At 40.5% G+C, this 288,358-nt stretch overlaps 1 protein-coding gene across 1 annotated transcript; it reads right to left on the bottom strand.

The window, feature by feature from the left end:
• Window positions 1–255,858: 255,858 nt before the first annotated feature.
• Window positions 255,859–261,422, bottom strand: LOC148014115 (cycloartenol-C-24-methyltransferase 1-like). Its single transcript, XM_087666367.1, has 13 exons — window positions 260,967–261,422; window positions 260,414–260,480; window positions 260,240–260,313; window positions 259,993–260,077; window positions 259,679–259,734; window positions 259,519–259,573; window positions 259,270–259,317; window positions 259,069–259,152; window positions 257,795–257,911; window positions 257,377–257,460; window positions 256,938–257,063; window positions 256,400–256,497; window positions 255,859–256,252 (listed from the first exon to the last, which is right to left on the bottom strand). Exons 1-13 carry the CDS (start codon window positions 261,053–261,055, stop codon window positions 256,195–256,197), a joined length of 1,041 nt encoding a protein of 346 aa, XP_087522493.1. The 5' UTR covers window positions 261,056–261,422; the 3' UTR covers window positions 255,859–256,194.
• Window positions 261,423–288,358: the final 26,936 nt, after the last annotated feature.

Raw genomic sequence — 288,358 nt, forward strand, 5'->3', positions numbered from 1 at the left:
AATTGCTAAGTATGCACAATGCTAATGTAGTTAATGAAGTGGTTAGATCAAGGGTAGAAATGGAAATTTTAAGTTATCTTGAGGGCATATTGGTGCCAACTTGATCAAGGCATCAACCACCATGAGTTACTATTGGTGATGACTAGAAATATGGTATTGAATACTCTAACTATGAAAGGAGGGCCTCTAAACTATGTATTGAACTCGATGACTAGTCATCATAGTTGGGGCTAAATCAAATGCACAAGTAAGCCAATGTTTCCTTGCCCTTTTCAATCTTGTCGATTGCCATTTGATTAAATAGTTTCATAGGTCTCAATCTCTTCTATTTTAGAAAGCTACTCTCCTGTAAGATGATTTTCCAAGTTTGAATCATGTTGTGACACCATTTTGCATACTTTCATTTCAGTATGTCCCATGCATCACTACATGTGCATGTGAAGAAAATCAAGTAACGACATGCAAATTCTATGCATTAATCTTAGATCACACATTTTTTCTTTGAGTACATGCACCTCAAGTTCTTTTATGGTCGTCTCTTTTAGTTGGTGTGTATCTACTTCATTCTTATCATGTATTGTTAGTCCATGGTCCTTTGTTGACATTGAAAAATGAAGTTTGTGGTATTAAGTGACCTTCGATTACTATATTGGTTTCCTCCATTGCAAAGAATATTGTTATGCATCAAGTGGGTGGAAGATGTTATGTCTTTATCATGGGATGAAAATTGTTTGTGCTCAAAGGCATGACGATTTCTTGTTGGCTTGATAATTGGCAATGTTCTTGCAAGGGTCTCTTCTTAGCTTGTGTATACTAATTGTTAGCAATGAAAGAGAGTGAATAGAGAGGAGATTGCACAAGATTAGGCACAAGGTTCTATAGACACACAATTTTTTATACTCATATTATAATAATGTTCTTCTATAAGTGGACGTTTCTTTACAAGAATGAAGAGTGTATTGCCACCACACCTTCCTACATAGAACTATTAATGCCAAATGTATACATAGGTGTCACTTTGGAAAAAACAACCCTTGAAAAAGGAAGTTCACACACGAAGCAATTGTTCAGACACCTAACACTACTTTATCCCAAAGCATAAAGTGCTAGTTCACAAAAGCACCTACCTCTATATATCTATATATTGAGCAGTAACACTTCCCAAGTTATCACTTATGATTTAAAAAACATTGTTTATGAACACTAAAAAGATAGTAGCTATCTACATCGTAACTCTTTTCTCAATGCTAGCTAAGTTTTGTATTCTATTAAAAAAGATGTATGCTACACCAAAGATAGATTGAAACTTTTCCCTTTTAAATTACTTAGCCTTCTATATACATGTTGTAGTATCAACAATGAACATGCAACTCAGACTAGAAGTACCTTCTTCACCACTTGCTCATAGCTTCAACATAGGGCCTTCCTTGTGTATGCATGAATCCACTTATATATGATCTTTGAAATGATAGATAAAAACTCATCTGATAGTTACACAAGTAAACTTTTTCAAGATTAACATTTCAAAAAATAAAAAATCATTTCCAAATTCTATAATACAAGACCTTGACCCTATATGGACATGGATTTCATATCAAAGTGGATAGACCATGCATGATACCTAACCAATATTATGTTTTCACCATCTTGATTCTATTGCCCTTCTCATTACATGGGGAGAATGTGACTTCTCAATCTCAATAGTAAAGGGTGATTCTAGTCTTTAGCACTCATGACACATGAGCAAAGTCACGATCAATGGTTTTCTTTTTACTAGTTTTATGTAGCATCAAAGACATTGAGCCTAGTCTCCTCCCTTTAGCACTTAGATATTTAATAGTGCCTTATCTTGTGAAATTTTAAGAGACTCAAGGAACATCATCAAGTTTTCAAGCTCTTCATGGAACATCATCAATTCTAAGGTTTCTTGTTATCATGCCAATCAAATGAAAGCATGACAACCATCGCATACATATGTCTAGTTTGCCATATTGTGAGTTCAATGTAGAGGAATCATGTTGTATGCATACATCTAGTGGTTATCTCATGAAATTCACACATTTTATGTGTGCACCTTGATTAGACACTTATAAATCTTGCATTGGGTCAACACCTAACTGAATGGGATGTATTTCTTGTTGAACTTGGAAAGCATCAATGAAAAGGGGTTCTTTCTCTTTTTTCATTTATGCAAGATGTAACTATGTGGAAAATATCAATTCAAGTAGTGATGATTTCCCACTCAAGCTTTGCAAGTTAAAACTATGCTAAAAATATTGACATAATTGATCATATTTCATTTAATTCTACAAGGAATCATCTAACATCCACTTTTGACTTCTTATAGAAACAATTGTAGAATCAATTGATAGAGAATAAGTTGTCAATTTCTAAGCATTATTTGGCTTTGATGAGCTCCACATCCCTTATTTGAACTTCCTACATAGCCATTCCAATTAGATTAAAGAGAATGAATATTGAGTAGCATGAATTGACTTTTGTAAGATCCTCCCTAACAAACTAATCACATTTCGTATTTAAGGTAAATGACATACATGTACATTATAAAACGATTTATATCCTTTGGCTATCCATTTATGGGAACTCTAAATTTTACCTTTGACAAGTTGATCACATTTGAAGCTTTGAGAGCTCTACCGTTTCTTGATCATTGTACAACTATAGACTACAATTGTATTTTGATATCCCTAAATTGAAGACCTTCCTAACCCCAATGCCATGAGGTTCTTAGAATAAGGGTCAATAATTTGGTGTTTTAGTTTAAGGCATACACTTCATATGCAATCTAATAGAAAAACTAGCTTCTATTGAACATAGCACTCTAATCAATTAGTCTGAGAGAGAGTTTTCTACAAGTAAAATGCTCAAATGTGCAAGTTGTGCTAAATTTTTAAAGAGAATACAATTTTTAGCACTACAAGGTATAGGCATTAGCAAAGCCACCTAGCTAATAATTGAAGCTATGACCCTCTTGCCAACCACATTCACCTAACTACTTGAAGGGCTACTAAGTTTTTCACAATCTTATTCACAAAAAACACTTTTATAGCTTATATTAAAAACATTCAACTAAACTGTTTGCACATTTTTCCCCATATATCTCAAAATGGCTTGAAATTTAACATTTCAAAACTTCCAAGATTTTCCAAATTCTATACGACAAAACACTAGCCTTTTAGACTTGGATCTCATATAGATGTGGCATGAATGGCCCTAGCCATTACTATATTTCCATCATTTAAATTCCACTGACCTAACTTTTTAATCTCCATTACATGGGGAGAATATCGACTCCTAATCTCAATCAATCAAGGATGATCCTAGTCATTAGTACTTCTTATGACACTCATACAAAACCTCAATAAATGGTTCTCCTCTCCACTAGTTTTGTGTAGCCTTAAACACTTGGGCCCCTGCCTCTTTCCTTTAGCTTAGAAATGTAATAGGGCATTGTCTTGAATTCAAGGGACTTCAAGGAAGATCATTGACTTTGAGGGACTTCAAGGGAGAACATGAACATTTCAAGCTCTTCACATTCAACATGGGCCAAAACCTCTTTCCTTTAGCTTAGAAATTTAATAGTGCCTTGTCATGAAAAATTTCAAGGGACTTCAAGGAAGATCATTGACATTTCAAGATCTTCATGGAACATCATCTATGCTTTACAAATCATATGCTTTTAAAAAAACAAATGAAATCATGACAAGTAATGTACACATATCTAATAAGCTAGGGAAGCCATCTTCTATGCATACAACTTAGTTCTTATCTTGTGAAATCCACATCTTTTAGGTGTGCACCATTATTGAATAGTTATGAAACCTTTCATTGGGTTAATAGCCAATGCACAAAATGGATTTCTTACTTTGAAATTAGAGAGTATCAATGAAAATGTTTTCTTTCTCTTTTTGAAATTCTACAAGACTATGTGGAAAATTTCAATTAAAGTTGTGATCTTACCATTCAAACTTTGAAAATATGAAAATATGTTGACATCATTAAGTGTTGCATGCATAAATGAAATCATCTAGTTGAACGATTTTCCATCTCTTGAAGAAATATCCATAAGTCAATCTGATCTGCTAAAACCATTTCCCTGATGAAATGGTAGTGAACCTCAATGTGTTTGGATCTTGCATGATAAACAGGATTGCTTGCTAACATGACACTGCTTAAATTGTCACAGTACAGCCTTACTTTGCTGTCCAAGTGTACTCCCAAGTCATTCAGCAACTTCTGTAACCACATAGCTTCACAGGCCACTAAGGCCGCACCACAATACTTTGCTTCCATACTGGACAGTGCAACTATAGGCTATTTCTTACTCTGCCAACTGATCATGCTACTACCTAATCCAAATGCATAGCGCTGATTGACCTCCTGTCATAAGTGTAACCAGCCCAGTCAGCATCAATATACCCCATCAAGTCAAGGGGTTTCCCATATGCATAAAACAGCCCATGATCTGTGGTACTCTTTACATATCTCAGAATTCTCCTGACTGCATCCAAGTGTGGTTTGCGAGGCTTCTGCATGAACTAACTGATCAGCCCCACAGCATAACTCAAGTCAGGTCTAGTGATCGTGAGATAGATCAAGCTGCCTACCATCTGTTTGTACACATGGTAACATTCTCAATCTCTGTCCCAACATCAATCTGCAGGTTGACATTCTGCTCTAAAGGCGTATCCATAGGCTTGCAACCAACCATACCATATTTCTATAACATGTCCTGAGCATACTACTTCTGTAGCAGCCATATGCCTTGAGGTGTAGAGACAACCTCAATCCCCAAAAAATATTTCAGCTCTCTTAGGTCCTTGACCTTAAACTCAGCCTGTAAACATGTCTTTACTTCAGCAATCCCACTTTCATCATCTCCTGTAATGATCAAGTCAACAACATAGACAACTAGGAATACATAGCCACAATCTGTCTTCTTCACAAACAAACTACAATCAGCATCACCCAATCGGAAACCATGTTGCTGCAAATAACTGTTGATGCGAGCATTCCATGCTCTGGGTGCTTGTTTCAGTCCATATAATGCCTTTTTCAGCTGGCATACATGTGCTGGAAATTCTGGATGCACATAGCCTTCAGGCTGTTCCATGTAAACTTCTTCCTGTAACTCTCCATTCAGAAAGGCATTCTTTACGTCCATCTACCATAGTTTCCAGCCTCTAGCTACTGCCAAAGCAATCACAGTTCTAACTGTAACCATCTTTGCTACAGGGCTGAAAGTTTCCTCATAATCAAGCCCATACTACTGCGCATACCCTTTTGCAACCAGCCTGGCCTTGTATCTTTCCAATGATCCATCTGATTTACATTTTACCTTATACACCCACTTGCAGCCAATAGGTGTTTTGCCCTCAGGCAACTGTACCAAATCCCATGTGTCATTTTAAGCCAAAGCTGAATATTCCTCATCCATAGCAGCACGCCAATCCTCATCTGCAACTGCCTCATCAAACTTACTTGGTTCTCTAAAACCTGTTACTTTCATCATATAAGCATAATGACGGGCTGAATATCCAGTGTAAGTGTACCTATCAATAGGTAGTCTGATCCTCTCTGATCTCCTGAGCTGTGGCTCACTGTGAGCTTGCCTCTCATGAGGCGGCACATAACGACTCTGCCTAGCAGCCGGCATCATAACAGACTAAATCCCCTATTCACTGTCTAAGCTATCACTACTAGATGAGTCATAACCTGTAGTGAGTGGACCTGTTACATCTTCAAAAACCTTTTCTTTTTCCTTATCCGTTCTCCCCCTCACTGACATATCCGTGTCAGTGGATGCAGTAGTGTGACTGCGCAATCGTCTTGTCCAAGGACTCACTGTAGATGATACATCACTTGTTTGACCACTCATGAAAGTACTCTCAACAGGAGTATTTTTAGCACGACTCATACTGGGTGAGCCATCAGTAGGCATTGCAACAGGATTCCCATACTAGGATGCTAACTCATCAAATACCACATCTCTGCTTATGAGTGTCTCATGCGTAGAAGGTACATAACACTTATAAGCTTTCCGTTCCTGTGCATATCCCACAAACACACTCTTCACTGCCTTAGGGCCCATTTTCTTCCTCTTCTCATCCGGTATATGCACATATGCAATGCTGCCAAATACCTTCAAGTGCGAAATATCAGGTTTATGACTATACAGCCTCTCATATGGAGTGACATCATGAATCCCTACTGTAGGGGTTCGATTCAGCACATAGACAACAGTCATCATTGCTTTAGCCCAATAACCATTTGGTAGACATTTCTCATTCAGCATAGCTCTAGCTGATTCCATCAGGACCCTGTTTTTCCTCTCTGCAATACCATTTTGCTACGGTGTATAGCTACATGTGAGCTGTCTTCTGATCCCATATTTAGCAAGATACCTGTCAAAGTAATTAGAGACATATTCACCTCCTCCATCTGATCTCAAACAAGATATGTAGCAGCCCACCTCATTTTCTACATGCTTCTTGAAGTCTTTGAATGTATCAAACACATCATCTTTATGCTTTAAAATATGAAGGCAAGTGTACTGCTGAAATCAACAATAAATGATACATAATACCATGCACCTCCAACAGAAGCATTATGTGAAGGACCCCAGACATCAGAGTGTACCAACTGTAAAGGCCTAGTGCTATTTTTTACATGTCTCATGAAAGGAAACCGTGCCTGCTTCCCAAACTGACATGCAGGGCATACATGACCAAAGTCATTATACTTGAATTTGGGTAATCCAAGTACTACTTCCTTCTGCTGCATAGATTTCAGCTTTTGTACATTGACATGTCCAATCCGCTTGTGCCAGATCTCTACATCCCGAATGGCACTCTCATCATGAGCAAACATGGCTGCCTTAAGTCCCGGAATTGTCGCATCCAATGTAAGCATACTGCCATCCCTTCTGCCCTTGGCAATTAACTTGCAGCCATTTCTATACTCCTCAATGAAACATCCATCTTTGTTAAATCTCACTTGCAGATTCTGTTCTGCCATTTGACCCACAGACAAAAGATTCTTTGTTATGGTCGATACATGTAATACATCATGCAGGCCTTTCTTATTGCCATCAGGCATCATGAGAGGAACAATCCCTTTATGCTTGATGTCATGTTGGGTGTCATCCCCAGTACATATATGACCATGTGTACCTGCAACCATCTCATCAAACCACTCTCCATGCGGTGTCATGTGGTTTGACGCTCCAGAGTCAATGTACCATCTATCATCTCTATTATGTCTCGATGCATTTTTGGATACATGCTGCATGGCAAAGATTCTATCAACTTGCTCATCATGAGCACCACTGGAAGATGCATAGTGCCCATGCTGTCTGCCCTTTGCCTTCATATCTCCCTGCTTCTTGTAACAGTCTTTTGCAATGTGCCCATGCCTGCCACAATAATGGCAATCCTTGTCCCTGTTGGACTGATCAGATGACTGCCATGAACCAGATCCACCACCTCTACCGCGGGGTGATCTCCCCCTGCCTCTAAACCTGCTAGATCCATGCTCGCCTTGTGTATTTGCACCATGCCAATTACCCTGCTGCTACTGCTATCCATAAGCATTACGAGTGTCACCACGGCCTCGAAATGAATCACGACCTCTAAATCCTCTGCCATGCTGGCTAGAGTATAACACAATGTCTCTACTTTGAGATGCACTGGAACCTGTATTCAAACCAAGTTTGACCTCCTCATGCAGCAACAAAGCAACTAGCTCTTCCTAGGTAGGAGGCTCTTCTCTAACAGAAATAGATGCGTCAAAAGCTTTGTACTCTTTCCCTAATCCATTCAAGGCAACATCAATCATATCATCTTCTGATACACTTGAGCCAATGGTAGCAAGTTGATCAGCTATGGTCTTAATCTTCGTGGTATACACTTGGATGCTCTTGCCATTCCTAGACATGTTGTTGAATTGTTGTTTCAACTGGATCTTTCGTGCATGTGTCATGGTTCCATAATTTTTCATCAGTATGTCCCAAGCATCCTTCGGAGTCTCACATCCAATGATTTGAATTACCATAGCATCAGATATACATAGAGAAAACCAATGCAGCACCTTGCATGCTCTCTCATTCCATAGCCTATGAGCTCTTTTATGTTCATTAGTTGGATTCGTTGCAGACAACTCAGGAGCAGCCTCATCTCCTGTACATAGATCCCAATAACCCTTGACAACTAGAAAGTTCTTCATTCTGAATTTCCATAATGCAAAGTTCTTGTTGTCTCTCTCCAACTATCTGAGTGATATTATCAGTCCCATGTGCATTAGCCATGATGCAATAAACTGTCTGTCAGATGTTTAACTACATGCAAATCAATAAGTATGACTGACCAAGTTCAGTCCACAATAGTTTATGACAGTTTTTTGCAACTAATTGCAGTAAAAAAACCAGGGCATTTCAGCCCACTGATAACCCAAAACAGTCCCAAAACAAATGGTCTAACCTGTGTAAAACAACCAATACATATGCTATGTATTTGCTTCAGTTTAAACTCCTGCAACCTCACTGCCAGGGACCAAAGATGCAGTCTGAAAACTATAGACTGTGTATAACTAGCAACAAATTCAAGTCCAAAAACAACATGCATACATGTCCCAGAATTTCCCAGATAGCTGCTAGTACATATGTCACTCCAAATCTGTCTTTATAAGCACAAAGCATTGCATAAACAGCAAGTACAAGTGTCAACTAATTTGGTTGCAGGTTGCAGTCAACCAAAAATCAGCATAGAAAGCTTTAAGCAGCTCTAAAATGTCTTCAAATCATGTCATACATTTGCTCAAGTGTGACAGAGTTAATACATGACTATGCGGGTAACTCTAGGCTTCCTGCCTTCAATGAGCCAAGTCACACATTGCATTTACAGTCTATATTCAGCCAAGAAGATGAAATTTCATTTGCTTCAGCTCCAAAACTTTACCATTCAGTAATATCCAAAGCTCTCTTTGATCCTCTAAGAACTCAGCATACATATGTCACCTCATGTAGATGACGGGTGTCCAAGGTAGCATGTAATGCTTCAGTGGAAGGTGATGCTTGTTGTCCACTATTTAATGACAGTTTTCAGCCATTAAAACATGCCAAATTTGAATTCTTTTTTGTGCCAAACTTCAGTCCATAAGCATGAGAGATGATACATAAGCCTTCCTAGACATATCAATGCTTTAATAGAAGCCAAAATACATTTCATGTAGCTTCAGTGTATCAAACAAGACCTCATACATATTGTCTTGTCACAGATTCCAGCATGTCTTCTTCAGATTTAGATCTGTGTATCACTCTAGCACCTCATAACAGAGTTCATAGTCACGTATTAGGCTTCAAAGTCATCAACAACTCTTGCAAAGTGTGTATCTAAGCTGCCTATCAACTGTAGTATGCACTATACCCTGCATCCCAGCCATGGAGGGCCTTTATGGCAGTAGACGCAACCACGCAAACCTGTCTAGAACTTGCTGCAGTATGTTTTGATGATTATGTTGATGATGATGCACTAATTAGTGCTCAATACTCCCTTCTCAGGACTCTAAGCAAGCCACAGACAGTAGCTTGAACCATAGAATGAGCAATCACACAATGCCTACCTTCCCATTGACAATGGCAGCCTGCCTGTTTTGAAAAGACCTAAGGCTTCAGCTTCTGCAGGTCATCTTCACTGCCTCCTGCTCCAAGAAGTCCACCAAGTCCTGCTCTGATACCATGTTCAAAGATGGGAGAGAGAGACAGGGAATACTCCATATCCATGAGCCTTCAGGCTCTCATTGTGTTTTCTTCATTATTCAAGAACTAACTGAGAAGTACACAATACAGTGTAAAAGTAAACTAGACTAGGTGTAGACCTAACTGACTAACTCTAGTCAGGTCACTGACTAACACATATCTGACTTATTCAATGTAATCACATGGAGACAACTGTACACACACACTAGCTGTCACAGATGTCGGTCACTCATAAAGACGGACTGAAGCGAGCTTGACTTCTAACAATTTTATTAATTTTGAGCAATCATTATATGTTGATGAGATGGTACTTCAACATCCTAATCTTATAAAGTTTAATTGTGTTAATGGTGATAAGCAATATATATCTTGCTTCATGTTGATTGGCCCAAATTGGCTTCTATTGATGGTTTTTTTGAGAAATATAGTTTTTTCTTTATTCATCCCAAAATAGTACAATACATGCACCAAATACCTCATATCAAGACGAAGCCATAATGGAAAATATGATTAAGAGTAACTTCCAATTGGGTAAAAATAAAATATTTAGATATTTGAAATCAATTTTCCTCTCCTTTTAGACCCATCAAATGGGAAATTTTGTGCCTATATGGAAACTTTTGGTTGAATGAAAATAAAATATTAAGCTTTTTGGAATAAAAAGTTCCCTAATTTTGGGTTCATTCAAAATGAAGTTTTGCTTTGTGGTCCTACCATAGGCACCAAGACCTAGGAATGACATATCTCTAAAGGAGAAAAGTTCATTAAGTTACTAGATATTAGTCTCTAAATGCTTACTTGATAACATGTCAATACTCTAAGGTGGAATTAAAATTTATTAAAAAATTTGGGTCTTCCATTTGTGATTTTTTCTTTGCTAAGAGAAGAATACTAAAATGGTCCTCTTCTCTATGCACTTTTCCAATCTCTTTTTGCCTCTTTACTATTATCCATAAGATTTGCCCAAGTGCCTTCTTTCTCCTCATTTAAAGGCCCATTTTTAATGATATTTTATATTAAAATAGAGATCACTTATGGTGGTGTGGTGCTTGATTTTCAATATAAAATGATTAGTAGATTTGGTGTAATTCATTTTTCAATAGAAAATGAGAAATGTGAAACTTTGACAATTCCTTTTAAGATATTTTAGGGATTTTTTATATGCTAGCTTTTGATCAAGAAACAAAATAATTGATCAATCTTCAAATTTTTGTTGGATGTGCTCAATGCCCTACCCTCATAAGGTGCCACCAATGATCCGTGGTGCTTTAAGTTGTAAGGCCATCATTATGAGGAGAAGTCCTATGCAAGCCTAGACATAACTTTTATATCAAATGAGGTCTATGTGCTTGTATGGCAAAAAGGTGACCTTTGTGGGTTTAGCCTTTGGTTTAGATATAGTTAAGTTGATAGCAACTTGAGGCACAATCATTGAGTTTCAGGGTGTGGGAATTATCAAGGACCCTTATTTTGGGGTTCAAGGGCCATGGAAGTGGCCCTTGGTTGGGTGGTCTTGACGGGGGTAGTGACCCTCTGACATGGATTCTAGGGTAGTGCCCCCGAACCCAAGAGTAAAGGAAATGTTCCTTGGCTAATTAGGGAAGGTTCATAATATGGTCGGACATGTTGAATGGACTACCTTCCCACACTATAAATGGAAGACCCCTCCCAAGCCATTATTAATCTATCTTTCACCTAGTCATAGTTCTTCCAACTAGCCTTAAGCTCTTCACTTATCATCTATTTGGATTACCACCCAAGCTTCACAAGTGAAAGCACATGAGTGGATATAATTATCTTTGTATCATTTTGTTTGGAATTAAAGAAGTTTACGTTATTCTCATATTTGCTATGTACTTTGTACTCCTTGCTCAAATTTTATTCTTTGCATCGTGTAATTTTTATATGGTATTAGAGCCGAGGGGACTTTAAGGAGTTAAAGAGTACGCAAGAGGCAAGGCCTTCAATATAAAAGAGGAGAAATGTCATCTAGCATATTAGGTAGCGGCATTTTTGTACCAACATTTCAATATGATTCATCCACCAATCATTAGCAAAGGTAAGTTAAATGGTGCAAAATATAATTTTTGGAAGTTTAAAGTTGCAAGTATCCTTCATGAGGTTTCGGAGATGGTGCTAGGGGATTGACCTAGAACCACAACCCACCCTCAACCCATCAAATTTGAGTGTTATGATTCCTTCAAATGCAGACCTTCTACAGGCTTGGAAACAAAGGAATGTAGATGCATTGTGTGCCTCAATTACATGCTATTCTAATTGTGTTTTGACTTTAATTTAGCATTATATAACCAAGGCATCAAAATCTTGGACCATATTGAGTAGTCAGTAGAAACACAAAATGAAACAAGGATTTAGAACCTGGAGAATCAATCAACAATGGAGAGATTAGTGAAGGAGAGACAACTATAGCATTCATCACTTAGATCAAGAATCTATTCGACTACATAGCTTGCACTAGAACACAAAAGACTATTGAGGAGCTAGCTTAGAGGTATCTTCAGATTTGTCCACTAAAGTTTGCTAGACTAGTAATTGGCCTAAATAGTTAAGTGAGATTCCAAGCTTTGATGTTTGAGGAATTTTGTGTACTATTAATGGAGAAGGAGTTGCAACTTAAAGAGCTTGAGAAGGTAGTAGTGATGGAGATGTTGCATTCTTTGCCAATGCAGAAGGCAAACGCTATCCCTCTACCAATGGTGACAAAAAGAAGAAGGGTGGTAAGAAAAAATTTCAAGGAGAGTGCTTCTATTGTAAGAAGAAAGGATATGCTATTGCTGATTGTCATGTCAAAAGGGTAGATGAAAAGAATGGCACCTTGAAAACTAAAGGGAATGAGATAGTAAATACATCTAAAGTAGAGTTAGAGTTATTCATGGTGACAATTGAGAAAGTGTGTTCCTTGGTGCAAGAAGTATTTGCCATTGACTCATGGATATTGGATAGTAGTGCCTCTTGTCACATGACCAACAAGAAATATCTATACAATTCTTTATAGTCTCTATAAGAATCCATCAATGTGATGGTTGAGAATGATGCAAATTGCCCTATTGAGGGCATAGGTAGTATTTCCTTTGTTGTTGCAAAAATGGTGAACTCAAAAAGCTTTCAAAATGTGTTGTACATTCTAGAGATTAAGAGAAATCTCTTATCAATTGTTTCCATAAGAAAACTTGATCATGATGTGAGCTTCACCAAGATAGGTACAAACATTCTCGATAGTGTTATTAGAGTTGTCAAAAAAGGAGAAAGAATGAACAATTTGTATGACCTAAGTACTATTATAGATAGTTTTGTTGTGGGCTTGAGTAAAAAACTTTGGCATGAAAGATTTGATCACATTGGATTTTCCATGTTAAAGGAGATGCATTAAAAAATAATGGTTGCTCATCTACCTGCAATAACTGAAATAAAGGAATCATGTAAAGCTTGCATGATGGGCAAGCAAGCGAGAGAGTCATTTCCACAAGAAACCAATAATAGAGTGAAGGCTCTTCTAGAGTTGGTGTATGCTGGATTGTGTGGTAAAATGCCTATATAATCCTTAAGATAATCTTCTTATTTTATGTTGATCTCATCAATAAATATAGTAAAAACATGTAGATGTATTTTCTTCATGATAAGGCTCTAGCTTTAGATAAGTTTAAAAAAGTGTAAGGTAGGCTTGAATCTAGGTAGGTAGAGTTAGACTAAGTGATGTAAAATTGAGTCTAGGTAGCATTGAGTGTAGGTGGTCATGAGTAGGTAGGCTTAGGTGAGCTTGGGTAAGATTTTGATAAGCGAGCTTGGTGTGGGGTAGATTGTATAGTTTTATGCAAGTCTAAGAGGGGTAAGTTTGCTCAATGGTAGGCAAGGTAATCTTATATTACTATGTAAGGTAGTAATGGGAAATATCCACAGTAGGAAATTGTAGGAGTGGTAGACTCCTTAGCGGTAAGCAAGCTTAAGAAGGGTAGAATTGCTAGTAATAGGTGGGAGTAAGCTTGCAATAGTAAGTAAGCTAGTAGTAGGCTAGATCAGCAGTGGGCAAGCTTAGGAAGGCTTTTTAGTGGTGATCAAGCCTAGAGGTGGAGTAGGCTTCTCAATAGTAGGAAAGCTTAAGTGGGCAAGCTTATTAGTGGTAGGCAAGGGGTAGGCTTTCTTAGTGGAAGGCAAGGTCATTGGTAGGAGAGCCTAGTTATAATAGACCTCTCAATGGTACACAAGATTAGATGGTGCATACGTCTTAGTAGTATGCAAAGATATGCCACCTAGTAGTATGCAAATTTGGGAGTCAATACATCTTGTAGTGGTAGGTTGTTAAAGAGGGCATGATTAAGGGGTAGGCTTGAGTGGATAACCTTGATGATTGTGCAAATCCTATTTTGTCTTCTTCCCCCTCCTATACTTCCAATCCAATGCCACTCTCATGTTAGCCTAGATCTTATTTTTATTTCTCATGCTTCCAATCTAGTGCCACTCTTGTGTTAGCCTAGAGTCGAGTTATAGCACTTTCTCAAAGGTTGTAACTACCCTCTTAGTCTTTAGATCCTCTGGCAAAATATATGGCATTTAGCCTTTCCTATGCCAATAATCCTCCATCTCTATATGTCTTCTTGCCACTTGACTCATTTCTCCAGTTTCCATTTGTTATGGCTCAATAGCAACATGTGGCTCTATTCTTCCATAGTTGGCAACCAATAACCATGCCTATATCCCAATAGACACTTCCTATAGCTAATTATCTTCCAATGAATAGTCCATTTGACTCCTATTAACCCTTAGATGAACAAGGTGGAAAATCCAGAAAATCTAAAGCAGAAGACAAGGCCAAGGAAAAAGTGAAATGGAAGATGAAGGCGTGCCAAGAAAAATATGGAAACATAAGAAGTGCAGAAAATTCCTAAATCAAGGAGAAAGACGCACAAGAAAAAGCGCAAGTCAATACTTTTGTAAAAGAGCGCAAGAGGCACACCATGATTTATTTTAAGAGTGCCGGGCTCTCACCTATGCAAATGGTAAAGGTAGATGGGGGTAGGAAGGAAGCTAGGAAGGTAGGAGGACAATGGGAAAAAGGGCCTAGGCGGCCATGTAAAAAAGGGGATAAGGGATGACCGCCCAAAAGGGATTTAGGGTTATGTATATAAAGTTGAAAAGTGAATGAGAAGCTCATTCTTCTCCGTGGCCAAAAGTAGCTCTCCTCTTCTTCTTCTTCTTCTTCTTCTCCTTGTTCTTGCTTGCTTGAGCTTGTGCTTGAGAGAGGGAGTGTGAGAGTGTGAGGGAGTGAGCATGTGAGGGTGAGGGACCGTGGTGGAGATGCTCTCCATCTTCTCCTCTCTTCTTCTCTTCTCTTCTCTTCTCTTCGCTTGCTCATGGCGATGAATCTTGGAGGTGTAGGCTTGAGGATGCTTGAGCTTGCATCAAGAATCGTGGAGCTATCAGAGAGCTTGAGAGAGGAAGCAACTTGATCGGGCATCAAGGTAAGCTCACCACATCCATAGAGAGGTATGGCGCGTCAGCTATGTGAGAGGTAGCCATTAGTGCTCACTTGAAACGCTTGAACAATAGGCAATCAGTGGGTCTTGGTGGTAGAGCTCATGCTCGCCTCTACATTTTGGTTCCGTTGCCAGGACCAACAGATTCAAGCCTTGAGTGCTTGTGTGCTCCGAATCGAGCATTGAAGCAGGGTTTTCCCTAAACCAGTGCTTAAGGTAGATTGGTAGTAATCAAGGGAGTTTGAAGAGGTATTCGATCTCCTTAGAATGTAAGTTTTTGGTTTTTTGAATTTGGAAAAGCATGTTGGAGTAGTGTAGATGTTTGCTTTGTGATTTGGATGCGTTAGGGTAGGAAAAAACAAAGAAAATAAAGGAAAATAGAAAATAGAGTTTTTGTTGTCATAACATGGCAAGAGGGTTTGATTTGTTTGCAGATTTGCATTTTTGAGCTTATTTGCTATTCTAGCTAGAGGTGTGTGCAGTATGTTGTGATCTAAATCATGTGATTCAAGCGATTTATTGTTGCGCCGGCCAAAACTGCATCGCATTCGGCCTATCCAAGTGACGGCGATTCTGGGCCGTGTCCTAGAATTGACCCTTGGCCCTCTTGTGTTTAGCCATTCGGCCACCACAATTCGGATGCTTAGGACTTGGCCTGGCTGTGAATCAACCATTCGGCCCATCTTCCTTGGACATGGGTGGCTAGAAGCCGGGTCTCTGATAGGCGTTCAAGCTCGACCAGGCGTTGTGTCCATGCCTCCTTCCCTTCCCATTGTTCTTGAAGGGCTATTCTCAGGCTAGGAACAAAGAATTCTAAGGGTAGGATTGCTTCTATTCCATAGGTCAGCCTGAACGGGGTTTGACCGACAGCCGTTTTATAAGCCGTACGGTAAGCCCACAAAGCTGCCATAAGCTTGTTGTCCTAGTCACTACGTGAGGCTGAGACTACTTTGGTCACGATAATCTTATTCGTGGATTCTGCCTGACCATTCGCCTGAGGGTAGTATGGTGATGATTTGCGATGGATAATGAGAAAGGTGGACAGGAGATGCGCTATCACTTCATTGATGAAGTGCGTGCCTTGGTCATTGACCAGTTCGATAGGGCAGCCGAATCGCGAGATCACTTGCTCCCATAAGAACTTGGCAGTCGTCCTAGCATCGTTTTTACGTGTGGCTCTTGCCTCTACCCATTTCGTGAGGTAATCCATGGCCACAATGATGTACTTGGCTTGTGAGTACTACACCGCAGGAATGATGGGTCCTATGAAGTCGATTCCCCATTTTTTGAAGGGTTGTCGAGCAATAATTGGGGTCAATTCCATTTGCTCCTTGCGAATCGGGACTTTGGTCCGTTGGCACTCGTCACAATGCTTGACAAATCGTGTGGCATCGTGGAAAATCGTGGGCCACCATAGTTGAGAGTGCAACACTTTCCGTGCTGTCGTGTCTCTGCTAAAGTGTCCTCCCGCAATGCCGCTGTGTGCCTCCGAGAGCACATCGTGCATCTCATGCTCACATATGCATCTATGCAGCAATCCTCTTGCCCTAGCCTATAGAGTTGGCCTGCAATCAGCTGATAGGGCTGGATCTTAATGATCAGCGCCTAAGTCGGGCTTTTTCTATTGGTCCCTCGGGTAATTCGTGCTCAAGCACTTGGACTATGTCATCCACCCAATATGGCGTTAGATCAGCCTTAAACAAATCTCTCTCGCTGGACAGGTGGAATAGATGGGCGTCGGGTAATTCATCAATGATGCCTTGTCCAGTGGCTTCTCCCATGGGAATGCGTGACATATGGTCAGCCATGTAGTGCTGTTTTCCTTTCCGCACAACCACGGAGAAATCGAATTCCAAGAGTAGAAGGAGCCATTGAGCTATGTGTCCTGTAGCACAAGGTCTGTTTACTAGATAGAGCAGGGCTTGATGGTCCACGAAAAAGATGAAGGGTGTGGCCAATAGGTAATGCCGGAATTTCTTCACAGTGAACACCATGGCTAATCCCTCTCTTTCTATTGTTGAGTAGTTCATTTCCATCTTAGTGAGTTGTCTGCTAGCAAAGCTCACTGGATAATCTAAGTTGTGCTCACCAGGTTGGCAGAACACTGCCCCCACGACAAACTTAGAAGCATCGATGTGCACGTGGAAGGTAATGGTCCAATCTGGGACTCGTAGAATTGGTGTCATGGTTAGAGCCTTTTTCAACTCTTCGTATGCTCATTGGAATGCCTCGGTCCACTCAAAGACAATCAACAGCTTGTACAATGGTCTGGCGATCAACGCATAGTTCAGTACAAACCACCGATAGTACCCCGTATGGCCTAAGAAGCATTGACCTCCCTTGTAATTAATTGGGGGTGGAAGGTCAACAATAACCCTGACTTTCGAGAAGTTAGTGGCAATGCCGTTCTTCGACACCACGTGCCCTAAGATGCATCTGTGCTTTACCCAAAACTGGCACTTTAAGGGGTTCAAGGAGAGACGATATAAGCGACACCGTTCAAAGACTACGCGGAGTTTGTCTAAGTGTTTGATCCAGGTCGAATGGACACACAGCTCGTCGATAGAGACTTCTAACTCCTTACGAAGCATGTCCTTAAAGATGGTGCACATGAGGCGTTGGAAAGTGGCAGGAGTGTTAGTCAACGCGAAAGGCATGATTATGTAAGCAAAGACGCCCCACTCAGTGGCGAAGGTGGTCTTGTCCGCAAGATGCACTTGCACCTGGTTGTACCCTAAGAAGCCGTCCAGAAAATTGTAGGCTTCCTTGCTTGCCACCCTCTCAAGCATGTGCTCGGTGTATGGCAATGGATAGTTGTCCCTCTTCGTAGCAGCGTTCACCTTCTTGTAATTGACACATACTCGGATTTTTCCATTCTTTTTCATCACGATGACTATGGGTGATACACAGTCTGTGTGCTCAATTTCGTAAATGAATCTTGCTCTCATCAGCTTGTCAATTTCCTCTTTGACAGCATGAGCGTGCTTTGGATTCATAGAGTACGGTCGCTGCTTGTCCGGCGTCGCGTCTGGCGTCATGGGTATATTGTGAGTCATGACACTCGCGTCTACCCCATTAAGCTCTTCCAAGGACTAGGTGAATACGTCTATGTACTCTCGCAAGAGAGCGACAAGACTAGTTTCTTCTTCCTCAGTCAAGTCATTGGCAATGAAGACTGGTTGGGGTGTTTAACCTTCCTGGGCCAGATTCACCTCCTTGACCTTGGCTGGTCCCTCGATTGGTTCGTTGGTTTGTCCTTGACATTTGGCACCTAACAAAACCACTACCCTATCCCCTTTTTTGAATTTCGTGAAGCACTTAGGGAGGTCCTGCAGTTTTCACTGTTCTTCCATTCGCATATCCCTAGGTTGTTTTACCTTTTCCTGCCTTAATAGTGTGCATCTTAGGTGGATGGGTGGGTCCCCCTTCATGCGTCTAGCCATGGGAGGCCTAGGGATTTTTGGATCACTATCTAAACTAACCTTCGACTCAGAGTTGAACTCCCCGTCTTCGCTAGAAGAGGTAGTCTCCCCTGGGGGACGTAGTTCAGATGGTGATTTTGTCCTAAGGACTGGTGTCGTCCCAGGCTGGGCTAAGCCTGCTTGTTCAAGGTCTATGGCTCCTACGTGTTCCAACCAGGCGCGGTCACATTCCCTGTGCATGACCCCTCACTCTATCCTAAAGATATTTCTTTTCTGCGGCTTGGAGTCTGCTCGTATTTGCTCTATTTCTTGTCCTTCAATGTCGTATTCTATGGTATCTACTTCACCCTCAGTTCCATCACTGAAGGATTGGCAGTCTTTGTATTCATCATTAGAATCCCCTTCATTAGACTGCTCATCATCTCCTAGGGCTTGGTATACCTCTTGTCGTTGGTCAGGGAGTAGGGCTCAGTTATACATGAGGTTTAAGTTATGCACTTTGGTCCATTGCCACTTGGATTCACCTAAGAGATCTTGTAGTGGTTTGAAGTTTGCAGCTGAATTGCCAGCTAGCTTGTCTGTCAAGTATTCCAGCATCTCCTGAAGTTCCCTTTTGTTAGTTGGGACTTGGAAGTTGATAGGCTTAGGCTTTCCCCGAAGGGTTCCTGCCATCATGCAGACTGGTACAGAGAGTGTGTCGCTAGGCTTGCCGATCATTTTCATGGTTTGCCCATACGCCTCATGGTCTGAGAATGGCAGGTCGATTGTAGCAAGAATGTGCATCCAATCCCGCTCATCCTCTGGCATGGTATACTTGGTCAAGGGCCCGTAGGACTCCTTGACCTGAGTGTTACCCTTGAGCATAGCAGAGATGGCGTCTAGGTCGACTGGTGAGGTCTTCCAAGTATCCATCTCTATCCTTATGGCATCCGTTCTATTGCCAAGGAAGATCAAGCCGTTACCCCAATCTTTGATGACTCTAGCGTTGCGCATCCAGGGTCGGCCTAATAGGATATCGTAGTCCACTCCCTTCATGACTATAAATTCAACAGAGAACTGGACGCCTGCAATCTTCACTGGCCTGTTCTTAAGTATCCCGAATGGCTTTACTCTCATACCGTTCGCTAGTGTGATATTAAACCTAGCAGTTTCGACAGGCGGATTTCCCCAAGTTTGAAGCACTGTGTGACTAAGCACACTAATCCCAGCTCCCGTGTCTACGATTCCCTTTCTTGTTGTGTCGCCTAGGGCTAGGACCAGTAAGACTGTGTGCATCTCAGAACCTTCCCAGAAGGCATTGATGTGCAAGGATTTAGGCACAACGTGCAGCGTCAAACTCGGTATTTGCGTTTCTGTGTCATGGTCTTGAGGGTCTGCCGTGACCTGCTCTCGTGACCCTTCGACCCACTGCTTAAGATCTTGTCATAGGGTAGGATGCTGCCTAAGCAGATCTCCCAGGCTAAGTGTTACAGGGGTAGTCACTAGCGTGGTCAGGAGATCATTGGATACTCGTCTCTCCCTTAACCTGGATTGTCCTGGCCAATGGCCGTGACTGATCTGCAGCTCTGTAGCATCAAGGCTTGGTCTTAGCGGCACTGCTTGTGGTGCGGTTGCTTCTGCTGACTTAGGTTGAGGTGGTGATATTGGCGTGCTTACACTGGAGAGATCATTGATCTCATCTTCTATGATGGGCTCAGTGTCCTTGAGATGCTCCTGAGCCTCCTTCACCCATTCCTTTATCTTTTCTATGGCTTCTAACTATTGCTTCGGATGTGGGTATTCCCCTACCTTAGGGCTTCCCTTTTCGGCCGTCTTAGGGGATGAAGTCTCTGCCTCTGCGTCTGAAACCTTCTGTCTAGCAAGCAGAGTTGTAGCACTCTCGGTTTTTAGTGTGACTTTAGCTTTTGATCTCTTCTTTTTTCGCATGCGACTTTTCTTCCCTATCGAGGCTGTGTCAAGATTGCTAGATCCTGGCAGAGAGATGCCGGCCTACTTCATTTGGGCTCAGGTCCTGGTAGAGAGATGCCGGCCTGCTTCGTTTGGGCTCGGGTCATGACCCGCAATGGGATAGGTGTGGCCTCCCCATTGAGGTTCTCGACACCAAACAGCCCCAATGGGACAGATGGTACGTTGGCTGAGCTAGAAGATGGCTTTTGCTTTGGGCAGTCTACAAAGAGATGGGTGATTCTGCACTCTGTGCACCTTTGGTCAGCCTTGATCACTATTCCAAGTTTTCACCCGTAGACTAGTATGCGGGCCTCAAGATCCAATCTCGAGTGCCTCTTGTGTAGGAACCGGAGGCAAGGGATTTACGGCCAGAGCCCCCCTGGCACCCAAGCGTCCTCCTGCTCCAAGTAGCATCCACGAAGAGACCTCTCGCGGCGGGTTCGGTCCACGTACCCAGTGCAGCTAACAACCCCCTTAGATAGGGTCAGACAGACAGTTGGGGGTAACTGATACTGCCTCTCCCTCTAGGCCTTCAACCTAAAGCATTAATTATTTTTCCAGTATTAATTCCTTGAGAAAAGAAGTACAAACAGTGCTCCTAAGTATACAATCACAATCATTCCAATGGTCGTTTGTATGGCCAACTGCTAAGGTGTGAATCCTTCTCTCTGAATGCGTCCAACATTCGATTCGGGATCGATTGAGACTTGGCAAGATCCCAAGGGTTTTGTAAGTTAGAAGGAACCATCTCATCATTCTTCCCTTCACATCTGCTTTCTCTAGGGCCTCATGATCCACATAGAATTTGAAATGCATGGACAATAGGTAGTGTTGAAACTTCTCCAAGTCAAACATCATTGCTAGCCACTCAAGTTCCATCACGGTATAGTTCCTTTCTTAATCAATTACATTTTAGTTGGCATAATAGATTGATTGATCCAACTTTGAGGAGCCTTTTTGGCATAAGACTGCACCTAAGCCTTTAACTGACACATCAATGTGCACATGGAACTCCTTCATCTAATCAGGAGGTTGCAAGATGGGTGCTTCAATTAGACATTGTTTTAGGGGTGTTGAATGCTTCATCACAATCCATAGTCCATGTGAACTCTGTATCTTCCCAAAGGAGCTTATGCAGGGGACTGCCTTTGTTGCAAAGTGCGCAATGAACCATCAGTAATAGCCCACATGGCCAAGGAATTCCCTTAGCTATTTGAGGTTGGTTGGTGTTGTTAAAACCGAAATCTTCTCAATCTTGGTAGGGTCTATTGATATCCCTTGTGTAGAGACAGTGTGGCCCAAAAATAACTCCTGAAGAGACTCTGAAGAAACATTTTTTGGGACTGAAAGAAATCCCATACTCTCTACATCTGCAAAGCACTACTCCAAGTGTCCCTAGTGCTCACAGATTAGGCTATAGACACAGAAGTCATCAAGGTATACACCAATGAAATCATGCAGATGGTTTTGAAATGTGGCCATCATCACTCATTGGAAGGTAGCAAGGTTGTTTTGGATTGATCTTCTTTTGCAATTTGGACTTGATTTTATCCACTAAATCCATTCAAGAGGGAATAAAATTCATGGCCTGCCACTATGTGCAACTGTTGGTCCATGAAAGAAATAGGGAAATTATCCTTCTTAGTCTTAGAATTTAGCTTTCGAAAGTCCACACATATTCACAGCTTCCCATTCTTCTTGGGTTCTACCACAATGGGCGAAACCCATTCACTATTGGTCACTAGATAGATAAAGTCAGCTTCAAGGAGCTTCAACAATTTGGCTTTCATGAGGGTGGAGTAATTTGGATTCATGTGCCTCTATCTTTGCCTCACAAGCTTGGCATCAATGAGGTTTTGGCACATTGTAGGACCAATCCCCTTTAGTTCTTTGTAGGACCATGTAAATACATCCAAGTTCTCTTTTAGGAGGTCATGCAGGACTGATAACTCTTCATTAGTAGGAAGATTGATACCCACCTTTAGGTGATGTTCAATACCATCTACATCCATGAGCATTAATTTCTTTTTACCTTCTACTTCTCAAATGAAAGTCTCACAGATTGCTTCTAGGTATAGATCCAACTCCTTCAAGGGAGTAGTCTCCCCTTTTGAGGTTCCACTGGAACCGACTTCCTCTTTCATTGAGGACTAAATTTGCTCCTTTGTATGTGGAAAGGGTATCAGGGTTGTTTTGGGTTTGGGTTAGGAATTAGTTACTTCCTAGCTTGAGGACTCATCTTCTAAGGATGCCTCCAGGAACATCACACAAGAGAAACCTTTGGAGATCTAGTTGGGTTGCAGGGCTAGTGATTGTTGGCAAGGTGCATCATCATCATCCTCTCTTGAGAAGGGTAACTTCAAGCAACAAGAGCCACTGTTGAAGGAAGGCTTATTCTACTTAATCCATTTCTTATGGATATTTTTCATATGATGCAACTCATTAGTCAATCCAAAGGATACCAAAGTCATTTTGTCTATTAGCATGGGGGCTTCTACTACTAGAACCTCTAGAACTTCTCCCTCATCAATGCCTTTTGTGAGTAGGATAGATTCTTTTAGCCCGCTTTCATAGTCTTCTTTTGCAATTTTCTCTTCATTCTCTTTAGGCTCTATTTCTACCTCTATAGGGGCTATATATGATAAGAACTGACTCTGTGTCATGTCCTCTACTTCTGCTTCTGCATCTATCTCTATCTCTATTTCTGCTGCAACCATGCAATAGGGAGAACAACACATCCATGCTTCTATCTCATTGTCAGAGCTTATTTTCAGAAGTCATTTTGGGTTTAGGCAGTAGGAGGTATTCACCCATTGACAAAGACTTTACTTCTTTTTTAGCAATTGGCTTACAATGCCCATTGTTAAGGGTTGTGCCCCTCTGTTTACTTGGGAAATATCTATTTGATGGCTTCTTCATCTCCTAATGTGCCATCTATTATCTCATTGGAAGAGTCTATGACGACTTCAATGGAAGTGGATCCATTACCTTTTTGTGCTTCATACAACTATAGGACCACTTTGTTAGGTCATTTGCCTAGGGTTAGGGTTCTTTTGGACCAATCCGTCTATGTCCTTGCTTCAAAAAGTTATGCTTTTTCTAGAATGAGGTCCCATAAGAATTTGGTTTGACTACCAAATAGGTCAATCAATAGTCTCTTCTGGTGAGGGTTGTCTTCACATATGGGAGATGCCCAAAGGCTTAATTTTGCTTTGGTCTGCTAGTCGTCTGATAAGCTAGTGCGTAGGTTGCATACCTTGCAAGCCTATATCCTTCATTGTCACGTCCATCATTATATTTATTGATGAACCTCCATCAATCAATGCATCTGCTATATAAAGCATCCTTCAATCCACACATCAATCTCTGGGGTTCCAAGATCCAAGAAAGCATTAGCTACATCCACTTCTTCAACAAGCTCTAGGGCTTTTTTGGACTTAGGGATAGTGGTAGGAGCAATCCTTAGGCCTCTTCTTCTTGTCACTATGCTTTTGAATTTCTTCCAACAACTGGGAGAGACAACATCATCAACTGTCATATGTTAGATTTGGTTTGCAGGTGTCTAGGTCTTTGACCAAGCCATATTCTTTAATAGGATCCATGGGCTTCTCGAATTGGCTAGGAAATGGGGTAACACCCACTTTTATCTTCCTTTTTTCTTTTAAGTGTGACAACATATGCACTTCTTCTACTTGTGGAGACACTTTGATATCCTCCATCTCTTGGAGCTCTAGTCCTATCTTTGCTACTATCTCTATGCGTCTCTATGGCATTGCAATGTTCTGTACTACATTATTCTACTCTACACTATTCTGTTTCTCCTTGGGAAGGTTGAATTTCACCGTTTTGAAAAAGGGAATGTTTGCTTTTGGAACTATGGATTCTCCTTTCTTAGCACACATTATTGCAGAAACTTCCAATTCCACCAAGTTGGAGGCAAGTTCTTGAGTCTTCTGTTGGGTATCAATGGTAGCTTTTACAGAAGCCAGACTTGGACAGTCTTTTGCAATGTGGCCTTCTCCTTTGCATTGACTACAGAGGGGTTTGTAGACCATAGAACTTCTAGGGTTTGGATAGTTTGGTGAGATATTCCCTTTTCTCCACATCCATAACACTCAATTTCTGATCTCTGGCTACTATGAGATTGTCATCCTTTGTAACTTTGAGAGGTAAACCTCCTTGGGCTGAAATTAGAGCCAAACTCTCTAGGCTTTGGTCCGATTTCGTGAGTTGTCATCTTGGATTTCAACAAATTGAATCTTGCTTCTTCATCCTTCTTCTCTCATGCATCTCCTTGAGAGAGCAGATATCCTTTGTATGGTTCTTCCTTAAATAATACAAACAAAAGGCTCCACGGATGATTGGTTTTCGACTACATTTAGTGGCTAAATGTCTTGCTTGATGTCACTTCCCACACCATGTATTAGTTCTCAACACATCTCTTTCATCTCCTGTAGGAGTGGATATGTTGACTGCATTCATCTTCAGTGTCTGTAGCTATTCTATAATCACATCCATCAACTCCTTCTTAATGCTTACAATTGGACTGTAGTCCTTCAGATTTTTTCCTCTTGGAGTACTTGCAGTAGGGTTTTGGAAAGCTTCTGTTAATCATTTTTGTAAGATTGGTTGGGTTGATCTAGAGGGTCCTCTGTTTTGTTTCTGATTCAAAGCTCCTTATGAGACTAGGGGTTGTTGGTTCCAATTGGTAGGGTTCCACTTTTGTTGTTAAGTTGCCATGGGGAAACTGCTTGCAGACAATGTTGTTGTGGTTGAACCGTCATTTGAGGCACTCTCATTTGTGGCCCCAATGTGGATTCAGTGCACTGTATTGTGGCATGGTTTGTATTTGGGGGTAGGGGTGGGGAACTGACCTTGGGATTGCATTTGGTGGGTATACCATTCCTGGCATGGGAGGAGGTAAGACTCCTCTTCCTGAGGTCATTGATAGCCTTGCTTCAACTTCATTATTTAGTCTTGCACCTTCCACTACAACTTGTAGATTAATTGGTCTTCTCAATTCCACAAACTTACAAACTTCTAATTGTAGGTCTCTAAGAAACACTCCATTCTGGATACCTTCATCTAAGTGATGGTTGGTCTATATCTTCAGTAGGGATTCCATTTTAGAGACATATGCTTCCACCTATTTACCAGATAATTGACTTAGCTTCATGAACTCCTCTTGCATATGCTCTTCAAAACCTTCACTCATGAATTTAGTAAGGAAGGCCAATGTCCCATGTGCCAAAATTTCCTATTACTTGTTTCTCATACCACTGAAACAATGTGCCTTTGAAATTGGTAGGGAATATTGCCAACCAATGCTTGAGGGTTCTAGAATTGTTAGCTACGCATGCCACCATGAACTCTACTACATGAAGATCAGGGTCTTCATTGAACTTTCCCTTAAATATGGAAAACGGGACTACATTCCTGGTCTGTCATCAATATTTTCAAGATAGATCTGACTAGGAAGGAGACCTTGAATTGTCATGGGGACTTTTCTAAATAGTGCCGCTAGGGCATCAAAGGAGGCTTCTGCTGCTAGTATAGCTGGTTCTTAGCTTTGATTTTTACCTTCTCTCTTCTCACATACCTCTAGACTCATTCTAGTGCTTGCCTCTTGATCATGTCATTCATTAGGGAGTTAGCTCCACCTAGTTTATCTGTACTTAATAGAATAGAATCAGAGGGCTTCAGTCTTTGGAGGTCTCTCTTGCCAACATTTCTTCTACTTTCTTCTTTTCAACATCTCTAAATTCAATTTTAGACCACAATAGAGGGGAAGATATTCAATCATGAAGGTATCAAAACTCGTTCTCCTAAGGATCGTTGTGGTGCCATCATCATAGTAATGCCAACTTCTGATGGTTTCAATAGTGTATGTTGTAAAGAACACTATGTCTACTAGCTTCTAGTGGGTTGCATCTACTAGCTTCTAGTGGGTTGCTAATTGGACAAATAGAAGGTTTTCAATGCACCAAGCATCCCATGTATCTTGCTGTTGAGCATCCACAAACATATTCCAACTCTTTTCCTTCTTATTGTCATGAACTTCCACTGACCACGACTCTTGAAGATTCTTCACAATATCCCACTTGATGATGTCCGAAAACTCTTCCATGAATGCTAAATCTTCCATGGATGGTCATTCTCTCTATTTCTACACTTCAGTTTGCTCCTAAACAATTTACCACCAAGATGCACGTCTATTCGTTCATGATGGTAATATGTTTCTGCCATTGTTGGATGAACATATTGTAGAAAATGTATTTGGCAATAAGAATTTCCAATTCTTTAGTGGTAGAAGGAACTTTGAAAGCTTCCATTGAATTCTTCTTCTCTTACCAATGCCATTTCCTTCATTTTAAGCCTCTTCTCATTCTTGTTGATGGCAATTTTTCCCATTTGTGCACAAAAAATATAGAGCACTAAGAGAAATATCCAAGAAAACGAGGAATCTACTACAAGAAAATCTATCTTGTATCATCAACAAATATCTTTTTCATATTTGATGTGACCACAACAAGGAAAAGAATACCAAGAATAAGAAATCTTCACGCAGCTTCATAGAAATAATTCTCCCATGGCTTTAACTTGAACAGAATTGATTATGCTCTTCATATTCTTCATAGATTTCATCAAGAAACCACAAAAACACAAGAGAATAGACCACTTTGAATGAAAATCATCACATAGTATTCTTCTTCAAAAGTTCCATAGCTTTCTCTCACTCATAGATACATTGTTTTGCATAGGTTTTATTATCTCTCACTCACACACACACAATAGTCCAATGGGATGATAAAGAATAATAATTCATAACCCCTCTTTGTTCGTGGATACCCCTTCCAAGAGATATGTTTGGTATGAAAGGTTACCAAAGCCACTACAGTGTACCATCGTAGCTTGACAATGTCATTGTCACTTCAGTTTGCTTGAGTCTTCAACAGCTTATTCTTCCACTTCTTTGAGCTATTTTGAACTTATATTCATCTCTTTCCAAGGTTGGAAAACTTCCCCAAGCTACACATTCATCCCACAAGAATACGACTTGCACTGTTTTAGCAGGCCAGAATGGGATTTTGCCTTATGAGCAGAAGGGTTGACATACTACACTCCCCTTCATCTCCCATTATCTTCGAACTAAGTGCAATGCAAGTGCTAGTGGACTATTTGAGGGCTAATTTATAAAAGCTTGGAATCATTATTTTATTATAATTTTGATGTATACCTTGAAGTTGATTAGAATTAACATTTTTAGATATTATCTTTAGAAAAAATACCTTACTTTCTTATCAAAGACCATGGCCCCAAAGAGAAAAATTACAAACGAAGCTACAAATACCAACAATAACCAAGCACTCATCATAAATCCCCAAGTGTCATATTTGACTAATATTTTAAATATTAAATACGACGAATAGATCATCATCTCATAAACTAGCAAAGGAAAATTGAATCCATCATAGCAGTGAGAGTAGAATTTTGCATATAACCTCATGATAGAGGCACACATAACAAAATAGGATAGAAATAGAGGCTCTACAAACGGTAAATAGAGGGTCTACAATACCATATAGAAGGTTATAAAAAATCCTTTAGCTCAACTTTAATCCTTCAAAATCATCAAGAATAAACCAATAAGCTTTCAAATACTCTCAAACTCCATCAATAACCATTCTAACCTCTCATACAAAAAGAAAATAGAGCAAAACAAAAGCTCAATAGACCCAAACAATAGAACCATCAAGACAATGATAAAACATGTTTTTGTTTTTGTTTTTTGAGCTAGGTGCCTACGACAAAACATGTCAAAACATCATATCTCCACTGAAAAACATCATGAGCTTCTCAAACCTAATCACCCTCATACAAAACACTCCCGAACACTTCCAAATCAACTAATCATCATACAAAATCCATAAAAAATGAATCATTCAATCCATAAAAACAACAAAAATTTTCCAAAAAATCAAATCATTTCAATCCTCAACACATCTACATACACCACATGGAACGAGGAGTAAAAGAAATAAGGTTTTAAATCTTAATAAGAAATAAAGTAAGAATAATAAGAAGATTAAGGGAGAATGAAAGTTTTTGGGGGTGGCATGTTTAAGAGGCTGCCGATTCAAATGGCACCTCCCCAAGCATTACTTTTTAATTGATTAGTTAACAAAATGAATGAATTACTTTTCCCCATCCCTCCCTATATTGACATCCCATCTCTACCTCACTCTCCCCCCCCATCCCCCATGACAAATTTACATCCCCCCTCCCCCTCCAATATTTCAAAATTATGGTCGTGTGTGTGTGAAGCATATTTCATTCCATGTAAGAAAACTTTAACAGCATCACAGTTGTTTTTGAAAACTGTTTTCACTAACCATGGATTACCAAAAGTTATTATTTCTGATCGTGATTCTAGATTTTGTAACAACTTTTGGATTACTTTGTTTGCTAATCTTGGCACAAAAATTGATTTCTCATCTGCATTTCATCCTGAAACTAATGGACAAACAGAAGCCACTAACAGTACTATACTAGATCTTTTATGTGCTTACACTATTTCTAAACCACAGACATGGGACACACATTTTCATTTATTACAGTTTGCATATAACAATACACCACACACATCTACAAAGAAAGCACCGTTTGAAGTCATTTATGGTTATAGATTGTCTACACCTGTTGCATCTTTGTCAAATAGACTTCAGAGTGCTGATGATATTGCTAGTATGCACCATACTATTTTTGATGAGGTTAAAGACATGATTGCCAAAGCCCAACAATCATATACCAAACAAGCCAATAAGAAAAGACAAGCAATGAATTTCAAAGTTGATGACTATGTTTGGCTAAGAATAGAAAAACGTAGACTACAAAGTGTAGATAGACACCCAGTTGTCAAATTAGCCCCTAGATTCTATGGACCATTTAAGATCATTCACAAAATTAATGACAATGCATTCAAGTTAGAATTACCACCTCATTGGAAAATTCACAACACATTTCATATTAGTTTATTAAGACCCTTTAGAGGCCAATTACCTGTACACCCTGTTTATGAAAATCCACCTTTGTTAGAGGAAGAGACTGAAATACTTGAACTTGAAGCTATCATAGATACTGATTTTATGACCACTAGAACTGACCGAAGATATTCTAGATATCTAGTTAAATTTAAGAACCATCTTGTAGAGGAAGCCCAATGGATGCACGCTAGAGACTTAAATGCTTTCCCCACTCTGCTAGCTCCACATTGAGCTAATAGCAATTGATGTCAATTGCTATCCCACCCCGGGGTATGATGCCAGGAGGCATATTTCATGCTGGATTCCGTACCACGGTGGATTCCGTGAGGTTTTACGGTGGATTCCGTAAACTTTGTTGACCGGGGCTCATACACAAAGTGGATTCTTTGTGCGAGAAGTTGATGGAGTCCAAACATACTACGTATATGATGGCTCCCAAGAAGATGCAAGGCACACCCGCGCAAGGTGTAGAGATAGCAGCAGTGCCGGAGGAAAGCATTGAGGATAGCGAGTATTCGATTTATCATTTATATTTTGATGGGCGCATACCTTAGGCATGGCGTCTATATTTTGTCGTGCCTATTTATTGAGGCGTTGGATATTTATTTGTTATTTTGTATGCGCATGGGCGCACGATTATGTTATTTGTACTTGGACATTGTATTGGGCATGCCAGACTCTTTAGGCACCACCCGTTAGCTTTATTTCTATTTTGTGCTAAAGCAAACTCAAAAGCTAAAAGCTTGCTATTTTGTAATTTGGGCTATTATTTGAGCTTGAAGATGATTAATACATAAAATACATGCTTTGTGGAGCGCTCACACAAGGCATGGGGGGAGATTGCACCCAATTGGTCTCTTGTTCATGTCGTTCATGCTTTTTACCTTGAATTTTGTGCAAAAAGTAGAGTTCTATTGTTCTTGGGGACCTTCTGGCATTCACTATGCGAGCGTCCATTGGTGGTCATGTTTCAGCAGGTTTGGGAAACAGGGGTCATGCCCTCCTCATGGAAAGAAGGCCTTATCAAACTAATTCCAAAGGTCCCTTCGTCGTCAAAGCTGCAACACTGGCGACCAATCTCTTTGATGGGCTCCATGTATAAAATCTACTCCAAAGTGCTGGCGAATCGACTTCACAAGCACCTTCCAGCTATTGTGCAGAGAGGGAAAAATCTTAAAATCCCCTTTTGGTTGAGCATTATACCTAAATTTGTTGTTGTAACCCCAACACGAAGAAAGCAAAAGGAAATAAAAAAGACACATGGCAAAGGCGGAAAAAAGGTAGCCCGACTAAAGAAAGAAGAGGAGAAAAGGTCAAAAGCGCAAGGACAACCTTAAAAGTCCAAGGCAAATGCAAAAGGGGAAAGGCGCATTTTAAAATAAAGGCCAAAAGCGCAAGGACAACCTTAAAAGTCCAAGGCAAATGCAAAAGGGAAAAGGTGCATTTTTAAATAAAAAGGTGCACCCTGAAATCTTGTAAAAGAGCGCCGGGCTCTCACCTATGCAATTTGTAAAGGTAGATGGGCGGTAGGAAGGAAGCTAAGAAGATACAAGGGCAATGGAAAACAATGGCCGAGGCCACCGTCGGCCATGTAAAAAAGGGGATAAGGGGATGACCGCCCAAAAGGGATTTAGGGTTTTGTATATAAAGTTAAAAAGTGAATGAGAAGCTCATTCTTGTGTGTGGCCAAAAGTAGCTCTCCTCTTAAAAGCTCCCACATTTTGGTTCCCTTGCCGGGATCAACAGATTCAAGCCTTGAGCGCTTGCGCGCTTCGAATCGAGCATTGAAGTAGGGTTTTCCCCGAACCGGTGCTTGAGATAGGTAGGAAGTGAGGAGGTTGAAGATGGTATTCGATCTCTTTGGCAAGTAGGTTTTTTGCTTTTTTGAGATTTATGTTGTGAGATGGAGTAGTATAGGTATTTACTTTGTGATTTGGATGCATTAGAGTAGGAGAAAACAAAGAAAAACAAAGAAAATAAGCATGAGGGTTTAGTGTTGCAAAACAGGGCAAACATCGTGCAAAAAATGGTAAAAAGCTCACTTGTGATGCCTAAGATCGGCAAGTGAGTGATTGGGGGCATCAACACCATACTCGGGAAGAGGTATAAGAGCCAAGAGGCCAAGGGAGAGCTCATTTGTGACCATTTCAGAGAGAGAGAGAGAGAGAGAGAGAGAGAGAGAGCCATCACACGATTCGATCTGATCTTACAATCGACGAGCCTACCGCTCTATTCAGTATATGAATCCCTTCCCCTATCCCCCTAGATAGGATTTGGAGGTTTATGCTTGCTATAATTGATTAAATCACAAGAATCGAGTAAAATCGACCTCTTACTGTCATCATCGCGCAGTGTTCGGCCCGTTCGAGTGGTCGCTTCTGGGCCGAGTTCCAAAATCGGCCCTCGGCTCTCTTTCGTTCAGCCCCCTCGGCCCTCTTTCAATTGGCCCACTCGGCCGCCCGAAACCCTAATCGGCCCTTAGCCTAGACCTACTCGGCCTATCTGAGTCAACCATTCGGACCATCGACTAATTCGGCCCTAGGCCCAGCCCGTCCGAGCCAAACCGGCCTGTCATATTTGGCCCTCGGTCCAAGTGCCTTGGCCCATCCGAGTGACCTCGTCCGAATTGACCATTCAGCCTGTCCAAGCCAACCTGTCCGAATGACTTTGTCCGAGTCTGCACCTCGGCCCGTCTGAGTCTACCCTGTCCGAGTCACGAATTCGGCCCTCGGCCCATGTACCTCGACCCATCCAAGTGACCCACTCGGACCCTACAATTCGGACTAGCTAGGATGAGTGGAAATTTTTATCAAATTCTCAGAAATTTGACCTAATCCGGCTAGAGCTCAGCAGCGCAAACTGTCGAAAGTCCTTCTGATGCTCAAAACTTGATTCTGGCACACGGAGTAGACGAAATCGTAGGGAGCAACTGCTTAGCAGCTTGAAGTAGATCAGCGAGACCCAAAGACCTAGACGCAAAGTGCTGAGCAGTTAAAACCTGATTGGCTAAAAACAAACGAGGCAACATATTAGAAAAACCCTAAACCCTGTCTGGGTAGCCAGAAAATTGACCTACAAGCCTATCAGGCCCGAAACAAAGCGAGAGTGTGTAAGACGCTTCGAGATTGTTTGCTGCACTCACCTTGAATTTCCGCACTCGAATGCACTTAAGGAAATTGAAAGCGTGATTGAGCACAAGTGCACAAGAAGCAACACGCACACTGAGTGACCATAAATTGAGGGTTGTATTCAATAACTGAAGGAACTCACTCAGATAAACCACCCAGACCGGACCAACCCAAAATTGGACGTCCGATTCTGATAATCGGACTCCTGAAAATCAGACATCTGAGAATCAGATAGAAAACTGTCAAAATCAGACAGGTATCTAGAACACAAATTTTGACGCATCTAAACCCCGAAATTGACCCCAAAGGCTATGTAGAGCTAAAGGCACATCACAGATCCATCACTGGGCTAAAACTTAGAGCAAGTAGTTCAAAATTTGGCTAAACGGTCCTCCAAATTGCGCATGGTGTTTACCATAACGGTCCTGTGGGCCAGTGGGGACTGCCCCCCCCCCCCCCCCCCGGACCCCCGCAGAGGGGGCTCTGCCCCCTCCGCACCTCCCCCAAGTAGGTTAGAGAGAAAACGCGTGCCGTGACAGGTCCTCCAAATTAGACCCTAGTGTAGTAATGGCTCTACACGAACATGGATTCTCACTAACAAAAGAGCAACCAAAAGCCCATACCCGAACCGAGAGAAATAGAGACCCTAGAACCTCAATGGGCCAATCTAGCCAACAAGGGCAAAAAGGCCACAATGCAAAAACACATACATGTTGCATTCGGACTGCATCTAGTCAAAGCGGAAAGCAATAACATCAAGCTACAATAGCGAGAATGACTAGATATGACAGTTCTGACAATAGATGCTCCTTGAATAGCACTGCATTGACGAGCCAAGACATCAGTGGAGAATCCACATCTAGTCGTGCAGTTGGGGACTCAAGGGCATTTATCAAAAGTCTTAAATTTACAAGCCAAGACCCGGAAGATGAAGACATAGTACCACCTGCTTATCTTAGGGTCGAACTCACTGCGAAAAGAGAGCATACTCTCGATGCTCTGATTGATGAAGGAGCAGATTTTAATGTCTTGACCTATGAGGCATGAATCCTACTAGGCCAACCAGAGCTGACACCGACTAATGCAACTCTTAGCCCTTATGGGGGACCTCCACAAGCACTCATAGGGAAGTGCAATATCCTTGCAACAATTGAAACTGAAAGCTTGCCTATCCTATTTCATGTTCCTCCAAATAGTGCTAAATATCGTAAGGAAACCCTCCTGGGAAGACCCTTCAAAAGGGCGACCAAATGCGAGGCTAACTATGTAGCATAGAGGATACACCTGACACTATTGGGTGTGAGGATAGTCACAACCTTTAGCAAGGGTGACCTCATCGAACCTCGAGGGAAAGGCAAGGAAGGTGCCGATGTAATAGTCAAGCCTACTAACGAGAGCAAGGACTTGTTGGAAGAGTTGATACAAGCACAGGTCGAACAACGAGAACTAGTGAGTGAGGCCATGCTTGAAACAAGAAGGTCAAGAGACAATGCCAAGGACGGGCTTTGGACTTACAAATATCGTAGAAGACACCAAAAGAAGCCCAAGCCTTATAGATGAAGGTATCGATGGAGGGTAAGCACAATGCCACGATGGATATCCAAAGCGTTGATATGTGCTCAAGGGTATTACATAGGTAACCGATGGATTTGGGTACCAAAATCCCCTACTAAACCATCTCTATCAGCTGAAGGCAAGATTGCATCAAATGCAATGAAGCACAGGAGGAAATCTAAGAGAAACTCTAGGTCTCAAGGCAAGAAACCAGACATGAGTATTCGAAAGAAAGAGCCTCAGCCTAGCATGCTTAATAAGCAGATATCACATGTAGCCATTGAGCGTGCACAAAAGCCATTAGTGCCCAAAGAGCCTTTGATTTTCCAAGAGGATAAAAGGCATCATAAGCACAACATTGCTCATGGCAAGACTGATCGTTCAACAACTAGAGAAAGAAAATGCTGAGGCCCAACCAAGCACATCAATGGTTGACCTAGTCCAGGGTCCTAAGTCATTGAGAGATGCACCTTCACTGACCAAGAAAAAGAGGAGAAAAGAGCGAAAACAACAACAGTTGCAGGTGGTTGTAGACCCCAAGAATATTGAGACGAAGAGCGTTGGAGAGCTGATGAATAAAGCATCAAGTCCATCCACCAATGAACCCATTGATGCCTCTCCTAATAGCAGTGAAACCTCAGACACATCCGTGTGCTCTGAAAAATCAAAGTAGTCGTTACCGTCAATGGCTGCTTGCAATACTCAATCCACTGACAATAGAACTTGCATTGACCAATCAAGAGTGGATATAACACTGTCACAGAGGGTGACAAACCTATACCAGTCACATCCAAGGAGAACCATGACACAATAACGAAGCCTCAGGAGAAACATGGAAATCCCAAGAGCATAAGAAATCCTAGTATTGGCCAAACTTGCGCGTCTAGGCCTGAGCCCCCAGCTATGCTAAAGCCCAGGAAAACTCCTAGAATCTTGCATGAGATAGCAACCAAGCAAGCCCTCGTTGAACATAGAAGTGTCACAGAGTGCTTAACTGAGTTGGATGCTAAGCTCAAAGTGTTCGCATATCTCTATGTCCAGGCAGACATGCGTGCATTCCCTAAAGAGTAGCTCGAAGAATACTTGCAATTTCCCTTATCTTGGGAAGAGCAAGAACATCTTGACGAGCACTATAACAGACTCCTGTATGAATGCATGCGACTCATCTCTGGCGAGGAAGCCGACGAACTGCTCTTAACTATCTCATTCAATGATGCGCTCTGCCAACCGAATCTCTTAGAGATAGAGCAACTAAAGCGACTATCAGAGGGCCGAAGTCAATTTGAACAGCGTTGGTGTGAAAATCGCATTGCAATGGCTGAACTAGGAGCCCAGATCATGACAGTCTCAAAGGAGCGATTGGCCAAATGGTGGTCTCAAAGAGACCCAACCTATGTGGCACCAACTTCCCTTCGAGTGTGCTGACTACCATTCGAGGTATGCACTTAGCTGAACCTAGCCAAGAGAACTCTCTGTTTGATAAGGTTCTCATTGAGGAGGAGTTACATATTGCCAGTAGACTCAGACAAGGTTTGATGCTACTCGATGTTGCAAAATATCTATCGGTATTGAGTAAGCTGCCACGAGTACTGGATGCGTGTGCCACGCTCCAGTACAATCCAGAGTTCTACAATTGGCTTTTATCCACATGAAGTGACATGGATTCATGGATATGTATGTAAATAAACAATGACTTTTGTGACCCTGTATAGACACTATCAACACACACAAGCAATAATAGTCAAGCGTAGGGAGAAGAGTTGGGGTCAACAGGCTAAGCTCATCCAGTCCTCCTCTCACTACATGTTTAGAAGTTGTGTGACCATTTCCACCTCCGAGCGGAGGGCATGCACCCCTCATTACCATCATAGGAAGCCCTGACCAACATCTCTGATGGTGTAGACAGGGTGCAGTCCCTTTCTATACACCTTTTTCCCTTTCTGGTCTATCCTTCTGAGGATGAGCCTTGCCCCAATCCATGACCACCAGTCCGCATAACTTAGCATGAGCTAAGATCTGCTAATGGCTGGAGGCTAAATGAACGTCATCATGGGGACCATCCCTCTACAACAAGCACTGCATGCCTCACCCCTCCCCTTCTCGTCATATGCGCTTGATAACCAACACTATAATCCCTTACATGCGAATGGTTTTATCCTGTATTAGGGCCTAATCCTTGATTTGCATCTTGCAGGTCCCCCTACGAGGAAGACATGGAGCACCTAGGGCAGCTGGCTTGCAAAGATGCTCTTCGCTGTCGACGAGAACATGCAGCACATGCCCCTCCGCCGGTGCGCTACGTGCCTACCCTCAAAAGGTATGCAAAGAAAAGAGGCCCCAAGCAACACCGCCCCGGACGTAGGCCAAAGAATCCCTAGGTCAGGGAAGTAGAAGCTTAAAGAAGTACACAAGGTGTGGCAACACCAGTTGTGCAAGCCCCGGCACCAGGTGCTCAAAGGCTGAAAGGGCAGCTCGAGACAAGGAAGAATTCGATGCATTGTTCAAAGACATCTTGGAAACGGTCACGGCCAGAGACTACACCATTCAGGTCCTGGCCGACATCTTCCCTACCCAACCTCACAGGAACCCCTCACCAGTAGAGCCTTAGTCGCCTAACCACCCAGACTCACCCCGCCTTATGCAAATCGAGTAGCCCCTATGATATACAAGCAGATTAACAAGCCATCCTGCTATAACTTTTTGTCTTTTGATGATTAAAGGGTCAGGCTCCCCACTTGTACACACTTCCTTTACCTATCATTAATATATGCCACGTCTTTAACAAGCACTAGAATAGGCGTTGCAATCAGCATCATAGCATTTTGAAAAGTTGTATCTTGACATGATTGCATTTGTTCATGTACTTGACGCATGTGACTTGCATATACTCTCATGAAGTGACAAGTGGATGCAGGATGACACAGGTCTTTATGCAAACGTGTTCAATGCCCAAGTCACCGCAAGACCACCAACCACACAAAGAACCGCAACAAAGCCACGCTACCGAACGTGAAAAATCACCCTTGCAAGTGCCCACATCGCACAAACCAAAGCATAGTCATGGGCTAGGCTCTCTTCTTGGATCAAGCTCTACAGTGGGCTCATGACAATTGTTACCTCAATCATACCAACATCGCAACAATGGCTTCTCTAACAACGAGGCTAGGGCACAATCATCACTGTCATATCCATTACATGAGCCTTCAAAGCTTGACATTTCCCAACCCATTAAAAGGTTGATAGCCTCAACATATTGCAATGGTTGTACTCAGGCAAGTCAAAAGAAAAAAAAAAGAATGAAAAGATAAGAAGCACCCACGATCACAGCACCGCACCTAGGGGTCCTCAAATTAGGTGTGTCTAGTGACCTTGGTCGGTTGGCTCCGTCCCTATTCCCCTAGCCCCCTAGGATCACCCACAATAGTTCAGGGCACATCAAGGGCAAGACAGACCTAGGGAGCTTGTCTCGCCTATGGTTAGACCTATCACCCTGACCCATTCACACAATTCCCTCTTGCACTTTGCCTTAATACCATTGCAATCAATTGTGGTAAGCACTGCACGAATGGCCATGAAATGTACACTGACCTCATCGCACAGGCCCAATGTCTACCAACCAATAGTGTAATATCCTTGTGTTCTATTATGTTACATCGTGCAATCACAATGCATAGGATGTCGCATACACCTTCACGTGTACTTCTTTCCACCATAGACGACTTTGCTTCATCCACACGTCGTTATGAGAAACCAGCCTGCGGTCTTCTACCTATGTAATATCTAAGTATGCACGAGCACTCACATAATATCTGCACCGAAGTATATACACAGTTTGGGTCCTCAAGTGTAGGACAATACTCTCAACTTGCTTAGAGTTTGACCTGTCTCCCAAACTAATTGAACTATGTCTTGTGCACTGTAAAGAGGACTAGCACTACCCCTAGGGAGAAACCACCTATGAGAGGTTTTCAATTGCAGGTATTGAAGACTCCAACGAAGGTGTCACTCACTCTTCATCAACAGTCAACTCTAAATTCCTATCCTTATCACCCTATAAGCCTGCCAAGAATCATCATGTACAGAATCCCCAACAAACTACCACTTGTACTCCATCAGTGCAACCCCCCCAAAGAACAGCCCTACCACCAACTCCCATTGCCCTACCACCTACCACTTAACCCACCAATGTGCCCCCAAACGACCTTCCTCCCCACCACTACCAATGCTCCGCCATGGCAACCATAGATGTCCTTGCCACCCACATCTTCGGTGCATGCTAATGCATGCTACCTTCGACGAAGAGTGCCATGGGACTAGCACTCGTCTAGAAGGGGGGTAATGTTAACCCCAACACGAGGAAAGCAAAAGGAAATAAAAAAGACGCAGGGAAAAGGCGGAAAAAAGGTAGCCCGACTAAAGAAAGAAGAGGAGAAAAGGCCAAAAGCGCAAGGACAACCTTAAAAGTCCAAGCAAATGCTGTTAACCCCAAGTCGAGATGGCGAAAAATGAAGAAAAAAGCGGAAAAAGCAAGGAAGAAGAGCAAAAACACGTAGGTGACCTCTAAAAGCTAAGCCAAGACCAAAGGTGCAATTTTAAATGAAAGGCGTCTCAAAAAACTTGGAAAACTCTTGTAAAAGAGTGCCAAGCTCCCTCCTGTGCCAATTGTAAAATATTAGACGGGCATAGACTAGAGGTGTAAGGCTAGAAGAGGGAAATGGAAAAAAGACCTTGCCACAATGGCCGGTCATGTAAAAAAGGGGATGGGTGCCCATGGGATTCTAGGGTTTGTATATAAAGTTCAAAAAGTGAATGGAAGCTCATTCTCTGGTGTGTGGCTACCAAGAGCTCTCTTCTTCTTCTCTTCTTCTCTTCTTCTTGCTTGTGTGTGCTCTTGAGAGAGGGAGTGTGAGAGTGTGAGGGAGTGAGCGTGTGGGAGTGAGGGATCAAGAGGGTGAAGCTCTTCACCATCTCCTCTTCTCTTCTTCTCTTCTCTTCTCTTTTCTCGCGCGCGTGGCTATGAAGGATGGAGCTTGGAGATGGAGGAGGCTTGAGGATGCTTGAGCTAGCATCAAGCATCCTCAAGCCTGAGCTAGCATCAAGCATCCTCAAGCACGTGTGGCTATGAAGGATGGAGCTTGGAGATGGAGGAGGCTTGGGGATGGGTGCCCATGGGATTCTAGGGTTTGTATATAAAGTTCAAAAAGTGAATGGAAGCTCATTCTCTGGTGTGTGGCTACCAAGAGCTCTCTTCTTCTCTTCTTCTTGCTTGTGTGTGCTCTTGAGAGAGGGAGTGTGAGAGTGTGAGGGAGTGAGCATGTGGGAGTGAGGGATCAAGAGGGTGAAGCTCTTCACCATCTCCTCTTCTCTTCTTCTCTTCTCTTCTCTTTTCTCGCGTGCGTGGCTATGAAGGATGGAGATTGGAGATGGAGGAGGCTTGAGGATGCTTGAGCTAGCATCAAGAATCATGGAGCTACCGAGGTGTGCGAGGGAGGAGGCTACTCACATCGGCATCAAGGTAAGCTCACTTCACTTGTAGGATAGTCGACGGCACGTCGGCTAGGTAAGAGATAGCCATTAGAGCTCTCTTGAAACGCTTGAAGCAATAAGCGGTCTGTGGGTCTTGGCGGTTGAGCGTGAGCTCCCACTACATTTTGGTTCCATTTCCAGGACAACGGATCCAAAGCTTGAGCACTTGCACGCCTCATATCGAGCATCGAAGTAGGGGATTCATCCCCGAAACGGAGCTTGAGATAGGTAGGAAGTTTGGGTGTTTTTGATCTTCAAAACAAGTAAGTATTTTGGGATATTTTGGTTGTTTGATGAGTGGAAAACATGGAGAATCTATTTCAGTTTTTTACCTTCGATTTTTGTTGCATTTAGCATAGGTTAGAATTAGGAAATTGAACCGTAGAAGGGTAGGGTTTACTGTTCCAAAACAAGGCAAGACAGGGCAAAAATTGTGCAAAAATTGGTAAAACGCTCACTAATGATGCCTAAGATCGGGAAGTGAGTGATTGGGGGCATCAACACCACACTCGGGAAGGGGTATAAGAGCCAAGAGGCCAAGGGAGAGCTCATTTGTGCCATTTCAGTGAGAGAGAGAGAGAGAGAGAGATAGAGAGCTCTAGCCTGTATCATCACCGACGCGCTTACTGGCCCATTCAGGTATATGAATCTCTCCCTCTACTCCCCTAGATAAGATCTGGAAGTGCATGGCCATTGTGCTTGCTTGAATCTTAAGAATCGATCAAATATGTGTTCTCATTGTTTGCGTGCGCCGCATTCGGCCCGTTCGAGTGGCCTTTTCTGGGTCTAGCCCCAGAATCGGCCCTTGGCCCCTGTCACTCGGCCTACTCGGCCAAAACCGTAGTCGGCCCTCGGACGCCCTCGGACGCCCTCGGCCCCTGTCACTCGGCCCACTCGGCCCAAACCGTAGTCGGCCCTTGGACGCCCTCGGACCGTCCGAGGCAAACCGTCCGAGTCAACCCATTCGACCATCCGAGTCAAAACTTTCGGCCACGTGGCACATTCGGCCTCCGTCCGAATGACCCGTCAGAGTCTCAAATTCGGCCCTCGGCCACTTTCCACATTCGGCCCTCGGCCCAAGTGCCATTCGGCCCGTTCGAGTTACCTTGTCCAAATTTTCCATTCGGCCCGTCCGAATCAAAACCGTCCAAGTCTAACCCTAAAATTCGGCCCTCGGCCCTGTGCCTCAGCCCGTCCGAGTGACCTACTCGGACCCTACAATTCGGACCAGTTGGTCCGAGTGCAACTTTTTATCAACTTTTTCAAAAATTTGACCTGACCCGGCAAATATGCAGCAGCGCAAGCTGTCAAAACCCTTCGGCGCTCAGAACTTGATTTTGGCACATGTAATAGGAAAAAAATCGTAGCGCGCAGTCGCTTAGCAGCTAGAAGTGGGCAGTTGCGAGACCCAAGGACTTAGACACGAACTGCTGAGCTGTAAAACCCGATTGACCGAAAACGAACAAGGCGACATACGAGAAAAACCCTAAACCCTGACAAAACGGCGAGAAAATTGATCTACAAGCCTATCAGGCCCGAAACAAGCGAGGGTGCATAAGATGCTAAGGAATTGCTTGCTGCACTCACATTGAATTTCCACACTTGAAGTACACTTAAGAAAGCTAAAAGTCTGATTGAGCACAAGTGCACGAGAAATGACACACGCACTGAGTGATCATAAATTGAGGTTTGTATTCAATAACTAAAGGAACTCACTCAGATAAACCACTCAAGGAACCCACCAATAGGAGAGGACCCAAGACATAGACACACCATCAAAGCGCAGATTAGGACCAAGCAAGGAGTGCCAACGACATGGATTTAACAAGTTTACTGAACCTGATCGATAGCTTGGTGGAGCAAGACAACTCAACAATGGCAGAGGAAAGCTCAGACCACTGGTCTAATGAGGAACTCGATTTGAACGTCTTCACAGATGCTATTTAGCAACAGCTGGTAAGCAGTTATGACGCACACGCCCGGTATGAGCACCGCGGTAGGACAGCAGACGCCATCATCGCAGATCTAGAAGAGGAGAGAAAGCTAGCCCGTAAAGCATTGCAAGACATAGCCAAATACAATAGGGATCAGCAGGCTAGAAGCCAAAGGCAAAGTACGGAGTTGCGCCAGGTGCAGCGAGTGTTGAACTTAGCAGGTAGGAACTGAGCAGATCATGAGAGAGCCCTAGAGGGGGACTTGACGTTGAGGGAGCTTCTCATGAAGCGACTTCTAGATAACACGGCTGCAGAACAAAGTGCCGCGGCACTAGAGGCATCCCTGCTCGCAGGACTAGGGGCGAACCAAGGCTCAAAGATCTAGTCCAAAATACCGATCGTTGCCAAGCAACTCGACAACAACCCCATGACGACCCATACAGCTTTGTTGAGCAGTTTGAGCAAGTCTGCGAAGCCAACGGCCTCAACGACCTAACTCAACACTCGCAAGCGTTCGGGCTTTGCCTAGGCGGCAAGGGTAGGACGTGGTATACGAGCCTAGATGTTATAGAGCGAGCCAACTTCAATGGCCTCAAGGATCTCTTCATCAAGAGATTCGCTGAGCCTGGATACTCCGATAACCTACTAGTACGCTTGATGAACTTCAAGCAGAAATAGAAGGAGGACATCCGCGACTACGTAACCCATGTGAGGAATCTCTTCAAGAGAATCCCTTTGGGTGAGCAACCAACTGAAAGAGCAGTTTTGACTGTATTCATCAGCAGAATTCGAGACGAGGAGTTATATAAGGCTTTGCAGGCAATTCAAGCTTGCAGCGAGACATGGTAACTAGAGTGTTTGAGGAAGCTATCAGAGTCGATGATCAGCTGAAAGAGTGGAGCTCCAGGAGCTCTAACGTAGAGGAGACTAACTCGCGAGGTTCAGAGAGAGCGTCAGCCTCTAGTGAGCGATCAATCCCATCATCCCAAGATAAGGGAAAGGCCACCGAGACAGACCAAGGCTTGGCTGATGTCAAGATGAAATTAGCCAAGTTGCAAGACATGTTGAAACGACCAACGTGCCTGCATGTCCAATGCATGTACTGTGGCGGAAACTACTTACCGGCCGAGTGTCAAGACCCTAGGTCAAGACCTTGTGCTAACTGCGGTAGGTTTGGCCATGACGTCGCGCATTGTGGATTACCAAGGAGGCTTCCGTACTCGCAACCCTACAGCCAACCTTACCTGGCGAATAGGCCGCAGCCATTCTTTGGAAGGGGAGCCCCATTGGCCCTTCCCGCACCTAACGATATGAAGCTAGCTTTTCCTAGGATGGAAATAAATCCTACAGGCATCCCTAGACCGCCTGGTCCTTACTTGACCCATCCACCGAGCGATGCTCCAGTCCACTACGTGGAAGAGCCAAGTGAGGAAGAAGCTTACATATACCCTTACGTCTCGCATGACGACGTGCGCAACGCTGTCCTCATGGACTATCGACCCGTGCCGGTGATGGCGTTAGGGAGAGGATGAGGTAGAGGCCTAGGAGGGCGGATGCAGGATCTAGTCATCTGTTGGACTTGTGGTCACCTCGGTCATGTCTCATCAGGCTGCCCTGAAAGAGAGCACCAAAACAGATGTATTCCAAAGACTGATAAATAAGATCAATTGTTGAAAAGGAACTTGCTTGACATTGTTTTTCTATGTCAGTGCTTAAGTTACATGAAGAAACCGGTGATTAATTGGCTAATTAAGGAAGTTGTTTTTGCTTGTCAAACTAAATGTGGTAGGCAATTAGATAACTAAAGCAACCTAAGGAAAGTGCAGTGGATGTGACCATGGGTCCATCCTACGGAAGGGTGGTCCCATTTGGCTAGGAACTTTTCTCAAAAGAATTAATAGCAAGGTATCAGTAACCTAGAATCTAGGAAACTAGAGCCCTGATTTATGTTGTTTTAGGGGAACGGAATGGGACTATGCCTTATGGGTAGAGAGGTCGAGCTTTGCACCCCTCTCGTTTCCCATTCTCCTTGAACCAAGTGCAATATAAATCCACTTCGACCCTGATGTTTCTACGTAAAGTAGTTTGTCTAGGGCTCGACACTAGTTACCTCCGAGGAACTTGACCATTAGGGAAACCCAGATTCAAGTCGATCCTAAGTGGGAACGGTCGCTTCCGCTTCGTGGCAGACTCGAGAATGTTGAGATATCGAGCTCTACTCGTGATATGCCAGGGTGACCGTTGTACATTTATGTCACCGACTTGTCAGTTGCAGATGCGGTTGGTACATCGCCCATGAATAATAGCTAGATGACAGCTACCCTTATCTACTCTAGTTCATGGCTCAGTTAGTATGCCACCTTAGTTAGTTGAGTTTGGTTTGAGACCCATATATAGGGTTCTTCTATTTCTTTGTATGAGAGTTCTTTTTGGCTTACACAACTAAGAAGAGGAAAACTGTTTTCAGCCTCCACCTCTGTGTGTATTCCCCCATTGTGCAAGCAAGAAAGCTACAAGTGAGACTCCTTCCTTCTCTCCCACAATCTTGACATGGTATCAGAGCCTTGTTCGTGGTAAGGAGCTCAAGAAAGCAAGCCAAGCTCGCGTTGTTCTGGTAAGAGGAGCAGTGTTGCTTTCATTTTTTCTGTTTTGGGAGCAGATCTCTGTAGGCAGCACAGCCGAAAATTGCAAGAGTGCATTGTCTCAGGTTGAGATGCCCTTCGTGGTGAAGCAAGAGGGTAGTATATGCTGCGGGTGAGGGATATAGCCCTCAACGACCCTGTTTTTTTGATTTAAGGCCATTTCGGGGCCTGTTTTGGAGGCGGAAGTTTTCTGCACGCACTCAGGAAAAGGCCCAGTTTTATGCTGTGCGACCACTGTTCTACAGGTCGGTGAAAAGTTACCACAGAAATTGCATCGTATGCTTGTGTGCAGAGACATTGGGAGTTACAGAATCATCCTTGGTTCCTGTTTATGCAAAATCGTCACTAGGAAGTGACTGTGTGGTCAAATACCACTTTCGCCAGTTTTGCAGATTTGCCCTTGTGAGGGTGAAGCTGTGTTTTTTGCAGTGACAAAATTTTTTGCAGTGTTCTGTAATGGCGTCTGATTCTCTTTCACAGATTGTCACTGAAAAGCTTGACAAGAACAACTTCCAAGCATGAAAGTCTAGAATGACGAATTTCCTTATGGGAAAAGGATATTGGGAATTTGTTGCAGGAAATGAAGAAGAACCAGTTCTTCCTGATATTCCCAATCAACAGCAAATGCAGGCATTTAAAGCATGGCATGAGAGAGCCAGGAAAGTTATGTACTGGCTGTCTATCAGTATTTCAGACTCTATGATTGTGCATATTCAGGATGCTAGTACACCAAAGGAGGCATGGGATACTTTGCCAAAAATGTATAGCACAAATACGCAAGCCAGGAAAATGTAGCTCAAGCAAGAGTTGCATAATGTGCAAAGAGAAAATATCAGCATCAATGACTACCACATGAAGGTGAAGAAGATTGCAGATGCACTTGCTTCCATTGGGTCGCCAGTGGAAGATGATGATTTAGTCTCAGTGACCTTGAATGGTCTAGGAAAGGATTATGCACAGTTCCGAACAACCATTTCCGTCCATGAAAGATTTCCTGATTTTGAGGAGTTGATTGCTCTTCTAATTTCTGAGGAGCAGAGAAATGGTGGTGCATCTTCTTCAGGAGGAACTTCAATAGAAGCTGTCTTCTACTCAAATGCTGGAAGAGGTAGAGGCAGAGGTAGAGGAGGCCGATTTGGAGGCCATGGTAGAAATCAGAATATGCAGCAAACTCAAGAAAACCAGTCCTATGGAGGAGGACGTGGTTACTCTAGAGGTAGGGGGAGCCAAAGAGGTCGCGGTGGATGGCAAAGAGGCCAAAATGCAAATAGTAATGTTGAATGCTACTACTGTGGTAAAATGGGTCATATGGCTAAAGACTGCTATAAAAAGCAGAATGACATCATGAATGGAAAACTGCAACAAGGAAATTATGCATCTTCTAGTAGACAGGGTGATGAAATAAGCATTTGTTTATGGTGCAACATATGAAAAATTCTGTGACAAGTGCAGAAGAAAGCAACGAAGTGTGGTATGTTGACTCAGGTGCATCAAACCACATGATAGGTCATGCAGAATGGATGGAGGATGCAAGGAAAATGGAAAAACCAGGATTTGTGGAGACTGGTGATGATACTGCACATCCTATTGTGCAGATTGGAAAAATTTCTTTGTCTATGCAGGATGGGAAAAAGAAATACCTGTCCGATGTATTTCATGTCCCGAATATCACCAAGAATCTGGTTTCTGTTGGTCAAATGGTTGAGCAGGGCTTGCAGGTCAGATTTAATCCTCATGGATGCTTTGTTGAGGGCTATGAAAAATGAAGGTCACTTGATAGCAAAAGGAAAGAAGAAGGGCTGAATGTTTACGTTGGATGCAGACATGCTTGAATTGAGTGCAGCAATGTTTGCACATGGGACTGCTGTTGTTGCAGATATTGATATCTGGCATAAACGCATTGGTCATGTCCTGGGAGGAGCAAGAACATCTTAACGAGCACTAGATAGGCTTCTGCATGAACGCATGCGACTCATCGCTGACGAGGAAGCCGACGAATTGCGCTTAGCTGTCACGTTCAATGAAGTGCTCTGCCAACCGAATCTCGTAGACATAGAGCAACTAAAGCGACTAACAAAGGGCCAAAGTCAATTTGAACAACATTGGTGTGAAAATCGCATTGCAATGGCCGAACTAGGGGCTCAGATCATGACAGTCTCTGAGGAGTGATTGGCCAAATGGCGATCTCAAAGAGACCCAACCTATGTGGCACCAACTTCCCTTTGAGTGCTAACTAGCATTTGGGGCACGAACTTAGCTGGAACTAGCCTAGAGAGCCCCTTGATTGATAAGGCTCTCATCGAGGAGAAGTTACACGTTGTGAGTAGACTCGGGCAAGGTTCCAGGCTGCTCGATGTGGCAAAATATCTATCGGTACTAAGTAAGCTGCCACGAGTGCTGGATGCGTGTGCCACGCTCCAGTACAACCGTGAGTTCTACAATTGGTTCTTATCCTCGTGAAGTAATAATGGATCCATAAATATGTATATAAATAAACACTGATGTTTGTGTCACCATGTATAAACAATATCGACACACACAAGCAATGATAGTCAAGCGCAAGAAAAAGAGTTGGGTCGGACATGCTAAGCTTCTCAAGTCCTTCTCTCATCACGCATTTAAAAGCCAAATGACCATCCCCACCTCCAAGTAAAGGGCATGCAACCCATGTTACCGCCATAGGAAGCCTTGACCAACAACTCTGATGGTGTAGACAAAATATAGTCCCTTTCTTGCACCTTCCTCCTTCTCCAATCTATCCGTTCGAGGAGGAGCCCTGCCTAAATCCAGGACCACCAGCTGACGTAACTCGGCGTGAACCAGTTCTGCTAATGGCAGGAGGCTAAATATACTTCACGGGGGCCATCCCTCTACAACAACACTGCATGCCCCAACCCTCCCCTTCTCGTCCTATGCGCTTGATAACCTGCACGATAATTCCTTACATATGAATGGTCTTATCATGTAACGAATCCTAATCCTTCATTCGCATCTTACAGGTCCCCCTACGAAGAAAGCATGGAGAACCAAGGACAGCTAGCTTGCAAGGACGCTCTCCGCAGCAGACGGGAACGTGCGGCACGTGCCCCTCCACCGGTGCGCTACGTGCCCACCCTCAAAAGGTACGCGAAGAAGCGAGGCCCTAAACGACACCGTCCAGGTCGAAGGCCGAAGAATCCCCAGACCAAGAGTGTCGCGACTCAAAGAAATGCATGGCATGTGGCAACGTCAGTTGTACAGACCCCCAACGCATGCTCGGGCACCAGGTGCTCACGAAGTGACAAAGCGGACAAGGATAGGGCACAGTTTAATGAATTGTTTAAAGACATTCTGAAGATGGCAATGGCCCGGGACTACACCATTCATGTCCCGGTCGACATGTTCCCCGCCCAGCCTTACGGGAGCCCTGCACTAGCACCGCCCCGGTCGCCTATCCAACCGGACTCACCCCGCATTGTACCTATCGAATAAATATCTATGATGTACAAGTAGCTCGACAAGTTAGCATTCCAGAAAATTTTGTTTTTTTGATGAGTAAAGGGGCAAGATCCCCACTTGTACACATTTCTGTTACTTCTCGTTAATGTATGCAACCTTAACAAGCAATGAAATAGGCATCCCAATAGACATCATAGAATTCTGAAAAATTATGTCTTATCATGATTGCATTTGTTCGATGCACTTAACACAAGCGAGCACATACTCTCACGAAGTGACAAGTGGATGTAGGATAATACATATCCTTGTGCGAAAGTGTTCAATGCCCGATCACCACAAGACCATCGGCCCCACAAAGAGCCGCGACAAAGCCACACTGCCGAAAGCAAAAATCACCCTTGCCGACCACCCACATCGCATGGCCCAATGCACATTCATGGGCCACGCTCCCTTTCTGGTTCAAGCTCTATAGTTGGCTCACGGCAGTCGTTACCTCAATTGTACCAACATCGCGTGTGTCGCAAGGAGGTTTGCAATATCTCAAGTGTATCTCCCCATCTCAACAACTGCTTCTCTAATAACGAGGCTAGAGCACAATCATCACTGTAATATCCAGTTCCTGAGCCTTCGAAGCTTAACATTTTCCAACCCATTGAAAGGCTGATAGCCTCAACATATTGTAATGGCTGTACTCAGGCAAGTCCCAAAAAAAAAAAAAAAAACGAACGAAAAGATAAGAAGCACCCACGATCATAGCACAGCACCTAGGGGTCCTCAAATGAGGTACGTCCAGTGACCTTGGTCGATTGGCTCCGTCCCTAGTTCCTTAGCCCTTTAGCATCACCCCCAATTGTTCAGGGCACATCAAGGGCAGGACATACCTAGGGAGCTTGTCTCGCCTATGGTTAGACCTGTCACCCTGACCCACTTGCACAATTCTCTCTTGCACTCTACCTTAGTACCATTGCAATCAGTGGTGGTAAGCACTGCACGATTGGCCATGAAAAGTACACCGTCCTCACATCAAGCAAGTCCAATAGCTTCCAGCCTACTGAAAGTGTGGTGTCCCTGTATTCAATTATGCTCCGTCGTGCAGTCACAATGCAAAGGATGTCTCATATACCTTCACATGTACTTCTTCTCAACATGGACAACTTTGCTTCATCCACACATTGTTACGAGAAACTAGCCCATGGTCTTCTAACTACGTAATATCTAAGTATGCACGAGCACTTACATAATATCTGCACCGAAGTATATACACAGTTTGGGTCCCCAAGTGTAGGACAATACTCTCAGCTTGCTTAGAGTTCGACCTGTCTCCCAAACTAATCAAATATGTCTTGTGCATGATAAGAAGACTAGCACTACCCCTTAGGGAGAGACCACACGAGAGGTCTTCAAATTGCAGGTATTGAAGCCTCCAATGAAATCTCAATCGCTCTTTAGTGACATCCAACTCCGAATGCTTATCCCTTACCATCCCACAAGCCCGCAAAGAATCATCATGTGTAGAATCCCCAACAAACCTACACGTGTGCTCACCATCAATGCAATCCCCAACACAGAACATCCCTACCACCAACTCCAACAACCCTTCCCCCAGCCACCTTGGCCACCAACAAGCCCCCAGGACCTTCTTTCACACCACCACCAACACTCCTCCACGTAAACCACAGGAGTCCTTGTCACCCACGTCTTTGGTGCATGCTAACACCTGCTACCTACGACGGTGCGTGCCATGGGACTGGCACTCATCTAGGAGAAGGGTAATGTTAACCCCAACACGAAAAAGCAAAAGGAAATAAAAAAGACACAGGGTAAAAGCGGAAAAAAGGTAGCTTGATTGAAGAAAGAATATGATAAAAGGCCAAAAGCGCAAGGGCAACCTTAAAAGTCCAAGGCAAATGCAAAAGGGGAAAGGCGCATTTTAAAATAAAAAGGCGCACCCTGAAATCTTGTAAAAGAGCGCCAGGCTCTCACCTGTGCAATTTGTAAATATAGATGGGCGGTGGAGAGGAAGCTAGGAAGATAGAAGGACAATGGGAAAAATGGCCTAGGCTACGGCCGGCCATGTAAAAAAGGGGAAAAGGGGATGACCACCCAAAAGGGATTTAGGGTTTTGTATATAAAGTTGAAAAGTGAATGAGAAGCTCATTCTTGTGTGTGGCAAAAAGTAGCTCTCCTCTTCTTCTTCTTCTTCTTCTTCTTCTCACTTGCTTGAGCTTGTGCTTGAGAGAGGGAGTGTGAGAGTGTGAGGGAGTGAGTGTGTGAGGGTGAGGGACTGAGGAGGAGAAGCTCTCCATCTTCTCCTCTCTTCTTCTCTTCTCTTCTCTTCTCTTCTCTTGTCTTGCTCGCGGCAATGGAGCTTGGAGCATGGAGCTTGAGAATGGATCTTGCTTGAAGCTTGCACTTGGATCGTGGAGCTACTGGAGTGCGCGAGAGAGGAGGTAACTCGAACGGCATGAAGGTAAGCTCACTACACTCGTAGATATGGATGGCGCGTCGGTTATGTGAGAGGTAGCCATTAGTGATCGGCTTGGAATGCTTGAAGCAATAAGCGGTCCGTGGGTCTTGGCGGTTGAGCGAAAGCTCCCACAATCGTAAAAGCAAAAGCATACTAATAAACAAAGCAAGTTCGTGGTAATTTTATTCACACGTGACTAGAGGATGAGTGACGGATCTTCAATCAAATCCAGGATGTCAAATCATAACATGGATGATTTTATGGGTGAATGTGATTTGCCAGAGCTGACTATGGAACAAAAGTTGGATCTAATCATGATGCAACTTCAAGAACAATGAAGGGAACATCAAAACTTGCAAGCACAATTGACAGCACTTCAACAATCCACTATTGATCAAGACAGAGCGCAACCTGAAGATGTCATTGGATGTACTATTGATGCGGCATTCGATGCATAAGCTCTTAGGAAAGAGGCCAAGATAAGTAAAAGAAATTTTAAATTCCGCACTTTTAATGGGCAACATGATGGAAAAGTTGTTATTGCTTTCATTAGTCAATTTGACGACTATTTTCATGAAGAGCAATAAGTCAAAAAAGATAAACTTAAATGCGTCACTAACCATCTAGCAAACTGCGCATCATTATGGTGGACTATTGTCTACAAGAGTATTGATTGTTCCTCTACTTGGGAAGCTTTCAAAAGAAAATTTTGCAAAATTTACTTTCGCCTCAATTCCATGAGAAAGCTATCAAACAGTGAGATCTCTTTGTAACAAAGAGATCGTGAATCCATCCCGCAATACACTAAGTGTTTTTGGAGTGCCTTACTTCAACTTCAAAATGCTTGAAGATGTTCTTGAGGTGACCCACAAGCACAAGTACATGTCCAATTTTCTTGGTCACTTCTATGCAGAAGTGAATATGTTCAAGCCAAAGACTTTGGAGGATGCAATTTCTCTAACACATGATGCGAAGGATAAAATTTGTGGATGAGAAAAGCGACCGCAATAATTTTCGATTTATGTCAAATCCTCATTCGTTATTAACAATAAAATATTTTGTGCATGGTCAAGAAAAGATTGTTTTGCATGATGATGGAAGCATGCATGATTTTATTTCCACAAAGTTGGTAAAAGAATTGAATTTATCTACTGTCCCAACTCATTATCGCTTTAAGACTACATTCTTAGGCACTAGATACAATGGTACACAAGAAGTGTATGATTTAGAAATTAAAATTGATGATTATGTTGAGTGTAGATATTTATTGGTTGTGCCTTTGCAAGCTAGTGATATTATTGTAGGAATTCCTTCGTGTCACAAATATAACCCTCATATAGATTATTCCACACATTCCATGAAAATTCATTTTAACGGAAACCAAATCACATTACATGGATTGCACACCTTTGATAATTTTCCCCTGCTTAGTCACACACAGGCTAAACGTGCATTGTGAAAAGGTAGTAAATCATATTTAGTATGGGTGAATGAAATTGAAGTTAAGGAAAATCAGATGCATCCTAGGCATGCACAATTTCTTTCACAATTTAAAGATTGTTTTGCTATTGATTTACCACCTGGTTTACCACCTACACGTCTTGAAGACCATACAATAGAATTAATCACAGGTTATTAACCACCATGTAAAGCACCTTATAGACACAATTAGATTGAAAAAAAAGAAATCCAAACACAAGTTGAGAACTGAGGACTCATTAGGCCTAGTAGTTCTCCTTTTGGTGCACCTCTCCTATTAGTTAAGAAGAAAAATAATACCTATAGGATGTGCATTCACTACCATGCCCTAAACAAAATCACTATTAAAAACAGATATCTGATATCTAGGGTAGATGACCTCATGGATAAACTGCAAGGGGCCACTATTTTTAGCAAGATAGATCTCAAGTCTGGATATGATCAAGTACGCTTGGATACACCTGACATTTTGAAGATTGCATTCTCGGGGGGTTCACTATATATATATTCTCTATATAACATGAGTTCATGGCCTATTTATAAATATCCTAATCTGTGAATTTTTCTTCAATAAAACACAACTCTTTTCTATTCAATATGTAAGTAACCCATTTATATGACACCCTTCTGTATGTAAAAAATGTATAAAAATGGTTTTTTAAAAACTCCTTATTTTGAACTCACGTTATATATACATATATTCATGAGTGAATCCCCCGAGATTGCATTTAGAACTTAGTTCGGTCACTATGAATTTCTTGTTATGCCTTATGCCTTTTGGTTTGACCAATGCACCAGCTACATTCAGTCGCGTGATTAATCATATATTTCTGAAGTATCAAAATTGTGTGATTGTTTTCTTTGATGATATTTTGGTTTTCAGTAAGGATGCGAATGAGTGTTGTGAACATCTATCTTTAGTTTTCAAATTATTGAAAGAGAATCAATTGTATGCTAACCCTGAAAAGAGTGAATTTTTCCAAACCCAGATTAAATGCTTAATCACATTATTTCTTCTGATGGTATTCGCATTGATCCTAAAAAGATAGAGGCAATTTTAAATTGTCTAATCCCTAAAAATATGCATGAGTTACATTCTTTCTTAGGCCTTGCCAGCTTTTATGGAAATTTTGTGAGAAATTTTTCATTGCTTGCATTGCTCTTTGACGAAATTGTTAAAGAAAGGTGTTGTGTATCATTGATCTGACAACCAACAAAAGTATTTTGTTGTGTTGAAACATGCTCTAACACATGCACATGTCTTGCGATTATCTGATTTTAGTGGATTATTCTTCCTAGTAGTCACTTATGCTAGCGGATCAGGAATAGGAGCTGTCCTCATGCAAGATTCACATCCCATAGCCTATTCTAGTTGCAAACTTAAACCTTCTGAGTTGAAGTATTTCACCTATGATAAATAATTGCTAGCTATAGTTCAAGCATTATGTTAATGGAAACATTATCTGATGGGATCCGAATTTATGATTAAAACTGGCTAGCAAAGTATCAAACATCTTCTTAGTCAACCATAAATTTTTGACCACCATATTAAATGGGCTGCTTTCATTCAAAATTTTCATCCACTTATCCAATATCATCCAGGAACTTGATAAAATGTTGTTGCCGATGCATTGAGTAGAAGACCAAGTATCCATAATATTTTCATTCTATTCTTTGATTCCCTTACTCCTATGAAGGATACCTATAACCATGACCCCAGTTTTCAAGCTGATTGGAACAAATTAGTTGCTAATAACTAGATTCCAATTGATTCTTTGTCATATTCTGATGGAAAAGATTGTGTGTCACTGTTCAATTTAGATCATTTGTGTTTCACGAAATTCATTGTCCTCCATATTAAGGTCATAGATCATTTGTGTTGCACAAAATTCATTGTCCTCCATATCAAGGTCATAGAGGTATTATTTACACTTTAAGAACATTGGTTGAAGATTTTTACTAGCTGCAAATGGAATCTGATGTTACTAACTTTGTTTCTGAGTGTTTAATTTGCTAAAGAGTCAAGCGACAACATGGTAAGCAATATGGTTTGTTAATGTCTTTACCAATTCGTGACCGTCCATGGGAACATATTTCAATGGATTTTATAACTGGTTTGCCTAATACACAAGCTACTCATGATATTATTTGGACTATAGTAGATCGATTTAGTAAATAATCATATTTTTTACAGTGTAAGAAAACATTAACTGCATCTCAAGCTACACAATTGTTTTTGAAGACTATTTTCACTAATCGTGGTTTGCCAAAAGTTATTATTATTTATTGTGATTCTAGATTTTGTAATAATTTTTGAACTACTTTGTTTACTAATTTGGGTACTAAGATTGATTTCTCATCTACATTCCATCTTAAAACCAATGGGCAAATAGAAGCTACTAATAGTACAATTCTAGATCTTTTATGTACATACACACATTCAAAACCACAAACATGGGACTCACATTTACATCTACTTCAATTGCATACAATAATACACCACATGCAGCTACTCATAAAGCACCTTTTGAAATCATTTATGGACATAAATTGCCTACACCTGTTACATCATTGTCAAATACAGTTAAAGCTATTGATGATATTGCCAATATGCATGCTACTATTTTTGCTCAAGTTAAAGATATGATTGTGAAAGCCCAGCAATCATACACTAAACAAGCTAATAAGCAAAGGCAAGCCATGAGTTTCAATGTTGGTAATTATGTTTGGTTACGCATTGAAAAGAGAAGATTGAAAAGTGTTGAGAAACACCCTGTTGTTAAATTAGCACCTAGGTTTTATGGACCTTTTAAAATAATTCACAAGATCAATGACAATGCATTTAAATTAGAACTACCCAAACATTGGAAGATCCATAATACTTTTCATATCAGTTTGTTATGACCTTTCAAAGGGCAATTACCTGTCCACCCTATCTATGAAAACCCTCCTTTGTTAGAAGATAAAATTGAAATCCTTGAACCTAAAACTATTCTAGACACTGACTTTATGACCACTAGAACTGGCCATAGATATTCTAGGTATTTGGTTAAGTTTAAAAATCATCCTGTTGAGGAGGTCCAATGGATGTATGCTCGCGACCCAAGTGCTTACCCCTCACTGTTGACTCCACATTGAGCTAATAGCAATTGAGGACAATTGCTATCCCACCCCAAGGATATGATGCAGGAGGCATAGTTCACGGTGGATTGCGTAAAACTATTTATTGTCGGGACTCGTACACAAGGTGGATTCCTTCTACGAGAAGCTGACGGGGACCCCTGTTCTTTTCGGGTGTTAGATTAATTTAATGTGCACATGGGTGATTCCATAGTGGGTGATTCCATAAAATACATATTAAACTAATGGATATTTACGAGTTTAGAGTGCACACTCGAATTAAATTAAGGTTAAGACAGAGTTCCAACCTATTTAATTATTTTGTAGCTGAAGACTGCTAGGTATTCACTTTTGTTGGGTTTTATTTAATTATTTTCTAACAATTGTGAATGATTTAGTTGATGTGTAGAGCACACAAGGGTGATGTTGGGTAGCACCGGGCGATGGCGTGAATCCAAATGACTAGAAGAATTGCTATTTTTGATGGGCACACGTCTTATCACTAAAAGTGTGGCGCCAATATTTATTAAAGTGCTCTTATTTATTAAAGTGCTTGACAAAATATTTATTATTTTGTATGCGCATAGGCACTCGGTTAAATATTTCATTTTTTGATATTTGGGCATAGCCCAACTTTTGGACGCCCAAACACCTTACTCTATATTTGGGTAAACGCAAACGCAAAAGCAAAAGCATGCTATTTGTAAAGTGGGCTATTTTTAGGCTTGAAGATAAATAAATCTATAAATACATGCATTGTGAATCGCTCACACAAGGCATAGGGGAAGATTGCACCCAATTTGTCTTTTTGTCTCATGTCATGCAAATCTGCTTTTGCTTTATACTTGAAATTGTGAAGGTTTGTAGAGTTCTTTGTTCTTTGGGACCTTTTGGCATTCACTACGTATGCATATACAACATCCGATCTGCGCACCATCAAATTTAGTAACCAAATCATCAAAGGCTTGAAAATGATCCATGTAATCATAAAATACATCATCCTCAAAATTCCTCAAATCCTTCTTATCCGAAAAAAAAAACATGTTTGTCTTTGAGTTATCGAAAATGTATGAATCCCATCATTGTTGTTAGTCTCAATTTCATGAAGAAATCATCTGGAAGAACAATCAAAGAAAACATAATTTAGAGATACTAGACAAGGTCTCATACCTCAACAACATAATCATCCACAAATTGAGTAACCTATGGGCTCACAACACCACAAAAAACAAAACACGTCAACAAGAGAAGGGGTCACTCTAGGACACCCATGAAACTCACACAACTTATCAAAAAAACTTGAATACAATGTTTCCAATACAACATTCAAAGAGTGATCACAACACCATCATACATAGCATCCTCATAATAATCCACAATAAGAGACCATCACAACAAGCTAAAGAAACTACAACATTTGGATCTCATAAATGATATCATTATAGGTGTATAAAATGTGGTCCACAATCTCATTGAGAAACTCACCAATCCTTGAAGACATCAACTCTAGAAGAACTCAAGAGGTATGAAAGTCATCAAGCAAATTTTTTGCTTCCTCATTGTCACCCACAACAACCACAAAATCATCAACATAAACACAAAGAAGTGTGAGGTTAGATATACTCAAAATGACATTAGAATCAATCGCATCAAAACAACAGCATCACTAACATATTTACAAACCTTTTGGGTAAGTTGGATGTTTCTCCTAAGGGGATTCCCTAATATTTTCCAAAAAATCATGAAAAAATCACACTTTCAAATTTTAATTTCAAATCAATCTAAGCTTCTTCAAAAAACTAATCTATTGATTATCATAGTTGCTATTTCAAATCAATCTATGCTTCTTCAAAAACTAATCTATTGATTATCATAGTTGCTAAACTAGATGTTTCTTAGAATTTTATATTCATACTAGTACATGGCTAAGTACCAAAAGTTTCATGCCTTTTACAAAAATGTGCACTTAGATTATATACAGAACTACCAATCCATCACAAGGTTCTCATCACCTTTACTTTTAAACATATTTTTCTCTTAAAGTTGTAAACTATCTTGACACATTAGACAAGGGGTGCTTTTTGCTACCAATAATCTCCATTGCACCCCATTGCTCACCATCTCCAATTTTGAAGCACCAAAAAAGCTTCCTAAAGTCATCAAGCTCATAATTCTCCCACATAGGTGCATGCTAAAAATATCTCACTAACTCCTTCTCAAGAAGGAAGATCTTATTGGTATTCAAGGTGATACTCAAGACACATAACACCTTTTGAAAGTGCTTTGAGAATCACGAGCTAGACATGAGTAGTGGAGGTAAACTTAGTGTGGACCACAACAATGTATTGAGGGGGTATCCACCCTACAGGCAAGGTAGCATCTCTTTCAAATGCCCATGAACCCCCTATCTACTACCAAACTCATCTATATCCAACATGGCCTACAATTATAAGAAAGACTATCAGTGGAATTTCATTAAACTAGACAAAGATAAACATATGAGTAATTAAATTTACCTCTTGGGCTTCATTAGCGTCATTCTCAATCTCTTTGTTAAGGTCCATGCTACATTTTCATTCATTTATTGTGCTATGGATTGGTACTTGATGCGCAAGGATAGGGTGTCTCATTGCATCCACCCTCGCATATGTGGCCTCAAATTCTTTTACCCCATTTTGTAACTTGTTCGAAGGTGTCAATTGTAGCCACTAGGGAATCAATTTCACCTTCAATATCTTCAAGATTAGGGCATGAGGTGGGAGCTGACAATGTTAACATGGTGTTTAAAAGAAACTCACATATTTTTGCCAATGTGAAGAGTGCCTTGTCCTCCCGTATATCAAACATCTTCTCCACATCTTGGAGAAAGAAAATTTCCATAACGAAAAAAAAAGAAAGTTCAGAAATCCTCAAGTCCACATCCACACTGTCATCCACTTTCACTTGAGATGTGGAGTAGACTATCAGCACCCTTTGTAGGGATGATCCCTCAAATGCGCTATTATCCTCCTCTTTCTATCATTCCTTTGATAGACTATGGAAAGCTCTTTTGTTGTAGCCTCCTCTCCCTCTACTTTGTTTAGTGGCTTTAGTTTAGGGTCTAGGACAACTTTCAACAAGCCACTAGCTTGACCCTCTTCATTTATCTAGATAGTGGAGGGGATCTTCTTTCTATTTCCATGAGAGAAACAAGTAACTAGACGTGTCAATCCCAGGCTCGCTAGCCTCTTGCATGGTAAGTTTCTTGTAGAAGGTAGGAGTTAGGTTCTTCACATACCTAAAGAGTAACTTTTCAAAGGCATCATCCTCATTGATATTTTGCAACCTCTCACTTCCATTCTCTCCAAAAAACCATGAAGTTACTTAAGTAGAAGTCCTCTATACTTACATACTATGTAAGAGAAGACGTGAGGCAAGTGGTCAAGGGGAGAGGGAGGTATAAGACAAGCAGTGAAATATGAGAATGAGAGACTTACAAAGTAGTATACATAGAGTTTGAGATAAGATCATTAAAAAGAAGAGATAATACAATTAAAATATTTACAAAAAAAATGAAAATGTGTGTGTCAAAGAAGCATAATATATCATTCTTTGATTTCAATCCCATAATCAAATTATACAAGGATCTCAATTCATGCAAAGCCAAATACAACATAAGGCTCTTCTCTATTCATTTTTCCACAAAAAAGAAGAAGAAATCAAAACCATTATGCAAGTATCAAAACATAACAAATTATAGAAAGACACAAAAAATGCACATTTTGTATCCAAATTAAAAACTAAAAGGATCAATAACCACATATTCCACCTTCATAGTTAGATGTTCATGCACATTTAATAAGCTGTAATGCTTGTTCCCCAAGACTTTCTCTACCAATCAATCTAGCATACAAATTTAAAACTTAAGGAGTCATCTCCCATATTCTTTCAACTTTAAAGGGATCCAACTACTCCCCTTTTTCCATCCACCATTAATGAAAGTGCATATATAGTGAAAAGTGTACAACTAACAAAATGTAATGCTAGTGTTAGGCACCCTACATGAGTATGCATGACCCCTATGCACATCATCCACCTTATTCCAACCTTCTCCAAAAATAGATGTGAAGAAATCTTCACCTATACCTTTGCAAATGAATTTAGAAGGACAATGATCCAAATTAATAGCCTTGAAAATATACATAAAATCATGAAGTGGCTCAAATCAAGAAAGGCCAATAGATCTTGAAACTTTGGAGAACCTCATGGAGCTATGAATATCATTTAACATCTTTGTTACTAGTTGTAATCATGTCCAAGTTCTGGTCGTGGTTGCTAGGTGCAAATCGGTTGCACCAACTTTGTGGGATAGCAGAGCTTTATCATACATAGACTCAACATAGGGGTATACTAGCATCGTGGACTTAACAATAGAGTATACTGATAGAGTTAAATACCATTGGCATCACTAAGACAAGCAAGTAATCAAGAAGAGAAAATGCTAATATATTCCATCAAGAGTTTACAAGGTGTGATAGCAGACATTGGAACATAGAACAGTGGCTCGAAGGAGGAAGTAAAGAGGAACAAGGAAGGGTAAAGAGTTAAGAGGAGAGGGAGAGGGAGAGGGAGGGAGAGGAAGGAAGAAGAAGAAACACTTCTTCTTTGATCCTTTTATAGCTTCCAATGTCCATACTTTCATGAAGTCATTTTGCCATAATCCATGGCTAATCCACCACCTTGTATTACTATGTTGCTATTGTCATCATTAGATTTCCATCTTGAACCTTAAACTTGAGAGATCTATATTTCCAATGATTCTTCAATAACTCACGATGCCTTAATCAATGAGGGCTTGTTGCTCTTGGTTATGTATACACCCATGAATCTTTGTTCCATGTCACTCCTATCCATTGTCGATGCTCCTCCTTTGTATTATGAACACAAATAGCATTAATGAAATCTCAAGGACACTTTTGATGACTTGCAAATTCCATCAAAATGATTCACCAAGAAAAAAATTGTAGTTCTTGGGAGAAAGAAGGTAGAGAACTCATTATATGGAAGGACAAATGTAACTTATTGTTGAAACTCCTAAAAATACACGAATCCTTTCCTATCAAAATGCTCTAAGTGTCATGCCCCATAAAGGTCAAGTAAGTTGCACAAGCGAATGGAGATGTGCTTGTGAAGGACCTCAAGAATCCACCTTATAGAACATGTAAGATACCACGTGCATTTAAAAGAAAGGGTATTATATTTAGTAAAAGTTACATGATTATATTTACAAAATGGGTTTTTATTACAATTTGAATTTTTTTTGTAAGTTTAGTGAAGTAAAAAGGGGTCATTTTAAGGCCTCATAACATGTAAAGAAATGGTATTCCGTTATATCCTTTGAACACATGTTATATAGATGATTTCTTATAGGTGGACTCCCCAAAGTGAAGGATTTCTCAGAAGCTAGTTTTTGGAGGAATTAAAAATGTCTGAACCTGCAACATTTCAAGCAAGTCGCCTTCAAGGAGCCTTCAATTACATGATACATGGAGCAATAAGCAAGCTTAAGGATGACATAGCAAAGAATTGACCTAAACCTTGGGCAAAATTTATGAATACCATTCACCACTATGGAAATCTACAAGGCATGTGGCTATGCAACAAGGTGAAGAAAGAACCCTTGTGGTTGAGGAATCAATGAAAATACTTGCATTTAAATCCAAGGAATAAAAACTAAATGAATGAAAATTTTCTATTTTTAATCATGCTCATGTAATTAGCAAAGTTGCATGTGTTAGTAATAGAAATTGAGAAACCGGCTTTGTTGCTCAATAAAATGATGGTGCTAGACATGTAATGTTACTCAATAGAGTTCTTAGGGCACTTGAAATGAGTCTCATTGCAATACAATTGGAGGAGGGAACATGGATAATCAACCAAAAGGAGATAGCTACAATGTACACGATACACTTAATGGCAAAAGGGAGCATTCAACTCACAGTAGCCAATAGACAAGTGAAAAAAAAATGGGCAAAATGATCATTTAGGAAAAAAATGTGTTATGGAATGGATGATTCACTTTGGAAGAGCTAGATGGAGCTATGAAGGCAGCTTAGAGCTAAGAAATCACGCTACTTTGATGGAATAACTACAAAGATAATAAACCATTTTTGCATGAGATCAAAGTAAATTGCATAAATTATTGATATTTACTAGGAAGAGTATTATAATGCTCATTCCCAAGAAAGAGCAATGCTCAAGGATCAATCTTATTATTAGAGGAAAATCTCCTAAATGAATACTAGTTGGCTTAGTTGACAATGTCAGCCAAGCCTGCTAACCACGTGTTGCATGGTTGGCATCATTGTGAAGCTTGCAAGGCTACATCTCACTTTCTTTGCATTTTTATGAGAAAGGGGAAGCAATCATTCTCACATAAAATCACCAAACAATGTGCTTTGCATGCAACAAACAATGGGATATTATGGGGCACATGGGGAGAGTGAGAAAATGAGAGATACCAAGGGTCCAAATGTGTACTTTATGAACTCATCAAAAGGATAAAAAATTGGGAAGTGTCAAAATTAGTTTAAGAAGCACTAATATTCACATGGGGCACTCAATGTCACTATAAATCTATCCACATTAGCTGTGTTGTGCCATGTAAGTAGCCAAGTCTCCTCTATCATATCAATGTCTTACAATAGAGAGGGAGAGCATCAAGTGGGAAAGTGTTTGAACTTCTATAGATGCCATCATAACTTAATATTCATTGTCTAATCTTTATACAATAATCTCACATGAAAATGATTCAACATTCTGAACCCACTAAGTTAATTTATAGGAATGATCATAAATGGATGCCAATCAATATTATGGTTGTACTTGGTATGTACTCTATAAATTAGAACCTAAGATTGTGTGTGCTTCAAATCAATTCCCTATTAAAATTCACATGATCACTTGCACTTGAACTAATATGAGGCTTAGAGCATGCAACTAAATATCACATTGTCAATTACACTTGAACTATCATGCAAAATGTGTTGTGCTTAGAGTATACAACTAATATATGAATAATGTGTACTTAGATAGAGAATACAATTAATATATGAATATTCACCCTCCTAAAAAGTTGTTGACTTTATATCTAATCTCCCTCCCTCTCTATCTCTCTCTCTCTCTCTCTCTCTCTCTCTCTCTCTCTCTCTCTCTCTCTCTCTCTCTCTCTCTCATGTACACATGCACATGTACGTTTCCATACACCCACAGCCACACTCACCCACACATGTGTATGCAAGTTTGTTTTTTGAAAATAATCACTTGTCTATCTGTACTAGCATGATTCACATACACCATTAGACTAAACCTATTCTTCTTCATTAGATATTAGACTCGTGATTTTGAAACTATGAACATTTGAACAACAGAACAGTGTCCCACAACAAAGTTTATGTGAGGGATTGCAACATCATTAGCATTAAAGAGAAGAAGATATATAGTAGTCAACATTGATGTCAATATAAATTGTAGTGGTTATTAGACTCAAGGGTGGTAGCTTTTATTTGGGTGAGCAACTTGACTATCTGTCAACCAATGAAGCCAAGTATGAGGATGTCAATGAGGAATCCATGGTTGGGGGAGAAGGGCTCATTGTTTTGGAGGTAGGCAAGGAGGACGTCATGACATCTCATCAATGACATAAATGATGGAGGAGTTATCATTCAACAACACACGCCCATCACCACTAGAGTGGGCAATGCTTGGCACCATGAAAATTATCATGTTGATTTGCTCCATCACTATTGGAGTTGACAACATACCAATGTACATATATACATTATACCCTTATTTTCCAATCTATCACCATTGTGGCTTATAAAAGTTATCAGTCCACGAGATGTTTTAGAAAATGAATTCACGAGATGTTTTAGACATTTTCTAACGTACAAGTAAAGCAATGACCTCTAGTGGGTGGGGCTTCCCTATCGATCTAGTATCCCTAACATCACTCTCCATCCTCTCGCTCACTACCATGTGTCTGGTGGGGCCTATCTTGGCATCCCTAGCCTCTCTTTCGAGCTTGTGAGAGTTGCACTTGCTAATCTTGTGGAAGCCTCACTGTCGAGCCCAAGGGCAGCATCCCAATGGCCTTTGTGAACACATGCGCAGATGAAGCACCAAAACGTCCTTGACTGCTGGTAGCCGGTTACAGGCACGAGCACGGACTCTGAGAGAGAGAGAGAGAGAGAGAGAGAGAGAGAGAGAAGCTAGTTGCTTGCGACAGGCTTGCGAGGAAGATGATGCAAAACTATTAACAAGCCTAGCATTATAAATGAATGAGGAGATGAGAAGAAGATACGGTTAGAAAATACCTAGTGACCGTCTTTTGTGACGTTAGATGTCCGACGTGCTAACTCATACGCCATTCCGCTTGCCCTGCTACGTGTCGTCTCTGTGTCTGTCTGTCTTGCCATGTTTTCTACAATAGACTCCATCACATAAATCTATACTTCTATACTACTTAGGCCGGTTACACACAAAAAAAGGGACGCCCATTTTATTAGTTTTAACCAAATTTTCCAAAAAAACTATTGCCAAGGGTGGTCAACTTTAACATGCTTCAAGAAGTGACCTTGGGACTACGATGTTCAAATGCATTGCACACTTGAAGCTTGGTGAGGTGAGGGATTTGCAAGGATTTTTTGCAAGAAAAACTATTGTCAAGGGTGGTCAACTTCAACATGCTTCAAGAACAACGACCTTGGGACTACGATGTTTAGATGCATTGCACACTTGAAGCTTGGTGAGGGGAGGGATTCACAAAAGAAAATCCTTGCAGGTAGTGTTTTTTTGAAAAAGGAAAAGAAAATGGAAGGACTCCTTGACATGGAGGAGAAGGCCAAGGACATTATTTACTTTGTGTTATGATTGTTTACTTTGAGTTCCAGTAAATGCTAATTTGTTTGTGATGGCATACCTCACAACATCTTAGCTTGTTGTTGTTTACTTGCTAACACGAAGTTTGGCTTAAATTTCTTGTTTTGCATGAGGAATCTTTATGGAATGTGTTGTTGACTCGAGAATGTTATCATGTGTAGACACGCTATTGTGTAGAGACACTCCACATGAGTGTCTACATTGAGTTGAGTCTTAGTATATTTGTTATGAATACATCTATATGCATGCTAATCTCCATGAGGCACACAAAGTGTAGTGTGAATAGAGTATATGTTATGCATCTATATGCATGCTAACGGCTAAGCTCATGGACTTGAGAGTTTCATATACTCGAGTGGACAAATATATGGTTGTCACTTTCTCTTTATGAATAAGTGCATAAGCATGCATTATTTAGTTCAAAGTTGGTTGGTAGATGGTTGAGGGTTTTTAGTAATTTATTTCAGTTTAACTTTATCTAAACATACACTACATTTAAGTTATGTGATTGTTTTGGCTTGGAAACCCGCAAAATTAAATCATCATTGCTTCATTTCTTTTAAGGGTTTAGCAAGCCACTCCACCTTTGAGCCTTGTTGCTTATGATTTATATAAGACAAGCATTTCATTAAGCTAACTGTAACGTGTCCACTTGTATCTTCAGGACACTTCTTAGCAGTCCATTGGAAAGGATGTCTAGAAAGCTCCGCCCAGCACTCCCATGGAATGTTGCAGAGTTTGCAATCTAGGGCTTTCCGCGTCTACCACGTAGCATAAGTATTCCGGCCGTTCCCACTTAGGATCGACCTGAATTAGGGTTTTCCTTATTGGTCATTTTCTAACGGCAACTAGCATCGGACCCAAGCGAACTACTTTATGCAGAAATGCCAGGTTCGAAGGGGATTCACACTGCACTTGGTTCAAGGAGAATGGGAAACGAGAGGGATGCAAAGCTCAACCTTTCTGCCATAAGGCATAGTCCCATTCCGTTCCCCTAAAACAGCGTAAATCGGGATCAATCATAACTCTAGGTCAACGCTTTTGTTGTTCGTGTTCTTGGACGATCTTCCTGCTGTCCATCGTGATTTGAGAAAAGTTCCCGGCCAACCGGGACCACCCATCCGTAGGACGGACCTATGGCCCATCCTCCGCACTTTCCTCGAGTTGTTTTAGTTATCTAATTACCTAACACATTAAGTTGGACATGTAACAATCATCTTCTTTAATTGGCCCTTTAGGCACTGGTTCTTTCACATAATCATATCACTTGACATAGAAAAACAATGTCAAACAAGTTCCTTATTAACATGTTATCATATTTATCTTTGAAATACAACAAATCTAGCTCGTAGGATTATCCACAATTTGCCCGAAGGCTATCCAGCAATCCACAGGGATCACCAATCCAAGATTTTGCCTGTAGACTAATATGCGGGCCTCGAGATCCAATCTCGAGTCACGTTAGCCTCTTGTGCATGGCCCAAAAGGTGAGGGATTTACAGCTAGAGCGCCCCTTGGTACCCAAGCGTCACCAAGTAGCGCTCAATGGAGAGACCTCTCGCGGCGGGTTCGGTCCACTTTTCCGGTGCGGTTAACAACCCCCTTGGTTAGGATCAGGAAGACAGTCAGGGGTAACTGAAGCTGCCTCTCCCTTCAGGCCTTCAACCTGAAGTATTAGATATCCATTGATCTTTTAATTTATTGATCAAACAAAGCCAAACAGTGCTCTTAAATCTGTAACAAGCACAAACATTTCCATTGGTCGTTTTTGTTGGCAAACTGCTAAGGAATGAATCCTTCCTCTTGAATACATCCGGCACTCGATCCGGGATGATTTGCGACTTGGCAAGATCCCCTATATCCTGGGTTAGGGCATACCCTATTAACCCGACTTGGTCAAACCTTAAGTTCATAGATTATTCCAATTTATCGGCTAGTCTTTTGCTTCCAAAGCAATTTTCTTTACTCAAGAAAGATACTATATTAGGATGATTATTCATCCTCTTGTAAGATAACTTACGTAAGGATCTGCCAACCTCATTACGAGAATTGGCCATTCCCTTGTGATCCAATCACAATATCATATGACTCCGCACTTGTTGCACTAGTGTTGCATCGAACTATGAGACTATTCTACTTATCAAATGGAGTCACGAAATAATCTGTTTCTGATTACATTAGGCTAACGTCGTTAATCCTAGGGTTCCAAGTTCCATCTCATAAGATTCTTAGGGACAAACCCTAGATCACTTCCCAAATATGTTTCACTGTCCCTACATTCAGTGAATGTGGGCAAGTATTTAGGGTATAGGAGTTTTAGTTTTAGCAATACGTACGATTAGGTCACGTATTAATTCCTAGTGAATTTGTTGGAATTTAACTCATTCTAAACGAGTACTCCACGGTTTAGGTGTTTTAGGTTTATGCCAATTTGTTTAACTCTTGAAGATAATTATGTTATCATTTCCACATGACTCGTTTTCTATGCGTAAATTGATTTTTCAATGTTAACTTATCGATTTAAGGTCAGGCATAGGTTAGGTTAATTCCAACTAATCTTCCTATAACTTGCAAACAAAATTCATGCTAACAAGCAATCTTTTACTAATAATTTATGCAGTTGATAAACGATAATTGCCTAGAGTTATGCATCATAAGAATCATATCGTGCCTTGTACTTTCCTAATGATTCCTAGCACTTCCCATGATGATTCATTGAGAAGAGGATATGGCTTAATAATGCGATATGCAGTTTATACTTCCATGTTTAAACGAAGTATACTATTTTAATTCCATTTTATAACAATGGACGTTAATCTAATTTTAATTCATTGCAATGTATTAAGCTATTTGCTAGAAATGCATATCAATCTTTTATGCCTACTTTATTTTGTTTATCTTATTAGAAATACTAATGACTAAATTCCTCCGTCGTGAGCTAATTTTTCTAAAGCATTTAAGACGAAAAATGCATCCTATTTCCAACAATTATCCTTGCACGATTGAATTATAACAATACCAAATATAAAATTAGGAAGGAAAACGTGGACTTGGGGTGACATATCCACGTGGATGCTAGGAGATGACCCTCCTGCGGCTGCGCCGTGGGCTTTCTTAGGAGGCATCGCGAATGCAGCCTTTCCATCGTGGATGCAGCTTTGCAATTTCTTTTTTGAAATTCCACCGTGGCTCCCTCGGAAGCGGTTTTAGAAGGCTTCCTCCTTGGAGTAGGGATTTCGAAAAAGGAGGTGTTTCAAAATCTTTCACGAATAAGGCCCATTAAAACCATGGGAAAGGCTTAATGGCCTTATAAAGACTCACACGAACGGGGAATAAAAGCTGTAAAACCCTTACGAGGGCTTTTGTATGGGGAAAGAAAAGTGTCAAAAGACCCTTAACACCCTATCTTCTTTTTGTAAGGGGGTAAAAAAAAGGGTATAAAAAGGGCCTAAGGGAGCCCTTAGGGGAAATTCGAGGGGGTCGGATGAAGGGCTTAAGGTAAAATCTTTTGGGGGGAAAAGGGCTTATAGAGCTTCAAGGGGGAAATTTCAGAGGGGGAGGGGGGCGGGGGGGGGGGAAGGGGAAGAGCCTTAAAGACCACTTAAGGCCTCTCAAGGGGATTTTTGGGTAAAATCCTTTCTTGGGGGGGAAAAGAGGCTTTATAAAGCCCTAAGGGGGAAATTCCAGGGGGAAAAAGAGATCCTAAGGGAGCCCTTGGGGGGGGGGGGGAATTTTAAGGGGGGGAAAGGTAGCCTTAAAGGCTATAGGAAAGGGGGCCTAAGGGAGCCTTAGGAGAAGATATAAGGGGGGGAGAAAGGACAAAGGTGTGAAAAGGGGGCTTAGCAAGCCCCCTTGGAAGCTTCCAAGCCTTTTGGAAGCCTCACAAAGGCATGTGGGGGGGGGGGGAAGGAGGGGTTACATGGCGGACTGGAGTTGAATGGTGGCTGAACGGTGACGGGTGGCAGCTGAACGGCGACGGATGGTAGTGGCCTCTGTAGCAGCTCGGCTTTCCAAGGCGGACTGGCAGTGACCTCTTTAGCCTCTCCCTCCCTACATGATTACTACATAGCCTCTTCTTATGGCAATAAAGGCAGCGCCTCTCCTTCACGATTCCTACCACAAGGCCTTCTCTCTTCCACTCTACAGTATCCTGGCGTACAGCATCGTCCCCTCAATAAATATAGGGGAGGGGATAAGATTCTCCCTCCCTCACTTGCTATTCCCCTCTTCCTCTAGCTCGATAGTCGGCTGGAGGAGAGGGGAAATAATTTAAAAAATTTTGCTTAATTCGAAAAATATTATCCCTATGAGGGCTTTCATATGGGAATTTTGGATTTCCGAGTTGTTACATTCTCTCCCCCTTGGAGGAATCGAGATGTCCTCATCTCGAGATAAACTGGGGATATTGATGGTTGAGAGTGCCTTCATCTACCCAAGTGGCATCCTCTTCGGGATAATCTTTCCACTGGACGAGGCATTCTCTCAAGGTTCTGGATCTGAGTTGTCTCTCCCTAACATCTAAGATCCTGTCAAGCCTTAGTTCAAGGACTCCTTGACTAGGCATTACAACTTGTTGGTCATCAAGTGCATGGTTAGGATTAGGTACATACTTCTTCAATAGGCTGATATGGAATACATTGTGAACCTTTAGGTTCTCAGGGAGTTGCAGTTTATAAGCATTAGGTCCTAGGCATTTAAGGATCTTGTACGGTCCACAATACCTTGGACTTAGCTTCTTGCAATCTCCTAAGGATAGGGAACTCTTCCTTGGGCGTACGCGAATGAAGACCATGTCTCCTTCTTCGAAGACTCTATCTTCACGCTTCAAATCCGTGTAGGCCTTCTGTCTATACTTGGCAGCTTGGATGTCCTGTCTTATTGACTTTATTTGGTCATCCATCTCTTCCAACATCTGCCTTGAAGCTTCAACCCTCAAGGTTGGATCTGAGAAGTTTAGGAGACTTCAACAGTCATGACCATACAATGCTTGGAAAGGGGTCATCTGAATGCTTTGTTGGTAAGAAGCATTGTAGGCAAATTCAACCAAAGGTAAGTATTGAATCCACCTTTTTGGCTCACGACAACAGTATGCCCTAAGCATATCCTCGATTACTTGATTGACTCGCTCTGTTTGGCCATCCGTTTGGGGATGGTAAGCTGTGCTAAAACAGAGTTGAGTTCCAATGGCTTCAAAGATGGCTCTCCAGAAGTGTCATGTGAAGAGAGAATCACGATCACTAACGATTCTTCTTGGTAGCCCATGTATCTTGAATATCTCCTTGCTAAACAATCTTGCAATGTCTGAGGCTTTGTAGTTTGTCTTTATTGGAATAAGATGTGTAACCTTACTTAGCAGGTCAACCACAACCATGATGGAGTTGTATCCTCCCTGAACTTGGGGTAGGCCAACAAAAAAATCCATACTGATGAATTCCCATTTCATTTGGGGAATATCAAGCAATTGCAGCTTTCATGGCATCTTGACATGTTCGACTTTGATACGTTGACAAGACAAACACTCGGTGACATGTTTGAGAACGTCACCTTTAAGCCTCTCCCAATAGTATCTCTTCCTAACTGCATTGAGAGTCTTAGCATAGCCAGGAAGTCCTGAGAAAGGGGAATCATGAGCTTCCCACAATATTTTCTGCTTAAGTGACTGGCTTGCCGGTATACACAACCTCGTTCTATAGTAGACAAGTCCGCTATGGATAGAGAGTTCATGATACTTGGCCTGGAGCTTTTGGTCCTGGTCCTTGATAGAGATTTCCCTTAGCATCGTTTGGTAGGCTGGATCATGGCACGCATCCTCTCTAGCTAACTTAAGTATTGGATTGTTTGGCATAGATATTTTTGTAGCTAGAGATCTAGTTGTTGATGGATTCTGCAAGATTAGTGAATTAAGGAATGCCTTGCGACTAACTGCATCAGCAACTACATTCTCTTTTCCTGGGTGGTACTTGATTTCAAAGTCGTACTCTTCCAGTACTTCAATCCACTGACGTTGCCTCATGTTGAGCTCGTTTTGGGTAAAGATCCACTTGAGACTCTTATGGTCAGTTACTAGTGTAAGCTTGTTACCCAATAGGTAGTGTCTCCAAAGCTTTAGAGAATGGATGACAGCTAGCAATTCCAGATCATGGGTAGCATAATTCTTCTCATCACTCTTTAGTTTCCTTGAAGAGTAAGCTATTGGGTGACCTTCCTGCATGAGCATACATCACAAGGCAAGTGTGCTAACATCAGTTACTACCTCGAACTCCTTATTGAGGTCTTGAAGTTTTAGGATAGGTGCTCATACCAAACTTTGCTTCAATCTGTCGAAGCTATTTTGTTCGGGAGTTGACCATGCAATGGAAGTTTTCTTCTTCAGTAAATCCGTCAGAGGTGCTGCAATTAAAGCATAGTTTTTTATGAAGATCCTATACCACCCTGTCAATCCAAGAAAGCTGTGTATTTCTTTGACAGATGTTGGTATTGGCCATTCTAGCACATCTCTGACCTTGGTTTGGTCCACTGAGATTCCTTCCGCTGATATGATGAATCCCAGATATTCAATCTGGCGCTTGAAGAATGCACACTTCTTCATCTTAGCATACAGCTTATGTGACCTCATTATTTCAAGGACAATCCAAAGTTGGGATTCATGATCTTCCTCCTGTTTGAAATAGACTAAAGTCTCGTCGAAGAAGACGAGCACGAAGTCATCAAGATATGGCCTAAAGATATCCTGCATTAACCTGTTGAAAGTGGTAGGTGCATTCGTAAGCCCAAATGACATAACTAGGAACTCAAAGTGCCCATATCTTGTATTGAAGGCTGTCTTTGGGATATTTTCTTCCTTGATCCTTATTTGATAATAACTTGACCTGAGGTCAATCTTGGAGAAGATCTTTGCACCCTGAAGACGATCAAGAAGCTCATCTATTCTAAGAATAGGGTACTTGTTCTTGACAATTGATTGATTCAGCCCTTTGTAATCAATACATAGCTGAAGCATTCCATCTTTCTTTTTCTGGAATAGTACTGGAGCTCCCCATGGTGAACTGCTAGGACGGATGTAGCCCTGATCTAGCAGTTGCTTGAGTTGTTCCTTCAGTTCAATTGCTTCTGGTATGGACATTCTATAAGGTCTCTTTGCAATTGGCGCAGCTTCTGGTACTAGTTTGATCTCATGATCCACTTCTCTTTGAGGCGGGAGTTCTGTCAACTCTTCAGGAAATACGTCTGCGTATTCCCTTAGCCAAGAAGGTCCCTCGCTGGACTCTTGCTTCTGATCTAACTTGTTGAGCTTAATCAAGTAGACATGTAATCCTTTTCTGACTCCTTTTATGATCCGAGATGCTTTGGCCAATTGGATTTTTGGCACTTCAGCCTCTCCTTGAGTTGTGACTAATTCCCTTTCAGAGTTCCGAAAGGAAACTTGGCCCTTTCCACAATGAATGTGGGAATCATTAGGCTTAAGCCAATCCATTCCGAGTAGGCACTCATGGATACCTAAATTCATGACTCTGAATTTGACCGAAGTCATCTTTCCTCCCAGAAAGAATTCCACCTTAGCAGTTTGCCTGGTACAAGTAACCTCACGACCATTTTCCAATTCCACAAGTGAGTGCTTCTACTGTGACTATTCCTAATCTTTTTGCACAAGCTGGTGATATAAAGGAATGTGTACTGCCACAATCAATCAAGGTCTTGAAACTTTTACCTTGATAGTTCGACGGTGTCTGAATCACCAAGAATTGTCGATTCAGGCCTTTCTTGTGTAGAGTGGCATGGACAGTCGCCATTTCAAACTCTGCTTCCATGGTCGGATCTTCTTCTTCTTTGCACATTTGCCTATTGGCAACACAAGCGGTTCTTCCTCTGCCTCGAGCAGTGGCTCCTTGACCATGGCCCGTTCCTTAGAAAGGTGCTTGGTGATGTCCTTCTCCAAGTTTGGGACATTGCCTTTTGAAATGACCGGGCTCGTTGCAGTGGAAACAACAGAGGTTTCGGCCATTGCTTTGAGTAGGAACAAAGTTGTTGACATTATTAGTCCTTGCTTTCTTTCTTTGTCCCTGATTATGACCTTGAAGTCTCTTCATTTGAGGCATGAAAGATCCTCTGTTCGGGTCATTATAAGACCAAGCTTTATTACCCCTTGGTCTAGCCTGCACCTCTTGAATTATAGGTGCAGCTCGAATGAGAGTGTCCTGAAGATCTGATGGACGCATAGATTCAAGATGGGTATTTACTGGGGGATTTAACCCATCACAAAATTTGGACACCTGCTATGTCATGTCCATTTGTGGCGCATACTTAAGAAGTGAAACGAATTTAGAGTAGTATGCGTCAAGAGTGAGCCCCATCTGTTTTAACTTGTAGAACTCATTCATTTTCTGCATGTGATACACAGGTGGTAAGTATCTTCCCTGCACGGCTTTCTTCAGCTTCTCCCAGGTAACGGATTCTTCCGCGATCCCTTGATCCCTACACCATTGCTTCCACCAAAGCCTGGCTTCATCGGGGTGAGCTTCAGCTTGGTGAGCATAGCCTGATTGGCGTGTGCAGTACCGGCTACTTCAAAGTAATCCTCCAGGGATTCAATCCAAATTTCAGCATCTGCTTGAACGGACCTACCTCTCCCATCAAATTCAAGCGGCTTAATCTGCTTGAGAAGAAACTTCTTCTCCTAGATTACAGCAGTACTTGATGTAGGAGGCGAACTAGGAACCTGTACCTGGGGTTGTGCCTGGATAAAGGTTTCTTAACGTTATTACACGATAATCCTTATTGATTTATATTACATCTTCAATTCCGCTATCAACCAAGCAATCTAACCACTTAACTTTTTATCAATTCTAATGCACAATCAGACATTGATAAAAAGAAGTCTTATTTGTATTTATATGGGCATAGCCCTTTCGGATTACAACATTTCTTGCGATGATAAACCAACTGTTACATTTAGTTTGGGGAGAACAATGTTGTATTACATTTATCTACACGAACTGTATAATAGTATGGTTTCGGGTCATGGATCTTCAGAAATCGGTAAGTCATTGCAAGTTCAGGGTATCCTTTCCTTTGGAACCCATTCTTCTCATGGCGCCCCAACACTTTAATCCTGTCGGTGGGGATTACACGGGTTACTTCCTCATATACATATGAGTTCATCTCAACCCTTCGACCTCGAATATGTAAAGTTGAGTTTACGTGAGCTTCCACAAAAATGAATAGCTTCATGACTTTCAAGTCTTCCAACCACTTGATCCTCTTTATGTTGGTTTATAGGTAAGCAAACCAGTGGGTGGCTATATAGTAGATTCCTGAGGCACCCGTCCATCTTCCTTCCATGTACAAAGGCGATGGATTTTAGATTTGCTCTAGGATGTTCATCATCTCAACCCTTTGTCGACAATCGGGAGAATGCATGCAGTCATAAACATGACTCGAAATACCAAGAACTTGTTCCATGCTTCATAGTTTTGCAAGACAGCATTGGAAGTAAGGAAATGTTGGGACAACGACATTTGCTTTACTTTATCTTATTAAGATTTTATAAAAACAAATCCTTCGTTGGTTGGCTCTGATACCAACTGTAACGTGTCCACTTGTATATTCAGGACACGTCTTAGCAGTCCATCGAAAAGGATGTCTAGAAAGCTCCCCCCGGCACTCCCATGGAATGTTACGGGGTTTGCGATCTAGGGCTTTCCGCGTCTGCCACGTAGCGGAAGTATTCTGACCGTTCCCACTTAGGATGGACCTAAACTAGGGTTTTCCTTATTGGTCATTTTCTAACGGCAACTAGCGTCGGACCCAAGCAAACTACTTTACGCAGAAACGCCAGGTCCAAAGCGGAATCACGTTGCACTTGGTTCAAGTTGAATGGGAAACTAGAGGGATGGAAAGCTCAACCTATCTGCCATAAGGCATAGTCCCATTCCGTTCCCCTAAAACAACATAAATTGGGATCAATCATAACTCTAGGTTAAAGCTTTTGTTGTTCGTGTTCTTGGATGATCTTCTTGCAGTCCATCATGATTTGAGAAAAGTTCCCGGCCAACCGAGACCACCCATCCGTAGGATGGCGGACCTATGGCCCATCCTCCGCACTTTCCTTGGGTTGTTTTAGTTATCTAATTACCTAACACATTAAGTTGGACATGTAACAATTATCTTCCTTAATTAGCCCATTAGGCACTGGTTCTTTTACGTAATCATATCACTTGACATAGATAAACAATGTCAAACAAGTTCCTTATTAACAGGTTATCATATTTATCTTTGAAATACAACAAATCTAGCCTGTAGGCTTATCCACAATCTGCCCGAAGGCTATCCAACAAACCACATGGATCACCAATCCAAGATTCCGCCCGTAGACTAGTATGCGGGCCTCGAGATCCAATCCCGAGTCACATTAGCCTCTTGTGTAGGACCCGGAAGGCGAGGGATTTACAGCTAGAGCCCCCTTGGTACCCAAGCGTCCTCCTGCTCTAAGTAGCGCTGAACTGAGAGACCTCTCACGACGGGTTTGATCCACTTTCCCGGTGCGGTTAACAACCCCCTTGGTTAGGGTCAGGCAGGCAGTCAAGGGTAACTGAAGCTGCCTCTCCCTTCAGGCCTTCAACCTGAAGTATTAGATATCCATTTATCTTTTAATTTATTGATCAAACAAAGCCAAACAGTGCTCTTAAATCTGTAACAAGCACAAACATTTCCATTGGTTGTTTTTGTTGGCAAACTGCTAAAGAATGAATCCTTCCTCTTGAATGCATCCAGCACTCGATCCCGGATGACTTGCGACTTGGAAAGATCCCCTATATCCTGGGTTAGGGCGTACCCTATTAACCCGACTTGGTCAAACCTTAAGTTCATAGATTATTCCAATTTATTGGCTGGTCTTTTGCTTCCAAGCAAATTTCTTTACTCAAGAAAGATACTATATTAGGATGATTATTCATCCTCTTGTTGCAAGATAACTTGCATAAGGATCTGCTAACCTTATTGCGAGAATTGGCCATTCCCTTGTGATCCAATCACAAGATCATATGACTCCGCACTTGTTGCACTAGTATTGCATCGAACTATGAGACTATTCTACTTATCAAATGGAGTCATGAAACAATCTGTTTCTGATTACATTAGGCTGACATCGTCAGTCTTAAGGTTCCAAGTTCCATCTCGTAAGATTCTTAGGGACAAACCCTAGATCACTTCCCAAATATGTTTCACTGTCCCTACATTCGGTGAATGTAGGCAAGTATTTAGGGTATAGGAGTTTTAGTTTTAGCAATACGTACGATTAGGTCACGTATTAATTCCTAGTGAATTTCTTGGAATTTAACTCATTCTAAATGAGTACTCCGCGGTTTAGGTGCTTTAGGTTTATGCCAATTTGTTTAACTCTTGAAGATAATTATGTTATCATTTCCACATGACTCGTTGTCTACGCATAAATTGATTTTCAGCCCTAACTTATCGATTTAAGGTCATGCATAGGTTAGGTTAATTCCAACTAATCTTCCTATAACTTGCGAATAAAATTCATGCTAACAAGCAACCTTTTACTAATAATTTATGCAGTTGACAAACGATAATTGTCTAGAGTTATGCATCGTAAGAATCATATCATGCCTTGCACTTTCCTAATGATTCCTAGCACTTCCCATGATGATTCATTGTGAAGAGGATATGGCTTAATAATGCGATATGTACTTTATACTTCCATGTTTAAACGAAGTATAATATTTTAATTCCGTTTTATAACAATGGACATTAATCTAATTTTAATTCATTGCAATGCATAAAGCTATTTGCTAGAAATGCATATCAATATTTTCTGCCTACTTTATTTTGTTTATTTTATTAGAAATACTAATGACTAAATTCCTCCATCGTGAGCTTATTTTTCTAAAGCATTTAAGACGAAAAATGCATCCTATTTCCAGCAATTATCCTTGCACGATTGAATTATAACAATACCAAATATAAATTAGGAAGGAAAACCTGGACTTGGGGCAAGATGTCCACGTGGATGCTAGGAGACGACCCTCCTGCGGCTGCGCCTTGGGCTTTCTTAGGAGGCATCGCGAATGTAGCCTTTCCGTCGTGGATGCAGCTTTGCAATTCCTTTTTGAAATTCCACCATGGCTCCCTTTGCGATAACTTGCCCCGTCCCTGTCGGAAGCGGTTTTAGAAGGCTTCCTCCTTGAAGTAGGGATTTCAAAAAAGGAGGTGTTTCAAAATCTTTCGTGAATAAGGCCCATTAAAGCCATGGGAAAGGCTTAATGGCCTTATAAAGACTCACGCGAATGGGGAATAAAAGGTGTAAAAACCCTTACGAGGGCTTTTGTATGGGGAAAGAAAAGTGTCAAAAGACCCTTAACACCCTCTCTTCTTTTTGTAAGGGGGTAAAAAAAATGGTATAAAAAGGGCCTAAGGGAGCCGTTAGGGGAAATTCGAGGGAGTCGGATAAAGGGCTTAAGGTGAAAGCTTTTGGGGGAAAAAGGGCTTATATAGCTTCAAGAGGGAAATTTCAGGGGGAGGGGGGGGAGAGCCATAAAGACCACTTAAGGCCTCTCAAGGGGATTTTTGGGTAAAATCCTTTCTTGGGGGGGAAAAGGGGCTTTATAAAGCCCTAAGGGGGAAATTCTAGGGGGGGAAAGAGATCCTAAGGGAGCCCTTATGGGAGGAATTTTAAGGGGGAAAAAGGTAGCCTTAAAGGCTATAGGAAAGGGGGCCTAAGGGGGCCTTAGGAGAAGATATAAGGAGGGGGGGAAGGACAAAGGTGTGAAAAGGGGGCTTAGAAAGCCCCCTTGGAAGCTTCCAAGCCTTAAGAAGCCTCACAAAGGCATGTGGGGGGGAGGGGGGGGGGGAGGGGTTATGTGGCGGACTAGCGTTGAATGGTGGCTGAATGGCGATGGATGGCAGCAGCCTCTGCAGCAGCTCGGCTTCCCAGGGCGGACTGGCGGTGACCTCTTTAGCCTCTCCCTCCCTCACACGATTCCTATAGAGCCTCTTCTTATGGCATTAAAGGCAACGCCTCTCCTTTACGATTTCTACCACAGGGCCTTCTCTCTCCCACTCTACAGTATCTTGGCATACAGCGTCATCCCCTCAATAAATATAGGGGAGGGGATAATATTCTCCCTCCCTCACATGCGTCGATGGACATGGCTACTAGCCTAGGCAAGCTCCAGCAAGGAGCTTGCCTCACTTGCTATTCCCCTCTTCCTCCAACTTGACAGTCGGCTGGAGGAGAGGGGAAATAATTTAAAAAAATTTGCTTAATTCAAAAAATATTATCCCTATGAGAGCTTTCATATGGGAATTTTGGATTTTGGAGTTGTTACACTAACATTGTGTATGTGATGGATTTGCTTTTGGCTTGTTCATAAGGCCTTAGAGCCTTCATTGTGTGATAGGGTGGGCGTATATGGAAAGTGCTAATATGAAAGTAGTATTCTTTGAGGTGTGGTTCCACTAAGGTTTTATTATGACTTCTCAATTATTAATTGATGTGAACCATTTGCTTATGGGTCCCAAGGCCTTCGAGCTTCATTTTAGGTTGAGATCTATATGGATCCATTATAGTGTGCTTTGAGGTGTGGTTGCACCAAGGTTCTATGACGATAGCTTTTTAGCCATATGTGAAGCATTTAGTTTTTCCCATTGTCTTTGTTTTTTGCTTGCTCATGAGGCCTTAAAGAGTCCCCTTATGTCTTGAGCATTGCCCATTGTCTTTGTTTTTGACATGATCATAAGGACTTAGAGCCCCCTTATGTCTTGAATGTTAAAGACTTTTAGAACACATGGGACTCATCTTCTCTCCAACTTTGATTGGGTGATCTAATGGATTTGTTTTTTGCTTTCCTAGAAGGCCTTAGAGCCTCATTTTGAGTGTTTATTGATGCTAGGAGGCATATTCCACGGTGGATTCCATGAGGTTTTGCGGTGGATTGTGTAAAATTTTGTTACCGGGGCTCATACACAATGTGGATTCTTTGTGCGAAAAGTTGATGGGGACGCCTATCCTTTTCGGGTGTTTTGTTAATTTAATGTGTAAGTGGGTGATTCCGTAGCGGGTGATTCCGCAAAATACATATTTAAATTAATAAACGTTTATGAGTTTAGAGTACGCACTTGTAATAAATTAAGGTTAGGATTGAGTTCTAACCAATTTATTGATGTAGTTAAAGACTGCTAGGTATTCACTTTTTTCGGTTTAATTGTATTAATTTTCTAACAATTGTGAATGCTTCAGTTGATGTGTAGAGCAAGCAACAGTGGCATTGGGAAGCATTGGAGGATAGCGTGTATTCAAATTATCATCAATTTTTGATGGGCGAGTATCTTAGGCATGCCGCCTATATTTTGTCATGCTTATTTACTTAAGCGCTTGATATTTATTTATTATTTTTTTATGCGCATGGGCGCACGATTTAAATATTTGTAATGGACATTGTATTTGGGTACCGCCTGACTTCTTGGGTACCCAATAGCTTTAATTCTTTAGTGGCACAAAAGCTATTCCACGGTGGATTCTGTGCGACAGTGGATTCTGTGCCATAGTGGATTCCGTGGGGTTTTACGGTGGATTCCGTAAGATTTTATTACCGAGGCTCATACACAAAGTGGATTCTTTGTGCGAGAAGTCAATGGGGACGCCTATCCTTTTTGGGCGTTTTGTTAATTTTATGTGTACATGGGTGATTCCATAGCGGGTGATTCCGTAAAATACGTATTTAATTAATAAAAGTTTATGAGTTTAGAGTGCGCATTCGTGATAAATTAAGGTTAGGATTGATTTCTAATCAATTTATTTATGTAGCTGAAGACTGCTAGGTATTCACTTTTGTCGGTTTAGTTGTATTATTTTACTAACGATTGTGAATGCTTCAATTGATGTGTAGAGATAGCAACGGTGGCAGTGGAAAGCATTGGAAGATAGCGTGTATTCAAGTTATCGTCAATATTTTGATGGGCGCGTGTCTTAGGCATGGGGCCTATATTTTGTCGCGCTTATTTATCAAAGTGCTTGATATTTATTTATTATTTTTGTATGCGCATGGCCGCACGATTTAGATATTTATATTTGGACATTGTATTTGGGTACGCCTGACTTCTTGGGTGCCCATTAGCTTTAATTCTCTATTGGCACAAAAGCAAACTCAAAAGCTAAAGCGTGCTATTTTGTAATTTGGGCTATTATTTGAGCTTGAAGATAATTAATATATTGATGGGACCTAAAACAGGCCAGCATTGGCTCACTAGCTGGACCTCTATCATGTGCTCAACAACCCCATGGCCTCGCGGCCAGGAGCGTTGATGACACATACTTCATCTTCCTAAACATCTTGCATTTGTATCACGTCTCGTAGTCCAACTCTAACCCAATTAACACTCCTCAGAGGGAGTCCCAGCACATTGCCAAATGGCACGAAGTACAAACATAGGAGGTCCTTCCATTGCTAATTGCCGCTACCTCACTGCGACTCTCCTACATCTTGGGGATTGGCCCCTCGATGCGTCGCTAAACATATATAACACTTCCCACATAGTTCTCTCAAGGTACCAATTATTTCGTTCTAGGATGTACCATACCTCACTTTACTTTCCCCCTTAGACCCAACGCCTAGCCTGCAGCTTAGGACAACCTTACTCACTCAACGTTGGTCACGATCTAGAGAATACGGGTGCTATGCATCTAGGAGGTATTGTCTGATACCTTTTATCATTTTATGCTTCATGCAAATTGTGAATGTCCATGTGCTCAAACAAAGAAAGATCAACATTGTGCTTAGTACAAAAGTATTCTTTCAATGAATTTCTCTGACGCGTAATTGCTGCGTTGCATGGACCTAGCACCGAGGAGACCTCGTGCTACTAGATCCTTATTTTAAATTAACAACCGATCTATATGATATGCATAGATGAAAACAATCAGCCTTTCCTCCCTCTCAGCACTTAAACACCACTCTCATTCTCTTTACCCCCTCGCCGTTTAGATTGTGCACGATACATAGGTTTAGGGTAATATTTCCATGTTTTTTGTTGTATGAAAAGCAATAAAAACTCACTAAAACATAAAGGTAGGGCTAAACTGAGGCTAAACCTCATACTTCAGACCCCCCATACATACACAAACATGAATCTTATTTTTTAGTATTTTTCGCACACCCAAAACCTATTTTTCCCTTATTTTTATCTATTTTTCCTATTTTTTGTATTTTTTTCAATATTAAATAACTAAAAATACAAAATGAGTTGTGGGCTATGGCCCTTAGGTTCATTTGCAGTAAAAACACAAATTTAGTTGGTGTGTCTTATTATATTTTCCATTTATATATCAAAAACACCCAATTTTTCTCTATTTCGCGTGTTTTACGGGTTTTACACCATTAATTTCAGTCACAACACTTATGATTTTTTGATTTTCTGAGCATAAACTAATCAAACTCATAGCAAACAACAACATAATGCATAATCATCCCATGGGAACAAATATTCATGAAGCAACTTGCATAAAACATCAATTTCCTTTGTAAAAATGAAATTACCGTTCTTTGCGGGTTGCGGGTTTTTATTTGCCATATCTCGGGACTGATTTCTAGCAGCCATTAATGTCCATGATAGTCCGGAATCAGCAATCTTCATTCCTCTTGAACCACGGAGCAATCCGGTTTTCATCGAATAAGCATCCGTCATCCATTCTTCTTCTTCTTCTTCTTCACCGCATGAATCTGCCCTTAGAGGAGAGAGAGGGAGGAGAGAGAAAGACTGATTTTCTCTCTCTCCAACTAGGCCATCATTGTCTACGTGAGGGCCGGCGATACGAGGCCGAGAGAACGGGGATTTCAGCCCTGGCTTCAGATGGTATAGGTGTATTTCAGTGCCATTCATGGCATAAGGCCCTCCACCCCTCCATCTCGACTTGTGCCGTCCCCCTCCATCTTTTTTTTTTTCAGTGGAAAAAAAAACGCCCCCCCCCCCCCCCCCCCCCCCCCCCCCCCCTGTTTGCGTTGAATTTGGGGCCCAAAGGGACCCCCCAAAGGGTTGCACCCTTTCATCTCTCCCTTGACCGGCCGGTTTTTGGCCTAACTCCAGTGTCCGGCGTCCATTTCGCAGTCCGAAAATTTCTGTGAGCTCGTCTTGAGGTCTCGCACTGGCTGCCAATTTCTTTGACTCGTAGTGGCACACATAAAAATTACTAAAAATCCAAAAGTGTCGCATGGGTGCCTTTAAAGCACTTGACGCTTACAATCGTCCTAGGTTGAGCCACCGCCTTCGACGTTGAATATTTTTCCCTTGATATTTGTATTTTTAGCTATTTTTAAGCACTTCTCGGCATCAAAACCCCGCTCTCATTGGTGACCATGGGATAGGGCGACTCAGCTCGTCGAATCCCACAATAGATCTGCACAAAAACAACCAAAGGAAGCATCAGGTTGATACAAAATAAATACATACTAAACATAGCACAGTGCTCACCCTACCCCTGACAAAAACAAGGCATGACATCCACAAGGAGTAGGCCTAGCATAATCTGATAGAAGGTCCGAAGCTAGTCACTAACCGACTGCTCCAACACGGTCAAACTAAAAAGAACTGTCAAAGAGGTTGCCCTAAGTGGTGGTCTGAACTACCTTCCTAACTAAGGACAACACATCTAGGAGCTCCTACTAGACGAGGACTCCTATAGCCTGATCAAGAAGTATTTTTTTTAAACACATTTCTTCTTTTAGGGTTTTTATTTTTCCATACTCGGGCATGTAAAAAGGAGGGAGCTGAGCGTATTGACCCAAGGAGAACATGGCATTGGCCTCAAGTCCTGTCTCGGTACCCAAGAACCTACCAAGCCCTCACAAGGTGACACTTAATCCTTTTCTAACGCTCACTTTTATTTTCGCTCCAACCTTCCTTAATTTCTTCTTTTCTAGCAAGATGCCACCCCTAGGAAGACAAGGCATCAGCCCTGGGTCTGACTCGTCCCCAGGAACCTATCAGGCCTTCGCTAGGCAATGATCAACTGCTTATAAATTTTCATTTATTTTCTTTTTTTATTTTTATAGGGGTTAGAACCCCTTTTTACACACCTTTGTATATATTTATTTCCTTTAAGATATTCAGGGTTTTTCTTCCCTTATCATCATTATTTTTCTTTTGCCAGGCTTCTCTAACTGCCTCACAACTAGCAAGAACTCCTAGAATGGCTGCCTAGCAGGCTAGTAGAACAGGGTCACTAGGACCACCTTCTAAAATAGGTCTTTCAATGCCTGGCAATGTCTTTACAGGAGGTAATGACTACTTAGACCTCCCTCACACATATTGAACCTAAACCTGGGACTTCATGCCTTGGACGCCGGTCCCCAACAAGAAACGAAAAACCCCTTAACAAGTACACAAACACATATAGCATGAAAACCACAGTACTCATAAAGGAAAGATATCACCTGGAGAGGGCCACAAGAAGCTTCCGCTCAACAAAAGGCTCCTTCCAAGCTCTTCTTCAAACCTGTCTAGCACAAAACTAAAACAAGAAACCACTAACCACTTCTGCACTAAACAGACAACTGGCCCTCTTGGCCTAATGAAATAAAGCACTTCACTACAAAAATTGATCGGGCCTCTTGGCCTAACGAAAGCTGGACATAGTATCCAAAGCAGCTAGCCTTCCTAGCTTAAAACCAGATAGGTCATTTTAGTCCATGTAATACTGATGTTCTTGGCATACACATCACATCCTATCAGACTACCCAGGGTGCCAAGGATAGCATATCATAGGTCGACTAGCCCCATGCTACTCATGCATGTTAGCTAAAAGATTGATCTTGTATTTTTTGATCTTAGGTTTTTCTTTTGTAGAGCTACAAGTCCAAGTCTTTCCACAAATAACTCATCAATAAGGCCAATCCCTTCTTGGGCAGTATGAGGTGAATGAACGGCCTCAGTGGGCTTGCATGTCCCACATTTATTGTCATCCCAATAAACAGGTCGTTCAAGCGGCTGAGTGGCTCCTTTGGGAGAAAGAATCATAGCTTTGTACTCATTCGAACCTCCCCTATTTGGGTTTTCACATAAATCAGTGTTGCGACCCAAACTAGGTAGAGCTTCAAGCCTAGGCACATCACATGGGTGTATCCCAAGGCAATGTATATTGTCAGATGTATATCCAGTCTTATCCTCTTGGGGGTTCAACAAAATATATCCAAATGGGATCCTTGGCCTTGCATCCGACACTCCTGCCATACTTTTGGAGATTTTGGGTCTCCAAACCCATCTCACATTTTCCTTAATATTCTTGCACTCCCTCAATTTGCTGCACTGGTCTAACAAACTCAATGCAAACTTATCCCTATGGCCAAAGGGCCTCACATCCTTATGACCTTTGTGAAGCACAGGTGGACTTTTAGCATTTTTCATCCTCTTTACAAAAGATGGCTTTACTTGTTTATGTCCATATTGTAAAATTTTCCCCATAAGAACCATGCTTTCATTGAAGGGAACAACATCCACCAAGAAGCATGATTCCAATACCAAAGGTCTCTCAAGAGCCTTACTAGCAACAAAATTCGAACCACACACAGAATGCTTATCAACACTCACAGGCCCATTGGTTCTATCCATATTTCCATCACAACTACCTCTCGTGGAAGTGTTGCAAGCCCTAATGGGACTTACATGGCTTGGCACCTGTTCACTGAGAGGCATGTCATTACTACTCATAGGATGGCCATTTTCTGCTTTGAGATTTTGGCCACCAAGGTTCCCCTCATAGGCTGCCTTGTATCAACAAGTAAGCTGTCTCCTTGCAGAAATGATTGGAAGCTAGGATGCACTTGTACTTAGCGGGGAAAACTCCAAAAGTTTTCCCAACATCTCTGAATATGACCCTCATAATCAATGGCATGCATTTTTGCTTCCCTTAATGACTTAGGATTCTGCAGTTCCACTTGGATTTGCGTATTAATCTCTAAGCCATTCAGAAAGACCTCACATAGCACATCATCCGGTATGCATTGGCTCTTCTTGGCCAAAGCTTAAGAGTACTATCAAAGGCTCTAGCATACTCTTTAACAGAAAGATAAGACTCCTGTCTAAACTGCATAAGGTGCCCTAAGACCTAAATCATAGGGAGCTTCTTTTCATACTCATCTAGAAATCTATCACAAGTCTCCTCAAATGATTTGATCGACCCTCTTGGGAGGCTCCAGTACCATTTCCTTGCCTCTCCCTTTAGGGTACTTGGGAATATGAGCATCTGATGTATATCGTCGAACCCACTTGCAATGCATAAAACACTGGGAGATCCTCATTTGGCAACCCATAAAACACTGGGAGATCCCTATAAAGAGGAGGACATTTAGTCCTCTCTTTTGGGATCAAGACTGAGTCATCAAAATCTTTGTATTCCTCTTGACCTAATACCAGTGTGTTAGGGTCTTTAATCTCTTCCATTTCCACCTTTACTAGTGTGGAAGAGTCACTAATTCCATGAAATTCCCTTTCTGCCAACTCAAAAAGTGGTTTAGGGAGTCCAACACTATGCAATAGGGAATCTATCCCATCATCTGCTAGTGGAGTTCTAGTAAGCCTATTCTCATCTGCCACCACTTTGCTAGAACTTAGGATAGGTCCTGATGAAGTCTGCCTTACTAACAATGGTTTCCCACACACATGGACATCATCCAATGCTTTATGGATCTTGGCAATCACACTACGCTACCCAACTGTGTCGGGCACTAGCATCGGATGTATCTTTAGATCATAATCATCATGTCCTCCTATGTGCATATTAACCATCATTGTCACAGTCTTTTCTATGACATATCATCATGAATGATCATAGATGATTGTGCCATCTTAGCACTACTTGCATTTTCCCTTTTCTCTAATCTCCATGGGCTGTTAATCTTAGAGGTAGCTCCATGGGTATTTTCCCATAGTGACCCAAACTCAAGCATGGTATCACTTTCAGGGCAAAGGGTAAAATAGTCAATCACCTGACGTGTCAAAGATCCCACTAGACTGTTCAAGATATACAAAGTATCCTTTCGGTGTTGGGGATTTCTTAGATTGACCGTCATACTGATGAGCAAGGTTTTTATCAGACTAACTAGATATCCATCGCTTCAAGGCGGTTATCAACCAATAGAATAAAGCTAACAGGTCCCTTATGAGACCAAGATTCGAAGACCGCCACTTATCGGTAGCTCCCGGGAAACGCACCACTGATGGGACCTAAACCGGGCTGGCACTGGCTCATGCACTAGCCGGACCTCTATGATGCGCTCAACAACCCCACGGCCTCGCGGCCAGGAACATTGATGACACACACATCATCTTCCTAAACATCTTGTGTTTGTATCACGTCTCGTAGTCCAACTCTAACCCAATTAACACTCCTTAGAGGGAGTCCCAGCACATTGCCAAATGGCACGAAGTACAAACATAGGAGGTCCTCCCACGGCTGACTGCCGCTACCTCACTGCGACTCTCCTACATCTTGGGGATTGGCCCCTCGATGTGTCGCTAAACAGATATAACATTTCGCACATAGTTCTCTCAAGGTACCAATTATTTCGATCTAGGATGTACCATACCTCACTTTACTTTCCCCCTTAGACCCAACGTCTAGCCTGCAGCTTAGGACAACCTTACTCACTCAACGTTGGTCACGATCTAGAGAATACGGGTGCTATGCATCCAGGAGGTATTGTCTAATACCTTTTATCATTTTATGCTTCATGCAAATTGTGAATGTCCATGTGCTCAAACAAAGAAAAATCAGCATTGTTCTTAGTGCAAAAGCATTCTTTCAATGAATTTCTCTGACGCGTAATTGCTGCATTGCACGGACACCTACACCGAGGAGACCTCGTGCTACTAGATCCTTATTTTAAATTAACGACTGATCTATATGATATGCATAGATGAAAACAATCAGCCTTTCCTCCCTCTCAGCACTTAAACACCACTCTCATTCTCTTTACCCCCTCGCCATTTAGATTGTGCACGATGCATAGGTTTAGGGTAATATTTCCATGTTTTTTGTTATATGAAAAGCAATAAAAACTCACTAAAACATAAAGGTAGGGCTAAACTGAGGATAAACCTCATACTTCAGACCCCCCATACATACACAAACATGAATCTTATTTTTTAGTATTTTTCGCACACCCAAAACCTATTTTTCCCTTATTTTTACCAAATTTTCCTATTTTTCTTATTTTTTTTCAATATTAAATAACTAAAAATACAAAATGAGTTGTGGGCTGTGGCCCTTAGGTTCATTTGCAGCAAAAACACAAATTTAGTTGGTGTGTCTTATTATATTTTCCATTTATATATCAAGAATACCCAAATTTCCCCTATTTCGCGTGTTTTATGGGTTTTACACCATTGATTTCAGTCACAACACTTATGATTTTCTGAGCATAAACTGATCAAACTCATAGCAAACAACAACATAATGCATAATCATTCCATGGAAACAAATATTCATGAAGCAACTTGCATAAAACATCAATTTCCTTTGTAAAAATGAAATTACCATTCTTTGCGGGTTGCGGGTTTTTATTTGCCATATCTCGGGACTGATTTCTAGTAGCCATTAATGTCCATGATAGTCTAGAATCAGCAATCTTCATTCCTCTTGAACCACGGAGCAATCCGGTCTTCATCGGACAAGCATCCGTCATCCATTCTTCTTCTTCTTCTTCACCGCATGAAGCTGCCCTTAGAGGAGAGAGAGGGAGGAGAGAGAAAGACTGATTTTCTCTCTCTCCAACCAGGCCATCATTGTTTGCGCGAAGACCGGCGATACGAGGCCGAGAGAACAGGGCTTTCAGCCCTGGCTTCAAATGGTATAGGTGTATTTCAGTGGCATTCATGGCATAAGGCCCTCCACCCCTCTATCTCGACTTGCACCGTCCCCCTCCATTTTTCTTTTTTTAGCTGAAACCGCCCCCCCCCCCCGGTTCACGTTGAATTTGGGGCCCAAAGGGGCCCCCCAAAGGGTTGCACCTTTTTATCTCTCCCTTGACCGGCCGGTTTTTGGCCTAACTCCAGTGTCCGGCGTCCGTTTCGTAGTCCGAAAATTTTTGTGAGCTCGTCTTGAGGTCCCACACTGGCTGCCAATTTCTTTGACTCGTACTGGCACACAAAAAAATTACTAAAAATTTGGAAGTGTCGCACGGGCGCCTTTAAAGCACTTGACGCTTAAAATCATCCTAGGTCGAGCCGCCGCCTTCGAATTTGAATATTTTTCCCTTGATATTCATATTTTTTGGCTATTTTTAAGCACTTCTTGGCATCAAAACCTCATTCTCATATATGAAATACATGCTTTGTGGAGCACTTACACAAGGCATGGGGGGAGATTACATCCAATTGGTCTCTTGTTCATGTTGTGCAAGCTTTCTACATTGATTTGTGTGCAAAAAGTAGAGTTCTTTTGTTCTTGGGGACCTTCTGACTCTCACTACGCACGCTTATGGCATCCGATCTATGTACCAACAAAAGCAAACACAAAAGCTAAAGCGTGCTAATTATAAATTGGGCTATTTTTTGAGCTTGTAGATGAATAATATATAAAATACATGCTTTGTGGAGCGCTCACACAAGGCATGGGGGAGATTGCACCCAATTGGTCTCTTTTTCATGTCGTGCAAGATTTCTTCATTGTTTTTTGTGCAAAAAGTAGAGTTCTTTTGTTATTGGGGACCTTCTGACTCTCACTACATGCGGATACGGCATCCGACCTGTGCACCAGTGGTATTAGAGCGAAGCTGAGATCAAGAGCTTCCAATCACTTACCATCTCGCACGAAGGCGGAGCTCCTAGAACAATCGAGCTCTACCGTCAGTCTTGTGGCATGGCAGTCAAGAACCCCCTGCTGTACACTCAGATCGCGAGGGACCGGCCTCTGTAGGCAGAGGACTACACGAGAAGATCTCTCATCAAGTCGTTGAGTACAGATAAGAAAATTCATCCATAGCTTTTCAAGCTTTAAGGATTAGTTATAAAGCTTCAAAAGAAGCTTAATAAAAAGCTTCATTATTCAAATTCATTCGTCTGCGGCGGTAGCATGAACTGGCCGTCGCCGAATTTGGCGACGACATACTCATGTCCTTGAAATCCAAGCTAAGTCATAAAAGCTTAAAACTCCAAGTCCTCTAAGTTACTAAAGTCCTACAAGTCATCTTCAACAACTATCATAAAGCCAGTTCATACTCAACAACACACGACTCAGTTTACTACCCTCTGGAAGCCCCTCTTCACACCTGTGAACTGATAGAAACAGATTACAGCAAACAATCATCAACATGCAAACTATATGTAGTCTATACACACGATTATTTTCTTGGAAGACGATTGTGACATCGAATTTTGCAATCGTAAAGGACAAAAACTACAAAAGCCAAACTAAAAAATATATATACAAGCCTTGTAAACTCGCTTTTGAGCTATGCTCATCCCGCTAACAAGGTTTCGAGTGTGTGAGGTCTTTTGGAATTTTGCAGGATGACTGATTAAAACATGGATGATCTTATGGTTGAAGGTGATCTACCCGAACCAACAATGGAGCAACAGTTGGATTTGATTATGATGCAGCTTCAAGAGGAACGAAGAGCAGGACAAGCTTTGCAAGCTCAATTGGCCAATCTACAATGATCTACCACCGACCAAGATGGATCGCAACCTGAAGATCTTATACGACGTACCATCGATGCAACACTTGAAGCCCAATCTATTCGGAAAGAAACAAAGATAAGTAAAAGAAACTTCAAATTTCGTACTTTCAATGGATCACACGATGGAAAGACTGTTCTTGCTTTTATCAGTCAATTTGATGATTATTTCCATGAAGAAACATATGCTGAGAAAGACAAAATTAAATGTGTTATACACTAACCATTTAGTTGACCAAGAATCCTTATGGTGGACTGTGGTCCACAAAAGCGTTGATTGTCCCACTACTTGGGAGACTTTCCAAAAGAAATTTTTGCAGAATTTCCTTCCTCCCCAATTCCACGAAAAAGCAATCAAACAATGGGATCTTCTACAACAAAGGGATCACGAACCTATTTCACAATATACTGAACGTTTCTAGAATGCTCTATTGCAACTACAAATGCTCGAAGATGTACCTGAAGCAACTCATAAACGCAAGTTTATGTCTGGCCTACTTGGACATTTTTATGCGGAGGTCAATATGTTCAAGCCAACAACCCTTGAAGATGCAATTTCCTTGGCCCATGACACTGAATACAAAATTTGCGGATGAGACAAGAGACCACAACAATTTCCAACTAATGGTAACTTTGGTTCCAAACAATTCATATTATTTTTAAAGATTCAATCAAAGTCGTTTTCTTCCATCTTCATTTCGTAAATCTTGGACATGACCACCTGCCCTGCCATCAAACACAAATCCAAACCCTAAGCCATCTCTTCAATCAAATCCCAACACTCCTAAACTTCTTGCCATTACCAATAATGTATCCAAAGCAAAATCCATATTTGTTATAAATGTCATCAACCTGGACTTCTAGCAGCCAATTGTTAATCCAAAAAGCCATCCGTCCATATCAACTATCTGGGAGCAATAGAAGATGAAGAACGTGAAGAGATGCCAGACTTTACGGAAGAAGATGATGACATTGGTACTACTTCTGATACTATGCCAGGTATGGCAACTCCCCATTCCTTATTAACAATGAAATGTTTTGTGCATGGTAAAGAAAAGACTATTCTACATGACGATGGGAGTACACATGATTTTATTTCTGCAAAATTAGTCAAAGAATTGAATTTACATACTGTTTCTACACATTATTGCATCAAGGCTGCATTCCTAAGTATGAGATATAATGGAACACAAGAGGTGCATAATTTAGAAATTAAAATTGGTGATTATACTGAATGAAGAAATTTCTTAGTTGTGCCTTTGCAGTCTAGTGACATTATCTTAGGAATGCCTTGGCGTCATCAATACAATCCTGATATAGATTATTCTACGCATTCAATTAAAATTTATTTTCAAGGAAAACAAATCACACTGCATGGTATGCATGCTTCCAATAATTTCCATTGCTTACTCATACTCAAGCTAAATGTGCATTACGTAAAAGTAGCAAATCCTATTTAATATGGGTGAATGAAATTCAAGCTAAAGAGAAACAGATGCATCCTAGGCATACACAATTTCTTGCCCAATTCCAAGATTGTTTTGCTGCTGATTTACCACTTGGATTACCACCTTCACGTCTTGAAGATCATAAGATAGATTTAATTCCTAGAACACAACCACCATGTAAAGCACCATATAGACATAACCAAATTGAACAGAAAGAAATTCAAAACCAAATAAAAGAATTGCTTAACATAGGATTAATTAGACCTAGTAGTTCTCCATTTGGTGCACCTGTCTTATTAGTGAAAAAGAAAAATAATACCTATCGCATGTGTATTGATTATCATGCCCTAAATAAAATTACTGTTAAGAATAGATACCCGATTCCTAGGGTAGATGATCTTATGGATAAGCTATAAGGATCTGCCATATTCAGTAAGATAGATCTTAAATCTGGATATCATCAAGTAAGATTGGACAAATCTAATATATTCAAAACTTCATTTAGAACACAATTTGGACACTATGAATTTCTGGTTATGCCTTTCGGTTTAACTAATGCACCAGCCACATTCAGTCGTATGATGAATCACATATTTCTGAAACATCAACATTGTGTCATTGTTTTCTTTGATGACATATTAGTTTTCAGTAAAAATGAGAATGAGCATTATGAACATTTGTCTTTAGTTTTTAAGTTACTAAAAGACAATCAATTATATGCTAATCCAGAAAAGAGTGAATTCTTTCAAATAGAAATTGAATATCTAGGACATATTATTTTATCATAAGGTATTAAAGTCGACCCTAAAAAGATAGAAGCAATTTTAAATTGGCCGATAACCAAAAATGTGCATGAATTACGTTCTTTTCTAGGTCTTGCTAGCTTTTACAGAAAATTTGTGAGGAATTTCTCATTACTTGCATTACCTTTGACAAAACTCTTAAAGAAGGGTATCGTATATAATTGGTCTGACAATCAACAAAAATCCTTTGATTTGCTGAAACATGCTTTAACTCATGCTCCTGTATTACAATTACCTGGCTTCAATAGACCATTCTTCTTAGTAGTTACTGACGCTAGTGGATCTGGAATAGGAGCAGTCCTTATGCAAGATTCTCATCCCATAGCTTACTCTAGCTGCAAACTTAAACCATCTGAACTTAAATATTCTACCTATGACAAGGAATTGCTAGCTGTAGTACAAGCCTTACGTCAATGGAAACATTATTTAATGGGATCTGAATTCATGATTAAAACTGACCAACAAAGCATTAAACATCTCCTTAGTCAATCACAAATATCTGAGTGACACATTAAATGGGCTACTTTTATTCAAAGTTTTCATCCCCTTATATAATATCAACCTGGAAAAGAGAATGTTGTTGCTGATGCTTTGAGTAGAAGACCCACAATTCAAAATATTTCTATGATATCATTTGATTCCCTTATTCCTATGAAAGATACTTATCACCAAGATCCTACTTTTCAAGCTGATTGGAATAAACTAGTTGCAAATAATTGGATTCCTATTGATTCATTGTCTTACACTTATGGATTTATGTTTTATGAAAAAAGATTATGTGTAACTGTTCCATTTTGATCTTTTGTTTTGCATGAAATTCATTGTCCCCCATATTAAGGTCATAGAGGAATTATATCTACTTTGCATACATTGATTGAAGATTTTTATTGGCCACACATGGACATTGATGTATCTAACTTTGTATCTGAATGCCTAATTTGTCAACGAGTAAAAAGACACCATGGTAAACAATATGGTTTACTAATGCCATTATCCATTCCATCACGACCATGGGAACAGATTTCAATGGATTTTATCACTGGTCTACCTAACACTAAAGCTAATCATGATATGATTTGGACTGTTATAGACAAGTTTAGCAAACAAGCATATTTTATTCCATGCAAGAAAACTTTAACTACATCTCAAGCTGCTCAATTGTTTTTGAAAGGCGTTTTCACTAACCATGGTTTACCCAAAGTTATTATTTCTAATCGTGATTCTATATTCTGCAATAATTTTTGGATTACTTTGTTTGCTAACTTAGGAACAAAGATTGATTTTTCATCTGCATTTCATCCTGAAACAAATGGTCAAACAGAAGCTACTAACAATACTATTTTAGATCTTTTATGTGCTTACACCATTTCAAAACCACATACATGGGATACATATCTACATTTACTTCAGTTTGCATATAATAACACACCACATACAGCTATAAAGAAAGCACCATTTGAAATTATTTATGGATATCGATTGCCTACACCTGTTACATAATTATCAAACAAAATTCAGATTGCTGATGATATTGCTAACATGCATGCTACTATTTTTGATGAAGTTAAAGATATGATTGCCAAAGCCTAGCAATCATACACAAAACAAGCAAACAAGAAAAGACAAGCTATGAGTTTTAAAGTTGATGATTGTGTTTGGTTACGAATTGAAAAACGAAGATTACAAAGTGTAGATAAACACCCCGTTGTCAAATTAGCACCTAGATTTTATGGCCCATTCAAGATCATACACAAAATCAATGACAATGCATTTAAACTAGAACTACCACAACATTGGAAAATCCACAACACCTTCCATATCAATTTATTACGACCTTTTAGAGGACACCTTCCATATCAGTTTATTACGACCTTTTAGAGGACAATTACCTGTACACAACACCTTCCATATAAGTTTATTACGACCTTTTAGAGGACAATTACCTATACACAACATTGGAAAATCCACAACACCTTCCATATAAGTTTATTATGACCTTTTAGAGGACAATTACCTGTACACCCTGTCTATGAAAACCCTCCTTTGCTAGATGATGAAACTGAAATCCTTCAGCCTGAAACTATTATAGATACTGACTTTATGACCACTAGAACTGGCCGTAGATATTCTAGATATTTGGTCAAGTTTAAAAATCATCCTGGAAGAAGCCCAATGGATGCATGCTAGAGACTTAAGTGCTTTCCCCACACTGTTAGCTCCACATTGAGCTATTAGCAATTGAGGACAATTGCTATCCCACCCTGGGGGTATGATGCCAAGAGGCATATTCCACAGTGGATTTCGTAAAATTTTATTACCGGGACTCATACACAAGGTGGATTCTTTGTGTGAAAAGTCGATGGGGACGCCTATCCTTTTCGGGCATTTTGTTAATTTAATGTGTAAGTGGGTGATTCCATAACGGGTGATTTCGCAAAATACATATTTAAATTAATAAATGTTTATGAGTTTAAAGTGCGCACTCGTAATAAATTAAGGTTAGGATTGAGTTCTAACCAATTTATTGATGTAGCTGAAGACTACTAGGTATTCACTTTTGTCGGTTTAATTGTATTATTTTTTTAACAATTGTGAATGCTTTAGTTGATGTGTAGAGCAAGCAGTGGTGGCATTGGGAAGCATTGGAGAATAACGTGTATTCAAATTATCATCAATTTTTGATGGGCACGTGTCTTAGGCATGGCGCCTATATTTTGTTGCGCTTATTTACTAAAGCGCTTGATATTTATTTATTAATTTTGTATACGCATGGGCGCACGATTTAAATATTTGTATTGGACATTGTATTTGGATACCGCCTGACTTCTTGGGCGCCCAATAGCTTTAATTCTTTAGTGGCACAAAAGCTAAAGCGTGCTAATTGTAAATTGGGCTCTTTTTTGAGCTTGTAGATGAATAATATATAAGATACATGCTTTGTGGAGCGCTCACACAAGGCATGGGGAGAGATTGCACCCCATTGGTCTCTTGTTCATGTCGTGTAAGCTTTCTTCATTGTTTTTTGTGCAAAAAGTAGAGTTCTTTTGTTCTTGGGGACCTTTTGACGCTCACTACACGCGCATATGGCGTCCGATCTGTGCACCATTTATGACGACAAATTTCTAGCTGTTGTTTGATGTGAATGCTTTCTGTTTTGGCTTGCTTGTAAGGCCTTTGAGCCTTCTTGTGTCTTGTATGTCATGAAGACTTTCAAGATACATGGGATTCCTCTCTCTCAACATTGATATATGTGATGTGATGGATTCGATTTTGGCTTGCCCCCCAAGGCCTTGGATCCTCCTCATATATATGGGACTATAGGGCAAGCATAGATGTATAGTAGTTCTTTTAGTTATGTGGTCACACCAAGGTTTTAATGAGGACTTCTTAGCTCTTAATGGTAGCCGTGAAAAAGTGTATTAGTTCTCGATTAGTTGGTAGTTGGACTTTCATGATACATGGCATTTTTTGGTCTAACATCAATTAGTCAACCATGGTGATATTACCTTCATGGATTCGTTAACCTTGTTAATCTTACCTTAACACAATAATTAGGGGTAGGTGTGGGTTTAGGTAAAGCCATTCCCACCACCATAAATTGGTTGACCACAATGATATTACCTTCATTGATTGGTTAACCTTGTTAATCTTAGAGTAACACAATAATTAGGGGAGATGGGGTTTAGATAAATCCATTTCCCCTAATGGCACAACCATTAGGGGTTATTGAAGGGAGTAGAATCCCACCTCTCCCACAAACCTTGGTGAAACTTTTCCCTTCATGATGAAAGTGGAATATTTATTTTAGTTAAATTTTCAATATGCATAGATTTCTCTCTCCAAGATACCTTAGATAGCCTTGTTAATCTTACTTTAACACAACAATGAGTAGATGACGATGTTGGGGGGGATTAAGTCGAAGGCCTTAATCGCAAGGATTCAAAGAGAAGCTACAAAGAATCGATATAAGAAAATTCAAGAATAAGAGAATGTATTTGAGACTCCAGAATTACCCCAAATAAACTAAAATGAAATCCTCCAAATACATATTGGTCAACAAAGATAAGTTACACGTACATGTATGTATTTGAGACAAAAGCTCAAACTCTGTCTACTAAAACAATATCCCAATTTAAGTCGATGGCTTAGATATTATTTTGTTTACATCAAAACATCAGCTATATGAGACCCAATTCCTAGCATAGAGGCCATAAAGTAAGATATAACCCAATATTCACTTAGCATATGTCAAATACCATCAATCATGAATGATTCCAACTAACAACATGTATAAGTGGTAAGCCCCTCTGTTTACTTCAAAAACTAACTTTAGCCTTGTTACCTACTAATTTATAGCAATAAACCTTCAAGCTTATGCTACCCAAAATTTAGTCAATGACTCCTCTTTGCATGCCCAAAATTTGGCCATGTAATTTACTAATATATACTAATTTATAGCACTAAATCTTCAAGCTTATGATGCCCAAATTTTAGTCAAAGTCTCCTCTTTTCATGTGCAAAGCATCTATCTTATGTACAAAAGAGGATGATTCCTATTTTGAGCCCTATAAGTGAGAGAAGGATGTTGCAATTTACCATGGCAATAAACCCCATTCCATCCATGTTTGGAGTAGGACACAAACTCTTCAAAACCCTCCTCTCAATAACCTATCCTAGTAGGTAAAGAAATTCCTAAATATTTCCACAAATATCCTCTTCTCAAGTACACAAAATTGCTTGAGAACAAGCACTAAAAGATTATAGATCTAGAATTAATATGGATAGTAGTAGTGCTGCCCCTATTTTACTTTGTTTACAACAATGAAATATTTTTGTTTAGCTCACCATAACTCTCCAATACATTAGCAATATAGCTCACCTTTTTATCATAAAAGGTTCCTTGGTGTATGTGTCTTGTCTCCTCACTCTATCCTTTCTCCTCTCCCTCTTCTTCCACATAGAGCAAGCAACCCTAGATTAGCCAGCTTGCACATGTTTTTTCCACATCATCATACTCTCTCCTCTTAGTTCAAATCAACCCCCTATCAAACCTTTCCAAAGCCACTACAAATCTCTCCTTAAGCCTCTTACTTGAGGTCACAAGTAGATATTGACTTAACTTAAGTTCCAACATTACTTAGTCCTCTTCATGACAAGCCTGCCTAACACTTGTGTTTTTCACTTTTTGATGTAGTTAAACTACTCATAAATCCCTGTACACTGTATCTTGTATTATAGAATTGTTTACAATAATGAAATGTTTTTGTTTAGCTCACCATAACTCTCCGCGATATAGCTCACCTTTTTATCATAAAAGGTTCCTTGGTGTATGCATCTTGTCTCCTCACTCTATCCTTTCTCCTCTCCCTCTTCTTCCACATAGAGCAAGCAACCCTAGATTAGCCAGCTTGTACATGTTTTTTCCACATCATCATACTCTCTCCTCTTAGTTCAAATCAACCCCCTATCAAGCCTTTCCAAAGCCACTACAAGTCTCTCCTTAAGCCTCTTACTTGAGGTCACAAGTAGATATTGACTTACCTTAAGTTCCAACAGTACTTAGTCCTCTTCATGACAAGCCTAACACTTGTGTTTTTCACTTTTTGATGTAGTTAAATTACTCATAAATCTCTATACATTGAATCTTTTATTATAGAATTGTTTACAACAATGAAATGTTTTTGTTTAGCTCATCACCTAGATAGGTCTGTCCTATGGCAGGGTGGTCCTAGAGGACTAGGAACCCTTAGAAATTGTTAAGCTAGAACCTCGATTCATACCATTTCAAGGGATGAGAATGGAACTATGCCCTACGAGCAAAGAGGTTGAGTAGGGCATCCCTTTCATTTCCCATTCTCTTTGAACCAAGTGTAGCATGGGTTTGCTTCAACTTGGGTATCTCTGCGTAAAGTAGGATGTCTAGGACCCAATGCTAGAATGATGTTTAGGCCATGAGGGACCCAAGTTTTAGGTTGATCCTAGTAGGTTTGGCTATGAACGTTCCATTGCGAGGCAGACTCGAGAAATCCTAGGCAACAAACCCCATGACATTCCATGGGAGGAGTGTCGGGCGGTGGCATCACTTAGACTCGTCTCTTGATAGGCCGCTAAAAACATGCCTGGATAGCTGATAGGTGAGCATGCTATAATTGGTATCATAGCAAAACTTCGTAATGTTGCGTGACTAATTAATGTATGGTTCATAGACATATCCTAAATATAATAACCTAAGTGGTATGGCTTGATTGTCAGGCACCTTGTGCACCCACGATTGCTGACATGCAAGAGAAGAAATTCCTTCTCAAGCAAATTAAGGCACCCGAGTTTGATGGAAAAGAAATAGAGGTCATAGTAGAGGCAGAGATATGGATTGAATCAATGGATGATTATTTCTCTGCTTTGGGAAATGTCTCGATCAATCAAGAAATCATAGCCAAACTTAAGTTAGTAAGCCAGGCTCGGATATGGTGAAAGCAATGTATGCAGACAATACCTTCCACCAACCTACCATAATTTGAGGATGAATGAATTCTTCAAGCTAAAGTAGTTGGAATTAATCTTGGAAGCCTACTACTCAAAGTTTGTAACACTATTAAAATATACACCACCTATGGATATAATGTAGCAAGTATCCAAGTTTTGTCATGGCCTAAACACTCCTTTGAACTACTATCTTGAAGCAATGCATCCAACAGATCTAGAAGATGCATTACTTTGAGCGAAGCCAATCATCCAAGAACTTAATTTGGAGAATTGTGACAATAATGATTCATGAGATCAGGACAAGAGATGCCACACGTGCGGAGAGATAGGGCACATCTATAGGAGATGTCTCTACTATCAATGGTTCCACCGCAATGAGCTAGGATACGTCCAAGTAGACTGCCCTAACCTAAGTCCCAAAGACATTGAGCCTACAAGAAAATACAGCTACACAAGTGCATTCTATGGATATCTAGAGGAATCAGATGAAGACGAAGACCTAGAATCCACTACACCTTTTTAGGATGATTAGCAATCCTAGAAGTTTTATCAACATGTAATACAACTTATATTGGGAATAAACCCTACTATTGTACCTACGATTAATTGCAATAATTTGAGTGCACTACTTGAGTCATTAAGAGTAGCGTAGTGGATGCGTGGTGGGTCCTAACCCACGGGCCTTAAGCCCCATTAATGCTAGTCTTCCCCAGTTCTTCCGAGATGAGGACATATGGAGTTCTCTAAGGGGGAGAGGATGTAATATCCCTACACGCCTGCATGGGAACCATGCCCCCAACCCCAAATTTTTTAAAAAAAATATTTCAAAATTTTTAACCTTCCCCCCCTCTCGCTACCGACAAGTGGAGGGGGAGGGCAAAAAGAGGGGGAAAGACGGCAAGATGATGCAGAAGATGACGATGATGGCATCCTTGATGACAAGGAGGAAGGAGACGATGACGGGATGGTAGGGATGATGTGGAGGGAGAAGGAGTACACGTCGAGGTAGAAGAGGGAGATGGCATTGATGGAGGGGGAGGCAAAGGGCCTACCACCCCTCCTTAACCTCCTTGACGAGTCTGCCAAGGGATCTGCCATGCAATCTGATAGGTGGTAGGGGAGACCACCACTACTCCACCTCTTCCACAGCCCAACCCCCCCATCATAAGAGAAAGAAGGAGGAGGATTTGAATGGAACAATAACAAAAAGGAAGGGGGAGAGGCCTTGACGCCCAGGCATGCTGAAGAGAGAGAGAGAGAGAGGGTGAGAGAGAGAGAGAGAGAGGGGTGAGAGAGAGAGAGAGAAAGAGGTGATAGAGAGGGTGAGAAAGAATAATCCAAGGGATCTCCTTTCCTTCCCTTGCTTAGAGGGTGACCACACATTTTTCTTTGTCTCTCTTTCTTCAAGTTATTCCCTTCCCTGCAAGATTAGTCTCCACCCCACAAGCTTAACTTTCTCCCTGATTGGCCCTACTATTTGAGAAAGAGATTTTTGAAAATCTCGTGGAAATTGCGCATACAAGAAAGGGATGTTCGTGAATGGCCCCCAAGCAAAGAATGTCGAATGTAGGCAACGAAACCTCGGGTGAAGGCATCATTGCCAATCCAGTTGTGATACTGGTCGTAAGTAATGTATTTCCAAATTGATGGATGCTTGCTTTGATTTCGCATGAGATACATCAGGGCCGAACTATGCCGCACTAGAATAGGTTATCAAAAAGGATAAATTTCATCTCAAATATTCGAAGATGGAGTTTGTAAGGTGCTTGTATCAAGAGAAGTAAAACTGCAATGAGTTGCTATGCGACAAATCCATGCATAACATAAGTAGCATATAAGATTCCAAGGTATTGTCAACTCCCCTTTCCTTGTAAAGAATAGATATGCTTTTCCACCACACTTAAGGTATGTTGTAACTTGCACACTTGACGGATGGCATGGTAAACAGTCTAGCCCAAAGGAAATTCATCCTAGAAACTCTAAGCTTTGCCCAAGCTCTTGTTAACAACACGAATTGATAGCTCATGTTTGATAGATTGGAATCTTGATGATGTGTGTAGTTAGTACAACAATCGTCATAAGAATTAAAACTAAGATGCCTTGATATCCATGGGATAACTACTATGTTTTCAATTCAATTCAAGGTTAGGCTAGGTACAAACAATAGTTTCTAGCTAACACAATATTAGTGAGTTTGGGAATCTCCCAATTCTCATTTTTTGAATACTAAAAAGGTGGCACCCACATAACATGCCCATAAGTTTTTCAAAACCATATGATGTGACCTATCATTGGAAAGCTCTTGAAAAAATGGAATCTATTGAGCTATAGAGTGCTTGATTTGGAGTTATAGTGTTCAAGTTATGACAAATCTAAAGATTACCACATGTCCCAAACTTTTGGGAAATTCCCATATTTCCCAATGTGGTGTTAGCTTCAAAGGCAAGTGGAGAGCTCTAGGGATAAGAAACCCCAAGTCTGATACTTTTATACTTGTTTGGGAAGAAAGTTGGGTTATCAATCAATGTAGGTGCTCTATAAAACCTACGTCATGTACCGTGTTTGAACCCTTAACATATGCCTTAACCAAAGGAAGGAAGTATTAAGTAAATTTTACATAGAATCGCTCTTTGATCCCAAGGGGGAGAGCGAATATGTGATGGAAAGTTTATCGTGACTATTCTTGCAACGTTTGGAAAAGAATACCATTGATTTTATTGGTTGATCAAACAATATCCTAAATGCTTTTGCATTAAATTGATTATTGGATTATGGTTTGGATTATTATTCCAAGTGCTTGTGATTGATGGAAAATGCACGGCAGGGGTTTGTGATGACAAGTTGCCATGGGAATAAAGGAATATTTTCTAAAAGATGATATTAGGCTGATTGCCTTGATTGTGCTTGGTTCTTAACTGGATTAATTGAGGAAAGGATATTTTCCGCGGGTAGATCATCTCCAAGGTCACACCCATGATTTCAAACCAAGAGGGCACTATTCGATTCACAAGCCGAAGTTCGAGTGGTGAAAAGGTCAACCACGGAAATTTTGTGTCACTCCTAGGACACTTGGGGTCACGTGGAGCTTTGGACAACCATTGCCTAGTCGAGAACGGAGTTGAAGACTGTCGTAAGCCCAGCTGTCTAAGGCATTGGAAGATCCTATTCTAGATAAGGGATATAAATTATGGTGCCATGCGATTTGGACCACCAATTTCTACAAGGCGGAAGGGAAATATGATATCTCTTGTATGGGCAGGAGACAAAGATTAACTTAAAGATAAGTTAAGGAACTTGCTTGACAAAAAGACTGCTTGCTCTGTTTTTGTGTCAGTGCTATATATTAGGCAAATGAACCTTGTTCCCTAAAAGAATTAATTATAAAAATTGATTTTGAATGTCACACATAAATGTTATAGAGCCTAATTATAAAACTAAAGCTATCAAGAGAAGGAGGTGGACAGAACCTTGACCGTTCTCAGAGAACTGAGACGCTTCTCACAAGGTTTACCGATGTTTGACAGACCCTTAGAAATTGTTAAGTTAGAATCCTGATTCATGCCATTTTAGGGACTAGAATGGGACTATGCCACCCTACGGACAGAGAGGTTGAGCGACGCATCCCTTTCATTTCCCATTCTCTTTGAACCAAGTGCAGCATGGGTCTAATTTGGTTTGGGTATCTTTGCGTAAAAAAGTAGGATGTCTAGGACCCACTAGAATGTTGTTAGGAGACCTTGACCATGAGGGACCCAAGTTGCAGGTCGATCCTAGTGGGTTCGGATGTGAACGTTCTATTTCTTGAGAAACCCTAGGTGACAAACCCCATGAGATTCCATGGGAGTGTCGGGCGGCGTTGCTTAGACTCATCTCTCTAGACCACTAAAAACGTGCATGGACAGCCGATAGGCGGGCATGTTACACAAGATGAATATGACCATTCTAGAAAAGGTCCGTAGCATGCTTTTTAATACTAATCTGACTATGGATTTCAAATTGAAGCTATGAAGGTAGCAGAACACTTGAATAATAGGTTACTTAATAAGCTATTGGATGGCAAAATTATATAAGAGTTATAATCTAGAAAGGGACCTAGTTATGATCACTTGTGTCTTTGGCTATGAAGCGTTTATGCATATATTTATGATTAAGTAGAGCAAGCTTGATGATAAGTCTAAAAAAGTGTATCTCTCTTGGATATAAGGATTTTAGAGAAATGGAATATTGCTTATGGGATCCTGAATCTAAGAAAGCAATACATACACATTGTCATTTTTAACAAGTATAAGATACATAGATAGCCTGTTAAACACTTGAGATTCATAGCATATTGTTCCAAGGAGGATAGACAATCATTACGATAGCCTCATGATGTGTGGGACAACCCCATAGGCTCCTATAAAGCTCGTCTCATAGCAATCTATGACGGTTTCTAGATTGCTAGATAGATTCACTTAATTTGTAGATTATGTCATGGTTATGGTCTGCAATGAGCCTTCTTGTTGTATTGATAACTAGAAGAGGGCTATGCATTCAAAGATGGATTATTTTGTTGAAAAGTGCTACTTGAAAGTTAGTTCTTTTGCCTAAGAACAAACATGCACTACCATGCAAGTGGGTCTACAAATTAAGGGTATCTCCATCTAATGGATTGCCTAAGTACAAGGTAAGATTGGTGACCCAAGGATTGAGACAAGAGAAGGGGATTTAATTTGATGAGATCTTCTCACTAGTAAAGATGACCACCCTTTATATGCTACTTCTATTGGTTTTTAAGGAAGACACTAAGCTTACTCAAATGGATGTAAATACAAATTTCTTGCATGGAAATTTGCACAAGGATATTTACATGAAACAATATGAAGAGTTTATTATGGAAGGTAAGAATGTGATGTACCGACCACTAAATATAGTCGATAATATTTGGTGGTCATCTAGGGTCTTTCCTAGCTACTGCCATCCACACTCCATTGGAATGTTTGGATTTTGATCAGTCTAGGCAACTCGAGATCCACCTCACAGGGGAACGTCCTGCCTCATCCCACGAGGAATGAACTTGAGTGTTTCATATTGACCTAACAGTATCCTATCTTTAGCTAGCTCACATTCAGAGGTGTCCTTCGATAGGCTTCTCATCCGAATAGAGAGGGATCATTACCCTTGGTTCGTGGAGTGCAACACTTTTTTCAAGTAACGAGCTCAGGTTCGTGGAACCCTAATGCATTCTGGCACAACTGTTGCACCTTTCCCCTAAGATAATGATCAGCCCAGGGTTCTAAGACTTTAACCCTAGGGTAAGTCATCGTGTCAGCTCTTATCCTATTTTTCCCTTTGAAAAAAGCACGAGACTCATTGGGTCCACCCAACCATTGAACGCCTTTTTCCGGGAAAGGTTGCTCGCCCACTTCCTTTTAAATGGTGTTTTCTTTAGTTATCTAAATACAACATACTACCATGATGTTGAACACATAAAAATAGCTTTATTAATTACCATTTTAGCACAGGGTTTATTTCACGTCTTCGTTAATTCACAACACAAAAGGAGTGAAGCCAATCCTTTCAAAACATTGGATAAAATCATGTTTATATACTTTTAGTCTCGCCCTCAAAACTACAGATGAGTTTGCCCTAAAAAACTAGAGAAGTGTTTCTAATCCGCATTTCCAGGCTCCAATGCAAAACCACATTGATAATAGTATGGGTTTCTTCTCCATGACTACATATTCTAGGAATAAGTTTCGACTAGAGCCCCTCATGGTTATGAGTCGCCAGAGGAGGGAACCTTCTGTATTGGATCGTTTGTTATAGGCACTGGGTCAGACGCTTTAGGCCAACCAAAGAAATATATCCAGCTCGTTCGAGCTCCAGCAATTGATCCCAGGGGAAAGTCAACCACTAAAATTACCCTTAATCTAGGCAAGAATATTCCTTTCCATTAGTGAAGAGATTGCAATCACATCCAGGTTTTGAAAATTAGAAACCATCAACCATTCAGTCCTTTATAGTCAATATTTCTTGAGCAATTAATACTACTAAAAATAGTACTTTATAAAGCCGGCTATAACTTTATCGAAAAGATTTTTCAATGACTTTGATTTTGATAGCCAATAATTTCTAAGGATTTAAATTCCTTGCTTCTTCCTTTTTGTGCCTATTGAATTTTTTGTGGGAAGACTTTGCTTGATTTGTTTTGCCAAGTTTCTAATTTTTCAAAATTATGGCAACTAATTCTTTTCTTTCTCTATGATATTTTTTCTAAGTTTACTAAATCAACCATTTCCTATACTTTTGTATTTATCTGTTTTGTTACCCACGAGTTAGGAAATCCATTTCTAAGTAATAATCTATATTTCGTATGTCATCTAGGATAGTTTATGATTACAAAAGCATTTCCATGGATTGATAGACACTATTCTTATTTAGAGGAGTCTTCAATTCTATTAACAATTATCATTATCATAGAAATAAGTCATATATGTTTAAACCTGCATAGAAACGGTTAATTTTTAGTCAAAAGAATAATTCAAATTTTAATGATGTATCTAAATAATTATTACTATAACTATACTTAACTTTTAGAGACAGACTTAACTAATTTATCCTTAGTTAATATTTAATATTTCTAAGGATTTCACTAATGTCATTCTTAAAAGTGTAATACTAAAATTTATGGTTATTAGCTTGTCCTTGATTGTAACTCCTTTGCTGTTGGTATCCTATAGGTGCTCTTTTGGAGTAGGGAGATCTATTGTTGAACCTATTATTTGACTTAGAGTAAGACTTTGCCAAAGGTTGTGCCCTTAGTAGTAGTGCATCTTCCAAGTCCGTAGGCCTCATTGCTTCTAGTTGTTCATTAAGGGGAAAATTTAGACCTTGGTAGAAACACGCCACTTATTGCTTCATTGACAAGAGAGGAGGATACCTTTGGAGGGTCACAAATAGAGAGGAGCATCTTCCAAGTCCGTAGGCCTCATTGCTTACCGCTATTCGTTAAGGGGAAAATTTGGACCTTGTAAAAAACATGCCACTTTTTGCTTCATTGACAAGAGAGGAGCGTACTTTTGTAAAGTCACAAACCGAGAATAGTATCCTTTCAAGGTCCTTTCCAGCTGCTTGAGGTCAAAGAACTTGTTTATCTTGAGTGTCTGATAGGCAGGGGATAAGTAGCGATTTTGGACAGCCTCCTTAATCTGATTCCAGGTAATAGTAGGCTTAGAGAGTGATTTGTCTCGACACCACTATTTCCACCACAGTCGCGTATTATTTTACCCGTAAACCCATTTGTAAATAATTCATACAAATTTCCTTTCTAAGATATTTTCCAGGGATTGTGCTTATGGAAGTTCGTCCTAGGTCATCCTCTCTTAATGTATGATTATTCTTTATAATATTCTTTTTTCTTAATTTTTGAAAAATAATTTTTTCTTGCTCTAATACCATGTGTGACATACTGACCGCTAAATATAGTATATAACGTTTGGTGGTCGTTTAGGATCTTTCTTAGCAGCTGCTATCCACACTCCATTGGAATGTTTGGACTTTGATCAGTCTAGGCAACTCGAGGTCCACCTCGTAGGGGAACTTCCTGCCTCAACCCACGAGGATCGACCTAAGTGTTTCTTGCTGACCTAATAATCTCTTATCTTTAGCTAGCCCACATTCAAAGGTGTCCTTGGAGAGGCTTCTCATCTGAACAGAGAGGGGTCATTACCCTTGGTTCATGGAGTGTAACACTTTTTTCTACTAACGGGCTTAGGTTCATGGAATCCTAATGCGTTCTGGCACAGTTGCTGCACCTTTCCCCTAAGATACTGATTAGTCTGAGTTCTAAGACTTTGACCCTAGGGTAAGTCATTGTGTCGACTCTTATCATATTTTTCCCTTTCAAGAAAGCACATGACTCATTGGGTCCACCCAGCCATCGAACACCTTTTGTCGGGAAAGATCACTTGCCCGCTTCCCTTTAAACTGTGTTTTCTTTAGTTATCTAAACATAGCATACTACCATGTTGTTGAACACATAAAAAAAACTTAACACCATATTGGCGAATATGAAAATTTTCCATAAGTTTGAGACACGTGGTCAAATCTTTGGATTTGTCATAACTTGAACACTATAACTCCAAATCGAGTGCTCTAGATTCCATTTTTCAAGTGCTTTGCAATGATAGGTCATATAATACGGTTTTGAGAAACTTATGGACATGTTATCTCGGTGATACCTTTTTAGTATTCAAAAAATGGAAATTGGGAGATTCCCAAACTTACTAATATTGTGTTGCTTCATTAATTACCATTTTAGCACAGGGTTTGTTTCATGTCATTGTTAATTCATGACACGAAAATAGTGAAGCTAATCCTTTCAAACATTGAAAAAAAGCATATTTATATATTTTCAGTCTCGCCCTCAAAACTAGAGGTGCATCCACTCTCAAAAACCAGAGAAGCATTTTCAGCCTGCATTTCTAGGCTGCAATGCAAAACCACATTGATAATAGTACGGATTTCTTATTTGTCTTAGGACCCCAACTACATATTCTAGGAATAAGTTCTGATTAGAGCCCCTCATGGTTATGAGTCGCTAGAGGAGGGAACATTTCATACTAGACTATCCGTGTCCTAGGCGCTGGTCAGATGCTCTAGGCCGACCAAAAAAATATATCTAGCTCGCAATAGTTGACCCAAGGGAAATTCAACCACTAAAATCATCCTTAATCTAGGCAAGAATATTTCCTTCCATTAGTGAAGAAATTACAATCACATCCAGATTTCGAAAATAAAAAACCATCAACCATCAAGTCCTTTGTAGTCAATATTTCTTGAGCAATTAATGCTACTAAAAACAATAATTTATAAAGTTGATTATAACTTTATTGAAAAGATTTTTCAATGACTTTGATTTTGATAGTCAATAATTTCTAAGGATTTCCATTCCTTGCTTCTTCCTTTTTGCGGCTATTGAATTTTCTATGGGAAGACTTTTCTTGATTTTTATTTTGGCCAATTTCCTAATTTTTCAAAATTATGGCAACCAATTCTTCTCTTTCTTTGATTACCTTTTTTCCCTATGATATTTTTTTAAAGTTTACTAAATCAATCATTTTTTATAATTTCGTATTTATCTTTTTTTATCACCCAAGAGTTAATAAATCCATTTCTAAGTAATAATCTATATTTAGTACATCATTTAGGATAGTTCATGATTGTGAAAGTCTTTTCATGGCCAAATCAATATACATTATTCTTATTTAAAGGAGTCTTCAATTCTATTAACAATTATCATTATCATAAAAATAAGTCGTATATGTTTAAATATTCATGGAAACCATTAATTTTTAGTCAAGAGAATAACTCAAATTTCAATTATACATCTAAATAATTATTACTATAACTATACTTAACTTTTAGAGATAGACTTAACTAATTTATCCTTAGTTAATATTTAATATTCCTAAGGGTTCCACTAATTTAATTTTTATAAGTGTGACACTAAAATTTATGGTTAGCTCAATCATGGAAATAATTCTAGTATTCTATATATATTTCTTTTAAACTAATTCTAATATTCTAATAATGTTAGTTTTCTAATATATCACCTTGGATAAGCTTTAAACTAGATATGATGCTAAACAAGATTTTTTACTTAACATTTTATGTAAAATTTCCTAGAGCATAATAGTTAGCATAACATTCTAAGTTAGAAATTTTCAAGCATACTTGTTTATTCTTTAGTATAACATCCTATGTTAAGATTTTTCTAGAGCATAATAATAATTTTTTTAAATTTTAACTTTATTATCCCATGTATATACAAAACTAATTTTCTAATTATTTCCAATGCCTAGAACCTAATCTAACTTTAACTATAATTATCACTAATTCATTATTTCTAAAAAAAATTATCATTTGATAAAGAAAACGATCACCAAATGCTAACATTAAAAAATCAAGTTTGATCATTAATTTATTGGGATTTTTTACTTTAAAGTAATAATCTAGCTCATGCTTTCAAGAATAAAATGACTATTATTATTATTTTTAAATAAATAGTATTTTGTTAATTTATTTACTTTATATAATATTAGAATGGGTGCTTAATGCACATATAAATTATCTCATGAAGAAAATACTTTTAAAATTTGGAAAGTGTTTTGAATGGTCAAATCATGTCATATATATTGAAGCACTTTTGTGTTATAAATGCGTTTTAATATAGAAATAATGATCCTACACATCTCAAAAGTGCTTTACTATATTTAAAATATCACCTAAATATGCTTTGAATCTTAAAGTTCTTTTCAAAATGTTTAAAATAATTAAAATGAAAATTTAAAAAATTTTAAAGTGATTTTGTCACTCATATTTTCTTTGATCCTTAAAGTTTTTTTCAAAATGTTTAGAGTGATCCAAAAGCACTTTTGAAAATATTTAAGATGTTTTTTCACTTTCATCTACTTTGAACCTTAAATGTTTTTTCCACTCTACTAACTTGTGTGCATTTCTTAACTATAGCCCTCTATATAATGTCGCCATAATTACTTATTTTACCTTAATAAACAATGTACATGCACATTTTGTTTGAAATAAAACAATGTGGCAAAATATCTACTTCAGAAACAAGTTATTTTATGTTGGATGTAATACCCCTATTACTCATTTTACCTTAGTAAACAATGTCCATGCATATTTTGTTTAAAATGAAACAACGTGTGAAAATTTTCATGTCAAAAACATGTTATTTTATATTGAAAAAAGTTATTTATTTAGTGGAATGTGAAAAGTTTTCACATTTGTATATCTACACATTATTAAACACATGCATGCTTAGAAAAATTAAATCGTAACATTTCAATATGATAGAAGCCACACACTTTGAGCTAACCCTAAGCGTGTTTTACTAATGAGAATATTTATTATTACTAATGAGGTGTTATATGCCAATTCATCCTTAGTGGAAGTATGTGAGAAACCCTCCCAAGTCAAGCTTATTGAAACCATGTCTGTAGTATAAAACAAGAACAAGAACTAGCCCAGTGAATAGTTTCTTGTTGGTAGTTAAACACACTTGAGTGACAACACTACCAAGATGGGTGATCTCCTAGGAAGTTTTTCCTACAAGTAAGCAATTGCTTCTCATGTGTAGCCAACCACATCAACGAAGCCTTTTAGCTTATTGCCAAGTATGCCAAGGCCAAGATGCCAAGGTATATGCCATGGTCATCACCATGGTCATGAGCCTTAGAGTGGTGCCATGACATGGTACAGTCTTTGTCATTGGCCACCCACTACATGTCCATAGTCTTTTACTTGGAGCCTCCATAAATCAAGAGATATTTTTCTTTCTTTTTGAGACAAAAAAGAGGATGACATTGTAAGCTAGATCTCCCCCTCCTGACATGGATGATGTTAATAAAAATGATAAAAGTGAGCTCTCTCTATGTTTTTCCCCCTTTGGTTACTATATAGACAAGGGTAGGGGTGTCGCAAAGGTGCACAACTCCTATAGAGACCCTACTTTATTGATTGCAACAATAAAGATACTCTCTCTCTCTCTCTCTCTCTCTCTCTCTCTCTCTCTCTCTCTCTCTCTCTCTCTCATAATTACATGGAAGCCTTGTTGGAATCTTTCAAGCTCTTCCCTCTCTTTCCACATGGTGCAAAAGCTTAGTTGGATGTCCTTAAGTCTATTCCATGGTTTGCAAGAGACATAGAGATGTTGTGTGGACATCCATGCACAATGAAATGCTCACTAGTATTGAAGCTCAACCTCAAGTTGAAGTACATACCAAAGTTGTCCCTAAATTCATTCAACCTGAAGAACAAGGCATCACACATGCAATCCAAAGTTGTGGTCATATCTTGTAACAATGATCGTTGGCCCATAGAAGATAGTCAATTGTGATGAAGGAAAAAATAGTTATTTCTATATCTTTGAATTTTATCTCAGAATTTCATAAAGTCTTTAATTAACTTAAGTGGTTGGTTGCTCATATGCACTTCAAGATAATTAAAGATAGAAGCTTGGGGTATTCGAAACTCACTTAGGATGAGTCTTTTGCTTCATAAATCATATATAGCTAGAATCAAATAAATTGACTATTAGAGAGCTAAAATGTACTAAAATTATGATTTACTTTTTAGTAAGGAGTATGATAATTGATGAAGGGATAGAGTCTATGCATTGCATAGGTTAAAAAGTGTGTTAAAAATAATGTTTCGATGGTGATATCTACTTTGGGATTTCAAAATGATGAGATATGTATCTTATGGTTCCATGCTCATAATAGTCAGATGTGTTATGGAATATGGTGGCTCATGATGTTTGGATCCTCAACTCAATGCTCCTTAGTAATCGATAGAGTGTTAAAATCACCTATAGGTGGGGATCCTACAGTTTCGAAGGAGGTAGGTGTTTATTTTGTTTTGATCACTTGAGCACCCTTAGAGGGAAAAGGGCCAAGTAATAAATAGCATTGTTATGTAGGATGGATCCTAAGGCTCACGGCAGCTTAGAGGAGCTCTAAGCCAATAAATTCCATGTTGACCCCATCATAGACAAAGTGCAATCACATAGAGCCCAATCCTACGGAATTGGAATGTCCTATCCTAGATTTAGTAGTGCCTTTCTGTGAAAAGACAATTTTGTACCACTTTGTAGAATGAAGTTTTTGATTATTATTATGAAATAAAGTACTTGATTTTTAAATTATTTATTATATACTAAATATTTATTTTAATAAACCTATTTAATAGAATAATAAAAATGAGTTATTTTTATGTGTCCAAATAGGGTAATAATGTACTTGGCTAACTAGAAAACTAAAGCAAACCCAATCGAGAAAAGTGGGAGGCTTCAATCCCGACAATTGAACAATAATGGCTAGGTAGACTTAATGATTTTGGTCTCTTTTCAATGCCAGAAAGATCTAATTAGATTGTGAGGCCGTTCCCCCCAATTATTGGTAGGACTAATTCATGAGTCTATTTTAGTCAGCCCGAGCTAAGATAATGCCTTATGGGTAAGGAGATCAAGTTACAATCTCCCCTATCTCTCACTCTCTTTGAACCAAGTGTTGTGTTAACCTTGCTTTCACCTCTAATTGATTACAAAATGATCTTTCTTAGGTGGAATCTAGATTACTATTAATGGTGACCTATCCACGATTTCCTTGCAAAGTGGAACTCAGATTCCCATGTTCAATTAAGTTTGACATTTTGCATAAGGAGACTAGGTGTTATTTTGCATGGACACAAATTTTGTTTGAGTACCTGAGGACTCCTTTGGGTCTATAGGAGGCACCTCATGCCCTATATTTGCTAAGGAAAATAGTAATTTATATCAATAAGAAAATCTAATCCATAGCTTTCATTATTTGATTCTAACAAAATGTTTTATTTTCATGAAACTTCTCATTTTCTTGCAAGCACAAGAAGGACTTAAGAGAGGTGACAACACTTATCTCAAAATAGTTGTTCTTGGTGACTTTTGTACAATGAATTTGTATAGTGAGAAATAAGCAATCCTTGAAGAAATTTTAATTGTGAAATAGTCTCAACAACCCTAGAAGATTGTCCGTGCTTTGCAATTTCATTTGTAACGTGTCCACTTGTCCACTTGTAGGACACGTCTTAGCAGCCCATCGGGAAGAGAGTCCAGAAAGCGCCGCCCAGCACTCCCAATGTCACAAGGTTTGCGATTTGGGTCTTCCCAAGTTTGCCACGAAGTGGAAGCATTCCAGCCGTTCCCACTTAGGATCGACCTGAATCAGGGTTTCCCTAATGGTCAAGTTCCTCGGAGGTAACTAGCATCGAGCCCCAGACGAACTACTTTATGCAGAAACATCAGGGTCGAAGTAGATTTATACTTCACTTGGTTCAAGGAGAATGGAAAACGAGAGGGATGCAAAGCTTGACCTCTCTGCCCATAAGGCATAGTCCCATTCCGTTCCCCTAAAACATCATAAATCGGGACTCTAGTTTACTAGATTCTAGGTCATTGATACCTTGTTGTCAATTCCTTTGAGAAAAGTTCCAGGCCAACCGGGACCACCCTTCCGTAGGACGGACCCATGGTCACATCCATCGCACTTTCCTCAGGTTGCTTTAATTAACTAATTACCTACCATATTTAGTTTGACAAGCAAAAACAACTTCCTTAATTAGCCAATTAATCATCGATTCCTTCACGTAACTGAAGCACTGACACAGAAAAACAATGTCAAGCAAGTTCCTTTTCAACAATTGATCTTATTTATCAGTCTTTGGAATACATCATATAATCCAGCCCGAAGGCTATTCCATAATCCACCTAAAGGCAATTCCAGCAATCCTCAGGGATCGCTATTCCAACTTTCTGCCCGTAGACTAGTATGCGGGCCTCAAGATCTAATCTCGAGTCACGTCAACCTCTTGTGCACGACCTAGAGGTAAGGGATTTACGGCCAGAGCCCCCCCTGGCACTCAAGCGTCCTCCTGCTCCAAGTAGCACCCACAGAGAGACCTCTCGCGGCGGGTTCGGTCCACGTACCTAGAGCGGCTAACAACCCCCTTGGATAGGGTCAGGAAGACAGTCGGGGGTAACTGATGCTGGCTCTCCCTCCACGCCTTCAACCTCAATCATTAATTATTTCTCCAGTATTAATTTCTTGAGCAAAGAAGTACAAACAGTGCTCCTAAGTATACAATCACAATCATTCCAGTGGTCATTTGTACGGCCAACTGCTAAGGTGTGAATCCTTCTCTCTGAATGCATCTAGCATTCGATCCGGGATCAATTGTGACTTGGCAAGATCCCAAGGGTTTTGTAAGCTGTGTTGCTAGTTTACCCTTTTATCCTTGGGTTAGGGTTTATACCCTGTTAACCCAAATTAACAATCACCTTACGTTTCCTTAAATTAAAGACAATAAAATCCTGGGCAACCTCATTGACCTAACTTGATTGGTCAATTGCTTGCTAGGCAATTCATAATTTTCCTAACTTGGAAAATTAGCCTCACAGAAGGGTGTTGTAGCAGGATGTCTACTCATCCTCTAGAAAATTAGACTTGTACTTAGAATTCACCAACCTTGTTCTAAGGAATGGCAATACTATTTTGTGATTTAACACAAAACCATGCGACATTGCAACTTGTTGCACGAGATAAGTGTTGCGCCTGACTTGTGGGATTATTTCTCCCGTCATACGGTATTCCTTGGTCAAGAATACTTTGGTCAAGATGTAGGGTTTGTGAGTCCTCTTGACCCACTCCAACCCTAACCCTACTAGGGCGATAACGCTTGGCCCTAGGGTTTCTAAATTCGAACGGAAGTCTAGTGTTTGGCCAATTGATCCTTAGGGTGAGGACCCTAGATTGTTCTTGCATGGGCGTTTAACTAACCCTAACATTCCGTGAATGTGGGTAGGATCTTTAGGGTTGGAAATATTAAGTCGGTTTCTCGAGTGCGATACTAGGCAGAACTTTATCGCGGCTTAGCTCTACCTAGCGCATTGAGGTGATCATCATTTGAGTTACACCATTACAAGTGATTTACCTAATTGATCTAATTCTCTTGCGAGACAAGAGGTGATATTTCCTTAGAGATGCAAATACTTTTCCTAAAAGATGTAAATAATTGCAAGATATAACATTCCATGCAAATATGCGATTCATAGACCTTTTCCTTCTATGTAGCTATAAGATTTTCAATGATCATTACTTTTCTTGCCTAAACTATAATGATTGACATTCCGAGCTATCTTGTATAAAACCTACGTTGATGCAACGAAATCAAGGCTTTAATATTTTTTATGAATATGCATTCAAACTTTGGCAAAAGGACTCCATGCATGAGCGAATACCATGAGTCCAATGTTAAATTAATCCTTCCTTTAGCACTTAACCCGTCTCAACTATGATCGCATGCAATTTACAAGTTCATAAATTCCTTTCCATGCATTGCGACTATTTTGGACAACATTCAATGGACGTCTAAGATTATCTCATGCAGGAGTCACGACTAGGAAATTATTACCTAAGTGCATTATGCGCTATTCTTTTTCGCGAGGCAATTAAGGATGCATTTAGACAAATCCACCTTTTGACTTATGCAATATGCATTCAGGATTGCAACTTGGAAGTGCAAGCAATTTCAAATGCACATCATGCAATTAAATCTTGTAAATCGGGCAAGCAATTAAAATTTCCAAATGTAATTAAACTTACCTACGAGAATTAGACATGCCTAGTGCATTCTTTTCATGCGGATCAATTTTTAAGAACCTGGGCATTGAGATTTGGGGCGTTGTCCACACGCGAACTCGGAGTGGAAGCTCCCACATGTGCGCCTCGCGTCTTTTGCTTGGGGGCCATTAAATCTCGGTTCGGCAACTTCCTCTTGGGTCTCTTACACGTTACGAATCCTCTTTGATCGAGATCTTCTCCTTTGCGCAGGACACGGTCCTTACAGAATGCACTTTTAAGAAAAACCCGCAATGCATGGGAGAACATGGCTTATGGAGGCTTTAATTTAGAAGTCCAAAGAAGCTTCGAACTCCTGTCACAGGGAACATGACGTGGAGAGAGAAAGTGAATGATGGAGAGGATGATGGGGATGATGATGACAAAGATGACGAGGATGGTGATGATGATGATGATGGGGGCAGAGGCGGTAGCCTGGCGGTGGCGTGCTGGCGACGTCTTTCACAAGGCGGCAACGGGCAGCACGACATCTTCAAGCAGCAGCAACAACACGTCCTTTCTCCCCCCCTGCAAGCTTGAGGGGGGGTGTCATATATAGGTTGTGAAGTGGGGGGATAGCCACGCACGTGGTTGGCTACATGCCTCCTCCCTCCCCCATGCTCTCCATCTCTCAAGGTCTTCTCACACTCTCTCTCCTCGCCATACATTGGTTGCGAGGGGGAGAGTTATTATTAAAAGATTTGCCACAATTTTAACAATTATCCCATTTTTTTCCCCATGGAGGGTGTTCGTGCTTGGGCTTGCGGCCGTCAAGCCACGGCTCTTGTGCACCATGCGGCTAGAGTTCGTTGATGCACGCAGAGGGAGCACTTAGCCACCAACATTTAACATTGTGGGAGATTACTTTGGGTTGCATTTTTGCGCGGGGCGTTGTTGGGGGTAAAGGTGCCTTTGCCTAGTCGCCCATGTATTTTTACATTGACAGTCACCGCCACCACTTCACACTGTAGGTGGCGGGCGCCCATCATCGTCACTTTATTCTTTATTCTTTTAGTGACTTTGAATAAAGGAAGGCCCGGTCACACATTGTGACTGTTGGAGTTCCCATTTCTAGTCTCTCCCTTTCTTGCTCTTGCTCTCCCGCCATAGCTCTCGAGTCCAACCTTCGATCCGTCACTCCCTTTCAATTGGTATCAGAGCTTTGCTTTCTGACTCTTGAGCTTGGTTCGTGGCATTCTCATCTTTCCATCGACTCCCTCCTTGCATTGGGTCTCCTTCCTAGCAGCCATATCCGACTCCTTTGAGCACCTGTCACTCCCCAGCTTCCTGAGCACCTTCCCGGCATTGTTGGGCACCTTTAGGGCATTACATCAGATGTATTTGATCATTTTCTTCAGGGTTTAGTTCATTTCTCAGGTCTCACAAGCTGTAAACAAGATTGGGGCAGCCACCATTGAAGCTCCCTTGCTTCATATCTCACTTGCCTTTGAACAAGGCTTGCTGGAGCTTGTTTCAGGCCTTCATTGGCTTTAACCGGACCCCTTCAAAGCTTGGCCACCATTTTTTTGCAGCCCCAGGACCAACATTTACAATTAGCGGATACACGCAGCCCTCCCATATGTGTCTTTAGCATTGACAGTCACAACAACAGCTCTCCCCCTCCATTAGCACTTGGAAAGGCTCCATTTCAAGCATATGAATATGCTTTGATGCTTGGTTTTGGTGGTTGATGTGTTGGCATAGCATTTGGACTGATTTAACACTGTTTTGGGACTGTCATAACAGTCCACAGGCAGTTTATGACAGTGTTACACTGACATTTGATGCTACAGCTTGTTTGGCATTGTCATTTGATGCCCGGTTGGTCCCGTTTGATGCCCGGATGTTAGGGGAATGTATGCCTATTGTTTGGAAACCATTTGGAGCTGATTTTGGTGCTGAAATTCTCAGTTTTAAATAGTAAATCACTGCTGTACACAGTTGTGCTGAAGTCATTTTACTCATGTATACTTATGCCTATGCTTTTCAGGCTATGTTTCGGGCATATATGGTGATGTATTGACACTTGGGGCTCGACATAGAGCTTGGTTTTGATTCGGGATCATTGGTTGAGTTTGAGCTTGCTTTGCAAAGCATTTGGATGCTCCGTCTTGGATGTACTTATGGCATATATGTTGCTTATGTCTGACCGGTCTTGACAAGCTTAGCCTATGCCATTACTACATGCTAGTTACATTGTTTGGAGCCTATTGCTACTGGAGCTCGGTCTTGGCTTGAGCTTGGATTCTCTGAGCTTAGTTGAGTTATTTATTGGCTTGCCAGAGTTGTATCTTGGTATGTACTTGATGTCTTACATGCTTATGTATGCTACATACGGATGCTCTACCGCCTACATGTTCGGGATGTACTATTGATGTATTGTCTTGGACTTATGCCATTGGCACTGTGTCTTGCCTTGGCTTGAGCTCTTGAGATCGTACATACGGCTTTTGTGCCAGTGGGAGCATTCTTGAATGCTTATCAGACATTGAGCAGGTGGTTCTTTTATGCATTGAGCTGTTATATGCTATTGAGCAGTTACAGACACTTGAGACTTTGGGACTTATTAACTTTTGGGATGATACATCATATGTCTTGGTTCAGTGTACGCTTATGAGCTAAGCCTTAGTTTTGGGTCCGTATCTTTGTGAACTGACACCTTCTTGTGTCAAGTTTTGGTAGTGGCAGGAACACTTTGTCCCGTTGCCTGGGGGGTGTGCCTACTCACTGGCAGATATTTGTATGACATACTTGGGTGTTGGATTCATGTTTATCGACCATCATATGCTTATGCTATGCCCGCATGATGCCGGCTTTGGTCTTGGCAGCATTTGATTGCCTTGGGATCCGATTTTGGCACTGTTAGCTCTCTTTTACTAAAATCTGAAATTTATTACAACAAGCATATATGTATGGACTGACATGGATTTTTCATGCTGAAAACACTCTAAAATGATGTACTTTCACTAGTACTTGGTGGGCAGCAGCTTTGGTTCCACTTTTTTCGCCATTTTTCCTCGAATCTGGTGATTTTTTGGTCATTTTCTATAGTAAACAACAAGCAGTTTTGAACTGTCTACAGTCTTCCAGCCTGCATTATGGCGATTTCATCCACTGATCATGCTATTTTCAACATCACTAAGCTTGATGGTACAAATTACTCTTATTGGAAGAGCCAGATTTGGCAAGTGTCGGTGCAGAAATCGCAGATCAAACCTTTGAGGTTAAGCGGGCATCCGCCTGCAACTATGCCAGATGAGGAATGGCTTGAGCTTGATGAGTTATGCAAGTCCACTATTGTATTGTCTCTCACAGAACAGGTTCGCTATAATGTCTTTGAGGAAGAACAGAGTGCATGGCAGTTGTGCGAAAGGATAAAAAATCTCTATGACAAGAAAAGTCCAGCGAGTCAAATGTATTGGCTTAAGTAGCTTATGGATCTGTGCATGAAGGAGAATGTGGCTATGTCTGCTCACTTGAGCCAGTTCCATACTATACTCAAGAACTTGACTTTGCAGGACATCACTTTTGCAGAGGATGTCACTCCTCTTTTCTTGCTTGGTACTCTTAATGAGTCATGGGATGTATTCCGCACTGCATTATGTGCCTCTACTGCTACCTCAAAATTATCTGATATTGAGAGTGCTCTTCTGCAGGAAGAGGTTAACCGTAAGAATTTGGATGCCTCTTGTGTGTCTCATGCTATGACAGTTAGAGGCAGGAATGATGGATATGGAAAGCATGGCAGTGGTAGTGGCCGTGGACGGGATTCTCAGAAATCTCGGTCCAAGTCTCGTGGGAAGTCATGTAGCAAATCCTGTGGCAGGAATACAGATGTTACTTGTCACCATTGTGGAAAAAAGGGCCATATTAGGCCACAATGCCATGAATTGCGCAATGAAAGGCGCAAAGATAAGGGGAAAGACAAAGTGTAGGATAAGTCTTCTGATCGCAGCATAGTACCTACAAGGTCTAGTGTTAAAATTGAAGAGATCAATGTTTTGCAGCCTGAGAATGTTGATGATGATGATTATATCCTAGCAGCTTCGTCTAGTGCTTCGTAGATGATAGAGATACACTCTATGTATGCATAGTATTGGCTCTTGGACTCAGGTGCATCCTTTCATGTGACACCTTGCCGAGAGTGGTTTCATTCATACCGTACTGTTTCGGGTTCTGTGTCCTTGGGTGATGATAGCTCTCTTGATATTGTGGGCATTGGTGATGTTAGACTGCAATTTTCTTCTGGCAGCAGTTTTGTTATGCAGGATGTACATCATATACCTGCTTTGACACACAATCTCATGTCAGTTGGACAGCTTGATGATGCAGGATATCATGTATGTTTTGGGGACTCTGCATGGAAGATCACTCGTGGGGCAGACTTGTGATTGCAAGAGGTGCCAAAGCTGGCAGTCTCTACCCCTTGATTGTATCAACTTCTTTCCTTGATCATGTTTTGTTTGTGGGTTCTATCCCACATGTATCTCTTTGGCATGCTCGTTTGGGCCATATGTCTTTGAAGGGAATGAAAATGCTTTCTGGTTTGCAGTACTTACCGCCCCTTGATTATGCATGTTTTGATTCATGTGAGCATTGTATTTATGGCTGGCAGACTAGGTCTACGCATAAGAAGTCTGGTAGGCCACGCATGAGTGAGCCCTTGGCATTGGTACATTCTAATGTCTGTGGGCCCATGCCTTGTCAGTCTATGGGTGGTGCAAAGTATTTTGTTAATTCATAGATGATTTTTCACGGAAAGTTTGGGCTTATCCCATTAAGCTGAAATCCGATGTCTTGGCTGTGTTTCAGAGATGGCTTGCATTGGTTGAGAACCAGTCTGGGTATAGGCTAAAATGCCTAAGGACAGATAATGGGGGTGAGTATGTCTCACCTACTTTTGAGCAGTTATGTGATGAGGGGGGTATTAAGTGTTAGTTGACTGCCCCCTACACCCCCCCAAAATGGTTTGGCTTAGCAGATGAATAGAACCATCCAGGAGCATGTACGCAGTATTCTTAGCCATGCAGGCCTACCACAGAGCTTTTAGGCTGAGGCAGTTAGTACAGCTGTGCATGTCATAAATAGATCACCCTCTAGTGGTTTCAATTTCCTGGTTGTAGAGGAGGTATGGACTGGAAAACCTCCCTCTTATGCACATCTCGATGTCTTTGGATGTGAGGCATTTTGCCATGTGCCGAGGGACAAGAGAAGTAAGCTGGATCCCAAGAGTGTCAAATACATTTTCCTTGGTTTTTGTTGGTAGGAAGCATTGTAGGCAAACTCAACTAGTGGCAAATATTGAATCCACTTTTTAGGTTCATAGCAACAGTGTGCCTTTAGCATATCCTCAATGACTTAGTTGACTCGCTCCGTTTGACCATCAGTTTGGGGATGGTAAAATGTACTGAAACAGAGTTGAGTCCCAATGGCCTTGAAGATAGCCCTCCAGAAGTGTGATGTGAAGAGAGAGTCACGATCACTGATGATTCTTCTGGGTAACCCATGCATTTTGAATATCTCCTTGATGAATAACCTTGTGATGTTCGAGGCTTTATAGTTTGTCTTAACATGGATAAGATGTGCAACCTTAGTAAGCATATCCACCACAACCATAATGGATTTGTATCCTCCCTGTACTTGGGGCAGGCCAAGGACAAAGTCCATACTAATGAATTCCCATTTCATTTGGGGAATGTCAAGTGGTTGCAATTTCCCTGGCATTTTGACATGTTCAGCCTTAATGCGTTGACAAGACAAACATTCCGTGACATATTTGAGAATGTCACCTTTAAGCCTCTCCCAATAATAGCTCTTTTTGACTGCATTGAGGGTCTTCGCATAGCTAAGATGTCTTGAGAAGGGGGAGTCATGGGCTTCCCAAAGTATCTTCTACTTGAGTGACTAGCTTGCCGGTATACATAATCTCATTCTATAGTAGACAAGTCCACTATTGATAGAGAATTCTTGATACTTTGTTTATAGCTTCGAGTCTTGATCCTTGATGGGGATTTCCCTTAGCAATTTCTGATAGGTTTGATCATGGCATGCTTCTTCTTTAGCTAGCTTAAGAATTGGGTTGTTTGGCATGGATACCTTTGTGGCTAGAGATCTTGCCATTGATGGATCTTGCAAAATCAGAGAATTCAAAAATGCCTTGCGACTGAGTGCATTGGCAACTACATTCTCCTTTCCAGGCTGGTATTTGATTTCAAAGTCATATTCTTCCAGCACTTCAATCCATCGACGTTGCCTCATATTAAGCTCATTCTGGGTAAAGATCCATTTAAGACTTTTATGATCCATTACTAGGGTAAACTTGTTACCTAGTAAGTAGTGTCTCTAAATCTTGAGAGCATGGATGACAGCTAATAGCTCCAGATCATTGGTAGCATAATTCCTCTCATGGCTCTTCAGTTTCCTTGAAGAGTATGCTAGAGGATGATCTTCTTGCATAAGCATACATCCTAAGGCAAGTGTGCTAGCATCAGTTGTCACCTTAAACTCCTTAGTAAGGTCTGGAAGTTTCAGGATGGGTACTGATACCAAGCTTTGATTTAGTTTGTCAAAGTTGGACTATTCAGTAGGTGACCATACAATTGATGCTTGCTTCTTCAGTAGATCTGTCAGAGGTGCTGCAATCAAAGCATAGTTTTTGATAAAGACCCTGTACCATCCTATCAATCCAAGAAAACTACGTATTTCTTTGACAGAAGTTGGTGTTGGCCACTCCACAACGTCTTTGACCTTGGCTAGATCTACAGAAATTCCTTCTGCTGATATAGTGAATCCCAAATATTCAATCTGTCACTTGAAAAATACATAATTATTCTTCTTGGCATAAAGCTTGTGTGCCCTCATTGTTTCAAGGACAATGTGAAGCTGGGGTTCATGATCTTCTTCCTGTTTGGAGTAGAGTAGGGTATCATCAAAGAAGATGAGTACGAAGTCATCAAGATAGGGCCTAAAGATATCCTGCATTAGCCTGTTGAAGGTGGCAGGAGCATTTGTCAGCCCGAATGACATGACCAGGAACTCAAAGTGTCCATACCTTGTGCTGAATGCCATCTTTGGTATATCTTCTTCCTTGATCCTTATCTGATAATATCTAGACCTGAGATCAATCTTGGAGAAGATCTTCGCACCTTGAAGATGGTCAAGAAGTTCATCTATTCTTGGAATGGGATAATTGTTCTTAATGGTTGATTGATTCAATCCTCTGTAGTCAATGCATAGCCGAAGCGTTCCATCTTTCTTTTTTTGGAACAACACTAGAGCTCCCCATGGTGAACAGCTAGGACGGATGTAACCTTGGTCTAATAGTTGCTTGAGTTACTCCTTTAGCCCAATCACTTCCGGGATGGACATTCTATATGGCCTCTTTGTGATTGGTGCAGCTCCTGGCGCTAACTTGATTTCATGATCAACTTCCCTTTGAGGAGAAAGTTCTGTCAGCTCTTCAAGAAATACGTTTGCATATTCCTTTAACCATGAAGGTTCTTCCCTAGTCTCCTGATTCTGATCTAGCTTATTTAGCTTAATAAAATAGATAGGTAGCCCCTTTCTAACTCCTTTTATTATCCAAGATGCTTTGGCCAGTTGAATTTTTGGCTTCCCAGCCTCTCCTTGAGTTGTGACCAATTCCCTTTCGGAATTTCGAAAGGAGACTTGGCCCTTTCCATAGTGAATGTGGGTGTCATTAGGTTTAGGCCAATCCATTCCAATCGAACACTCGTGGACATCTAGGTTCATAACCTTGAATCTGACTGAAGTAAACTTTCCACCTAGTAGGAATTTCACCTTAGCAGTTTGCCTGGTACAAGTGACCTCACGACCATTTGCTAACTCCACAAGTAGGGTAGGCGCATCTTTTGTGGCTATTCCTAATCTCCTTGCACAGACTGTTGAAATAAAGGAATGTGTATTACCACAATCAATCAAGGTTTTGAAGCTTTTACCTTGATAATCCGATGGTGTCTGAATCACCGAGAACTAGCGATTCGGGCCTTTCTTGTGAAGAGCGGTATGGATCGTTGCACTCTCAATGTTTACTTCCATGGATGGGTCTTCTTCATCACACAGCTCCTTGTTGGAAACATTGGAGGTTCTTTCTCTCGCTCAGACGGCAGCTCCCTGGCCACGGACGGTTCCTTGGAATGGTCCTTGACAGTGTCCTCCGCTAAGCTTGGGACACTGCCTTTTAAAGTGACCGGGCTCGTTGCAATGGAAGCAATGGAGATTGCGGCCATTACCTTGGGTAGGAACAAAATTATTGGCAATCTTGGTCCTGGCTTTCTTCCTTTGTTCCTGACTTTGGCCCTACGTTCTCTTAGCTTGGGAGCTATACACTCCCTTGTTCTGATCCTTGTAAGACCAAGTCTTGTTATTTCTTGGCCTAGTCTGCACCTCCTGTATTATCGGTGCAGCTCAAATGAGCGCATCCTGTAGATCTATTGGGCGCATTGATTCCAGGCGGGTATTTATAGCCCGATTCAATCCGGCACAAAACTTTGACACCTTTTGTGTCATATCCATTTGTGGTGCGTACTTCAAAAGAGAGACGAACTTTGAATAGTAAGCATCAAGAGATAGTCCAAGCTGCTTCAGTTCATAGAACTCGTTCATCTTCTGTGTGCGGTAGGCAGGTGGTAGATACCTTCCTTGCATAGCTCTTTTTAGCTTCTCCCAAGTAACTGACCCTTCGAGATCCCTTGGTCTCTATACCATTGCTTCCACCAAAGTCTTGCTAATTTTCCGATAAGCTTAAGCTTGGCGAGCATTGCTTGGTTAGCAGGTGCAGTCCCTACTGCTTCGAAGTTATCCTCCATGGATTCGATCCAGATCTCGGCATCAGTTTGGATGGTCCTTCCCTTGCCATCGAATTTTGGTGGCTTGATTTGTTTGAGAAGAAACTTCTTCTCTTGAATTACAATCGTACTTGGTGTAGGGGTCGGACTAGGAATTTGCACTTAAGGTTGTGCCTGGGCAATAAGATCCTTTGCATTAAAATTTTGCTAAACGATTCTCACATTACATTACATGCCCAGTTCAGCTTTTAGCCAAGTGACCTAATCACTTAACTTCTTTATCAATACTCATAGTCAAGACAATCATTGATTTAAAAAACGTCTATTTCATTCATATGGACATAGCCCTTTCGAGTACAATTATTTTTGGGAAGATGGAACAAGCTGGTTGGTACATCAATTTGGGGAGAATAAGATTGTGTTACAATTAGCTACGGGAACTGAGTAATAATATGGATTGGGGTCATGGATTTTCAAGAATCAATAGGTCATATGAAGATTAAGGTATCCTTTCCTTTGATACCCGTTCTTCTCATAATGTCTCAACACCTTGATTCTGTCGGCAGGGATTACTCGAGTCACTTCCTCGTATACATACTTGTTTTGCTTGACCTTTCGACTGCCGACATGTAGGGTTGCGTTTGCGTGAGCCTCAACAAAGATGAACAGCTTCATGATCTTTAGGTTCTCCATCCACTTGATTCTCTTCAAGTTGGTCCGAAGGTAAGCAAGTCGGTGGGCAGCTATGTAATAAATTCCTGAATCACCCGTCCATCTCCGTTCCACGTACAGGGGTGAAGGATTGTAGATGCGGTCTAGGATATTCATCATACCTAGCCTCCATCAATAATCCGAAGCAGGCATTGCAGTCATAAACATAACTTGGAACACTAAGAATTTGTTCCATGCTTCGCGATTCTGCAGGCCAGCATCGATAAGTAAGTAAGGAAATGTTCTTAGCAGCAACATTTACTCTACTTCTCCTCATTAAGTTTTCTTGTAAATATTAGATCCTCGTTGGTTCACTCTGATACCAACTGTAACGTGTCCACCTGTCCACTTGTAGGACACCTCTTAGTAGCCCATTGGGAAGAGAGTCCAGAAAGCACCGTCCGACACTCCCATGGATTGTCATGGGGTTTTCGATCTAGGTCTTCGCGACCGTTCCCACTTAGGATCGACTTGAATCAGGGTTTCCCTAATGGTCAAGTTCCTCGGAGGTAACTAGTGTCGCAAACTACTTTACGTAGAAACATCAGGGTCGAAGTGGATTTATATTGCACTTGGTTCAAGGAGAATGGGAAATGAGAGGGGTGCAAAGCTCGACCTCTCTGCCCATAAGGCATAGTCCCATTCCGTTCCCCTAAAATAACATAAATCAGGGCTCTAGTTTCCTAGATTCTAGGTTACTGATACCTTGCTATCAATTCTTTTGAGAAAAGTTCCTAGCCAAATGGGACCACCCTTCCGTAGGACGGACCCATGGTCACATCCACCGCACTTTCCTTAGGTTGCTTTAGTTATCTAATTACCTACCACATTTAGTTTGACAAGCAAAAACAACTTTCTTAATTAGCCAATTAATCACCGGTTCCTTCATGTAACTTAAGCACTGACATAGAAAAACAATGTCAAGCAAGTTCCTTTTCAACAATTGATCTTATTTATTAGTCTTTGGAATACATCATATAATCTAGCCCGAAAGCTATTCCATAATGCGCTCGAAGGCAAATCCATAATCCGCCCAAAGGCAACTTTAGCAATCCTTAGGGATTGCTATTCCAAGTTTTCACCCGTAGACTAGTATGTGGGCCTCAAGATCCAATCTCGAGTGCCTCTTGTGTAGGAACCGGAGGCAAGGGATTTACGGCCAGAGCCCCCCTGGCACCCAAGCGTCCTCCTGCTCCAAGTAGCACCCACCAAGAGACCTCTCACGGCGGGTTCGGTGCACGTACCCAATGCAGCTAACAACCCCCTTAGATAGGGTCAGACAGACAGTCGGGGGTAACTGATGCTGCCTCTCCCTCTAGGCCTTCAACCTAAAGCATTAATTATTTTTCCAGCATTAATTCCTTGAGAAAAGAAGTACAAACAATGCTCCTAAGTATACAATCACAATCATTCCAGTGGTTGTTTGTATGGCCAACTGCTAAGGTGTGAATCCTTCTCTCTGAATGCGTCCAGCATTCGATTCGGGATCGATTGCAACTTGGCAAGATCCCAAGGGTTTTGTAAGTTGTGTTGCTAGTTTACCCTTTTATCCTTGGATTAGGGTTTATATCCTGTTAATCCAAATTAACAAACACCTTACGTTTCCTTAAATTAAAGACAATAAAATCTTGGGCAACCTCGTCGCCCTAACTTGATTGGTCAATTGCTTGCTAGGAAATTCATAATTTCACTAACTTGGCAAATTAGCCTCACAGAAGGGTGATGTAGCAGGATGTCTACTCGTCCTCTAGAAAATTAGACTTGTACTTAGAATTTGCCAACCTTGTTCTAAGGACTGGCAATACTACTTTGTGATTTAACACAAAACCATGCGATGCTGCAACTTGTTGCACGAGAGAAGTGTTGCGCCTGACTTGTGGGATTATTTCTCCCGTCATACGGTATTCCTTGGTCAAGAATACTTTGGTCAAGATGTGGGGTTTGCGAGTCCTCTTGACCCACTCCAACCCTAACCCTACTAGGGCGATAACGCTTGGCCCTAGGGTTTCTAAATTCAAACGGAAGCCTAGTATTTGGCCAATTGATCCTTAGGGTGAGGACCCTAGATCGTTCTTGCATGGGCGTTTAACTAACCCTAACATTCCGTGAATGTGGGTAGGATCTTTAGGGTCGGAAATATTAAGTCAGTTTCTCGAGTGCGATACTAGGCAGAATTTTATCGCGGCTTAGCTATACCTAGCGCATTGAGGTGATCATCATTTGAGTTACACCATTACAAGTGATTTACCTAATTGATCTAATTGTCTTGTGACAAGAGGTGATCTTTCCTTAGAGATGCAAATACTTTTCCTAAAAGATGTAAATAATTGCAAGTTATAAAATTCCATGCAAATATGCGATTCATAGACTTTTTCCTTCTATGTAGCTATAAGATTTACAATGATCGTTACTTTTCCTTACCTAAACTATAATGATTGACATTCCGAGCTATCTCATATAAAAGCTACGTTGATGCAACAAAATCAAGGCTTTAATATTTTTTATGAAGATGCATTCAAACTTTGGCAAAAGGACTCCATGCATGAGCGAATACCATGAGTCCAAAGTTAAATTAATCCTTCCTTTAGCACTATCATCGCATGCAATTTACAAGTTCATAAATTCCTTTCCATGCATTGCGACTATTTTGGACAACATTCAATGGGCATCTAAGATTATCTCATGCAGGAGTCACGACTAGGAAATTATTATCTAAGTGCATTATGCCCTGTTCTTTTTCACGAGGCAATCAAGGATGCATTTAGACAAATCCACCTTTTGACTTATGCAATATGCGTTCAGGATTGCAACTTGGAAGTGCAAGCAATTTCAAATGCACATCATGCAACTAAATCTTGTAAATTGGGCGAGTAATTAAAAATTCCAAATGTAATTAAAATTTCCTACGAGAATTGGACATGCCTAGCGCATTCTTTTCATGCGGAATCAATTTTTAAGAACCCGGGCATTGAGGTTCGGGCTGTTGTCCACATGTGAACTCGGAGTGGAAGCTCCCGCATGTGCGCCTCGCATCTTTTGCTTGGGGGCCATTAAATCTCAGTTCGGAAACTTCCTCTTGGGTCTCTTACGCGCTACGAATCCTCTCTGACCGAGATCTTCCCCTCCTCGGATGACACGACCCTTACAGAATGCGGTTTTAAGAAAAACCCGCAATGCACGGGAGAACATGGCTTATGGAGGCTTTAATTTAGAAGCTTCCAATTCCTCCCACAGGGAACGTGACGTGGAGAGAGAAAGTGGATGATGGAAATGATGATGACGAAGATGACGAGGATGGTGATGATGATGATGATGATGGGGGTAGAGGCAGCGGCCTGGCGGCAGCGTGCTGGTGACAGCTTCCATAGGGCGGCAGCGGGCATTATGGCATCTTCAAGTGGCAGCAACGGCACGTCCTTTCTCCCCCCCTCACAAGCTTCAAGGGGGGTCATATATAGGTTGTGAAAGGGGGGGATAGCCACCCACGTGGCTGGCTACATGCCTCCTCCCTCCCCCATGCTCTCCACCTCTCAAGGTCTTCTCACACTCCCTCTCCCCGCCATGCATCCGCTGGGGGGGGACTTATTATTTTAAAAAAAATTGCCATAGTTTTAACCATTATCCCCTTTTTTGTCCCCGTGGAGGGTGTTCGTGCGTGGGCTTGCGGTCTTCAAGCCACGGCTCTTGTGCACCACGCGGCTAGAGTTCGTTGATGCACATGGAGGGAGCACTTAGCCACCAACATTTAACATTGTGGGAGATTACTTTTAGTTGCATTTTTGCTCGGGGAGTGTAGGGTTTAGGGTCGATTAATATTTCATTGCGGAAATATTACATCATTACACGTTGGAAATAGTAGGTAGGCTCCATTAAAGAGGAATATAAAAATGGATAATGAAAGGAGAAAAACACCCAAGTTCCAATTGCTATTGGAACACATGGTATAGGTGAAGGAGGAGAAGTAGGGTTCAAATAAGCTATAGAGAACATAATTGCCACGTAGATGGACATTGTAGGGATGGAGGATTAGTGTGAATTTTGTAGTAATAGAGGAATGGTTTGGATATAGATATGGATGGAAACTCCATGCTAATGTAGACGAGTAAGAAAATTAAGTCAAAAGTGCGCTAGGAAAAACAATGATTCATGTGGCCCACTAGAGAGTACAAAGATTACACCAGAGGTGGGCATTGTTATTGATGAGCAACCGAAAAGAGATGCTTCCAAAAAGCTAACCACAGAGACTCTTTAGAACAACAAAAAAATATTACGCTTTTTAATGATTTCAATATTGGGACCCTTGGTTATTATAAGATGTTAAAATATAATTATAATATTTGTTTATTTTTCAACCTTGTATTTCATTGATGTGTTTTCTACATAAATTTATATTTCCTCTACATTTGTATGTTTTTTATGTCATTATATTGCACTTTTTAATATTGGTTTAGTATTCAAACGGTACGAGGGTGAGAGTCATAGAAGTGACATATGTTGAGAGGTAGCTACATATGGTTGAGAAACTGCTCATGTTATGAGGGTCACACAAAAGAGAGTATCCATATATAATCATTGATTGAACAATGTGCTCTCTATGTTGGTGGCCATCCCCTACCCATATTTGATTTGTAGTATGTAGTACCACATCTAACATAGATTTAATAATGTGCTCTATTATTTTGATGATGGTATCCATCCCCTGCCTATCTTTCGTTTGGACAATGAAATATAAATAAGTCTATCTCAAAAAGCATATTCTGTGCAACGTGATGTATATGGCTTCTTGACCATGCAAGTTTGTGTATTAACTTGTTTGTGTGGGGTTATTCAAAGCTAAAGAATATTTTGAGGATCTTGGGTCAATGCATGTTGTTGAGTAGAAATTTTCTTTAAGGGATTTTTGGGTAGAAGTTATGCAAAGTGGTGCGTGTCTCTTTTCTAGGGTAGATGCAATTTTTCTTCAAACAATTTCAAAGTGCAATAGTTTGATTGTGGATGATACAATTTCAAAAGTCTATGGCAATCTTAAAGGCACGTGCTTGATTATTCCAAGAATGGATATACTTGTTATTGAGCGGAAAAAAATAAAGTTTAAACACTTTTGATGGTCCATAATATTAGCGAGTTTGGGAATCTCCTAATTCCCATTTTTAAATACTAAAAAGGTGGCACCTAAATAACATGCCCATAAGTTTCTCAAAACCATATGATGTGACCTATCATTGTAAAGCGCTTGAAAATTGGAATCCATTAAGCTATAGAGCGCTCGATTTGGAGTTATAGTGTTCAAGATATGACAAATCAAAAGATTTGACCACATATCCCAAACTTATGGAAAATTCCCATATTCCCCAACATGGTGTTTAGAGGAACTTGGGCACTTTCCTTACAAGTAGTCCCGATCATCAAACCCTATGGAGTATTCATAGTGTAATCCTTCAGAGCAATGAAAAAATGAGGAGAAGATAAGACAAATGGAGTTGACAAGATAGACATTGAATAAAGGGAAGCTAAAGGCTTAGTAGGAATGGTCTATAGGTCATAAAAGTCCTAGAACAAGATGAAATTCCCAGTCACATAAACAATTAGAAAATATCCTAGATTTGTATTCTGTATATGTTTTTAAACTCCTCCACTTTTTGCTTCCTAATTTGTATCACTCGATATAGTCCATTATTAGCTTTTTGTATATTACATTATTACACTTGATATAAATCTTGAAGAACTGTAAGCATCATGGTGATAAAAAATTATATTACTTTTGCTTCAGTTGTTTATATCTTACTTCATACAATTACGTATACCTTGAAGAATTGTAAACTTAAATTGATAGAAAATTATAAAGTAACTTGATATCATAATTATGTTCTTAAGAAAGTTATGTTCATATGTTGGGTCAATTAGTTATAGATTTAAAGGCATACTGTTATGAATGTTCTCTTCTATCTCTTCATCTAGCTTATTCAAGTTTGCATGACCAAGCATCAGCTCCACATGAAACTTGATGGCTCAAACCAAGTGTGAATATATAAGAATAGGGGGCTTGTGAATATGCAATTGCAAAATATCTTTACTCTTTTGTACTAGCACCCGCTAATGCCACCAATAAACATGCTAAAAAGGCATCACCTTAGTTATCAAAACATACCCGAGTGACCTTCTTCCTAGTGAAATACATTTAATGAGATTAAAAGCTCTATTGCATTGAGATTTTTCTCCACATTTACAACTAAGTTGTTTTGAAACTCACCATGATTGTTATACTTTATGAGCTTGATATTGGGACCATTGGACACATCCTTATTCTTTCAAGAATTTGAACCTACAAAGTGCACTACTATGTCTCCCTTAAACTATTGGGATGCCACACACATCTACTATTAAATATGATTAGAGAACACACTTACCAAAACTCTCCACATTTTCCATATTGTTGCATCAACAAGCCATTGCCTCCATCCATGTGCATACTCCTTTGCTTTTGATCTTGCTTTTGTTGTTATCCACAAATGAGAGGGTATTCCAACAACAAGCTCAAGGAGATAAAGATAAGAATAAAGCTTCATGAACCACGTCCATCACTACCTCACATTCTCGACTATCAGACTCTTTCTTATGTTGTTTGCAACACACCAAAGAGATGGGATGGAGAAGTGGAAAGTATACAAGGAGCCTCTGATTACCATGTGTCTCACTTCATACAAACTCTTAGACTCCCTCTTCACTCTCTTAAGACAATAGAGTAGCAAGAAAAAAAGAAAGAAAAGTTTGCACACACATGAATAGCTAGTTCCATTATTTTTCATCTCTTTTATACATGAGTTCTAGATTTGGGGTTTCCCTCCCCACTTTGGGAATCCATTCTTTATTTTGACCTCATGACTAGACTTTCCTAATGTTGCATGTACCTAGATGTTATTTAATCCAAAATCGAGTAATGTATGTTGCAACCTCATGATACTACTCGATTACATAAAATTTTCATGATAGAGGACTTGGCTCTCAATGAAACCTTACAACAATCATTTTCTACTTTAAAACTATGGGGATTTTCCTCCTTATAATGAACTTTATCCCCCCCTCTTAGATGAGTGCCAATCGCATGGCACTCATGCCAAGGGTGATTTTCTACTATGGTGAAAAGCGTTGGGATGACAAATGAGGAATCTTGGAAAAGGAGGGATTGTGGTTCATGTAAAGAGATGGGAGAAAGGATTGGAATGACAATGTTGTTGGATTTCACACTTTGATAAGGTTTCCATGGATGGTCAGGAATTGGAGGCATTAACAAACCATATTTCTTACCATGGTGTCGTTTAACTCTTTGACAAATTAAACACTCAGAAACAAAGTTAGAAACATTAGATTCCATCTGTGGCCAGTAAAAATCTTCAACCAATGTTCTTAAAGTGGAAATAATACCTCTATGTCCTTGATATGGAGGACAATGAATTTCATGCAATACAAATGATATAAATTGAATAGTGACACACAATCTTTTCTCATAAAACATAAATCCATTAGAATAAGACAAAGAAACAATTGGAATCCAGTTATTAGCAACTAATTTATTTCAATCAACTTGAAAAGTGGGGTCATGGTAATAGGTATCCTTCATAGGAATAAGGGAATCAAAAGATAGAACGTAAATATTATGGATACTTGGTATTCTACTCAATGCATTTGCAACAACATTCTCTCTACCTAGTTGATATTGGATAAGTGGATGAAATCTTTGAATGAAAGCAGTCCATTTAATATGACGGTTAAAAATTTGTGGCTGACTAAGGAGATGTTTGATACTTTGTTGGTCAGTTTTAATCATAAATTTGGATCCCGTTAGATAGTGTTTCCATTGATGTAAGGCATGAACTACATCTAACAATTCTTTATCATAGGTTGAATACTTCAACTCAGAAGGTTTAAGTTTGCAACTAGAATAGGCTATGGGATGTGAATCTTGCATGAGGACAACTCCTATTCCTGATCTGCTAGCATCAGTGACTACTAGAAAGAATGGTCGATTAAAATCAGGTAATTGTAAAATAGATGTATGTGTTAAAGCATGTTTCAACAAATCAAAAGACTTTTTCTGGTTGTCAGACCAATGATATACAACACCTTTCTTTAACAATTTCGTGAAAGGCAATGCAAGCAATGAAAAATTTCTCACAAATTTTTTGTAAAAGCTGGCAAGACCTAAGAAAGAACATAACTCATGCACATTTTTAGGGATTGGCCAATTCAAAATTGCCTCTATCTTTTTAGGATCAACACGAATACCATCAGAAGAAACAATGTGACCTAAGTATTCAATCTGGGTTTAGAAAAATTCACTCTTGTCAGGGTTAGCATACAACTGATTCTTTTTAAAAAATTTGAAAACCAAATATAGATGTTCATAATGCTCATTCTCATTCTTAGTGAAAACCAATATATCATCAAAGAAAACAATCACATATTATGATATTTCAAAAATATATGATTCATCATACGACTGAATGTAGCTAGTGCATTGGTCAAACCGAAAGGCATAACAAGAAATTCATAATGACCAAACTGAGTTCTAAATGTAGTCTTAAAAATGTTAGGTGTATCCAATCATAGTTGATGATATCTTACTAAAAATATCCAATCGTACTTGATGATATCTTGCTAAAAATAGTGGCTCCTTGTAGTTTATCCATGAGGTCGTCTACCCTAGGAATCAGATATCTATTCTTAATAGTGATATTGTTTGGGGCATGATAGGCAATGCACATCCTATAAGTATTATTTTTATTCTTTACTAATAGGATAGGTGCACCAAAAGGAGAACTACTAGGCCTAATGAGTCCTTGGTTCACAACAGTTCTTCAACTTATGCTTGGATTTCCTTTTGCTCAATTTGATTGTGTTTATAAGGTGCTTTACATGGTAGTTGAGAACTTGGGATTAAATCTATTTTATGGTCTTCAAGACATGTAGCTCGTAAACTAGGTGGTAGATCGGCAGCAAAACAATCTTGAAATTGTGAAAAGAAATTGTGCATGCCGAGGATGCATGTGATTTTTCTTAGCTTCAATTTCATTCACCCATACTAAATATGATTTACTATCTTTTCTTAATGCACGTTTAGACTATGTGTGACTAAGCACTAGAAAATTATCAAAGGTGTGCAATCCATGTAATGTGATTTGGTTTCCGTTAAGATGAAAATTCATGGAATGTGTGGAATAATCTATATCAGGATTATATTTGTGACGCCAAGGCACACCTAAAATAATATCACTAGCTTGCAAAGGTACAATTAAGAAATTTCTACGCTCAACATAATCACCAATTTTAATCTTTAAGTCATGCACTTCTTGTGTACCATTGTATCTAGTGCCTAAGAATGTAGCCTTTATGTGATAATGAGTTGTAATAGTAGATAAGTTGATTTTTTAAACCAACTTTACAGAAATAAAATCATGTGTGCTTTCATCATCATATAAAATAATGTTTTCTTGACCACAAAAAAAAATCATTGTTAATAATGAATGAGGATTTGGCATACATGGCAAAGTATTTGAAGCATTGCCGATATTATCATCATTTTCATTGAAGTCTGGCATATCTTCATGGTCCTCATCTTCAGTTGCTCCCAAGTGATTGATTTGAATAGCTTGCTTCTTGGATTGACAGTTCATTGCTAAGTGTCTAGGTTGATGACACTTGTAGCAAACCATAGGTTTTGCTTTGGAGAGATTATTGGTAAGGACTCGAAGTTTGGGTATATTGGAATTTGGTTGGAGAGAAGGCTTAAGGTTTGAATTAGTAGTTGATGGTAAAGTAGGAGGTCGAGTTCAAGGTTTACGGAAAGAAGAAGGAGCAAAGAGATTTTGATTGAATCTTTGGAAGTTAAACTTGAATTGCTTTGTATCAAAGTTACCATTAATTGAAAATTTTTGCCCTTGCTTTTCTCGTCCAAAAATTTTATCCTTAGCATCATGTGCTAAAGAAATCGCATCCTCCAAAGTCTTTGGCTTGAACATATTCACTTCTGCATAGAAGTGACCAATCAAACCGGACATATACTTACGCTTGTGGATCGCTTCAAGAACATCTTCAAGCATTTGAAGTTGAAGTAAGGCACTCCAAAAATACTCAGTGTATTGCGGGATGGATTCACAATCTCTTTTTTGCAGAAGATCCCACTGTGTTTGATAGCTTTTTCATGGAATTGAGGTGGAAGGAAATTCTACAAAAATTTCTTATGAAAGGCTTCCCAAGTAAAGGGACAATAAACACTCTTGTAGACAACAATCCACCATAATGATACTCCGTCTACTAGATGGTTAGTGACACATTTAAGTTTATCTTTTTTAGCATATTGCTCTTTATGAAAATATTAGTCAAATTGACTGATGAAAGCAAGAATGATTTTTCCATCATGTTGTTCATTAAAAGTACGGAATTCAAAATTTCTTTTACTTATCTTGGCCTCTTTCTTGAGAGTTTGTGCATCGAGTGTCGTGTCAATTGTACGTCGAATAACATCTTTAGGTGATTCTCTATCTTGATCAACAATGGATTATTGAAGTGTAGCCAGTTGTGCTTGCAAATTTTAATGTGCTCTTCACTCTTCTTGAAGTTGCATCATGATTAGGTCCATTTTTTTCTCCATAGTCGGCTCTAGCAAATCACCTTTTCCCATTAAAGCATCCATGTGATGATTAGTCATCTTGTAAAAATCTCAAGCAACCTCACACACTCAAAATCTCATTAGAAGGATGAGCGTAGCTCAAATTTGGGTTTACAAGTCTTGATTTTTTAAATTAAAAAATAGTTTTTTGCTTTTATAATCTTCTTCCAAGTGAAATAATCTTCTGCATAGACTGTGTGTGATAGCCTACTTGCTGCGAATCAACTATGCCAAGTTGCAGGTGGGAACAAAGGCTTGTTGGAGCTTCGAAACTGGTTCAGGAATATCTCACTGTGAACACTTGCTATGGAGGAGATTAGTAATTGAATTTTAAGCCTTAGTGTAAGCTTAGAACTTTAAAACTCAACCTTAATAATCTTGTGAATTTGTAGCAAGATGACGGCATCTTCACGATGGAATTGATGACAATCAATACATCCTCCTGCCGCAAATCATTAAATTTGGGAGGCTTAAGCTCCTTTTAAGCTTATTAAGCTTTTTAATTACAAACTTCATAATCTTGATTCTCTACTTCTTTGTTACAAAACTACTTACAAAGGAACTTCAGAAGTGGTTCTACGCCTCCTGGAGAGGTCCTTTGTGATCTAAGAGTATAGCAGGGGGTTTTTCACTGCCAGGAACACGCCTGCATTAATGGTTTAACTTGTAGAGCCTGTTTGTTCTAGGAGCTTCACCTTTGCGCGAGATGTTAAGCAATTGTAAGCCCTTGATCTCAGCTTCGCTGTGATACCATTGGTATACAGATCAAATGTTGTATGCGCACGTAGTGAATGCTGGAAGGTCCCCAAGAACAAAGAACTCTACAAAAGCTTCATAAAAAGCAAGAAAGGATTTGCACGACATGAGACAAAAAGAACAATTGGGTGCAATCTCCCCCATGCCTTATGTGAGCACTTCACAAGGCACATATTTATAGATTTATTTATCTCCAAGCTAAAAAATAACCCACTTTACAATTAGCATGCTTTTTGTTTGCTTTTGCTCAAATATAGTAAGGTGTTTGGGCGTTCAAAAGTCGAGGCTGTGCCCAAATATAAATACCAAATAATGGGATATTTAACCGAGCACCTATGAGCATACAAGATAATAAATATTTTTCAATCGATTTAATAAATAAGCGCACCTAAATAAATATTGGTGCCATGCCTTTAGTGATAGATGCTTTCCCATAAAAAATAATAATTCTTCTATGGATTTTAAATTCACGCCATCGCTCGGTGCTACCCAATGTCTCCGTTGCCTACTCTACACATGAACTGAAGCATTCACAATTGTTAGAAAATAATAAGATAAAATCCACAAAAGTGACATGTAGCAGTCTTCAGCTACAAATAATTAAATAGGTTGAAACTTTGTCATCCTAACCTTAATTTAATTTGAGTGCACACTCTAAACTCATAAACATCCATTAATTTGATATGTATTTTATAGAATCACCCGTTATGGAATCACCCACATGCACATTAAATTAATCTGACACCCGAAAAGGACAGTCACCCCGTCAACTTCTCGCACAAGGAATCCACCTTGTGTACGAGCCCCGACAAATACATATAGTTTTATAGAATCCACTGAAAAAACTTACAGAATCCATCGTGGAATATGCCTCTAGTTTTACGGAATCCACCGAAAAACCTCACAGAATCCATTGTGGAATATGCCTCCTGACATCACTTACAAAAGGGGCTAAAGAGGGCACTAGGTCTATTAGTTGAAATAGGTAGGTTTCATAGTTTCATCAGTGTGGGTGGGTCTTATGTTGGCAATCTTTGGAAAATTATATCTATCATGTTATTAATAGGAAATGTGGAAGGATAAAATCAAAGGAAAATTTGAGGGAAGTCAAAGGTAACCAAAGTCCAAGTACCAACAATCAAAGCACAAGTGCTGGAATTATTTTTCAAAGGATATTATTTTTATAATACTTTAGTGATTAATTTGAAAAACTTAGATTATTTATTAAAAATCATGGATGTCATAGTATTATGGATGTATCATTTTGTGAAAGCCAGGATTAGTCCAATGGACATTGTATTTATTGCTCACAATTGTATTTGTCACATCCACAATTACTATCAAATTGCACACATGGAAGTATAATTTTATTAGCATAGTCTAGCTTTAATTAGGCTAAGATGAAAGCATGTATTAGGATTGGACTATAGTCCACAAAGTTGGTAGGATGCCCAAAAGAGGATGCAAAGCTTGAATTGCACAAGGGGTGCAAACCCTAAAATGCAAAGAGGGCGCTACCCTAGAGAGGTGACCTAACCCTGACCCTATTCATGGTCTATATAAGGGTGGTAGGTGTCAATTGTATTGAATCTTTTGGTACATCCATGCTACAAAAACTTTGTTAATGAAACTATTGAAGCTTTTTATTCACTTCTTCTATTCTATGAGCTTGATTCCATTGCTAAGAGTGAGTGAGAGACAGAGTTAGAGATGGATTTGAGTGAAGGATCCATCGAGTAGACAGTCTATTGGGAGAGTTGCCTTTAAGTATTGACATAGCATCTCAAACCAACTTCAAGCAAAACATAGTTTCTCATTGCCCATGCTAGTTAGAAGGCCAACTACTTAGAAAGCTAAGTGCCACCAAGGATTGGGTACAATCACATCCAAGCTTGCAAGGTGACTTGGATCACAATTCTTAGGAATTTACTAGTATCAAGGGTAGAGACCAAGAAGATTGATAATTTCATGACAAAGATGCATCAATGAACATCTAAGTACAATTTCACTTAGTCCATGAGCAAAGAGGATGCTAAATCAACAATTTTCAGAGAAAAAATTGAAACAAATCGAGAGACCAAAGAAGAATTGACAAAGCTCAAAGGTTCAAGAGAGGAAGCATACACACACAAGATTAGACCTTCAAACACTTGTCATTGCAAGAAGAGTTAAAGAGTTTTAATTTTTCTATTGAGAGCCTAATATTCAATTACCATACTTAGTAGTGGACTAGATTTATAAGTCTAGAAGTCCTAAACCTTGATAAGTCAATAAAGAGTATACATTCCCAATCTCATTCAAGAACATAAGAAGAGAGATGGAGGCCAAAACATTTTCTTATTGGTTTTTTCTTCTTCCTCCTCACACAACACACATGTGCACAAAGTATAGATACGATACAACATAAAGGAAAGTGGCCTACTAACTCAAACAATGCATAACTGACTATACTAATTGATTGGTACTATAACTATGCCAATTGTAGGTAGGTTCAATAAACTAAATATAATGAGTGATAAGTTAGTGGCCATGCGAGGATCATAATGACCACCAATATGCTAAGTGTAGATGTGCATACCCATCAACTGTATCTCTACAACTTCAAGTAGGCTTTGAAAATTTTAAAGCTTATCTATAGCCAATGATTTTGTAAAAATATCCGCTATATAATCCTATGTGTTGACATATAGCAAGTCAATCTCTCCTGCAAGTACCTTCTATGTCACAAAGCGGTAATGCAACTTGCTGTCATTCATTGTGACAATAACATGAGAAGCATACAATGAGCTAGGAACCCAATATTCCATGCTGGGACAAAAGACCATCTCCTTGCACATTCAAATCACCCAATAACTTTTGTAGCCATATCACCTACATGCTACCATAACAACACCTCTATACTCAATAAAGCAATTGTAGGCTCTTTTCTTTTGCTCCACATAATTGCTACACTACTAAGGGAAAACATGAATCCACCCTGTAGACATGCTACTTAGCCCAATTTGCATATGTGTATCCAAACACTTATATATCCTTACCTGCCTCATAAAAGAGCCCATAATGAAAAGTCAACTTCACGTACCTCAATATGCATCTAACTGCATCCAAGTGAGGCTTTCTAAGCATCTACATAAATTGACTGATAAGGCCAACAACAAAGCTCAAGTTTAGCCTTGTGATAGTCATATAAATTAAATGTCCCACTATTCTCCTAAACATAGCAGGGTCTTCTATCTCATCCGCAACATCAATACTTAACTTCACATTTTTCTCCAATGGTACTGAAAGGAGGCTTGTATTCTATCATACCGTACTTGGACAACATAAAGTGAGTGGTCAATATTAAAAACATAAAAGCCAATATTGACAAGATACTGTCCAATCTTGTCAAACCATTCTCTAAGTGCTTGCTTCAACCCATAGAGCACATTCTTTAACCTACACACATACATGGGATGCTCTAAATACTGATAACTTGTTGGTTGCTACATATACACCTCTTCTTGCAATTCACCATGCAAGAAGGCATTCTTGACATCCGTTTGCTACAAATTCCAACCTTTGGCTCCTACCCAAAGCAATCATGCATCTAACCGTTGCCATCCTAGCAATGGGATTGAATGCCTCTTCATAATCTATGCCATATATTTGAGCATAGCCTTTTGCACCTAGCCTAGCCTTATACCTACTAACAAAACCATCTAAATTATGCTTGATTTTGTAAACCCACTTATAACCAATAGCTTTCTTGCCCTTAGATAATGATACCTAATCCGAAGTCTAATTGGCTTCTAATGCAACCATATCCTCAAGCATTTGTTGCATTCCATGAGCATAACCAAGAACATCCTCAAAGCAAGTGGTCTCATTCCACCTTTACCATATAAGCATAATGCTAAGTTGCATAAGCTTCAAAACCAAATATTTTAACAAGGTATCTGACTCTACTAGACCTATGTACCACTAGATCACTCAATGGAACCTTTATATTACCATATGATCTTTGTACACTCGGTGACTTGATTGCAAGAATATCAAGCACATCATCCAAACTCTCTGAACCACTAGAATCTCCATCAAATCCCAAATGACTAGTAGATGCATCATTACCATCTCACACTTTCTTTTTCCCTTTGTCTTTACGTCCAACCCGTTATAGATGCATCTGAAGATGAAAGGCTACTCCTTAGTCTCCCAAACTGTAGATGTGATACCACAAACGATGTTTTTGGCCCACTAAGGCTCTATGATTCTTTCTTTTCTTTCTACATATAACTATCATGATCATCATCATCATCATCCAATGCATCACCACTACATGCGTACCAACTACTCATCTCATAAAAAATAACATCCGTGCTCACTTTGAACTCACCTATGATAGGGTTATAACAATGATACTCTTATTTCTCTAAAGAGTATCTAATAAAATATATAATTTAGCCTTAGGATCAAGCTTCTTGTGTAACTCATCTAGTACATAAGCATACACAATATAGCCTAATACTTTCAAGTGTGACACATCGGGCTTCTTACCTATAAAGCATTCTTCTCGGGTGTCATTCCATGAATGATAGCTTTGGGAGTTTTGTTCATAATATACATAGTAGTATCAGACCAAAAGTACTTTGGTATATTCTTTTCAACCATCAATGTTCGTGTAACTTATGCAATATGCCTATTTTTTCTTTCTATAATCCTATTTTTCTATCGGGTATACCTACAAAGTGAATTGTTCATTTATCTGATGAGACCTCAAGAAGTCAATGAACTCATTAGAGAGGTACTCTCCCCCTCCATCTGACCTCAGGCACTTAACTTTCAAGCTTATTTCTATTTCAACAACAACCTTAGAAGTTTTGAAGTGCTCAAATACATTACTCTTTTCCTTTATGAAATATATATTCATAGATTTCATGAATAATAATCAATAAACAGGACAAAGTATTTGCTACCACCAAGTCTAGATATGTTCTATGTAGGTAGCTAAATATCTATATGCATAACATCAATTATATTTCTACTTATATCTCTATCATACAAAAAAGGTTGTCTTGCTCGCTTACCAAATTGACATGCTTCACACACTTTATGAAATTTAGCAACTATAAAGCAATCGACCTTATGACCAATCCTTTGGACTACATTAATTTCAGTCTTTACAAATTTCCATGTCCAATATGTTTATGCCATATTTCAATATCTACAATCACCCCTTTTTCTTTAGCATACATAATAGCATTTGTAGCACGAATTCTAGCATCTAATGTAAACATGTGGCCAACTCTACTTCCTTTTGCAACTAGCTTACACTTATCATTAAAGTCTTCTACAAAACAACCTTTTGTATTAAATCAAACCTACAACCATTGCTCTACCATTTGGCCAATAGACACAAACTTTTTTGTGATTGATGGCACATGTAATACATTTGACAGACTCTTTGTCTAGCCATAATGTAAGGATAAGAAAATCTTTCCAATGTGTAAAATTGGGTGGCATGAATCATCACCCATCTACACATAACTTGGATTTAATTAATCATGTATGTCTCCAAACCATTTAGCATCACTAGTCATATGATTAGATGCACCTCAATCGACATACCACACATCATCATGTGTTCCCTTTCTTATAGTAATATTCATCATATGTTGCATAACAAAGATACAATCATTTTTATCTTCATTTTGTTGTGAAGATAATGCATAGTTTCCTTACTGCAATTTACCACTATATATATCATCCTTCTTAGCATAATAAAGGGCTACAATATGACCTGTTTTACCATAATAATGGCAAAAAATACTAGAATTGTGAGAACCTTTTTTCTATCATCCACCTCTTCTTGTAGTGAGCTCCCCCTACCTCTATAGTTTTCACGCTCTCCTAAAATCAATATTTCACTGAACTACTAATTTAGCCTATTTTTTTGGTTATCACCAACATATCCCATACCACAGCCTCTTGAAGAGAATCTTCCATATCCCCTTCTTAAACTTTAGTAGAATTCTTAGACCTTTTCACCACTTCTTTTAGATGATTCACCATGCATATTGATCTCTTTTTGGCAATCATGAGAGAGACCAACTCATCAGAATATGGAAATGGCTTCCATACATATACATAAGTGATAAATGATTTTCAACCCTTCTCATTATCAAGGCCTCCCAAAGTAGATGAAACCAAATCATCATCAGGTATTGCATTAATCATTACCAAAGCACCTACAATGCTCTTCACCTTCAAAACATCCTTATTGACAAACATTTTTCTTTCTTCAAAGTATCCAACTCTCACTTGAGTTGAATCTTCCATACCTTTGTATTTACTAAGAACATGTTCTGAAAAAATTATCCAAGCTACATGTGAAGTTCTGCATTTCTAATATACCCCAACATAGTATTATCAATGATTACAAATAGCCAATACATCACCTTTTTGTCATTTGAATTCCATTCTTTCCATGCCTTTAATTCATTTGTAGTTGTAGGGTTACTCAGTCCCTTTGGCTCCTTTTCTTCACTTGAAATACACTCGCAAAGGCATTTTCCAATAATGAAGTTTATCAAAGGAAACTTCCACAATGGGTAGTTGTTCTTGTCCTTCTCAATGATGGGGTTTCCACTATTCTCTACCATTTTCACAAAACTGGTACAAAATATTAAGCAAGTCTTCTGCAACCTTTCACAACAAGTGCACAACAATATGTTAAGCAATCTTTTTTACTCACTACTCAATAGTACATGTAATATGTAACCTATTTATAGATAAAGCTTATATTTGCTTCTTGAAAGACACATCAAAACTTATAGATTTGAAATATATAACCTGTGCACCCAATTTCAATTGACACAACCAAAATTGCAATATGCCCTAAAACTGTTGTTTACAACCTTGCATGTCTAAAGTAGTGCAATACAAATGTACAAAAAGTATAGATACAATACAATGTAAAGAAAAGTGGCCTACTAAGTCAAAGACTGTATAATTGACTATACTAATCAATTGGCACTATAACTATGCATACTATAGGTAGGTGTAACAAACTAAATATAATAAGTGAAAAACCTGTGGCCATGTGAGGAACATAATGACCACTGACATGCTAAGTGTAGATGTGTGGAGTCATCTAACCAAGAATTCCATCATCAGTATTTAGAACTGTTGAGCTTGCCATCTCAACATGAACTAATTATACAAATTCTAGAGCTACATCTAGTAGACCAAATGATAATAGATATATCCACCAAGATTTCCCTAAGATAAATTGAGTATGGTAACACACATGTATTTAGATTGTCCAATATGAAAGGCATCTAGTAGTACCTGAATTAGGTCAACAATGCTTTACATTTAAAAGGTCAATGCCTTAAAAATTTACTCAAAAGATGAACAACTAATTCCTTCAGCATATCTTAGGGTGCTCATTGATGAATGTTCAAATTACAACATTTTGAATTATGATATATGGAGACTAGCATTATTCAACCTCATCTTGTCTCAATAAATGTATTGTCAAACCATATGGAGGATTACCATATTCCTTCCTTGGAAGATGCAAAATTCTCTTAACTATAGAGATTAGAAGCATGCCCATTATGTTCTATGTGCTTTGAAATTGAGAGGTTATGAAAAGGGAAGTCTTGATTGGATGATGTTTCAAGCATGCCGCTTAATGCAAAGTGGAATATATAGCATATTGTATACACTTAATCTTGCCAAGCATTGAGATAGTAACTACTTTCAACAAAGGAAGCCTTGTCATTTCTCTAGGAAAGGGCAAGTAGCTTGCCTAAGAGTCAAATAAGAACTATAGTGAGGATTTCTAAAGAGTTCTAAACGAACTCCTCAAGGTAGAAGGAGGACAAAAGGGAACTTCTTAGTATAGGAATCCTCTTAGAATCAAAGAAAGACCCCATTTGCTTGGAACAACATAAGAGATTCTAATGCTCTCTTAAAAAGAACTTCATCTAGAAGGAAGACAATATGCAAGCTATATCATCAAAAGCATTAACAGAGGGCTAACACCTAGCCTCAATGGGTTTCGTAGGCTTTACTGTGTGCTCCAGGGCTTTATATGGAAACTTCTTGGATTTGGTTGTCGAAATCACTCCCATAGCCATCTCCACTAACCATAACCGAAGTCCTATCAAAATACAAGAGAGAAAGAGAAAGGGACCAAAATACTATGGAGGAGCTTTGTTTCTAGCCACAATCTGTAGAGAGGGTAGAGTTAAAGCAAGATAGTGTTGTGTGATTTAGTGCTAGAACCATCTACCCATAGCTTGAATTGAAGTCTTCTTAGTTTGAAATTTTTGTGCTCATAACCCTTGATGTAGATCCACTCTTAAGTGTAGAGGAATAATGCACTAGTAAGTGCTTAGCATATTAAGCATATTCTTCAAGCCCCTTTGTCTTGACTCTAAGAGCTTAGATTGACTTATGATTCTCCTCAAGAACTGATTTAGTCTCTAGAAAGCTAAGAAAAAACTAGAGTTTTAAGGGAAGGAGTTGGCCATCTATGGTGAGAGAAAGATCTTTGTTGGAAGCTTTTTTTGGAGGGATTTGTATTGCATTGCGGGGCGGGGGTGGTAGCATGGAATAGTGAGCGATCCTTCAAGACGTTGAGAAAGGAATGTGTAAACGTCACTAAAGTTTGTTGGCATCATGGTGATGAGCACCTAGCATAAGTGTTGGCAGGCATTGATGACTGCTATGCATGTAATAATGTCTTTGTATTAAATTATGTACATATGTCCTACATAGAGCAAACCTAAATGGGCCCATCTCATAAGTGCAAGGTTGAAATAGATCTCTCGGTAGATTCTTGAATATGGCTACCATAGCCAACAATAATAATAGTTTTGAAGTGATGAGATAATCACTATTATGGAGTCCTGAGCATGAACCATGGGGTGAAAATGGATGACAATGGCTCTGTTAGCTTTAGCAAATCCTACAACATGACATCAAAGCATTGATACTATTTGTGGAAGATAGTTAGAAGCTACAAAATTTGATGTATCAAAATAAGTCCATCACCTCATTTGATGAAGGAAGAGAAACACAACTACGATGAAAGCTTTGGACTAATGCATGTAGAGGTCATGAGGCTAAGGATCACCTTGAAGAGGAGTATCCTTGCAATGTATACTCAATTCCATCCCATTATCACAATGGCCTTCGTCATCCCACAAGGATTGAATTCAACTATTGATGTTGCAATGAATGAGGGTTTCGTGTTTGAGTCCTTAGATGTCTAATATAGATGATCTAGATCTTATTACAAGGTCCATGCAAATAGCACCAATGTCATGGCCTTAAGGTTTCACCTTAAAGTTAGCAAAAGTCTAGCTAAGAAGAAGTGGAGAGCTACCTTTGAGAGGTAGAGTCACCTCAATATTTCAAAGGTTTTGATATGAGTAGAAGGAGGCATAGAAGCTCCTTTGCTTGTCTTCTATGTTTTGCTAATGTACCTAAAAATTAATGCATTATCTTCTAAGGATGTATATCCTTCCATAAGGGGAGAAGTATTGGAGTTTTTTCTTAGGTGATTTACTACTAATAGCACTTACATGGAGCATGCAACAATCTACAAACCTCATAGAGAGCAATATTTTCAAATAAAAGTAGAGTCCCAACTACATCTCGTTAGGGAGCTGAGGGATCTCTCTTCTTCAAAAACCATATCTATTTAAATCGAAACCATAGCATCGAGTTAGAAATTAAGTAGCTTCTTTATATAATTGTGGGAGATTTCACTCAACCGCCAAGACCCTCAGACCGCTTATTATTTCAAGTGTTCCAGGCCGAGCACTAATGGCTACCTCTCACATAGCCGACGCGCCATCCATATCTATGGGTGTAGTGAGCTTACCTCCATGCCGTTCGAGTTACCTCCTTTCCCGTGCACTCCGGTAGCTCCACGATCCAAGTGCAAGCTTCAAGCAAGCTCCATCCTCAAGCTCCACGCTCCAAGCTCCATTGCCGCGAGCAAGACAAGAGAAGAGAAGAGAAGAGATGAAGAAAGGAGAAGATGGAGAGCTTCTCCTCATCGGTCCCTCACCCTCACACACTCACTCCCTCACACTCTCACGCTCCCTCTCTCAAGCACAAGCTCAAGAAAGCAAGAACAAGAAGAGGAAGAAGAAGGAGAGAGCTACTTTTGGCCACACACAAGAATGAGCTTCTCATTCACTTTTCAACTTTATATACAAAACCCTAAATCCCTTTTGGCCGGTCATCCCCTTTTTCCCTTTTTTACATGGCCGACCGTAGCCTAGGCTCTTTTTCCCATTGTCCTTCTATCTTCCTAGCTTCCTTTCCACCGCCCGTCTACATTTACAAATTGCGCGGGTGAGGGGTGAGAGCCCGTGCTCTTTTACAAGATTTCAGGGTGCGCCTTTTTATTTAAAAATGCGCCTTTCCCCTTTTGCATTTGCCTTGGACTTTTAAGGTTGCCCTTGCACTTTTGGCCTTTTCTCCTATTCTTTCTTTAGTCAGACTACCTTTTTTCCACCTTTGCCCTGCGTCCTTTTTATTTCCTTTTTCTTTCTTTGTGTTGGAGTTAACATTATCCCCCTCCTAGACGAGCGCTAGTCCCATGGAACTCACCGTCGTAGGTAGCAGGCTGTAGCATGCACCGAAGACGTGGGTGACAAGGATTCCTATGGTTTCCGTGGAGGAGTGTTGGTGGTGGTGTGGCAGAAGGTCCTGGGGGCCTGTTGGTGGCCAAGGTGGTTGGTGGAAGGTTATTGGAGTTGGTGGTAGGGATATTCTATGTTGGGGATTGCATTGATGGCCAGCACAAGTGTTGGATTGTTGGGGATTCTGCACATGATGATTCTTTGCGGGCTTGTCGGATGGTAAGGGATAAGCATTCAGAGTTGAGTGTTGATGAAGAGTGAACAACACCTTATACCTACAATTGGAAAACCTTGCATGTGGTCTCTCCTTAAGGGGTAGTGCTAGTCTTCTTATCGTGCACAAGACATATTTTGATTAGTTTGGAAGACAGGTCAAACTCTAAGCAAGCCTAGAGTATTGTCCTGCACTTGAGGACCCAAACTGTGGATATACTTTGGTGCAGATATTATGTGAGTGCGTGTGCATACTTAGATATTACGTAGTTAGAAGACCGCGGGCTAGTTTCTCATAACAATGCGTGGATGAAGCAAAGTTGTTCATGTGGAGAAGAAGTACACGTGAAGGTATATTAGATATCTTTGCATTGTGATTGCACAACATAGCATAATTGAATACAAGGATACCGCACTTTCAGTATAGCTGGAAACTATTGGACTTGCTTGATGAGTACGGTGTACTTTTCATGGCCAATTGTGCGGTGCTTATCACCACTAATTGCAATGGTACTAAGGCACAGTGCAAGAGAGAATTGTGCAAGTGGGTCAGGGTGACAGGTGTAACCATAGGCGAGACAAGCTCCCCAGGTATGTCCTGCCCTTGATGTGCCCTGAACAATTGTGGGTGATGGTAAAGGGCTAGGGGACTAGGGACAAAGCCAATCGACCAAGGTCACTAGACGTACCTAATTTGAGGACCCCTAGGTGCTGTGCTATGATCGTGGGTGGTTCTTATCTTTTCATTCATTTTTTTTTGTTTTGTTTTGTTTTGTTTTGTTTTCTTTTTTTCTTTTTTCTTTATTTCTTTCTTTTTCTTATGCTTTTTTTTTTCGGACTTGCTTGAGTACACCCATTACAATATGTTGAGGCTATCAGCCTTTCAATGGGTTGGAAAATGTCAAGCTTCGAAGGCGCAGGAAATGGATAGTACAATGATGATTGTGCCCTAGCCTCGTTGTTAGAGAAGTAGTTGTTGAGATGGGGAGACACACTTGAGATATTGCAAACCTCCTTGCAACACACGCGATGTTGGTACGATTGAGGTAACGACTGCCGTGAGCCAACTATGGAGCTTGACCCAGAAAGGGAGCGTGGCCCATGAATGTGCTTTGGGCCATGCGATGTGGGCAGTCGGCAAGGGTGATTCGTGCTTTCAGCAGCGTGGCTTTGCCGCGGCTCCTTGTGGAGTCAATGGTCTTGCAGTGGTCGGGCATTGAACACTTTCGCCCAAAGACCTGTCTCATTCTGTATCCACTTGTCGCTTCATGAGAGTACATGCATGGTATATGCCGCAACTATAATAAACCAGTGCAATGCAAGGAGACATCACTTATCTGAATTCTATGGTGTTGACTTAGACATTTATCACCTGCACTTGATTAGCTTTTTCTTTTGCTAAAGACGTGAAATATATTAAACGCAGAAATGAAAAGTTCGTACAATTTGGGAACATGTCAACACTTAACCATTTAAAGACAAAAAGTTATGGCCAGGTAGCATTTGATAAGCCCTTTATACAACATGTGGCTACTCTATTTGTACGAGGCGGGGTGAGTCTAGGTGGTCGGGTGATTGGGGCTTTGCTGGTGTGGGGCTCCTGTGGGGTTGGGTAGGGAACATGTCGGCTGGGACATGAATGGTGTAGTCTCGGCCCGCTACCGTTTCCAGAATGTCTTTAAACAATTCATTAAACTCTTCCCTTTCCCAAGCTGCCCTTTCTGCCCTTGAGCATCTGGGACCCGAGCCTGAGCTGGGGGTTTGTGCCACTAGTGCTGCCACCTGTTGCGCATTTTGAGTCTCGACTTTCTTGACCTGAGGATTCTTCGGCCTTCGCCCTCGACAATGTCACTTAGGGCCTCGCTTCTTGGCATACCTCTTGATGGTGGGCACATAGCGCTCCGGTGGAGGGGCGCGTGCCACATGCTCCCATCATTCGCGAAGAGTGTCTTTGCATGCCAAATCTCCATGATTCTCCATGCGTTCCGTAAAAAAAGAAAGCCTGCAAGATGCAATCCAAGGGTTAGACCTAGATATAGGATACAATTGTTTGCATGGAAGGGATTTTAGTGTGGTTTATGAAGCAAGCATATGACCAGAAGGGGAGGGGTGAGGCATGAGGTGTTTGTTGTAGAGGAATGGCCCCCATGCTAATGTTCGCGTTGCCTCCAATCATTAGCGGATATTAGTTTATGCTAGGTCGCGTGGACTAGTTGTCGTGGAGTGGGACATGGCACATCCTCGAAAGGATAGACCAAAAAGGGAAGCAGGTGTATTGGAAGGGACTACACCCTGTCTACACCATTAGAGTTGTTGGTCAAGGCTTCCTATGGCGGCAATGTGGGTTGCATGCCCTTCACTTGGAGGTGGGGCTGGTCACACGGCTTTTAAATGCGTGATGAGAGGAGAACTTGAGGAGCTTAGTTTATCTGACCCCACTCTTCTCCCTGCGCCTGACTATCATTGCTTGTGTGTGTTGACGTCATTTATATACGGTGACACAAAAAGCAGTGTTTATTTATATACATATTTATGAATCTATATCACTGTTGAGATATCGAGCTCCACTCGTGATACACCAGGGTGACCGTTGTGTATTTATGTCACCGACTTGTCAGTTGCAGACGCGGTTGGTACACCGCCCATGAATAATAGCTACATGATAGCTATCCTTATCTACTCTAGTTCGTGGCTCAGTTAGTATGCCACCTTAGTTAGTTGAGTTTGGTTTGAGACCCATATAGAGGGTTCTTCTATTTCTTTGTACTTGAGTTCTTTTGGCTTACACAACTAAGAAGAGGAAAACTGTTTTTCAGCCTCCACCCTTGTGTGTCTTCCCCCATTGTGCAAGCAAGAAAGCTACAAGTGAGACTCCTTCCTTCTCTCCCACAATCTTGACAGTCACCTCACGAGGATAAGAACCAAGTGTAGAACTCGGGGTTGTACCAGAGCGTGGCACACGCATCTAGTATTCGTGGCAGCTTACTTAATACTGATAGATATTTTGCCATGTCGAGTAGCATGGAACCTTGACCGAGTCTACTGGCAATATGTAACTCCTCCTCAGTGAAAACTTTATCAATCAAAGGGCCATGTAGCCTAAGTCCAGCTAAGTCCGTACCCTGAATGTCAGTCAGCACCACTCGAAAGGAAGTTGGTGCCACATAGGTTGGGTCTCTTTGAGACCCCATCTGGCCAATCGCTCTTCTGAGACCGTCTGAGCCCCTAGTTCGGCCATTACAACACGGCTTTCGCACCAACACTACTCAAATTGACTCTGGCCTGCTGAAAGTCGCTTTAGTTGCTCTATGCCTACGAGATTCGGTCGGCAGAGCATTTCATTGAACATGACGGTTAAGCGCTGTCTAGCTTTCCATCGACGCTTGCGTCTATAAGGCTTGGGCTTCTTTTGGGGTCTTCTACGATATTTGTAAGTCCAAAGCCTGTCCTTGGCATTATCTCTTGACCTTCTTGGTTCAGGCATGGCCTCACTCACTGGCTCCCATTGTTCGACCTGTGCTTGTATTAACTCTTCCAACAAGTCCTTGGGCTTGATTGCTATGTCAGCACCTTCCTTGCCTTTCCCTCGAGGTTTGCTGAGGTCACCCTTGCTAAAGGTCGTGACTATCCTCACACCCGGTAGTGTCAAGTGTATCCTCTGAGCTACGTAGTCCGCCTCACACTTAGTGCCTCATTAGGGCCAAAAACGCTTCAAAAAATGCACTTTTGTTAATCACGGGATTAAGGAAAGGGCCAAAGAGAGTTCGCCACGTGTGCAAGAATATGGTATTCTTGTCTCCTCTTTTTTAGAGATAGTGGAGTCCATTTCGTGATTCTCTCTTCTTTTTTAGCCAAAACCCCTAAAGTCTGACATGTTTTGGAGTCCCAAAGACGTTATTTACTTACAAATCTGACAAAATACATGACAGAGATGTGATGAAATTAATAATGAGTTTTTTGAAAGTCGGGAGATCTTTCAATATTGTTTTTGGCGCCCAATACATACTCATTTGGGTTCTTGGCGCTACTTTTTAGTTCATTCACCCCTCTTTGAGCTTCTTTCTCTGCGCTTTCATTCTTTTCATGGCTTCCTCCAGGCGCCCTTCTCGTTTAATACACTCTTGCACAGTCTATAGCCAGGGAGTAGATGGAAATTTTGAGCCCAAAACCTTTGCTGTAAATGATTGGGTTACCATGCTGCCATCTTGCAAGGGCTCCCATAAGGTGAAAAGAAGAAAACGAGAAGATATAAATGTAATATTTCCGCGTGATTGTATCGTAAATATTACTTCCCACATGCCGTGCAAACCCTGTGCAAAGGGTATCTCTCGCATTTAAATTATTGGCCGCGTAATGTGTGGGCCGCACGAGGGAAAATAGGGTCCTCTACGAATGGTAAATCGAACCGGGTGTTCAAAACCGCAAACTGCACAAAAACACCCTCTTGGGAGGGGCAATTTAATTAAATAAGTGCAAATTTTTTTATATTTATCCCTTCCCCCAGCCGATGCATGGCTGGAGGAAAGGGAGTGTGTGGGGGGGATGGGAAAGTGGGGGTTTGCATGGGAAGTTCCCCACGTGGGTGGAGACCCCTTCCCCACACCCCAAGGCTATAAAAACACCCCCTTGATGGGGGTGTGCTTAGAGAGGGAAGAGGGAAGACTCTGAAGGAAGAGACTGGAGGCAGATCGTGAGTCGCTGCCAACGTGAAGGAAGAAGGCTGTCGGGACGTGCTTAGGAAGAGGGAGGAGGGAGTAAAGTCTGTGTGAAGGGAGAGGAGAGGGAGAAGCCGCCAGCTGCTGTTGAAGACCGCCGTCGTGCTGTCGCCCAGCTCCGCCGCCAGTCCGCTCTGCCGTCGCCCTGGCCGCCGGTCTCCTGCAGCTACCACCCCTCCGTCCGCCACGCTGATCGCCACTCGCCAGGCCGCCATCCCACCGCCACGTCGTCCACGACCCTGCCCACGTGCTCTCAGAAGCTCCTTTGGAAGCTTCTTTAGAAGCTTCCATAGGGGGGCCTCACTAAACCACCTTCCCACGGCCTCTTCCCGAAGATCCATTAAATACCCCGGGACTTCTAAAGAAAGAGACGGTGGGGCCATAAAGACCTCACAAGAACCTTCGACAAGACTTCGGACAAAGACATTAAATCCGCAAGCCGTCCAAATACCGCGCCGATTCGAGTTTCGTGGGAACTCCTAAGCTTTTGTCGCAAGCTCTATCCCGAAGAGGAACCCAACCGCATACAAGCACAAAGGCAGATCGGAAGACGAATTTACGACTACGATGGCTCCAAAAAGATCCCAAGAGGCAACCGCGGGAGGCTTGACTCCGAATGTGCAAGTGGACATCACCCCGACTCCACAAGTCCAGGTTCTTCCGTGTTAATTCCGCATAAGGAAATGATTAGGCGCGCTTAGAAAGGGAATTTCATGTTTACGTTTAAATTAAAAGCATATGGAAATTGAAAGAAATGCATCTTTTGAAATTATGAAAGATTGAACGATTAGAGGGTTAGATGCATGTAGTTGGTACCTTATCAAGGTAAGGAATCTAATCCTAAGCAAGGAAACGGAATTTATATGTGCATTATTTGTCATCCTAGATATGGTAGATTAAGCGTATACTGCACATTAGGTAACATACCTCTCGTAATGATTTCATAGGAAAAGGTTAAGCGCCATAAGGTTTCATTCGGAAAGAATTAATAGGGTACTAAAGTGAACGTATGACTTGCAAAATAGTTATAAGATGGAATAGAATAACACTAGTTTCGCTTGTGTTTCACCAACGACTTCGTGGCTAGGAGAATGTTAGAAATTGCGTAGTTGTCATGAAGAAAAAGGTCAATCATTAAGAACAGTAATTAGGTGTAAAAGCATAGGATGAAAAAGGGTAAACAACAAGGTTGTAGGTACGACTATTGATGTAAGACCTAGAAGGTCCTAGGAAAAGCTGTAGCTAAATTATCGTGCACCAAGGAAAGATTGTATGATTCGCCAATGCATAAGTTTCGAGAGCATAGACTACAAAGTATAGGCTTGATTAATTAGGAAAGTTAGCGTACAGATTAGCAAGTAATTTTACCTCACCAAGGAAACGGCAATCAATCGCATGTTTACGCGAATTGGATCCCGTTAGATTTGGTTTATCACCCTAGAAGGATCATTCTTGTCGCAGAACAAGCATAATTGAATTGACTAGGTAATATAAACATCAAGGATTCGTATAGACATGACTGAGTCAATATGATAGGAATCCTAAGTGTTAACTAGGGTTTAGAGCAATAATGATTCGACCTAGCTTTAGACAAGAACCGTGAATCTAAGGATCTTACACACATTCACAAATGTCAAAGCAATTGGTTGTTCATGCATGAAATGATCTAAGGTTTTATCCTAAGGATCATGAAGAAACTCCGATGAAGTTGCATATTTCTAGAACCACGGGCCAACCTAATTAGGAATGATTTGGAGGATACCCAATAAAACCCTGTTACCCGATGGAGGTAAACTCTGAGATCGAGAAACGTTAAGCAATGGATAGAAGGATTCCGTGGAATAGATGCAATACTTGTGCACAAAGCCGCAACATTGTATAGTCTTGAGATTTGTCCACAAGAGAGAGTTTTGTCATCTCTTGAAAATGAGGTTGGCAAGTTTTTGAAGGATTTAACTTACAAGAGGATGTCTAACCATCCTGTTACTCACTTTTGGAATAATTTGCCAAGGAAAAGGAAAGTTAAGTATTTGCCTTGAAGCAAATGACCAGACTATAAACCAAAGCGACATGGTCGCTGGAACCTACCACAACTAAACACTAAAGTATGGGTAGGGTATGACCCTAACCCAAGAATGATAGGAATCTTGCCAAGTTGCAATTGATTCCGGAACGAATGCGGATTGCATTCGGAGAAAAGAAGTCACTCCTTAACAGTTTGCCAACTAAACGACCATTGAAATTGATTGTGCTTGTAACAGTTTAGAAAGGACTGTTTGCATTGTTTGCTCAACGAACTAAAGGATGAAAATATATCTAAAGCTTCAGGTTGGTGCCTGAGAGGCAGCTTCAGTTACCCCCGACTGCCTGCCTGACCCTAACCAAGGGGGTTGTGAACCGCACCGGGAACGTGGACCGAACCCGCCGTGAGAGGTCTCTCCGTTGAGTTCTGCTTGGAGCAGGAGGACGCTTGGGTGCCAGGGGGGCTCTGGTTGTAAATCCCTCGCCTTCCGGGTCCTGCACAAGAGACTAACGTGACTCGGGATTGGATCTCGAGGCCCGCATACTAGTCTACGGGCGGAAACTTGGAATAGTAATCACTGAAGGATTACTGGATAGCCTTCGGGCGGATTATGAATACGCCTACGGGCGGGAACTCCTTGTATTGCAAAGATAAAAGGATATAATGATAATAAAGAAGTTGTTTGGCACTGTTTTCTTTATGTCCTGTGATAAGATTACGTGAAGGAACCAGTGCATAATAGGGTTAATCAAGGAAGCTGTTTGTATGTGTCAAACTAATGTGGTAGGTAATTACATAACTAAAACAAACCGAGGAAAGTGCGGAGGATGGACCATAGGTCCGTCCTACGGATGGGTGGTCCCGGTTAGCCGGGAACTTTTCTCAAGGTCTTCAACGGACAGAGGATGATCGTCATCACCGAAACAAGAAAGGAGAACGATGACTTGGAAATACCAATTACCCGATTCAGGCTGTTTTAGGGGAACGGAATGGGACTATGCCTTTTGGCAGAGAGATCGAGCCTTGCATCCCTCTCGTTTCCCATTCTCCTTGAACCAAGGGCAGCATGAATCCGCTTCAGACCGGGCGTTCTGCGTAAAGTAGTTCGATCAGGTCTGACGCTAGACGTTGTTAGCAAATGACCAAACAATTCCGTTCGATCCTAAGTGGAAAGCGCCCAGAACGCTTCCGTTACGGGGCAGACGCGGAAAGTCCTAGATTACAAAACCCGCAACATTCCATGGGAGTGCCGGGTGGAGTCTTCTAGACAACCTTTCCGATGGACTGCTAAGACGTGTCTTAGGGGATGTTAGTGGACACGTTACAGTTGGTATCAGAGCCGACTTATAGTGGAATTGTTTCCATAAGATTTCATTAGAAGTAAAGTAAAGAAATTGTTCCTGTCCAAACATTTTCTCATCTTCGATACTGTCTTCCAGAATTACGAGGCGTGGAACAAGTTTTTGGTGTTCTGGATCATGTTCATGACTGCGATGCATTCTCCGCATTATAGGCAGAGAATTGGGATGATGAACATCTTGGAGCAGATTTATAACCCATCATCCCTATATATATAGAGCGAAGATGGACTGGGTCTTCAGGAATCTATTACATAGCTGCCCACCGGTTCGCCTATCTACAGACCAACTTGAAGAGGATCAAGTGGTTGGAAGATTTGAAAGTCGTGAAGCTGTTCATTTTTGTGGAAGCTCACGTGAATTCGACCTTGCATATTCGAGGTCGTAGAGTTGAATTAAACTCATATGTATATGAGGAAGTAACCCGTGTAATTCCAGCTGATAGGATCAAGGTATTGGGACGCCATGGGAAGTATGGTTTCCAGCGGAAAGGATATCCCGAACTTCCGATGAATTATCGATTCCTAAAGATACATGACCCAAAACCCTACTACTACACAGTTCCTGTAGACAAATCCAATACTATATTGTTTTCCCCAAACTAAATGTAATGATTGGATTATCATCGCTCGAGTTGTTGTATGAGGCTACGCCATATAAAAATAAATAAGGACTTCTTTTATCACTATCCGATTGTGCATCAAAGTTGTTGCAAAAAGTCTAGTTGCTTCATGAGTTACGAATTAGCTGAACTAAAGATAAGCTAATGGCAATTATCATATAATAACGTTAAGAAAACTTTTTACACCAGGCACAACCCCAGGTACAGGTTCCAAATTCGCCCCCTACATCAAGTACTACTGTGATCCAGGAGAAGAAGTTCCTCCTCAAACAAATAAAGCCACCCGAGTTTGACGGGAGAGGCAGATTCGTCCAGTCGGACGCTGAGATTTGGATTGAATCTATGGAGGACTACTTCGAAGCCGCTGGCACTGCACCAACCAATCAGGCCATGCTCGCCAAATTAAAACTCACCGGTGAAGCCAGACTATGGTGGAAACAATGGTGCAGGGATCAAGGGATTTCAGAGGGGTCCGTTACCTGGGAGAAGTTAAAGCAAGCCGTGCAAGGGAGATATTTGCCACCCGCATATCGTACACAGAAAATGAATGAGTTCTATGAGCTAAAATAGTTAGGACTCACGCTTGACGCATACTACTCTAAGTTTGTCTCACTCTTGAAGTATGCGCCACGAATGGACACGACACAGCAGGTGTCCAAATTTTGCGCAGGCTTAAATCCACCTGTAAATACCCGTCTCGAATCTATGAGACCATCAGATCTTCAGGATGCACTCATTCGAGCGGCACCCATAATTCAGGAAGTGCAAGCTAAACCAAGGAGTATTAAGAATTGGTCTTATAGTGACCCAAGCGGAGGAGCATTCAGACCCCAGGTTAAGAGAGTTCAAGGCCACAATCAGGGACAAAGAAAGAAGGCAAGGACAAATAACGTCAACAACTTTGTTCCTACTCACGGTAATGGCCGAAACATCCGATGTTTCCACTGCAATGAACTCGGTCACTTCAGAAAGCAATGCCCCAAGCTCAGCGAGGGACACCGTCAAGGTATTGGCCACGGTCAGGGAGAGACAGTTGAGATCTAGAACCTTGAGAGAATGCCTCGTCCAGTGGAAAGATTACCACGAAGAGGATGCTACCTGGGTGGATGAAAGCTCTCTCAATCTTCAATATCCCCAGTTTATCTCGAGATGAGGACATCTCGATTCTTCTAAGGGGGAGAGAATGTAATATTTCCGCGTGATTGTATCGTAAATATTACTTCCCACACGCCGTGCAAACCCTGTGCAAAGGGTATCTCTCGCATTTAAATTATTGGCCGCGTAATGTGTGGGCCGCACGAGGGAAAATAGGGTCCTCTACGAATGGTAAATCGAACCGGGTGTTCAAAACCGCAAACTGCACAAAAACACCCTCTTGGGAGGGGCAATTTAATTAAATAAGTGCAAATTTTTTTATATTTATCCCTTCCCCCAGCCGATGCATGGCTGGAGGAAAGGGAGTGTGTGGGGGGGATGGGAAAGTGGGGGTTTGCATGGGAAGTTCCCCACGTGGGTGGAGACCCCTTCCCCACACCCCAAGGCTATAAAAACACCCCCTTGATGGGGGTGTGCTTAGAGAGGGAAGAGGGAAGACTCTGAAGGAAGAGACTGGAGGCAGATCGTGAGTTGCTGCCAACGTGAAGGAAGAAGGCCGTCGGGACGTGCTTAGGAAGAGGGAGGAGGGAGTAAAGTCTGTGTGAAGGGAGAGGAGAGGGAGAAGCCGCCAGCTGCTGTTGAAGACTGCCGTCGTGCTGTCGCCCAGCTCCGCCGCCAGTCCGCTCTGCCGTTGCCCTGGCCGCCGGTCTCCTGCAGCTACCACCCCTCCGTCCGCCACGCTGATCGCCACTCACCAGGCCGCCATCCCACCGCCACGTCGTCCACGACCCTGCCCACGTGCTCTCAGAAGCTCCTTTGGAAGCTTCTTTAGAAGCTTCCATAGGGGGGCCTCACTAAACCACCTTCCCACGGCCTCTTCCCGAAGATCCATTAAATACCCCGGGACTTCTAAAGAAAGAGACGGTGGGGCCATAAAGACCTCACAAGAACCTTCGACAAGACTTCGGACAAAGACATTAAATCCGCAAGCCGTCCAAATACCGCGCCGATTCGAGTTTCGTGGGAACTCCTAAGCTTTTGTCGCAAGCTCTATCCCGAAGAGGAACCCAACCGCATACAAGCACAAAGGCAGATCGGAAGACGAATTTACGACTACGATGGCTCCAAAAAGATCCCAAGAGGCAACCGCGGGAGGCTCGACTCCGAATGTGCAAGTGGACATCACCCCGACTCCACAAGTCCAGGTTCTTCCGTGTTAATTCCGCATAAGGAAATGATTAGGCGCGCTTAGAAAGGGAATTTCATGTTTACGTTTAAATTAAAAGCATATGGAAATTGAAAGAAATGCATCTTTTGAAATTATGAAAGATTGAACGATTAGAGGGTTAGATGCATGTAGTTGGTACCTTATCAAGGTAAGGAATCTAATCCTAAGCAAGGAAACGGAATTTATATGTGCATTATTTGTCATCCTAGATATGGTAGATTAAGCGTATACTGCACATTAGGTAACATACCTCTCGTAATGATTTCATAGGAAAAGGTTAAGCGCCATAAGGTTTCATTCGGAAAGAATTAATAGGGTACTAAAGTGAACGTATGACTTGCAAAATAGTTATAAGATGGAATAGAATAACACTAGTTTCGCTTGTGTTTCACCAACGACTTCGTGGCTAGGAGAATGTTAGAAATTGCGTAGTTGTCATGAAGAAAAAGGTCAATCATTAAGAACAGTAATTAGGTGTAAAAGCATAGGATGAAAAAGGGTAAACAACAAGGTTGTAGGTACGACTATTGATGTAAGACCTAGAAGGTCCTAGGAAAAGCTGTAGCTAAATTATCGTGCACCAAGGAAAGATTGTATGATTCGCCAATGCATAAGTTTCGAGAGCATAGACTACAAAGTATAGGCTTGATTAATTAGGAAAGTTAGCGTACAGATTAGCAAGTAATTTTACCTCACCAAGGAAACGGCAATCAATCGCATGTTTACGCGAATTGGATCCCGTTAGATTTGGTTTATCACCCTAGAAGGATCATTCTTGTCGCAGAACAAGCATAATTGAATTGACTAGGTAATATAAACATCAAGGATTCGTATAGACATGACTGAGTCAATATGATAGGAATCCTAAGTGTTAACTAGGGTTTAGAGCAATAATGATTCGACCTAGCTTTAGACAAGAACCGTGAATCTAAGGATCTTACACACATTCACAAATGTCAAAGCAATTGGTTGTTCATGCATGAAATGATCTAAGGTTTTATCCTAAGGATCATGAAGAAACTCCGATGAAGTTGCATATTTCTAGAACCACGGGCCAACCTAATTAGGAATGATTTGGAGGATACCCAATAAAACCCTGTTACCCGATGGAGGTAAACTCTGAGATCGAGAAACGTTAAGCAATGGATAGAAGGATTCCGTGGAATAGATGCAATACTTGTGCACAAAGCCGCAACATTGTATAGTCTTGAGATTTGTCCACAAGAGAGAGTTTTGTCATCTCTTGAAAATGAGGTTGGCAAGTTTTTGAAGGATTTAACTTACAAGAGGATGTCTAACCATCCTGTTACTCACTTTTGGAATAATTTGCCAAGGAAAAGGAAAGTTAAGTATTTGCCTTGAAGCAAATGACCAGACTATAAACCAAAGCGACATGGTCGCTGGAACCTACCACAACTAAACACTAAAGTATGGGTAGGGTATGACCCTAACCCAAGAATGATAGGAATCTTGCCAAGTTGCAATTGATTCCGGAACGAATGCGGATTGCATTCGGAGAAAAGAAGTCACTCCTTAACAGTTTGCCAGCTAAACGACCATTGAAATTGATTGTGCTTGTAACAGTTTAGAAAGGACTGTTTGCATTGTTTGCTCAACGAACTAAAGGATGAAAATATATCTAAAGCTTCAGGTTGGTGCCTGAGAGGCAGCTTCAGTTACCCCCGACTGCCTGCCTGACCCTAACCAAGGGGGTTGTGAACCGCACCGGGAACGTGGACCGAACCCGCCGTGAGAGGTCTCTCCGTTGAGTTCTGCTTGGAGCAGGAGGACGCTTGGGTGCCAGGGGGGGCTCTGGCTGTAAATCCCTCGCCTTCCGGGTCCTGCACAAGAGACTAACGTGACTCGGGATTGGATCTCGAGGCCCGCATACTAGTCTACCGGCGGAAACTTGGAATAGTAATCACTGAAGGATTACTGGATAGCCTTCGGGCGGATTATGAATACGCCTACGGGCGGGAACTCCTTGTATTGCAAAGATAAAAGGATATAATGATAATAAAGAAGTTGTTTGGCACTGTTTTCTTTATGTCCTGTGATAAGATTACGTGAAGGAACCAGTGCATAACAGGGTTAATCAAGGAAGCTATTTGTATGTGTCAAACTAATGTGGTAGGTAATTACATAACTAAAACAAACCGAGGAAAGTGCGGAGGATGGACCATAGGTCCGTCCTACGGATGGGTGGTCCCGGTTAGCCGGGAACTTTTCTCAAGGTCTTCAACGGACAGAGGATGATCGTCATCACCGAAACAAGAAAGGAGAACGATGACTTGGAAATACCAATTACCCGATTCAGGCTGTTTTAGGGGAACGGAATGGGACTATGCCTTTTGGCAGAGAGATCGAGCCTTGCATCCCTCTCGTTTCCCATTCTCCTTGAACCAAGGGCAGCATGAATCCACTTCAGACCGGGCGTTCTGCGTAAAGTAGTTCGATCAGGTCTGACGCTAGACGCTGTTAGCAAATGACCAAACAATTCCGTTCGATCCTAAGTGGAAAGCGCCCAGAACGCTTCCGTTACGGGGCAGACGCGGAAAGTCCTAGATTACAAAACCCGCAACATTCCATGGGAGTGCCGGGTGGAGTCTTCTAGACAACCTTTCCGATGGACTGCTAAGACGTGTCTTAGGGGATGTTAGTGGACACGTTACAATAAAACATCACTGGAAGGGGCGTATCATTGCCTTCAAAATTATGCCCGAAGGCTGGTTTGTGAAGGTGCAACATGTTTACATGGCCAAGGATATGCACTTGCCTCCAAACGAACGTGTTCCCCAACAAACACATTGTAAGTTATAAGTTGAATAACGTATATAATTCTTTTCCATTTATGCAAGTTCTAACAAACGGTTCGTCATTGTAGATATCTTTCCGTCAACAAGTATTGAATGGCAACTTGCGGAAAGCCTAAGTGGGACTTTCCATGCCATTCATAAGGTATTGGCAGACATTATTTATGCCGATCAAACTGTGTCTTTTTATAGTGAATGCAAGGTTTTTATATATTATGCACAGTATGTGGTTCCCTCTAAAGCGGATAGGTATGGGAATATCGAAGATTTGCCATTGCCAAGTCTTTCATCTCTAAATTGGGAGATTCCTGACAAGGTAACAGTGCAGAGTTTCAAATTCAAAATATCTCAGGATATTAAAAAGTCCATGACAGCTGGAAGGATCTCACGAAGAATACGTTTATCATGGTTTGTACCCCTCCATATCTTCGTGGCTTTCTTCAAAACAGCAAATTTACAAAGAACGAAGGTATCCTGGTTAAGTAGAAACTTTTCGGAAGAGGATTTGGATAACACTATAGGGACGCATTGGAAATCTAGAGAGTGCGATCATAAAGGTGATATCTTGAGGTGCAGTGCATGCCCTCAATCCTTGGCTTTGGCTTACAGTATCCCTCGCCAAAATCTTGCTTTGGCCTTTGATTACAGGCGATACAAACGAAGATTGGGTATTTGGGTTCCCTTGGATTCTGATACAGAGAACACAACATATAAACTTGTGGTGCACGTTTTTCCGCATGAAGAAGTAAAGAAGGTGAGTGTTACTTCCAATTGGAGTCTGAAAGATGTGAGGGATACCTTGGAATTGCTAGACAATACATCCCCTAGATATAAGTTCAAAGTGAATGGTGTAACAATTGGTAAAAGAGCCGAGCGCTCTTTCTTTTGTACGAGTTGTTTGTCTCCCACAATTGTGAGTTTGGGACCTTACGAATGAAAACTTGGCAGAAATTTATCTTAACAGACTGTCCTTAAGATATTTTTTAATGGGAACTTCATAAGCTATCGTGAAGCAAGTCGCCTTTCGAATGTGTATAAATAAAATGTACATTGCATCCGATTTACAAGTGAAAATTTTCATTACACAATGAGGTACAAAAATTGCATTAAAATGTACAAGGCCAAAATAATAAGGCTCGTGTATAAAATGTACATTACATTCGATTTACAAGTGAAAATTTTCATTACACAATGAGGTACAAAAATTGCATAAAAATGTACAAAGCCAAAATAAAATGGCTCGTGTATGCTTATGTTTGCTATTTTCATTCTTTATCGATTTCTTCAAAGATATTTTTCCTCACAGGGCCTTTCTTTGATTGTTGAAAAAATTTGACCTTTACAGGTAGTCTCCTTTCTTGGGGCTTAAGAGGGGATGGATCAAATTTAAGAGGAGAGAGCACTGGCATTCCTTTTTTCTTAGACTCTGCAGCAGTGGTCCCATTGCCTTTTCCCTTGCCCTTGTCTTTACCATTGCCATTGTCCTTACCCTTTCCCTTGACCTTTCCCTTGCTTGTGCCCTTTGCCATTGAAGTTTTGGGAGGAAGAGGGGAGTCAGGATCATACGGTGTGATTGCTTTGTCTAGAATCAGCTCGATGCATCTCTCCCTTATCCACCAAACATATGATTCAGGATAGTCTCTACACTGTAAGAATAAATGTTATAAGTTAGTGAAAAGACATCATGATAAGGGTTACACAAACATCAAATGAAATAAACTTACATTCACTCCTTCTATTTGTAACAGCTTTGAATCCACTGTTCTACAAATGTTTGAGATAACTCTCCATCCACAAGAATGCGCATCGCTTTGCAATGGAACTTCTTGTAGAAGAAAAGTATACGGCCTTTGAGGATCAGCAAGATCCTCGTATGTTGTATTTAAAAATGTAGAAACGAGTCTACCAGCACTGCAAAAGGAAGCTTTGTAAGTTCAAAATATTATTTATAAAAGAAATCAAAGTAAGTAATTTTCTTCCAACATACATTCGTGCTTGACCGTGAACACCGCTGAGAGAATTCATAAAGATAACTTCCCTTGAAAGACAATTAATGTAGATGAGACTCCAATGCCCTCTGCAAATTCATAAAAGAGGTGAGTAGAAGGGTGAAAGCAAATGAACATAAATTCTCCTCTACAGTAAAAGAAAAATACCTTTCTACATAAGGGAAAAAGATGTGGTAATTTCTCACACTATCGAAGCTACGAAAAAATGGTGAAATATTAGAACCAGATTTTGCAAAAAGACCCACAGAGAGAAGTGGATCAACAATGTATATGGTTCTTCGGATATCGAGAGTGAGAGAGGACACCAATGCCCTGCAGATAATAGCAAAAGCTATTCAATACCAATTTCATCCAAAATATAATTGAAAAGACTTAACTTATGCAACAAAAAACCTTACCTTATGCAACAAAATACCACGGAGTCAGATAGTTGGAGATCCCTTTTTTCCAACATGGGCTTGTCCTCGGGAGATATACTAAGATATTCCTCCTCAGATTCCCCAGCAACATTCACAAGAATCTGCCCATACACTTTGCCCATCCTCTCGCTGTTGACGGGAGCAAGTGATGCGGCTTTCCTCTTGTAAACATCGTCTTCAGTTTCAAACACCTCCTGATTTTTTTCACTCAAGAAAGCCTCTTGCTGGGTGGCACCCCTTGTAGGGTAAAGGTCACTAACATCTTCAACATTTAGCTTTTTCTCTTTCCTGGACAATTTTGGGGGAATGTTAAGGATTTCAAAGGCTTTTTGATCATTGGAAGGCAAGGGCCTCAGGACTTTCTCAAACCTATACCTCACTCTGCTAATGATGCTGAAATCTTTATTCATAAGGGTGATCCTATGAGCATGGGCGGCAGCAATGTAAGCGTCGTTCATGAAATCAATAACAAAATCTTCTGCGGCCTCTTGCAGGGCAAGAATGGCTGAGAGTTGCCACTTCTTATTTAGACCAGAGACAGTTGCCACTTGAGACAATCTATTAGAGATCTCTTTAACCACCCTTATAAAAGCAGCTTTTGGAATGACATGCTGTGTAGCTCTCTGGGCTTTCCTGATCTCACTGAAACATCTTTGCATATAGAAGAACCTGGACTTCCTCTTCCTCTTCTGTGGCTTGGGGTGTTCAGTGGCTTCAGCAGATGTGGGCTCAGGTACCATTGTAGGAAATGAATCTTTCACAGGGTTAGCCTCATCCTTTGCTTCCTCAACTTCAGGTGAAGAAACATTTATGGAAGATGTAAGGACAACACCTGGTGTAGGAGGGATTTCTGTTGTAAAATGCTCTGGAGCCTGTGATGGACCAGCTTCTTCTAACCCCTTAGATTCATCAAATTTTAACTTTCTTCTACCCCCACTATCCTTCCCATCTATATTCACTCTTCTTGCAGTTTGCTTTGTCCTTGCCATCCAGAAAAGGTAAAATAACAACCAGAAGGACAATAACTGAAAGACAAACTGGCGAGGAAAGTGACGAAATGAGCAATTCCGATATGGCGCGATATGAACAAAGCGAACAGAATGGAACAACGCCCTCGCTCCGTATTGGAGATGAGAAGCCGATACGGCGCGATTAGGAGAAAACGACCACAACGTTTGCACGCCCTCGCTCCGTATCGGAGATGAGAAGACGATACGGCGCGATTAGGAGAAAACGACCACCACGTTTGCATACCCTCGCTCCGTATCGGAGATGAGAAGACGATACAACGCGATTAGGAGAAAACGACCACCACGTTTGCACGCCCTCGCTCCGTATCGGAGATGAGAAGACGATATGGCGCGATTAGGAGAAAACTACCACCACGTTTGCACGCCCTCGCTCCGTATCGGAGATGAGAAGACGATACGGCGCGATTAGGAGAAAACTACCACCACGTTTGCACGCCCTCGCTCCGTATCGGAGATGAGAAGACGATACGGCGTGATTAGGAGAAAACGAGCTCACCGTTTGGACGCCCTCGCTCCGTATCGGCACACCTCTTTTTGCTAGCGAAGAGCTCGAGAATTGAAAAGTGTACACGTCGGACAAATGACCACTTATATACCCAGGTAAATCATGACACGTGTCCGATACTGATTGTGCCACGTATCTGCATTTATGGTCCGTATGCTATGTGTCAAGTAATGACCGGTCCACTTGTTCGCCACGTGGTTTTCGGCCACGTGTTGCCCAACGGCTACTGCCACGTGTATGACACTAACGGATACTGCCAGGTGGCATAATCCGCACCTACATAAGGGTGTGTTTCTTATCTGTACGGCTTTTTTCGGTTTCTGACCTTTGTTTCTATTGCTGATACGGCGCGAGGGCGACTGTTGGTTTTCTTCGCTTTCCTCTCTTCGCTTCGTTTTGGAGGTTCTGTAGATCTAGTCTTTTTTCAGCGTTCCTGAAGCTTGTGTGACCACCTTTGTTGTGGCTCTTGCGCTTCTTACTGGGATCACCGATACGGCGCGAGGGGGCCTTTCCGTCTGAATCGTTTCTCTCTTATCGCGCCGTATCGTCAGAAGTTGGAAACATGTCTGAACCCATACAATCCAAGGTTTCTTCAGGAACTGGTAAAAGAAGAAGGCTTTCAAAAGGCTCAAGTGCATCAACAGCTGATCAGCCTGTGCATTCTTTTTCCTCTCCATCCTCTGCCACCAGTGTGAGAAATCCAAGTACATCTCCAGGGAAGCGAACGCCAGTAGTGAGAGGTCAAGGAGTATCAGAGCTCATTGATATCACTCCATCAGAGAGGCTACTTGATTTTATGCTTCAGAATGGAATGGATCTCTCATTCTATGGAGTTGTGAAAAATATTTTTAATCCTGATTGGGAACTTGACAAAGTTCTGAAATCTTGTGAAAAATATATTATGGAGGACTTTTTGGAGTTTGAAACTCTTGCAGGTCCTTCTGTTGAAGTTGGCACAATTGACTATGTCCATATTCCCATTGGGTCAACAGGAAATGAAAAGGCAGTATTTACTAGGAAGTCCAGGGCCCACTCTATGGAGAGGTTTCATTCAACAGACATATTTTGCTGCACTCATTCCAAAAACTACAAGATGATGAGAAAATCTGCTGCTTTTATTATATTCATCCTTGTCAAATACCCTATGAAAGCTGAGGAGCAACAGTTGGAAGGAGCAAAGAGTGCCAGCTTTTGCATGTTGGATGATCTGGCAGATGAAAGGGAAACAGAGGAGGTTGTAGATACAGATTTTGAGGCTTCCATTGCTGAGAATTTGGATGTTGCTCACTTCAAAGCTGAGACTATCATTGAGGAGAGCCAAGGAGATACAAACCCTCAACCTGATGAGAGTTCTCACCATATTGTTCCTTCCCTGCCATGTATACCTTTCAAGGACAAGGAGTACATTTTACTATCAGATATTCAAAAACTTTTTAATCTCAGGGAAGATTATTGTCTTGCAATTATTGCAGAGGCATCTGATGCTGCTAATGGGATAATTGACACAGAAAATGAATCAAAGGAAGAGATTCTGAAACTTGATAAAGAAACTCTAGATGATAAGTTTATTGATGCTGGTGAGGCATTCTCTCTTTGTTTTGAAAAGGCCAAAGAAGCTGAAAAGGAGTTGAGTATTACTGATGAGGACTTCGATCGCATTCAAAGCGAGCTCGGCATTTCCAATTTTGGAAGAGAAGAGTCTGAATATGTTAAAGAATTGACTAACACCAATGAGACAGCATCATCAATTAATTTATGGAATCCGTTTAAATTGGAGTACGATGAAAATCAAGTGGTAAGATAATTTTGAATTTGCTTTTACACATTGGTAGGTTTACATTTCATGCTCATTCAGTATGGCTTTTATTTGCAGTTGGAGATTGCCGATACAGATAACTTCTTGGGGCGTGGCAAAGGATCGAGAGCTGCTAGTAACACCACCAAAGACATTGCACTCGGCCACTACTTGGCTAGGATTGACCCTGAATCCTTTTTTGTACTTCATAGTAGTTTCTCAGAGGACGCAGCATGGCCGATACTTTGTATTAAAGCTCTTACAAGGCTTCTAGGTTTCTCAGGATTACAATATAATGCCCACAAAATAATGTTTTTGGAAAAGACTGCAGCAATTAGGATTTTTGGCTACGGTCCAGGTTACTCTGCTTCTAGAGCAGGATACTTTTTGGCGTTTTCATCCTACGCCTTAGCTGCAGACAGAACTGATGTAAAATCTATAGCTGGCTACAAGAGAAAAAAATTTCTATGTTATAGAGGAAAGATTCCTGAGGAGGAAGAGAATGTGAGAGTTTTGGAAAACTAGCTTTGTATATATTCTTTCTTATATATAAAAGTGCGATTGCTCATGTGTCATTGCCGTCTTTTATTTGCATTCTTTGAAGTTGTCGTCGAAAAAACCAGTTGAATAGCTCCTCCAAAGCATTGCTTTTTGTAACTCCTCCCCCATGCTTCGTGCTTCGAAAATAACTTGTGCGTGCTTGATAGTGGGATTTTTCCATGCCTTGGTTGCTATAAGTTGCTAAGGGGCCATGCTCCTCCACAAAGAAAGGTCCATGAATATGAAGAATATGCTGCAATACAAAGTAACACAAATTTTATACCAATTGAAAAACCTGTCAAAATAAGCCGATATTAAATAATTATTACTTTACCAGATAAAAAGTGATATCTTTTTCTCCCCATGCCTCTTTTATCGCCTGAACAAGCTTTGTGATTGATCTTTTGAACTCTTCCGCATATGTATATGTTATCTTATGTTGCCTGAGGAGTTTCAGAAAAACATCAAGGTGTATCCAGACCTCCATTCTAAGAAACGCAAGCCTCGGCGTGCTTGCAACATTTGTTGTGATCTCACATAGCTCTCTCCAACACTCCCAAGCCGCATTCACCTGCTTTCCTGAATGATTTCCTAAGAATCGTCTAGCTTTTGAGCCTCCCATAGAGACATCAGCCAAGATATCTCTTGTTTTTCCTGAAAGTATTGGATCCTTTCTTAAGTGAACTTGGCCCCCATGAAATCCCATTTTCGATAGCAATGCCTCGCATTTATCAATACACTCATCTGATAAAGATAATGGCTTAATGGAATATACGTAGTCGAGATGCAACCTGAGAAGCTTATCGATTATTCTAATCTCTGCATGCAAAGTACAAATATGAACATTCTTAAGAGAGATGGAAAGAATGGGATCCCAGATGTCTTCTATGTTTTTAAATTTACTCAAATCTATAGAGTCTCTATTTGGGGCTCTTCTTACTGGTCGCAAACTACTCCAATCTTTGGATCCAATACTTTCCATGCAATAAATGCAAGGATATTTTGCATTTGCACCATTACATATTCCAAGCATACATTTGATAGTTTTCAAATCAGGACTCATATGCCATTCCACATTAAATTTACCAACCCCATCAACTACCAACATTTCGCCTTCACTTTGAGACTTAATGATATTTGGAATACCTGTATGGTTGAACAACCATTTCAACGTTCGATGATTTTCAATTGGTACCTGGGCTGCACCAATCCACCAAATCTCCATCTCGGATTGGATCTTATGCAATGGAGTTTTGCCCTCGCCATTGCCATGGTCCAATGCCATGTTCATGAGGCAAATGCTAATTCTTTCCATCTTCTGTCCCTTTTGAATCTGTGCTTCATCCAACTTCAAGGCAAACTTTAGAACACCATAACTTTCTTCTACTGTGATTTTATACATGTGAACCATTGCAATTTGCACCTTTTTTAGATCAACCCATATATTGTTAAACTCATTGTAATAAAAAATTGCCTGTTTTTTTTGTTTTTCATAGGACATAGACCTTTCGATGTGAAAGTAATCTCCAAAAACATGTGGAATCTTGCGATTCATGGAAATTCTTGCAGTGGAAACTGCAAGGGCTCGGGGCAATCCAAATATAGTTACCCTATTGCGTTTAAGATTTTTAAACCATAATCCAGAGATAGCATGGTAACCTTTTCGACTTATACCCACAGTATCGCATGTCTCTACGATTTCATTTGCTTTCACTGTGCCTTTTAAATCCTTCACTAACTCTCTCAGAGTTGGACCTCTCAAATCCACATTTTCTGGTGACTTAAGAATCCTCAAAATGTCTTTCTTATTCATGGTTTCCTTCAAAAGTTTGATTCTTTCCTCATTCTCTCGGATATTTATGCCTAATATGTTAGAGACATATTTCTTTGTAAGATTTAGTCTCCTTTTCTTTGCTCTCTCACACAAGCTAGTTATATTTTTTAACAGTCTCTTCCTCTCTCTAAATCCTACTGGAGTTTCTCTCAAGCGTATTAGCTTATTCTGCAATGAATTATTAACATTTTTCAAAATATCAATCTGACTTGTCAACTCTAAAATTTTTGTTTGTGTAGTTTCTAGTGCTTTTTTCATTTCGTGCACTTGGGCTATATATGTGTAAGATGCAGAGTATAACCTCATACAGTAGCCAAGCATTCCATTATAACCTTCTCCAGCATATCTTATATAGTCATGGACATTCAAAAAAGGAGGTGGTTTACCTGTAGAAGGATCCCTGGGATAGATATTTCCATCCACCCACAAATCTATATGCTTCATTCCTTGTGTTCGCAACCTGTTGGCTTCAATCTCATCTATCAATACTCGATGATGTATACTTCTCCAAGATGTGTAAGTCGGATCTAGCTAAATAGATAGCTTGTATTTACGTGTGCTTGCGCCTGTGTTATTTGAAGTAGTATTGCTAGACATTCTAGCAAATGAACCGAGCAAGAATCTCACAGTGATAGAAAGCAAGTGCAGCAAAAGGAATGGTAAAAGAGAATAGTGTATAGAAAGAAAACGCGGGAGCAAACAAATGCGAAGTTCGTACGAAAATCTCGAAAATACAAAATCTCTCGAGTTCCAAGACAATAAACGGCCGAAACGGTGACCCCTGACCTGGATTAAAAGATGAGGGCAATTAATGGCCGACCTCTTCAATGAACCAAATATTCTCTCATTAATCACATCTGGACAACCAAATTTAGAGGTTTTATTCTTCCTAAACCTCAACTAATTAGCAACTTAATCACTTTCTTACAAGTGCCATTTTTGAAGCGTTTTTGGCCCTAATGGCCTTTTTGAAGGGCCTTCCTAGGAGGATTTCCTTTCCACCATTCTCGCTATTGGGAGGGACATAGAACAGGAGTGGCAAGCTTTTTGTTTCAATTGTTACAAGGATTCTGCACTTCCCTAGAAGTGCTTGTGGGTGTTCCCCACAAGGGTTAATAGTTGCATCAGTCAGTTTAAGCTCTGGTTGACCTAGTAGAGTCCATGCTTCGTAAGTCAAGATATTGAAATCCGCTCCTTCATCAATGAGAGCACCAACACTATGCTCTCTTTCTGTGGTGAGTTTGACCCTAAGATAAGCAGGTGGTACTATGTCTTCATCTTCCAGGTCTTGGCTTGTAAATTTAAGCCTTTTAACAAATGCCCTTGAGTCCTCACTTGCATGACCAGACGTGGATTCTCCACCAACGTCTTGGGTTGTCTGTGCAGTGTTGCTCAAGGTACATCTCTCGTCAAGAGTGTCATGTCTAGTCATCTTGGCCTTTATAGCTTGCTGATGTTGCATTTCGCTCTGACTAGACATGGTATGAACACAATGTCTTTGTGTTCTTATGGTGTGGCCTTTTTGCCCTTGATGGCTAGATTGGCCCATTGAGGTTCTAGGGTCTCTGTTTGTCTCTATTCGGGTATGGGATTTTGGCTGCTCTTTTGCAAGTGAGAATCTATGCTTGTGTAGAGCCATTACTTCACCAGGGTCCAATTTGGAAGACTTGTCACAGCGCGCGTTGTCTCTCCAACCTACTCGGGGGAGGTGTGGAGGGGGTAGAGCCCCCTTTGCAGGGGTCCGAGGGGGGCAGTCCCCGTGGCTCGCAGGGCCGTTACGGTAAAAGCCATGCACAATTTGGGGGACCGTTTATAGCCAAATTTGAACCGCTTACTCTCAGTTTCAGCCCGGTAATGGATCTATGATATGGTTTCGGCTCTATATGGTTTCTCGGTTAGTCTCACTGCCTTCAGGTTAAAATTTGAGAAAATCTAAATTCGGCCTAACCGGTCCGAATCGCAGGGTCCGAGTGTGTCACTCGAACGGTCCGAGGTGCATGGGCTGAGGGTGAAGTTCAGATGAATTTGGACGGGATCACTCGGCCGGGCCGAGGCACTTGGGCTAAGGGTCAAATGTGGGACGTGGCCGAGGGCAGAATTTGAGTCTCGGATGGGTTGACTCGGACCGTTCGAGGCCGACTAGGGTTTGGCCGAGTGGGCCGGGTGGTCTGAGGGCCGAGTCTGGGCCTCGGACCAGAGTCGATGTGACTCGGACACGTCGAACGCCGTGCATGTTTTTGCCGCAACTCGCAAAATTTGACGTGCAGGGCACTGGGGGTCTTCCCCCTTGTCGTGCAACTCCAGATTGATCTTACTATTGTAGAGGGAGGTGTAGAATTACCTGGGCTAGCCGACGATCTCCTTGATGCCAAGATCGAAGCGGATTTCCTCGCCAAGCTTTCCCCTTCTCTCCTGCTCTCCTAAAACCCTGCAATGCACAATGTGGCCTTTCTTGCCACTTCTGGCCCTTATACCCTCTTCCAGGTATGGTATTGGCACCCCCAATAACTCATTCACTGACCTTAGGCATCACAAGTAAGTTTTTTATCATATTTGCACGATTCTTGCCCTGTTTCTGCCCTGTTTTGCAACAGTAACCCTAATACTTATTTTCTTTGTTTTTATTTGTTTTCTTCTACTCTAATGCATCCAAATCACAAAGTAAATACCTATACTACTCCATCTCACAACATAAATCTCAAGAAAAACAACAAACCTACTTGCCAAGGAGATCGAATACCATCTTCAACCCCCTCGCTTCCTACCTATCTCAAGCACCAGTTCGGGGGAAACCCTACTCCAAAGCTCGATTTGAAGCGCGCAAGCGCTCAAGGCTTGAATCCGTTTGTCTCGGCAACGGAATCAAAATGTGGGAGCTTTCACTCAACCGCCAAGACCCTTGGACCGCTTATTGTTTCAAGCGTTCCAAGCCGAGCACTAATGGCTACCTCTCACATAGCCGACGCGCCATCCATATCTACGGGTGTAGTGAGCTTACCTCCATGCCGTTCGAGTTACCTCCTCTCCCGCGCACTCCCGTAGCTCCACGATCCAAGTGCAAGCTTCAAGCAAGCTCCATCCTCAAGCTCCACGCTCCAAGCTCCATTGCCGCGAGCAAGAGAATAGAAGAGAAGGGAAGAGAAGAGAAGAGAAGAGAAGAAGAGAGGAGAAGATTGAGAGCTTCTCCTCCTCGGTCCCTCACCCTCACACACTCACTTCCTCACACTCTCACGCTCCCTCTCTCAAGCACAAGCTCAAGCAAGCAAGAACAAGAAGAAGAAGAAGAAGGAGAGAGCTACTTTTGGCCACACACAAGAATGAGCTTCTCATTCACTTTTCAACTTTATATACAAAACCCTAAATCCCTTTTGGGTGGTCATCCCCTTTTCCCCTTTTTTACATGGCCGACCGTAGCCTAGGCCCTTTTTCCCATTGTCCTTTTATCTTCCTAGCTTCCTTTCCACTGCCCGTCTACATTTACAAATTGCACGGGTGAGAGCCCGGCGCTCTTTTACAAGATTTCAGGGTGCGCCTTTTTATTTAAAAATGCGCCTTTCCCCTTTTGCATTTGCCTTGGACTTTTAAGGTTGCCCTTGCGCTTTTGGCCTTTTCTCCTATTCTTTCTTTAGTCGGACTACCTTTTTTCCACCTTTTTCCTGCGTCCTTTTTATTTCCTTTTGCTTTCTTCGTGTTGGGGTTAACAATAATTTTCCACATGAAATTTCCTCATGCTAAGAGCTTGATCTCTTTTGTATAACAATGAAAATAAACTATATAAAATTTGATTGAGGCTTCTAGAAGGGTGAAAGGTTCTTACTCATGAAACCTTGAGAGGAGACTATGAAGTTAATTGGATTGTATTCAACTACTAGGTTCTATGAAAGATGAATTGATGTTTGTTTTACTACAGTTAGTGTTCTTCTGAGAGTGATTACTAGGAGAGAAATTGAGTTATAGGCTAGACGTTGACTAGAGTATTTCTTATCAGTCTTGAGTTATTGGCTTGCAGGACCTGCTGTTGATAGGGCAGCTACTCTAGTGTTTTCTCTAGCTTTTTATCTTATTTTCCACAAGTACTAGCCCTTGCCTTGCTATGCCTACTTTACAAGACCCTATCTCTTTTGGCCATCATGTACAAACTGCTTCAACATATTTGGTGAACCTGATGTGAAGGCCAAGGTGAAGAGTCAACTAATGGCTCCACATGCAAATATGCTTTCTTGGCAAGATATATAGCAGGTCATCTTGGATTACACTATACAGCTTCTTGAGCTTTGGTATATAGATTATGCAATTGGGAAGCACCTTGTGGATGTATGTCAAAGGCTCCTTGTTGTGTATAAATACTTGGTGATAGAATAAAGTTCTATAGATGAAAATATGTTTTGTGTGCAAAGTATGCAACAAGTGGTGGATCCCACTACGTGAATGAATGATTGAGCTTCGGTATGTCACTAATGTAACTTATAAATTTTGGAAGAAATTCGAGAATTTATGCATGAGGCTTGTTCTAGCATATAATTATCAACAATGGGTGATTTATAAACAAAGGGTGAGATAGGAAGAGGAAGAACAAAGGATGTGGAAAGAGTAGCAACTAAGGATGTAGACATAGCTAGAGGATGATGAACGGATTGAAGAAGCACATGCTTTTGCCCAGGTTTCACTACTTACTACCAAGGTTGAGCATAGATGTACTACATATATTGTTGATGAGCCTACTGAGGTTTTGTGTACTTCTATAGTAAATGCTCATGCTGAGAAGACTGAGGTTGTGATTCGCTCTATAGAGGATGCCTATGTAGTGACTAGCGATGCTTTGAGTTGCCATATTAATAATGTCTCTATGGAGTCCATTGATGTTTTAAGTCATCACATAGATTATGCTTATTTTGCTACTCTTGATGCTATGAGTATCCTTATAGATGTTACCTTAAATGAGATAAGAGTGGATGACATGGTCAATGCAAATGTAGAATTGCCAAGTGTTGTTGAAGAGACCTACGTAGCTCCTATTTTTGTCATGCAAGGAAGCAAAGAGAGATGGTAGAGTCTATTGATGCATTGACTAGCCATACTATGGATCCCTTGGAAGAGCTTACAATGAAGGAGACAACCCTTTCATATGCAAAGAATGTAGATTTTCTTAGTGCATACGAAGAGGTATATGAAACTCATGTTTTACTTGATACATGGACTCCAAGGGAGCTTGGTGAATTGCTGAATGCACATGATTTGCAAGACATAGTTGTAGTTTATGAGACAATTCGTGAGATAGAGGCTATGCACCTAGAGGATACCAGATATGGTGCTCCACAGGTAGAGATTGATTCATATACTTTGATCAATTCCTTGACAAGAAGCATAAGTTTCGGAGGGCATTGATGACTGCTATGCATGGAATAATGTCTTGGTAATAAACATGTGCGTGTCCTGCATAGAGTGAAGCTTGAATGGGGTGAACTCATACGTGCAAGCTTAATGCAACAGAGCTCTCAGTAGATTCCTGAATATGGCTAGCATAGCCAATAACAGCAACAATGCTGAAGCGATATTGTGGACTCTTGAGCATGAACCGTGGGGTAAAAATGGATGGCAATGGCTCTATATATGAGCTTCAGCAAATCCTGCAACATGACATTGAAGCGTTCAATTTGATACTGTTTGTGGAAGATAGTCAGAAGTTGCAAAAGCTGATGAATCAGAATAAGTCCATCACCTCGTTTGATGAAGGAAGAGAAAGACGACTGTAGTGAAAGCTTTGGACTAATGCATGCAGCGGCCATGAGATTGAGGATCACCTTGAAGAGGAGCGCCAGGTCATGCTGAGAGCGGCCCTTCCTTGCAACTTATGCTCAATTCCATTGCATTATCACAAAGGCCTCCATCTAGCTACTATTGATGCTGCAGCAAATGAGGTTCTCATGTCGGATCAGTCCTTACACATCTGATATGGATGATCGAGATCTTTATTAGAAGGCTTGCGCAAATAGCACCAATGTCATGGCCTTAAGGTTTCATCTTAAAGTTGGCAAAACTCTAACTAAGAAGAAGTGGAGAGCTGCCTTTGATAGGCAAAGTCACCTCGATATCTTGAAGGTTTTGATATGGATACAAGGTGTAGAAGCTCCTCTATGTATCTTCTATATTTTACTTCTATACCTTAAAATTAATGCATTATCTTTTAAGGGTGCACATCCTTCCATAAGGGGACAACTGTAGAAGTTTTTGCTTAGGTGCTTTGTTGTTGATAGCACTTACATTTAGCATGCAATAATCTGCAAACCTCACAAAGAGCAATATGTTCAAATAAAAGTAGAGTGCCAACTACATCTTGTTAGGGAGCTGATATCTCTTCTTCACAAAGCTTTTCTACATAAATTGAAACCACATCATCGAGTTAGCAATAATTAAGTAGCTTCTTTCTAGCATTTTCCACTTGAAATTTCCTCATGGCAAGGGCTTGATCTATTTTCTATGATACTGAAGATAAACTATATCAAATTTGATTGAGGCTTCTAGAAGGGTCAAAGTTTCCTACTCATGAAATCTTGAGCTTCAGGTAGTGAAAGATCCCTTAGATGTTCCTATTGGAGGCGTTATCATGCATCAATGTGATTCACTATGAAATGAGAGGATACAATGCAATAAACCAGATTGTATTCGACTACCAAGCTCTATGAAAATTGAATTGATGTGTGTTTTAAAAAAGATAGTGTTGTCTTGAGAGTTGCCTCAATATCTCAAAGGTTTTGATATGGATAAAAGGGGTTGTAGAAGCTCTTCTGCTTATCTTCTATGCTTTGCTTCTGTACCTCAAAATTAATGCATTATCTTCTAAGGGTGTGCATCCCTCCATAAGAGGAGAAGTGTGGGAGCTTTTGCTTAGGTGCTTTGTTGTTGATAGCACTTACAATGAGCATGCAATAATCAGCAAACCTCACAAAGAGCAATATTTTCAAATAAAAGTATAGTGCCAACAACATCTTGTTAGGGAGCGGAGATATTTTCTTCTCACAAAGCTTTTCTACATATATTGAAATCACATCATTGAGTTAGCAATTAAGTAGCTTCTTTCTAGCATTTTCCACTTGAAATTTCCTCATGGCAAGGGCTTAATCTATTTTCTATGATACTGAAGCTAAACTATATCAAATTTGATTGAGGCTTCTAGAAGGGTCAAAGTTTTCTACTCATGAAATCTTGAGCTTCAGGTAGTGGAAGATCCCTTAGACGTTCCTATTGGAGACGTTATCATGCATCAATGTGATTCACTATGAAATGAGAGGATACAATGCAATGAACTAGATTGTATTCGACTACCAAGTTCCATGAAAATTGAATTGATGTGTGTTTTAAAAAGGATAGTGTTGTCTTGAGAGTTGCCTCAATATCTCAAAGGTTTTGATATGGATAAAAGGGGTTGTAGAAGCTCTTATGCTTATCTTCTATGCTTTGCTTTTGTACCTCAAAATTAATGCATTATCTTCTAAGGGTGTGCATCCCTCCATAAGGGGAGAAGTGTGGGAGTTCTTGCTTAGGTGCTTTGTTGTTGATAGCACTTACATTGTGTATGCAATAATCCGCAAACCTCACAAAGAGCAATATTTTCAAATAAAAGTACAGTGCCAACAACATCTTGTTAGGGAGTGGAGATCTCTTCTTCACAAAGCTTTTCTACATATATTGAAACCACATCATCGAGTTAGCAATTAAGTAGATTCTTTCTAGCATTTTCCACCTAAAGTTTCCTCATGGAAAACGTTTGATCTCTTTTTTATGATATTGAAGTTATCACATATCAAATTTGATTGAGGCTTCTAGAAGGGTCAAAGTTTCTGTAATGTGTTCACCTGTTCTCTTCAGGACACGTCTTAGCAGTCCATTGGAAAGGACGTCTAGAAAGCTCTGCCCGGCAATCCCATGGAATATCATGGGGTTTGCGATCTAGGACTTTCCGCATTTGCCACGTAGCGGAAGTATTCTAGCCGTTCCCACTTAGGACCGCCGACCTGAATCAGGGTTTTTCCCAATGGTCATTTCCTAAACGGCAACTAGCGTCAAACCCCAGCAAATTACTTTATGCAGAAACACAAGATCGAAGCGGATTCACATTGCACTTGGTTCAAGGAGAATGGGAAACGAGAGGGATGCAAATCTCAACCTCTCTGCCATAAGGCATAGCCCCATTCCGTTCCATTCATGCTGCACTTGGTTCAAGGAGAATGGGAAACGAGAGGGATGCAAAGCTCAACCTCTCTGCCATAAGGCATAGGCCCATTCCGTTCCCCTAAAACAACGTAAATCGGGATTATTACAACTTAGACTCTAGGTCAGCGCCCTTGCTATTCATTTCCTTTGAAACGATCTTCTTGCTATCCATCATGATTGAGAAAAGTTCTCGGCCAACCAGGACCACCCATCCATAGGACTGACCCATGCCCACATCCACTGCTTTTTCCTCAGGTTGTTTTAGTTTTAGTTGTCTAATTAACTACCACATTTAGTTGGATATGCATCAAATAGCTTCCTTAATTAGTCCGTTAGGCACCAGTTCCTTCACGTAATCATAGCACTTGACATAGAAAATCAATGTCAAACAAGTTCCTTTTCAACAGCTTATCATATTTATCTTTGGAATACATTTATAAAGTCCATCCCGTAGGCTTATCCATAATCCGCCTAGAGGCTATCCAGTAATCCACAGGGATTACTAATCCAAGATTCTGCCCATAGACTAGTATGCAGGCCTCGAGATCCAATCCCGAGTCATGTTGGCCTCTTGTGCAAGGTCCGGAAAGCGAGGGATTTACGGCCAGAGCCCCCCTAGCACCCAAGCATCCTCATGCTCCAAGTAGCGCTCAACAGAGAGACCTCTCGCGACGGGTTTGGTCCATCTTCCCGGTGCAGTTAACAACCCCCTTGGTTAGGGTCAGATAGTCGGGGGTAACTGAGGCTGCCTCTCCCTTCAGGCCTTCAACTTGAAGCACTTGATATCTTTTCATCTTTTAATTCCTTGAGCAAACAAAGCAAACAGTGCTTTCTAAACTGATTTACAAGCACAATCATTTCCAATGGTCGTTATTTTTGGCCAACTGCTAAGGAATGATTCCTTCTCTCCGAATGCATCCAGAACTCGATCTAGGATCAATTGCGACTTGGCAAGATCCCCAAGGGTTTGTTTGTTAACCCGTATGTCCTTGGGTTAGGGCCGTACCCTATTATCCCAACTTTAACCAATACTTTAGGTTCTATTAACAATGAATATGTTACTCCAAATTATTGATTGGTCTTTTGCTTCCAAGCATCCCCTTATCTTGGTTCTTTTCCCAAGAAGGTGCTATGTCAGGATGACTACTCATCCTCTTGCAAGATAAACTTGGGCAAAAATCTGCCAATGTCATTCCGAGGAATTTGGCCATTCCCTTGTGATCAAATCACAAGATCATGCGACTCTGCAACATGTTGCAGAAGTGTCGCACCTAATCCATGGGACTATTTTACCCATCTAACAGTGTCTTCTAATCATGGAATCATGATTAGATAGGAAATAGGGTTAGGGTGTCTTCATAACCAATCCATTCGTAATTGCACTAGGCCGACATTGTCGATCCTAGGGTTCCAATTCAAACCGAGTTTCATCTTTTTAGCGAGCGATCCTTAGAGTAGAAACCCTAGATCGTTTCTCGCAAGTATGTCCTATTGTCCCTGTATTTCGTGAATGTGGGCAGGTTTTTAGGGTATGAGAGTTTCAACTTGGCAATAAGTGCGACTAGGTCACGTCCTCAACGTGCTACCCTAGTTAGCACTTTGGGATGTGTTGCATCGATTTAACCCTTCCTAAGCGATTCCTTCATGGTTTTAGGTGTTTAGGATAAACCAATTTACTTGTCTATTCATGAAGATATTGTCTTGATCAAATAGTGGTGCGTAGATTGGTCGCAGTATGTTCACATAGTGAATCCCGGAAGGTCCCCAAGAACAATGAACTCTACCTTTTTGCACAAAAAACAATGTAAAAGCATGAACGACAAGAAGCAAGAGACCAATTGGGTTCAATCTCCCCCCATACCTTGTGTGAGCGCTTCACAAAGCATGTATTTTATGTATATTTCCATCTTCATGCTCAATAATAGCCCAATTTACAAAAATATGACAAGCTTTTAGCTTTTGAGTTTGCTTTCTACAAAAATAGGAAATAAAGCTAATGGACGGTGCCCATAGAGTCTGGCACGCCCAATCTCAATGTCCAAATAGAAATAACATATCCATGCGCATAGGCGCATACAAAATAATAATCAATAATCAATGTCTCGATAGACATAACAAAATATAGGCGTGGCGCCTATCAAAATAGAATCCAAAGGTCGAATACTCGCTAGACTCCAATGCTTTCCTTCGCCACTGCTGCTATCTCTACACATCAACTGAAGCATTCACAATCGTTAGTAAAATAATACAATTAAACCGACAAAAGTGAATACCTAGCAGTCTTCAACTACATAAATAAATCAACTGGTTAGAAATAAATCCTAACCTTAATTTATTACGAGTGCGCACTCTAAACTCATAAACGTTTATTAATTTAATATGCATTTTGCGAAATCACCCGCTATGGAATCACCCATGTACACACTAAATTAATGAAATGTCCGAAAAGGACAGGCGTTCCCATCAACTTCTCGCACAAAGAATCCTCTTTGTGTATGAGCCCCGGTCATCTAAGTTTACGGAATCCACCGTAAAACCTCACGGAATCCACCGTGGAATATGCCTCCTGGCATCATACCCCCGGGGTGGGATAGCAATTGACCTCAATTGCTATTAGCTCAATGTGGAGCTAACAGAGTGGGGAAAGCATTTAAGTCTCTAGCGTGCATCCATTATGCTTCCTCTACAGGATGGTTCTTAAATTTTACTAGATATCTAGAATACCTTCAGCCAGTTCTAGTGGTCATGTAGTCAGTGTCTATGATGGCTTCTAGTTCAAGTATTTCAGTCTCTTCCTCTAATAAAGGTGGGTTTTCATCAACAGGGTGGATAGGTAATTGGCCTCTAAATGGTCTCAATAAACTAATGTGAAATGTATTGTGAATTTTCCAATGAGATGGTAATTCTAACTTGAATGCATTATCATTAATCTTATGAATGATTCTAAATGGTCCATAGAATCTAGGAGCTAATTTGACAACTGGATGTCTATCTACACTTTGCAATCTACGTTTTTCTATTCTAAGCCAAACATAATCATCAACTTTGAAATTCATGGCTTGTCTTTTCTTGTTGGCTTGTTTGGTATATGATTGTTGGGCTTTAGCAATCATATCCTTAACCTTATCAAAAATATTGTTATGTATACTAACAATATCATCAGCACTCTGAATTCTATTAGACAAAGATGCAACAGGGGTAGATAATTTATATCCATAAATGACTTCAAAAGGTGCTTTCTTTGTAGATGTGTGCGGTGTATTGTTATATGCAAACTGTAATAAATGCAAATGAGTGTCCCATGTCTGAGGTTTAGAGATAGTATATGCACGTAAAAGATCTAGAATGGTGCTATTTGTGGCTTCTGCTTGTCCATTTGTTTCTGGATGAAATGCAGATGAGAAATCAATCTTTGTGCCTAGATTTGCAAACAGTGTAATCCAAAAATTGTTACAAAATCTAGAATCATGATCTGAAATAATCACTTTTGGCAATCCATGGTTAGTAAAAACAGTTTTCAAAAATAACTGTGCTGCTTGTGATGCTGTTAAAGTTTTCTTACATGGAATGAAATATGCTTGCTTACTAAATCTATCTACAATTGTCCAAATCATGTCATGGTTAGATTTAGTATTTGGTAAACCAGTAATGAAATCCATAGAAATATGTTCCCAAGGTTTAGATGGAATAGACAAAGGCATTAGTAAGTTTACCATGATGTCTCTTTATTCCTTGACAAATCAAACATTCAGAAACAAAATTAGATACATTTGCATCCATATGCGGCCAATAAAAATCTTCAGTTAACATGCGTAATGTAGATATGATTCCTCTATGACCTTGATATGGGGGACAATGAATTTCATTCAAAACAAAAGATCGGAATGGAATAGTAACACACAGTCTCTTTTCAAAAAACATAAATCCATCATTATATGACAATGAATCAACAGGAATGAAATTATTTTGAACTAATTTTTGCCAATCAGAATGAAAAGTAATATCCTGGTGATATGTATCTTTCATAGCAATCAAAGAATCAAAAGATATGACAGAAACATTATGAATTGCAGGTCTTCTACTCAATGCATCAACAACTACATTTTCTTTTCCAGGTTGGTATTGAATGATAGGATGAAAACTTTGAATGAAGGAAGCCCATTTGATATGACGGTCAGAAATTTGGGGTTGGCTAAGTAGATGTTTAATGCTTTGCTGATCGGTCTTTATCATGAATTCTAAACCCATTAAGTAGTGTTTCCACTGTCTTAATGCTTGTACAACTGCTAATAGTTCTTTGTCATAAGTGGAATATTTCAGCTCAGAGGGTTTCAGCTTAGAACTAGAATATGCTATTGGATGATTGTCTTGCATTAGTACGGCTCCTATTCCTGATCCGCTAGCATCGGTCACAACTAGAAAGAATGGTCTATTAAAGTCAGGCAATTGTAGAACAGGGGCATTGGTTAATGCACGTTTCAGTAAGTCAAAGGATTTCTGCTGAGTTTCAGTCCATTGATAAACAATTCCTTTCTTAAGAAGTTTGGTTAATGGTAAAGCAAGTAATGAAAAATTACGTACAAACTTCCTATAGAAACTAGCAAGACCAAGGAATGAACGTAACTCATGCACGTTTTTAGGAACATGCCAATGCAATATTGCATCAATTTTCTTAGGATCAACTTTAATTCCTTCTTTTGATACAATATGACCTAAATATTCAATTTCGGTCTTAAAGAATTCACTCTTCTCAGGATTTGCAAACAATTGATTTCTTTCAGTAATTGAAAAACTAATGATAAATGCTCATAATGCTCTTTTTCACTTTGACTAAACACCAAAATATCATAAAAGAAAACAATCACACAATACTGATATTTCAGAAAGATACGGTTCATCATTCTACTGAAAGTGGCAGGTGCATTAGTCAATCCAAATGGCATGACTAAGAATTCGTAATGGCCAAACTGTGTTCTGAATGCAGTCTTAAATATGTCAGATTTATCTAGCTTCACCTGATGATATCCAGACTTAAGGTCAATTTTACTAAATATAGAAGATCCTTGCAGTTTGTCCATAAGGTCATCAACTCTAGGTATAGGATACCTATTCTTTACAGTGATCTTATTTAAAGCTCGGTAGTCAATACACATACAATAAGTATTATTATTTTTCTTAACTAAGAGTACAGGTGCACCGAATGGAGAACTGCTAGGTCGAATTAAGCCTCTATTTAGTAATTCTTCAACTTGGTTCTGGATTTCTTTTTGCTCTATCTGATTGTGCCTATATGGTGCTTTGAAAGGTGGTTGTGTGCCAGGGATTAAATCAATCTTATGGTCTTCTGGTCGTGAAGGTGGTAAACCTGGTGGTAGGCCTTCTGCAAAACAATCCTTAAAATATGCAAGAAATTCCTTATGCCTAGGGTGCATATGATTTTCCTTTGTGTGTAATTCATTCACCCAAATGAGATATGATTTAGTACTCTTGCGTAATGCACGTTTTTCTTGAGTATGCGAAAGCAGTGGAAAAATACTAGATGCATGCATACCATATAATGTAATAGATTTTCCTTGAAAATTAATATTCATTGTGTGCGTGGAATAATCTATATTCGGATTATGCTGGTGTCGCCAAGGCATTCCTAAAATAATGTCGCTTGACTGTAATGGAACAACTAAGAAATTTCTTCTTTCAATGTATGAACCAATTTGAATCTCTAAATCTTGAACTTCTTGTGTGCCATTGTACCTAGTGCCTAAAAATGCAGCTTTTATGCGATAATGCATAGGTACAGTCTGTAATTTCAATTCCTTTACCAATTTTGTTGAAATAAAGTCATGAGTACTACCGTCATCATGCAAAATAGTTCTTTTCTTTCCATGCACCAAACATTTCATAGTCAATAATGAATGTGGAGTAGGCATACCTGGTAAAGTGTCAGAAGTAGTAGTAGGATCATCCTCATCTTCAGTGAAATCAGGCATATCCTCATGCTCGTCTTTGTCCATGGCTCCAAGATAGTTGATATGTGCTGGTGGCTTCTTTGAATGACAATTTGCTGCGAGATGCCCCGGCTGGTGACACTTATAGCATACTATTGGCTTGGCTTTGGTTACATTATTTGCAATGGCTGGAAGTCTGGGTACATTTGGATTTGCTTGTGGAATAGGCTTAGGATTTGGATTGACATTGGATGGTAATGCAGGTGGTTTAGCCCAATTCTTGTGGAAAGATGGTGATGAGAAACGACCTGGATTAAACCTTCTAAAATTGGAATTGAATTGTTTAGATCCATAATTACCATTGGCTTGAAATTGCTGTGGTCGTCTGTCTCTTCTGCGTAGCTTATCTTCAGTCTCGTGAGCTAGTGAGATGGCGTCTTCAACGGTAGCAGGCTTGAACATGTTCACTTCAGCGTAGTAATGCCCAAGGAGTCCAGACATATACTTCCGCTTATGTGCCGTCTCTGGTACGTCTTCAAGCATGCGTAGCTGTAGGAGTGCATTCCAAAAATGCTTTGTATACTGTGGAATAGGCTCACGATCCCGTTGTTGAAGTAGATCCCATTGCTTGATAGCCTTCTCATGAAATTGCAGTGGAAGGAAATTCTGCATGAACTTCTTCTTGAAATCTTCCCAAGTAGCAGGACATTCTATGCTCTTGCGTACTACAGTCCACCAAAGTGATGCTCTGTCTACCAAATGATTAGTAACACACTTGATTTTATCTTTTTCTGGATAAGTTTCCTCATGGAAATAGTCATTAAACTGGCTAATGAATGATAGAACAGTCTTTCCTTCTCGTATACCATTGAAAGTGCGAAACTTGAAACTTCGTTTACTTATCTTTGATTCCTTGCGAATGGTTTGTGCTTCAAGAGTGGCGTCGATGGTACGTCGAATCAAATCTTCAGCTTGAGGTTCTTCTTTGTCGGTAGACGCTCTTTGTAATTTTGTCAATTGCGCTTGCAATGCTTGCCTAGCCCTTTGCTCTTCTTCCAATTGCAGCATGATTAGATCCAGCTTTTGTTCCATGGTAGGCTCAGGTAAGTCGTCTTTAGCCATAGGATCATCCATATGTGGGGTTGTCATCCTGTAAAACTCAATAAACATTTCTCACTCAAAATCAGGTTAGCGGGATGAGCGTAGCTCAAATTCGGGGTTACAAGGCTATGTATTTTTGGGTATTTCTTCCTTAATTTTTTGAAAATCTGTAATATTTCCTTCTTCGTTTGCTGAAAATACTTCAGCGAACCTGTAGATAGGTAGAACACTTTGCCACAAACAACTTTCCAGTTCAGAATTTTTGCGTAGGAACATCCCTTCTAGGAGTTTTGAGCACTAGTCAGTTCTGACTCCAGTTGACTAGTCTGACTTGCAGAGTTGTAGACTTAGCCGACTTGCAGAGTTGCAGACTTACAGAACTTAGGCCGACTTGATGAACTTGCAAGACTTGATTCCAGTCGACTTGCAGAACTTGACTTTTGATGCGTAGGACCCGGAGTTTGGTGACTTTCTTGCCCTGTGTGACTTGCAAAGCTTAGCTTTGACTTAGGAGATTAAGCTTGAAAAGCTTAATGACTGAGTCGTCTGATTTCTGGGGGGGGGGGCCATTTTGTGGACGTCGCGAAAAACGCGGAAGGCTCCTGAGATACCACAACTAAAAATTTTGTAGCTTGAAGCTTTTTTAAAGCTTCTAAGCTTAAGCTTAAGCCTTGTTGAAGCAATTAACTTAGATATGAAGAAAGCTTATCTCTGGTTTTTCCACGACTTGATGAAGGACATGGATGCGTGGTCCTCCGCCTACACAGCCTAGTCCTTCGTGATCTGACAGTAGAAACAGGGGTTCTTGATTGCCAGAAGTCTGCCTGTATCGACGGTTCGCGATGAGATTGACTGTAGAGCCCGATCGTTCTTCGAGCTCCGCCTTCGCTTGAGATGGGTAGCGATTGGAAGCTCTTGATCTCAGCTCCGCTCTGATACCACTGGTGCGTAGATCGGTCGCAGTATGCTCACGTAGTGAATCCCGGAATGTCCCCAAGAACAATGAACTCTACCTTTTTGCACAAAAAACAATGTAAAAGCATGAACGACAAGAAGCAAGAGACCAATTGGGTTCAATCTTCCCCCATGCCTTGTGTGAGTGCTTCACAAAGCATGTATTTTATGTATATTTCCATCTTCATGCTCAATAATAGCCCAATTTACAAAAATATGACAAGCTTTTAGCTTTTGAGTTTGCTTTCTACAAAAATAGGAAATAAAGCTAATGGACGGTGCCCATAGAGTCTGGCACGCCCAATCTCAATGTCCAAATAGAAATAACATATCCGTGCGCATAGGCGCATACAAAATAATAATCAATAATCAATGTCTCGATAGACATAACAAAATATAGGCGTGGCGCCTATCAAAATATAATCCAAAGGTCGAATACTCGCTAGACTCCAATGCTTTCCTCCGCCATTGCTGCTATCTCTACACATCAAACTGAAGCATTCACAATCGTTAGTAAAATAATACAATTAAACCGACAAAAGTGAATACCTAGCAGTCTTCAGCTACATAAATAAATCAACTGGTTAGAAATAAATCCTAACCTTAATTTATTACGAGTGCGCACTCTAAACTCATAAACGTTTATTAATTTAATATGCATTTTGCGGAATCACCCGCTATGGAATCACCCATGTACACACTAAATTAATGAAACGCCCGAAAAGGACAGGTGTCCCCATCAACTTCTCGCACAAAGAATCCTCTTTGTGTATGAGCCCCGGTCATCTAAGTTTACGGAATCCACCGTAAAACCTCACGGAATCCACCGTGGAATATGCCTCCTGGCATGAAATAGGGGAAAAACTAGTTGCATTACGATACCATTCTCGTAAGCACACAATTTATTGCCTACGTATGATAGATTTACAATCCCTAACTTTTCTGGTTAAGATCAAAGCGTATGTTAAGTTATGGCATAATTCCTATTGATCCCTCTATACCATGCAATCAAGATTCATGCTACTAAGCTTTAGGGTTTTATGTTTAAAATGAACCATGGCACAGCCTTTTCCTAATTTTTCCTTTCTGAATGAATTATTCGTATGCTGAATGAGCAACCTTTCGTAACTACTTACGTAATTGATCTGAGTTTTATGCCAATTTCCTAGAGATTAATCTACTTCATGCAGTTTCCACGCCTTGCAAATTCCTATGGTTATTAGCAACCTTCTTTAATGAATCATTTCGAAGAAAAGATGTCTAATAATGTGACATGTGATTTATTCTTTCCATGCATAATCGAAGTGTACTACCATAATTTCGACTTGTAAAGATGGTCATTAGTTGATTTTGCAACCACTTTCTAAGAATGCATAGAGATTTTATGCCTTTTTTTTTGTTCGTTTCATCAAAAAATACCAATGACCGAATTCTTCAATCGTGAGCTATTTCCTTTAAATTAGCCAAAGTATTTTAATCGAAAAAAATGTATCCTAATTCCATTAATGATCCATGCACAATTGTAATATTACGACGTAAATCAAAATTAGGAAGAAAACCTGGACTTGTGGATTCAGTGAAATGTTCACATGAATACTAGGAGATGATCCTCCTATGGTTGTGCCTTGTGCCTTTTTAGGAGCCATCGCCTATTCATTCTTCTTGCCTTGGCCGCAGACTAATGATCTTGGCCCGTTTCCCTCGCACGTGCAATTCCCTTTGAGAATCGGCTTCCTCGACCGATGCTTCGTCTTATGGAATTGGGCTTTGGAAGACCTTATGAGCTCCCCTTCTTTTCGTAGAAGTTCTGGGAATACAATTGATCTTCACGGAAAGGGGCTTAACCGTCTAGTGTGGGAATCGACGGAAAGGAGAAAAATAGCTTTGTAGTATGCAAGGGGGAAAGGTTGCTTAAATTCCAGGGGTTATAAAGACCCCTTGGGAAGGGTTTATAAAAGTCCCCAGGAAGGGCTTTAAAAGAACTTGTGTGGGGGAAATCCACGGGAATGGCTTTGTGGAAATGCTAAGGGGAAGGCTTTGAAAAACCCGGCTATGGTGTCTTTTGGGGGAACCAAGGGCCAAAAGGGTTTAATTTCCGAGGATGTAAGGGGAGAAAAGGGGCTTAAATTCCAGGGGGTTATAAAAACCCGCGTGGGAAGGGCCTTATGAGAGCCTCACATGAAGGGGGGTTTAAATGGCTTTAAAGAATTTTGTGGGGGGAAAACCCATGGGAATGGGGGCTTGGAAGAGCCCTTAGAAGCTTTCAAGAAGCTTCTGTGAACGTGGTGGAACCACTGGACGAGAGGAAGGCGACTGAATTGGCAACAGCGACGTCTTCCTTCTGTTGGCGGCTTCATGACCCACTCCCTCGAGCTCAAGCGGCGGCTTCCTCCTTCTTACGATTACCACACAGCAATGATGCTCTCCACTTTCTCTCTCTCGACATGGCCTACAGCATTATGGCATTTTTTTATTCTCCCTTACTCCCCTCCCACAGGGTTTTTATAGGTGAAGGGATGGGACCTTCCCCCCCTCCCCACGCGGCCTGATTGCATGGCCATTCCCTCCCCTATGTCCTCCAGCAAGAGAGCTTAGTCATAAGCACCTTACTCCGTCTCCTCCAGCACGGCCCTTGGCTGGGGGAAAGAGGGGATAATTTTTTAAAAAATCCATAATTATATCATTATCCTCTTGACCTCCTCCCAAGAGGAGGTTCATACAAAAATATGCGGGTTTTTTAGTCCTAAGTCTCGATTGGCCAGTGGAGAGTGTACCATTTAAAGAGCGCACCATCCGTGACCACAATGCCGGCATTGTCATTTGTCCGAGACTTCACACAGCCTCGTAATATTTTCAGCAGAAATGTTACATTCTCTCCCCCTTGGAGGAATCGAGATGTCCTCATCTCGAGATAAACTAGGGATATTTGGTTGAGAGTGCCTTCATCTATCCAAGTGGCATCCTCCTCAGGATAATCTTTCCACTGGATGAGGCATTCTCTCAGGGTTCTAGATCTCAGTTGTCTCTCCCTAACATCTAAGATCTTGTCACGCCGTAGCTCAAGGATTCCTTGGCTAGGCATTACAACTTGTTGGTCATCAAGTACATGGCTAGGATTAGGTACATACTTCTTCAATAGGCTGATATGGAATACATTATGAACCTTCAGGTTCTCAGGGAGTTTTAGTCTATAAGCATTAGGTCCTAGGCACTTGAGGATCTTGTATGGTCCACAATACCTTGGACTTAGCTTCTTGCAATCTCCTAGGGATAGAGAACTCTTCTTTGGGTGTACGCGAATCAAGACCATGTCTCCTTCCTCGAAGATTCTATCTTGATGCTTCAAATCCACGTATGCCTTCTGTCTATCCTTGGCGGCTTGGATGTCTTGTCTTATTGACTTTACTTGGTCATCCATCTCTTCCAACATTTGCCTTGAAGCTTCAACCCTCAAGCCAAGACAATGTCCATACTGATGAATTCCCATTTCATTTGGGGAATGTCGAGTGGTTGTAACTTTCCTGGCATTTTAACATGTCGGCTTTGATACGTTGACAAGACAAACACTCAGTGACATATTTGAGAATGTCACCTTTAAGCCTCTCCCAATAGTAGCTCTTCCTAACTGCATTGAGAGTCTTGGCATAGCCAGGATGTCCTGAGAAGGGGGAATCATAAGCTTCCCACAATATCTTCTACTTAAGGGACTGGCTTGCCAATATACATACTCTCGTTCTATAGTAGACAAGTCCACTATTGATAGACAATTCATGATACTTTGCCTGTAGCTTTTGGTCCTAGTCCTTGATAGAGACCTCCCTTAGCATCTTTTGATAGGATGGATCATGGCATGCTTCCTCTCTAGCTAGCTCAAGTATTGGGTTTTTTGGCATAGATACCTTTGTAGCTAGAGATCTAGCTGTTGATGGAATTTGCAAGATTAGAGAATTAAGGAATGCCTTGCGACTAAGTGCATTGGCAACTACATTCTCCTTTCCTGGTGAGTATTTGATTTCAAAATCATACTCCTCTAGCACTTCAATCCACCGATGTTGCCTCATGTTGAGCTCGTTCTGGGTAAAGATCCACTTGAGACTTTTATGATCAGTCACTAGAGTAAACTTATTACCCAACAGGTAGTGTCTCCAAAGCTTTAGAGCATGGATGACAGCTAACAGTTCTAGATCATGGGTAGCATAATTCTTCTCATGGCTCTTCAGTTTCCTTGAAGATTATGCTACAGGATGACCTTCCTGCATGAGCACACATCCTAAGGCAAGCGTGCTAGCATCAGTTACTAGCTCGAACACCTTATTGAGGTCTGGAAGTTTTAGGATAGGTGCTGATACCAAACTTTGCTTCAATCTATCAAAGCTAGTTTGTTTGGCAGTTGTCCATGCAATAGATGTTTACTTCTTCAGTAAATCTGTCAGAGGTGCTGCAATCAAAGCATAGTTTTTTATGAAAACCCTATACCATCCTGTCAATCCAAGAAAACTGCGTATTTCTTTGACAGTTGTTGATATTGGCCATTCTAGCACATCTCTGACTTTGGCCGGATCCAGTGAGATTCCTTCTACTGATACGATGAATCCCAGATATTCAATCTGACGTTTGAAGAATGCACATTTCTTCATCTTAGCATACAGCTTGTGTGACCTCATTGTCTCAGGGACAATCTGAAGTTGGGGTTCATGATCTTCTTCCTGTTTAGAATAGACTAAAGTGTCGTCGAAGAAGACAAGTATGAAATCGTCAAGATATGGCCTAAAGATATCCTGCATTAACCTGTTGAAGGTGGCAGGCGCATTCGTAAGCCTAAATGACATAACTAGGAACTCAAAGTGTCCATATGTTGTGTTGAAGGCTGTCTTTGGGATATCTTCTTCCTTGATTCTTATCTTATAGTAACCAGACCTGAGATCAATCTTGGATAAGATCTTCCCACCCTGAAGACGATCAAGAAGCTCATCTATTCTAGGAATAGGGTACTTGTTCTTGATAGTTGATTGATTCAACCCTTTGTAATCAATACATAGTGGAAGCGTTCCATCTTTCTTTTTCTAGAACAGTACTGGAGCTCCCCATGGTGAACTGCTTGGACGGATGTAGCCCTGATCTAGCAGTTGCTTGAGTTGTTCCTTTAGCTCAATTGCTTCCGGGATGGACATTCTATAAGGTCTCTTTGCAATTGGTGCAGCTCCTGGCACTAGCTTGATCTCATGATCCACTTCTCTTTGAGACAGGAGTTCTGTTAACTCTTCAGGAAATACATCCGCGTATTCCTTTAACCAAGAAGGTCCTTCACTAGACTCCTGCTTCTGATCTAACTTGTTGAGCTTAATCAAGTAGACAGGTAGTCCCTTTGTGACCCCCTTTATGATCCGAGATGCTTTGGCCAATTGAATTTTTGGCATTCCAGCCTCACCTTGAGTTGTGACTAAATCCCCTTCAGAGTTTCGAAAGGAATTTTGGCCCTTTCCACAATGAATGTGGGTGTCATTAGGTTTAAGCCAATCCATTCCGAGTAGACACTCATGGATGACTAGATTCATGACTCTGAATTTAACCGAAGTCACCTTTCCTTCCAGAAAGAATTCCACCTTAGCAGTTTGCCTGGTACAAGTGACCTCATGCGATCATTTGCTAATTCCACAAGAAATATAGGTGCTTCTACTGTGTCTATTCCTAATCTTCTTGCACAAGCTGGTGAGATAAAGGAATGTGTACTGCCACAATCAATCAAGGTTTTGAAACCTTTACCTTGATAATCCGACGGTGTTTGAATCACCGAGAACTGGCGATTCGGGCCTTTCTTGTGTAGAGTGGCATGGACTGTCGCCCTTTCAAACTCTGCTTCCATGGTCGGATCTTCTTCTTCACACCTTTTCCTGTTGGGGCAACGTAGGCGGTTCTTCCTCTGCCTCGGGTAGCGGCTCCCTGGCCACAGCCAGTTCCTTGGAAAGGTGCTTGGCAATGTCCTCCTCCAAGCTTGGGACATTGCCTCTTGAAATGACCAGGCTCGTTGCAGTGGAAACAACGGAAGTTCCGGCCATTGCTTTGGGTAGGGACAAAGCTGTTGACATTATTAATCCTTGCTTTCTTTCTTTGTCCCCGATTTTGACCTTGAACTCTCTTCATTTGAGGCCTAAATGCTCCTCTGTTTGGTTCACTATAAGACCAAGTTTTGTTACTTCTTGGCCTAGCCTGCACTTCCTGAATTATAGGTGCGGCTCGAATGAGTGCGTCCTGTAGATCTGATGGGTGCATAGATTCGAGACGGGTATTCACTGGTGGGTTTAATCCAACACAAAATTTTGACACCTGCTATGTCATGTCCATCTGTGGCGCATACTTAAGAAGTGAGAAGAATTTAGAGTAGTATGCGTCAAGAGTGAGTCCCAACTGTTTTAGCTCGTAGAACTCATTCATTTTCTACGTGCGATACACAGGTGGTAAGTATCTTCCTTGCATAGCTTTCTTCAGTTTTTCCTAGGTAACGGATCCTTCTGCGATCCCTTGATCTTTGCACCATTGCTTCCACCAAAGCCTGGCTTTGTCGGTGAGCTTCAGCTTGGTGAGCATAGCCTGGTTGTCGGGCGCAGTATCGACTGCTTCAAAGTAATCCTTGATAGACTCTATCCAAATTTCAGCATCCGCTTGGATAGACCTGCCTTTCCCATCAAATTCAGGTGGCTTAATTTGCTTGAGAAGAAACTTCTTCTCCTAGATTACGATAGTACTTGATGTAGGAGGCGAACTAGGAATCTGTACCTGGGGTTGTGCTTGGATAAAGGTTTCTTATCGTTATTACTCGTTAATCGTTATGATTTATATTTCATCTCCATTTCAGCTATCAATCAAGCAATCTAGCCACTTAACTTTTTATCCATTCTCATTGATAAAACGGACATTGATAAAAAGAAGTCTTATTCCATTTATATGGGTCTAGCCCTTTTGGAGTACAACATTTCCTGAGATGATAGAGCAACTGTTACATTTAGTTTGGGGAGAATAATGTTGTATTATATTTATCTACGGGAATTGGATAATAGTATGGTTTTGGGTAATAGATCTTCAAGAGTCGGTAAGTCATTGGAAGATTAGGGTATCCTTTCCTTTGGAACCCATTCTTCTCATAGCGCCCCAACACCTTGATCCTGTTGGCGGGGATTATACGGATCACTTCCTCATATACATATGAGTTCAGCTCAACCCTCCGACCTCGAATATGTAAAGTTGAGTTTACGTGAGCCTCCACAAAAAATGAACAGCTTCGCAATCTTCAGGTCTTGCAACCACTTGATCCTCTTTAGGTTGGTTTGAAGATATACAAACCGGTGGGCAGCTATATAGTAGATTCCTGAGTCACCCATCCATCTTCATTCCACGTACAAAGGCGATGGATTATAGATACGATCTAGGATGTTCATCATCTCAACTCTTTGTTGATAATCCGGGGAATGCATTGCGATCATAAACATGACTCGGAACACTAAGAACCTGTTCCATACTTCATAATTCTGCAAGACAGCATTGAAAGTAAGGAAATGTTTGGAACTGTAACATTTGCTTTACTTTTTCTTATTAAGATTTCTTAAAAATAAATCATTCGTTGGTTCGCTCTGATACCAACTGTAACGTGTTCACCTGTTCTCTTCAAGACACGTCTTAGTAGTCCATCGGAAAGGATGTCTGGAAAGCTCCGCCTGACACTCCCATGGAATGTCACGCGGTTTGCGATCTAGGACTTTCCGCGTCTGCCACATAGCGAAAGTATTCTGGCCGTTCCCACTTAGGATCAACCTGAATCAGGGTTTTTCCCAATGGTCATTTCCTAAACGGCAACTAGCGTCGAACCCCAGCAAATTACTTTACGCAGAAACGCCAGGACCAAAGCGGATTCACGCTGCACTTGGTTTAAGGAAAATGGAAAACGAGAGGGATGCAAAGCTCAACCTCTCTGCCATAAGGCATAGCCCCATTCCGTTTCCCTAAAACAACGTAGATAGGGATTATTACAACTTAGACTCTAGGTCAGTGCCGTTGCTATTCATTTCCTTTGAAACGATCTTCTTGCTGTCCATCATGATTGAGAAAAGTTCCCGGCCAACCAAGACTGCCCATCCGTAGGACTGACCCATGGCCACATCCACCGCACTTTCCTCAGGTTGTTTTAGTTGTCTAATTACCTACCACATTTAGTTGGACATGCATCAAATAGCTTCCTTAATTAGTCTGTTAGGCATCGATTCCTTCACGTAATCATAGCACTTGACATAGAAAAGCAATGTCAAACAAGTTCCTTTTCAACAACTTATCATATTTATCTTTGGAATACATTTATAAAGTCCATCCCGTAGGCTTATCCATAATCCACCCGAAGGCTATCCAGTAATCCAGAGGGATTACTAATCCAAGATTCCACCCATAGACTAGTATGCGGGCCTCGAGATCCAATCCCAAGTCCAGTTGGCCTCTTATGCAAGTTCCGAAAGGCGAGGGATTTACGACCAGAGCCCCCCTGGCACCCAAGCATCCTCCTGCTCCAAGTAGCACTCAACGGAGAGAGCTCTTGTGGCGATTTTGATCCACCTTCATGGCGCGGTTAATAACCCCCTTGGTTAGGGTCAGGCAGACAGTCGAGGGTAACTGAGGCTGCCTCTCCCTTCATGCCTTCAACCTGAAGCATTATATATATTTTCATATTTTAATTCCTTGAGCAAACAAAGCAAACAGTGCTTTCTAAACTGATTTACAAGCACAATCATTTCCAGTGGTCGTTATTTTTGGCCAACTGCTAAGGAATGATTCCTTCTCTTTGAATGCATCCAGCACTCGATCCGGGATCAATTGCGACTTGGCAAGATCCCCAAGGGTTTGTTTGTTAACCCGTATGTCCTTGGGTTAGGGCTGTACCAATTATCCCAACTTTAACCAATACTTTAAGTTCTATTAACAATGAATATGTTACTCCAAATTATTGATTGGTCTTTTGCTTCCAAGCATTCCCTTATCTTGGTTCTTTTCCCAAGAAGGTGCTATGTCAGGATGGCTACTCATCCTCTTTTGCAAGATAAACTTGTGCAAGAATCTGCCAATCTCATTCCAAGGAATTTGGCAATTCCCTTGTGATCAAATCACAAGATCATGGGACTCTGCAATATGTTGCACAAGTGTCGCACCTAATTCATGGGACTATTTTACCCATCGAATGGCGCCTTCTAATCATGGAATCATGATTAGATAGGATTCAGGGTTAGGGTGTCTTCATAACCAATCCGTTCCTAATTGCACTAGGCCAACATTTTTGGTCCTAGGGTTCCAATTCAAACTGAGTTTCATCTTTTTAGCAAGCGATCCTTAGGGTAGAAACCCTAGATCGTTTCTCACAAGTATGTCCTATTGTCCCTGTATTCCGTGAATGTGGATAGGTTTTTAGGGTATGAGAGTTTCAACTTGGCAATAAGTACGACTAGGTCACGTCCTCAACGTGCTACCCTAGTTAGCACTTTGGGATGTGTTTCGTCGATTTAACCCTTCCTAAGCGATTCCTTCGCGGTTTTAGGTGTTTAGGGTAAACCAATTTACTTGTCTATTCATGAAGATATTGTCTTGATCAAATAGGAGAAAAACTAGTTGCATTACAATATCATTCTCGTAAGCACACAATTTATTGCCTACGTATGATAGATTTACAATCCCTAACTTTTCTGGTTAAGATCAAAGCATATGTTAAGTTATGGCATAATTCCTATTTTCCCTCTATAGCATGCAATCAAGATTCTTGCTACTAAGCTTTAGGGTTTTATCTTTAAAACGAACCATGCAGCCTTTTCCTAAATTTTCATTTCTGAATGAGTTATTCGTATGCTGAATGAGCAACCTTTCGTAAGTACTTACGTAATTGATTTGACTTTTATGCCAATTTCCTAGAGATTAATCTACTTCATGCAGTTTCCATGCCTTGCAAATTCCTACGGTTATTAGTAACCTTCTTTAATGAATCATTTTGAAGAAAAGATGTCTAATAATGCGACATGCGATTTATTCTTTCCATGCATAATTGAAGTGTACTACCATAATTTCGACTTGTAAAGATGATCATTAGTTGATCTAAATTCGTTACTTTGCAACCACTTTCTAAGAATGCATAGAGATCTTATGCTCTTTTTTTGTTCGTTTCATTGAAAAATACCAATGACCGAATTCTTCAATCGTGAGTTATTTCCTTTAAATTAATCAAAGTATTTTAATCGAAAAAAAATGCATCCTAATTCCATAAATGATCCATGCACAATTGTAATATTATGACGTAAATCAAAATCAGGAAGAAAACCTGGACTTGTGGATTCGGTGAAATGTCCACATGAATACTAGGAGATGATCCTCCTGTGGTCACACCTTGTGCCTTTTTAGGAGCCATCACGTATTCAACCTTCTTGCCTTAGCCGTAGACTTATGATCTTGGCCCGTCTCCCTCACATGTGCAATTCCCTTTGAGAATCGTCTTCCTCGACCGATGCTTTGTCTTGTGGAATTGGGATTTGGAAGACCTTATGAGCTCCCCTTCTTTTCGTAGAAGTTTTGGGAATACAATTGATCTTCACGGAAAGGGGCTTAACCATCTAGTGTGGGAATCAGCGGAAAGGAGAAAAATAGCTTTGTAGTATGCAAGGGGGAAAGGTTGCTTAAATTCCAGGGGCTATAAAGACCCCTTGGGAAGGGTTTATAAAAGTCCCCAGGAAGGGCTTTAAAAGAACTTGTGTGGGGGGAATCCATGGGAATGGCTTTGTGGAAATGCTAAGGGAAAGGCTTTGAAAAACCAGGCTATGGTGTCTTTTGGGGGAACCACGGGCCGAAAGGGTTTAATTTCTAGGGATGTAAGGGGAGAAAAGGGGCTTAAATCCTAGGGGATTATAAAAACCCGCGTGGGAAGGGCCTTATGAGAGCCTCACAGGAAGGGGGGTTTAAATGGCTTTAGAGAATTTTGTGGGGGGAAAACCCACGGGAATGGGGGCTTGGAAGAGCCCTTAGAAGCTTTCAAGAAGCTTCTTGAAGCTTCTGTGAACATGGTGGAACCACGTGGACGAGAGGAAGGTGACTCAATTGGCAGCGGTGACGTCTTCCTTCTGCTAGCGGCTTCACGACCCAGTCCCTCGGGCTCAGGCAACGGCTTCCTCCTTCTTACGATTACCACACAGCGATGATGCTCTCCACTCTCTCTCTCTCAACACGGCCTGCAGTGTTATGGCCTTTTTTAATTCTCCCTTACTCCCCTCCCACAGGGTTTTTATAGGTGAAGGGAGGGGACCTTCCCCCCCCTCCCCACGCGGCCTGATTGCATGGCCATTCCCTCCCCTATGTCCTCCAGCAAGAGAGCTTAGTCATAAGCGCCTTACTCCCTCTCCTCCAGCACGGCCTTCGGCTGGGGGAAAGAGGGGATAATTTTAAAAAAATTCCATAATTATATCATTATCCTCTTGACCTCCTCTCAAGAGGAGGTTCATACGAAAATATGCGGGTTTGTTAGTCCTAAGTCTCAATTGGCCAGTGGAGAGTGTACCATTTAAAGACCGCACCATCCGTGACCACAATGCCGGCATTGTCATTTGCCTGAGACTTCACATGGCCTCGTAATATTTTCAACAGAAATATTACAGTTTCCTACTCATGAAATCTTGAGCTTGAGGTAGTGGAAGATGCCTTATATGTTCTTATTGGAGACATTATCATGCATCAATGTGATTCACTATGAAATAAGAGGATACAATGCAATTAATCGGATTGCATTCGACTTCCAAGTTCTATGAAATTTGAATTGATGTGTGTTTTAAAAACATTAGTGTTCTCTTGAGAGTTGCCTCAATATCTCAAAGGTTTTGATACAGATACAAGGGGTTGTAGAAGCTCTTCTATTTATCTTTTGTGCTTTGCTTCTAAACCGCAAAATTAATGCATTATCTGCTAAGGGTGTGCATCCCTCCATGAGTGGAGAAGTGTGGGAGTTTTTGCTTAGGTTCTTTGTTGTTGATAGCACTTACATTGAGCATGAAATAATCCGCAAACCTCACAAAGAGCAATATTTTCAATAGGGAGTCGAGATCTCTTCTTCACAAAGCTTTTCTACATATATTGGAACTACATCATTGAGTCAGCACTTATGTATCTTCTTTCTAGCATTTTCCACTTGAAGTTTCCTCATGGCAAGGGCAAGATCTCTTTTCTATGATGGTGAATATAAACTATATCAAATTTGATTGAGGCTTCTAGAAGGGTCAAAGTTTCCTACTCATGAAATCTTTAGCTTGAAGTAGTGGAAGATCCCTTAGATATTCCTATTGGAGATGTTAAAATGCATCAATGTGATTCACTATGAAACAAGAGGATACTTTGCATAGGTTGTATTCGACTACTAGGCTGGGTGAAAGCTAAATTGATGTGCGATTTACCAAAGTGAGTTTTCTCTTGAGAGAAATTGCTAGGAGAGGAGTTGAGTTATAGGCTAGTTGTCTAGAGTATGTCTTATCAGTCTTGAGGTATTAGCTTGTAGGACTTGACATGGTAGCTACTTTGATGTTTTGTCTAGCTTTTTATCTTATTTTCCATAGGTACCAAAGTTGCATAGAAGAAGTCAAATTTGCATTATTTCATCCATTGATTGAAGACTCAAAAGGCTTCATTATGGGTTAATTTTGGACACTGAGTTTCAGATCTCCCAACTTTGACAATATGAATGTAGAAACGCCTTTGTTGAGTTTTTACATAGCCATGTCATGATAAATTCCAAGTGCATTCAATGCATTGATGGAAGGAAGTAGTTTGAGTGACTTTACATGAATGTTCCCCATACGAGTTGAACAAAGAAAGATTGAAGGAAGTGATAATCCAAAATGAAGAGGACATTATGGACCAACTATTAAGCTTTAAAGCATTTGGTACTTAGGTATAAATGTCAAGGTCTACTCTCTTCTTCATCAAGATAGCAACATGAGATTAATTTGCATGAAGAAGGAGGATGTAAAATTATATGTTGTTATTCAAGCATTCTCTTCTTCATTATATCTTTGCCTTCCATAAGTATTGTCTAGGCGGTTCTTCAAGGTGATATTCTACATCTTTCTTGGCTTGAATATGCTTATATCTAAATACACATCTTCTTAAATGAGTTCCTTTTCCTCTATTTTTGCATCATTGTATGACAACTACCATCACCTTCATTCATAGCTCATCCTCTTCAGAAAGCATGCAAGCTTCTAGAAAGTTGACATCAATTAATGCAGTTTGACATCAACTAATGCAATATCATTTCACCATCATAGCACGTATCTATGTTGTCACAGTGCCTTTATAGTATAGCCCACCACCCATCATGATCATTGTGTCCTCCCTTGCTAAGGGCATCTTTTCTGTGGTTAGCATCTCTGTGTATGATTTTGCATGGAATCTTGCTTGAGGTATTCATATTCTCTAGCTTTTAGTGAATCAAATGATGTCCATGAGTCAATTCTATGTAGCCATTTCTACATAGTCCTTCTCTAGCATCAGCCAACCTCCTCCAAGTATTTAGTTTGGGAAAATATACAAACTTATGTGACTTTTGTCAAGTGGTTAGATCTGATGGACCAAGCTCAACAGGAAAAAGGCTCCTTCTTCTTCTTATTCTTTGATATGTATTGCTATTTGCTTTGCCCTCTCTATCACTTGCTTGCCAAAAGTAAGGAGCAATCCTCATTCATCAAGATAAATGCTTGTGTTAGATTTCTCCATGATGCCAGGAGGCATATTTCACGGTGGATTCCGTGCCACAGTGGATTCCGTGAGGTTTTACGGTGGATTCCGTAAACTTTGATGACTGGGGCTCATACACAAAGTGGATTCTTTGTGCGAGAAGTTGATGGGGACGCCTATCCTTTTCGGGCGTTTCATTAATTTAGTGTGTACATGGGTGATTCCATAGCGGGTGATTCCGCAAAATGCATATTAAATTAATAAACGTTTATGAGTTTAGAGTGCGCACTCGTAATAAATTAAGGTTAGGATTTATTTCTAACCAGTTGATTTATTTATGTAGCTGAAGACTGCTAGGTATTCACTTTTTTCGGTTTAATTGTATTATTTTACTAACGATTGTGAATGCTTCAGTTGATGTGTAGAGATAGCAGCAGTGGTTTGGCGGAGGAAAGCATTGGAGGATAGCGAGTATTCGGTCTATGGATTATATTCCGATAGGTGCCACGCCTATATTTTGTCATGCCTATTTATTGAGGCATCGATTATTTATTATTATTTTGTATGTGCATGGGCGCACGGTTATGTTATTTCTATTTGGACATTGTATTGGGCATGCCAGACTCTTTGGGCACTGTCCATTAGCTTTATTCATATTTTTGTGTTAAAGCAAACTCAAAAGCTAAAAGCTTGATATATTTTTGTAAATTGGGCTATTATTGAGCATGAAGATGAAATATACATAAAATATATGCTTTGTGAAGCGCTCACACAAGGCATGGGGGGAGATTGCACCCAATTGGTCTCTTGCTCTTGTCATTCATGCTTTTTACCTTGTAACTTGTGCAAAAAGTAGAGTTCATTGTTCTTGGGGACCTTCCGGCATTCACTACGCGAGCATACAGCGACCGATCTACGCACTAGTGGTATCAGAGCGGAGCTGAGATCAAGAGCTTCCAATCGCTACCTATCTCGTGCGAAGGCGGAGCTCCTGGAACGATCAGGCTCTACGGTCAATCTCATCGCGAACCGTCGATACAGATAGACTTCTCACGATCAAGAACTCCTATTTCTGTCATTAGATCACGAAGGACCGTGCTATACAGACGGAGGACCACTCCTTCATCTCCTTCATCAAGTCGTGGACAACCAGAGATAAGCTTCATAATTTCCATAGCTCATTCTTTTCATTAGCTTAATTGTGAAGCTTACAAGCCTTAGGAAGCTTTAAAAAAAGCTTCGAATTGGTCCGCGAGGTCTCTGAGGACCTCCAAATTTTTCGCGACGGTTCAAAAAACCCCCCCCCCCCCCCACGATCTGCGCCGTTTACTCTACATTAAGCCTAAGCTTAATCAATCAAGCTTAGTCTTCTTAAGCAAGTCAAACCTGCAAGTCACAGACTCCAGGTCACACCAAAACAATCAAGTTCTGCAAGTATTTTCTGATCAAGTTCTACAAGTTCCATAAATCGACTAAGTTCTGCAAGTCTGCAACTCTGCAAGTCACATAAGTCTGCAACTCTGCAAGTCAGACTAGTCAATTGGAGTCAGAACTAACTTGTGCTTAAAACTCCTAGAAGGATTGTTCCTGCGCAGAAACTCTGAACTGCAAAGTTGTTCGTTGGAAGATACTCTACCCATACGCAGGTTTGCTGAAGCATTTTCAGCATACGAAGAAGGATAAATCGCAGATTTTCTGAAGATTGAGAAAGTTATACCCAAAAACACATAAGCCTTGTAAGCCCGAACTTGAGCTACGCTCATCCCGCTAACTAGATTTTGAGTGAGAAATGTCTTTTTAGTTTTGCAGGATGACGGAACCACATATGGACAATCTTATGGCTGGAGACGACCTACCTGAGCCTACGATGGAGCAAAAGTTGGACTTAATCATGATGCAACTGGAAGAAGAATGAAGGTATGACGCCAGGAGGCATATTTCACGGTGGATTTCGTGCCACGGTGGATTCCGTGAGGTTTTACGGTGGATTCCGTAAACTTTGATGACCGAGGCTCATACACAAAGTGGATTCTTTGTGCGAGAAGTTGATGGAGACGCCTGTCCTTTTCGGGCGTTTCATTAATTTAGTGTGTACATGGGTGATTCCATAGCGGGTGATTCTGCAAAATGCATATTAAATTAATAAACGTTTATGAGTTTAGAGTGCGCACTCGTAATAAATTAAGGTTAGGATTTATTTCTAACCAGTTGATTTATTTATGTAGCTGAAGACTGCTAGGTATTCACTTTTTTCGGTTTAATTGTATTATTTTACTAACGATTGTGAATGCTTCAGTTGATGTGTAGAGATAGCAGCAGTGGCGGAGGAAAGCATTGGAGGATAGCGAGTATTCGGTCTATGGATTATATTCCGATAGGCGCCACGCCTATATTTTGACATGCCTATTTATTGAGGCATCGATTATTTATTATTATTTTGTATGCGCGTGGGCGCACGGTTATGTTATTTCTATTTGTACATTGTATTGGGTGTGCCAGACTCTTTGGGCACCGTCCATTAGCTTTATTCCTATTTTTGTGTTAAAGCAAACTCAAAAGCTAAAAGCTTGATATATTTTTGTAAATTGGGCTATTATTGAGCATGAAGATGAAATATACATAAAATACATGCTTTGTGAAGCACTCACACAAGGCATGGGGGGAGATTGCACCCAATTGGTCTCTTGCTCTTGTCGTTCATGCTTTTTACCTTGTAACTTGTGCAAAAAGTAGAGTTCATTGTTCTTGGGGACCTTCCGGCATTCACTACGCGAGCATACAGCGACCGATTTGCGCACCACTCCACCTCTCAAGCATGCCTCATCTTAAATGTCTCTCACCTGCATAATTTGACATAGATCATGAACTCAAATGGCTTGAGCACCCCCCAAAATTAGGCATTGTCCTTTCTTTTTGACCCCACACATATCCAATTTTACTCTATCTTCTCCCAAAAGCATGTATTCAAGCTTATCACGTAAAGCATGCAAGCTCTTTGTTCTAATTCTCTCCAAGAATCTCTTTCTTGCCAATTAGGCCACATGTTCCCACAAGAGCTACACCATCTTCTATAAATTAATGGTAATTGGTGAGACATGCTTATGAACCTCCATGATAGAGTATCCCATAAACTACATAACATGATCATGTTTCGACAAAATGTGTAATGGAAACACTTCAATTACTCTTCCTTTCCAAATCACTATTGAGAGGCATTCCATCTTAGCTCAAGATCTCTTCCCAAGTACACCGAATACCTCCTAAAGAATAGAGAAGTCATTTTTTCCATGTGCGATGCACAACAAAGCAAGTGGCCATCTCCATATCAATTGTAACACTAGTTACTCTATCTCCTCCATCCATCCTAAAGCATTCCACCAATTTAAATGACTATGTATGGAACATGAGACTTTCATATTCACCATCCAGACTTCTATCTAGAACATTATGAGATACCTAGCTCGAGTCTCTAATCTCCTAACTAATAGAAAGTAAAATGAGCATCAAATATCTATATAAGCTAACTTGCCATGAAAAACAAAACATGCAAATAGTGATGCAAAATTTATTCCTACTAAATAACTATTATACATCCATCCTCTAAGGTTTTTCACAAGTGGATGCACAACATCATGATAAAGGCAATCTAGTTCAAGGCCCAAATGAAATAATGAGAAAAAATCAGCCTACCTAGAGGCTGCATAATTAGTCTTAGAGATTAAGAAGCCAAAGGTTGACTATCTAGCAAAGACACCTAATGCCACAATCTCAAAAGAGGAACCATTGAGGTAGTTATAGTCCACATGAAGAACCTACCGTTGGTGCGCAAATCGAATGCTAGATATGTGCTAGTGAATGTCAGAATGTCCCCAAGAACAAAGAACTCTACAAACCTTCATAATTTCAAGTATAAAGAAAAAGAAAATTTGCATGACATGAGACAAAAAGACAAATTGGGTGCAATCTCCCCCTATGCCTTGCGTGAATGCTTCTCAAGGCATGTATTTATAGATTTATTTATCTTCAAGCTCAAAAATAGCCCACTTTACAAATAACATGCTTTTGCTTTTGTGTTTGTGTTTGCCCAAATATAGAGTAAGGCATTTGGGCATGGGCTATGCCCAAATACAGACATCAAATAATGAAATATTTAACTGAGCGCATATATACATACAAGATAATAAATATTTTTTCAAGTGCTTTAATAAATAAGCGTGCTTAAATAAATATTGGTGCAATGCCTTTAGTGATAAGGCCGCACCCATAAAAAATAATAGGCATTTGGATTCACGCCATTGCCCGATGCTACCCACCAACGCCATCGATGCTTGCTCTACACATCATCTAAAGCATTCACAATTGTTAGAAAATAGTTAAATAAAATCCCACAAAAGTGAATACGTAGTAGTCTTTAGCTACAAAATAATTAAATAGGTTAGAACTCTGTCCTAACCTTCATTTAATTCGAGTGCGCACTCTAGACTCGTAAATATCCATTAGTTTAATATGTATTTTGTAGAATCACCCGTTGTGGAATCACCCACTTGCACATTAAATTAATCTACACCCAAAAAGGTCAGCATCCCCATCAGCTTCTCGCACAAGGAATCCACCTTGTGTACGAGCCCTGACAAATAAATAGTTTTACGGAATCGACTGTGGTCACGGAATCCATCGTGAAATATGCCTCTCGGCATCATACCCCGAGGGTGGGATAGAAATTGTCCTCAATTTCTATTATCTCAATATGGAGCCAACAATGAAGGGTAAGCACTTAGGTTGTGGGAGTGCATCCATTGGGCCTCTTCAACATGATGATTTTAAACTTAACCAAATACCTAGAATATCTATGGCCAATTCTAGTGGTCATAAAGTCAGTGTCTAGAATAGTTTTAGGTTCAAGGATTTGAATTTCTTCTTTTAACAAAGGAGGGTTTTCATAGACAGGGTGGACAGGTAATTGGCCTCTAAAAGATCGTAACAAACTGATATGAAAAGTATCATGGATCTTCCAATGTTTGGGTAGTTCTAATTTAAATGCATTGTCATTGATCTTGTGAATTATTTTGAAAGGTTCATAAAACCTAGGTGTTAATTTAACAACATGATGTTTCTCAACACTTTTCAATCTTCCCTTTTCAATACATAACCAAACATAATCACCAATAGTGAAACTTGTGGCTTGTCTTTTCTTATTGCTTGTTTACTGTATGATTGCTAGGCTTTCGCAATCATATCTTTAACTTGAGCAAAAATAGTAGCATGCATATTGGCAATATTATCAATAGCTTTAACTTTATACGACAATGATGTGACAGATATAGGCAATCTATGTCCATAAATGATTTCAAAGGGTGCTTTATGAGTAGCTGTGTGTGGTGTATTATTGTATGCAAATTGAAGTAGATGTAAATGTGTGTCCCATGTTTGTGGTTTTGAAATTGTGTATGTACGTAAAATATCTAGATTTGTACTATTAGTAGCTTTTATTTTTCCATTGGTTTCAGGATGGAATGCATATGAGAAATCAATCTTAGTACCTAACTTAGCAAACAAAGTAGTCCAAAAATTATTACAAAGTCTAGAATCATGATTAGAAATAATAACGTTTGGCAAACCATGATTAGTGAAAATAGTCTTAAAAAACAATTGTGTAGCTTGAGATGCAGTTAAGGTTTTCTTACATGGTAGAAAATGTGATTGTTTACTAAATCAATCAACTATAGTCCAAATCATATCATGATCAGCTTGTGTATTAGGCAAACCAATTATAAAATCTATTGAAATATGTTCCCATGGATGGTCAGGATTTGGTATAGGAAGCATTAAAAAACCATATTGCTTACCATGGTGTCGCTTGACTCTTTGGCAAATTAAACACTCAGAAACAAAGTTAGAAACATCAGATTCCATTTGTGGCCAATAAAAATCTTCAACCAATATTCTTAAAGTGAAAATAATACCTCTATGAACTTGATATAGAGGACAATGAATTTCGTCCAACACAAGTAATCTAAATTGAACAGTGACACACAATCTTTTCTCATAAAACATAAATCCATCAGAATAAGACAAAGAATCAATTAGAATGCAGTTATTAGCAACTAATTTGTTCCAATCAGCTTGAAAACTGGGGTCATGGTCATAGGTATGCTTCATAGGAGTAAGGGAATCAAAGGATATTACGGAAATATTATGAATACTTGGTCTTCTACTCAATGCATCGGCAACAACATTTTCTCTTCATGGCTAATATTGGATAAGTGGATGAAAACTTTGAATGAAAGCAACCCATTTAATATGGTGCTCAGAAATTTGTGGATGACTAAGAAGGTGTTTGATACTTTGTTGGTTAGTTTTAATCATAAATTCGGATCCCATCATATATTATTTACATTGATGTAAGGCTTGAACTATAGCTAACAATTCTTTATCATAGGTGGAATGCTTCAGCTCAAACGGTTAAAGTTTGCAACTAGAATAGGGTATGGGATGTAAATCTTGCATGAGGACAATTCCTATACTTGATCCGCTAGCATCACTGACTACTAGGAAGAATGGTTGACTAAAATCAGATAATTGCAAGACAATTGCATGTGTTAAAGCATGTTTTAATAAATCAAAAGACTTTTGCTAGTTGTTAGACCAACGATACACAACACCTTTCTTTAACAATTTCGTCAAAAGAAATGCAAGCAATGAAAAATTTCTCACAATTTTTCTATAAAAGCTGGCAAGGCCTAAGAAAGAATGTAACTCATGCAGATTTTTAGGGATTGACCAATTTAAAATTGCATTTATCTTTTTAGGATCAATACGAATATCATCAAGAGAAACAATGTTACCCAAGTATTCAATCTGGGTTTGGAAAAATTCACTCTTGTCAGGGTTAGCATATAATTGATTCTCTTTCAACAATTTGAAAACTAAAGATAGATGTTCACAATGCTCATTCTCATCCTTACTGAAAACCAAATTATCATCAAAGAAAACAATCACACATTTTTTATACTTCAAAAATATACAATTCATCATACAACTACATGTAGTTGGTGCATTGGTCAAATCGAAAGGCATAACAAGAAATTCATAATGACAAAACTGAGTTCTAAATGCAATCTTAAAATTTTCAAGTGTATCCAAGTGTACTTGATGATATCGAGACTTGAGATCTATCTTGCTAAAAACAGTGGCGCCTTGTAGTTTATGTATGAGGTCCTCTACCCTAGGGATCAGATATCTATTCTTAACAATGATTTTGTTTAGGGCACAATAGTCAATGCAAATTCTATAGGTATTATTTTTCTTCTTAACTAATAGGACAGGTGTACCAAAAGGAAAACTACTGGGTCTAATGAGTCCTCGCTTCAATAGTTCCTCAACTTGTGTTTGGATTTCTTTTTGTTCAATCTGATTGTGTCTATAAGGTGCTTTACATGGTGGTTGCAAACCTAGGATTAAATCTATTTTATGGTCTTCAGGACGTGTAGGTGGTAAACTAGGTGGTAAATCAGCAGCAAAACAATCTTTAAATTGTGAAAGAAATTGTGCATGCCTAGTATGCATCTTATTTTCCTTAGCTTCAATTTCATTCACCCATACTAAATATGATTTACTACCTTTTCTCAATGCACATTTAGCCTGTTTATGACTAAGCAGTGGAAATTTATCAAAGGTATGCAATCCATGTAATGTGATTTGGATTCCGTTAAAATGAATTTTCATGGAATGTGTGGAATAATCTATGTCAGGGTTATATTTGTGATAGCAAGGCATTCCTAAAATAATATCACTAGCTTGCAAAGGCATAACCAAGAAATTTCTGTGCTCAACATAATCATCGATTTTACTCTCTAAATCATGCACTTCTTGTGTACCGTTGTATCTAATGCCTAAGAATGTAGCCTTTATGTGATAATGAGTTGGGACATTAGATAAATTCAATTCTTTTATCAACTTTGGGTAAATAAAATCATGCGTGCTTCCATCATCATGCAAAACAATCTTTTCTTGAGCATGCACAAAACATTTCATTGTTAATAATGAATGAGGATTTGGCATACCTGGTAAAGTATCTGAAGCATCGTCGATATTGTCATCATCTTTAGTGAAGTTTGGCATATCTTCATGGTCCTCATCATTAGTTGCTCCCAAGTGATCGATTTGAATAGCTTGCTTCTTGGAATGATAGCTCGTTGCTAAGTATCCAGGCTGACACTTGTAGCAAACCATAGGCTTTGCTTTGGAGACATTGTTGGTAAGGGCTAGAAGTTTGGGTATATTGGGATTTGGCTGAAGGGAAGGCTTAGGGTTTGAATTAGTAGTTGATGGTAAAGTAGAGGATCAAGTCAAGGGTTTACAAAAAGAAGAAGGAACAAAGTGATTTTGATTGAATTTTTGAAAATTAGAATTGAATTGATTTGTACCAAAGTTACCATTAATAAAAAATTGTTGCAGTCACTTTTCTCATCCACAAATTTTATCCTCTGCATCATGCGCTAAAGAAATCGTATCCTCCAAAGTCTTTGGTTTGAATATACTCACTTTTGCATAGAAGTGACTAAGCAATCTGGACATGTACTTGCACTTGTGAGTCACCTTAGGAACATCTTCAAGCATTCAAAGTTGAAGTAAGGCACTCCACAAATGCTCAGTGTATTGCACGATGGATTTACGATCTGTTTGTTGCAGGAGATCCCAATATTTGATAGCTTTCTCATAGAACTAAGGCGGAAGGAAATTCTACAAAAACTTCTTTTGAAAGGCTTCCCAAGTAGAGGAACAATCAACACTCTTGTGTGGACAACAGTCCACCATAATGATGCTTTATCTACTAGATTGTTAGTGATGCATTTAAGTTTATATTTTTCAGCATATTTCTCTTCATGAAAATAGTCGTCAAAATGACTAATGAAAGCAAGAACAATTTTACCATCAGGTTGCCCATTAAAAGTGAGGAATTTAAAATGTATTTTACTTATCTTGGCCTTTTTCCTAAGAGCGTGTGCATCGAGTGTCACATCAATAGTACATCGAATGACATCTTCACGTCACACTCCATCTTGCTTGATAGTGGATTATTGAAGTGCAGCCAATTGTGCTTGTAAATTTTGACATTCCCTTCACTCTTCTTGAAGCTACATCATGATTAGATCTAATTTTTGTTCCATAGTTGGATTTGGCAAATCGCCTTTGCTCATAAAATCGTCCATGTTATGGTCCGACATCTTGCAAAAATCTCAAACAATCTCATACACTCAAAATCTTGTTAGAAGGATGAGTGTAGCTCAAGTTTGGGTTTACAAGGCTTGCTTTTTATGGCTTTTTAATAGGAGAAAGCAGCGTATGAGTAGGTAGTGCTTTAAAAAAATTTCGTAGATGGCTTGCGTTATGCTACCATCACAAATTTTTCTTTTGTGATCTCGATAATTGGGACGGCCTTGTTCAAGCACAAACGTGATCTTCTTAGACATGCATGTGACAATGCTCTTGCTAAATCTGGTTCAGCAACACTCCAAGTGTGAACAGAATTTGAAGAAGCTTGAAAACCAATACGGTGTAAAAGATAGTGTGAACAACCACTTGAGAAAAGTAGAGTTGTGACTTGGATGATTAAGATTTATTGATTAGCTTGATTGACTTAAGCTTTTAAGCTTAAGTATGTCCTTTTTTAAAAAATCACCTGCTATTAGAGGATGTTGCCGTTGTCATCGTCGTTGAGGACATACTCCCACTACGTTTCATTAATTTTGAGAGGCTTGTGCCTTTTTTAAGCTTATCAAGCTCTTATTAACTCAAACTCTATAAAATATTTTTCTTTTTTCTCTCTGTGAGAAAAACGACTTGTAAAGGGACTACTTGAGTGGTCCTCCACCTATTGCGATAGGTCCTTCATGATTAGAGGGTACAGTAGGGGGTTCTTCACCACCAGGAACATGCTTGTGTTGTCAATTCGTCACAAGACACTCTATAGATCCTGTTCATTCCACAAGCTTTGCCTTCGCGCAAGATGGCAAGCGATTGGAAGCTCTTGATCTCAACTCTATTTTGATACCAGTGATGCATAGATCGGATGCTAGATTGCGTAGTGAATGTCGAAAGGTCGCCAAGAACAAGAATCCACTGTGAAATATGCCTCTTGGTATCACTGGTGCTTGAGAAGTCATCAACCCAAGAGGAGGAAACACAGTAGCCACATCCATGTGTGGCTACTCAAGTTGGAGGAGGAAATCCATGAAAGAACATGATAGATTCCTTAGGTATCGATAATAAAAAATTCATAGAAGTTTTGATCCATCCAAACAGTTCATTTCTCCCAAAATAAAATTACCTTTGTCACCCAAATTCAAACAAAAAATCTAGAAATAATACTCTAGTGCAATTGCTTAAACGACTAAAAAGGATCCACAAGGGTTAGCTAAGAAAATATCAGAGAATGAATAAACTCCTTTTGGGAGTGTTGTCCAAAAGGATTATCAAGACACTACTCAATCAACTTAAAGGATCCACAAGGAATAGCTATGAAAATGTCTAAGGGGATTAACAACCTCCTTTTGAGAGTGTTGTTGCTTAAACGACTAAAAAGGATCCACAAGGGTTAGCTAAGAAAATATCAGAGAATGAATAAACTCCTTTTGGGAGTGTTGTCCAAAAGGATTATCAAGACACTACTCAATCAACTTAAAGGATCCACAAGGAATAGCTATGAAAATGTCTAAGGGGATTAACAACCTCCTTTTGAGAGTGTTGTCCAAAAAGGATCCATAAGTGATAGCTAAGAAAATGTTGGAGGATTGAGACCTCTTTCTCAGATTTTTTTTCCAAAACAAATATACAAATTTCAAAATTGAGACTACTTCTAATTAGTTTGAGGATCCAAGTCCACAGCCATCTCTCAAGATTGACTAATCCACTAAATCAGAAGTTACTATTTTAAATTTTAAGGTGGAACTCACATCCTCATAGCCTATGCCTATAACCAAGGCCATCATTTTAGCAGACGAATAAGCCTCTAGTGCATGTACCTCATAAAAAGGCATTATTTTTAGCACAAAGAGTAGAATGAATCTATAATACATAGATTCACAAGTCCTTTTCTTATTGGGTAGAGTTCTAAAGCTTTTGAAGACTAAGCTAGTCAAGTGATCTATGAAGGAGGATTTAGAAAAGATGGGAAAACAAGAAGATCAACTAGTGATTAAGAGCCAAAAGAAACTTGAGGATACACTAACATCTCTTCCTCAAGCATATGTTCACGTTGACATTGGAGTCCCTATTGAAGAAAAAAGTACCTCCTAGAACAACTATTGAGACAGGTAGAACTTGAATCCATCTACTTTCCTTATACAATAGTCATAGAAAATGTTATGAAATCCATGTCCAAATCTTTAAAAAAGTAACTTTACTTGATTCACTCATTTTGAACTAGACATTTCAAGGAAAAACTTGAATCATTGGCATGGAGGGTTCAAAGGGCGTTTGAAAAGAAATGGTATTCTAGTCATTGTTCAGCAACTAGAATTGGATGTTGACCAATGATTATAGATGAGCAAATAAGGGTAATTTGAAATTCAATGCATGATCTCACATATATAGCTTATACTTCTCTCAAAGTGCTTGCAACTATATGAAATTGTAAACTACTTGAGGCTACTCTCTACTAGATAAAATCGTCACAATAGAAGAATTACACATTGCAACCAACATAGGCCAAGAGAATGTTGTACTTGTTGCGATTACATATATCTTTTTATTTCTCAAAGTATTGCCATTCCTTGATGAATGTGCTCCAAAGAAATACAATCCCAACTTCTTTGATTGGTTTATCCAAGGGTGAGTGACAAAAATCTCACATTTTCCTCTACTTCTAGTACCATATAGATTTAATCTTTATCAAATGGCATGTATCATAGTGATGCCCATAAATTTCTACTAACATAGATACAATAGTAGTAGAAGGCATTATGATTGAGACTTTAGATCTTGAGTCTAAATCTATTGATGTTCTTACTAACACCATCTAGTAGTTAGACTAAGCTAAGCAAGCTAAATAGCATAACACTTTAGAGGAGGTTGCCCAAACTCATGCAGATTAGTACCACGAAACCTTATTTGATTATTTGTGTAGAATCTTTGCTAGTCTATCAATATTTGAATAGCATGGCTACCAATTTGAAGAAATACAATTCCTCTAGACAAGAATGGCTACTCCAATTGGACTCCATATTCACTACTCATGCCAAGCTATTTGCAATGATTGATTTATGCCTTGTCAAAAAGATGACGTGATTTAAGTCCCTTCAAACTAGCATCGCATTTGGGGAGAGAGTAAACACCTCTTTTGCAAAACCCTCTTGTTAGTATTGCCGACTTATTCACTTATATCTTTTTTTACCAAAATCAAATGTCAATCCATACTTGATGCACTTGAGTGGAATTGCAATTGCTTGAATCCATTTTTGCAAAAATGATATTCTCATTGACTTGACTTATATGTGATGGTAGTCATCTCATGACAATTATTGAGTAATGGTACTCAATTGGTACTCTTCAATCTAACCTAACTTACTGTATCTATCATCCTAGTGTGGAACCTAGGCCTACCATGAAATTTGAAATATCACCCTTTGATTGGACAAGATTTCGACTAAAGAAGAATTGCATATAGCTATTTCTTTGTAAGACATTCCTTGGTTAGCGATTTAATCACTTACCTTTGTGGAATAGTTACCAAACAAATTGACGTAGATGATTTTGTTGAATTGGGGTATAATTTGAATTTTTATGATTGGTGGACTCCAGAAACAACAAAACATTAACTTTCGTATATACTAACCCTAGTTCACTTGTAGATTCTTTATTTTTTTGCTCGATGTGTTGCACTAACAAGAAACAAATACCCTTTGACTTTTGGAACAATGTTACATCTTACATGAGCCCATTATATGATGTACAAGATCTAAATTTTTGTTTTAGGTAGAGTGGCATAAAGTATCAAAGTTCTCATAAATTATTTCTATCTTTTACCTTTATATGCATTGCATGGTACTCTCTAGGTTTCACCAAGTGAATGAAAGAAACACCATGTGAGAAAGAAATGCAATGAAAACTCAAGTTTTGAAGTAAACATCATCAACAATAATAGGTTTTTCTAAAGACTCAAAGCTATGGCAATGTTAAGGCATTGAGTAATTTGAGAGACTCCACCAAAAGACAAAGACATCATATACCCATCCACAATGAGGTCCTCAATTTCTACATGGAAGATATCCCTTGACTATAACATATAATGGTCATCTACTTCCTTAAGGAGAAGTCACAATTGCTTCCTCAACACTACAAGAAATTGTGCTCTTAAAGTCTCTATAATGGAAATTTATGCCTCCTTCCATTTTGGGTCTTTTGCTTCTTTCATTGAGCGCACCTTTGATTTCCTTGCATCAAGATTTGAAGGCTTGGGCATATCAATGTGGGGTGTCATGATTGTATGTGCCTCTAAGGTGCTAGGGGAGACTAATTATGGTTTCTCAAATTACATAAGAGCTACTACCTTTAGCTCATATATTTGTATCCTCTCTTTATCAAGTGGTAGATCAAGTCTTCTTTGGTTAGCTCTTCATTCATTATCTTGATCTCTTTGATTTTCTCCATGCCTTCCAAGGTGGCTAAGATCCATCCTACATGGGCCTTAAGCTCTTCAAGGTCTTAGTTTGTAAGGTATGGCGGCACAACAATGCTACTTCTCTAAATAGTTCCTCCTACTTAGCTATGAAAAAATAATAAATTTCCACTTGCACCTTATGCTGGTTCTCATTGTGACAACTTCAACATGGCCATTTCATACAATCTTTGTGTTCCACCTTCCACTTAGCCAATAGCCTCTATCATGTTTGTAGCAATAATTTTTTGTAGCCCTATTTATGTGGCTTTCCACTAGACCTATTTGTAGATTATCTATTGCCTCTCTTCTGTACAAGTTTGCGTTGGTTTTTTTCTTGGGCCAGCTCAAGGCAGATCTCTGTAAGTTTTTACTCATTTTGAGCAATTATTTTCACATGTTATCTACCTCTTTCTCTTTAATCTTGGGCCCTATATACTTTTCTCAAAACTCAAGGTCCTTTTCTTTAATTTTATATCCTTGTCTTTAATCTTGAAGCTCAAGGTCATATTTGCACATGTTATCTACCTCTTTCTCTTTAATCTTGGGCTCTATATCCTTTTCTCAAAGCTCAAGGTCCTTTTCCTTAAGTTGAATTTGGAACTCTTGGACCTTATCTTCCAAATCCACAAGGAACTTTTGTATTCTTCTTGCATTTTTAGGATGAAACCACACACTCGAGTAAGTTACTATACGTATATTCTCTACATCACGTGCATTCAAGGGCTATTTATAAATATCCTTATCTATGAAATTTTCATGAATAAAACATAACCCTTTTCTATTCAATTTGTAAATAACCCATTTATATTATACCATTTTGTATGTAAAAAATGTATTGAAATGGAATTTTAAAAATACCTTATTTTGAACCCACATGATGCACACATATATTCATGAGTAACTTACCCGACCGCACATCACTCATCTATTTGCTATTGATGAAGATCCACTTATCGATGATTATGGAAACTTATTATCAATATAAAGAGGCATAACACAAGAGGTAGTCCACATATCAAGAACTTTGATTGATGCGTGAGGTTCACCATGCCCTAAGGAGTAGACATACAATAGCTTTTAGATAATTAATATACTTCGGGAAACATAGTGGATTGTAGGGCATACAGTGAAAAGTACGTTATGATGCAGCAAGAGAGGTCTCTTAAGAACTATATTGTGTGTTGCTATTGAAGATCATCACATCCAAGGAGGGGATAATACTTTCAGAATATTAGTCATTGAATCAAAGGGCCTAGACTAAGAGGTATTGCTACCTTTTCCTTATCTAGCATCCTACCCTAAGGATGTTGTTAGCTTTTCTTAGAGCAGGGCCTGTTATAACAAGAAATTTCTCCCTTTTTTTCCATAATAGTTTTTTATTTTTTCCTTTTTTATTTTTTATTTTTAAAATTATTAATAATGTATTTTTAAATCTAGAGGGTGTTTCTACCTTATCTCAAAGAGTAGATTGTTATGGTAAGACCAAAATCCCTTTTCCCCATAACCTATGGCTTTTTAAAAATTTTGGAAATTGTTTTAACAATATGAAAAACATTTATCATCAGCTACGCCATGTTTGCAAGATTGAAGGGACGGACAATGGAACAATGGTGGGTGCTAGAGATGAGGCGATATAGAAACTATACCACTTGATTAATATGAGGATAATAGCTTATATTAATAATATCATTGAAAGCATAATTGACTGTAACACACAAAGTAAAAATACATTATTCGCTTTAATAGTCAAGATCCCCTAGAGGAAAATACTTGATAGACATTAAATAAGAAGGGATTCTCACAGGCATTGATGACTTGGACTTGGACAAAGTTGTTAGGGTTCACTACAACTAGAAACTTGCCAAAGTAGGAATCATATGCTAGAATTCAATCCTTTCTTGGATTCATTATGCTTCATAAAGTTATCATGATAAGCTTTGTGTGAAGCTTACATAGCTTCCACACATTGCAAATGCCATCCACCTTATCTTGTCCAAGTATTCTGAGTATAGTAGGTGGCACTAAAGGGACTCTTTATCTCCTACTCATTCCTAAAGTGCTACCCCACAAAGAGGGTAGCTCTAACTTCATGAGAATGACATCTTTTGTAACATACACTAGATGGAATGGTATATGCCCTATGATAGCTAAGTTTTGTATGCCCACATGGCCTTTCTAAGTTGATCATCCCAATCATGGCAATGTGTTACAATTGTCCTTGTTAGGGTCATACAAAAGATTTGACTACTGACTTTGACTTTGGCATTGGTTTTGAGGTAATATGGGAGAGATGTCTAGTATATGCTCTTGTAAAGTTTAATGAGCTCTTCTATGATTTTGATGAGAAATTAGGTATCTCAATTATTGAAAGCTCCAAGGGACTACCAAAGTGAGTAATAATATTCTTATATGGGAACAAAGTCATATTGTTTCCATCATCTCTCCTAAGATCTTTGGCTTTACTCTACTTCATCATATAATCAATACATACTAGGATATGTTTGTTCTATTTCCATCAAGTTAGAGAGTCAATCCGTCTAACAAATTCAATGCTTCATTTCTTGAATAGCTTTAAGGGAAGAATAGGTTATACTATCACAATACTAGTCTTTGTTGGCTTGCCCATTCATTGACATATATCACAATGCTTGTAGTAATCAAAGGTATCTTCATATAGGGTGGGCCACCAATAACCTACAAGTAGAGCTTTCTTGGCTATTTCTTCTCCCATAAAGTGTTTACCACATAGCTCCTCATGGTTGGCTTTATCATCGTACCAATCTCATCACTTGTGAAATATCTTTGTAGTACTTCATCATTTTCCTTCTTATATAGCATGCCACCTAGTGGAGTATAGAGAGATGAGTCAAACAAAAGTCTCTTGTTTTCTCTACTTAAGATCCCAAGAGAATATTGTGAGTAGCTAAGAGGTTGGTGGTATCTGCATACCATGGGGTTACAATCTCCACTAGGAAGAGAGAAGCATCACGAAGGTTTAGGTCATTTTGATCCTCTTCTTCACTGTCTAAGGATCCACAAAAGCTCATTGGCTAGCACATGGGAGTAATTAGGATTTATGAGCACCTCCAAAATAAAAAATTTGGAAGAGAAGTGAATGCTACATCATTTGTCATCTAGGTAAATTTTGGAAGAAGAGATGCATGATTCAGATAGAACTTAAAGTGGATTGATAATAAGTAGTATCAAAACTTCTCTAATGTAAACACCATGCCCAGGCACTCCAATTCTATCATCATATAGTTTTTGCTATCAATGACTTTGCAACTTGCATGGTAGGTCCATTGATCCAACTTTTATGACCCTTTTTAGTATAAGACTACACCTAACCCTTTGACTAATGTATCAATGTACGCATGAAACTCCTTTTGTTTGGAAGTTGTACGATAGGTGCTTCAATCATGCACTATTTTAGGGTATTAAAAGCTTCACACTCAAGGGTCTAGAAAAAATCTACATCCTTTCTAAAAACCTTGTGCAAGGAAGCTACCTTTGTTTTGAAAAGTGTCTAGTAGTGAACCTTCTATAATAACCCAAAAAGTCTAGAAATCCTCACAATTATCTAATATTGGTAGGTGCCATCAAGCCTAAAAACTTGGCTAGGTCTATTGCAATCCCTTATGTAGAGACTATGTGGCCTAAAAGAACCCTAGAAAAGACTCCAAAAATACACTTGTTGAGATTGAGGGGGATCCCATACTCCTTACATCAATCAAAGTACTACTATAAGTTTCCCTAGTGCTTGGAAAATAGGATAAAGACATAGAAGTTCTCTAGGTAAAATTTAATAACATCATGCAAGCAGGGGTGTTTCATAGTCCAAATGGCATCACTCCGCTGGGTATAGGTTCCCCAGTTTATTATGAAGGTCCTCTTGGAATAATTTTATTTTGTAATTTGTATGTGGTTATATCCATTGAATTCATCTTGCAAGGACTACTACTCATATCTTATAATAGTTGTATCCAACAACAATAAATCTGTAAAAGAGACAAGAAAGTGATTCTTCTTTGTTTTGAAATTAAACTTGCAAAAGCCCATACAGATGTGAAGCGTTCCATTCTTCTTGGGCACAACCACTATGTCTTGGGTGAAACTAGTAGCTACTTGATAGATAATTTCTTCTTCTAAAGCTTCATCAAGTTATCCTTCATCAAAGTAAAGTAATTAGTATTCATTCTTCATTAATGTTTCCATACATGGTGCACAAATTAGATGATGTATGCATACGTAGCGAGCACTGGAAGGTCCCCAAGAACAAATAACTCTACTTTAAGCTCAAAATTCAAGAGAATAGACTTGCACGACATGAGGCAAAAAGACCAATTGGGTACAATCTCCCCCCATGCCTTGTGTGAGCGCTCCACAAAGCATGTATTTAATAATTTATTCATCTCCAAGCTAAAAAATAGCCCAATTTTACAATTATCATGCTTTAGCTTTTGTGTTTGCTTTTTTCCAAATAAAGAATAAAGCGGTTGGGTGGTCCAAGAGTCAGGCAGTGCCCAAATACAATGTCCAATAATGAATATTTAAATTTGTGCCCATGCGCATACAAAATAATAAATATATGTCAAGCGCTTAAATAAATAAGCGTGCAAAAATAAATATTGGCGCCATGCCTAAGATGCCGCCCATCAAAAATGATAATTTCTTCTAAATAACTTGAATACACGCTATCGTCCAGTGCTTCCTAGCGCCACCGCCGCCTGCTCTACACATCAACTGAAGCATTTACAATTGTTAGAAACTAATAAAATTAAACCGACAAAAGTGAATACCTAGCAGTCTTCAACTACAAAATAAATAAATAGGTTGGAACTCTGTCCAAACCTTAATTTAATATGAGTCCACACTCTAAACTCATAAATGTCCATTCATTTAAATATGTATTTTGCAGAATCACCCGCTATGGGATCACCCACTTGCACATTAAATTAACACGATGCCTGAAAAGGACAGGAGTCCTCGTCAACTTTTCGCATAAGAAATCCACCTTGTGTACGAGCCCCAGAAAATAAATATAGTTTTACGGAATCCACTGCAAAACCTCACAGAATCCACCGTGGAATATGCCTCTTGGCATCATACGCCTGGGGTGGGATAGCAATTGTCCTCAATTGCTATTAGCTCAATGTGGAGTGAGCAGTGAGGGGTAAGCACTTCACGAGCGTGCATCCATTGGGCCTCTTCAACAAGATGATTTTTACACTTTACCAAATATCTTGAATATCTATGGTCAGTTCTAGTGATCATATAATCAATGTCTAGAATGGTTTTAGGTTCAAGGATGTCGATAGACATCCACTTGATAGATTTGAGCCCTCGATGCATTATGTCTTGGTTACAAATGTAGGAGAGCCTCTCACCTATGATGAGGCTATGCGCAGGGGTGACAGTTACTCTTGGGAGAGGGCTATGCAGTCTGAGATAGACTCCCTGCATAAGAATATGACCTGGGATTTGGTTGCACTGCCTCAGGGCAAGAAGGCTTCGCCATGCAAATGGGTGTACAAGCTGAAAAGTACCCCTAGAAACCCCAAGCCGGCTTATAAGGCAAGACTTGTCACTAAGGTTTTTAAACAGGAGCATGGAGTTGACTTTGATGAATTTTTTTCTCATGTGGTCAAGATGAGCACCCTACGCTTGGTTTTGGCTTTAGTTGCACAACTTGACTTGGACTTATACAAGATGGATGTCAAGACATCATTCTTGCATGGAGATTTGCATGATGAGATATACATGGAGCAGCCTAAGGGCTTTGAAGAACCTGGCAGAGAGCACCTAGTGTGCAACTTGAAGAAAAGTATTTATGGATTGAAGCAGGCACCTAGGGAGTGGTATCATAAGTTTGATGCCTTTATGTAGTCATAGGGCTACAACAGAAGTGCTATGGATTTGTGTCTTTACATGAAGAAATCCCATGATGGCTCATTGCTTATTTTGGTACTTTATGTGGATGATATATTGATAGCAGGGAAAGCTCATGATGAGTTGGATGCTCTTAAATCTTAGCTGATGAAGAGCTTTAAGATGAAGGATTTGGGACAGGCCTCTCACATTCTTGGTATGCGCATTAAGCATGATAGGCATCAGGGACTATTCTACCTCTCACAGAGGGAGTACATTCATAAAGTCCTTGAGCATTTTTGCATATAGGACTTAAAGCCTATTGGCTATCCATTACATTCTTATGTGAAGGTTTCATAGGCCGATTGTCCACAGATGGATGAGCAGAGGGCCGAGATGGTCAAGATCTCTTATGCATCAAACTGTGGACAGTTTGATGTATGCCATGATAGCCACTCGTCCAGATATTGCCTTTGCAGTTGGTGTTGTGGCATGCTATATGGCTAAACCTGGCAAAAAGAATTGGGATGCCGTAAAGGATATCATGAGATACCTGAAGGGCACAATAGATATGTGTCTTTGCTATGGCAGCCAGGATACATGAGTTGTGGGCTACATAGACTCCGATTATGCAGGACATGCAGATAGTAGGAAGTCTACTTCCGGCTATGTATTTACCTATTCTAGAGGTGTTGTTTCTTGGATGTCTAGGGTTCAAAAGTTTATGGCTATCTCTACCACTGTGGCCGAGTATGTTGCGGCCACTGACGCTTGCAAGGAGGCCATATGATTGGGCCATTTGGTTCAAAACCTTGGGATTGATACTATACCTATGTTGCATTCAGATTCTATGAGTGCTATTCAACTAGCCAAGAATCCGATCTTCCATGCAAAGATGAAACACATTGAGGTGAGGTATCACTTCATACGTGGGGTCGTGGAGGACAAGTCTATTAACCTTGTCAAGATCTCCACTGACAAAAATCGTGCAGATCTGCTCAGAAAAAGCCTCACTACTGACCGCTTTGCCTTCCTCAGGAGATTGATAGGCAATGGATGAGATGACATTTTTTCTCTTCCTGTTGTACATGTGTACATTGTACTGTTTTTTCTTTTTCTTTTCACACCTCACTAGGGCAAATTCACCTTTAAGTGGGAGGTTGTTGGGGGAAAATGCGCCTCTGTGCCTAGCCGCCCGTGTATTACTACACTGACAATACCCGCCACTGCACAGTGCAGGTGGCAGGTGCCCGTCACCGTCACTTTATTCTTTATTATTTTAGTGACAGTTTGAATAAAGGAAGGCCTGGTCACACATAGTGATTGTTGGAGTTCCCATTTGCATATCGCTCTCTTCCTGCTCTTGCTCTCCACCATAGCTCACTTCTAAGCAAGCTTCGATCCCTCTCACCTTTCATTAACAAACCATATTGTTTACCATGGTGTCACTTAACTCTTTGACAAATTAAACATTCAGATACAAATTTAGAAACATTAGATTCCATCTGTGGCCAGTAAAAATATTCAACGAATGTACGTAAAGTGGAAATAATACCTCTATGGCCTTGATATGGGGGACAATGAATTTCATGCAACACAAATGATCTAAATGGAACAGTTACACATAACCTTTTCTCATAAAACATAAATCCATCAGCATAAGACAATGAATCAAGTGGAATCTAGTTATTTGCAACTAATTTATTCCAATCAGCTTGAAAATTGGGACTTGATCATAGGTATCTTTCATAGGGATAAGGGAAACAAAAGATATCACATAGATGTTATGAATAGTTGATTTTCTACTCAAGGCATCGGCAACAACATTTTCTTTTCTGGGTTGATATTGGATAAGTGGATGAAAACTTTGAATAAAAGCAACCCATTTAATATGATGGTCAGAGATTTTTGGCTAACCAAGGAGATGTTTGATACTTTGTTGGTCAGTTTTGATCATAAATTCAGATCCCATTAAATAGTGTTTTCATTGTCATAAAGCTTGTACTACAACTAGCAATTCCTTATCATAGGTAGAATACTTGAGTTCATATGGTTTAAGTTTGCAACTAGAGTAGGCTATGGGATGTGAATCTTGCATAAGGATAGCTCCTATTCCAAATCCACTAGCGTCAATGACTACTAGGAAGAATGGTCTATTAAAGTCAAGGAGTTGCAATATAGGAGCATGTATTAAGGTATGTTTCAATAAATCAAAAGACTTTTGTTGATTTTCAAACCAATGATACACAATACCTTTATTTAATAATTTTGTCAAAGGTAATGCAAGCAATGAAAAATTTCTCACAAATTTTCTGTAAAAGCTAGCAAGACTTAAGAAAGAACGTAATTCATGTACATTTTTAGGTATCGGCCAATTCAAAATTGCTTCTATCTTTATAGGATCAACTTTAATACCTTCAAATAAAACAATATGTCCTAAGTATTCAATGTGGGTTTGGAAAAATTCACTCTTTTCATGATTAGCATATAATTGATTCTCTTTTAATAATTTGAAAACCAAGGATAAATGTTCATAATCTTTGTTCTCATTTTTATTGAAAACCAATATGTCATCAAAGAAAACAATGACACAATGCTGATGCTTCAAAAATCTGTGATTCATCATACAACTAAATGTGGCTGGTGCATTAGTTAAACCAAAAGGTATAACAAGGAATTCATAATGTCCAAATTGAGTCCTAAATGCAATTTTGAAAATATCAGATGTGTCCAATCGTACTTGATGGTATCCAAATTTAATATCTATTTTGCTAATTTTGCAACCCCTTGTAGTTTATCCATGAGGTCGTCTACCCTAGGGATCAGATATCTATTCTTGACAGTGATCTTATTTAGGGTATGATAATCAATGCACATCCTATAGGTGTTATTTTTCTTTTTAACTAATAGGATAGGTGCACCAAAAGGAGAACTACTGGGCCTAATGAGTCCTCAGGTTAACAATTCTTCATCTTAGTTTTGAATTTCTTTCTGTTCAATTTGATTATGTCGATAAGGTGCTGTACATGGTGGGTGAGAACCTAGAATTAAGTCTATTTTATGATCTTCAGGATGTGTAGGTGGTAAGTCAGCAGCAGCAAAACAATCTTTAAATTGTGAAAGAAATTGTGTACGCTTAGGATGCATCTGATTTTCTTTAACTTCAATTTCATTCACCCATATTAAGTAGGATTTGCTACATTTTCTTAATGCATGTTTAGCTTGTGTATGACTAAGCAGTGAAAATTTATCAAAGGTGTGCATACCATGCAATGTGATTTGTTTTTCATTAAAATGAATCTTCATTGAGTGCGTTGAATAATCTATATCGGGATTATATTGATGATGCTAAGGCATTCCTAAGATAATGTCACTAGATTACAAAGGCACAACTAAGAAATTTATGTGCTCGACATAATCACCCATTTTAATTTCTAAGTCATGCACTTCTTGTGTTCCATTGTATCTAGTGCCTAAGAATGCAGTCTTGATGCCATAATGAGTTGAAACAATATGTAAATTCAATTCTTTGACCAATTTTGCAGAAATAAAATCGTGTGTGCTCCTGTCATCATGTAAAACAATCTTTTCTCTACCATGCACAAGAGATTTCATCGTTAATAAAGAATGGGGATTTGGCATACTTGGTAAAGTATATGAAGTAGTATCGATATCGTCATCATATTTTGTGAGATTTGGCATTTCTTCATGGTCTTCATTTGCACTAGCTCCCAAGTAGTCGATGTGAACAGTTGGCTTTTTGGATTAACAATTCACCGCTAGATGTTCAAGTTGATGGCAATTATAACAACTCTGGATTTGCCTGGAAAGATGGCTTAGGATTTGGATTTGTGTTTATTGGTAAAGCAAGGGGTCGTTTCCAAGATTTACGGAATTGTTTACCGCAGCACAGAGGAGCGGGAAATGGAAAAAAGAGAAAAGAAGGAAAAGGCGCCTTAACTGGCAACTAGACCTTGGAAAAATTTAAATGCACGGGCACGATCCTCAAGAAGTCTTAGAGTCGCCCAAGGAGAGTAAAAGAATAAAAAGCGCACCATTAAGTGCGAAAACACTTCCAAAACCTTGTAAGAGAGCGCCAAGCTCACTCCTGTGCAAATTGTATGCATTAGTTGGGGATAGGATAGACTAGAACGGTGGGAAATGAGAAAATGGGTCTAGGATAATGGCCAGTCTTGTAAAAAAGGGGGATGACCGCCCACAAAAAATAGGGCATGTATATAAAGTTGAAAAGTGAATGGGAAGCTCATTCTTTTGTGTGGCCAAAGCTTCTTCTTCTTCTTCTCTTGTTTCTTGCCTTCTTGCTTGTGCTTGAGAGAGGGATTGAGAGAGTGTGAGGGAGTGATTGTGTGAGAGTGAGGGATCTTGGAGAAGAAGCTCTCCATCTTCTCTCTTCATCTTCTTCTCCTCTCTTCTCTTCACTTTTCTCGCGCATGGCTATGGAGGATGAAGCTCATGGGAGAGGGATTGAGGTTGCTTGAGCTTGCCTCAAGGATCGTGGAGCTACCGGCGTGCAAGAAAGAGGAGGGTACTTGATTGAGCATCAAGGTAAGCTCACTACACCCGTAAGGTAGGCATTGCGTGTCGGCTATGTGAGAGGTAGCCATGGCCGCTCGGTTCGAAACACTTGAGCAATAAGTGGTCCGTAGGTCTTAGGGTATAGCTTGAAGCTTCGCTCCATTTTGGTTCCGTTGCCGGGACTGACGGAATCCAGCCTTGAGCGCCGCGTGCATCTAATCGAGCATGGAAGTAGGGTTTATAGCCTGAACCAGTGCTGGAGATAACTAGGAGATTTAGGAGGGTTTAATCCGTTAAACAAGTAAGTATTTGGGTTTGTTGGAAGCATTAGATTAGGACTACTGTTCTGCATTTCTGTTTTGCATATTGGCTGCACTAGATTAAGGTTAGATTAGGGTAAGAAAAGAGAAAATAGAGGTTCTGGCTGCTGGAAACATGAAAACAGGGGACCAGATTCAAGTTTCTGGGTGAAACAGGGACAGGGAACTGGTTGTAAGGTTTTGCAGTGCTGGGAAAGGACCTTAAGAGGCTTGGGAGGCCATGAAAAACCTCATTTCTTTGGTTAGCATTGTGTGAAAGAGAGAGAGAGAGAGAGAGAGCTTCTGGTTTACTTGACGAGGAAATGCTATCCCGATTCTAGGCGCCATTGATTCGTGCTGCTCCAAGTGAGTCTGGTTTTTTCCAATAGTGCTCTAATTTGATATGGAAAGTCTGTGGTGATTGTGTGCAGCAGTAGACATTAAGAAGGATTCAAACGCGACCGACTGAGAGAGTCGGACCAGACTTGTTCGATTGCAGGAATCGAACCAACCCGATCAGACGTGCCACGTGGCACTCGGACTGCCCATTAGAATCAGACCATCGTAGTCAGACCATTGGAGCCGGACTCAGACCAGTCCATAGTCGGACCACTTTGAAAGTAGGACCACCCTCTTGGTCCGATTTCCAAAATCGTACCACCAGGGTCCAGACGAGTCCCAAAATCTGACCAACCCCGTTTGACTGTTAGAGTCGGACCAGACCGGTCCGATTGTAAGAATCGAACCGTTCGACTCCCAGAGTCGGACCAACTCTGTCCGATTCCCAGAGTCAAACCATCCTGCCAGAAGAAAAAGATAAGGATCTTTTGCTGGCCTTGCCACAGACCTAACTCCAGGACGCAACCCTAAACACCCCCAAGTCCCAGTTGGACCATTAGAACCTCAGGGACTAACCGAACTTAGGGTGTGAAAAGACCGTAGAATAGCCGGGAACCGAGTTGAGAACTCAAATTAGGCTGGGAACATGGGTAGAAACGAGGTGGACTTTGCGTTAAACGCTTCCTGCATTGGCACTACACTCTTGTGCTCCACTAAGTCTGCACAGCAAGAAAAGAGAAAAGCCTATTTTCGCACCAAGCACCACGAAAGCACTAAGTACAACGTGTGAGTAAGGATCGCAGCTACTTTCGAATAACAAGGAACACACCAGGATATCTAATAACATTAAGGAACCCACTAGTAGGAGAAGACCCCAAGACTTAGACAGGTGCCTGAGTGCCCTACTAGTAGTACCTAGAGAAAACACGAAGACACGGGAAGCAACAAGATAGAGGAGTGGAAGCTGCCGGAGCTGATTGGATTCATTGACAACCTCATGGAGCTGGAAGCAGAAACAATGTCAGGATCAAGAGGTGAATAAGGGGAAGACCAATTAGACTTAGGAGAATTTCCAACCTCGGTCCAGGAACTGGTCCACGACTACGATCTACTCACCATGACTGTGATCCAAGGTAGATATGTAGAGGAAGTAGTAGCTAACCTGGAAGAAGAGAGAAGAGCTATCAAGAGAGCGCTGGAAGGCATAATTGCCTACAACCATGAGCAAAGGGCTAGAAGGCTGCAGCAAGACGTGGATATGTACAAGGCTAGATGAGTACTAGACCTAGCTAGGACAGCCAAGTCCGGACCGAACGTAGAGAGGGAACGGGTAGCAGAGGCTGGCATAACGTTGAGTGAACTAGTGGCAAAGCGACTCATGGACAATACATCCGTGGAACAGAGTGCTATTGCCCTAGCCACCACACTACTATCAGGATTGGGAGTCACACAAGGGGCTAAAGGGCAGGCTAGAATCCCCATAATAGCAAAACAACTAGCTTCATGGAGCAGTTCGAGAAAGTATGTGAGGTGAACGGTCTTACAGCCCCTACGCAGCGAGCTCAAGCCTTCAGCTTATGCTTAGGCGACAAGGGGAGGACCTGGTACTCTAGTCTGGATGACGCAGAACATACAAACTTCGCTTGCCTTAAGGGCCTCTTCATCAAGAGGTTTTTAGAGGCGGGGTATTCGAATAACCTCATTGTTAGGTTGATGAATATCAGTCAAAGGGAGAAGGAGGACATTAGGGATTTCGTCACTCAGGTGCGCAGCCTCTACAAGAGAATCCTTGCCAATGAGCGACCTATCGAGAGGGCAGTGTCTACAGTGTTCATGGATGGGATTCGGAGTGAGGAGCTCTACAAGGCTTTGGCCAGTAACTCCACCTTACAACGAGACGTGCTAGCTTGAGTCTTTGAGGAGGCAATACGTGTAGATGATCAACTCAGGGAACGTAGCATGAGGACTACCAACCGAGATAGTGCAAACCAGAGGGACCCTGATAGATCAACCACCTTGGGGGAAAAAGCAATTGCTAGCGTGCAGGATAAGGGAAAGAGTGTAAACCACGACCAAGGCATGGCAGAGATGAGAATGGAGATTGCACGGTTGCAAGAGCTCGTTAGAAAGCCTGTGAGATCACACGTACAATGTGTGTATTGCGGTGGCAATCAGCTCCCAGTTGAGTGCCAATATCCTAGATCTCGGCCGTGCTCAAATTGCAATAGATTCGGGCATGATGCAGCGCATTGCAGAATGCCGAGGAGATTCCCATACACGCAGCAGTACAACCCTCCATATTTAGGTAATAGGCCACCTAATTTCTTTGGCAGGGGAGCCCAGTTAGCTCTTCCAGCACCAACTGACTCAAGACCTATCGTGCCTAGGCTCGAGATGAACCCAACTGGTATACCCAGGCCATCAGGGCCTTTTGTGACTCACCCATCTAGCGATGCTCCTGTTCACTTTGTGGAGGAGCCTAATGAGGAAGAGACATATGTCAATCCGTACATATCCTATGAGGAGGAGGGCAACCCAGTCCTGATGGACTATCGGCCAGTGCCGGTGATGGCTTTAGGAAGTGGACGAGGCAGAGGCTTTGGAGGGCCCAGCCAAGATCCAGTCACCTGCTGGACTTGCGGCCACCCAGGCCACATTTCATCATGCTGCCCAGAGCGAGAACAAGCTAACAAAGACAAAGAGGATCTCCGATGCACAGAGTGTGGAATCACACATCTGTTTCCTAACTGTCCTAGGCAGAAGCCATCAACCAGCTCTGCTAACATGCCATCGGTGCCTTTGGGGCTCTTTGGAGTGGAAACTTTTGGTAGTGAGGATACGCCCATCCCACTACATGCTATGATGCGAGCTCAAACGAAACAAGCAGGCATCTTCGTGCTAGGGCCAAGTAGCCTTGATGCAACCTCAATGGGGAAGAAAAGCCGGAGGAGACGGAAAAGGAGAACCGATGCAAAGATAACCCTTAAAACCGAGGAAACAACTATGCTAGTAACGGGAAAGAAGGTCACAGACGCAAAGGCAGAGACCTCAGCCCCTAAGACAACAGAGCTAGGGAGTGCCAAGGTAGGGGAATACCCCCATCCCAAACGGCAACTCGAGGCTATAGCCAAGGTCAAAGAGTGGGTCAAGGACGCCCAAAAGCACCTCGAGGATGCTAAACCCATATTGGAAGACCCTATGGACGACTTCTCTAGTGTTAGCACACTAGTCTCACCCTCAAAACCATAGGCTAGGAGCATACCTGCACCACTAGGAGCAACTCAGCAGCAAGGCCGGGGGGAAACTTACCAGGGCAGACAAAATGCATGGCCTAGAACTACTAGTCTCAGAGGAAGACAAGAGTCTAGTAGCCTCCTCACAACCTTGCTGTCCACTCCAGTAACTCTAAGCTTGGAGGATCTGCATAGGCAAAATCACTCCTTGTGGCAGGAGTTAAAGGACTTGATCGAGGGACACGCAGGACTTGCGGGTGCTGATCCACAAGATCATGATGAGGTTACACGGATCCCAAGTCTAACTCTACATGCAAATCCTAAGTCTTTGCACATCAATGCTTTTTGGGAAGGCACTAAAATGCAAACAGTTTTGCCCATCCTAGCCTTAGGAGACATGACTCGAAAAGGAATTGTAGACACAGGCGCCGGTGTTAGTGTGCTAAACCATGCAGTCCTAGAGGCATGGGGAAACCCTCCTGTAGAGACTGCTAGATTCAATGTCACGTTAGCAAACGGAATGAGGGTAAGACCATTTGGGGTCTTAAAGAATTGGCTGGAAAAGATTGCCGGTGTGCAATTTTCGATAAACTTCATTGTCATGAAGGGAGTGGATTACGATATACTATTAGGCCAACCTTGGATGAGGAATGCACGAGTCATCGAGAACTAGGGCAATGGATTGATTTTCCTAGGGAACAGGACTAGTGCAGTGAGGGTAGAGATGGACACTTGGACGACGACACCTGTTGACCTAGCTGCCATCTTGGCTATGCTAAAAGGCGATACTCAAACGACCAAGCCCTATGGATTGCTCGGTAGATATATTCCTTTCCTTGAGGATGAGAGGGATTGGATGCATGTTTTGGCAACCATTGACCTACCATTCTCGGATGAGGAAGGACCACATCAGAGGCTGCTAAAGCCGCAACCATGCCAATTGAGGAGCCAATTGTGCCGCTTTGCATGATGGCAGGAAGCTCACTCAACCTGAGCAAACCGGCCTTGTCCCACATCCCCAACAACAAATTAGAGCTTTAGGAAATCGTAGAGTATCTGACCAATAAATTGGATGGCAATTTGGCTGCTAACTTAAAACCTCTATGTGACTTTTTAGCTAAACCGGAATGGAAATGGACCAAGGTCCACGACTTGAACTTGCTATATAACTGGGCTTTAGTTACTGACGACCATGATATTGAAGAGGGAAGCTTAGGGGATGACGAGGAGTCAGAAGGACAGGACCCGGATGATGAGGAGTATAAGGACTGTCACTCTACGGGAGAAGAAAGTGAAGAAGAGATAGACACAATAGAGTACGACACGGAGGGCAAAGCGATAGAACAAATTAGGGCAAACTTGAGGCCTAGGAAAGAAGGGATCAGTCGGAATGAAAAAGGAGTCATGCTAATGGAGTGTGACAGATCCTGGCTAGAACGCATAGGAGTCGTGGATTATGAGCAAGCCGGAGTAGTACAACCATGGGTAATCCCAGTGCTCAAGACAGATGCACCTATAGAACTACGACCGCCTAGGGAAACACCTTCCTCAAGTGAGGGATGCGAGTTCAACTCAGAGTCGGAAGTTAGCACTGAGAGTGATCCCGAGATACCATAACCCTCTAAGGTCAAACGCACCAAGGGAGACTTGCCAGTCCACCTGAGGCACAGGAGGCTAAAAGAGGAGGTCAGGAAGCAAGCAAGGGACTCAAAAGCGGAAAGGTAGAGGAAACCACAGGATCTGCCCAAACAGTTTACAAAATTTAAAAAGGGTGACAGAGTGGTGATTCTGTTAGGTGCAAAAAGACAAGGTCATACTAGTGAACCGATCGAGGGACCCGCCAAAGTCAAAGAGGTTAACTTGGCTGGGAAAGGTGAAAAACCAAGACCGGTGTCCATTGCAGATGACTTGGTGGAGGATGAAGAGACCAAACTCGTTGCACTCCTGCAAGAGTACATTGACGTATTTGCCTGGACATTGGAACTTAAGGGAGTCGACCCTAGGGTCATGACTCATAACATCCCAATGGTCCTAGATGCAATGCCAACGAAACAACGACCTTATCCCATGAATCCCAAGCATGCCCATGCAGTGAAAGAGGAGATTGATAAACTCATGAGGGCAGGCTTCATATATGAGATTGAGCACACGGACTGGGTATCACCTATCATGATTGTCATGAAAAAAAATGGAAAAATACGTGTGCGTGAACTACAAAAAAGTGAATGCCGCTGCAAAAAGGGATAACTATCCTTTACCTTACACCGAGCACATGCTTGAGAGGGTAGCAGGAAAGGAAGCCTATAGTTTTCTGGATGGTTTTTCGAGCTACAATCAAGTGCAAGTGCACCCCGACGACAGGCACAAGATTGCCTTTGCCATAGAATGGGGCATGTTCACCTACATTGTCATGCCTTTTGGGCTAATGAATGCACCTGCAACTTTCCAACGCCTAATGTGCACTATCTTTAAGGACATGCTTAGGCACGAACTGGAAGTGTTCATAGACGACCTATGTTTACACTCTAGTTGGGCCGAACACTTGGAGAAATTGAGAGTTGTCTTTGAAAGGTGTAGGATGTACCACCTCTCATTGAACCCCTTAAAGTGCCAGTTTTGGGTAAAACACGGATGCATCTTAGGGCACGTAGTGTCAAGGAACGGCATTGCTACTGACTTTTCCAAAGTCAGAGTCATTGTTGACCTACCGCCACCCGATAATGACAAGGGAGTTCAGTGCTTCTTGGGACACACTGGATATTATCGACGATTTGTGCTAAATTACACACTAATAGCTAGACCATTGTACAAGCTATTGATAGTGTTTCAGTGGATGGAGGAATGCCAGTGCGCATATGAGAAGTTGAAAAAGGCTCTTACGAGACTGCACCAATCTTGCTAGCCCCAGACTGGAACGTAACGTTTCATGTGCACATAAACGCCTCTAAGTTCACTATTGGAGCCATGCTATGCTAGCCTGGTGAACATAACTTGGATTACCAGTGAGTTTTGCCAGCAGGCAGCTCACAGAGACCGAGATGAACTATTCCACGACAGAAAGGGAGGGGTTGGCCATGGTATTTGCGGTAAAGAAATTTAGGCATTACCTGTTGGCCACTCCCTTTGTCTTCTTTGTTGATCATCAAGCTTTGCTGTATCTTGTAAACAAGCCTTGTGCTACGGGGCGCATAGCTAGATGGTTACTCCTCTTACTAGAGTTTGACTTCTTTGTGGTTGTATGCAAAGGAAAGCATCACTACATGGTTGACCATATGTCCTGCATAACCACAGGAAAAGCCGCTGGGCAAGGCATGCCTGACGATTTGCCGAATGCCCATCTCTTTAACCTGGCTAGTGAATGAGAATTATTTAGAGCTGATCTGATGTTGTATTGGGCCGATGACATAGTGCAAGTGCTAGAAAATGGACTACCAGAGCGACCCATTGAGAAGGCCAGGCTGAAAAGACTTATCTTGAAAATTCAGCCATATCAACTAATAGCTGGCCAACTCTACAGGTTGGGACAAGACGGTTTATTGCGCAGATGCGTATGTGAGCATGAGATGCACGAAGCATTAAACCAAGCACATGGCGGAATCGTTGGAGGACACTTTAGCGGGGACACAATGGCCCGAAAGGTGCTACAATCCCAGCTATGGTAGCCCACCCTCTTCCGCGATGCAGCTAAATTTGTAAAGCACTGCGATGAGTGCCAAAGGACCAAAGTGTCTGTGCGAAAGGACAAGATGGAGTTGACCCCTGTCATAGCCTGACAACCCTTTGAAAAATGGGGCATCAATTTTATTGGACCTATCAGTCCTGTAGCACAATATTCCCAAGCTCGATACATCATAGTGGCGACTGACTATCTAACGAAATGGGCAGAGGTATGAGCCACGAGGAAGAATGATGCTAGGACCACCGCAAAGTTCTTGTGGGGGCAGGTCATTTCACGGTTTGGCTGTCCAATCAAACTTGTAAGCGACCAAGGCACACACTTCATTAATGAAGTGATTGCCCACTTACTCTCTACTTTCCTAATAATTCATCGGAAGTCCTCTCCCTATTACCCTCAGGCTAATGGCCAAGCCGAATCCACAAATAAAATCTTAGTCAATGTGCTTACAAAAGTCGTGTCTACTTCAAGAAGTGACTGGAACAACAAGCTAATGGCAGCCTTGTGGGTCTATTGCACAGCTTATAAAACAGCTGTGGGACAAACGCCTTTTAGGTTGACGTACGGAATTGAAGCCATTTTACCCTTAGAATTCTTCATCCCTAGCTTGAGGCTAGCAGTCCAGGAGCGTTGGGAGGGAAGAGAGACTTGGACAAACCGCTTGGTGGAGCTAGAGCACTTAACGGAGACTCGACTCCTCGCCACTCACTCTCTGATTTGTGAAAAGGCTCGACGAAAGATGTGGTTTGTCAAGCATGTCAAGCAGTGAGACTTTGAACAAGGGGACCTTGTTCTACTATACTCGGTAAAATGACATAAACAGAAGATGAAGTTTCGAGGGTTAGGGCCTTTCAGAGTACGCATGATTGGTAGGACCGGGAATGTCGAGTTGGAGACACTTGACGGTGAAGGAATAGGCTTTTTTAACGGCAACCGCATTAAGAAGTACTATCCTCCTACCCATCCATTACATGAGCCACCCATGCTAGAACCCCCACTGAACTTCCGCATGGCTACTGTAACTGACCTTATAGATCAGGACGAAGAAGCAGTGGCACCGGCATACCTACAAATCACAGTCGCAGCAAGAGTGGTGTATTCTTTCGAAGCCTTGATTGATGAAGGTGCCGACTACAATATCTTGATGCATGACCATTGGACACGCATTGGTCAACCGAAACTACAGCTCACTAACGCTAAACTCACCCCGTTTGGGGGTACCACTTATTCACTCTTAGGGAAGTGCAAGGTGGTCGTTTCCATCGAGTTTGAAAGTTTACCAGCCTTCTTCCATGTGTTACCTGACACTAAAGGAGCCGGTAATGTGTCACTATTGGGTTGCACTTTCAAGAAGCAAACAAATTGTAACGTGAATTACAACTAAACCGCATACATCTTGCTATCGGCAATGTGCGTATAGTGACAACCTTCAGCAAGGGCTGTCTTAATTCCTCCACCTTTACGAAGCCACCGGTAGAAACCCCTACGATCACGCTTTAGCCCGAGTCTGAACAGAAGGAAACTACGGCCTCATGCCGGGCTCTCAACCCCAGGCCCAAACCCACCAAGAGCACTCACAAGGCCAAAGAGTCCAAGTTTCTATGGGTGCCAAAACGGCAAAAACCACATCCGGGTAGACCACCCAAGTATGATCCTAAATGTCAAAATTATCAACTGCCCCGACCTAAGAGGCGGTCTAGGCGCTATCACTGTAGACACACAACCACGCCGCACTGGATTCTCAAAGATCTCTTGCGGGCACAAGGATACTACGAGGGCAATCCCTGGATTTGGGTGCCTAAAAATGGCCAGCTAAGAAGCTCATCTACAAGAAATCTCACCCTAATGAGAGAGGCTTGCACAAGTGGCGCCCAGAACATAGTCAATAGGCCATGGCCAGCTGTGGCTAGCAAGCCTCAGCTCATCTATTGACCAAAGAAAATGCCACAGGCCTTAAACCTACCTAATCCAGAGAACTTAAAAACCACTATGACTTCCCACTCAGAACCTAGCACAACCCCCATGCCTCCGGAGCTTCCTACAGCACCTCAAAGTGCTTCAGAGTGCAAGGCCCAACCCGTGACACCGATGAGGGAGTCACCACTATCCAGTCCAGTTGCACCACCCCCACCAGCGGGTCTTAAACCTTCATACGCGATATGACCTTTCCTCTCCTTGGCTAAGGACCTTGCCCCAACTTTTGGGGATGACTTAATAATTTGCATTAAAATATTGGACGAAACTTTCACTACATTTGCTAGAAGTTATGAGAGGCTAGACCTAGGTCTTCTTGACAAAATGCTTCCTTCATATGTTCATGCATTACCATGCACTTGGGAGGAATACGAACTTATGACCACTAAATTCCCCAAAATTGCTGCCGAACTAATAGCAAACGACGAAATCTCAAAAGATCAAGCTGCCCTCAGAAGACTTATCACTTCGTATCGTAAGCCTCCTCGTTTTGCTCCTGAACAGGAGTTGCAAGAGCTCACACAGATGGCAAGCTCACCTTCCACGTTCTTGCAGCAGTGGTTTACGCTAAGGATCCAATGGGAGAAAAAAGGTTGTCGAATAATGACCAATGCTGAGCAACGCAGGGCAGTTAAAACCATTGAATATGACCCCACTTATGTGGCACCTATCTCGTTTAGGGTCTTGGACATCACCCGTAATCAGCATTTGGATGACCATGTGCTCGCCCATCCCTACATTGACCAATTCCTCACCGCAGAGGAATTACATGTGGCCAGTCGCCTCGATACTGGAGATCTCTTCCACGATGTCTTGACCTACATTTCCCAAATCTCCATCCAACCATCTACTCTTGATTGTCATGCCCAACTCAAATACAATCCAAGCTTCTATGTTTAGTTATTGGCCATGTAAGTCAACCCACGCGAAACATCGCTTACCTCGTCCTCCCTGTGCTAATCCTAGGAAGGATTCCTTGAATGATCCCCGACGGAAGGGGGAGCAATGTGAGCAAGAGCAGAGCAAAAATGAAAGTTATGCTATCTAGCTAGCAGATTGTTATAATTAAGTAAGTTTCTATGGAGGAATACTACAAAGGAAAACAATAGCAATGGTCAAGCCTCTAAGCGAGTATACCCATTTTGGGCACATACATTTTTTTTCTCAAACTGAATTTTGATTAGAAATAAGCCGATTGTTAGGCATTAATGTTGGCATGGTGTGTTGACTCCATGGCAGGACAAGACAAAGGGGGAAAACTCCCATTCTCCGAAGAAGAGATGACCAAATTTGACATCAACATCGAGACGCGAGGACTCAGTCAGTTCACTTTCAAGCACACACTGAATCTGGACGAGGCCATCCTGGAGAAACCCTCGATCAAAGACTTGGTGGATAGATGCCACCTTCACAAATATGTGGAAAAGGTGGGGCAGGCTGTGGATTACAGCATGTGTGCGGATTTCCTGAGGAACTTTGACAATAGCAGGAACTGTGGCACTATCACAGTAAGGACAGGGGAGCAAGAAAGAAGAATCGAAGTGCCCCTCAATGCAACAATCATAGAAAAGGCCCTGGGGCTCGTGCCCAAGAAAGAGAGACGGCCAAGACAAGATGTTTATGCCATGCTGGGGGTAAAGAAAGAAGCGGTGCACACCGTGGATGGAATCAGCTTGGCTGACATCCCGGACCCAGCAGTGAAATTACAAGTGAAGATGATCCATACCCTCTTCTCGGGCCAACGGTACAATGCATTGATGAACAAAATCAGGGTCCCGCTGTTGGAAAGCATAGTAGCAAGAGTCCCTGAAGAGATAGACTGGAATGGGTTCGTACAGAAAACCATTCAAACTTCAGTTGCCCTCCTCACCCCGGCGGAAGCACTAGCAGGAGGAGAATCCCCTGCCTCAACCGCGCACTCCGCAAGGAAGAAACCTGCATCAAAGGTAGCTACAATCAGATACGGGGGTATCTTGACGGCCATCATAGACGAAGCAATAAAGGATGAGGGCATCATGGATGAGGAAGTTGCGCATCAAAGCCCACCTCACCACGAAGGAGGGGAATCAAGCGAAAGAACAATAAGTGACAAGGGAGAGCAGGAGGTGCCGCCTACACGAGCGAGCAAACCCAAAGAACAAAACAAGAGTGACAAGAGACAGAAGGAGAAGAAAGAGAAATTAAGTAAGGAAGAACAGGTTGACATCAAAAGGGCTCAAAGAGAGTCTCGAAGAGCTGAGGAAGAAAGGAGGAGGAAAGAGGAGGAGGAGCTTGCAAGGATAAGAGAGGAGTTGAAGAAGGCAGAAGAGGACAGGAAAAGAAGGGCGGGAGAAGAAGCTGAAGAGCAGCGATTGAAGGAACTGGCCGAATTGGCAGAAGCTATACGAAGATCTGTGGAAGAGACCCATGGGGGCAAAGAACTCAAACCCGTAAGCACCTGCCATAAAGCCGAAGCCAGTGCAAGTGTGGAAGCAGCTCCAGTGGTCGTAGGCAAGGGCAAGTCCCTCCTACATCCACTTCCTTCCTCCTGTGTGCCGACAACAGTTGAAACTACGACTACAACCACCGCACAACCCATGCCTCCCCTCGACACGTCACAGCTCATGACCATGGTGCAGATGCTAGTGAGCAAGGTGGCCGAAATCGTGCCTGAAACTAGATTGAAAAGCCTCACCGCCGTAGATGCAGAGTCACGGCAAGACCCTAAACAACAAAGGTTGGAGGCATCGACCACCACGCCCCATACTCCAATGCCTGCCGACAGTGACTATGATGCATATGTGGCCGAGCTACTGACAAAACTGGACAAGGCAAAAGAAGAGAAGAAGGTGGCCTTGCTGGAGCTAGAGAAAGAAAAGGAGACGTCAACGGCCCTCAGGCTAGAAGTCTCAAGGCAGGAAGTTGACAGACAGAGAGAAATAAAGGCCATGCAGGACTAGCTAGCAGAAAAAACGAAGGAAGCCCAAAACAATGAAAGCCGCCTTAGACAAAGGCTGGAGGACGAGGAGCAGAGCCTGGTGGTGGAACAAAGGAACCTAAAGTTACTGATGCAGCAATACAGTGATCTATAGCAAAGGGTCGCCCAAGTGGAAATGCTCTACCAGGGGGTTCAGGAAGGTGAAGCCACTGTTCCACAAAAGCATGCCACGGAGCCCCAGTCATGGTGGGAGCTAGAAGAACAGAACAGGTTAATAAGCGAAATCGAATTCTTGAAGAGTGAAGGGCCATGAGTCTCAACAAGTGAAGCAAAACGGCTACAGGATGAAGTGCAAAGATTGCAAGATGCGCTGGAGACCTCCCAGGAAGACGTAGAAGCCCTCATGGCCATGGCCTTCAATCAAAAAAGGTGCTGAAATCCAAAGCCAAGAGCAGCTGGTGCAGGAAAAATCAGAAATCCTGGCCGAGGTGCACCAAAGGCTCAGCATTGTCGATCAAGCAAGAGGGATTGCTGAAGAACATCTAGCTCAGAAATTAAGAGAAAGAAACCAGTTATTGTTTTTATCAAATAAGTAGCAATAGGTAGTAACCACCCTGGCGAGCCAACTAGAGGAACAAAGGAAAAGGATGGAGGAGAGAGCCATGGAGTGGGAAAGGAAAAACTTTGACAGGGTAAGGGACTTAACCGAACGCCTGGCGGTGGCAGAATGTGAAAGAATGCTTGCCGAAGCTAGGGTTAAGGCTGCAGAAATATCCACTAAGACCTAGCGCGGCAGGCCTTCCTCAACACAGTGCTCCACGTGACGCAAGCTGAGGGCGATGATCCATTGGAAAAGGTAAAAAGAAAGTTGGAGCTAACCACCCGAGCTCTAAGATACGGTCTTCAAGAGCGGGAGCTTCCAACAAGTACAAGAATCACCAAAGAGCAACAATTCTACTACCTATGCTATATGGGCCTTTCCACTGCTGAGCTCAAGGAGTTAGGTTTTTAGGAGCAGGAGCAGCCACCACCACCACCACCAATCATTTCCCCTGTGGTTGAGCGAAATGTCGAAGAGGGTCCGGATTTCGAGCAAGATGATGATGAAGAGCTGCAAAGGATGCTGAGTCCGCCTCAACCTGAGATCCCACAGGAGGAACCTGCAGATGCCGATCTACCCGAACACATAGTTACAGCAAGGAGAAGGAGACAAGAGTTAGCTGAGGAGGCCCAACGCCGAGCACACACACTTCCACGACAACTCCCTGAGGAGCCCATGCCACTGAGGAATGATACACATCCTGTAGACTGGTCCCAGGAGTTGGTCATCTGGCATCAGCGAGAGCTACGTAAGAGGCCGTTTGAGCTTTCATTTTCTTTCCCACGCTCTCTAGACTAGGCCCTGCCTCTAGGAGTCGTAGCCAAGATCAAAGATCTGCCAACGAACTTGCAAACAGATGGATGGAAGAAAGAAGCATGATAATGACTAGGTGGAGACAAGAGCCACAAGAGTACTGGGAAGACAAGGTCAATCTGGTTCCCAAAACCATCCAAGGCTATGAGGCATAGCCGAAATGGTGAAGGAGGATTTGGGACACCAATTTTGATGCATGGACCGCATTTTGTAGTTCACTCCCTGAAGAGCGTAACGATCCCAAATACATGCCCTACCCCCGTAGGCATGGAGTGGACTATGATAGAGATTTACATGGGGATTTTGACTTCTTGAAAATATATAATGTAAATGCTAGGAGCCCTGAGGAGTGCTTAGTGTTTAGGGTAGAAGACATACTTCCCTCCATAAATCGTTTTCTTGCAGACTTTTCTTCCTGCCCTGATCCAACATTTTTGACCACTTGTAATTACCTCCGACTTATCAAATTCCTGCTACTCTAGAAACCTGCAGCAGAGGAAGCCCATCTCCCCCCACTCTTTTTTTATATTAAGTTAGGAATAGATAGTAGAGCCATGACTAGGTTGATGATGCAGGCTACTCTCCTCCCTGCCTTCTGCCTAGAGCTCTTAGAAAATATGAGTGACACCCGCTTTGCAAGGTGTAATCACCCCTTCTTCTCCACCACTCCTCTAAGAGCTAAAGCCGGTATTAAAGAATACCTACAAAGTTGCGTATTTTTATCACAATGCTTGCGACCGCCCCGTGACTAAATAGGTGCCACATACCTTGCCAAATGTACTCTCTCCCATTCTTTAAAAAAAAAAAGCCGAAAGACGAAGTCACTACTAAACACGTTGACAGGGAGGACACTTCACATGTGCTTGCAATCTTCCTTCACTATTATTGTGCACCACACTCACTGCATCTAGAGTCCTCTCTAGCCCCTCCCCCACTTCACACTTAGGGCACATCAAGGGCAGGAATTTCAGACCTGTCACCCTAAGTTTTTCACCGCACCTCCAATGCCGCACGAACTGGGTCCTCAAGTGTGGGACATTACCAAGGGCTTACCCAAGGTTAGACCCACCTCCCAGTTCCACTGGCACAGGCACCATGCATTACACAGTGAGACAGACACACCCCCTAGGAAGTGCACAACTTTTCTTGCAGGTTATGTTCGTGTTTCAAGAACTGGCTACTTGGCTGAAGAAGATCATCTACTACATCCTCCAATGACAAGGAATTTTTCCATGAGTCGAACATGACCCCATCACTGCAACTTCAGGAGCTTCGTTGTGAAGGTTTAAATGGCTCAACAGATTTCATGTTGCCAATCATCCGCCTACTGATGGCTGCCATGACTGAACCAAATCAAGTAGAAGGAAAACCCAGTGATGGATCCGCCATTGGCATAGATCTTGGAAACTCATCGTCCAATGATCCATGCCCAACGCTTCAAGATCTACGGATCGCTTATTGATTCCACAAGCCTGAAGACCTTCAACTCAAAACTAAAGACCCTCTACTCAAAGACAAGGATTTTCAACCAAGGCCACGGCTTTTCAAGGCAAACAACGTTCGGGGGGTTTTCCAGAATAAATCCCTCCAATACTATCCTCCTAAGGGATTGCTTATTGCTTCAAGCGTTTCGGATACTCAAAAGATGACCGGACATAAGGGGCGCCATAACAGTGTGAAAGATGCCAAGTATCTTCATGGAGCCTAAAGCATGCCGGAATCTCTCCTGGTCATCGTCATCCAACTCCATCACCTCTCATTCACAAGCATCAGTGTCATCTACCCACCAATTCCACCTAGCAATAGCATCATCTATCCCACTACTTCCCACCATAGTGCCATGGGACTGGCACTTGGCTAGGAGGGGGATAATGTTTACCGCAGCATAGAGGAGAAAGAAATGGAAAAAAGAGAAAAGAAGGAAAATGCGCCTTAACTGGCAACTAGACCCTGGAAAAAATTAAATGCACGGGCACGATCCTCAAGAAGTCTTAGAGTCACCCAAGGAGAGTAAAAGAATAAAAAGCGCACCATTAAGTGCGAAAATAGTTCCAAAACCTTGTAAGAGAGCGCCATGCTCACTCCTGTGCAAATTGTATGCATTAGTTGGGGATAGGATAGACTAGAACGGTGGGAAATGAGAAAATGGGTCTAGGCTAATGGCCGGCAATGTAAAAAAGGGGGATGACCGCCCATGAAAAATAGGGCATGTATATAAAGTTGAAAAGTGAATGGGAAGCTCATTCTTGTGTGTGGCCAAAGCTTCTTCTTCTTCTTCTCTTATTTCTTGCCTTCTTGCTTGTGCTTGAGAGAGGGATTGAGAGAGTGTGAGGGAGTGAGGGAGTGATTGTGTGAGAGTGAGGGATCTTGAAGAAGAAGCTCTCCATCTTCTCTCTTCATCTTCTTCTCCTCTCTTCTCTTCACTTGTCTCGTGCGTGGCTATGGAGGATGAAGCTCATGGGAAAGGGATTGAGGTTGCTTGAGCTTGCCTCAAGGATCGTGGAGCTACCGGCATGCAAGAAAGAGGAGGGTACTTGATCGAGCATCAAGGTAAGCTCACTACACCCGTAAGGTAGGCATTGTGCGTCGGCTATGTGAGAGGTAGCCATGGCCGCTCGGTTCGAAACACTTGAGCAATAAGTGGTCCGTAGGTCTCGAGGTAGAGCTTGAAGCTCCCCTCCAGGAATGAAGATGGAACAAAGCAGTTTTGATTGAATCTTCAAATGTTAGAGTTGAATTGCTTTGTACCGAAGTTATCGTTATTTTAGATTTGTTGTACTCGCTTCTCTCGTCCTTGAATTTTGTCTTCATCATCATGGGCCAAGGAAATCACATCCTCAAGAGTCGTTGGCTTGAACATGTTCACTTCCGCATAGAAGTGACCAAGTAAACGAGACATAAACTTGCGCTTATGGGTTGTCTCAGGTACATCTTCAAGCATTCAAAGTTGCAATAAGACATTCCAAAAACGCTCGGTATATTGTAAAATAAGCTCGTGATTTCTTTGTTGTAAAAGATCCCATTGTTTGATTACTTTTTCGTGAATGGAGGTGGAAGAAAATTTTGCAGTAATTTCTTTTGAAAAGTCTCCCAAGTAGTAGGACAATCAATGCTTTTGCGGACAACAGTCCACCATAGCGATGCTCTGTCCACTAAATGGTTGGTGACACACTTGAGTTTGTCTTTTTTGGCATATTGTTCTTCATGGAAATAATCATCAAACTGACTAATAAAAGTGAGAATAGTCTTTCCATCGCGTAACCCATTAAAAGTATAGAATTTGAAATTTCTTTTACTTATCTTGGCTTCTTTCCTAATAGATTGTGCTTCAAGTGTCACATCGATTGTACGTCATATAACGTCTTCAGGTTGTGGTCCATCTTGATCGGCAGTAGATCATTGAAGAGTGGCCAATTGAGCTTGCAAATTTTGACGTGCTCTTCATTCATCTTGAAGCTACATCATAATTAGGTCCATTTTTTGCTCCATCATTGGTTCCGGTAAATCACCTTTGGCCATAAAATCTTCCATATTTTGATCGGTCATCCTGCAAAATTTTAAACAACCTCACACACTCGAAATCTTGTTAGTGGGATGAGTGTAGCTCAAAGTCGAGTTTACAAGGCTTGCTCTTTTTTTTAAAATGGCTTTTAGGAATATTTCTTCTTTTTTAAAATTTTAAACAACCTCACACACTCGAAATCTTGTTAGTGGGATGAGCATAGCTCAAAGTCGGGTTTACAAGGCTTGCTCTTTTTTTTTTTATGGCTTTTAGGGATCTTTCTTCTTTACAGATACGGAAGTTGCTAGAATCCTTCTTCGATTAATTCTTTGCCCGTGAAGATAGTGTATAGCAATCTACTTGCTGGAAATTATCTCTGGTCATAGCAGGGGTGTGAACAGAGGCTTGCAAAGAAGTGTAAAATCGATTTGGAAGTATGGCAATAAGAACAGCCGCTAAAGAACAGATTTAGAGAGATAAGGTTTTTAAGCTTCAATAAAGCTTAGGCTTTGACTTAAGATTTTTAACTAAAAGCTTCAACTAATCGTTTGACAGCGCGCAGGTCGAGAGGATGTACTCGCCGTTTTGTCGTCGTGTAGGACGTGTTCCGATCGCAATTACTTGAATTGATAAGATTAAGCTTTTTAATAAGCTTATTAACCTTTGTAACCTCCAAACTAATGAAAATTTACTTATCTTCTTCTCTGAGAAAAAAAAGACTTGATGGAGGAGCTTGGGAAGTGGTCCTCTATTGTCAAAGATTGGTCCTTTGTGATCCAACAGCACAGGAAGGGGTCCTTCACTGCCACGAACATGCTGGTATTGACGAATTATTGTGAGACTGACTATAGAGCTCATTCATTCTAGGAGCTTTGCCTTCGTGCGAGATGGTAAGCGATTGGAAGCCCTTGATCTTAGCTTCACTCTGATACCACTGGTGTGCAAATCGAAAGCTGTATGCGTACGTAGCGAGCGTCGAAAGGTCCCCAAGAACAAAAAACTCTACTTTAAGCTCAAAATTCAAGAGAATAGACTTGCACCACATGAGGCAAAAAGACCAACTGGGTACAATCTCCCCCCATGCCTTGTGTGAGCGCTCCACAAAGCATGTATTTAATAATTTATTCATCTTCAAGCTTAAAAATAGCCAAATTTTACAATTAGTATGCTTTAGCTTTTGTGTTTGATTTTGTCCAAATAGAGAATAAAGCGGTTGGGCGGCCCAAGAGTCAGGTAGTGCCCAAATACAATGTCCAATAATGAATATTTAAACCGTGCGCCCATGTGCATGCAAAATAATAAATATATATCAAGCACTTAAATAAATAAATGCGCCAAAATAAATATTAGTGCCATGCCTGAGATGTGTACCCATCAAAAATGATAATTTCTTCTAAATAACTTGAATACACGCTATCGCTTAGTGCTTCCCAGCGTCACCGTCGCCTACTCTACACATAAACTGAAGCATTCACAATTGTTAGAAAATAATAAAATTAAACTAAAAAAAGTGAATACCTAACAGTCTTTAGCTACAAAATAAATAAATAGGTTGGAACTCTGTCCTAACCTTAATTTAATACAAGTGCGCACTCTAAACTCATAAACGTCCATTAATTTAAATATGTATTTTGTAGAATCACCCACTATGGAATCACCCACTTGCACATTAAATTAACATGACACCCAAAAAGGACAAGCATCCCCGTCAACTTTTGACACAAGGAATCCACCTTGTGTACGAGCCCCGACAAATAAATATAGTTTTACGGAATCCACCGCAAAACCTCATGAAATCCACCATGGTCTCACAGAATCCACCATGGAATATGCCTCCTTGCATCAATACAAGCTTATTGCCATCACATTCCAAGTTGATGTGATGCTAACATACAATGAAGTCTAAGATCCTTGTGGGACCTTGCAAACACATTAAGTTCCCCTTTAATAGTTCACAAAAGACCATTAACTCCTCTTTAGGGAGACCGTTACCCACTTTGAGATTATGTTAAGTTTCATGTCTATTTATAAGGAGCAATTATAAGGAGCAAGCGCTCCTCACCTTCCACTTCTTTTATGAATGTGTCTCATACAACTTCATTGTATAGGTCAAAGTCCTTTAAGGGAGTTGCCATTTCCTTTTATGCTCCACTAGAATTGGCCTTGATTGCGATATAGGCTTTGACTTTTCTAACACCACAGGGGGCTAAAATGGAGTTGCATGTACTTAAAATGGAACCAGTTCTTGACCAGAGGATTCTTCTTTTGAGGATACATCATGAAATTTCTGAGCTTCTCTACTATCTTTGGTTTGGTGCTCTTTTGCACATGTCACAATAATCATCTTTATTTGCAAAGGGTTAATGGGGGTCAAGGTGGAAGGAACCACTGATAAAGGAGATCTTATTTTGTTTAATCCACTTCTAATACATCTTTTACACATTGTGAGGACCATTAATCAGCACAAAAGGAAGCACAATCATTTCATCCATCGACATGGAGTCTTTGCTAGCTAATGCCAATGTGACTTCTTCATCATCAGTTCTTTTTTTAACTGTATGGATTCCTATTTACCACTTTTTGACTCATCCTCTTCACTCTCTATTTCTACTTGTATTAGGGCTCTATATGAGAATAATAGGCTTTTTGTTTCCACTCTTCTTTTGTCTCATACTCCAAAGTGGCCATATAAGAAGGGGAATGGTGTATCCATCCATCAATCTCCATGTTGGAACTGACTTCAAAGTTACACCATTCCTTACAACCTCTTCTTTTGCAAAGGTTCTATCTTTTATTTTGTTAGTAGAATCCAAAGGGAATTCTAAGGATGTGGATCAATTTCCTTCTTGAGAGCCGTATAACTTTAGTACTACTTTATTTGGTCTCCTACTAAGGGTTATGGTTTCTTTGAACCAATTAGTCCTTGTGCTTGCTTTAGAAAATGGATGCCTTCCTAATAGGTGTGGGTCAAAGCTTCTCTATAAGTTAGGTTTCAACACAAGATAGGACAACCATTAGTAATATCTTCCTACCAAAGTGGTCTTGACATATGGGAGGATACATAGAGGATTTATGAGCCACTGATGAGTAGGTTGCATACCTTGCAATCCCAAATTCTTCACCATTACATCTGTCATTATGTTTATTGAAGAGACTCCATCGATTAATGCATTATCAATGAAACATCCTTCAATCCATCTGGAAGTCTCTTGAGTAGTAAGATCCAGGAAGGCATTGATCACATCCACTTCCTTCACAAACTTTGGAGTTTTGTTGACCTTAGTTGTAGTCGTAGGGTTAGCAATCCTATATTTTGTGACAAATGGAGGAAAACATTTAGGTTTGGTTGGAATGTATTTAGATCCTTTATTAGATCATACTCTTATATGTGGCTCACTAGTTCATCGAGATAACTAGATAGTGCGGTAATACCCATTTTCATGTTCCTTGTCTCTTCAAGAACAAGATGCATCACTACTTCATCTAAGGCAAGAGATATCTCCACTACTTATGTCTATTGGTCACAAGGTCAAAAATAGGGGATAGTTTTATCCCAAATGATATTTTTTGGAGGTTTCCTTAGTGGCCCAACTAAATTTTTGGGCTTGAAAACTCAAAAATGAACCCGTACATCCAAAAATTTTCATATTTTTATTGAAATGTGCAAAAAAGAACTCAAAATTAGGTTCTCTCATAACATTTACCTGATTTTCTAAACTCTTCACGTTTGATCAATCAAACAATTACCCAGCTATCTACAAAATAAATATCACAAGGGTCTTTTTTTTTAAAAGCATTCTTTTTGGATCTTGTCTTCTACATCCTAAACTATCTCTGAAATCCTTTGTTGTACTCTAGTACCTTGTATAGCATTCTTATTGTGTTGTTCTTTGGTTCTATTGGTAGTTTGGATTTCACAACTTTTATTGCATGATTATTTTTCTTTGGAACTATGACTTCTTTCTTTTTGGCATACATTATCATGGCTACTTTTAACTCCACTAAGTTGGATGTAGTTCGTGAACCTTGGGTTGGGTATTAGTGCGGCTTATATTCACAAGAGTTGGACTAGGATAGTATTTTTTAGTGTGCCCTTTGTCCTTTGATTCATCTCATTCACATAGAAAATGTCCTCCATATGGTTCTTTCTTAGATAGGAAGAACAAAAGTTTCATAGGATTATTGGTTTTACATTCACTATCTAAATATCTCACTTGGTGGCATTCTTGATACCAAGTATTTGATCTAAGGGCATTTGTTCTTGCTCCTATAGTATTAGAGGCTCTAATAGTATTCATCTTCAAAGTCCACACTTGTTCTATTAGCTCCTTCATTATATTGGTGACCAAGTTTGATAATAAATACATTAAGTTTTCTCCTCTTGATGTTCTTGCAGTGAGTTTCTTAGGTATCTTTATGATTATGCCATAAATAGGTTGGGTTGGGTATGATTTGAAGTGCCTCTTTGAATGGGCTACTACATGCTCCAATTACTAGTAGGGCTCCATTGTTGTTGTGGGGCTATAGATGCCATTGCTACTTTGGTTGATCCATCATTATAGGCATTAAATGTGGCCATTACTAGGTTGGAGTACCATACTAAGGCATTGTAGACACTTATTACAATCCCAAGAATGAAGTTAGGCTAATACAAAACTCCTCACATTGAGAGGGATAGGGCTCCAGTTTCTTAATTCCATTAGAGCTTGCAAATTTTTTTATCTTCTAGCTCCACAAAGTTTTGTACCTATGCTTAACAGGCATCTAAGAAATACTACATTGTGGATTTCTTCATGTAGATTATGGGTAGACTATATTTTCAATATAGACTCCATTCACAAGGCATAAGATTTGACAAATTCTCTAGCTAACTAGCCTAAATTCATGAACTCTTTTCTCATCCACTCTTTGAAGCTTTCATGCTTGAACTTGGTGAGGAAAGCCTTCTTCACATCATCCCATGTGTTGAAAGTTCCTATTTCTTACCTTTTGTACCATAAAACACCACTCTCTTCAAAATGGTAGGGAATACTGCCAACCAATGCTTTTGGGTCCCAACATTATTGGCCACACAAGCTACCATAAAATTCCTACATGAGAATTGGAATCTTCATTGTACTCTCCTTTGAAAATTGGCAATTTGATTACATTGATAGGCCTACCATCAACATTTCCAAGACATATCTTACTAGGAAGGTACCTTACTTTGTTTGTGCCATTGGGACTTTTGTAAAAAGTGTTGCAAGGGTTTCAAAGGATTCTTCTCCTGCTTGCTCATTTTCTACTTTGGCCTTAGCTTTTTGTATTCTCATATAACTCTAGGGATTCTCCAATGCTTGTCTCTTTAATGACTCATTCATTAGAGAATTGGCTCTACCCAGATTTTGTATGTTGCAACAAAAGAGAATAGAGGGTTTCTTGCTTACTTTAGTCTCTAAAAGACTCTCTTGCCAACATTTCTCCAACTTCTTCCTTCGTATAGTTATTGAAATCAACTTTCATACCACCATAGAGGGAAGGAATTTGGTTCTAAAGTTGACAAAACTCATCCGCCTTAGAACAACCATTGTGCCATCATTCTAATAATACCCTCATAATACCATCTTCTAAGGGTTTTGATAGTATATGTCATGAAGAAAACAAAAGTCACCAACTACCATTGAGTTTTTGGTTGGATGAATAGGAGGTTATCAATGCACCAAGCATTCCACATATCCTATTGTTGTGCATCCACAAACAGATTGCACCTCTTTTCCTTCTTATTCTTGTGACCTTCTACTTATCAAGACTCCTGAAGCTTCTACATTTTCTCCTACTTGATATTGTCTATCAAGTCCTCAATGAATCCAAAATCCCTCATTGATAACCTAGCTAGGTCCTCAATGAAGCCCTATCCCTCTCAATGGTGCACATTTCTAGACACCTAGCTATAATGGTGCACATTTCTATAGCTTCATAAGATAACAAGAAAAACCTATCATATAGGGCATGCATTTAGAATAGCATTGTGTTGTCCCATTGAAAAATAAATTTATTGTAGAAACTGGCTTTGGAAATGAATTTCTTCAATTCTTTTGGGGTAGAAGGGATTCTACAAATGTACTTCCTTTCTTTTCCTTTCCATGGTGCCATTTTCTCCATTTTCAACTTGTTTGGATGCTTGTTGGTTGCAATCTTCCTTAACAGTGCATGAAAGCATAGATATCTCAAGAGAACACCAAGGAAATGAGGAGAATACTACAAGAAAAAATATCTTGTAGCATCAACAAGTAACTTTTTCATCTTCATATAGACCCAAATAATGAAAATGGAAATAAAAACTTCACATAGCATCATATAATATATTGTCCACACTAATAGATTCAATAAAAATACATACTATTCTCCATTTTCACAATCCACAAAGAAAGAGGTCATAAAGAAAAGTATATGAATAGAAATGATCACATAGTATTTAGATAAGATCTTTCATAAAGAATCCATAGTCTTTTGCACTCATAGTCTCGTAATTCGTATGCATATAGAATATTTGCATTAAAAATGACTATCTCTATCTCAAGATCTCTCCTTCACACTCTCATGGAAAGATACAATGAAATGATGAAAAAAAATCCTCTCTTAGTTGTGGTGTTACCTTCCAAAGGGAATGTCTGATATGAATAGCTACCAAAGCCACTATAGTCACTCTTTCTAGTGAACAACTACACTGTCACTCTAAGTCTTGAGCTTCAGTCTTTAACTGCTACTATCTTCACTTGAACTAGATAATAAGATAATGTATTATCCTCTTTCAAAAATAGAAAAAATCCCCGAGCTAATAACCCATCAAATGAAATTATAAATGGTCACATGCAGAGGCTTACATAAGCAATACGGAAGCTCATAGAAGTTATATAAGGTCAATAAAACTCAATGAAACCTAGTTAGCCCAAACAAAACCCATATGAATCAACCAAAATACATCCAAAAGATCTTCAATCACAATACAATATATCCATTGAAAAATATAAAGCTCAAACAAAAGGAACAAATGAGTTCAACAGAGACAAACAAAATACATCATAACCAAACACCACCCAAAAAAATATATCAAACTCATAGAAAACAAACCAAAACCTCAAGAAGCTCATAAAAATATTCAATCCAAAATAAAATCATCCAAAACACTAAAAAAAGACATAAAATCCATAAAATCATGTATCTAACAAACAATTCAGCTCCAAATGAATAGCCAAAAACAATTAAAAAACTAATCAAATTAGCATGCAATAGCTCTATCCATCCAACTCTTGAATATCTCCCATATGATGGGGTTTTACTTCATCAAAACACTAAGAAGAATCAATAAATATGGTGGAGGAAAGGATTGATAAAACACTAGGCTCTATCTCCTAATACTAGAATTTGTGTTGCCTTGTATCATCTCAAGTGGTAATCTCTTTCTTCTACACATATTGGCCAAACTAAATTGATTTGGTGGTAGAGTTACCAAGGTTTGTGGGTTGGGTAGGCAAAGTCACATGCAAAGCATTAGAGATTCCAAGGAGACTGATGGTCTCCCGTTGGTAATTCCTTCTATACTTCTTTTACTCATTCTTTCAACTTATCTATTGCAGTCAATTGCTACCTAATATCGTGGTATTCTTCTACCTTTGTTGTAGTATCCTTCCCTATTTTGGGCATCCTTATTGCACTTTTGGGACTCAAAATTGGAGCTATGCCTTTTTGAGTAGTTAAGTCTTTTATTTTTAGTTTAAGATGAGTGTGCTTTTGTCTTTTCTTAGTGTTCTTCTGACCTACCATTAACATGTTTATTGTGGTCGAGCCCCTCAATGGTGACTCTACCTTTCTTACTTTATGTTGTTGTGATGGTATTGGATGGAATAAAGATGGTATCTTCATTGATCATTTCAATGGCAAAGAGACTCAAGGTACCAAGGGTAGGATTGCATTGCTATGAGTGGATTTTGTGTTGAGAAATCTTGATACATGTGAGTGATTCCACATTCAAGGCACTGTTGGTCTACATCATTTTCTTTTGGTTGTTCTTGTCTCTCTAGATAGTATGAGAACATGCCTTAGCTGTCCACATTTCTAGCAAGCTATTGTTTCTCATGGTTGAATCATTCCTTGCCCCTTTCTTGTCCTAACATTATGATGGACATTCCATTAGGATAGATAATCCTCTTCATTGTAGCACATAAAGGGGTTAGTATACTTCTTATTGGTTCTTTAATGTACTAGATGAGAGCATCATTAGGAGGATGAGTAATGATTAGCACCAATGGTCTGGTGATCCCTAAGGGATTGATTTAATTACTTGATATTATTTGTTTTTTCTCCTAGGAGTTAGTAAGGCTAAGGGTGGTGTTAGCTATGCAAGCTAGTATGGGTAATTGAAATCTTGTTTGTATTGTGGTTAGCAAAAATTGGGGTTGTAGGAATTACATGGCACAATAGATAGAATTTGAGCAAGGAGTAGAGAACACAAAGCAAATATGAGAATAACAAAGATTGCTTTAATTTCAAATAAACTAATACAAAGATGGATCTATCCACTCATACTCTTCCATTGTGAAGTTTAGATGGCGATCCAAAAAGATGATAGGGGAAGAGCTTAAGGGTAGGTGGAAGAACTCTAATTGTAGATTGACGATGGCTTTAAAGGGGTTCTCATTTTATAGCCTGGGAAGGTAGTCTAGTCAACATGTCCTACAATATTATGAATATTCCCTAGTTGACCAAGAAATATTCTAGGGAATATTCTCTTTATCATCGAGCGGGGGCATTTCCTCCTAGACCCCCATCAGGGGGCCACTAAGACCCCTCAACTAGGGGTTACTTTCACAACCCCCAAACCCCAAAATAAGAGCCCCTGATAACTCCCACACATGAGACCCTCCCAGCTAGGGGTCACTTCCATTACCCCTGAACCCCAAAATAAGGGCCCCTAATAACTCCCACACCCCGCAACTCAATACATTTAACCTCAAGTTATTACAAGCATAACTACTCTATCTAACCCAAAAACTAGATCTACAAAGGTCACATTTTTTCCATCTGATCACATAAACCTCATATGGCATACAAGTTAGGGCCCACCCAATGTCCATGCTCACACATGACTTCCTCTCATAATGGGGGCCTTAGAACTTAGAGCACCATGGATCATTGGTGGCATCTTACCACAGTGGGGCATTTAGCATATCTAATACCCCCCTCAATGTCCACCCCCATAGGTGAACTACATTATTGGCAATGGTGAGTTTTTGAATATGAATTTAAAGGAGATCCTTCATAAGAGCTTTGGTGAAGATATTTTCTCCATTCACCTCCATTGGATAGTAGACTAGCTCTACTATCCCCATCCTTGATCAAATCATGCACATGGTGATATTGGATCTCAGCTCGAGGGGTTCACTATATATATTTCTGTATATTACGTGCATTCATGGCTTATTTATAAATATCCTAATCTGTGAATTTTTCTTGAATATAACACAACCCCTTTCTATTCAATCTATAAGTAACCCTTTATATGACACCCTTCAATATGTTAAAAATGTATAAAAATTGTGTTTTAAAAACCCCTTATTTTGAACTCCTATTATATATACATATATTCATGAATGAAACCCTCCCCCCCCCCCCCCCCCCCCCCCCCCCGAGGATCTCAGCGTGTTTGGTGCATGCATGAAAAATTGGATATTTGGAAATGGTGATGCAACTCTAGTTGTGACATCTTATCCCTATTGGATCTTCATCCTATACTTTCATATGTGATAGGATCCTCCCTAGATTGTATTGCTTCAAATGCAGCAAAGCAAGCTTCCTTGTACTTTTCTTCGATCGAAGACAATGCCATAGTTGGTTGCTTCTTGTTTATCCAAGAGAAGATTTCTAAACCTAAAGAGAAATAATATCTAGAAATTGATGTTTTCAAATCACTATCACCTACCCAATCTGAGTCATAGTTTCCCATAAGAGCACTTCCTGAATTGTATGTGATACATAGTCAAGAGTTCCCTCAAAGTAATTGAGCACTTGCATCCCAATTTTCCAATGACTTTCTCATGGGTTTTTCAAGAACCTTATCATAATACCAACAATAAAATAGCTTTCTTGCTTGGTATTACACAAGTAGATAAGGTTGTAAACCAACCTCCTGTACCTCCCAATGTCTACTACTGCTAATGTATCCTCAATGGATAACTTCACATTGACCTCCATAGGTGTAGCTATCTCCTTACACTCAGTCATGCCAAATGCTTTTAAGATCTCCCATGCATCCTTCTTTTGAGAGATGAAAATTTTGCCACTTCAATCCCCTAACAATAGTGCAACAAGCCAAAGTCTGTCATTTCAAACCGAGCTCAAAGTCTTTCAAGTTTGATGGATTATATCTTCATAGTCATCTGCAATAACAAGGTCCTCCACATATAGGACAATTAGTACAAACTTTTCACTATCCCTGTAAACATACAAGCTAGCATTTGAGGCACATCTTTTGAAATTCAAACTTAGAAAGAATTTATCTATCCACCACTGGTATCATGCTCTAAGGGCTTGTTTTAGCCTATACAATATGTTCTTCAGCTTAAAAACTTTGTTCTCAAAATGGGGGACTCAAACCTTAGTGGGGCTGAGCTACATACATCTCCTCCTTGAGGTCACCATTCAAGAACACTGATTTGACAACCATTTGGTAAATTAGTCACTTTTTTTAATAGCCACTACAAGTACTATGCAAATAGTGGTCATTCTAGTAATTGGAGCAAATGATTGTTGAAAATCAAATCCTTCAACTTGTGAAATTCCCAATGCAACTAATATGGCTTTGCGCTTTTCTAAGTTGCCATCAACCTTGTACTTTACTTTCCAAACCCACTTGGTGCCAATAATCTTTCTCTTTTTTTACCAATCCACTAGCTTCCAAGTGTCATTCTTCATTATATTGTCATAGTCATCTTGCATAGCTACTTTCCATGCTGGATTAGCAAGTCTACTGGCTTCTTTACTTCTCTCATAATCTCATCCATCATGGCCATCTTGACTATGTGAGAAAAAGACTTTCTTTGCTCCTCTATTCTAGTGACCTCCTTGGTCCATCTGCCCTTTCCTCAATTGTGGTGGGCATAGGATTGTTGCGATCATAGAGCTGCTTCACCCATTATGGCAATGGCTTTTTCAATGGCGTGATTATAGCTTTGTGAAGTTTTTTCTCATCATCCAAAGAGATGCTTCCTTGTCCTTGAGAGTATGGGCAACTCTTAGGAAAAATTCATAGTGGACTACTTATTTGCTCGATGATAAAGTGTAAGAACTTATATTCTCCTCCTCCACTACTATATGTGGCTGCTCCTTGAACACCACATCACAGCTTACTATGATCCTCTTTGCCTCTTAGCCATACAATTTGTAATACTTTTTCTCATCACTATAACCCAAGAAGATACATTTTGTGCTTTTTGGATTTAGCTTGTTTCTCTTATTCTTTGGAACATGTGCATAACATTCACATCCAAAAGTCCTAAAATATGATATAGATGGTTTCTTACTAGAATAGGCTCCAGGAGGAGTTTTATTCTTAAGAGCCTTTGTGTAACTCAGATTGAGGACATAGACTATATTATTAATGGCTTTTGCTCAAGATTGGTTAGGCAATATCTTGCCATTGAGGATGCACCTTGCCATTTCCATAATTATGCAATTTTGGCATTCAATGATGCCATTTTGGTAAGGCATATGAGGCATCGTCAATTGATGCTTAATCCCTTTACAATTTTTTTCAAAATCCTTTGAGTTGAACTTACCACCACCATTTGTTCTAAACTTCTTCACACTTTTCTCTATTTCATTATCAACAAGTTCTAGCTATTCTTTAAACTTACCAAAGCTTGAGCCTTATCATGAAGGAAGTACATCGACATCTTTCTACTGTAGTCGTCGATGATAAACATAAAATGAGAAGATTTCACCAATGCTTTTGTAGGCATTTTATCGCACAAGTTAGCATGCATCAACTCTAGATGATCCTTTGCTCTATTCTTGCTTTCTTGTGCAAATACCTTTCTCTATCACTTGCCCATTATACAAGCTTCACATAGTTCCTTCATTTTAGTTATTGCACGTAGGTGAGAAACCATATGCAATGTATGTATCTCCTTCAACACTGCAAAACCAATGTGACCAAATGTTTAATGCCAAAGTTTACTTGTTCCCACACCAGCGGTTGCTATAAGAGCACTTAGCTCATACATGTTGTTCCTCCTTTCTTCTTTGCTGACAACTTTACTAGCACTGTTGATAATTTTTACACCTATCCTAGTGAACCTCATCTCATGGCCAATATCAATTATAGAAGAATTTGATAGCTGATTTCTCTTAATCTATGGGACATACAACACATTTTAAAGATTCTTGAGTTTACCATGTGTAGTAACAAAGAAAAATAGTACTTGTATCCTCAATAGGGCTTTTTGCATCATTCCCAACTATCACAATAATGGGTTCTTGCAAAGGCTTCATAGAACTATATAGATCTTTCTTGTTGGTCATGTGATGGGAGGGGCCCCTATCCAATATCCATGAGTCAGTGTTAGATATTTCTTGTGCTGAGGAACACACTTTCTCAATGTTCACCATGAATGGCTCCAACTCTACTTCAGACGTATTGGGCTATATCCTTCCCTTTAGTCTTTATGATGGTTCCATTCTTTTCATCTGCCTTCTTGACATGACAATATGCAATTGTATGTCCTCTTTTCTTGCAGTAGAAACACTCTCCTAAAAACTTTTTCTTACTCTCCTTCTTTTGTATTTGTTGGTAGAGGAACCATCTTTCTCTTTCGTATTGGCAGAGAATTCCAGCTTCTCCACTACTACTACCTTATTGGGCTTTAAGCCTAATCTCCTTCTCCTTAGTAGTGCACAAAATTCCTCAAATGTCAAAGCTTGGGATCTCACCTGAGTGTTTAAGAGAGTTACCAATCCATTAAACTTTGGTGAACAAATTCAAAGACACCTGTGAGCTAGCTTCTCACTAGACTTTTGTATCCCAATACAAGTCATCTAATCATGTAGATTCTTGATCTGAGTGATGAATGCTTCAGCTATCTCTCCTTTAGCAAACTTCTATGCTACTAGTTGATTCTCCAAGTTCTGAATCCTTGTTTGATGTCGAATTTTGTACGAACTCCTCAATATGTTCCAAGCCTCTAATGCCTTGGTTGTATGATGCTAAATCAAGGTCAAAACACTACCAAAACAACTTGTAATTAAGGCATACAATGCATCTGCACTCATTCATTCCTAGCTCATAAAAGATATGCATTTGGTGGAATATTGACACTTGAATTTAGGTGGGTTGTGGTTTTGGGTTAGTCCATCCCCAACACCATCTCTAGAAGCTCATAAGAATCAAGGATACTTGTGATTTTAAACTTCCACAAAGTGTAGTTTTTTATCTCCAACTTGCCTTTGCTGAAGTTTGGTGGATGAATCCTCAGTGTTTGAATTATTGGTAGATGAATAGTAGTACCTAATGTACTAGTGCTACTACTTCATGCAAAAGATGACATTTCTCCTCTTTGCTATTGAAGCCCTTGCATCTCACGTACTTTTCACTCCTCATAGCCCCCTATTTTGAGAAAGGAGTAGAGAATACATAGCAAGTATGAGAAGAATAGAGACTACTTTAATTTCAAAGGAACTCATACAAAGATGGCTCTTTCCACCTATGTGCTTTCACTATGAAGCTTAGATAGTGATCTAGATAGATGGTAGGCAAAGAGCTAAAGGGTAGTTGGAAGAACTCTAACTGGGTGAAAGATAAAATGATGATAGATCTAGAGGGGTCCTCCTTTTATAGCTTGCGAAGGTGGTCTAGTCAGCATGTCCTACCATATTATGAATCTCCCCTAGTTGGCCAAGGAATATTCCCTTTATCATCAAGCAGAGGGCGTTTTTCCCAAACCCTCATCAAGGTGGTGTTGGCCCCCTTGATACCCCCTAGCCAAGGCCACTTTTGTAGCCCCCAAACCCCAAAATAGGGGTCCTTGATAACTCCCAAACCCCACAACTCCATGCATTTTGCATCGAGTTGCTACCAGCATAACTACTCCATCCAACCCAAAGGATAGATCCACAAAGGTCACCTTTTTGTCATTCGGTCATATAGACCTCATTTGACATACAAGTCAGGATGACCCACCTAATGCCCATGCTCACACATGGTTAGATTGTTTAAATTTCTTGGTTGAGCGAGGTTGTGTATATGTACATGGTGTGATGGTGTGTTGCTTTTTGTGGATTCTATGCCTACTATATGGATGAGAAAGCATGTGGGTACAAGTATGTACGTGGATGGGTCTATATATGTTAGCATAAGAGCAATGGATTTTGTGTGAGGGTTATCATATGGTAAAGGAACATGCTCTAATCTAGATTTCTAAGGGTGTCGTCATGAGCTAGGGTAGTACATCAATTTATGCACTAGTCTACTAATAGTCTAGTGTATGTGCAATAAGGTATGAAGGTGTGGCTATTATATATACCCATGCATGATAGAGTGCACAAGGATTGTGTATAGAAGGGCGTGGAAAATGACTGTGGTAGGTTGGTTCATATGTGCACATGTACACTATGCATGCTATTGTATGTGTATGTGTGCAGTATGTACTACGGTGAATTAAGGTAACTATGTTTGACCAACTATGCAAATATAGATAGATGAATACCCTAAAATAACTTAAAATGGCATGTACTTAAGCATGTGTGCATTAGGTGCTATGCACTATGTACATGCATTGTGCACATATAATGTGGACTCTCCACCATGCACATGTGCGTATCATGCACTATGCAATGTGCACTCTACATTGAGGTGACAACTTCGTGCATAATGTAGTGCACTAGGGTGGAGTGACATAAGTGCAAATGGGTGGAGATGTAGGGGTATGTACTTAGTGGGTCAAGGGTGAGCTACACTTGCACTTGTGTACATGTGTGTACTGTACATGCACATTCATGTACATGTGTGCATCATGCACGAGGCATTGTGCACTATGCACTATGTTGTGTGGGGTAGATCATGCACTAGTGCATTGGAATGGTGCAAGAGTAGGATGTGTAGGGTGAGCTAATTGTTTGGGATATTACAAGGGTTAATGTTTAGTGTTCCATGTGATGTGTGCCATGCACAATACTTTGCATATAAGTGTGTATACTAGTAGATGGCATGCAAGGTAGGCTAAGGTGCTCAATGGGCTAAAGTGTGAAGTGTAGTAGATGGTGATTGTACTAGGTGCAATGGAAGGATGCAAGTATGGGTGCTTGTGTATGTGTGTAGTAGTCATGCAATTTATGTAGTATGCATTGGGGTGAGACAAATATGGACCAAGGTAGGTACACAAGTGCACATGTCTTCTAGATCATGTGCACTACACACAATGTGCTAGCTAGTGTAGGGTGCAATGCACTAGGTGAATGGTTAGTTGTAGTACAAGAATGGCCTTGTGCAAGTTAGCGAGGTATACTAAATGCAATGAACTATATGCACTAGGAATACATATGCAATATACTCTAAGTACAAGATGTCCAAGTGCATATTGGTTTGAATGAGTTATGGGATCATAGGAAAGTGTGCGTAAGGTGTCAACTTCCTTTTTCCTTGCTCCCCTTGTTGCCCATTGCTAATAGGATGGGTGTTAGGAAAAAGAGAGAGAAGAAAGAGGAAACTAGTAGATGCACAAGCATATGTTCCTTTTCTATGCATAGAGGTGGTGTGTATGTGTCTATGCACTATTGTAAACTATTGAATGTATATAGTATGCATATACTAGTGCACTATGCACTATGACAGGCTATTCTAACAATGGGATGTGTAAACTTAGGTGCAAGTTACATGCAATATGGTGTGCAAGAAAGTGGTATGCAAGTGATATGGAAGTGTGGTGTACATATGCTAGGATGCAATGCAATGTGCAATGTACAAAGGTCTAATGCAGAGGGTTATAGTGCAATAGGGTGTAGTGCCATGCATGTAGAATTGAAGGTGTGCATGCAAGGCATCCCCTTTCTCCTTTACTTCCTTTCAACCCTCCCTTATGAATAGGGTAGGCAAACCTTGTGAGAGATGGAAAAGAGTGGCTCTCGTATAATCACTAAGGTGTTGTTGTCTTGTAAGGTGTTGGTAAGTGTGGTGTCTCCTAGGCTAAGTGCCATAGAGTGCAATGCACTAGAGTGTCAATAATGTATAGAACTGAAGGCATCATCAGTATCCACAACTTGATTACCCTTCTTAAATATTAGAAAACTCTCCATCATTTGGTTTACCATCTTATCCCCATGGATTTGTTTAAGAAAACCTTCTCAACATCTTCACATGTAGCAAAGATAACAAATTTGTACTCCACCAACTAGGCTTGAGCCTTGTTCCATAATGTTGACCCAAACACTACCTCCTACTCTATTGAGTTGACTCGAACTAGATAGTTGAGTGTATAAACCTTTTCAAACTATTGGATACAAGAATCTGGATCATCCATGTCTTTCTAGAGAAATTAGAAAAACTTAAGCATTTCAGACTTATTGTGTGGGCATTGTTGACTAGTGGAAGCCATAGGGGGAACATAAGGAATGAAAGCAAGAATAGGTTATACCAACATCATTCACACCAATATAGAATACTTAAGAAGACAAGGTTAAATAAATATCTAATATCAAAAACTATTGATGAGCTTGATTAATGATCATAAGTGGGTCCAAATGTGACTACGATTGAAGAGGGATTATATCCCTCAAGATTCTTCATCTACAAAAGAATCATCCTCATCATGGCTCAAGGCATACGTCTTGACACCTATGGGATATTTTCATGTCACCACTCAAGCCCACACTACCATCCATAGATGAAAGAGAGTGGAGGTGACAGAGGACCCTATGATCAGAAATGCATGTACCTACATGTGGGAAGCTTAAAGTATTGTGGCTACCATGTGAAATCAATTGTGCATGAAAAATGACACATTTAAACCCAATAGAGGATGTGGAACAATATTAACTTCATTTCACTCACTTAATTAATATTATGATAGATTAAAGACATGTAATCCATACTTATAATTCAAAAAATGAAGGGTGGATCATTATAGAGATTGAGAAGAGTTTGTGCAAAGAAAATAGTATATGTGAGTATTGCTCCCAAAATAGAATAGTCATCTTGATAGAAAGTATATTAGATAGCCAAAATTTCATAGAAAATAAATCTAGTGCCTAAAAATAAGCAAGTGAAATTAAGTTCTCAAGGGCTATGGAGTCACTATCTTGAACAGGGCGACATTGCAATCATTCAATCAAATGATTGACAATCAAATATTTGATCACTATCTCCCCATATTTCTATTGAAGCATACAATTGGTGCAAAGTTGATAGAATTTTATTATTATGACATAATTGAACCTTATCTCAAATCAACCACGAAAAGCATTGAACACATAATCTTGTGTATCCATAATTGTAAGTTTAGTACTCTAATGGTTTTCGAATAAGGAAGAAGTACATGGGTGTAAAGATCTTCAACCTACAACCACACATCATTGTTTTATTAGTAGCAACATATTGAATTGCTTTAGAGAACTAGAATTTAAAAATAAGAACCACCATGAACTAAAGGATAGTTTACTTGAATTAATTTGAGAACATGAATAACTAGTGCGCAACTACTTACTTGCCACTTGCAACTAGAGCATCACCCGATCTCTCCAATAAATTGCTTACTTCTACACTTCCTTTGGGTGCAATATGACTAAACTCCAAAAATCGAATCTAAGATTGAAAAAAGAGAAACATATAGACAAAAGTGAGTTGAATAAATACCAACTTTTCTATTAAATTTTTATTCTTTTATCTTTCAAACTTCTAAGTATTGTTACATTGTGATTTACTTTTGAAGTTACATGAAACAAATACTTCATAGAAAAACTTGAGCATGTTGTCCACCTTGTTAACAAACTTATTCATCTTTTTTACCTTAATTATTCATCTTTCTCACATGATTACAAATGATTTTTGTATTCTTATAGGACATGCTATTTTGCAATGTATTCAAAATATGGCAAAATCAAAGGACTTATGTTTGTAGCATCTTCATAGAAATGATGTCATACAAAATAATTTCCACTTGTAGTTATTCTTATAAAACATTTAACATTTTTTCTTCAGCACCTAATAAAGGACTATAGATATTTCTCATTGGTTTCTCTTACCAAATTGCGTGTAAAGTAACGGCCAAGGAACGTCGTGCGAAAACCATTTATTGAAAACCTATTAGGATTCAATGGCTCAAACCACGGAACTGGTGATTTCTCTGCCATGTCTCCTTCTATCAAAACCTACATGCATAGATAAAAGTCACACAAGTGATGAATGGGTATCATTTAGCCAAATCATCTATGTCACACACACACACACACACACACACACTCTCTCTCTCTCTCTCTCTCTCTCTCTCTCTCTCTCTCTCTCTCTCTCTCTCTCTCTCTCTCTCTCTCTCTCTCTCTCTCTCTCTCTCTCTCTCTCTCTCTCTCTCTCTCTCTCTCTCTCTCACACACACACACACACACACACACACACACACTCACTCACTCACTCACTCATGGGGATTGAAGCAAGGGGAGACAGGCAGAGAGAGAGAGAGAGAGAGACCTCAAAGCCAGCATCTTTTAGTGCATTTCCATATTGTATAGTGGTTAACAAATCAGGCAAACCATTTCCCAACTCTATTTCCTCCTGCATCAAAGTATACAAGTTGGGATTCCAATTAGAACTTGAATCCAAACTCATTTAGAGAAATCTTGCTTGCACATAGGTATACTTACATACACATATATACATATACGTATGTGTATTAATGCATGATTGAATACAAAAAAAAGCACATACACAAGTAGGCTTTTTCAAAATTGAAAAATGGAGATAAAATTACAAACAAAAAAACAAAAAAACATATAGATCTATAGATGTATTTGTGTGTGCATGTAGAGAGAGAGAGAGAGAGAGAGAGAGAGAGAGAGAGAGAGAGAGAGAGAGAGAGAGAGAGAGAGAGAGATTGAACTAGGCAAACCTTGACATGCTTATGAATGGTGACATTAGGATCATAATCTTGAGTCAAACACCAATCATATCCAGCCAATAGTTGACCAGGTTTGAGAACTCTTTTTAGCTCCTTGTATAGTGCTACCTAGAAAACAATGTGGCCCATCTTTACTTTAGAATTGGTACTCTAGCTATAATTTATTATTTCATAACATTAGTTTTATTATAAAAACAATTCCTTTGGTTAATAGTGACGAAGAAAAAATGTACTAACTTTTTTTAGTTGACCTAAGGAAATCCATGAAGAAAGAAATGTGAAAAAAGAAATTTGTTACACATAATCATTCACATAGAGTTATAATGCAAATCAAAATGATTGTGGTTGACTAACTAACTATTCTTAGCCATTTCAAGGCTATTTTCCTTATTGTCTACTAATGAGGTCCTTTCTATTTGAGTTCACACAATCCACTTTTCATTATCAAGTCTTCTTTTGCTAACAATGCTTTATGGTCCTTGGAAACAAAATTAGAAACACTATTGTTGGAATGAAAAGACTCAATGCATTGACTAGAACTAAAAAAGATATATATATGAAACGAAACTTTCAAGAATAATAGTTTGATGGCTCATGGCTCTTTGTGCATCCTATCAAAATAAGGCATTACATCTTTGATGGATGGAAAATTATTTTTTGAATGAAGAGGTCCAAGATAATAGAATAGGCAAGGTTATAACATAACTTACATGCCAAAGAACTAAACATATAAGGTATGGATGTGGCTTCAGATGATTAACTATTTATTATTACTAATTAAAGAGTAGGCATTGCATTGAGGATTTACCACTTCCTTTTGTTTTGTTTGTAGGTTCAATTGGTCTAAAGATTGATGAAAATGGTGGCACATTACAATATAAGTCGCACAATGCTAAATCAAAGGAAAATAAACATGTTGCGACCTTTCATGTTTTCCTTTAACACTTTTTGTTAAACAATGGAACCTAAGTTAAGAAAAATCACTTCCAAAGAAAATGCAAACTACTATGAACTCATATCTAATGTGTGCTCTACAAAGAGCACCATGTTTATTGGGAAATTTGGTTAAAAAGTTTTCCTTAAGTGACTTTTATTTTTTAAATCAATCCTCTCATGAATTTGTTTGTCATCATATGAGATATAACTACTCTATTTTGGTTTATATGAGTAAATTTCTATTGGAAGTTTGTCATGCTTGCATAATTTCTAAGATCTAAGCCTTGTAGGTATAATGAGCTGATTTGAATGCCTAAAAGAAGTCTTACCATATCAGGTGCATGGCAACATGCTTCAATTGTATAGATGCCATCATAAGTGTTATCTTCTATGGGTATGTTCATGAAGTCACCCTGCCAAAGATATGCACATAATGCACTATGTGTAAGTGACTAATTGTACCTGGAGAATAATAGTCATAGATTATATTGAAAGGAACAAAATTTGTGAAACTGGTTGTGAATTTTTACTTTGAGATAATTGCATGTTTTGTCAATGCCTAACTGTTGATTGAGCTCCTGCAAAAGATTTACGAGTAGATAAAGAGATGAAGCTCAACATTTTGAATGTATAAGTAGTTAAACAATCTTTGTTTACTTTTTTCTTCTCTTAATTTAGATGCCTTTATTTTTCAAGGGTAAAACTAAACATTTAGATGTCTTTGTTTTTCAAGGGTAAAACTAAACATCCACTATATAAAAAACACATCATTTGCTTACTATTCCTCTCTTAATTTGATAGTCATTATTGTTCAAGCCGGTAATTGAAGCTCCACTACATACCCCACACAACACAGAAAATCAAAAGTATCAAAGTGAGTCAAAATGAGGTGTTTGGTGGAAAGAGAAACATCCCACTACAAAATAAAATGTGCAAAACCTAAATGTTGCAATTTCCCTCAAGGGTCCTCCAATACCGCAACCTACATCCAACACCTGCAAAGAATCACATTTTTTCTTTTCACAATCAAAATTTTAACAAAGGATATGTCAATAGCTTAAAACTTATAATGTGAACAAGAAATTGTCAATTTTGTAGATATTCGAAAATGAATATGGTTAAATATTAATTGACTTAGAAATCAAAGCTCCAAATAAAAAGAGGAAAACCAACAATATTTGGAAATGGGCCGATATTCTTCACTATGGGATTATAAGAAATAAGGATCAAGTATGGGGGTGTATAATTATTACCTTCATCCCAGGTTTCATCCCAAGTTGTAGAGCGAGATAATGCTCGTGTCTCTTTATACTCTCTCGAAATGACTCACCATGTTGTCTATCACCAACAATATATGACAATTTAGTTCTTGTGTAACTTTCAACATTGCCATGTTTTGGTTCAAATTTAAGTTACTCTAATGCATTATACAAAATTGTTCTAAATGTTATCATGATGAGTTTACATGATAAAATATATTTTCTAGAGAGTTGATAATACCTGTGGGCAAAGTGGAAAGATTGACCCCATCCATACTCATAGAAACTTGTAGCCAAGTTATAGTACTTGTTGGCCTATGCTACATCATAATGAAACAATATTCACAAATTTTACAAGAAGAAAAAAGTAACAGTAAAGTAATAATGATTAGAAAGAGGGCCAAAACGGCATTACCAAGTCTGTATAATGGGCTTTGCGTGTGTTAAGGTCTCCACCGTAAGTAGAGTGATAGTTCTCATACCTACAATATGCATGCATAAAAATATTTATTAGTGTTCAAGGAGAGCTTTTTATTGGGACCAATAAAAAGTCATCTAGCTCAATGGTTTTCTTACTAGATTATATCTAGAAACCTTGAGATGTGGAATATCTATAATCATTTTAAATTCTAAGTGAATATAGCAACTCACTTGGCATTACATCTTAATGATTTATGAATCTAAGGCAAATTGATGTTCACTTTGATGAACACAGATGTTTCTATATTCTCTGGCAACTTGATGGTTGTTAGCCCAAGTATTATATGATGGTCCTTTTTGAGGGCGTGTCACTTAGCTAAGTAAACCTTGATATATTACGATTAGTGTTTTAAGCTGCGGAGGGACTGCATGTATAGCTTGGACTATGTGTAGCTAAGTGTGGAGGGCCTCTCAAGCAAAAGCCCATGATGTTGAATATCACCATCCCTCCCCACCAGGAGAGAGAGAGAGAGAGAGAGGATATTTACGAGTGGAGGCTGCCATGGACGTGGGAGGGAGAAATGCTTCCGCCCAGATTCCGCGCTAGGTCACGAGCCTCCTTCAGCAACCCCGCCATTGAGATATGATCTATAGATTATAACCTTTCCCTGATCGATCAATTATATCTCTTCTCCTTCTCCTCCTGCTTGCTATTGTCACTCTTGTTGATCGATGTAAGTTCTATGGAATACAGACGAAGCTGACGATCCGATGATTGCTAATGATTCCTCTTGTTGATTGGCATGAATATGTGTAATGATAGCAGCTCACGGCACGACGATTACTGATCTAATCTTCTTCTTCTTCGTGAAAATATAATAATTCTGCAACACTCAGGCTAAGAAGACGGAAGCGCCTGCAGTATTCCCACTATCGATATCTCCAAGATGAAACAATCCATCATGATCCCCGTTATAAAGCGAGTTCTCTCTCTCTCTCTCTCTCTCTCTCTCTCTCTCTCTCTCTCATGTTCACAGATCCTACACACACACACACACTCTCTCTCTCTCTCTCTCTCTCTCTCATGTTCACAGATCCTACACACACACACACACTCTCTCTCTCTCTCTCTCTCTCTCTCTCTCTCTCTCTCTCACCCATAGATCGTAGTCTTCTAGTTTCGCTTTTGCTCACCTAATCCACCCACTACGTATCACTTGCTTATTGCATCCCTTGCTGACTCAAAGAGTATCTTAACCTACACTTATGTTTCTTGCATGCCTCGATGACTCAAAAGCAACTAACCTACGCTTTCAATTTTTCTATGTACATAACTTTTATATGTATATGAAAAAACACATAAGAATTATTCAACTATACTTCCTATTTTCCTTCTTAATAAAAGCACACACACCAACCTCTCTAGGCAATGTTGGCACACCAGCATACCTTGCAAGCTAGGTGAGAATGTGGCTTATAAGCTACCTTTATGATCATGTTTTGACCCCTCCCAATGGTACTTGTAAATATCTATTTTTACCTTTAATATGAACATATCATGTTTACATTAAAAAAGAACTATTGTCCATACTACCAAGTTCACAAGCCAATCATAGACTAAATGAATGTTTCTATATTATAGAGAGTTTTATCCTTCTAAATGAATCCTACTATTGTATTAGTGACTAGTTTTATGGGACAAATAGCCGAACCAAGTTCCAGAAAAAGCTCTCAAGATTGTACTTCTACATCCAATTTTTATCATTTCTACATGTTGCACTTGCATAGGATAGTTCATGTATAGTCACCAACCAAGCATCGTTTTTTTTTTTTAATGCTAATAGTAAGAAAGATGAAGAAGTAAAGGCCATCTTGAAGTCATGCCAAAATAGGCATTAACAAATCTTAGATGAGGCTACTTTGGTATAATTATGGTATGTACATCACCAAGATAACGTAAACACGATGAAGATATCAACATACTAGCATGTATAACCTTCCCAAAGTTGGAATTAACAAATCTATCATGATGCTACTTTGATATAATTATGGTATGTATATCACCAAGATAATGTAAGTGTAATGAAGATATCAACATACTAGCATGTATAATCTTCTTTACTAATTCGCATAATAATTGATTACTTATATGTGTTCAATATGCATTACACTTGCTAGAGAAACTTTACCAAATTCTCAAATTGAACGTATTAAAGAAGACATAGTACATAGTTCTCTCACACCTTACATACATTATCATACTTTGATAGACATCCTTGAGCATGATTTTTTGGGGAAATACTATTATTAATCTTTCCCACAGTTAGAAAGCCTAACCTAGTTTTTCATGTATGGTTTTTTGACAACACATTATCTCCAAAGATGGTTGAAATTCAGCTCACTAGAATCCATAGAAAACAAGTAGCTTAGCCTATTATGGGTGGTAACATGCCAGAAAGACAAAAAAAATTATCGTTGTGGTACAATATGCTCCTCGTGTACTCCATCTTTTCAACAACACAACTTTGTATATTTAAAGAGTAAATTAAGATATGATGGTGAGATTTCTTGAGAACCTTTAGTATTTAATATGTTGCTTTGCATGCAATGTATTGCACCAAAATCCCTATCAATCAATTCTAAGAGAAAGAAATCATCATGCTCCTCCTATGATTCTTAGAACTAGGAAAAACACTTGGCAAGTTGGAATGAAGCTTTCATAGTACTATAGCTTACAACTTTAGTTCTAGCCTACAAGGATTTTGCATCCCAAAAGTCGTTCAAAAACTTAAATAGGACCTCACCAAACTCGTACATTGGAACATGTTTCAAAAACTTAAATAGGACCTCACCAAACTCATACATTGGAAACTTAGCCCTACATATTATTGACTCGTTTACCAACATGGAGGCACATAAAATTTCCATGTGCTAAAGCTACATGTACACTGTATTACATATATATATACATTTTAGATAATAGATATAACCCTGGTCGGTCTTATTGTGAATTTTTAATTTTAAATAGTTAAAGGTTAAGGACCATTTGCCCGCAATCCCAGACTTTCCTAGTCTCATCAATCACGATTCACGATTTGGTCCTGAAACCTGAGCCCTCCAGAGTCTCGAGTCTCGACTCTCCATCTCGTGAGTCGCCAGAACACGAGCAAGGTGTACATTGTACCGTGTGTGCTCGCAGTCTGGACTCTGCAGAGTCGCATGTTGTAGGCTGCACTGTGCAGGCTGCAGCTCGCTTGCCTGAGTCACTGCTCCACCATCCAGAATCATCGTTTTGTCTGTGATCAGTGTTTTGGATTCATATTGTTCCTACTAGGATGATTAAATGGAATCGTGTTATTGCTAATATGCAATCGCGTTCATTTAAAAGTCTCAATCATCTAATGTCTATATTGTTACTGAAGTATTAATAGTAAGCTATATAGTTATGCGATTTAAATTGGATCGTTCATTTGATGTTATGACTCATGAACTTTAAAAATCGTGTCACTTTTCATTTGCATATTTTTATTGTCATTTGACTAGCATAAATTGTCTATCATCTGTCATTCGAAAGACATTTTTAAAAAATGCCTTTCATATAAAATTTTGAGGAACCCGTCAAATTTAGGCCTTGCACTGAAGTAGTTAATAGAGTGAATCATTGTCTCAATACATGCATTGCTTTCATTGTTGTCATATATCATGAACATGCACTTAAATGTGGTTTGTTTTTTGCATGAGCACTTATGTGGTTTGGTTTTACCATGGCCATTCAAAATAAAATAAAAGTCACATCCTTGCTAACTTCAAAAACTTTATTGAATGATACTCAATGCCCCCTACAAAAGAAGCAATACATAATCTTCCTAGTTGGTATGCCAATGTGAACTTGGACTTAACTTATAAATAATAAAAGTGGTTAAAACACAAAGTAAGTCATCAACACAAGTTAGGGAGTTAGCTTTATGCATTTATCTTAGGCAATGGACTTGACCACAAAAGAATTACATTAAATAACACTTTGTAAATTAGTTGCAATGTATCATATAATCACTAGAGAGAGAGAGAGAGAGAGAGAGATGCCTCAAACCAAAGAGTCAAAGGAGGTATTGTTCCAGTAATAGGGGGAGGCCCTTTGGTATGTGTTGTCCATTCACTAGTTATACTTCACCTTTTTTGTAATGAAGTAAAATGTATTATGAAAATATATTTACAATCCCTCACAAAGGGGGAAATTACATATTAGAAACTTTAAGAAACAAAATGATCTTAGACCTTGCTAAGTTTCATGGTAGACATGGATGCACACATCAAAGATAATCTGAGAAGTCAAGGGTTTATCTCGGAATGCAGCATTCATGGCAAAATGGTTCTCCAAAAATAGGTTCAAGACATAGAAGAGGACAAGATCAAACTCAAAGGGAGATCTTGATGTGTTTGAGGGGATTTAAATGTATTTACATGTTACTTAGTGTGTGGGAGTTGAGTGCCATGCATTTGGGCACCTAACATATTGAATGACAAACTCAAACTTAAGAATCATCATACTTGTGATTTTGCACATGTCCACATACTTATGTTTTTGTGGTCATTTATGTGCAATCTCACACTTGTGAATTGGATTCAAAAGTATTCAATAACAAAATTAGAAGCTAAACTTCATGAACTTTGATTGGAATCGTTCTCATTGATGTCCTAATGGACATACATAACATAGACTCGTATGCTTATGTGTAAAGTTCTAAATTTCTCTTCACGTGAACTAACCCTTTCAGGTAATGGATAATGAGATAAAAATTCTTTTTTAGGATAATTCAAATTTTTTCCATTATTCCCCTCCCCAGCCGACTGTCGTGCTGGAAGGGGAGGGGAATAGTAACCGTGCTGAAGCTCCTCAGTGGGGGAAATGCAGGTGGTAGTGCCATGCAAGCGGACACGCAAGGGTGAGGAGGACCTTATCCCCTCCCCTATATAATTGAGGGGAGGGAGGGCTGCAGGAAAAAAGGAGAAAACGGGAGGGAGGGATGACTGAAACGCTGCGATTACAGACGGAGGGCCAGAGGCTTTGGGGAAGAAACGTCGTACGCCATAGTTGCAAGGAGGGAGGGAGTGAGCCTCTCCCTTCATGAGGGTGCGATACCCTCTGCTAGACCTTCCAGCACCGCCGCCTTTAGCCGCAAGCCCTCGTCGCCTCCCAGAAATGGGCCGCTGAAGTCCGCCAAGGACAGCCGTCCACCGCCGCCTATCGCCGTTAAGTTCCCCCCCCAAACCACGTGGGGAAACCTTGGAAGCTTCCCAAGGGCTTCATAAGCCCTTTTTCACCCCTCTTTCCCCTGGGTCTTAAAATTTCCCCCAAGGCCCCCTTCCTATACTCCCCCCCCTCCCCCTCTGGTGCTAAACTCAATGACCTTTTTTTCTTGGGCTGTGTAAACCCTTTTCATCCCCTATTTTGCCTTTCGAAAACCTTTCATTTCCCCCCCTCCCCCCCCTCCCCCCCTCTCCCGTGTCTTATCATCCCCCTTATCCTTTAAACCTTTAGGCTTTAAAGGTCTTATCACCCCTCTTATCCCTTAAGCCAAAAAACACCCCCGTGTGTAAAATTCCTCATCTCCCTTCCCTTGTGACATATTGAAGACCCCCTCATGTTTAAAGCTCATAAGGTTTTTTTTTTCCTTAACCTTCCCATGTTTCCTGTGGGCTTTAAAAATCGTGTGCTTTCTAAAATTCCTTAAGCCTTTCTCTTGGACTTAGGAATTACTCCCCATTTCTCCCGTGGTTAAAACCCTTAGCCGTTCCTTACCCTTTTCAAAATACCCTTGGGACTTTGATTTTTTCCCCTACTCGAAAAAGAGAAGAAAAGTATTGAGGTGCAAGGGAGCAACGGTGGAAGTCCGAAAAGGAGTGTAAAACTACTTCCACGTCCGAAGGACGCCAATTGCGATGCCTCCTAAGAAAGTCCAAGGCGCAGTCGCGGGAGGGTCACCCCAAACCCAGGTTTTTCCTTCTTAATTTTTATTTTATATCTTTGTAATTTAACCATGCAAGGTTAGTTGTTAGAAATAGGATATATTTTGTCCTAGTCATTCACGACAAAATACATCTAATGGAACATGCAAAATAAATAAAGTATAAACGTACTTTTTTTCAAATAGCTTTATGCATGGAAATGAATTATGAGCTAGATTATTACCCATTAAAGTAATATACTTCAGTTAAGCCTAAAGGTATAAAACTGCATCTCGCACTATTAACCCCTATTCTTTTACAATGAATCATCATGGAAAGTGCAAATCATGATAGGACTCTTACGATGCATAAACTCTATGAAATTATCATTGCTAACTGCATAACTTAACAAGAAAAAGGTTGCTTAGTTAGCATGAGTTTTGTTCGCAAAGAAAAGGGAAGATTAGTTGGAATTAACCTAACCTCAAATCGATAAAGTTTAGGATTGAGAAATCAATTAACACATACATAAAAAATCATGTGGAAGTAATCTCAAAATTACCTTCTAGAGTTAACCAAATTGATATAAACTTAAAAATACGTATGCTGTGAAATACCCGTTGGGAATGAGTTAAATTCCAAGAAACGCCTATACCTTAAATACTTGCCCACATTCCCTAAATATAGGGTCAGTGAATCGTAATCGTAAAAGGAACTAGGGTTTGTCCCTGAGATTCTTACAAAAATGAAGCTAGGAAACCCTAGGTCTAATGACATCGGCTTAAAGAACCTGAAACGGATTGTTTCGTGACTCCATTATCACATAGTAGGATGCGGCACTTGCGCAGCAAGTATAGAGTCATATGGTCTTGTGATTTGTTCACAAGAAAAAAGGCCAAATTCTCGATACGAGGATAGGGGATCCTTACGCAAGTTATCTTGCAAGAGGATGAATACTTCGGTATCCTTCTTGAGTAAGGAAGATTAATTGGAAATTAAAGACCAGAAACTGAACTACTCAATGAGCCTAAGGTTTGACCAAGTTGGGTTAATAGAGTACGCCCTAACCCAGGATATAGGGAATCTTTCCAAGTTGCAAGTCATCCCGGATCGAGTGCTGGATGCATTCGAAAGGAAGGATTCATTCCTTAGCAGTTTCCCAACAAAAACGATCAATGGAAATGTTTGTGCTTGCTACAGATTTTAGAGCATTGTTTGGCTTTGTTTGACCAATGAATTAAAAGATAAATGAATATATATACTTCAGGTTGAAGGCCTGAAGGGAGAGACAGCTTCAGTTACCCCCGAGTGCCTGCCTAACCCTAACCAACGGGGTTGTTGACCGCATCGAGAAAGTGGACCGAACCCGCCGCAAGAGGTCTCTCCGTTGAGTGCTACTTAGAGCAGGAGGATGCTTGGGTGCGAGGGGGGCTCTGGCCGTAAATCCCTTGCCTTCCGGGTCCTACACAAGAGGCTAACGTGACTCGGGATTGGATCTCGAGGCCCGCATACTAGTCTACGGGTGGAAACTTAGATTAGTGATCCATGTGGATTGTTGGATAGCCTTCGGGCGGTTTGTGGATAAGCCTACGGGATGGACTCTTTGTATTTCAAAGATAAATATGATGACCTGTTCATAAGAAACTTTTCTGATATTGTTTTTCTATGTCAAGTGATAAGATTACGTGAAGGAACCAGTGCCTAACGGGTTAATTAAAGAAGCTGGATGTTACCTATCCAACTAATGTGTTAGGTAATTAAATAACTAAAACAACCTGAGGAAAGTGTGGAGGATGGGCCATAGGCGTCCTATGGATGGGTGGTTCCGGTTGGCCGGGAACTTTTCTCAAATCACGAGGAACAGCGGGATGATCGTCAGAGGACACGAACAACAAAAGCGTTGACCTAGAGTTATGATTAAATCTGATTTACGTTGTTTTAGGGGAACGGAATGGGACTATGCCTTATGGCAGAGAGTTTGAGCTTTGCATCCCTCTCGTTTCCCATTCTCCTTGAACCAAGAAAAGCATGAATCCGCTTCGGACCTGGCGTTTCTGCATAAAGTAGTTCGCTTGGGTCCGACACTAGTTTCTGTTAGGAAATGACCAATAAGAAAAACCCTAATTCAGGTCGATCCTAAGTGGGAACGGCCGGAATTCTTCCGCTACATGGCAGACGCGGAAAGCCCTAGATCGCAACCCCCGTAACATTCCATGGGAGTGCGGGCGGAGCTTTCTAGACATCCTTTCCGATGGACTGCTAAGACGTGTCCTGGATAATACTAGTGGACACATTATAGTTGGTATCAGAGCCGACCAACAACGGAATTATTTTTAGTGAAATCTTAATAAGATGAAGTAAAGAAAATGTTGATGTTCCAAGCATTTCCTTACCTTCAATGCTATCTTGCAGAATTACGAAGCGTGGAATAACTTCTTAGTATTTCGAGTCATGTTTATGACTGCAATGCATTCTCTGCATTATTGACAAAGGGTTGGGATGATGAACATCCTGGAGCAAATCTATAATCCATCACCTTTGTACATGGAAGGAAGATGGACGGGTGCTTCAGGAATCTACTATATAGTCGCCCACCGGTTTGCTTATCTACAAACCAACCTAAAGAGGATCAAGTGGTAGGAAGACCTGAAAGTCGTGAAGTTGTTCATTTTTGTAGAAGCTCACGTAAACTCAACTTTACATATTCAAGATCGGAGGGTTGAGATGAACTCATATGTATATGAGGAAGTAACCCGCGTAATCCCCGCCAACAGGATTAAAGTGTTGGGCCGCCATGAGAAGTATGGATTCCAACGGAAAGGATATCTTGAACTTCGAATGACTTACCGATTCTTGAAGATCCATGACCCGAAACCTTACTATTATACAGTTCCTGTAGATAAATGTAATACAATGTTGTTCTCCCCAAACTAAATGTAACAGTCGGCTTATCATCGCAAAAAAAATATTTGTATTTGAAAGGGCTATGGCCATATAAATACAAATAAAGACTTCTTTTTATCAATGTCTGATTGTGCATAAGAGTTGATAAAAAGTTAAGTAGCTACATTGTTTACATGATAGCAGAATTGAAGATGTAATATAAATCAATAACTATTATCGTATAATAACATTAAGAAACCTCTATCCAGGCACAACCCCAGGTACAGGTTCCTAATTGGCCTCCTACATCAAGTACTGCTGTAATCCAGGAGAAGAAGTTCATTCTCAAGCAAATTAAGCCACCCGAGTTTGACGGGAGAGGCAGATTTGTCCAAGCTGATGCTGAAATTTGGATTGAATCCATGGAGGATTACTTTGAAGCAGCCGGTACTGCACCTACCAATCAGGCTATGCTCGCCAAGCTAAAACTCATCGGTGAAGCCAGGCTTTGGTGGAAGCAATGGTGCAGGGATCAAGGGATCACAGAGGGATTCGTTACCTAGGAGAAGCTGAAGAAAGCTGTGTAAGGAAGATATTTACCACCTGCTTATCGCACGCAAAAAATGAATGAGTTCTACGAGCTAAAACAGCTGGGGCTCACGCTTGATGCATACTACTCTAAATTTGTCTCACTCTTAAGTATGCACCGCAGATGGATATGACACAGCAGGTGTCTAAATTTTGTGCGGGATTAAATCCACCAGTCAATACCCATCTCGAATCTATGCGTCCATCAGATCTTCAAGACGCAGTCATTCGAGCGGTGCCTATAATTCAGGAGGTGCAAGCTAGACCAAGGGGTAACAAAATTTGGTCTTATAATGACCCGAACAGAGAAGCATTCAGACGTCAAATGAAGAGAGTTCAAGGTCATAATCAGGGACAAAGAAAGAAAGCAAGGACGAATAATGTCAACAACTTTGTTCCTACTCAAAGTAATGGCCAAAACCTCCATTGTTTCCACTGCAATGAACTCGGTCACTTCAAGAGGCAATGTCCCAAGCTTGGTGGAGGACATCACCAAGCGCCTTTCCAAGGATCAGGCCGTGGTCAAGGAGCCGCTACCCAAGGAAGGGGGAGAACCGCCTGCATTGCCAATAGGCAAATGTGCGAAGAAGAAGAAGAGGAAGATCCGACCATGGAAGCAGAATTCGAAAGGGCGACAATCCATGCCGCTTTACACAAGAAAGGGCCAAATCGCTAGTTCTCAGTGATTCAAACACCGTTGGACTATCAAGGTAAAGGTTTCAAGACCTTGATTGATTGTGGTAGTACACATTCCTTTATCTCACCAGCATGTGCAAAAAGATTAGGAATAGCCACAGTTGAAGCACCTACCCTGCTTGTGGAATTGGCAAATGGTCATGAGGTTACTTATACTAGGCAAACTGCTAAGGTGGAATTCTTCCTGGGAGGAAAGAAAACTTCGGTCAAATTCAGAGTCATGAATTTAGGTATCCATGAGTGTCTACTCGGAATGGATTGGCTTAAGCCTAACGACGCCCACATTCACTGTGAAAAGGGTCAAGTTTCCTTTCGAAACTCTGAAAGAGAATTAGTCACAACTCAAGGTGAGGCAAGAGTTCCAAGAATCCAATTGGCCAAAGTATCTCCGATCATAAAAGGAGTCAGAAAAGGATTACCTGTTTACTTGATCAAACTCAATAAATTAGATCAAAAGCAAGAGTCTCATGAAGGACCTTCTTGGCTAAAGGAATACGCGGACGTATTCCCTGAAGAGTTGATTGAACTTCCCCCTCAAAGAGAAGTGGATCATGAAATAAGGTTAGTACCAGGAGCTGCGCCAATTTCAAAGAGACCTTATAGAATGTCCATACCAGAAGCAATTGAGCTGAAGGAACAACGCAAGCAACTACTAGATCAAGGCTACATCCATCCTAGCAGTTCATCCTGGGGAGCTCCAATACTATTCCAGAAAAAGAAAGATGGGACACTTTGACTATGTATTGATTACCATGGGTTGAATCAATCAATAGTCAAGAACAAGTATCCTATTCCTAGAATAGATGAGCTTCTTGATCGTCTTCAGGGTGCAAAGATATTCTCCAAGATTGATCTTAGGTCAGGTTACTATCAGATAAGGATCAAGGAAGAAGATATCCCAAAGACGGCCTTCAATACAAGATATGGGCACTTTGAGTTCCTAGTTATGTCATTCGGGCTTAAGAATGCACCTGCCACCTTCAATAGGTTAATGCAGGATATCTTTAGGCCACATCTTGATGATTTCGTGCTTATCTTCTTCAATGACACTTTAATCTATTCTAAACAGGAAGAAGATCATGAACCCCAACTTCGGATTGTCCTTGAGACAATAAGGTCACATAAGCTGTATGCTAAAATGAAGAAGTGTGCATTCTTCAAGCGTCAGATTGATTATCTGGGATTCATAGTATCAGCAGAAGGAATCTCAGTGGACCCAATCAAGGTCAGAGATGTGCTTGAGTGGCCAATACCAGTATCTGTCAAAGATATACGTAGCTTTCTTGGATTGACAGGATGGTATAGGGTCTTCATCAAAAACTATGCTTTGATTGCAGCACCTCTGACGGACTTACTAAAGAAGCAAACTTCCATTGCATGGTCAACTCCCAAACAAAATAGCTTCGACAAATTGAAGCAAATTTTGGTATCAACACCTATTCTAAAACTTCCAGACCTCAATAAGGAGTTTGAGGTAGTAACTAATGCTAGCATTCTTGCCTTGGGGTATGTACTTATGCAGGAAGGTCATCCAATAGCATACTCTTCAAGGAAATTGAGGAGTCATGAAAAGAATTATGCTATGCATGATCTGGAATTGCTAGCTGTCATCCATGCTTTAAAGCTTTAGAGACACTACCTATTGGGTAATAAGTTTACTCTAGTAACTGACCATAAGAGTCTCAAATGGATCTTTACCCAGAACAAGCTTAACGTGAGGTAACGTCGATGGATTGAAGTGTTGGAGGAGTATGACTTTGAAATCAAGTACCGACTAGGAAAAGAGAATGTATTTGCCGATGCACTTAGTCGCAAGGCATTCCTTAATTCCCTAATCTTGCAAAATCCATCAACAGCCAGATCTCTAGCTACAAAAGTATCTATGCCAAACAACCCTATACTTGAGTTAGCAAGAGAGGATGCATGCCATGATCCAGCCTACCAAATAATGCTAAGGGAGATCTCTATCAAAGATCAGAATCAAAAGTTGCAGGCTAAGTATCATCAATTTTCTATCAATAATGGGCTTGTCTATTATAGAACAAGGCTGTGTATACCAGCAAGCCAGTCACTTAAGCAGAAGATATTGTGGGAAGCTCATGATTCCCCTTTCGCAGGACATCCTGGCTATGCCAAGACTCTCAATGCAGTTAGGAAGAGCTACCATTGGGGGAGGCTCAAAGGTGACGTTCTCAAATATGTCACCGAGTGTTTGTCTTGTCAACGTATCAAAGCCGAACATGTCATGATGCCAGGAAAAACTGCAACTTCTTGACATCCCCCAAATGAAATGGGAATTCATCAGTATGGATTTTGTTGTAGGCCTACCCCAAGTCCAGGGAGGATACAACTCCATCATGGTTGTGGTTGACATGCTTACTAAGGTTGCACACCTTATTCCATTAAAGGCAAACTATAAAGCCTCAGACATTGCAAGATTGGTTATCAAGGAGATATTCAAGGTGCATGGTTTACCGAGGAGAATCATTAGTGATCGTGATTCTCTCTTCACATCACACTTCTGGAGAGCTATCTTTGAAGCTATTGGGACTCAACTCTATTTTAGCACCGCCTACCATCCCCAAATGGATGGCCAAACAGAGCGAGTAAATCAAGTCATCGAGGATATGCTTAGGGCATACTGCTGTCGTGAGCCGAAGAGGTGGATTCAATGCTTACCTTTGGTTGAATTTTCATACAATGCTTCTTACCAGCAAAGCATTCAGATGACCCCTTTCCAAGCATTGCATGGTCATGACTGTCAAAGTCCCCTAAACTTTTCAGATCCAACCTTAAGGGTTGAATCTTCAAGGCAAATGTTGGAAGACATGGATGACCAAGTAAAGTCAATAAGACAAGACATCCAAGCGGCCAAGGATAGACAAAAGGCATAGAGTCTTCAAAGAAGGAGACATGGTCTTCATTCGTGTACACCCTAAAAAGAGTTCTCTATCCTTAGGAGATTGCAAGAAGCTAAGTCCAAGGTATTGTGGGCCATACAAGATCCTCAAATGACTAGGACCTAATGCTTATAAATTGCAACTTCCTGAGAACCTAAAGGCTCACAATGTATTCCATATCAGCCTATTGAAGAAATATGTACCTAATCCTAACCATGTACTTAATGATCAACAAGTTGTAATGCCTAGTCAAGGAGTTCTTGAACTAAGGCCTGATAGGATCTTAGATGTTAGGGAGAGACAATTAAGATCCAGAACCCTGAGAGAATGCCTCATCCAGTGGAAAGATTATCCCGAAGAGGATGTTACTTGGATAAATGAAGACACTCTAAACCATCAATATCCCCAGTTTATCTTGAGATGAGGACATCTCGATTCCTCTAAGGGGGAGAGAATCTAAAGTTCTAAATTTCTCTTAACGTGAACTAACCCTTTCAGGTAATGGATAATGAGATTTTTTTTTAATAGGATAATGCAATTTTTTTTCATTATTCCCCTCCCCAGCTGACTGTCGTGCTGGAAGGGGAGGGGAATAGTAACCGTGCTGAAGCTCCTCGGTGGGGGGAACGCAGGTGCTAGTGCCATGCAAGCGGACACACAAGGGTGAGGAGGTCCTTATCCCCTCCCCTATATAATTGAGGTGAGGGAGGGCTGTAGGAAAAAAGGAGAAAACGGGAGGGAGGGATGACTGAAACGCTGCGATTATAGACGGAGGGCCAGAGGCTTTGGGGAAGAAATGCCGTACGCCATAGTTGCAAGGAGGGAGGGAGTGAGGCTCTCCCTTCGTGAGGGTGCGATACCCTCTGCTAGACCTTCCAGCACTGCCGCCTTTAGTCGCAGGCCCTCGTCGCCTCCCAAAAATGGGCCACTGAAGTCCGCCAAGGACAGCCGTCCACCGTCGCCCATCGCCGTTAAGTTCCCCCCCCCCCCCCCCCCACGTGGGGAAACTCTGGAAGCTTCCTGGGGGGAAGCTTCCAAAGGGCTTAATAAGCCCCTTTTCACCCCTCTTTCCCCTAGGTCTTAAAATTTCCCCCAAGACCCCCTTCGTATACTTTCCCCCCCCCCGGTTTTAATCCTCCTAAGGCCCTTTTCACCCCCCTTCTCGTACCTTTTCAAAACCCTTCCATACCTCCCGTGACTTAACCTTTAAGCCCTTTGTTATGGGCTTTGAAACCCTCCCCCCCCCCACCACGATGCTAAACTCAATGACCTTTTTTTCTTGGGCCGTATAAACCCTTTTCATTCCCTATTGTGCCTTTCGAAAACCTTTCATTGCCCCCGCCCCCCCCCCCCCCCCCCCCCCCCCGTGTCTTATCATCCCCCTTATCCTTTAAACCTTTAGGCTTTAAAGGTCTTATCACCCCTCTTATCCCTTAAGCCAAAAAACACCCCCGTGTGTGAAATTCCTCATCTCCCTTCCCTTGTGACATATTGAAGACCCCCTCATGTTTAAAGCTCTTAAGGTTTTTTTTTTCCTTAACCTTCTCATGTTTCCCGTGGGCTTTAAAAACCGCGTGCTTTATAAAATTCCTTAAGCCTTTCTCTTGGACTTAGGAATTACTCCCCATTTCTCCTGTGGTTAAAACCCTTAGCCATTCCTTACCCTTTTCAAAATACCCTTAGGACTTTGATTTTTTCCCCTACTCGAAAAAGAGAAGAAAAGTATTGAGGTGCAAGGGAGCAACGGTGGAAGTCCGAAAAGGAGTGTAAAACTGCTTCCACGTCCGAAGGACTACGATTGCGATGCCTCCTAAGAAAGTCCAAGGCGCAGTTGTGGGAGGGTCATCTCCCAGTATCCATGTGGATATCTCACCCCAAACCCAGGTTTTTCCTTCTTAATTTTTATTTTATGTCATTGTAATTTAACCATGCAAGGTTAGTTGTTAGAAATAGGATATGTTTTTTCCTAGTCATTCACGAGAAAATACATCTAATGGAACATGCAAAATAAATAAAGTATAAACGTACTTTTTTTCAAATAGCTTTATGCATGGAAATGAATTATGAGCTAGATTATTACCCATTAAAGTAATATACTTCGGTTAAGCCTAAAGGTATAAAATTGCATCTCGCACTATTAACCCCTATTCTTTTACAATGAATCATCATGGAAAGTGCAAATCATGATAGGACTCTTACGATGCATAAACTCTATGAAATTATCGTTGCTAACTGCATAACTTAGCAAGAAAAAGGTTGCTTATTTAGCATGAGTTTTGTTCGCAAAGAAAAGGGAAGATTAGTTGGAATTAACCTAACCTCAAATCGATAAAGTTTAGGATTGAAAAATCAATTGACACATAGATAACAAATCATGTGGAAGTAATCTCAAAATTACCTTCTAGAGTTAACCAAATTGATATAAACTTAAAAATACCTATGCTGTGAAATACCCATTGGGAATGAGTTAAATTCCAAGAAACGCCTATATCTTAAATACTTGCCCACATTCCCTGAATGTAGGGTCAGTGAATCGTAATTGTAAAAGGAACTAAGGTTTGTCCCTGAGATTCTTACAAAAATGAAGCTAGGAAACCCTAGGTCTAACGACTTCAGCTTAAAGAACCTAAAATGGATTGTTACATGACTCCATTATCGCATAGTACGATGCGGCACTTGCGCAGCAAGTACGGAGTCATATGGTCTTGTGATTGGTTCACAAGAAAAAAGGCCAAATTCTCGCAACGAGGATGGTGGATCCTTACGCAAGTTATCTTGCAAGAGGATGAATACTTTGGTATCCTTCTTGAGTAACAAAGATTAATTGGAAATTAAAGACCAGAAATTGAAGTACCCAATGAACCTAAGGTTTGACCAAGTTGGGTTAATAGGGTATGCCCTAACCCACGATATAGGGAATCTTGCCAAGTTGCAAGTCATCCTGGATCGAGTGCTGGATGCATTCGAAATGAAGGATTCATTCCTTAGCAGTTTGCTAACAAAAATGATCAATGGAAATGTTTGTGCTTGCTACAGATTTTAGAGCATTGTTTGGCTTTGTTTGACCAATGAATTAAAAGATAAATGAATATGTATACTTCAGGTTGAAGGCTTGAAGGGAGAGGCAGCTTCAGTTACCCTCGACTACCTGCCTAACCCTAACCAAGGGTGTTGTTGACCATGCCAAGAAAGTGGACCGAACCCACCGCGAGAGGTCTCTCCGTTGAGCGCTACTTGGAGCAGGAGGACGCTTGGGTGCTAGGGGGGGCTTTGGCCGTAAATCCCTTGCCTTCGAGGTCCTGCACAAGAGGCTAACGTGACTCGAGATTGGATCTCGAGGCCCGCATACTAGTCTACGGGCGGAAACTTGGATTAGTGACCCCTGTGGATTGATGAATAGCCTTCGAGCAGTTTGTGGATAAGCCTACGGGCTGACTCTTTGTATTTAAAGATAAATATGATGACCTATTAATAAGGAACTTGTCTGATATTGTTTTTCTATGTCAAGTGATAAGATTACATGAAGGAAACAGTGCCTAATGGGTTAATTAAAGAAGCTGGTTGTTACCTGTCCAACTAATGTGTTAGGTAATTAGATAACTAAAATAGCATTGAGTGTGGCACAAGATCCTATGATCATTGTGGACCTGACAATATATGCATTGGGGAGTAGGCTATGCTACATAAGTTAAAAAATCCATTGCAGCATCTTGAACATGCACTATATCATGTATTTTCATGGACTCATAAGTATCTACATTAGTTTGGGCCCCTTGAACAACAATATGAGTATGATCTTCGTTGACTACTGCCTCTTCATTGGTACATTTAGAGTCGTGGGACTATAAAACCTCATGGCTTTGCTTAACTAACACTTTGCATTAGGGCTGAAGGTGCTCCTTCTAATTAAGCTCCAATGAGATGCTCACATCTTGTAAGGATGACTGAATGTGACCCTCGTGATTGCACCAAGTAGCATTTAATGCAAGCATTTTCCTATTCAATCTAGTATTCTTTAACAACAGAATTTTTGCCACCTCCACACAACCTTGAATATCCTCATTATAAATACAAAGGTGAAGTAGTATAAAGGTAGCATGTTCCTTCGTCTTAATGGAGCCTATATCAAGTAGCTTGACCAATGGAGTCATATATTTTGCAATTGCCCATGCTAACTGCCTAGACTCCAATGAACACTCCACCTTTTGCTTGACCAATGGGGGTGTACAAGCTACCATTGCCCAGTCATTAGTAGTAAGCTTTGCAATAAGAATGGAGAGTAGTGCCACTACATATTCGTGTCATTACTTTGAGGACTATTCTAGTAATGATGTAAGTAGATTCAATTAGCCAAAAGTTGTTGTTAATGTCAGTTGAGTTGCTACAATAAGTACACTTCTAGCAATAGAGTTTTGAACTTGCAGTAAAGTTTGTACAAGCATTGTAGAAAAATGCAATGAGTGCTCAGGTAAATATTTTTGATGGTATGTCAAATAAAATCAATAGCATCATAGAAAAAATTTAGTTTGCCAAGCTGCTAGATGCTCAAATGACTGAAGTTCCTGATGTATTAGCATGTGCACTTATGAATTTTATGATACCTTGATGGCAACATAGGTGGTCGATGTAATTCAAATAGAACAAGTACTTGTAGAACACTTAACCCCTCATATTCCTTAATTGGTACATCTCGGCCTTGAAAGGATTGCAAAAGGGTTATGTCATTGGTACACAAGCTCTAAGTGTGTTGATTAGGTCAATTTGCACCTTTGCATTTACCATTGGTATCAGGCTAAGCAGCATTGTCTTGGCTTCCACATTGACTATGTATTCATGCAAAACAATATTGGCATAAAGATTCATGAGAGCCTCTATAATGCACGGATGTATGTGGGATCAACAAGGTACTCTGTGCGAGAAAAAGACTTGAGTCTAAATGCAAGAGTTGTTGCAATGCATCCAACAACTAGAGAATCTGGGCTTTAAATGAGCAAAGGTTAATGGCACTTGTCCCACCCCTATCTACAACTTGTACAAATCACAAACCTCTGCTAGACAAGTCTAAAGCCTATTGGGAAAAATTATATTTTATTAAGGAAGCTCAAGGAAAGAGTGTTGGCTATGCAAGCTCTCAAGGGTAAATATGAAACATTACTCTCTAGCCAAATCACACAGCTTCTGGTTTAAACCAGGGGCTGATGATCATAGGGCACAAGGGTTTAAGTGTCTATCATAGGACTTCTATGACTACACAACATTTGTTTTTGTTTCATCACAACCCTACAAATGCTTACTCATGAACACTGTTGTCATGTCAAGTAGATCAAGCCCATATCTTGCACTTGCAAATCTATGTGCCATTAATTGATGCACAAATCTCAGCAGGTGGAGTTGAATTAACTAGGTTGGCTTCGTAGTTGGAGAACGAACCAATGTTTTTTTATGTAGCAATTTGAGTAGAGATTCAATCCTTAGCACTACTATATCAAGACCAAAAATGGGCTTGACCCTGGCTATTTGAGCCTGGCTATAGGGCTCTAACTAAGCCTCCTACACTCACCTAAACAATCCCGTAGTCTCATGGCCAGGATCGTATGGACACTACAACTAATTAATTGAAAGAATGTGTTTGTAGATAGAATCTCTAGATTGTAGGCCAACGTGATGCCCTTACCAACTCCAAGCACAGGGAGTACCCAAACATATAGGTGGCTAGCACCTCATAAGACAAACAAAGGGGAGCACCCCCCTGGCTTAGCATTGTGGCCCCATTATGACTCTCCTACATCCCAAGGATTAGCCCCCTAGGATGCGCCATTGTCTCAACATATAACACATATGCACATAGTCCTCTCTTTCAATAAAATGTTCTAGAAGATAATATAATCCTTACCAAGTCAATCCCCCAAGGAAACAATAACACTAGACCTACAGTTCAGGAGGTCCTCACACTCAGCATGGGCTAATAGTTTGAAATCAAGTGTTATGCATCTAGAAGATGATTCTCTCAATACCATGTTGATGCATGCAATGCAAAGTCCTGAAACCAAGAAAACATCATTTTTGCACTTAAAAAATGTATTTCAAGTTTTCAAAAATTAATAACTCATATACATGGACATCATTTCTACATTTTATGATTCATAGCCCTCAAACATGTCACAACCAAGCTTCAAACAAAATTTTATCACATATCAAGAAGATTTGCACCATAAAATATAAAAAAGAATCCAAACTTCTATTAAAAAATAGGCTTATTGCCATTTTTGGGTTTCGAGAATTGATTTTATAGGAATCATGGCCTCCCTTCAAAACCTCCAACAACAAATTCAAGACTTTAATGAACAACAAGCACAACTCCAAATAGAATACCCTATGCCTCTAGGCCCTGTACTTCAAGAGATGCAAGACTACATTTGAGACTTGAAGAACAAAGGAAGTGATTAGAGGATTCGGCATGTTTATCAACCCCCAAAAAGAGAACCCAAGATCAGTATGCTAGAGAAGTTCAATAGTGACCATTTGAAGTTCAGGGGATTCCTGCAACAAGTTAAGCTCTATATCTACATGCAATGGATAGATATCTAGATTATGCTTCCAAGGTGGGATTCATTGTGACTTTGCTTGTGGTCAAGCTTCATCATGGTTTGTTCCAGACTTGGAAAAGAATATGCGAGTGCTTCATAACTATGAGACATTTCTTTTCGAGCTCACTTCCACATTTGGAGATGTAGACGTTGGTTGATCAGTAGAAACAAGACTTTGCAAGCTACAACAAGGTAGCTGCCATGCCTCTACTTATGCATCTGAATGTAGGCAATTAATTTGTGACCTCACTTGGTGTAAAAATTACACAGTGCAACGAACAGAATCTGAGAAAGAGATAGAGAGTACACAGCAGATAAGAGGAGAATAAGTAATTTCTTTAGCTCTAAACAACTGATACAAAGATGGCCCTGTCCACCCGTGCACTTCCATTGAGTGAAGCTTAGATGGCGATCTAGACAAGGTGAAGAATTTAAGGTTAGCTGGAACAACTCTAATTGGGTGAAAGATGGATTATAGATGGCTGTGAAGGGGTTTAGCTTAAGGTGTTTAGGTTGGCCTGACTGACCTACCTTATGAGCCTCCACTAGTTGGCCAATGAATATTCTAGGTCATATTCCCTTTATCGTCGCGGCCACAACCTTGGGACCCCCCAGCCGAAAACGGCCCTTGGACCCCAAAATAGGGGCCCCTTTTAACTCCCTTACCCCACAACTCAATGTAATGTGCCTCGAGTTGCTACCAACTTAACTACTCCGTCTAACCCAAAGATTAGACCCACAATCGTCACCTTTTTGCCATCCGATCACATAGACCTCATCTGGCATACAAGTCAAGACTCAACCAATATCCAAGCTCACATATGGCTTCTCCTCATAATGGGGGCCTTACAACTTTGAGTGCCATGGATCATTGGTGGTACTTTATCAGGGTGGGGCATTTAGCATATCTAACACTTGGCATGAGGAGTATTTTATTGGCCAATTCAAATGAGATCTTTGAGATGACATCAAGGACCATATGCTCACTGTGCCTAAGGAAAAAACACTCAACAATTATATCATGTGAGCCATCTTGTATGATAATAGATTGTTTGAGAGGAAGCAAGAAAAGAAAGAAAAATTAAGGCCTAACCAATGGAACCAACTCCAATCAGAGACCTAATCAGATAAGAAACCAAGTCCAACCTAATGCAAATAGATAATACCAAATTCTAGCCCTTGACCCCATCAGAAAAGTAAAGATAAAGAGAGAATCATCTAACCTTGGACACATCACCCTAAATTGCCCAAATAATATGGCAAGAACCTCAAGAGTTCCTACAACCATCCTGGAGCAGGAAAACGAGGATGTCAGATTGTAAATGAGATTGCACAACCAAACCTTGATATAGGAAAGGATCTCTTAATCCACACCCATGAAAACTTTCCTTATCATAGTCTAGATGATCTTGCCAAGAAAGGCCATTTCCCTCAAAGCCCTCGTTGACTCCGAGGCCTCTGCATATTTCATTGATGATGGCTTTGTGAATAGATACCAGATTCGAGTACTCCAAAAAACAATTCCTACAATAGCTTAAGCTATGGGATGGAAGACCTCTAGCATATGGAAACACTATAATAGGGACTTTCCATTTACTTTGAGAACCCCTAATACCTTTATTATTTGACCACATGGTCAAATCTTATTATCTTACTTACAAAACGAGTCTACCCTAAATGTTATATAAGCTACCTTCCCAAATTCCACTTTCATATATGGATCAAGATTTAGCCATGTGGTCAAATATTTATCACTTATTTAAAATTGGGACTTGGAAATTTTCCAAATTCTCTAGTATGGTGTTTGGAGATATTATCAAGAAAAGCTGACCACTCATGGTAGCTCTCAGAAATCACAAATCTCATATATGCTTTAATGCCATATCTAGTCTCACAAATTCAATCATCCTTGGGATGCCTTGGTTAAAGAAATACAACCCAAAAATTGATTGGGTTAAGTAAAAGATTACACATCGTGAAAATCAAGGACAGTTGGTATGCCTAGGAGCCAAAGCCTTTATGCACACAACAAGGTAGGAACTAACCTACTGAGGGCTGAAAAGATGAATGGGTTGCCTCTTACCCATCCAACCCTTTAGGGGGTTCAAAGAGAGACTAGAGGGTCTATATTGTACAAAGACTATGTGAAGCTTATCTAGGTGTTCTTTCTCACTAGAGTGCACGCAACACAGATTGTCAACAAATACTTATAGCTCTCGCCTAAGCATGTCCTTGAAAATGGTGCACATTAGACATTCAAAGGTAGTAGGAGTGTTCATGAGCCCAAATGGCATGACTATTTATGTGAATACACCCCACTCTGTGGTGACCACACTGTCTCATGCCTATTGTTGGGGTGTACTTGAATTTGATTATAATGTGAGAAGCCGTCGAAGAAATTGTAGGTCTTTTTTCTTGCTACCTCGGGAAAGTGACTATATGTATATCCTCTATATCACGTGCATTCAAGGCCTATTTATAAATATCCTCATCTGTGATTTTTTTCTAAATAAAATATAACACTTTTCTATTCAATCTGTAAATAATCCCATTATATTATACCATTCTATATGTGAAAAATGTATAAAAATTGTATTTTAAAAATACCTTATTTTGAACCCATGTGACAAACACATATATTCATGAGTAACTTACCCAAGCTTGCTACTCTCTCGAGCATGTGCTCCGTGTAGGGCAATGGATAATTGTCTCTCTTAGTCACAGTGTTGACTTTCTTGTAGTTGACACACACTCAAATTTTTCCATTGTTATTCAAGATGATCACAATGGGTGACACCTAGTCTGTGTGCTCAATCTCATAGATGAATCATGATTTCAATAGCCTATCGATCTCTTCCTTCATAGCATGAGTATGCTTTGGACTCATTGGGTAAGGTCATTGCTTTACTGGCATGGTGGAGTCATTGGGATGTTATGTGTTACGACCCTCCAATTGACTCCTTTGAGTTTGTCTAAGGAGACCAAGTGAACACATCTATGTATCTTGCAAGAGAGCAATAAAATCAGCCTCCTCTTGCTTGGTTAGGTTGTCAACTATAGACATGGGTCGAGGCTTCTCCCCTTCCCTTATTAAGTCAACTTCCTTTACTTTAGCAGGTCCTTCTATCAATTCACTCATTTTTCCTTGTCTTTTTGTGTCCAACAAGATCACTACCCTGTCCCCTTTCTTGAATTTAGTGAAGCGCTTTGGTAGATCTTGGGGTTTCTTTTGCTATTTGATCGCTGCACCTTAGGTGGATCGGCAAGTCCCCTTTGGTGCATTTGGTTCTAGGTAGTCGGGGTAGTTCCTAGGTCACTCTCAAAGCTTACTTCCAATTCTGAGTTGAACTCACAACCCTCACTAGAGGATGAAGCTTCCATTGGTGGTTGCAACTCTGAGGTTGACTCCATCCTAAAGAGAGATGTGACACTAGGCTAGACTAGCCCTGCTTCTTCCTAGTCCATCACACCTAAATGATCCAGCCAAGTGCGATCACATTCAATTTTGGGGTCTCCTCTTTCAGTTATAATTGCATTGGCTCTCTGTAGCTTGGAGTCTATCTTAATTTGTTTGATCACTCAATCATCAGTGCCATACTCTATCATCTCGGCCTCTTCTTCATTGCTTTCAATTGAGGAATATCACTCCTCAAACTCATTCTTTGAATTGCTACTTTCTGTTTTCTTATCATCATTTGGGTCTCCATTCTCAACTCTCTTTTCATCCGTGATTAGTGCCCAATCGCATTTAAGTTTTAGGTCGTTCTTTTTGGTCTGTCACCATTTCGGTTCATCCATGAGATCTTGGAGTAGCTTGAGATTAGTAGCAAGGTGACCCGCTAGCTCCCTTGTTAGATACTCAAGAATCCCCTAGAGTTCAAGTCTGCTAAATGAGACATGGAAAGGGGTGGGAATTTGTTGCATGCTATGATTTTTAGCCATCATACAGAGTGGCATTGATGGTAGGGTCTTGCCCCTTGGAAACTATAGTGCGATGGCTTTGTGGGAGTCACTAGCCATCCTTGCTATCTGTTTATAATCTTCTTCCTCATATGAAAATGGTAGGTCAATGGTGGCTAGTATGTGCATCTAGTCATGCTCATCTTTGGGGAAAGGAATGTAATTCATCAATGGTCCACACGAATTCATGGCTTGGGTGTCTCCTTTCAAGATAGAGGAGATGGCATCTAAGTCAACCGACATGGTCATCCAAGTATCCATCTTGACTCTCACTGCCTCCAATTTTTTGCCTAGGAATATGAGGCCATTACCCCAGTCTTTGATTACTTGCATATTTCTCATCCATGGCCGACCTAGAAAGATGTTGTAGTCTACTCCCTTCAAAACAATGAAGTTCACTGAGAAGTGGACACCTACTATCTTCAAGGGCCATTCCTTCAACACTCGAATGGCTTAACTTTCACGCCATTAGCTAGTGTGACATTAAACCTTGCAGTTTCCACCAATGGGTTACCCCAAACCTACAAAACTGCTTGGCTAAGTACACTAACTCCTTCTCCCATGTCTACGATCCCCTTTCTCATGACGTCTCCTAATGTTGCCATTGGTAGAACCGCATGCATCTCTGTGCCCTCCTAGAAATCATTCACATGCAAGGACTTAGGCACTAAGTTCAATATGCGTCTAGGTGTCTTTGTGGCTACATCATGGTCATTTAAGTCGGCTACTCCTGGCTCGTTAGATCCCCCTATTCACTGCTTCAATTCTCACCATAATGAAGGGCTTTGCCTAAGCAGATCCGCCCATTGGCAACGTTACAAGAGCTACTAGCAATGTCTAAGCAGGCCATTAGCCACTTGCCTTTCGTCTTGCCCTTCACTCTTTTTCCACTAGTCTTGGGAATCTTACTCACCAATGGAGTCTAAGCCTCGTCTTTATGACTTTGTGTGAAGTGCAAACACATTTCTTGAGTTTGTGTGTGTTGGTAAGGCCAACGTGCTTACACAGGAGAACTCATTGATCTTGTCTTCTAGGATGGGCTTGGCATCCTTTAGATGCTCTTGGGATTCTCTCACCCATTCCTTAACCTTTCAACTATTTCCTATGGACACTTTGGATCAGACCTTGGCACTCCCCTTCTCCATGATTCTAGGTGTTGATGTATTGGCCTTTGCATCTGCCCTTGCTTCCCTCTCGTTAATGTGGTCGCATTGCCTGTTTTTAATGTTACTTTGGCATTTGTCCTCTTCTTCCTCCTTCAGCAAGCCTTCTTGCCTATTGAAGCTACATCTAGGTTGCTAGGTCCTCGCAATGAAATACCAACCTGTTCATTTGTGCCCTAGTCATGGCGTTCAACGAGATGGAGTGGCCTTGCCATCAAGCATTTCAACTCCAAATAGCCTGAAAGATACAGAAGGCACGATGGCTGAGCTCGTAGATGGTTTTTGCCTAGGACATCGGTATATAAGTGAGTGATTTCACACTTGGGGCATCTCAATCGGCCTTTTCTTGGTTAGCTAGTTCTTGTTTGGGGCAATGAGATAAAATATGCCCTAGGTGGCTGCAAGTCCAGCATGAGATTGGAACTTGGCTTTTCCCTCCTAGGCCTCTACTCCTTCCCTGACCTAATGCCATCACCAATAGTACTGGTCTAAAGTCCACTAAGATGGGATTGCCCTCATCATTGCTTGAGATGTAAGGGTTTCCATATATCTCATCCTCATTTGGATCCTCTACGTAATGTATTGAAGTGCCTCTCAATGGATGGGTCACGAAGAGTCTAGGTGGTCTAGGTATGCTTGTAGGGTTGATGTCCATTTTGGGGACATCTGGATTGTCATCATTAGGCACTGGCAAAGCTAATGAAGCTCCCCTTTTGAATTGTGGTGGTCTATTCTCCAAGTAGTATGTTTGGTTATAAAGCTGTGGATATGGTAATTGCCTCAGTAATCAGCAATGCATAGCATCGTGACCAAACCTATCGTAATTGGCACAAGGTCTGGATCGTTTGGATTGACAATCCGCGCACTTGGTTGAGAGGTGGTTCCCTCCACATTGACACATTGTACATGACGTCATGCAGGTTTTCTAATCATTTCCTAGATCTTGGCCAGCTCTAGCTTTACATCAGCCAATTCTTGGAAAGGGTTAGCACTCTTCCCTTTCTCTTGATTACTTTGACCAGATCTCTCGCTAGCATTGGTAGCTCTCTTTGAGGCTCTAGAGGCTAAACTATCTCAGATTGTGGATCTAAAGCTCCTCTCCTTGAGTAGGTTGTCTACATGTATGGCTTCCTCAAAGACCCTAGCTAGCACATCCCTTTGTAGGTTTGAGTTGCCTACCAAGGCCTTGTAGAGTTCCTCACTCCTAATTCCGCTTATGAATATGGTGGAGACCGCTCGCTCACTAGGTCACTCTGCAATTGGGATTCTCTTAAAGAGATGCCTCGTGTGGGTGATGTAATCTCTAATGTCATCCTTGTCCTTTTGACTAACATTCATCAGTCAAACAATAAGGTTATCTGAATACCTTGCCTCAAAGAATCTCTTGATGAAGAGACTCTTGAGAGTATTAAAAGTGTTGCATTCGGCATCGTCTAAACTAGTATACCACATCTATCCTTTATCTTTGAGACAAAGATCAAAATCTTTCACACATTGAGCAAGGTTTGTTGGGCCATTCGCCTCCTCATACTCTTGCTCAAACTACTCTACAAAGCTAAAGGGTTTTTATTGAGCTATTAATTGTCAAGTTACTTGGAATTTACAGGTATCTTCGGTTGGCTTCTTGAATTTGGTGTGATTCCTATTCCTGCTAGCAAAAAAGTTGCTAGGGTTGCTCCATTGTACTCTCTGTAGCCATGTTGTCTATGAGTCACTTAGTGAGAAGCTTGCTCAATGTGAGATTGACTTCCAATGCTTGGCACAACAAGGATCCTTAGTTTAAGCCAGTCCTAGATATTCTTTTAGTGAATGCTCATATCTATACATTTCATAAGCTTTGTAGGATAATTGAAAATCTTATTTATCTTTATATAGGACAGCTAGAACAGGTGCTATAACAAAGATTGAAAAAGTCTTATTTGCAATTGGTTTGCATGGTGGTAATGTTGTTATTGAACCAAATCTTCAAAAGTCTAAGGATGGCAATTGTGTCCCCAAAAAGACATCTATTGGTGGAGTGAAGCCTAGAAGGTTCCTAGGCTTTCATGGGAGACTTGGTAAGATAAACACTAGGAATGGTGGCTCAACTATTAGATACAATCAATGGAAGTGCCTACATAATGCAGTTAAGGATCATGCTGATAATGGATGTCAAGCTCGGAATAGAAAAGCCAATGTTTGGGAAACACTAGACAAAGTATTCTTTTATTGTGATAAAACAGAGTGGAATGATGATGATCTTAAAGACTTCAAAAACAAATTGAATCTCTTTAAAAAGGCAATGACAGAAGCTTGGGGTAATCAACACTTCACTCACTACATGGTAAGATTTTTGTATATGTATTCTCTTTATTGTTTGACTCATATAGGGTTTTTTAATTGAATTTCTTTATTTGTTAACTATGCAGTAGTGACTGATTATGATAGCTGAAAGATGTTTTGTCTCAGAATTTTATCCCATGCGCATCTCTTTTCCCCACCCGAAACCAATAAAACCTTTATTTTTACACTAAAAAGTCACTTTTCAGACTATAATTTAATTATTGTGACTAGTTATTATTATGGATATGCATTTCTTTTATGCACAACCCTCAATCACAATGCAAACAAACTCCAAAAAAAAATTTGTTCCATATGAATTCCATTTCAACCATCAAACATAAAAAAGAAGCAAATTCCCTTTGTGAAAATGGTGCATACCACTTACTTGCGTGTTGCGGGTTTTGTGATTAATTTTTTCAGCTAGCCAATAGACCATCAGTAGAAAATCTTCAATGCTAAACATCTCTCCTCAGTCTTCTCTTGATCTTGGAGCAACCCAGTTCATGTCAGGACAAGCATCCATCATCGCATTCTCTTCTTGATTCTTGCCATGTGAAGCACCATTTGGAGGAGAGAGAAAGACTAAAACTGGTTTCTTCATGTTTGGGCAGCCACTGAATGCACGAAGACTAGAAATGGAGAGCATGGAATGAATGCAGATCAGGGATATAATCAGAAAGGGGGGTTGTTCTCAACCACCATAGCCCCCCTCTCCCTCAAGATCACGTCACTTGCAACAATGGCGTTTCTTTTTTTTCATGTGCCGAAAAAAACGCCCCCCACGAAATAATTTTTTTTAGGGGCCCCCAAAGGGATCTCCCAAGGGTCACACCCTTTGGCCCCTAAAGTCCATTTATACTTGGTCTTTTTTTGAGTCTTGGCCTCCCAGGCACTA

The sequence above is a fragment of the Lygodium microphyllum genome, chromosome 25, assembly GCF_053477565.2.
Source record: "Lygodium microphyllum isolate KBCC chromosome 25, Lygodium_microphyllum_v1.1.10, whole genome shotgun sequence".
Classification (NCBI taxonomy): Eukaryota; Viridiplantae; Streptophyta; class Polypodiopsida; order Schizaeales; family Lygodiaceae; genus Lygodium; species Lygodium microphyllum.

Excerpts from the sequence above, each read along its gene's own strand:
- LOC148014115 (XM_087666367.1), bottom strand. The coding sequence starts at position 261,055 with ATGGCGGGGTTGCTGAAGGAGGCTCGTGACCTAGCGCGGAATCTGGGC. Across the intron at positions 260,481-260,966 it reads GTCCATGGCAGCCTCCACTC|GTATGAGAACTATCACTCTA; the intron begins GTAAATATCCTC and ends TGCATATTGTAG. Across the intron at positions 260,078-260,239 it reads TCTTTCCACTTTGCCCACAG|ACAACATGGTGAGTCATTTC; the intron begins GTATTATCAACT and ends TGTTGGTGATAG.